The following is a 233,118-nucleotide window of genomic DNA, read 5'->3' on the forward strand; positions in this document are numbered from 1 at the left end:
AAATACTGCTGATTCCTTATTGCCTTGGGGTGATATTGCCTTACCTAGATCACATGAATTTCTTTCCAGGTAGCCTGCTTGCACAAGCTGAAAAGCATGCTAGCAGGCACCATGCCAGTGCTTGAGATACTATACTGAAAGAAGAATGAGGCATTCCTCTAGAAGCTCTTGTTCTTCCCCAAGTCCATTGGCAGTGATGTTCTTCCCAATTTTGGAAGTCACTCTTATTTACAGCTTGTCTTTGACCTGAGGGCTTCTTTTTAAGAAGGCTGGAAAGAACTGATTTCTTCTTCCAGTAAGGAATTATCTCATAATTTGCCATGAAATTTTCATGTCTTCCCACAACAGGATGATTCTAATTAACATGTGTAAAAAGTCCCTGCCTACTTCTACTAACATCTGCCTGCTAATATCCTTTGGTCTGTGAACCCCCAGGACAGGACATTGAAAACCTAGTAGCTTATCAAGGAATGAGTAATACCAATACAGGTAAAGAAGCTGGGAAGCACGGAGAGCAAAAGTGGAAAAATAAGGTTGTTGGGTTTTTTCCAAGCTAGTAAAACATGCAAATGAAGGAAATTAAGGTGGCCATTAATAACTCTAGTTTAGAAAACAAAACAAAATTCTTAAATGTGAGAAAAAAAGTGAGGATCTGGAACAGACTTAAAGCTAGAGTATTGGTGGAACACAAGCTGCTTAAAAGATAGAGGTTTATATAAAAGAGAACAAACTGACCAAGAAGGTCATCCCAGTCCTCTATTTTTAGGAGCAGGGATGTTAAGTGCAAAGTAGAAATGAAAGAAGATAATGAGGCATAGATGGAGAGACAGGAGGAGTGAGAAAATGAATGAATGCATGAGTAGATTAATTTGCACTGGAGGGGAAATTTTCAATGGCGTATTTGAAATAAGAGCATGTAAAAGCCTTACTAAAATTTGTTTTGGGTTGAGACACTCATTTTGCACCATCATAAAAACACTGAATATGGAGAGATGTTTGGGGCACAGCTGTGATAGTGTATGCTGAAGATGCTTCAATTGTTTGGTACCAGAAGAGTTCAAAAACCAAACAAATATTCTGCCAACACATTTAAAAGCCAGTAAATAGCTTAGCAAGCTGAATACACTAGGATAAGCTAAAGCTAAAAGTTCATTCTTTCAAGGCAAGATGGAGAACGAACAATTTCCTCTAGTAAGGGAAGGTTTGGCTTATCATAAGGACTAGGGAGCAACAGTGATAAAATTGTGCAGTGATTTGTGCAAACCACCAGACTGATTTGCCTTCAAAAACTCCAAAGTCTTTCTGGCAGCATCACGTGTGAAAGGGTAGAGAGGTCATGTGTGACAAAGTTATCAAGATACCTCAGAGTCTCTGGGATTCCAGCCAGGTTGGAGACAATTTTTTGATAATATCTAAAGACTGTATTTAATTCAAAGGACATAGATTTATAATGCTACAGTCTTTATGAAACTCAGGTGGTTTTATTTATAAATATCTAGAGCCACATTGCACCCACTGAATTCTACCTGCCCTGTGACCCCACTATTCATACTCAAATCAAATCATCATGAAGGCACAAGGAATTCTGCCATTGTATTTTATTTTTCTAAGTGTGTGCCAGGGTATTTCATACATTTCTGTCACATTGTCTGCTTACTGTAGAGAAATATGTATTGACTAGAAATCCTTGTTGCAGTTACTAAGCCTGTCAGATTAGGAAATGTTTGGAATGACAGAAAAAAATGAATTAATTGTTAAAAACAGTTTTTTATAAGAAATTGCCCATCTTGTATAGCAGCTAACAGAGGATCTTCACTGCAACAGCAAATCAAAGTGGTTATGTTAAGATTTCTAATCAAGCCTAGACAAGAAATAATGTAATATTGTTGTATTACTGCCAAAACTACAGAAAGCAAAGACAGGGTAAGAGAAGCACCTAATGAAAATAAAGGCAAGAGCCCAAAGCAATGGCTGCTGCAGGGGGACACAGTGTGATGGCGAGCAACAGGAAGGCACAGATGAGAACAAGAACAGCAGGAGGGGGGAATCAGAGGAATGGGGGCTGACCCAAAATATCCCAATACCATTCTGCAAGATAGATAATGTTATGTAACAATAAATTCAACATTTTAATATACAAATGAAAATCCTATACCATTAAGCTGCTTCAGTATAGACCAGATTGGATTTTTTACTGTGGACACCTGTAGACCCAGCTTTTTCCAGTTTAGGTAAAATTGATGTGGATTCCTCTGCTTGTCAGCCATTAAACATACAGCAAAGGACGACAGTCCATCAGCTTGAAAAATTATTTAAGCTAAGTAGTATTACTTTCATGCAGAGTGTAGTATCATTATGTTATCAAAAGGGATAACTGGAGGTGAGAATTGCAGGTGGCATATTGCTGATCACTTAAGCCTACAAAAAAGGGTTTGCTCCTATGACTTCAGTCACCTATGACATGGGTGATTAATCAGGGCCAGTCACCTGCCCTCCTTGGCAAGTCAGTGGAGAGATGAGTTAGCCACCTCCCCACACCCAGGTGTGCTCTGGCTGCCCAGGCTGAGTGTGCCAGCTTGCGCCTCTGCCAAGGAGGGAGGGCTTGCAGCCTCTCCACTGTCAGAAATGGTAGGAATGATGGGCAGGTGTGGTCCCACCAGTGGGCTCTGATCTGTGCAAGGGGGCCAGGCAGTCACCCCTTCCTGTCCCTTGCCTGCTTGCAGAGACAGTGCACTGTGCTGCAGCAGCAGAGAGCTCGGCTGTTCACCACCCTCCACCATTCCCATCCCCACCAACCCTCCACAGGGCAGCAGGGAAGATGGGACAAGACTGTGTAAGGGCCTCAAAGCTCTGCCAAACCCAAGATGCTGGGAGTTATGAGCCAAAATGAAGTCTCAAAGCTAAATCTTTAGCTGAGATTGCAAGGCTTGCTGACAAAAGGAGTTTAAAAGGATTTGTTTCTGTTTGTAAATGTAGCATCAGCTCAACAACAATCACTGAGAGATTTACAAACACCAATCCCAAAAGCAATGTTTATACCCAGTCACTGTGTTTGTACTGAGAGCTGTGTTTTCAACTATAAAATAATTACCTTCATTCATGCTAAGGGTTGTTTGGCCAAAAGCAATATATCATAGATGACAGTTCTTTACCTAGCATGATATATGTTGGACAGTTATTCATTTAGAAAAAAAGTGGTGTATAATTTCCAAAATGTCAGATATAAAAGAGGTTTTGTCTCATTGGCAGATAACTAGACTTTCACATGGTATTTTTTACATTAGATTCAACAGGAAGCATTAAACCTATTAATGCCATATTTTAAAGCATTTTACTGTCTTTTAGCAACATAAAATAGATTTGGTGTTTATAAAATACTGCACAGCATTTTGATAACGCAGGAAAGAAATATGTTAAACAATTAAGACCTGTTTTTCACCTTTTAGTTTTCATATATTTCCTTACGACATTTGTGATGAACATGTTACTCAGCGTACTCTTAGGCAGGACTTTGTTTTTAAAAAACTTCAACTCTTTCCTCACTCTAAAGGATTTAAAAATATTTGACTACCATTGAGCTCATTCGGAAGAGATCACTAACCTCAGTGTATTCTAATTACAGTCTAAGCACAGTTAAGGTAATAATTCTCAAGTCTAAATAATTTTTTACAGCATAGTTTCATAAATATTCTACACAGTTATGAAATAATTAATAGATAACAACTTTCATGAAGTACTTGCTGACATTTTAATCCCAAGGTGTCACTGTGGGCAGGACCCGCCTCTCAGAGATAGTGCAGTTGAGACACTGCCCAGGTGATTTATAACTTGGCCCTGGTTCCTTCTGTTGGATTGTCACAGGGTGTCTATGAAAAGGACAGTGACTTGCACCATCCTGTAGGAACCATCAAAGAAGCTGTATTTAGTGGCATCTGCACTATGGTCCTCCAGGTAAGCATTTTCAATGCATGTGGGTTTAGAATAAGGAAAGAACCAGAGAACGGATTCTGGAGGGAATGTTTCACTATCATCAGGAAAGTGCATTTTGCAAAGGCTTTGAAAGGCAATTAATAGAATCAAGACCAAAAAAAAGGAAAAAAAAAAAAAAAAAAAAAAAGGAGAGATTGATTACATCATGATTGAAGAACCTGCCGACTAGGCTTGTTGTTTTAATCAGTGCCTTTTATTCCTTTTCACTGTAGCTGCCAGCTTCATTCCACAGAGCAGGAGCTGGGATGTCTGCTCACAGCTGTCTTGCTGCATGGCTGGCAGGAGTTGTTGATACTGAGCTGAAATTGCAACCTGCCTTTGGGAAGCAGATGCATGGGTATAATTATGCTAATCGTGGATTTTTGCCCCTCCCACTTTTCCCATCACTTACATCTGCAGTACTTTTATTGTAAATGAAATAGTTTCATGTCACATTAATTTTAATTTTCCATTATATCCCCCACAGTTGGTGTGTGTCTTCGTAACTCAGGGCCCATTTTACAGATGACTCACGTAATAGTCAAAGTTATTAGTTTGTTACAAAGCTGCCTGCAATCCCAATTTTTACAGTGCTTCTGCATTGCTCACAGACTTAAAATCTGGAGCCACTCACATAGCTTATTAGTTGAGCAAAATAACTGGAAGTGTTAGTGCAACTATTGTTTTATAGGGCCCCGGGCTATGGCATTGCATGCTGGAGATTCAGTGGAGCCTCTTGTCCCATCTGGGTGGCTCAGAGCTCCCAAGCCAGCCTTTGTCTGGGCCAGGAAGTACCTTTCTTCATGAGCAGTCCCACGGGCTGTGATGGAGCCACTCAGGAGGACATCCATGCCACATGAGTCACAGCACCAGAATGTGCCCCTTAGGCGCTAATTAAAGTCCACTTCACACACAGGAATATACTTCCAATTATCACAGTAGCCTTGGAATGCACTGTGGGATGTGGAGAAGAGCAGAAGCTATTGCAGAAAAAAAGTACTTGGAGCATTTAAATGACAAGGCCCTTGTGATTAGTCTGTGTTGTTGTATGAATTATCCCACAATACCTCAGCTCCAGGTTCCAAAACAGATGCTTACGTGAAGGTTTTTCCAGGACTTCCAAGCCCTGGCTTCTCAACAGTCCAAAAATCTGAGGAAATCAGGCTTTTTTAGTTTCCTCCTCTTCAGCTTCCCACGTCACTGCATGGTAAAGAGCCAAGACTACTGGCTGTTCAAAGAAGTTGAGGAAAAATTTGTAAAGGACAGACAAATATATCATTCAGAATGTTGTCCTGGGGGAAAAAAAATATCAAAAAATCTACTTCCATGGGCAACCTCAAGTTTGTTTTTTGTTTTGAAATGACTTCTTATTTTGGAATTTCACTTGGAGTAGATATTCAAAGGGTCTGCCAATTCAAGCCTCTGTTGTGATTCAGCTGTTACTCATCCATAAAATGAATAACTTTATGTCCTGTTTCTGAATTCTTAGAAGTTTATCATCAATTTATCATTACCTTTCTTCATCATTTCTCAAATACTATCCAAAGCATTATTCAGGAGGGAAATAAGGAGACAGCCTATCTGAAAGACTATATTGAAGCCTGGAATATTTATATGCAGAGAGATACTGGGGCTTCTTTTCTTCTACTTTTTTTATTCTACTTAAGAAAATACTGTAACAAGCCCTTTCACCACTTTGCACCTAAAAGCTGTGAATCCCATATAAAAATCCACTTCAATAAGAAAATCTGTGCCATCAAGTGGTCCCCAGTGTGCCCAGGACACTTGCAAGCAATAATCATATCAGACTCAATTTCCTGTATTTCATTGCCTTTCAGATGCACTTAAATTCTGTCTGTCTTGAAGCAATCTTGCAATGAATATTTATATTAAGCTGTGATTGCACACTATGTCCACAGTTTGTGGTCTCTGTCAGCAAAATAAAGGGTCTCAATGCCAAAGAAGGCTTTGAATTCAGCCATAAAAGTGAGCACAAATACATTCTAAGATGTAGGTAACTAGCAAAAGGGTGTTGGCCCTTACAGTTCATATTCTTTTTGTGAAAGCATTTGTTTTGACAACAATTTAAATAAGCATATGACAGGTACACCCAACTGTTGAGTACTTTTCTTTTTCTGGCATCATCACAGTGTCACAATGGTAAGCATAAAAAATTCTCTTGCCTCCAAAAGCAAACAAGGAGCTCTTCAGTAAGCTGCTACAGAAAGTCCGGCTCTTCCTCTTTTGACTTCTCAGTCAAGTGTCCTCTCAGAGACCCCATCAGTCTTCCCCTTTCAGGTCTTCCCAGAGCAGTCTCAAAGAAACAGAACAAATCTCACTGCTGTACACAGTTTCTGTTCCACCTTTGGACACAAACTATGAACAAGCAGCACCAAAATGTTGCCAAAACATACCTGGTTTGGAAAACATTATCAGCATCCTGGAAACCAGAATCCAGGATGAGCCAGTTTTTAGCTTTGACTTAACATATAGAACTGAGGGGTCATAACTGATGGGTTGAATGAGGATCCGTGAGCAAGATAAAAACATATTTCACCCCTTCTGTGCTTGGATAGATCTGCACATGTAGCAAGAAAAATAGAATTATTTTTCAATGCTTCAACAAAATCTTCTGTTTCAATTATTTGGTTTATTTTGTCCTGTGATTTCTATCACTCCAAAGAAATTCATACTTGGAACACACAACTGTATCATCAGAACTTTTTGGGAAAGGAAGAGATTGATATAATTAGTAAGAGATAAAAGAAATGTTTAGAAGATGTTCACATCTGAGAATGAAGAACTATTACAAAACCACAATGTATATTATCTATTCCTGAAAATCAGCACAGTCGATGACTCTCCTGAAAGAAATGAGAAAATATAAGCAGGAGTGACTATCAGCATCCCTCTGACACAGAATGTCAGTGAGAGGTATGTAAGAGGCTGCTGTGAGGCAAGGCATTGTGTTTGGAAGATCATTCCTTTAATTTTGAGAGGGGAAGCCAGGACTACAGCCCATTTCATTATATTGTGCTGAGCTATTGTCTCCTTTTTATTTCTTACAGTATCCTCTAACACTGGAGTTTCATGAATGGAAGGCTGCAGGAATTGCATTCATTTCTGAAACTGGCTACTGAGGGACAGTGATAATGAGGGCTGATAGAAACAGCTGGAGAAAATGGCTTAGATGTAGCAATTTAATGAATTTTATATAAAAAATAGCACGGCACTTTAGAGCTCCAGCTCTGAGCAATTAGTGAAAGTGCGAGGTGATTGCAGCTCTGTTACGGCAGAGGTCTTCCTCTCTCAGTAGTCCCAGGTTACCATTCAGTGCTTTCACACACCTGCAGTACTGTGCCAATTACCATCCTTTGCAAGGAAATCCCTTTCATTTGCATTGAATTAGGTCATTGCCCTGCTGCTTTTTCCCACAAGCACAGGAAAATGTATGGATGCTTAGAAAAAGAGAGGAAGGACACTTCCCATTTCCCAAAGCAGCAGAGGCAGGTCAGTAAAACGTCTGAAAAATGACACTAAGTCTAAAACAATTCTCCCCTTCTGGTTTGTATTTTTTTCCCATTGATCAGAGCTGCTGCTCAAAAGAAAAACTTGCTCAATATAACCAGAGAATGGAAGACAACAGAATATATACAGCTACATATTAACAAAGACAAGCTGAGCAAATTAAGCCATAATTTTAAAGCACAGCATAGCCTCCCAAAGGTGGTTTCCTCAAGAGAGTGGCTATGGTGGAGGCTGTTTGCATCCTCTGCCATGGGCTAGCAGAAGACATGTCTCAAGTCCTGGCTATTGGGCTGGTGTCAGAAACAGAAGCATAGGGCTCCCAAATAATACTTAGCGTCTAATCTTGCCAAAGTGCTTTACAAACGTGAGGCTAATCTCGTGGCAGCATGAGGAGGCAGGTGTTATCTTCTGCCCAAAGTCAAATGACTTGGGCAGCTGCACACATGGAGTCACTAGAGCAGAGTCAGGCAGAGAACACAGAAAGATTTTTTTGAATCTTTCTCTATTGGAACCATCCCTAACTGCAGAAATTGTTTCTTTCCTCAAAAACCAAAAGGCAAAAATCATCATGAATACCAGCCAGCACCCTAAGTGCAGTCCCTTCAATCTGTCACTGAGGAACACCTAGCATTTAAGGATTATTTTACTTCTAGTCAGGGCTTGTTGCCTGCTATGGCTTCAACCAGGCTTTCCATCTCAATCTGTGAAACTAGATTCATATTACTCTGAAACTGGCAGTGGCACAAAGTACTTTTACAAATGAGAAAAAAACTCTTTTCCAGCTATTTTTGCCAAGCAGGGAGGAAACACCAGCAGCAGCAAAACGTCTGCTTATGTAATCAGCCTTAGTTAACTGGGTCTGGGTGTTCATATAATTAGTTTAAAATATTTAATTAATGTTTATAAAAACCTCCCACAGCTTCTAAGTGCTCTGTGGTGCACTTAAGTTGCCCTTGGTAGATCAGACTCAAGGAGAACAGCATCATAACTGTTCAGGAGAGGGGGAGACTGACAAATGTGAAAAAACCCTCTGTATCACAGTTTCTTTGCTTTTATTTCAGCTCCTGTTTTACAGCTACCTCACTCAAACTGTTAAACAGCAGCTGTTTTCTTACAGGAACCCAGCAGAAAAGAGACTTGAAAACATATTACAAGTAGATAAGATGGCCTCAGGGAGCTTCCTCCATGCACAAGGGGATGCCTTGGAGGGACAAGAGATAATAAGGTATCATCATAGATATCACATATAAAAGGACTGTGAGAAGTGTAACCTATTGACATCAAACCTTAATCCTCCTGATAGGCTGGTAAGATACAAAAATTTGTTGATTTTCAGCTCATTTTAGAGTTGATGAGGCCTTCTTAACACAAGCTGTTGCACTTGCTTGAATTAATGCATTTCCCAGCCCAGTAGCAGTAGTTGGAGCAGAAAATATCTCTTGGAAAAGTCTTCCATTTGTATTTTGAAGTTACTTGCAAAGGAAAATCAACCTCTGGCAACTTGTCCAGGTGTTATTTTCCTTCCCAGATTAAAAGATCTGTCAGAATGACACTGAGAAGCTAGTGCTTTTTTTAAACTTATAACATTGCATCCTCCTTCTTGCTTATTACTTTAATGGCATTTTCAAAACTGTTGCATTTCTCTGTGCATATTCTCATCCTGTGAAGACCTGTGCAAACTACACAACTGTCAGAAATGACAGGAGCACAGCTGAAGTCAGCAGTGATAATGTCAGGCTTTGCATACAGAGTCTCATTTTTAAACTTTTGCTTTGTTGAGAGGGGAGGGGGGGTTCCTGTGAGTATAATGAAGTGGTGGTTGGCTGCTTGCTGCTAATAATTTCTCATGCAAATTTTACCTAAGATTGTACTGACAGTTCTCTTATAACTTGTTGAGAGGGGAGGGGGTGTTCCTGTGAGTATAATGAAGTGGTGGTTGGCTGCTTGCTGCTAATAATTTCTCATGCAAATTTTACCTAAGATTGTACTGACAGTTCTCTTATAACTCTGAATGGAGAAAATAAAATCAGCCACACAGGGAAAATAGTTCATTATTTTAAAAAAAGAAACAAAAAAACCCTAAAAAAATAAACCCCCTTAAAAATATATATTGTGTAAATGATATGTCATTTACATGTTAGAAAGCATGAAATCACTTTTTCCAGAGAAACAGACATATGAAAATAATAATGTTGGAACTGGAACACAGATCTTACCAACAGAAGCCAGAATCTCTAGGAACCTGAGGGGAGCTCCCTGTAGCTATCTGTGTGAGCTGGGCCAGGCTGGGGTTTCTGAGCAGCAGCTACCAAGAACCTCAAGTGTAATCCTGCTCTCCAACCACAGGACAGCAAAGTTCTTGTCCTATAGTACAGCGACGAAATGCTCATTTCAAGACCTCACTATGTGACTCAAGAAACACTGCAAAACAATACTCTAAAAAAATGTTTAATTTTATAATTTAATCTTTCTGATAAATGTATTGATGATTCAGTCATTCATTATTTAGTCCAAAAGTGAATTAAAATGTGCCCACCACTGAAAAAAACCCAAAGCTTTTAAGCTAGTATCAGTTATAAGCAATCCAGTAATTTCTTTCAGGTCTGAAAATATATGTGCCGCAGACAAAAAAACCTTATTATAAGTGTTAATTAGCTTAGTATAGTTAACTGATGTGTTCTGCAGCATCCTCAGAATTTAAATTCTGTAATTGAAAGTCATAAATTAAATAAAATCAAGAAACATATTTTAATTCTTAATCCCATTATACATGTACTGTATTTTAAGCATGAGGAAACCTGAAGTTCACAGTAGATGTTTCATGAATAATCAGATCTGGAAGATACAATTTGTCATAGCCACAGAATTAGCTTGGTAAAAACCAAGCCTGACAAGTTAATTAAATAAGTCTGAATAGTTTGAGTGTTTGCCAGCATCTATGTTGGGTTGTTTTTTGTGGGTTTTTTTTTGTTTGTTTGTTTTGTTTTTTGCTTTACACCATATTTACATGTAGAAAAAATAAGAAACAAATAAGAAAGTCTACAGCTTATGGAACTACAAATCTTGACCAAAAAAAACCCCCTTAAATATTAAATATCCAGTAGATGAAATTCTTCATGCTTTTCACACAAAATATAATTCTCAGAAAACTCAGCCAACACTTAAAAGAGTATTTTCATAAATGGCTTGACCTTACAACCCTTTAACCTGATGAGTCATTCCAGATCATGCTAAAGCTTACTCATGAGGAAGAGTGTAATTTTTGGATCCTTAGGATCTGACCTCACAAAGTATGATGCAAACCACCACCACGAGTGAGAAAACTACGTGCAGTATCAGGGTGCTGGAATCTTGCTGGAAGAGAAGGAGCTTTTGTGCTCCCTCCTGGGTAGCTCCTGCTCTCTACTGACTACCACCTCTAGCCATGTGAAAAACAGCTCGAGTGGATCAAATACTTTCAAGATCCAGCCATAAGTTTTCTGACTCCTAAAGGGCCTGGTCTGGCAACAGGCTGAGTCTTGTCCAAACTGGCTGTGTATCTGCAATCCTTCATTAATGGGGTTTTTTAGAGGATTCATGTTGCCAGGAACTGCCTTGCCAAACATGATGTGAATGATCCTTGCCTTCACAAAGATGGTGAAATTTGTCTCTCCTACTCTCCCTCCACACAGGCAGACAGATACACAAGGGCACACCCACACACACCATCTACACATAGACCTGTGCTTTCTCTTTTTTCAGGCTTCAAGAAACATACAGTTTCAAATTCTCCCATGATGGCTGCCAACATCAACCTCTGATAGGAGGTGAAGGACAAGAAGGAAGAATCTCATAAAATTACATGGCTTAGCTGGGATTCACATGACTTAGCTGGAATTCAGGATAAAACCTTGTCACTCATAAAGAGCATGTGAACATGGACAGCAAGTGAACCAAGTCTACAGCACAAGTTAGCAATACTTACATGGTTTCCCATTTTGAACTTTTCTATCTTGAGGTATAGTTTTGCTGCTACAAATAAGCAGGTACTAAGAAATTTGGTATTTCTGTGACATTAAGAAAATGTTATCCTTTAAGTATTATTGATTTTTCTGAGCAGTTAGAAGTTTTACCCTTGACTGGTGGTTTGTTGAAATACACCAAAAAATATATTTTGTAGAAAGTGTCTTAAATCAATTTCCTGACACCAGAAAGCCATGTCTAGTTGAACCATGTGGCTATAAAACTTCCCTGCAGCTGTTGCCTTTGCAGTGGACCCTGTCCAGATCCTCCCTCCCTCACGGAGAATGTAAACAGAAGATCTATTGCAGCTTGAGATGCTCTACTCCATAGCTATTTTTTCAGCTGAGAGTGAGGTCCAGTTCCTGTTCATGCTCTCTCCCTGACTGCAGATGAGGCTTTTCCTGCTGTTTCAGAAGAGAGGGTACTGTGAAAAACCATACCACAATCAGAATTTTACAGAAAGTAAAGTTCTCTGGGCATCTACAAGTACAGTGTCTGAGGAGATGGTGGTACTTTCTCCACTCATACATATGCTCTCAAGGCATAGTTTATCCCCATTCTTCCGCCATATCACAGCTCCAGGCTGGATTAGTAAATAAAGCAAGCGTGGAGCGTGGAATGGGTGTTAAACATCGCACTGGAAAGTCAGCGGTTTTAGTCATCGGGTAAAATCTCCCGTGACGGCATTCCTTTCTGAAACCTGATCCTGACCAGTTCACAGAGCTGAAGAGATGCCAGGCAATGATCTACAGCCCTGGCCTTCCTGAAACGTATTCCTCCCAAGCATCTGTAAGCTGTCAAGTCATCCACGTAGTCCTCACATATGTAATACATCCTTGAGCCATGAGTTTTCTCCCGTGGTTCTAAGCTGTGTTTTCATGTGGCTCTGAGCACTTTAACTATGTGCAATATTGGGATACAGGTCCAAACAAAACTATTTTACATCAGCTTCCCTATTTATAGAGGACAGCTTATGTTCTGTTTGGCTGAGTGAACAGAAATATTGGGAATGGCCCCCAACAAATTTCTTGTAAGCTGGAAGTCTAAATGCTACAGCTAAATTCAGGCAATCACATGGTTATGTGTGCAATCAGGACCTTCCATCTGCAGGATGTCTTCAGACTTTTCCAGGAAGTTAGGATCTGTCAGAAGAATTGCAAAATTTTAAAAAATTGAGTAGTCTTTCTGTCCAGACCTGTTATTACATAGAGTAATACTGTTGCTAGCTAAACATGGTTCGAGTCAATGATCTTAGAGGTCTTTCCTAACTGTAATGATTCTATGATTCTCTATACCTTTAATGACTTGGGGGCTTTTCTTCCAAATTTTGGAACCAGGCATGAGGGAAAGAGGAAGAGAGAGAATTTTGCCTTGGAAACTTGGACATTTGGATTTTTTTTTCATCTGACTCCCAAAGAAACTGTAGCCCACATCATAAATCAGCTAAATGAAATAAGTCATTTGCATAACACATTCCAGTACTGAAATATTCACTATGTGTAGAGTTTGACAGGAATGTGTCATGTTTAGGACTTTTAGCCAACCTCTGGAATTCATGTTGCAATCACAAGTTGCCCAGATATTAAAGTAGCGCTCCAAGACAGAAGGCAGCTCTTCTGGATGGGACCTGTCTGGCTGTGTATAGAAAAGGCATGACTGTCTCCTTATTTCCTGGATAAGGTTGGACAAAAATTAATTACTTTTGTGATTTTATAGAACATTTCAAACGGTATCTAAGGGTAGCAATGCTTATAACAGCATCCTGAAATGCCAGCTGAAGGCAATGCTGCTAACAAGGAGTATCTGCAGCTCATGGCTCCTTCTTTTCCAATTTGGTTACCAAACTAAATATGGAATCTGCTGTGGTTTCCCACAGTTGTTGATCCTGGGAACTACTTGTAAGGTATACTTTAATTGCTGATATAATTATATCCACCAATGCATGGGTTATGTTGTAGAAACCCATAAACTACATTATTGCCCTACAGGTCATTATCCATGTCATCATCCATGTATCATAGGCACAAAACCACGTGCTCTTTACTGAAGAAGTCTTTACTGTCATTTCTGTACACTTCTCTCCAGAAATTCTCCTGTACATACCCTCCAAAATTTAAAGAGTTACTTTTATTTGATAACTTTTTCTTGTTTTCACATGGAACCACCAACTGTCTCATCTGAGAACAAGCCCAGCCCTTACAACCAGCATTCTTCTTCCTGCTCCACATTAATTCTTCTGTCTCCATCAGGCATTAGAGATGGCTTGTCAGAGGTGGGATCATTGGGCATTGCAATGATAATTAAGGGAATTTTCAGCACACAATGATATTTGATTTTTTTTGCCTGCTAAAACAGACAGTGAGAGGCCACGTTCCATTCAGTGGTGCCCTACACCTTGGCAAATATGGTACTCTGCAAAAAAAAAATCAGCTAAAGCTGATTAAAGCTGCAGGTAGTTTTCCAATGAAGAGCATATTTTTGGTTCAATTGGCATGCTGGCCTCCCAGGACAGGTAACATATACTACCTGGTATTTACTTTGGGATATTCCCTCTCCTCCTGAAATTACTGAGAACTTGACATGTCTACAATATTCTCTGTAGTCTTTGAAAATTACTTACAGATGACAGGAAGGCATCTGGTGGCCTCTCATATTTGTCTTGAGTCTTTTCCAATTAAAGAATTCAGGCAGTGGGAAAACTTCAGCTGTATCTGTTTAGTCAAAAGAAGCTCATGACCAAAAGCTGTTCAGCAGTCAAGCACAAAAATTAGTGGGACAATTGAGTTAAGGAAAATTAACAAAGTAAGACCAGCAGAAAGCATAACTTCATGAACACCCAGAAAAAGTCAGTCTCCCTGTTGTAACTAGTATCCTTTGCTCCACTTCAAATAGTTGTATTTAAGTGATTTATTTTCAAATTTTTAAAATATAGCAAAATTTTTAATAAATATGATTTTGTTCACCATGCCTGGATTCATAGGAAAGTAACAGATTGCCAAACTGAAACATGCATGATATATCAATTCTTTAGCAATGTACAGCATTTAATTACTTATTGGTTTTTTATAGTATTTGCAGGAGTGTCTAGTAGCTGGTAGAAGGAGTAAGAGGAACAGTCTACGACTGATCTCTTGATCAACTTGGAAAATAAATGGTTTTATAGATGGGTAATTTTTTTGTTGTATAGCCTCCTGTGTTCCTCTTTCGTCAGCACCTTTACTGTTATTAAAAATTTACAGTATGCTTGGTAAGTAGAAGGATTACCAGGTGTGATGTGACCAGAGGCTTCCAAAGGCCCTTCTCCCTCCTCTGAAAAAGGAAAGCACTGAAGTCACACCACAGGGATAGGAGGTGCAGCATCCTAGTCTCAGAGGTACAGCAGATGGCTGGGCAGATCTCAGATATCTTTGGCAATGGGGATTCAAAAACTCTCACTGTCAGAATTATGGGGAAAAAAATTAAATGGCCTTCCTTCAGCAAGGAGACAGGCACAGAGACAGGACATGCATCCAGTATTTCTATTTATGAGCCCAGAAGGTCCTGCTTACTAAGCAATTTCCCCATTAGGAAAATAAAAAAAGCAGAGCCTTCTGCAAAGGGCCTACTGGACCACACTGACTGTTTAGAGTCATCTGATACACTGGGAGAAGGATAAAGAATTTGAATATCTGAAACCATCACAGTGAGGACTGTAAAAGAGAACAACTAAGTTATTAGGGGATGGCATGTGCTATAATTGCTAGGTCATATGGAAATAACATTCAGCAGCTGTTATTTTACCAGCATTAACAACTCTAGTTCTCCCATAGACACAAAGGAATAAAAAGTCTGTCTGCTGCCTGCGAATCTTAGATCACAAGCCATGGGCCTCAGACAAGACTTTTGCCCCAAATGTCTGCATTTTATTTTAAAGGTAGATACACAATATAAATTAAATGAACTATAATATTCATTTGCCTGGTAACTGTAATTTTCCTACACATCATTGTGCTCCACAAAGTCTGAATAAATGTGGACTTATGTTCAGTGAGTCACTGAAAAAATAAAATAATGCTGTTTACCTTTACATGTCAGCTGTAGTGCTAAGTCATTCCACAATAAAGAGCTGAAAAAGTTAAATGAAATTTTACTATCACAATAAGAAATTATTCTAGGCCTTTTTTTCCTGTGAAGAAATAAGAAAAAGATAGCAAAATCAGCATTAAGCACAATTCTAATCTTAATCTTCATAAGAACATCTATTTTACTTGAGAAAAAGACTTAAACAAATATTTTATTGCCAATACCAAAGGTATTGGTAACCCACCTGGATCAGTGCCTTAGATCACCCTACGGATCTTTGACCACACAGCAAACAAACTGGCAGATGCATGAGTCAATATTCTTTCATTCTAATAAAGAGGACAAGGCAGTTTGGCAATCTGCCTTGGGTACTGTTTGTCTACCTAGAAAAGCACATTAGCAGCAAGCCTGGTCACCTAAAACAGGACTCTGCAGGATACTCACAGCTCAAGGGCCAGATTCAGGTTTAGAAGACTCTTGTAAGTCTCCCATTGTTGCCCTGACTTGACTTAAGCATTCTTCTGCAAAAACCTGAGCAGGTCTTTAACTCAGCCATTACCTTTCTAGCAACTCATTTGCCTCCAGGTTGCAACACCCACTGCCTGCTCTCTGCTAGACAGGTGAGGGAATAAGTAGTTTAAAAAATATTAGGCCAGACAGAACTTCCTCCAAAAGATGGTACAGTATTTTATTAATAACATGCTATGCAGCTTTATACTGTAATTGCTGCCTCTGAGCCAGGGGCAGTAAAGGAGGGCACTGCTGCTCTCTGTGCTGGGCCTTCCCCTGGTAGCTGTTGTGTACTTTGGACTTGTGCAGTGGGCTCAAAACAGGAAAAGCACTTCTAAAGAGAAATTTGTTGGCCTTGAGTAGGAGGGTCTTCCAGTCACTGAGCTGAAGGGAAAGGGAAAGCAGGACTGCATCTTGACAGTGTCAAAAATTTTTCATGTGTAGGCTGTGCATCTTGCAAAGCAAAGTCTTATATATCTTTTCTTGATGTTCAGGAAGGAAAAATGCAGAAATGTGTCTCGGAAATTCAGACTAAACAGCAAAAGGGCAGCAAAAGGGCAGCCTCCACAGGGTGGTTACCTGCATTGAGGAAGCTTTGCTGGGGGTTCCCCTCTCCTGGTCAGAATATTAGATATTTCTAACCAGGCAGAACTTCGTGTATTGAATTTAGAGTGAGTAATACACAGAGACTGTGTGCCCAGTGGGAGACTAATAGAGACTTTTGTGTTAACATTTACTTTGAAAAGAGTTTGCACAAAGGCAACTCATCGTTTGTTTGCTGCACAAGGTAACTCCATGGACAGGTTAGCAACAGAGCTATAAACACTGAGCCAGAAATTTAGGGTGTTTTTTTAAAGGTATCAGCTGTGAATTCCCAGCCTCGGGGTGAGTCATTTAAACCAGATGCAGCATTTCAAGCAAACATTTCTAGTGAAGTGACTAAAGAGTTGGAGGAGGCCCAACTGCAATGCATTCATAGGCATCCCATGGGTCAGGTGAAAGAAGCTGTTTCAGGGGCCTCCTGGGCTAGATGGTATTTGTAAATGACGCAGAGACAAAGCCAAAGAAGGTGGAGTTGGCCATGGAGAGGCCAAATCATCCAGAAAAGTAGAAGCTGCAGAGATGTCAGCACCCAAAAATAAGAGTAACGTGTGAAGAGCTGTCCAGGCACCTGCTGCTCCAAGCAGAAATCAACAGCTGAAAAGAATTGTGATTTGGTGAAAATACGACCCATGGAAAATACTTATGAGCTCGAAGGGGAAGGAAATGTACTGCCTGAATAACACTGGGAGCTACTAATGACTGGCTGATGCAGATTTCAAAAGAAATTAATCTCCATCAACTTTGGGGGTGTGTAAACTCAGTGGATTATGTTTTGTGATCAGTATTTCTATCGCTCTTGTACTGAGACTTGCCTCCATCTAGGGACCCTGAAGGTGTTCTGGGCTACTGAAGCAAGTGAATGTGTTCTGGAGCAGAACTGAACCCCTCCACAGAAAGCTGTCAGGGAGAGATGTGGTTCCAGGGAGTTCTTTAGGCTTCAGGTGCTTCTAGAATGAGTATGGAGTGACAAAGATTAATTGCCACCCCATGACAGCTCTAAACTAGGTCATTGTGTAATAGTATGCCTAAGGGAACCTGTTGGAGTATTTGAAACTACAGCTGTGCCATCAGGTTTTCTCCTTGTCAGGATGGTGCCTCATGTGGCATCAAAAATTGAGCTCTAAGTAAGAACAAAAATGCGATTGACATTACCAGATTCTAAGGACAACAGCCAAACATTTCACAGCATATCATGGCAAAGAATTGTGAAACATCCCACTTTGTCTAATTATTAGGGAAATATTCACAGAGGACAAAGAATAGAAGCCATTGCTCTAATACAACCTATTTATCTTAAATTTGCAAGGATTTGAGCATATAACTGGGTGTAGTATCAGGTGATATACCACAATGTGTCTTTGCTTTTTCTCTTTTTTTTTTTTCTTGCTGTAGTGGATATCTGTGAGGTATTGGGTGGTGGAAAATGGCCTGACCACATCCACATCATCTTGAACTTCCTATATTGGAACTATTTAAAAAAAAACCCTACTCAGCCACTTCACCAACAACTGAGTCAAAGCTTTGCAATAACTATAATAAAGGTAATTCAAAATAGCAGCAAACGTTCCTGCAGTCAAGAGCTGAATGTGTTATTGGTTTTGACTGGGAGTCTGCATCATCTAGTTACACTGACATTGACAAATTAAGACAGAGTACAAACCACAGCAAGGTCTGCAGAGTACCTTTCATATTCCTGCATACACCAGAGATATTCCAGAGGATGAGAAATTATCCAATATAAGAGATGAAAACTGAACACATTCAGGAAAACCCATAGGAGGAAGATCCAGACCAAGCCAAAATATCTCTGAAGCTTTTTAGAAGATTAGTTAAGAAGGTTTATCTCTTGGGGGATGCCACTGGATTCTGCACTAAAACTTTGAAGAGACAAATTGCACAGGATGGATGAGCCTGAATGATAGAACAAACATTTTTGTCTCACCAATAATATAGAATCAGGAATTCAGGGTATCCCCCCAACCTGAGCAGGCATTCTCACACTGGAGCCTGTGAGGACTGGTGAGCTTCCTTCCAGCAGAGAAATCCCAGCAGTGATCAAACTGGTAATGCTTTCAAATTCTTGCTGAACAAAATAGGGAAAAGTTCTCAAGAGCACCTGGCTGTGATACTGTATGTTTGTCCCTGTGGGAAATTGCTGTGTTTATATTATATCACACTTTTTGCATTTGATGGGTGAGGAGAGGAAAATGAAAGTTGTGCCAGAGCTTATACTCAGAGTGCTTCTCTAAGTCTTAAACTTCTATGTGTGAATGATAAAATAACCTGGAAGAAGAAAGCTTCACATAGATAAAAAAATGCCTATAACAAGGTGTTCATCCTAAGGTATTTGCTTTATTTTATTTGATCCCAGCTGAGTGAGAAGAACACCAGCAGAAATTGCACAGTACCCCACCCAGACTTCCTTCAAGAAAATCAGTTCTGTAAACTACAGGACCTGTGTCTGCAGGGATTATAATTTTTGATCATATAACTGCACAGACTGAAAAGGAAAACTTAAGTTGAGACTAAAAACTGACACTGCTGTATAAACAAAAAGCAGCCACCACTTGTTCAGCAGGAGTAAGCAGAACATCTGGCCTCCAGTTCTGTAGCTGCCTGGCTGAACAGTTTGGGAGCACTAAGGACCTACTGCTGCCTAGGAGGAAGGGAGTGCCCAGCATTAGTCACCAGAAACAAGGTCTGAATCATTACATGGAGTCCTGATTCAGCAAGTTAAACACTGGTGTGAAACAGGAGATGGGCCCTCAGCATTCCTCACTGAAGCGGACAACTGCTGGGAAAAGCAGGGGGACACCACTGACACGCTTGGAGGTCCAGGAGGACCTGGGACTGAGACAGGCCACCTGGCTCTACAAGGGCTTGGACCCAGGCATGAGATATTGGTGTGCTGGGGGGAGGATACCCCATCTCTGGGGAGGTCAGTGACAACAAGAAGTGTATGAGGTGGCCCTGGAAGCCCACAGCCCTGTTCAGAGTTTGCCTTCCCCCACTTGCTTTTGCTCTCCCTGAGCAGATGATATAAAGGCTCACACTTAGGCCTCCTGCACCCAAGAGCAACTGCCCACAATTATGCAAAGCAAGTGTGTGTTTGGAGAATGCCACATCAGCACTCCTCCTAGGGTGTGCAGAGGATTTGAGCCAGCTCCGTATGATGTTTACATAAGAGGATTTGATCTAGGCTTCCTAGTGTGATTCACAGGGCTCTGCCCTGCTGGAGTAGCTAAAAGTTAATTCCTCTTGCTTCTGTACTTGGCCCTGGTACTCTGCTTTTTACGGCGACTGCATCGGTAACAGCAATATTGCAGCAGTCATTACAGTCCAATTTTAACACAGATATTTTTAATTGGCATCTTTTTTCCTCCACATATTTTCCCAACTGTAAAATTTGTGCTTACAAATTTATACTTCAACTCCAAATCCTGCTTCCTTTATTTAGATGAAAACCAGAACACTAACATTAAGGAATACAAAGTTGCCAGCACTGTTTAAACATCCTTCTTTAAATATGTAGGTTTTCAAAAATAAAACTGGTACCTCTGTATTTTGATGAGCTAAAAATGACACTGATTTCAAAGATATGAAGCAGTAAAAGAAATGAAAGGTTAAACTATAAATAACTTGGTTTTCACTTGTCCTCCAGAAACTTACACAGCTTCCTATACATGTCACCACTAAGATACCAACTCATTTATCAATGCCCAGATGTTTCCCTGTTTAAAGAAAAGGCCAAATAATTATTGACAGTTGTGTCTGTAAAAGCGAATAAAACAGTACAGAGGTGGTTCTGACACTAATGGAACCAGCCTTAATCTGTTACATGCAGACACAGACCTTTTTCATCTTGGAGCAGGGTACTGTGTCTCTATTATCTTTGAGCAAAATCTACAGCCTGCTCAGTCATTAGATCAATACACTAAGTGAAATGTAGTAAAAGGTGTGAGAATTTCAAAGAACATCACTGTAGCACTAGGTTTTGTTGTTTTTTTATTAGGGATAATAGTTTAAAAAATATACTTCCTCATATCTTTTCTTATGAATTTATATATTTTCCATTCAAACCCTTGGTGTTCTCTCTTCCTGCTTTTCAATCAGGGTAACCATTCTGTATCTCAGTTGTCTGGCTTTAAAAAGATCACAAGACTCACAAACCACACAAGAATCTAACAAAGCTTCACCTACCAAAATTCTCAAGTGTTTTACTTTCCCCATACTTTAGGAGCAATGTGTAGATAAACTAGAAGGCATTAGAAATAACCATGTTTTGTGCAGGATTGAGAGTTTAATGCCTGGAAGTTCAGGATATGACCAGCCCTTATTTGGCTTAGGCTTGATAATGATACTGAATGATCTTTGCTTTCTACGTGGCACAACTTCTGCTGTGCAACTTTTTCATGTAGGGCTGGTTAAAATGTAGGTTATTGCAGCTAATTCATCTTGATTTGCTCTTCTTCTTCTTGCAGATTAATTTGTCTTCTTTTTAAGTGTGGTGTGGCTTTCTGGATAGTTCCAACACCAGCCGATGTTGCTTAAGCAAGAAGTTTGACTCCCCAGATCCATCTGTCAGGTTCCCTGGGGATGCTTCCCTTGCTCGTATTTCCAGGAAAGCAGGCTGATGGCTGGCACCACAATCCCCAGCCAGGAAGTCCCCTTGGCTGCTTTTCATCTAGTCTCTTTCTTCTGACACATCCAGTTTTGGTGGGCTATAGGAGACAGGCCTCCTCTGGAAGAGCTCCTGAGTTTACTTGATACACTCATGCAATCACGCTGTGTCAAAGTACAATGAGAAGCAAAGGAATGTTGGCAAGAGAACATCCTGTATAAGCTATGATTAAGACATTAGCAGAACCATTATTTATTACTCAATTTTCTATCACAGCAACCAAGATCAAAGGTTTTGTCTTTTATTCCCCTAGGAAAACCTTATCTGGATCAAGTTGAGTCATACTATTCAGATTTTTTGCAGAACTCTCTCCTAGGTGGGCTTTTCATGAACTTGCAAATGTACTTTCTTCAGCTCAGCCCTCCATGACCGTCTCCTCTCCATTTGCCACCTAAATCATTTACACACAAGTAAGCCTGGATTTTATTGCTTACTGTTTCACTTGGAGCCACGAGAAACCCATCTGTCTTTGAAAAGCTTAATTTCATTTCAAAGTAATTTAAAATATGTCAGTTTAGAGCTGCTCTGGTTTTAATTTTTTTTTTCCCTTTGGTTTCAATATAATGCCATTTTTACATTTTACTTGAACAATCCAAAAGGATTATGTACTATGAAATATGAAATTATATACTAAGAGTGTCGTTGTCACAGGAAGTTTGTTTCCACTGCAGTGCCTAGCAATTCTCTCTGTGTCTGTGTACAAGTGCTGCAGCAGCCATTGTGGGAACTGACTTCTGCAACTAAGCAGAAGTGCAGGGTGGTGCATGCAGTTGCTTGGTCTGAGCCAGCTGGAGGTTATCCAGGCTGGTCTGGGTATCAGGTAGCTGCACTAACCAAGAGCTCACAGCTGTGTTGATAAGTCCTGCAGAGAGAACAGTTATGGTAAATGCACACACAGTGTCACACTGTCACGGTTTCAGTTTTCATATCAGAGCTGGCCTGCAGCCTGGTAGCTCAAAGTATAAGAGCAGGCAAGCAGCTCTCACACCCATCCATACAGATGTAATCCCTGAGGTATGCATGAGGTCTTTTAATATTCCAGAGAGAACGTCAGTTCCAAAATGCTCTGTTTTCTCTGGGTTCTCAGTTCTCTCTGTTAGATGAAATTCCACCTCCACCCTGATGCGTGCCCAGACGTCTGTGCCTCAGTTTGGACAGGCAAGGCTGACAGCTCTTGTGGTGCTTGATGGGAAAGCAGCACCTGGAAGAAGAGCAGCAGGTTCTTATTAAAAATAAATTTCTTTAAAAAAAAATTAACTTGTGATGTGGGAGCCTCAACTTAGGCTTCCTTGGCACTCCAACCAACCACAGCTCCTCATTCAAGGCAGCACTTTGTCTTTTGAATCTTTTTCTACTCTGTGGTATAACAAAAGACTGGGATGTCTTATACTTTCATCTTATGCAGACTGGGGTTTGATAGGCACTAGATAAAATTTTGCAGGAGACTAAAATATGCTAGTCCTGTTAGGATGAGGTGGGACTGGGAACTGCAGCAAATTCCTGGCCATATCCCATTTGCTCAGCCCCATGCTGTTACTTAAGTGTCATGCAGGAGCTGTGTTGGTCCTGTCCTGTTCAGCTGGTGCCACTTCTCTCCTTTTCTGCCCTTTTTTTTTTCTGCCCTGCCTGGTGTCTCCTCTGAAGGGTGAAAGGGAGGAGACAACACCCATGAGCTCTACATCTCGTCTCCTCAGACCTCACTCTGGAGGTCCTCACTCCTTCCCCTGGAGCCTTATATCACAAAAAGAACGGCACAGCATACTTTAAAAGGAGGTGAAGAGATCACAAACAAACATGGAGGCTGAGGGAACAGAGCCTTGAATGTTCATACTGGTACAGTCTGTATTGGGGCTAACCTTCACCCATAAATATCTCTGTAGTTCTTTTGGCAGCCTTTATTTGCCAGTGAGAGATGAGATAATAAGCACTTGGAGACATGTTAAAGTGATGTCAATCAGTTCACAGCAGCAGAATATCAGGGACGATCTTTCCAAACATACAAGGTTGTACCATGAGAGTCTACCCTAGCACTTGGTCTTCTTTGGTCTTTTCTATTATAACATGCAGAAGTGAAAGAGATGCTTACCCACAACAGCAGAGGGGAAGTCAGACGAGCAAAAAGCCATCATTTATACAATCCAACCCAGAAACACAAATGAGACAACAGCAGAGCAAAAGAGAAGTACATATCTGAGAGGCTGTACACAGAATGCCAGTACTAATGACAACTTAGGCTACCTGAAAGGACAGGAAAGTCCAGACATCCCCTTACTTATACTTCATATCATAGAGCGTATGACTCAGTTAGGATGGAGAAAATATTTAGTGTTGTCTAGAGGGCAATGAGAATGAGGCAATCATCAAACTCCTCAAGCTCCTCCACAAGTGAGACTTTAAAAACACAGAGCAAAAGACACAACGCATACACAGAAAGCCGTAAAAAACAGATCGAACCATTTTCAATTTTTAAGGCATTTAATCAAATTCCATCATCAGAATTTCATCCTACCTCATCCTGCAAGGTAATCTTCATGAACAGATGTCTCTGACTTTGGCCCCTTTGAGGATGAGGGGCCCAGGCAGAAACCGGAATCCACAGCATTTGATGTGCGCGCGCCCTCTTTGCATGCTTCATTTATTGTTCTGTTCAGCTTTTAAACTGAAATCAACAGTCCTCATAAGAAATGTCCTCCTATGATATAGGTTCCACGAGCATGGGTAGGTAATCTGGGACTGATAAAGTCTGGCCATAAATTTCAGATGGAGGTATCTGTGGCTGAGCTTCTGCATCTGCATGGAGACAACTGGATAAATGATCAGATGTGTTGGTGATTTTAAATTCTCCATGAAAATGAGTTGCACTTCAGTCTGAGCATTAACTAACATCTTTTCACCCAAGTACAGAAAAACTTTGGCACTGGCACATCATTGCAGTGCTGTTGGATGTGCTCATCAGAAAATATAGCACACAATTGAGTTTATCACTATTATGGTAGAATCCAATTTTACTGAAAGAACAGGTTTCCAGTGAAGTTTCAACACCCAGAAAAATTTTAGGAACTTAAGGATGCATTTCTGTGTATCTTTGGGCTGAACAAGATATTTGTTTATCAGTATTCTGTTCAGGCCCATTTATATTTTCTTTTCCTTTCTCCTTTCTCTGTTTTTCTATTGCATCGGTGGATTACTTCTGCAGTCATGGATGTTTTAGCACAAGATGCCTGCTCTTATGGCAGAAAATTCAATACACAGGATTCACCATACAATTAGCATCTATCTGGCAGAAAATTCAATACACAGGATTCACCATACAATTAGCATCTATCTAGCATGATTTTGTGGGTACCACACTATGGTGCCATGTCAGCAGTCTTGGATTTCTACCAGACTATGACTGTGTTAGAAAGTTCCAGCTTTGCAGAATCAGTGTGGAGTATGGGTGGAATAAATATCACACACCTTGCTGTCACACCAAAAAACCTATCCACCACACCTGAAGTTGTGCCAAGCTGCCAAACATTGGGAGAGGCAATAATACTGTGCTGACAGCAAATAGGGCTGTATTGCTGCACCCTTGGGGAGCGAATCTGGAAAGTCTGGCTCATACTAGCAAGGCATCTAACAAACACACAGCCAAACAGGAGCAGTTCCCTTCACTGACAGTACTCGTATGCACAAAGCTAACCTGGTGCTGAAGTCTTCTGCCATGACAGGTTTTGAGGTGGGATGGTCTTTTGTGTTCTATCTCCCAAACTCACTATGACCCAGTGCACAGCAGAGCATGGGATAGGCTGTGAGGACACTGCAAATGCATGAGGTCAAGTAACAGCCACTGTACTACAGCCACACAACATCCCTTTCTAGCCAGCCTCCTCCATGCCTTCACCTTTTTCTATATCAAACCCACATGCTGGACACAACTCCTTAGGTCATCCCAGATCAGCCCAGCCCACTCTGTCTGGTGCTAGGATCACTACAGGAAAGAGGGACAAGAACAGAGCATTTGAAAGACACCGGTGTACCAGTGGGGAAACCTGAATTGGTGGTCAAATAAATGAGGCTAATGCTTATTTCATGCATCTTTCCAGGTGCATATCCACAGCAACAGTTCACATCCCAGTTCACAACAGGGATATTACCACAAAAATACTGCATCTTTTATTTCCTGTTCTTTTATTAGAAAGATGTGGCAAACCAAAGTTAGAATCATGGCTTTTGTCAAGGCAAAACTGAAAGTGGGCTCTCATCGGGCAAGTGTGTATCAGATTATGAGCCCAATCAGAAGGTCATCATCCCTTTCTCCAAAAAAGAAACTTCTGGATCATTATATTTAATTCCTAAAATGCAAAATTCTTAAGGAAATTAGGGATTTTTTTTTCTTATGGGGTTAATAAAAATCATATGACATATCTTGGATTTTCATTTAGGTACATGATCATATGAGTGATTAAGCAAACAGAAAATCAAAGTAGAACAAATAATACCCCCCCCCCCAATTTACCACTCTAGAAAATAAAATCATTAAGTAAAAAGTAAGGAGGGTTCACTGAAAATAAATCTTGTAGACAATACTGGATATTAAAATCTCAATATACTGTATCTCCTCTGTTTTCATCATGCACAAGTTTCACAATGCCACCAATGTTGGAAACAAAGTGTTGGAAACAAAGCCCTCCAATGACTTGAAGCTGGCATGGAAAATGAAGCAGTGGGGGAGTCCTGAGCCACTGGTCCTGAATGCAGGGCTGCCTTCAGCACACAGGTCCAGTATTGGCAAGTGAAAGACACAGCACAGATCCACTGGCTAGTAAACCCTGCTTTAGGGTGCTCAAAAACATGGCCAAGTGATGGGGAGCATCAAATTGATGCAAAGTCATTTTGGCAGCTCAAGCTTATTGAAACATTTCCAAAAGGACAACTTTCCCCTAGCAGACTCAATAGTGGTATGAGCATTGTTTCTCTGTCATCCATCAAGGCAAATGAAGGAATGGCAACAAGCATTATCTGGAAGAGTGGTTTTATAGGGAAAGGTCAAAAGAGCTTAATACACCCAGTTTTGTTAAAGCAGAGGTAGATGGAGGCATGTCTCCAGCCAGCAAATGCTTAAGTAATGCAAACCTTAAAGATGGAAAGGAAATACTTGGGCTTATACATATGGGAACAAGTAGGAATAAATGAAAAGAGGTGGGGATATACTGAATATCAGAAAACCTTGTTGGCAGTGAAGAGCAAAGGCTGTGCAAAATTTTCAGGGGGATTTTTTAATTTGAAAATTATGAATAAACAAGCTACTAGGAGTAAGTCTCTACTAACAGAAGAGTTGATTGGATTACACAACAGCCTCCTCTATCCCCATTTCTTCCTTTGCTTGGTTTATCTTCTACCAATTGACAATGTACAACATTTGGTAAAAGCAAAAAGAAGCAACTTGAAGCACATTCATGACAGAAATCTCAATGCTGATTTAAGAGTTTATGTGCTCCTGGATCCTGAGAAATTGACCCCACAAAAATTTCTCATTTACTTGAGTGCAACATCACTTGGATTTGATCCATGTCCCACAAAAGAAGTAATTCCCTGCAGGAGAGACAAGGTGGTCCAAACAATGGATTACTGCCTTTGTTATCTGTCAAGCAGATAATCTCTAGTGAGTACCAGCAGTTGAAAAGGTTACAGCTTCTAACTAACCAGACTGACACTCTCCCAGAAATTTCTGCTTCCATATCAGGGTGGCAGAAACCACAGATCTGTATTTTAGCATTTCTGGTTCCTTGCACAGGAAGCAAAACAAAATTACTATAAACTATCAACAAAGGTATCTTACATGACAATTGAATGAAAGCATTTTGGTTGCTTAGAGGAATATTTCAAACTACCACAGCTCAGTAAATGCAGCAGTCTTTAGGTACACAATTTTTCACTCACGGTGAATGGACCACCACACTCTTCTGGTGTTAACTGTACCCTGTTCTCTGTGCTAACAAAGCTGACAGTGGCTGCAGGAATCAGAGTACAGCTCTCTGTCTCAAAGTCTTTCTGATGTGTTCTCCTGTAGAACAGGGCATTCCTTCATCTGATGAGTCAGCTGTTGAACTTTAGTGCCTAAGTATTTCTGTCATTTCTGTTTATTAACACAAATACACTTCCATAAGAAATATATTCTAGGTCTTGTCATAGTTTATTATAAGAAGCTTTTTTCTAGTATAGAAATTGTTTTCTAAACTGTTCAGCATGCTCAAGCAACACTACAGTATCCAAATGTTGGTATTTATATGCACTGCATGTATAAATGAAACTACTTGAAGAACCTCAAATGAGTATGAAATAATATAACCCAGATTAAAGCAGAAATAAATTAATGGAATGCTTTTTTGCTTTATCATTTACAGACATTGGACCATATTGTATTGGTTTTTCCTGCACAGAAAACAGTGGGAGTTCTGGACAAAGATGAAAGGGAGAATATGTACTGTGAGCTGTTTGTTTTCTACTCATAATATCTTTTTCAAAAGACATTCTGTATTTAGAACAAATAAAAACTGCCTATATTTTAATGTTGAAAGGTTGAAGACTCATAGATACCATAACAGTAGGACTCATAGTTCTTTTCTCATTTATATCCTGGCAGATTTTGCTATTCTTACATATTAGCTTTTTTAGAGTTCCCATTCATTTTAGTGGGTAGGACACTCTAGAGCATGAATTATGAGAAAGTCTTTCTGCTTGGTTGTGCAATAGGGAATTTGAAATACGAGAAATAGAAATTAGCTGACTTTTTTTCCCAGAAGAGTAATGCATGTACAACAGAAGCCCAGTAAGGAAGGTAAAATCAAAATCCTACAGGGTCCACCGTAATAAGAGAGCATCACTAACTGCTGTTTATCTTTCTGAGTTCTTAGGTTTGATTGTGCTCTTTGATGTACATACCTAACCCCCACAGAAGTCAACATGTGGGTTTTGCTCACAGCAGGGATCAAGCTTTATATTTACTGTGGTTTGGGTGGTTCTGAGAAATATGAACAGAGACTCATGCTCATAAATCACTGATTTGTATAAATCCATTTTCAATGTACTAGTCAAAAGTCTATGCAAGTTTGAAGGATTAGTAATTACACAGAAGCCTTAGGTTCCTCCTTACGTGTCTTCTGGAAACAATCACTATTGCTGGGAAAGGTTTCAACCCAGTACTTCTAAAATTCCATTTCTCCCTTGAAAATAAACCTAGTTGATGCTGTAGCCATAGTTCAGCAAAACAACCACCTCCAGACTTTCAAGGTGTCTTTAGGGAGTTTTAACAATAAAGAACAGTGTATGTTATGACTGTGTAAGAGCCATAACAAACGTTACTATTTTTAGTTAGGCTGTTAGTCAGTCCCTTAGAGACTCTGGCTCTATTACACTACCAAGATCGGTTATACTGTTGTGACAGATGAAACTCAGTGATGTGTTCAACCACTTTAAATCCAGTGTGACGTGTTGATCAGGTGATGAAATGAGCAGTTGAGATGGCACGTGGGTTCATACAGGTTTTTATTCTAAAAAGGTAAGGCAGTTCTTCTGAACAAACTATACTACAGACTTTTGCTCCTGACACTTTATCCAAGATGACTTTGAGACTATCAGTCGTGTACAGATGACACCCAGACCACATCTCTTACTGGGAGCATTGCCACATGGCACTTCTGGTACCACAGCTTCTGTCAGCACTGGTTCCACGCACCCATTTCCCAGTGTAACCTCCACTTGACAGTCCCCAACCTCACGTGTATAACAATGTGCCTATTCCCCCACTGCAAATTCACTACATGCCTTCCCAAAGGCCTTACAGCCCCGCGTGTCACCCAAACAGACAGCGATAGGTACACGTCTTCCCTCCAGAGTGGCTGACGGGTGGTGTCACGCCCTAGGTCCAGCACGGGCTCTCACAGCGCCTCTGAGGCATGCAAACCTCGCAGCCCTCCGCTTCCGCTGCGGCCCAGGCTGCTGTGCCGTGGGACCGGCCCAGCCCGGCAGCTGAGGCAGGGAGAATTCCCTCAGAGTGAAGCTATCGAAACCCCTGCTGCACATCGCTCCGGACCTCCAGCTGGGAATATAAGACACGGGAAAAGGACAGCAGCCCCGGAGAGAAACGCCCCCCTCTCCAGCGAGGCCGCGGATAGAAGGAGCTGCCCGCCCGCCGCCATCTTGGAGGCGGCTCGGAGAAGCCCCGGCGGCCTCGGCAGGGAAACAACAGCGCCCCCGGCCCGCCCACAGACCGGCAGAGGAGAGCGCTACGGAGGCGGAGTGACCGCACCGCGAAGAGCCGGCGCTTACAGCAGATCTAAAATAGCATTTGAAAAAGCTAAAAAAAACCAAAAAGAAATAAATAATAAAGAAAAAAAACCCCAAAACAATTAAACCAAAGCGACCTAGTCGGCAACCCTGTGGCCAGAGCAGGCGGGGCCAGCGGAGGGGCGCGCTGCCCGCAGTTAAAATGGCACCTGCTCTCCGCCCCAGCCCGGTAGGGGCGTGGCCTGGCCAGGGGGCGTGGCGGCCCGTGACACGCGCGTCAGGAGCCGCAGCGCGCGCTCGCGGGGGTGTCCGCCCCGCCCCTCCCCGAGCTCCTCCGCGCGCGCGCCGCGGCCCGGCCGGAGACAGACGCGGACACTCGGCGGACCCGCGGCGGCGGCGGCAGCAGCAGCGCGATGACGGCGGCGCCCGGCTGCCCCCGCTGCTCCCCCCGCTGCCCCCGCTGCTCCCCCGGCAGCTGCCCCTTCCCCCGCGCCGGCGGCTGGGCAGCCGCCTGGCGGGGCGCGGCGCTGCGCTTCGCGCTGGCGCTGCTCCTCCACACGGCCCGGGCCGAGAAGGAAGGTGAGACCCAGATTTCCCTTCCCTTTCTTGTCCTCCTTCCCCCCGCTCCTCCTCTTCTTCCTCCGCCGGCGGTGGGGCCGTTGGCGGCCGCGGCCCGCGCCCGCTCCCCGGCGGCGGGGTGGGGGGGCGGCTGGGGAGGAGCCCGGGGTCGCCGTCCCTTGTCCCGCATCCCGCCGGCTCTGCTCTCCCGCCGGCTCCGCATCCCGCCGCTCCGCTGCCCCGGCTGTGCGGGCAGTCGCGGCGCTGCCTCCCCCGCCCCGCCGCCGCGGCTGCCGGAGTGCGGGTGTGTGGCTGTGTCCCTGTGTGGCTGTGTCCCTGTGTCGCTGACGTTTCGCGGGGGTTTCTCCTCCCTGACAGCGGCGGGGACAGGGATGGAGCTGGAGCTGTCCTTTAAATAAGGGAAAGGGAAATAAATTAATAAATAAATAAAATAGGAGGCTTGCTCGCGTTGAGCTGGTTTCCCTGCGGCAGGCTTTCAGTAGGAGACGAAGCCAAGCCAAACAGACTGGCGAAGCAGCATGAGAAAGGGCAGAAATGCACGCTTTTGCATGGATTGGATTTTTATCCCTCACCAAGTGACGGTGGGACACCCCTCTTCCTCCCCAAACTTTTGACAGATTTCCGGAGCCTTTGTGGAGTCGATGGTGTTTTCTCCAAACTTTTTGAAGTCCCTGTCTGACTTTCCCTAACTCGTAGTGTCTGTGATTTTGGCGTGGAGTCTTTTCATTGTGGTTTAGCAAGGAAGAAAAGCCCCGAGCGAAACACCTAAGCATAATCTGTAGCATTGCTGAGAACAGCTTTCAAGCATTTCCAAGGTGCAGACTCTTAGTCTGCTTGAAAGCATGGCTGTGTGGCAGCATGAAAAAGCAGCAGGTAAATGTAATGTATTACTAAAGTAGGTGAAACAGATTTACTTTGGCTGGACAGGACAATTTGCTTTTCAGGCAAGTTGCTGCACCAGAGTAGGGAGGAGATTGAGGTCTGACAGGAAGAAAGGGAGTAAGAATAAAAAAGAGTAAGAATAAGAAGTGTATGGAATAGGAGCTTAGCAAGGAGGGTCTAGTTGTATGCCGAGACCAGACTTGAGGGAAGAAATGCATCCTAATAAGGCATGTATTATTAAAAAAATAGTAGGTATACCGTTCTAAAGAAGGGCTTAATTCCAGTAATTTCCTAGTAGCTTCTTTTTACAAATATGGGGATGTTGATATTAAGGTGATTGAAAACCCAAATCAGTTGTTGCACAACCACTCTTGTTCACTTGACTTCGTCTACAGGAAATGTAAACATTCAGAAAACAGCATGAGTATTATCCCATATCCTTAGAGAGATTAGAATGTGTAAGTTTGTCAGTGTGACCTGTAGTGTCTTGAGGTACTAAGAGTTCAAATGCTTGAGAAATTTCTGTTTTTAACTCTTATTGTGATTGCATTCCTTCACAGGTAATAAGGTATATGTGTTTCTAAGCTTTGTCAGTGATGTCATATAGTGGTATGACGGAATTGATTCATACCCTAAAAGTTGTGACAGCTAGGGTCATGATCTGGTTGGTTCATTTGTGAAGAAGATACTGTTTTTTTTTTTTCTCTATGGGTTTTCTTGGCATTCCTAAATAAACAAGGGCAGTTTTAGATTCGCACTTTGAACAGATACGATTGAAGCCCCTCAAGACAATGCAATAGTTGTACTGATAACGTTTACTTCTGTTTATACAGTCTATTACTTAAAACTTATCCCAGCAACACATCTGTCATTTTCAGAGGGTGAATTTGTTTCTCAACTAGAACATGGATTTCTTTTAGTCTTCAGATTTCTGACATTTCCTGCCAAGTGTTCTGCTGCTTAGGGTAGTCTATGAGTGGTACATCTAAGGTCATAAAATAAGTGTTTCTTTGGTGTTTGTTTGTTTTTTTCTGTTGTTCATCTTTTATAAACTCCTGAGCAGAATTCACTGGCAATCTGCATTTGTGGGTCACATGTTAGGAAGTGTTGTCTTGCTTCTATTTACTGAGTGCAATGACTGTTTAAACCCTGGATTTAAAAAAAAAAAAAGTAAAACAAAACATAAACCAAACAATAGTTTTAAAGCAAAACAAAGATTAAGGGAACTTGTGAGATCTAGTCCCACTGATTTTAAGCTACAATGTAAGTGCCAATCTGCAAGAGGTAGTGACTTCCTCAGGAGAGGAAGGACCACTTTGGACACTTGGTCTTGAGACAGCTCAAGGTGAGACCTGGAAACAGTAGTTGAGAGGAAAGGAGGGGATGGTGTTCAGGCTCTGTCCTTAAGTACCTTAGTTTTTACCAGGTTGTGTCAACTTAAACGTAGTAAGACAGTTTAAAAATAATAGTCAGGAAGCAGGGAAGTAGCTAGGAATATCCTTTCCGTCTCCCAAATGTGGGCATACATTTTTCACTACAGCTGCAGGAAGGAAGCTGTGGAGGGGGATTAGGGCTGAGGTTGTGCATTGTTGTTCCTGAGCACTGCTGAGCTGAAGGTGGCTGTAGTAAGACACAGGGCAGTATGTGCTCCAGAGCAGTTGGTACAGAAAACACTTGATAGAAGCAACTGCCAAGTGAACAGTGTGAGAAGAATAGATCAGAATATGACCAAAGAAAATGAAAAATGAATGTGGGGGACATTCTTTTCCTCTTACCTTGCATATACATGAGGAGAAACTGGGGGAATGATGGAGCTGATGGAGAGAAAATTATGCTGGCTTCATGTGGAGTAGAACCAGCAAGCAATTCTTTATGGATGGAGCTGTCACACATAGAAACAAGATTGATGCTGGAGTATGCTAGATAGACATGACTATTTCTTGTGCCCAGTCTTAGTTAACGAGTTTGAGGGGGCAAATGTAAACATCTTTGCCTAAAAGCAAGAAGCAAAACTGAAATTGTGTGTTCTAGCTGTAAATCAAAGTCTTGAGGAACTGTGACATTGCTGTACACTCTCTCTGTGCTAGAAAAATAGAACTTCTGGAATTTATCTCGTATCTGAGCAGATAGCAGAGTAAACTGTGATTGAAGCAGCAGAGAACCTTAAACATCAATTTCAGACTAAACACTGATGTGTGGCTTTTCTTTTTTTGGGCCTAGCTGGGTCCTCATGGGTGCCCATGTATTGCTGAGGAATGAGTAAGACTGAGAAGGTTGTAAAATTTTATGTTTGTTTTTTTTTCAGTTAGGAAATCTGTGAACCGTTGCAAAAGAATGACATGGCAGGAAAAAATTTCAGTCTCAAAGAGCCTCTTGCTATTTAGGAGGGGCGAAAAATAACTTTATAGTTTCTTTGGCAAATATGTATGATTTTCAGGATTTTTGTAAGGTTTATCCTTTCCTGCTGTAACTATCACATTCTATATTGCCACATAGATTGAGGACCGCTATCAGTTTATATTGCTGTGCTTTTTGTTTGGTGTTTTGTTTGTTTTGTTTTGAGATTTGTTTTGTTTTGTTTTTTTTGGTCAGGGAGGACACACAACATACACAGAATAGCTTTCTGGGTTTTAGCTAGCTGGAAGCCATAGTAATGCCACAACCCCATAGTAAGTTAAGTGTTTTGAAGATAAAGGTCTGACATGAGGATGCTTTTTTACCTGAACTGTTTTGTGTTGGTTCCCTTATTTATATACATTTATATATTTTTAGAAAGTCTTTGCTTTATACAACTAATTTTTTTAAATCCCATTTTATTTGGCCAGCTGACTGAAAGCCTGTTGAGACTACTTTGATAGTTGTCTTACCTACCCATCTGCTCACAACATAGATGCAGATAGAGCAAGGTTGATATTTAGGCTATGTTCAATCGCTGACTGTAATTTTTGAAGTTACATCTTGGTGCTGGATCTGGGAAAAAATTCTATTTAAACATCAACATTATGAAACCAGACAGATCAATGAAAATAGCTCTGTTTTTTTTTCTTAATGCTTGATGTATTCTCTTCTAGCTTCCTAGGAACCAAGTTAGTTACTGAGTGTAAGTGGGATATTGTCATCAGAGCAGTACACTGATATGTTGGAATTCTGGTTCTATTTTTGGCATTCTTTCTAATCTCAAACAAATAACTTTTGCTTTTAGTTTTTTACTGATACCTAAAATAGCAAACCAGGGTACTTCACAGGAGTATCAAAATGAGATTAATATTGGAAGATGATTGAGAGAAAGCTTATATGTTTAATATTATAAAAAGTCTCTTCACATATACTGCCTGTTTGTCATATCCTGCTGTCAGAACAAATCTACAGCATGCCAGCTTTTACTTTTATGCTGGTGTTTTGACCCTGGCTAAATCAAATTTCATTCAGAAAGAATGGCCTCAATCAAACTGAAAACACTCCAGCAGTTGAAGTAGCACATTAGAATCATGAAGAGTGTGAGGAAAACCAAGTGGGTAAAAATTGACCATGCTATCTCACTGTGGTTTTGAAACTTAAGTGTGGGACAGCTGATTAGGTCTGCACTGTGTCTGTGCGCTTGTGAATGAAAAATATTGACCATGTGCTTGGATTGAATGTGCTTACTTGCTAGTGAAATCTTTGGACTAAAATAAAGGAAAGGTTTTACTACAGTGGACAGGAAGTTGAGAGCCCATATTCTCTGTGACCTTCAATGTCATCTCAAAGTGGGTGCTATTCTCTCCCTGCACCTCTTTCTCCCTCACTGGAGTTCAGTTATGTTGCATGTGTGAAGCAGACGGGGGTCCCCTCACCTGCAGAGGTCCATTGAAGGATAGTGTGCTCAGTACAGGGCCTTGGATTGTCATCTCTTGAAGGAACTTGCTGTGGATTTGTGTAGTGTCTAATATGATGAAATTCCACCAGAGTGTGCGGAAGTCAATAGGCTTTGCATTATTTAAAGCTTTCAGTTGTGATTTTTTTGTGAATGATTGCAATATGGATTGCTCTGAGTCATCTGGATGTATTTGTGCATTTTAAAATTTTCAGCTGTTTGCTTGGACATTTGCTGTGAGTCATTTTGTTTCAAAGCCTACCCAGTTTTACACTGCTTAAAGTGATATGTGTTATGCCTCCACAGTGTGATTTACTGAGCCTGGAAGTTCAAATAATCCTTTCAAACAGTAAACTTGGTAAATTACCTGAGAGTCTGACAGTGAATGGTGGATGCTGTGGTTCATGCATAACGAGCAGTAAAAGTTATGTGACTGAAGCACAGGGTGGAACCAGTTTGGTTTGTTCCTGTGTTTGTGGGTTCGGCAAGAATAGAAGTCTATAATCTCTTTTATTTCTCATGCTTGTACCTTCTGTCCAGTGTAGCACCCCTGACTTTGTCAGTCTACAGCATGAAATTACCTGGGTACAACAGGCATTCAAGAAGTGTTTTGTTTTTTTCCTCTAAAAGACAGCAGTTGAATTAAACTTCTACTCTTCATAGTAATAAGTGGGGGTACTTGGAACAGGACTGAGTAATTCCTTGAGCAGCCTCCTCTAACTAGAACTCTAATGTTCTCTGATCAGGTGACTGGGTGGAGCCTCTGAGGTCACATCCAGCCTGCATTATGCTGTAGTTCCAAAAGTTGAGCACAGTAGGTCCTTGCAATGGAAGCAGCTGATTTGGTCCATTCACACTGTGGGTGTTAGCAAACTTGAGTTTGAACTAAAGTTATTTTTAAAATAATTCCTGTTTTTCAAAAAATTTATGTTAGTGTTTCAGCATTTTAATTATTTATACCAAGACAGAGGTTGCAGAATTTCTTCTTGCATTGGGGGAAACCAAAGGAACCAGTGACCATTAGCTCTAAATACTTCCAGTTTATCTTTCTAGTCATAAATACAATCAAAGAATAAACTTGTGTCAGATATGGATTTGTTAGAGGCAGCTGTTAAAATTTTAATGGGATGCAAGATTGATGTGTATTTCTGTTTTCACAACTATCCTTATAGAATAGTTAGTGATTTACTGACTGCAGCAAAGATATAGTGCAGCATTTGCATTTAACATTTTTGAAATACAGTTCTAACATTTTCTCATAAGCAGCCTTGGATAACTTTTGCTTTGGAATATGAAAGGGATTAAACCAGGATCATGTCTGTCTGTCTGTTAGAAAACTTTGGATGTAATGGGGAAATAGCAGAGAGCTGAAGGATTGCCATGCAGTTCCAGTCCCTGAAAATGAGGAAAAAATTGAGGTGTTTCACTAGTTTGAGATTTTCCTGCTACAGTTACCAGATTAGTCATCTCACTAAGACTGTCATAGATGTGTTTTTAGTACCTCTTCTACTGCCTGGCATAGCTTGCAACAGAGAATCATCTGACAACAGGAGTTCTGCTGTCCTTATCAAACTGGTTTTAGAGGTATCTGAGTGAAATTTAGTGGAAGGAACTGTACAGGAAATGAAACTACAACTCCTTCTGTCTGTGTACTCTGTGAAGCTACAAAATGTTATGTAATAGAACTGTGTGGCTGACTAATGCAATGCACTTAGTTTTTTTAAGTAATTTTAGAAATGGATCCATTACCTGTTCTTCATGAAGCAGTTTGTCTTCACAATGTCTTAAACGTTATCTGAGGGTTTTTTTCAGTTGAACACTTAGATCTGTGTTGGACTGTATGGATTTGGTGTAATAGGATGTACATGGACATTCTAAAGTTACTTAAACTAGAAAAATCCCGGCCAACCCTTGGTTAAAGGGTTAGGTTTTTAAAAAGTTGTTTAAGTGAGGAAGCACAGCTAGTATGGTGTTAAACAGATTAAATCACCACTTGAAGGAGTGATGATAGGAGACAAAGTTGTAAACAAGCATGGTACCAATTTAAGTAGTTTGGAATATTTCCTAATAAATATGTTGAATGAATTTAAAGACCTGTTATCTGAAGCTTGTAAGTAAATAGAAAATAATCTAGAAACACAGAAGTCGTCTAAGTGGATCAGTGATTTGCACCAAAATACTATACAAATATTTACAGGTGGATTTTGTAGATAATGTAGATAATGATAAAAACTATCTGGGCAGATAGATAAACTGCAAGGTGTATGGTTTTGGTTTATTTCCAGCAGTGGTTCATGTTCTGCCTCAGAGGCTGGCTACAAGGAGCTCTTCCTGGCTCTATTCTGGAACCTGTCCTGCTTTAGATCTTTGTCACTGATCTGGAGTTGGAATGTACCAATACTCAAGGGCGAGTTGCATTTGGGAGAGACCTAAACAGGACAGAACAATGAGCTGACAGGACCTTCATGAAATCGAAAAAGGACAAATGGAAAGCCCTTTATATGGGACAGAATAACCACCTGCAGGGAATACAACCTGGAAATGCTACTCATGAGTCAGCAATGTACCCTGGCAACATATAGGAGTGTAGCCACTGGGCTGAACAACGTGATTATTCCTGTTTAGTCAGCACTTAATAGAACACACCTAAACCACTGTGTCTATTTCTGTTCTCTGCCATCCCACTGGAAATCTGCAAGGATGGTCAATATGTGCATGGCCTATGAATGGAGGCTGAGGGATCTTGTGGCAGTGTGCCAAAATCAAAGTAGTTTATGGAGCAAAATGGAGCCCGACTCCTCACAGAGGTTCATGGATGGAGCCTGAGACATCGGCCATAAAGTTAAACAGGAAAGTTTGTTTTGTGCCAGGAGATGATGCTCTCTGATGATCTGAGTAAGAGAGGCACTTGGGCACTATGAAATAGCATTGAAAATTCCATTTATTAAAGCTAACCACATAAAGAGAGAGTAGTACAGATAATCTTGGATCTCTTTTGATGCTGAGAGCCCTGAATTGTGTAGCACCAAACAGACCTTTGAATGGACCCCCATGTGCAACACACTGTGCAGACACCATCCATAGAAAGATTACCCTATTTTGCTCTTTTGCTGGATTTCCTTCCTTGTAAGAAGACAGCTCTATTCATAATTTTTGCTGTCAGGTAGAAAGGATGTTCACATGGGAACTTCCATCTGCACTTTCAGATAAAGCAAGGCCACCCAGGTGGCATAATTGCTGGTGGTGTTGACTGCAGCTTCTCTGGGCTCCCCCTGCAGCCACGGAGTACGTGCAGCCCGGCCAGCCCAGACACGCAGCCCGGCACAGGGTGGGTCTGCTGGGCTTGGCTCCTGCTTGGATCACTGACTCCCATCTGTCATGGGCTTCCGGTCAGCATGGCTGGCACCTTCTGCTGTGACATGATGAGTCTGTATTTCACCATGAGGCTGGTCAGGCATTGAAACAGGTTCTCTAGGGAGGTTATGGGATCTCTGCCTTTGGAGGTTTGCAAGTCCCAGATAAATGACAGCCTAAAGCAACATCATCCAAATTCAGCATTCACTGTACTTCTGCAGAAGGTTGAGCTGGATGACAGTCTTAATGTCCATTCCACCCTCTGTTTCCCTGTCTCAGTATTTCGTGTCTCCCCTGTGATCTTAAAACTTAGTTGGAGCTTGCAATACTTTTTTGCAGCTGATGGGAATATCTGTAAGACAGAAGTCTGACTTTTCATGTAACTCTGTGGTGAAGCCAGTGTTATGGTAATAATAATACAGATTCAATTTTGGTAGAAGCAGAGTTGTAATTGTGCCAGGAAGCTTCATGGGTTGCTGCATCACTAAAAAAGGGTGATCAAGATAAAAACAAGACCTTTTCAACCATTTCTTATTTCTGTAATTGTGAATCACACACTTTTTTGTCCCCATGCTTTTGTTCTTTCTCTTTAAAATTTGATTCAACAGGAGTATTTGTATCCTATCTTTCATGTGATGCATAATACAGCTATTAGTTTTTGCTTTTGCCAGCTGCTGGCAATATAGCAATACATTCAATTGTGGTTTACATGTTAATATATGAGATGTATTAAAGTTAACAATCTGTGCAGCTAATATGTCTGAGGAAATACTGAGAGATTTGGACAGTTAATGTTGTGAAGTTTTTGACTATTCCTTTCTTGCAGTGGAGGACATGGAGTACTTGGTCCTTACTAGAAACCATTCCCTTCTTGTTTGCTTTGGTATTCTGAACTGTTTGTAACTTCAATGTGTGGAGCCAGCAACAGGCAGTTTAGAGATACCAGAGATGACCATTATTTAGTGTGTACTAGGAAGCACTGAGGCCACTCTTGCCCTCTGAATTCTCTCCTAAGTATAAGAAGATAAGAAAGGGATGTGTGTGTGTGTGTAACTTTTATATTGTGATACAGCTACTTTTATATTATCATATACCTTGTCAGTTGTCTTTTGTGTAGCTTAGCTAGGTTATAATGTGCCCATATACCTTTGGCTGACCTGCATAATCCAAAATATTCAAAAGATTAATAAATTCCTTGTTTTGGGAGAAACGTCCCAAACATTTGATATTGAAGGAGAGATGGTTGTCATTGACAGAGTCTATCTTCACAGGTGAAGTCACTCTGCCAATCAGTACTACTGAATATCATTATCTGATGGAGAAAAAGATTGAAATGAACTTCCAGTTCATCAGGGGAAATTTGATCAGAGTTTTAGTACTTGATGAGTGCTGTGAATTCTTCCTTTGATTAAATGAGATTTCTCTAGGGAAAAAGACTAGACTAAGGCCTTCAGAGATTGAATAAAACATTTATTTATTTAGCTTTATTTAATTAATTATCGTTTAAAAATACCTGTTTTGTGAAAAAAAACCCCTCTAATGTTGAATTTAGCAAAGGTGTGCCTATTTAGGTTGAGAATGAGTGCTAGGCATATCGAAGTAGAAATGAGAGCTATTTCTGAGTGAAGGCTTATCTTAGAGGGCAGCTTAGTGATGAGTGAATAAGACATCTCTCCATAACATATTCTGTCACTAAGCCTAAGGGTTTGAAATTATTGGGTGAAATCATGATCTGTGTTGCACCGGGTGTCAACTTAGATCATCACAGCTGTTTGTAAAAGAGTCTGACCAGAAGACATTGTTTATTTACTTCTGAGGGGTGACTGCTTCCAGGGTATTGTAGGTAGCTAAATTGCATTTCTGCAAGCATTTAATTTCTCTATGCCCACTTGCACCTTTAATTTCTTATAAATGTTTTTGGAGTGTTCCCCCAAACTGAAATTCACCTGTTTTGTTTAATTGTTTTTGCTCTGTGTTTTATCTTCTTTCAAAACTTTCAGTTGTTCTTCTCCACCCTTTTCTCCTCTGGTTTTATCAGACCTTGCAGCCAGCTTTTTCCTGCTGGTGGTCTGTGTTCCCTCATGGCAAGTCAACAGAGTGCTGTGCTCAGCAATCAATAAGTAGTGTTACTGCCACATCATTAGCACTCTGGCTTTAACGTCAGGCCTTTGCTACCTTTCCCTGGCCTTTGATTGTTGTATTTATAAACTTTATATGGTAGCTGAACCAGCATTATCTTGCCACTCTTTTCACTCGTCGTCAGCCTTAATAGCTGTTTCCAGTGGACACTCGAGTGTTGCCCAGTGAGCGTGGGAGGGGCGGAGATCTGTGCTCCTCCCTGCCAATGATACTTCTCTCAGTAACTTGGTATTAACCAAGTCGCAACTGTTACACAACAAAATCCAGACAATTGTGTTGTTGGTGTACCCTTGTTCTGAAAATTCTTGCAGCTCCACATTGGTAACTGACCAAGAAAAAAGGGAGGCAAGAGCAGAACTCTCACTTAGCAGACTGCTGTTTCTGTGCCATAAGATGAGCGACAGAAAGAGTTCTCTGTAGTAGCAAGGTAGGAGTAAGGATGGAGAACTGAGCAGCGTCCACAGAGCGTAAGCCTTAGCTCTCACCTGATTGCATTCACCTTGCCAGCAAGACATTGAGATGTCAGGAGGTGTCTGCCTGGCTCTGTCACCTTCCTGTTCTGTGGAGGGTTTTTTAGAAACTCTAAAAATTGCATCTTCCTTCCTATTTTCTGTGATGTGGAGAACAATGCTTGATCTTGGTTGGTTTTTATTAGGGTCATTAATCATCCTGGATGTATCTTTTAGGTGGGTCTTTCCATTGTGTCGATACAATCCTTTTTTTTGACTAAGTGGGAGTCTGTTCACTGGTTCATTTTATAGAAGTATGAGTTTGGAAGACTGATGTTAATGGCAATAGCTGAAATTATTGTCATTTAATGCACTGTTCTCCTGAGGCTCCAGAAGCCATGAACTGACTGCTGTTTCTGGCAAGCTACATTTTGGATGTTGCTATAGGCTATAATTGTTTCTATATGCTAAAAAGATTAGAATGCCATTAAGTGTACGTTATCTTTTTGCACAACAGGTTTCAGTGCTACATGAGCAGTAAAACTGCCACAGTGAAAAGTTTCTGATCTAAAACTTCAGAAATTGAGATAAATCCTTAAGAGTAGTTTGGAGGGACTGTTGTTTTCCCCCATCTCATTGCAGCACTACTTACCTTGTTTTTGAGGGTAGTTCCAAGTAATTTTATGTCTGTACAGATTCAATAACAATACGTGTATAGGAGTATAATTTAATTTAAATATTGAAATTTTTAAATGGCCATCATTAGAAAGAATAGCCACATTTGGTATGGCTCAAAGCAAAAAAAAAAAGGATGCTATTTGCAGATGTTTGTTTTCTCTCTAGCTCCCTTTTAATTTTTTTACTCTCTTTAAGTGATTTCTGAGAAGTTTCCATGAGTGTCAGGAGTATTGTTCTCTTTGGCTTAAAAATAGCATGCATGAAAGTTTTTCTCCTGCTTAGAGAATTATTTCTCCTTTTTATTTAATTTAAAAAGAAATTATTTTAAAATGAATTTTCTTGTTCATACCCCCTATGAATGGAATTGAGTATTGTTTCTTGAGAAGCATTTTGGAGCCAGGAAATATATATCTTTGGCAGAGCTAATGAAATTTTTGAAAAGTTTAAAAGTAAAGCATCAACTTTGAGCATCTGGCAGCTTTCAAAGTAGTATTTTGGTAGTTTTTTTCCAGTGAAGTTTTATGGCCTTTATTGCTGCCGCCTGAAATCTGCCATTTTGGCCAATAGCAGATAGTTTTTTACACTCATTAAAAAAAACTAGATGAAAATTAAAATTGCTTTAGTCAAAGTGGATGGAAATGCACATTTCTGTAAGGCAGAAATACAGGCTGAAAACAGAATAAGCATCTGAGAAAAAAGGTGTATAAATAAAATGTAATCTTTTTGTGTGTCAATCTGAAATCATCTAATGTAATTTTGTTAGGAATATAAATAAAAGCAGATTTTTAGGTAGAGTACATGTTACTTTCAGTGAGCTTTTCTGTTTCTATGTGTGCTTGTATAGTTTTTTGCAAGAATATATCTATCACAAAACACATCTAATTAGTGTTAGCTGTAAAAGAAACCTTGATGCAGTTGCACTGTCTTCTGAAGCGTGAAACACATGTTGTGAGCCAGATGTGTGAGCAGTGGCTTCAGGGTGGAGACTCACTTTCTTCCTTTCTCAGTCCAAGCAGTCGCTGCATTGTCTGTCTGGAGCCTGTGTTCTGAATCAGAATCATGCTGCCACTTTCTGTTTCATGGCTAGCTTTAAAACCTGAATTGGTGACTGAATTGCTAAAAATCTGCATCAGTCTTGACTGAGGGGAAAAGAGATGAGTGAATGAGCGCAATGTGACAACTCTTCTTACTAGGGAAGGGCCTTGCTGAGCAAAGAAACTTGTCTTTTATCTGAAGGCAGAAATGACAGAAAAGTGAGTTAGTGAAAGATTACATGCAGACTTACTTGGTTGTCAGTGATATGCTCAGTTTGTGCTGTTGTGTGCAGTAAAGTAGAAATCATTTGACTTTTTCCCCCTCTCTGTGAAATAGTGAGTAGCATGCTCAGGTATTGCAAGTGATCCACTGTCTCTGTTTAGCTTGTATTAATTTGGGCATAGTTTGGTGTATGTGAACTCTTACTTGAGTATGTACTGTGTCAAGTCAGAATTTTTTTTTTAATGAGGAGTATAAAATGAGGATTTTGATGAAGATTGTCTTTTTGTTATTTAGCTTAATATATTGCTTTCTCATTTCACATGATGATTAAAGTGCATTATCAAGGGATGGTTCTATTTCAAATCTTTTATATATATATATATATATATATATATATATATATATATAAACAGAAAATAAAAATTTGGCCAGTTGGCTTTTTGAGGGAAGGTCATTAGAGATTTTAATACTGAAGAAAGAATAAATACGTTTCTGTGTAAAAAGACTTTGAGGTGTGATGTTTGTACATGTGTGATCTTTACTGCATTGTGTGTATTTTCTTTGTTGTGATGGCTCTTCCTGAGGTCTGCTGGAAAAATTACTGATTTCCTTGTGTTATGGAGTACTGGAAAATGAGTAAATTGCCTAGGTAAGTGCAAGGGGATTTAGCTGGAAAGCAAGCCTGCTGGCTGGTGATTCTCCCTTGCCTGGCATTCACTGTCTCATGAGAGAATGACCTTTTACATTTTCAGTGAACAGTCACCTGTTGGGACATAGGCAGAAATCCAGGCTGATAGCCACACTGACTTGTCTGTCTTGGAGAACAGGCCTTTTTTAAAGAGATTTGGTGTGTTGGACACTGAACTGGGACGTATTTCTTGCGGCTCACCAGCCTTCTGTAGTCCTGAAGCTGATTAAAATGGTCAGTTGCTTTACAGTGTAATAGTGCTTTTCCTTATGTGTATGGGATTTTATTTTTTACAATGGAATTTTCCATCCATAATAATTTTATTTTTTCATTCTTTATCCACCTACCTGTATTCCCCATGCTGCTCAGTTTTTCACTGTTCAGGATGATTGAAATTGTGTGACTGTGCATAAGCAGTTAATTCATAGTAGGAGCTTTAAAAATAACTCGTCTAAGTTTAGTTCTGCACTTCAGCCAATAGTGATACAAATGTAGCAATTACAATTACATAGACAGAAGTGAATGGCATTTAGCACATTGTAATTGGCTCATGTGGTTATAGTTACCTTGAAGTGAGCTTAGTCATTAAGACAAAGGGTTAGAAACTGGACTTTAAAAAAAAAAAACTTAATGTAAATTAGAAATTATTTAAATAATTGACCTTTCCCTATTTTGGTAAGATAGGACACTATTCTTAGAATTGGGAGAAAGTTTGTGGACTAGATGATAGAGGTTTGTATAAATCCAGTTTATAAGAAAGAAAACTGGTTTAGACAAGACTTCGGAAAGAAAACAGTTCTTGCAAGCATGTAAGAGAATACATAAAGATCATTAGCATAAAAATAAATCAATGCAGGGCTATTGAGTAGCTGTTCCAGAGCTGTTATATTTCAGAATAGTGTTTTTATAAATGTATATATGTCAGAATGTACTTCGCTATTAAAATGAAGAAATTAACAGTGGCTAAAGGAAAGATAAGTGTGCAAAGCCACCTTAAAAATTGGATCTCAGTCAGAGTTGGCCTCATAAACTGTGACCCACAGAGATTATTTTTTTTTTTTGTTATGCACCAAGAGCCTTGGCATATTCACTGCTCACATTACATGCAAATTTATTCTGTTTTGTGTAATTCAGTCACAGCTAAAGACTGGTGTTGGCTAAAGTGATTTTAATATTAAGTTCTGGTTTGCTTTGGAGATGTGTGGGATTTTAAAATTTTCTTGTTATTTGATGGTTTATAGGTCTGTATTTTTCTTGTTTTAGCCCCAAATATCAAAGGCTTGGACAAGAGACAATCAAAATAGGGATGTGTTTGAGCAAGATTTCTCTATATTAGGTGTATAAACTTTAGAAAATATGCTACTTAAGTTAATTCAGCTACTGTTGGTTTAATTTTCTATCAAGCACTGTGATGTTGTTGGAAAGGGCAGGGGAAAGCATTTAGGAATCTTCTGGTAATAATGACTGGATAGTGCTTTCACTGTTCCAGAAAGCCGTGCTTTGGGGACTGGGGTCCATGGTTGTGGTGGTGGGTTTGCTTTTGCCATTTTTTGAAGAGTTTGGGATGCTTGGAAAGTGCTGATAGTGGAACAAGCTGTTTGGAGCAAGTGGAAAGCCTAGGTTCATGGTCTTTTTCTGATAACTTTTATGGGCTTTTCACAGTAAAGCTGACTTAAAGAAGTTGCATTTTAAAGGTTAGAGATTGAAAACAGAATATGAAACTTAGAATATTCTTAGTGTAAGCTTCTATGTATTCTGTTAGTAGTGACCTACTGTCTGAAAAGAGGAAACCAAGAATACACAAGCCAGAAGCTGAAAAAATTTGACCCTGAAATCATATAATATCCTAGTAGCTAGAGTGCCTGAAATTGTTACTGATTCTCATCAATCTGTTATATTTGCTTTTTGCAGAAGTTTGAAAGGATAGAGGTCTTCTCTTGAGAGGAATTTGTGTATACCTCTCAGAAGAAAGTATTCTCTTCAGCATAGGTGAAGAGGAAATGAGACTAAGATTCTTCTGGCCTTGAAATCTGCGGATATGAATATGTATCCTTTTCCTTCTTTGGTCCATGAACATTTAAAGTTTGACTAATAGCTATTATAATAAGCCCTCAGGGCTTCAGTTGCCTATAGGCTCAGGAAGAAATTATTATCCATATGTGTAATGTGGCTTCTTGGCTGCTGATTTGTGCAGTGGCAGATCATGCTGTGACAGTTGAAATGCTTCCTACCCCAGATATTATGTTGTGCCCCTCTTGTAGCAGTCGCCAGTCATGTGGCAGGGATGACTGAAATAGCACAGGCAAGAGTTGGTAATTTGCTGCATTTTACTATTCCAGAGTGTTAAAGTATTGGCTACAGTGTTAGACTGGTAATGGACCATGATGGTATCAGCTTAAGCTTTGGGAAGAAGTTTTCCCAAGGGAAATTGTTAGGGACTTAGCAGAACACTGTCATTTTCCTCTGTAGCATGGGGAATGGTTCACCTAATAAAGCATGCCCAAGTGATCTCATGCTTAATTACTTACAGTGACTTTGCACATTGATAATAACCTATTGTCTATTGGTGACATAGGTATTTTGTGTAAAAGGACACTAAAAGCTGGTTTTGGGCTTGCATTGCAAAGTTTGTGAACTTGCTTAGGTCAGGTAGCACAAATGCAAAAGATGAGCAACTGCTTCTAATTCTGGAACGGGTAAAAAAGGACCCACAAGGGCGCTGTCAGCATTTCACTTTGAAGAAAACTTTGTCCTCTCTGTGGTCCATGTTGGATGGTTTGAGAGCTGCTCTTAAAGGGATTCAGGTGACTCTTTATGACTCGTCAGTGGAGGTTTTTTAAAATGTAATTAGTTTTGCCTCATTTGAATGAGGTGGCTTGTTGTTTCATCCCGAATTGAGAGTCTGAGAAGCCAGTTGCAAAAACAAGCTTTCATCTCATGAAGGTATATGTATTTACTTGCCATTTCCTTGCTTTGATGAAATAACCAATAAAGAGAAATGCTTGAAAGGCTTGATAGTTAGTCTAAACCAAAATGAAAGGTATAACCACAGCAACTTCATCACCACCTCGGTTGAGATGTGTCTGCTGTAAAATGGACAGCAGCCAGACTTTGCAGTGCATCTGACTTCACCTGGCACTGTCATCTCCTCTCTGAAAACACTTCTTAAATGATATAGTGATGAATAACACTTCTATTTAACAGTGTTTTCCACTCAAAATGTTCTGTAACATCTGTTGCTTTGTTCATAACTTGTTGTAAAGATGGAATAATTAAAGAGTGGCTGAAAAAGTGTTTGTAGTTTACAGAAGGTCTGCCTGACTTCAAGATGCTTGGGTAGAAAGCTTGGGCTAATTTCTAGGGGCTTCAGTGCATATTATCCTTGTGAAAGAATTGTTGCTGCTTTCTGCTCTTTGTACTGATGGTGCATTGCATTTAAATAGGGGGGAAAAAGCCTCAGAAATACTAAGAATTTGTGATTAGATGAAATAGCCTTTTATGCTTTGCGGGTTGTTAATAGATCATTTATATAAAAAGTTGTTTTCTAATGACTTTTTTTTGTTTGTGCCTAATGCTACAATCAAATGCTGTGTACTCTCTGTTTCCAAACTAGAGATCTAGATAGCAACAGAATGCCACAAAGTCCAACTTCAGAGGTGCAACTCCTTTTGATTAATAGGAAGGTTTGCTTGTATCTATAATTTTTAAAATTGTGATTGCTCAACTTCCAATTTATCAAATACATGAGAAAACATAATTTCATTCTGTATTTCTCCCCGAGTTAAAAACTGAGAATTTTCCCTCTGTTCTAGGTAATCTGTAATTTGGTGTTCTTGTGCAGAGGATAAGCATGACACTTCTGTGAAATCACAATTAACTGTCATACTCTGCATTTTAACCTAATGTGTCAAAGTTTCATTTTCATACATCTTGCACTGCAATACACTTAGCCTTTATTTTAGTGATTTTAAAACCAAAATGCAACCATTAAATGAATGTCTTGCATCATATGTATTGCCAGTTAAATTAAGAAGAATTCACTTTTTCTTTGGTCTGGCATTAAACTTTAAACTGGCAGACATATTCCAGTAATTTAATTTTTAAAAGCCCAGAATTTCATAAACTGTAGGACTTGATTTTCTAACAGTTCTTCAAATCGTGTTTTGGTTTGTTTGGTTTTTTTTGGGGTTTTTTTTTTTTTTTAATCTCTTGCCCTATGTTCTGTATAATGATTCTGTATAAATGATTGACCAAACTTCTGATTCTTGGATCAAGGATCGATTTTTGTTTGTTTTGAGTAACATTAAGGTAATAGCAATAAGCACACACAAAAAAGTACTAACTTATTGCTGACAGTACTGCTAGGAGTTCTCATGGCACTGTACATATTGCAGTGTCAGTGTAAATATTGCAGGACGTGTTGTTTATGAGCTCCCCCCTTCTCTGTGGTGATTCTCACACTCCACCTGAGCTGGGCTTTCTCAGCCTGTGCACATTAGAGTTGTGTGGTATGATAGCTTGAAAAGTAATTGTAGAAAACTTGGTTGTTTGGGGATCTTTTAAATTTGTTTCAGGGTTTTTGCATGCTAAAAGACTTTTGGAGATGACAGCAGCAATCTTTGTCTTATATTAACTTTTACTTTGGGTCATATGAAAGCAAGGTTGTGGAGTTTGTGCTTTTAAGGTGAAGGTATTGAAATGTGTGGGGAAGTCAGGGATGCAGAATGGGGTTTGCAAACAGTGATGTGTTAAGTTGCATAGTGAGTTTTGGATACTGAGTCAGGTGTCACCAAAGCAGCCAGTGAGGAAATGTTTGGGACAAATAAATGTCAAAGCTAATGTCTCTCCATGTGGTAGGTGCCTTTACCAAGAGTGCTTTTTGTTTTCTAAAAGTACTGACTTTTTTTTTATTTAAAGCATCATAGAATGGCGTTGTTGGTGATGTCATAATAAACAAAGCTTCAAAGTGGGAGATAAAGGTCTAAGTCTCCTTTTTCAAACTGGGATTCAAAATCCATCTTCCAGAAGCAAATAGTGTACTTCTGTGTACTGGGAAATCTTTAATTTCTTCCTGTAGAAGTTGCTCCTCTTTGTGGAAAGAAGAATGTTATCACTCTCTACTTCATCTAGTATGAATGGTACATGGTAAAGACAGTCATGCATAAAGGACATAGGAGTTATTTGCAGAACTTCTTTTTTTAATACAATTTTCTCCTTTGAGATTGCTGCTGCATTTCATTCTAAAGACCTCCTTTGTGTGTGTGTGTGTGTAGGTGAGTAGATTTTTTGGGAAAAATGTAGAACTCTTTGAACCTTTCTTTCCTCTTTAAAACATACTCATTCTTGTACAGTTTATTATATTTTACAGGAAGGGCAATGCTGTTATTCTTTGTCTTTAGAAGAAAGCTGCATTCCCTACATTTTAAGAGGAATTGAAAAACAATTGCCTGACCAAACATGTAGAGGAAATGAGTGGGGTGTTTGAGGATCCTATATTTGACTGAGGCATGAACTTGTCATGGAGTTTAGTCTTATGGTACAAACACTTCTAAACTGTTTCAAATTTTAATATGTTCCTGTCAAGCTGGAGAGGATTGTTGCCATGCCAAGGATTAGGCTGCAGTGTGAAGGAGGCTTTCCAGATGTACAGTAAAGATTATTGGTGTGTAAATAAAACAGAAATTCTGTTTGTGTCTGAACTCTTTGTGGGCTTAGATGTATTAAACTCATTTGTTCAGGTACCCAGCCTGTCATATTTATTCAAGTATGGGGTTGGCTTGGTACGGTCACTCTTTTTTGAGACCTTAGAAGTTGTTCCCTTTGGAGTTTAGCATTTTTAAGGTAAAAGACTAATTTGCTGAGTGTGGTGCTTCTCAAGCAAGTTAGTGACACAGACTTGTTATTTTGGTAGATTATGCATTATTATTTTGGTTTGTCATAGCTTTGGTTTGTCTACAAAAATAACATGTTTAATTTTTTGTTTCTGATTTAGTAACAAAATGGGTTTTTGTTACATTACTTAGTTTTTTGTTTTTCTTTGCAGCTTTCATCCAGTCGGATGGCATAATAGAAATGCTACGTTTTGATGAAGGAGACCTATTGCAGGTACGTAGTCACAGTAAATCATCTGATCCAGCAATGTTGCATCTTTTTGATAACTGCTTTTTGAACTCATGGGTTTGTGGAGTTCTGAAAACAAGCAAGCATTAAGCTCAAGTCCACAGAACCTTTGAACTTTCTAGTTGCTTTCAACAGTATGGTTCAGTGTGGCCAGAGGTTCTGGTTCCTTGATGTTTTGTGTTGGGAAAACTCGTGGGTTTTACCGCAGGTTCTCTCACAGGTAGTTCTTTCTTTCTCAGAAAAATTGGGGGATACTTTGTGTTTAAGGCTCATCTTGAGCTAGAGTTGAGATGCAATTGGCTAACTCATCTGCCGGAGCTGCAAGTGTTGCAAGATTCCCAAACCTAAAGGCAGTTCTTCAGACCAAGTTACCATTGGGTTTAAAGAAATTCTAATTACTGCAGTGAAGCAATTACTGTTGAAAATAGTTGTTTTTCATGTATGATGTTGCCATTCGTGTCAGTTCTCTTTTGGTCTTAGTCAAAACAGGAAAAAAGTTAATTTTAAAGAATATATGCTGAAATTTTGAGATGGTGCTAGTAGCTAGGATGACATACATAGCAACATGGCTCGATACTAGAGCTGCATAGGTGTGAAGTTCTATTGACTAGGATTTCATATGCATTTATTTTGTGGATTGCATGTATGATGAGAATATTTTTCTTAAAATTCCTTGATGGTAATAGTCTACTACTTGAAAGGGAGCAGAGGAGTTACCAGAGCAGTTCTTGATTTATAATTTCTATCTCCTGTGTAGTTGAGAAAAGTCAGTATATGCATCAACATATTGCACGTTTCAGATTTATGATGTTGCCTTTTTTGTTTTTTCCCTGCCTACTATGTTGTTTAGGTTCGTTTTTTTTCTTTCTTCAGTCCTTGGTCCTTAATGTAACTCAGGAATATCTTACTGTAGATGTTAAGACTGTAATGTCCAAAAGTAAGATACTCCAAAATTATGTAAGCTGGTTACAGGAAACATTGCCGTTAAAAACAAATAAGAAACCCCCACTACAAACCCCTCAAAAAACCCTCCCAAACCCAAACACCCTACCAAACAAGCAAACAAAAAGGCCTCAGGTTCTTCATTAGCCAGTTGTTCAGCTGTCATGTGCTAAACATATTCTCATAGTAGATATCTGTGTATAGGTTTATATTTGGATGTGTAGAGTAGAGTGGTAGAAGTTTTCCATATAGTGGTTACAGTTTCAATTATTAAAGCTTTCAACTGTGAATATTTCTTTAACTTGCTTGAAGATACCACATATGACCACAAATAGAAGGAAAAAAACCCACAAGACTCCGTTTATTTTCTTTTACATACTCTACTAGAACACATTTCGTTTAATAAAATCAACGTATATCATTGGCCCAGTGATTAAGGTAAAGATGATAGATGATGGGTAGTTGCATTCACTCATCTGTAGTTTAAGTGTTCCTTTATCACCAGGATTATTTTTTAAAGCTAGTTCAAATTAATCATTAACATCTGTAATTATCTTACTTATTTTAGCACTATATTAACCACGAGTTCTTAGACTACAAAGTAATGGTACTGCTGTGAGCCACTCAATAAGTCATATCAAGATGGGAAAGTAAAAGAATTGTTAATTATACTAACCATTGCAAGATGTAGAAATATTATTATGGTGGAACAAATTCAAGCAATTCTGCATTGGGCTGCCACTTAATATGCTGCTGAATGTTTTATTTAAAAGAAAATGAGACAAAACTTCTGATAAGTGGTTTGTATGTTTTATGTTATGATTGTGGCTCTTAAGCCAAACATACCTACATAAGTGAAACCACTTCCTTTTAATGCAAAGGATAGCATATATTGTTTTCTCTAGCTTACAAATTATTTGGGTATTTTCATGTAGATACTAATATGGTGACATCTTGTGACTCCTTCCTGGAATTAAAAAAAAGGCAATTACACTGTTGTGAAACTAGACTTAGGTCTTGTGAACAGCAGTCTACTAAAGTTTTAAACCTACTGTGACGTCACTGACTGTTTCTCTTTTCACCTTTCCATAAGCTTTCACAAATGGCTGTTGTTTGTTACAAATACTATGATGTAGTGGTTAATCAGTATTGTCTAATGTTATGTCACCTTCAAACAAATGGTTTGGGCTTTTTAAAATATGAAAAATAACCAATTCAGTACACAAAGTGATTAATAATCATTGTGGTATCAAAGCCATCTCCACTCTTGGTTTATCTCCACTTCCCCCAAGAATCTGATATCTTTAGAGCAGAAACAAGCTTTTTCTTGTTATAAAGTTGCTTTACAAGTTAAGTAAATCAAATGCCAAGCCTTGAATAATTATATTTTTAGGGATTCCTCCACTTCCTTCCAGTTAGTGTGAACCCTCTTGATACTGGTTTTTGGTACTAATTTGGAATATGTACTGTTGGTAAAATATTTCTTATGTCTTTCAATCACACTTTAGGAATTCCATTGTAAAAAATGAATGTGTTGAAAAGTTTGGCTTGACCAGTCTTACTGAAAACCTCTATTTATTGAAAGAGAATAAATCTTTAAATATTTAAGTAGAAAGCTTTTCATTGGTAAAAATAAACTGACAATGGAAATTTCATGAGCTCATGCTACTGGATAACTAGCAAAAGTAGAGACTGTGGGTGTGGACTTAGAGTTTGTGGTTTAGAAAGTGCTATACTGTGTAGTTCAACCTTCTGAGAAAAGTGAGAAAAGCTTCTGTTCTTTAGCATATGTGTTCAGATTAAAGGTCTATATCTAAATAAATTTATGCTAGTTCTGCCTTTGGATTAAATTAAAATAATGAGGGAATTTCTTAATTCTGTCTATTCACATGAATTGGTCCCTTTAAGAGCTCAACTTTTTGAACTCTTCAAATAATTCATTTAGATTCTGAATATAGGGTAAGAATAGTATTAATGTAAATGCAATGTAGGGTTTGGGTTTTTTTCAATAGCAGGTGGTTTGCAGATGTCTGTATAGTTGTTTGTCACTTCAGAGTCATAGACTTGGTTGATTTTAAAGGACCTTGGGAGATCATGTATTCATTTTTCAGGTGGTGTTGTGTGTAGATGGGCTATGCCTGGCAGGTGCTTGACTCTTCTGTTCTTAAAAGATGTAGAGAAATATGTAAGTTTCATGCCTAAGCTGGTTTTACTGATGCTTTTTTCTCAAGGGCATGTGTACTTGGATTTTTTGTTAGGTTGTTTTACCTCTTCATCATGATAATTTTGTGCTGAAATCTACCTGTAGCTTCTTCATGCAAGTTTTTTACAACACTCAATTTACTGGGTTTTTATTTGTCACTACTGGAAGTGTAGCATTTATTTGAGACATTGTGCTGAGAGAGAGGACCGAGTAGTTCTTTCCCTGTCTAGTAACGCTTGTTTTAGTAATGCCAAAATGAGTAGTAAGTTTTTGAGAGCATTTTGTTTGCTCATATAGTTTGTATTTCACTGTGCTTTCCTAGCACATTGTTTTCTTTAGTGTGCTATCAGTTATTCCCTTCCCAGTTTTACATTTAAGTCTCCTTCAGCTGAACTTAGCTACGTCAGTGTCAGGCCGTCCCATCCATGTGTTGTCCTGATTATTTGAACCCTTGTCCAGACCTGACAGATGCTTCACGTCTCTGACAGTGATGTCATCTGCAGCTATTAGGAGAGCTGAAATAAACTACAACTGTTACTTTTAATAATTTGTCCTTTCATGTTAAGCCAACATACTAGCTCACTTTTTGAGGACTTTACTTTGAAAAATGAATGGTAAAGGAAAATTTATTTTTCGGAGCAAAGTTTTCTTTTTTTTTTTTTTTTAGGTAATAAATGACTTTCCCTGGTCCTTCTATTTGTCATTAGAGCTTTTGCCTTGGGTATCTAATGTTCTTCTGGACAGTGTAGTTGAGACCACTGTTTTTTAGAGTGATTAAATTTTTTTTTTTTTTTAATTCAAACTGTTTGGAAAGTACTTCTCTTTATGTAGTAGTATTTTTAAAGTAGTGTATTGCTAAAATGAGAAAGGAAAGTGGTAAGACTTTTCAAATTACCTTACTGTGAATCTGCCGCAATAATCATAAGTGTTTGCAACCATTTTTTACAGGTAAATTCCTAGAAATTATTTTACTGATAATTACTGGTTTGCAGAATAGCTGAAATACTGGGAATAAAGAAAGCCTGTGTGCTTATATATACTTATTACATATTTGTTCATAAATTGCTGTAAACTGCTTGTTACAGAGACTGATAGTGAGAATTGCAATGGTCCTACATGACAAAGAGACAGGATCTTAATATGACTTGCAGTGGCTTCTGAAGACATGGAACCGAATTACCTTTGTAGGACTCAGCTGTGTTGGTTTCTTACTGGTGGAAGTTTAGTATTTTCTGCATGATCTCTACTTCATTCTCAGTGGTGCAGCAAAGAATTCTCTTAACATAAGTGGCAAGCTTTCAGTTCTGGTGTATCAGCAATAGTGTTTTCAGGGAGTGAAGTCTAAGTGTATTTTTTAATTAACTCAAATTTTTCATATTGTATGTAAATCCATTTTTTCATATTTTATATTCATTAATTCATTCATTAATTTTGATATTGTATAAAAATCATTTTTTGAAGGGATTTGATGTGATCTCCATTGTTATTTCTGTAGCCAAAGTGTTAAGAATACAGGCTCGTAGGTGTGCAGTAAAATGGCTGGACCATTGACCTTGATGGGTGTATGCTACAGGACAGAGTTCAGCTGGCAGTTTGTCACCTGTGATGGAGCTTGGAACTGAGGACAGCATTGCTCAGTGTTGTCTTTAGCAGCCTGGTTGGTGGCACGGAGAGTACTCTCAGGGAGTTTAGAGATGATACCCAATTGGCCAAGGGAGCTGTTACACTGGAAGGCAAGGCTGCTGTTCAGAGGGCTTTCAGCAGGCTGACAGCAACCTCGTGACCTTCAGCTCAGACAAATGCAAGGCCTGCACCTGAGAGGGAACAACAGGATGGGCTGGGCCGTGGCAGCAGCACTGCAGAAAAGACATAGGGGGGTTCTGGAAGAGAACAGGTTGAACATAAGTTGTCCATGTGCTGTTGTAGCGAAGACAACTGCCAGCCTTCTGAATTGTAACAAACATGGACCCAGAAGATAAAGGGTGTGATTTTGCCCCCTCCTGTGGGACTGCAGCTGAGTATTGTGTCCAGTCTGGGCTACCCAGTGTGACGAAGGCACTGACATACTGCAGCAGACACAGCAGAGTAATACAGGATGGTCAGGGCCTGGAAGGCTTCTCATGTTAGGATATAGTTTTTTCAGCTATTAGGAGAAAAGACCAAGAGGAAAACTGATTTTTGAATTAACACAAACCAGATTTTTCCTGTATGCCATGGAAGGATGAGAAGCTTTGGACACAGACTCCCATGCAAGAAAAAAAAAACTTTTAAACTTGAGGATGTTCAAACACTGGACCAATTTATTAAAAGAAGTTGAATTTCTGTCTTTTGAGATCCCCAAAACATGGTGCCCTAAAGCTCACCTGCACTTAGGAGACCTCCACTCAGCAACAGCTGATTAGATGGCCTCTGGAGCTTTCTTTCCCATGTGTGTGACTTTATAACGGAGTAAGAGCCATCCTAGTTCATTGCTGTGGCCTGTGAGCAGCTGAAGTTCTTCTGCTTCTTGTACTGGAAGAGCTGCCATCCCCAGGCTTTAGATTAAAAATAATTGGTGCCCAGGAGTGACTGTTGTAAAGCCAGTGTCAACAGCATGTGTTACATCAGCTACAGTCAGGTGATGAGGTTTTATTTCCTTATGTGAGTTTGTGTCATGAAAAACCAGGGCAAGAATGGCTTCAGTCCACTTTCAGCTACCTTTCAGATTACAGCATTAGTTTTTTCATTACCTTAAGCGAGATATAACTCATTAATTAAGTTTATTTTAATTATAATAATTATTAGCATAGAGCTCATGAAGATTTAAGAACAATGAAGATTTAAGCTGCCATTTATGTATCACTTTTGTAGCTATCTCTCAACATACAGTTGCAAGCAGCACATACCTCCTCTACAAGAAGGAACTAGTAGTGGGATGTAAAATGTTCTGAGTCTTTAGGACTGCAACAGTCTTTAAATTGGTGTGGCTAATCTCTTGTGTAGGAATATAGAAAACTTTGGTTGTTGAGAATTTTGTTAATATTAAGGAAATATATTTGGTGTTGGAAGTCCCTGGTCTTGAACCCCAAGAGGGTCTGCCTCCTTGCATTGCCCCAAATGTCCTTGTTGAAGACTTCTGAGCTCTAGTTTAGTTGCTTAAACATAGATAACCAGTGCTATTTGAGATGTCCTGGGCATCTACATGGACCTGGCAGATGTGGCACAGGGTGTAGGAGAAACTGTGTCCTTCTGGATGTCAGTCTGGGAGCAGGCAGGCTGCCCTAGGACGTTTATCTCAAGTGGCAGCAGATGCTTATGTTTAGATGACTGAATGTAGTGCTAGGTAATATGACCTCTTATCAAGAAGTGAAGAATAGCTATTATAACAAATAGTGAGACATTAAAATTAACTTGGTGGTTGTGACTGTTTGTTTGTTTAGTGGGATCTTTTGTTTTTATGTTCTGGCTGGGGCTAACAGCCATGAGTATTTAATTCGAGACGGCCTTCAGGCTGTGAGATATGGATTTTGATTCTCCGTGTATGCAAGATTATTGTATGGTGTCTTCCACAATTATACTGAGTCTTTAAAGTGTACTTTGAGGTACAGATTCTCCATGAAATCTGTCTTGAGAATATAACCCTGTGGAGAGAAACTATTCCTAAGTCTTGAAACCATGGTGTTGGCTGACTGCCTTATAATTTTCTAGCTCATTGTGTGCAAGTTTTCTCAAGATCTTTATACTGAAGTCCCTTGTTTTATAGTTTAATCCTACTAGGGTTATATAAGAAATTAAATTAAGGCATGATACTGTTAGGAGCAACAGCCTAAATGTTATCTGCTGTCTTTAAATTAAAAAAAAAAACATTAAAAAAGAATCGTCTGTCTTCAAGTCTTGAACACAGCCTTTTGGGTGAAAGGATCATAAATGCCCAGTACTGGTAAAAGGGATGATTTTTCCTTTTCTCTCTTTTCCCCTGCTCAGTTGTATATTTCTGCTGTTCCTTTTGTGCTGAAGTTAGGTTTTGTTGTTAGGGATTTGGATTGGGAAATTAATCCAATTGAAGGGTTTTTTTTCCTGTAACTTATCTTATTATCTGTCTTGAAATATTAATGGTGTACACATGCATTGTACTTCCTGATCTGTACATGTCAATATTTTTATTTCTAATGCTTCTTCAGTACAGATAAGATTTAATAAATGTTTCATATAAATCATATTTTGCTCATTCTGCTCTTTCAGAATGTACCCTTTAGAAGAAAAGATGAAGCTGTATTTTTTAAAAAGCATAGTTATATTTCTCTGTTATTAAGCAAAGCCTATACACTAAATAGTGGATTGATCAGGTACATGGCTTTAGTTCCTGACAGTTTTGTGCAGTCACAGAGGAAAAATAGCAGGCCAGACTGCAGTACAATAGGTCCACAATTACACCTGGAGATCAAATTTTTTTTTAAAAAAAGTGTTTAGGACTTGTAACTGAACATATTGTATGTTTTTGTTTACTGCATGACTTGAAAGATTGACCTGTAATAAAAGGAGAGGTAATTATAGAAACTGCCACATGAGATTTATTTTTGGTTTAGTTCCATGATGCTATAGTTGCTGAAGTTGGTATGCTATTTCTTTGCTCTTGATTGACACTGATCCAAAAAATGAACTTTAAAAACCCCGGCCAAGTCCACACAACAAAATACACACAAAAACAATCAAACAGAGTAAAAAGCAAGCAGCTCCTGCTCAAAAAAACAGAAGTGTAATTAAAATGAATTTATAATATTGCTTGTGTTTAATGGACATCTGAGAGCTAAAACCAGCCTTTTTCTTGTAAGCATGAATCTTTGATGGATTTTTGCTCTTAAATATATCTCAGAAATACCAATCTTAGCAGAGCGATTTATGATTTTAAACCCGATCTACAGATATTCGACTTAATATTTTCATAGCAAATCACTAATTGCAGAACATAGGGGAAAACCTTGCATGTGCAGTCAGATAATTCAACTCCCAGCAGTTAACTACAGCCATGGCAATGTAGTACTTGCACTTTTTTCAGTTATGAGTATTTCCATTGCTTTCTGGAATTAAATTTGATCTCCACTGCCCTCTGTCTAAAAGTTGGCCTGGGTGGAATCTTAGACTGAGTCTAATATTAGTGGTATTGACAGCCAATTATGATGCTTAAGAGTACATATAACTAACAACTTTCTGTATGTAATTATTAAATACTTAATAGAACGTGCTGTCTTGTTAGAGCCAAAGCTAGTTGTCAAGGATAGGACAGGGCTGGTAATATCTATTTTACTTGCCTTGTCATAGGATCTGAATCTGTTAGTTCCATCATCTGACTGTCAGGTAGCTGCTGGTAACTTAATTATGTGCTTTAGTTATGTTTTGAAAGAGAAAACCCTTCCTTGTTGAAAGAAATGTTTTATTTAATTTTTGTGATTAATGTGCTTTAAAGGACATTGGTAAGGATTACAAGGTTTTATATACAGTTTTGTATATCTGTTAATTTCACAGAGTAAGTCCAGTTGTTGTGGTTTAACTACAGCTGGAAGCTCAGCCTCACACAGCTGCTTGCTCTGTTTCCCCCATGGGAGGGGATGGGGGAAGGGAATCTGAGGTGTAAAAGTGAGAAAACTTGTGGAATAAGATAAAGACACTTTAGGAGGTAAACCAAAATAAAGAAATCACAGAATTATAATCTCAGAATATTCTGAGTTGGAAGGGACCACAAGGATCAACAAGTCAAACTCTTGGCTCTGCACAGGACATCCCCAAGATTCACACCATGTGCTTGAGAGCATTGTCCAAACACGTCTTAAATGCCTATTTCTGTGCTAAACCACCCTCTGGGTGAAGAACCTTTTCCTAATATTGAACCTAAATTTCCCAGACACATGCTGTCACAGAAGTCATATACCCACCATCCTATCTCAAGCCATGAGTGTTCTCATGGTTGAATTTAGAAAATAATGTGTGTCAGTTTGAAACTGGAAGGTTTGCCTTTGTCTTTCCAGTCTGAGGAAAATATAAAGTATGGAAGGAAAAGATCTGCCTTTTTGTGTTGAAGTTCTTTAGATTTCATAGCTAATTAACTTGTTAATTAGCAGTACTTCCTAGAAAGTGTTAGATAGAAAACATTTTGTATTTTGCATTCATGACTTAACTAAAACTGATTTTAAATTTCTTCCTTCTTCATTTTAATTTAATTTCACTTACAGCCTGTTGTAAATTGTTTTAGAGTAGTAAGTATTTACCTATATCTTACAGGAAATAGAAAAAGGAGTGTGGCATCAGAACTTAAGAAGCTGAACTAAAAGCTTATCAGTATATGGGTAGTATACCTTAGCTAGGAGAACATGGAAAGATGTGTAAGCTTTTTTTTCTATTCAGTAAATTAATGGTTTAAATGAAGATTAAGAAATGGACTGGTTTCCTAATTACAGTACTAACATAGAAGGTATATTTAAAGGAAAGCTTGCTGACTTTCAAATTACACTAACATAGCATAAAACAACTTTGCTTGTTTTTTAGTCTTTTCTTCACTGAGGAGAAACTGCACTGATTATTGTGTACTATAGAATGTAATTTCATGTGAACCCTTTCCTTCAGCAAGGCAGTCTGGCTCCCTATATCAGAGGTTGTGAACAAACAAAAAAAATCTAAAGAATGCTCTGTATTGCCTTTCAAAATTGCAAATAAATCCTCAAGTTACAAACAGATTAGCTTTGTTTTACAATGGTAAATAATTCACTTCCAGCTTTCTTTAGTTTGATGTGAACTGGAGGGTGAGTAAACAAAATAACTTCATTTTAAATCTGGAACACTACCTAAATTTACAATCCAGAATTGATCCTTGACACAAATCAAACATTAATGTTTGTAGACTCAGTGATTTAATAGGAGTAATTATAAAATTTCCAAAAAGTGTCTCCAAATAGCAAAATCAAATTCCTCTAATAAAAGAACCTGTATTTTAAGTAAAGACAATTTTGAAGGAACTATTTTTAAAAATACTTTTAGCTTAGAAAAAAAGAAAGATACAAAGTGTAATTTTTAGATGAAAATTACAGCAAAAGGGAGTTGTCCAGCAAAAGGGAGTTGATTTTTAGTTCTGAAATGAGATACAAGTTTGCATTCCCCTTGCAAACAAGTGACATCGTTGTACTAGAGGCGAACTGGTCAAGGTGCACTGTGGACTTCATCAGACCTGTGAGCTTTTTTCCCCCACTCTCAGGAGATAAGTATTGTGGTTGGCCATGAAATGTCTTTAAGAGGACAACTAAAATCCTCAGTTTGAGCTCCAAATCCTGTGGGAAGACAGAAGTTTCCAAGTCTGGTATGCTTTAACATTAGCGGTATCAGAAGGACGCTGCATGCTCAGGCTTCTAATCCAGTTGGTGCTTCTTAGGCAAGAGTAAACTAATGGGAGTCCCTAGACAACCTAACCTCCTTGTTTGCAGGTAATTAACTGAAATGTCCAGCAGAGTGGAAGGAAGGGTATGAATAACAGAGGCTAGAAGATCATTAGCAGAGAAGGAGGAGATGGGGTTTCCTAGTTAAATGGAGATTATAGCCTTCTTTGTTTTCTAGGTGTTAAATTACATCAATGAGGTAATTGGCGGGCTATTTCTTGTTTTATATGCTTTTCCTTGTAGATTGTTTCATACATCTATCTATGCTAGGTTTTTCTTTTGCTCCACACAGTGTTATCATTTCCTGGACTTTTTTCTTCTCTCAGTTTTTAGGTTGTTAAGTTGCTGCTTGTTTTGTAGTTTCTGGGCATTACTACTACAATTCTTGTCCAAGGCCAAACTTAATTTCTCTAACTGGAAAAAGCCAATTTACATTTTCTACTCCAGTTCAGAGCTTCTCCTTTTGTTTTCAAGCTCTGATTTACTCACTTGTTGCAGTTGCCAGGTTGTTAAGTTGGGGTTTTTTCCTTGCTGGTGGTATAATGCTGCTGGCCTCTTAAACTTAATTTTTTTTTTTCTTTTACAGACTGAGACAACTTTAGGCCTCAGTTCATATCAACAGAAAAGGTAAGCATCTTTCTAAAAGTTTAATACAGACTTTAATAATAAGATTTGTGGTACTTTTCATAAGAATAGTAACATTTTAATGTAAAAAAGATCAAATAAAAACCATGATATTTTTTTCCAATTATTTTTCTCATACAGAGGAAATGAAACTAAAATGAGATAGTTTTTAATATTGAACAGCTCAGTCATAGAATGGTTTGGATTGGCAGGGACCTTGAAGATAAGGTGGTTCCATCCCTCTGCCATGAGCTGGGTTCCTGTCCCTCACTATCCTATCAATAAAGAATTCCTTCCTAATTTCTTATCTAAACATTCCCTGTTTCAGTTTAAAGCCCTTTCTTTCTCATCCTAGTACTAAATGACCTTGTAAAAAGTCCTACTCCACCTCTATTGTAGCCTGTTTTGGGTACTGGAAGGTGCTCTAAGGTCACCTCAGAGCCTTCTCTTTGTCAGGCTGAGCAGCCCCAACTCTCCCAACTGTCTTTGTAGGAGAGGTGCTTTGTCCTTCTGATCATCTTTATGGCCCTTCTTGAGGAAGAAGCTTCACGTGTGGAATTAAAAACTGAAGAATTCTTTGATTCACTTTGCAATGGATTACAATTACACAGAGTAATTCTGTGTAATTAAACTGAAAGTCTGCTTGTAGATTTTTTTAAAATAATTTTTCTGCAGTTTATTTTATTGATGAGAAAGTTTGCCTACTTCAGAAATTGTTGATGTACTCTTTGGAGAAAAACTTGATGTTATTTGATAGATTCTTCCCTGCATTCCTTTGTGCCATCATAAAGTCATTAAGGTTGGAAGAGACCTCCAAGATCACCAACTCCTACCTTCAGCCATGTGCCACCATGCCCACTAAGCCATATCACAGAGTTTGTCATCTACTCAATTTGTGATGGTGATGTCACCACTTCCCTAGGGAGGCTGTTACAGTACTTAACCACATGATGATTTTTTTCTGAATATCCAACCTGAATCTCCCTGGCACAGCTTGAGGCCATTTCCTCCTGTTCTGTCTCTGGTTGCCTGGGAGGAGTCTGACCCCTACATGGCTGCAATCTCCTGTCAGGTGGTTGTGGAGAGCAGTGAGGTCACCTCTGAGCCTCCTTTTCTCCAGACTAGACAACCCATGACCCTGTGCTGTCCTCTCCTGTCTTGAAGACATAATTTATTACTGAAGAGTTTGCCATGTATGATACCTGACAAGGAAAATAAGTGGCCTCTTTTTTCTCTGGTCTCTAATTTTTCTCTGAAGAATCATCAGATTTTTTTTTTTGAATGAGTGCATTGAACAGTAATAATCAAGCTTGTTTCTTGGACAGTAGCATTCAGCAAGCTGTCATAGTGCATTTTCAGTAAATAGAGTTATGTTTTTTCCACAGCCTGTTTTCTGTTCCTTTTCAGGAAATCTAGTAAAAGAATTTTCCATTTTGAATGAGTTCCTATTTTACGCTGTGTATAGTTGCTTAATTGTGGGCTTAAGAGCCTTCTTTTTGCAAGTTTTGAAAAACCTGTGAAATCTCCAGCTGTGGACAGGAATGCAAACAGCTGTAGTTATGTGCTGCAGTATGTCAGTCTGATTGTAAGTATGAGAACATGAATTTGAACAAAAGAGAACAATGATTAGTGTATTTCTGTGTTTTGGATATAGCCAGTCCTTATGGAGATTCTTTAAATGGAATAGTATCTTATTTAAATCATGAAAGCTCAGTGGCAGAAAGAAAGTGCCTATATTGGCATCGGTAGATTTGGTGCAGTATTGTTTCCCAGAAAACAACTGAATTTGGTGGTTCTTGTGATTGAGGCCATGGACTAGATTGCTTACAGGATTTTTTTAATTTTAATTTCTCAGTTAAGAAGATTGCTTTCTGTATTGGCAGACTTCAGTGTTCTAGACTGTATTCTGTTAAAACACTGGTTTAGATACCTGAAAATAAATAGTCTGTTCCACTTAAGTGTGCTAGCCTATTTGAAGTTCAGTCACAATGATGAAGGTTTGCATTGCAAGGTCTCTGATACCTGTTACATAGCAAATACCAAATTTGTTTTCTGTTTTTCTCTCTCACTGCTGTTACTGGTTTTGCATGAATCTTTCCTTTAAGTCTTTTTCTTGGTGATTTTTTCAATGGCGTTGCTAGAAACAATACATAACTTCTCTAGATTACTTGTCTTCCCTTGTCCTTATTAGAGATTATTTCTTCTTCTTCTTGTATAGCTTGCCAATATTTTTTCCTTATTTAGGCAGTTTATTCAGTTCTCTGATATACTTTTTAGGACTAAGTGGGAGGAGGGAAATGAGCTAGCAATTTAATTTGTTTTGTTCATGCCCATGGTCAGGTTACAGTGCATCTATTCAAGCTTCTCCCTGTTCTTTCCCCAGACACTCCCCCTTGGGAATTGCTGGCTTTGAACTTTGCCTGTTACGAGTGTGTTTTCCTGATACATGGTTAATATTGATATATCTGAGCCAGCTACTATCTGCATAGTTTATAAAAAAAATTCTTGCTAATCTCTTTATTCATCTTTTAGCAGCAGCTTCTGCCAGATACTGAAGTGGTCAATTGTTTTGTGGGAGTTCACTTTCTCACTGAACCTGTGATTAATACCCATATTTCTAAAAAAAATCTAGTTTTAAAAATTGAAATATCTTTTCTGATATATGCAGCTCAGCCTTATTTTTAAATATTAACAAGTTGTGGATGCACTCAGGTTACTTACAGAACATTTTTAGCTCAAGAAGTCTGCAACGGCTCTTTCGAGGATTCTGGCACAAAAAGTACCCACTGTGAAGCATTTGCCAATTTGTCATTTTAAGGTCCACAGAGTTATTTTTAGAGATGCTTTTATTTGATTTTGTGGTAATGGAAATAAAGTAGCAGCTTTCTAAGAGTTCTTGTTGCTAAATAAAATCATGAGAATTAAGTTGTTTCACAGCTTAATTCTTCTGTCTTTATTTCTTTACAATTTATGGCACAAGAGAGGAAATAAAACCTTTTAAACAACTGCTGACGTAATGTGAGAAAAATTACATGTGGAGTATGCTTAGATTTGAATTTTCTGCAGAAGCAATTAAAGATGTTACAGATAAGATTCCACAGAGCACACAACTCCTACAGAAATCCCAGAACAGCTAGAAAGGTAAAGTGAGGATACAGAGACACAGTTGCTGCCCAGCTTTGCAGAGATCTTTAAATACTATATGTGACAAGATTTTTTTTCATCTCCAAATGCAAAGATGTGCATTGATTATCTACCAATTGAGTGCCTAATACTCTGATAAACAGCAAAGCATTATGGAAGTGCTGAAGAATGTCCTTAAGCTAGAAGAATATTGTGGCTCAGCACAGATGGACGCCCATATCAGCTACAGTGTTTGCAGGCGTTGCTATTTTGACCATGTTTATGACAGCATGTGTGACAATTACTATTGAGACATGAAGATGCACTTCAGTGAGTTGCATGTGGGTAGCAGCAGCATCTTAGTTAGTAGTTGAGGTAAATATCCACTCAGATACAGCATGGATGGAACAGGGAGGATAATGATCCTGCTGGGGACTATGTGTAGCTCACTCTCAAGTCTCAGTTTTAAAATCAAAATTCTTGCAGAAGGAAAAAGATGTTGAGAACATTTAAATTATGGGTCCATATGATTCCTGGCCAGTTCTTCGACTGCTGGCAGATATCTGCAGTCCTCTCTTCCAGATGCATCTTTTCTTTTTCATGTTATTCTTCTTGTCTTTAAAAGTTAGAAAGCTTGGAGGCGTAGGGAAGGAAAAATGTTTAAATTGTGATATAAGACCGGGAGCCATATTTCTACATGCATACAGCAGTAATTAACTTCATGTCATTATGCTGTAAAGTTGCCCTACCCATGGGTGTATCCAGCTTTCGGTGAGCAAGTGCCCAGCAGAGCAGAGACATTATCATCATTTCCTTGTCTGCTGCAAGTTGACTCATGTTGGGCCCTTCAGAAGACAAAGTTGGTGGATCCCTATATTGCTTGCTCCTGTTTGAATCTTATTACAGTTCTTACTTATATTGTAATAATTGGCATTCATTATGATGTTGCTGCCTTTACCAAACTTTAACCAAATGTAACAAATTTAAAAAATCTGTGTTGGCCAGCTGGCTTTCCAGGATAATATAGCTGTGTCCTGAGAAAATGTTGCCTGAACTTTTATGTGTATGTGGAGAATTAAGTATGTAATAATTAAATAATTAATTCTGGACAAGAATTAATTATTGTTCAAGTTAGGCCAAGTTACAAACACTTGACAGCGTTTTCAATACATTTGAAATAACTATATTAATTATCACTATTGTAAATATTTTTAATATTTTTCCATAAAAGGAATTGTTATATTATTCTGCCAATAATTATCAACACAAAAGAGGTGCTGTCTAACTGTTCAAAGTTTTAATTTTGGAAGAAATGGACAGAATTATTTTTAGGATTGCTCTAAAATGAGTGGTTTCTGTTTAGCATTACCTTGACAATGGAGGTACAGGAGCTTTTTGACCTTTTTCATTCAGAAATGTCCTCTAAATTGTTTTTAAAATTAGACTGTAAACTCTGAAGACATACTAGTCACTTGTTTTATCCTTATGAAACCTAACTGCTAGTATAGTTTTCCAGTTGTATTCTCCTACGTCCAGTGTCTCTGTAAACCTCATTCTGTTGAGTATTTGTTCTTCAGTTTGAGATTTGACTTTAGCCTTATAAGGTGTACCCAAGCACTCTCTTATTTGACAACTGTAATGTCTCACAGCCCCACTTAATAGTAGCAAGAATTTTTTTTTTTTTTTTTTTTAGATCTGAATACAGTTTTTCCTATTTGTGTCTTCTTGTATTTTCACTTCTGTTGTACTGTGATCTGCAAACACATGGCATATGTGCACACACACATATTTAAGTATATACTAAGGCTGACTGGATGTACTAAGCCCACTCTTGTCCTGGTAGTGTTTTATTACTTTTATGTGGACAAAGCTGTTTTTAGGGACTAGGCTCTGTAGCATTGGAGATGCTTTGACATCCAGACATAGAGCGCTGGAAATTGATTGGCATGCTGTGTATTATACTTGGAGTGTGAAGATTCAGTCTGAGTTTGAGTGAGTCATTGAGATAATGTAATTTTAATTTAAATGCTTTTGATTTGATTTTGATTAAAAGATACAATTAAGATTTCCTAGCCTATTCTTAAACTTTTACTCCTGTAAATAGCTTCCTTGTTGAAGTGGTTCTGAAGTATGGTAAGGCATCGGAATTTGATCAATAATTAGTTTTCCTGGAATTGCACTGGATGGAATTGGATTGATCTTTGCTCAAGGCCTCAGCTTTCATAAGACAAGCCACATGTGTGTGCTCCATTTCCTGACTGCTCCTCCATGCTGAGGCAGGGCTGTGTAGTTCTGCATAGAACTGGGTTTGGGAAGTAGCTTTCCTTACCCAAGACAAGTGGCTGCAGCTCTGCCTTTGGATATCTAGGATTGATACAAAGTCAGGAAAAAAGGATCTAAACCAATAAGGCTGTTTTGATAACAGAAAAAAAAGCATTTGAAAAAAAAAAAGCTGTTGGTCTTGCCATTGAGGAGCCATTGATCTTCTTCATATTATTCTTTAGTCTTCCCCTTTATTTATTTTTTTTTTTTTTTATTTTGTTGTCTCCCTGTTTTGGTTTTTGTATGAATAGGGTTTTTACTCAGCTCAATTACAGTTACAGAGATGCTTAACTGTGGTCACAGTCACATCATTCTGAATAATAAAAAAATGTTTTGGTCAATGAAACCACCTTGTATATTTTACTTTTCTTTTTGTTGTGGGTTAACTATTGTGCTCTATATAACTATACTGATAAAATAAGCAGTAGTAGAGAATGCTTCCAGGTATGATGTTGACTTCACTGCTGGATTGTTTGAGTGCTGTTTAAGTTTTGGCCTTCATCTACTAGAATTCTCCTAAATAGTATCCAGGGGAAGGTCAGTGTAAGCAAAGCTAAGGAGTATTTCCAGAGCAGAGACGTTGTCTTCTGGATATTGCAAGTTTTGAACCGTATTGGGTGTTTTCTCACATGTGGCCTCAGTAACTTCGAGTACATTCAAGATTGTTTATGTACTAGTGCAGAAGTAGCTGGAGAAACTCAGGATGTGTATGTAAATTATTGTTACACATTGGACAATATCCAAAACATCTTTCATTGCAATGTTTGGACATTGCTATGAAAGATGACGTAAACCTTTTTAGTGTGTTGTTTCACTCAGCCATCATGATATAAAGGAGAGGTTTACACTTCAATTATGTCCATTTTCAAGATGTGTACTCTCACATAATCTTTCTTGGAGACACTGCATAATCATGTTGTAAAATTGCGATATTTTGACTGGACAAGTTTTTGTTTGTTTCTTCTTTTGAATTAATTGCTTTATTAGAATTAATGAATTTTGCTAAGAGAGGGCTATTTGAGATGGGAAGGGAGCAAAAATGTGTCATTTAATAATATGTTTTACAGCATTTCAATTTTTTTTTTGCAGTGTATCCCTGTATCGGGGAAATTGCCGACCTCTCCGGTTTGAGCCACCAATGCTGGACTTCCATGAACAGTAAGATGAAAAGTCTTTTGATCTATTTGGTTATGCAAATCAAAACAAAATAAAAAACCAACCAAACAAAAAAGCCCCCAAACAAACAAACAAACCCAAAAAACCCTCCATCCACTGCAAAAAGCAAACAACAAGTAACAAACAAAAACCCAGAAAATTAATAGGAACAGCATCTAAAGCTGGAAAAGGTTGTATACAAAGATTGCATTATTAGATTGTAGGGGTAATTGACCTACACAGGGCTGCTGTACTCATTATCACGTAGTATTAAGTGACCTGTCAGCTGCTGTGTTTTTGATGATTTAGGTACTTGTACAGCTGCTCTGCAGAGTGGACAGTTTTAAGTCTTGAATGTAATGTTCTGAGGTGAGATTACCCCTCTGCTTGAATATAACCTGTGTCAGTGAGCATGTACTCTAGCACATCAGTTTTACTAGGGCTTTGGTGGCAAAAAAACTGGCTGTGGATCTGCAATTATTAGAACACTAATGTTGAGTTGTGAAAATACAGCCTCAAGCAGAGCAAATAGCCTCCAGGAACTTAGCTCTGTGTTCTCTACCTTGCGACTGGGTTGCTGTTTCCATTAAAGAAAAGAAGGAAGGAAACCAGATGTTTCACCGATGTACCTGTTAGTTCTGAGAACTACTTCAGTCTTAACTTTACTTACCATGACCTGGTTACTGGTTATAGGTAGCTCCAATCCCTTTTCTTCCCAACAGTCAAAAGTGGTTCTGGAGTAGATGTTCATGGAGCTTCTCTGCATGATTGATGCTAGAGCAATGCAAACTGTAGTGAAGGCATTTCAAACATTTGTTACCAGTTCAGCCTGGAAGAATGACAACAGCCCAGGTGTGCCTTAGCACAGCATTCCCTCCTCCATCCTCAGCCAGTGTGCTGCTGCTGGATGAAAGGCTGTTTCATTTACAGATAAGCCGCAGATTATTAATAAAAATGTAGTACCTCTTTCTTTTGGAAAGACTGTTGTGCAGTGTGGTGACTATGGATTTGTGCAAGGAAGCTCCTGGGTACTGACATGGTGCATACTTGTGTCTATCTGAAAGAGGAGAAGCCATAACTGTGTTCTGGTTGCACAGAGTAGCTTTCCAGAAATCACCTCTATACAAAAAAACCCAGTGTAAATGTCACTAAATAACAAAGCTGTATGAAAATGCCTCCTTTTACAGAACTTACTTGTACTCAGTCTAACAAAATTGTGGCTTTACTTACGATTAAAGATAGAGTAAGTTGCTCTGCCCCCTCATTTTCCTTCAAAATTTCTTTTAGCTTTTGATGTGTGATTTTGTTGTTTTTCTTCCTGATGTCAGTAACCAGTCCTAGGTAGGAGAATATTCAGTTTCTGAACTGAATAGCAAAATATCTCGTGGTAAGCCCTACTCTACTGCTTCTCTGCTACAAGAAAAGTAGGCTATAGTTAATAAATTATTTTAGTGAGTGCAGTATGAATTCAAACTTACAGAGCAGTGTGCTTTTTGTTAGAGCTATTGTAAACTCACCAATTGATTTGAGTTTAGGTTAGTTTATTTTAAAAACTGTAGAAATTTTCAGTTAATAGTAATTCTAGACTTTGGTTTTGGGAATGTATTTTATACACCTTTTTCTATGAATAAATTTGATGTTCTCTGAGATATCTTTTAAAGGTTATCTAGTATTTGCACGCTTATGCTTTGAAGAAAGCTACACGTGCTTTTTTGTTTTGTGGACTTCCAAAGATGATTTTTTTCTCCCTTACTACAAGTAGATCTAAGACAGTACCATAAATACTTTAAGTCCTTCTACATCATATTTTGGCCTTTTACATAAGCTGTTCTGGTCAAAGCTAAAGCTACTAAAGAAATAGTATAAATCTAATACAGTGTTAAAAGCAGCACAGATCTCTAACTTGGGAATGGCTCTGTATGATACATGCTAATTGCACTGAGGGATTGCTGCCTTCTGTCAGTTAAAATAAGGAACCTGTGTGTTAGATCTTGATTCACTGTGTGTTCCTTCATTGGTTTGGGTGGCTTTTTTTTGGTAGCTCATTTTTTGGTATATAATTAATAATCTTTTGTCATTTAGCTTATAGTCTCAGGCAGCAATCCTCTTGTGATTTATTAAAACTTAAAGGAGTTGCCAAAAGCAATTTTCAAAAAAGTTTAGATGTGGAGCCCCAAAGTTTATTTTAAAATCTGTGAACCAACTCTGAGAAATGCTGAGTAACTCAGCCTTATGGTGGGAACAAGCTGCAGGTGCCAAGCACCTCGAAGTCAAATAATGCAGATTTAAGCTTTTGAGTTTTTGCCTTTTAAATCAGACAGGGTTTTCACATTCAAATTGTTTTTTCTGTCTTTGTTATTAATGCATTTTATAAAAGGCATAAAATGTGTGTTTAGTTTCTGAATAAGTACTATACCCAAGGGGTGTTTTGTTAATAGGTAGCATGTAGCATATAGTAGAGCAAACTTGTTCCAAGTTCATGTTTATGCTGAGCTGTCAACATGTATCATACCTAGGCTAAAGAAAGATCTAATATTTATTTTCAGTTGTAAGTCAAACCATTCTTCCTGTGACATTTTGGTGTGCTACAAGTGTGTGGGTTTAATCAGTTGTTTCAAAAACATGTCAACTTAAACAGAAAGAATAGTTAATAAAAGTTACTTTATCTCAGAAAATCAAAACCAGCATTAAGTTGATAAATATGTGTTGTAGACACACTTCCTGTATTCCACCTGGAGATGAGATTACAATAATGGCCTTTTACTTCTGGTTTATAACAGTTGGAGTTTTTTTAATGCTGTTTTAATATAAAGCAAACCATATTCTATTACTTTGAAGGTAGTCCAGGTAATCTCACATTTATCAAAAGAAATGCATGCTGTATGTTAGGATATGCAAATCTTTAGCTCACTTGAAGAGATCCCAAATGTTCTCTGTATACATTAAGCCTCTGGGAATGGGATAGAACTGAGGCAGGTTCTCCCATATTACTGTGCCAGGGGACTACTTGATCTAAGTGTGGAATACTCATTTGGGTATTTAATGTGTAAGCCTCTTTCTTGTGTTTCTGAAGCAACACCAATATTTTTCTGAAACAAATTCTGCAACATTTTCAGTGTCGGAGATTTAGAGCTTTAAAGAAAACAAGAAAAAAACCTTACACCTAAAGGCAGCTCCACAACTAGCTGGCTTTTTTTACCAGCATTCTGTTCCTTGTATTCTCTTCTAAACTCTTACTCTCCCCTGTTGTTAAATGGGAATAACTGAGGTGTTCTACAAACAGTAATCATCATGTTGTTCTCTGTAGCTTTGGGAGTTGCTTGCTCAGAAGTTATTTTGACAGAACAGTCATTATCTATATGACATTCTCTGTTTAAAACAGGTCTTCATATTAGAGATCTTATAGATTGCCACCTGGGGTGAAGGCTCAAGAATACTTTTACAGGGCAGTTTCCATTCAGTTCTTGCACCCATTTGTGGGAGTATGTGGATCTTCACAGATCTCAATACATTGCCTTCATCTTTGTTAATTCAACTCTGACAGTATCATAAGTGAAGTTTAAGTTCTTTAACTAATTTTTTTTATAGAGGTACCTTATGATACTGGAGCACTTGTGTATTGAGTATTTTAGAATTCTACCACAATACAAGCTAGAACTTATCAAATTTTTTTAAAAATCTGGAGATACTTTAGAAGAAGTTGATATCCTGCCCCTGTTTCCTAGAAATGATTGGTAATATATGAAATTACACTTCTGGTTGCAGTAATATTTTAATCCTTGATTAACATATTCTTCTGTGGTGAATGGAGGTTCTTGCTTCACTCAATTTGAGCGAGGTCTCATTCTCAGACAAAATTTTCTCATTGGTAGGGCATTATTCCGAAGTTCTTTATTTCAGTTTTATATTATTATCTCATTCTGAATTTCCTTTGAAGTATTTTGGTTAGGGGATTTTTGTAATGTTTTTGTATTTCTTGTTTGTGAACTCTAGTATTTGGCAAGATATTCTGTGCAGGCTTAAGCTGGGCTTGAAAGCAATTGCTTGGCAATGTTCAAATACTGAGACCTTGCAGGTGTGGAGACCTTATATTTCTCTAAGAAACATAAGAGACATGCTTTACTTTAAGGACAGGATTGTGTCAGAATGGGTAAAAATCTGGACAATATAGCCTGTCTTAAACCTATCTTAATATACCTCCCTTTGAATCTAGACTGCACTGCCTACAGTTATTCTTCTAATTACATGAACTAAGAACAAGAAGACAAATTAAAAGGGGGCATTTAGAAAGTGAAGGCATATCATGAATGCTGTACTGCAGTGTAAACGGATTTATATCCTTGTAAGGCTTGATTGGTGTAAAAATTAGGGGAGGACTAGCATGGGAATGGAGAAATATTGTTAACAATTTAGCTATTGGAAATTTTCCTGGGCTATGGATGAAATGTTTGCATCTGCTGGATATACAGTAGATATTTACATCCTTAAAGCCACAGGAGTTACTTGAAGTATCATAGGATTGATATAAGTTTAGCAAAATGGTCTGTTTTCTTCATGAACTCTAATCCCTTGTATAAAAAATAGTGAAGAATTTTAGCAAGTAGAGAATTTACTCAGATGACTATTTTTCCTACATTTTAAGTAAGTTGCCTACAATGTGCATCCAGATGTTTACACAGTACATTTGATACACTTGTAATGTGTGAGTTTGAGATTGTTGAAATTTTAAAGAAATGTTGCTAAAGGAAATTTCATTTCCCTTGGAATTTGCTGAATGTGAGAAATTGTTGACAGTAAATTGACATTTCATCCAGATCTGCCTCAGGTTTTGTTCACATATCATGCTAGACTGCACAATGCTGCTGAAAGTTCATTGCACTCTTGATTCATTCCAATCACACTTGGTGACATGGTTGGATAAACTCTACTACTTGTGTATGTGGTTTTGATAACTGTTTGGAAAAGGTGTGATTTTGTTGCATGGAATCTACATTAGATTCCTAACTTAAAATGGAGCACTTGCTCTATTTAGTATGTTACATTGACACCAACTTCTTGTCAAGTCTTATGTCAAAGAACTTTCTATGTTAAAAGTCAGTGAAATCTGGAAACTAAGAAACAACCAATGTATAGGTTAGTAGGTATACAAAACCAAAACCCTTCTGTTTTCTTCTGCTTTTCTGAGTTGGAGACATGTTTGAGAATGCAAATGTATGTGCTTCAGCTACTCTTAACTTCAGGTAAAGAAGCCACTTGCCTGTGTCACTCAACCGGTTTTGTGTGAAGCAGGAAGAATGCTGTACTCACTATTTCTCTGGTTTTGTACGTGATGCAGGCTTCCTTTCTGTAAGGAAACTAGCATTTTCTTCAGAAGGAGGCACAAAAGGCATTCTCTTTCAGTCTCTGGAGGTAACCTTGTAAGACCAGCTCGTTTGTTTCTTTTAATTAAAAGTAGTTGGATACGTTACAAAGTCAACACCCAAGTTCTTATTGTTGGATCTTGCTCAGTCTGATCTTCTGGCTGGAGAACGATCTTCATTGGTTCAGGAAGTTCCAGAGCCTGGGAGAGTGTCCAGGGCACATGACTTTGTAGGCTTTCCACATTACTCTTCTGCCTTCTAGGCATCTGTTATTCACCCCTGTCTGATAGGATACTGTGTGACAGGATACTGATTTAACCCTTGTGACACTTCTGATATGTTGTGTGACAACAAGTTTTACAATTGCCTCTGCACTTGCCAAAGATGCTAAATGAAAAAAATCCATGGAGGAAAACATGTCAAATTCTCAAGTGTATGAGGAATTTACCAGAATTGACTATTGACTATATTTACCTATATTCCCAGCATTTAAAAATGTATCTAGGAAGCTTTTGATTGACTTCATCTCTCTCTCCAGTCTCATTAGAAAGAGTAAGGGATGGGAGAGGAAGAATATATCTGCTGTATTCATATATTTTTCTTTTCAGTAATAGATCTGTATCAGTTTTCATAAATCAAGTGAGCTTAAGCTGTGTGCAGTAAGAAAAAAAATTAATTGCTCTTTCAAAAGGGCATTTATAAAATTTGTATTTGCTTCACAATGAGTAGCTACATATTTTTGCCAGTCAGTTTTGGGCCAGTAACTCAAGGACTCATCTCCCCAAAATTTGCAAGAGCTTATTTCCATTGTCAAAATAACCTACCCTTTGATCACTGGAAGAGCAGTGAATTCCAGTACAAGGACATGCTTACAGTACACTGCAGGTGCTAACTCAGACTTTGAAAAGAGTTGAGTTGCAGCAGTAAAAACATTAACACAGGCTTCTTTATCCATTTGACCAGGTGCCTCACCCTTGTTAATTAGCATCTTCTTGTCTAGGTTGTGGTATCAGGGTTTTTTTTATCAGTGTAGATTAACCTTTTTATGCAGGGACAAAGAATCAGGAGCAAAATCTTACATGCTTTGATAGTTCATGTTTGCCTGAAGGTCTGTGTCTATACCAGCTTCTCACAATGAAAAATACTAGCTGTGACTGCTCTGGGAAATTCTGCTGTAAAATTTGGCATCAGCTACAACCACACTTGTGCTGATCATTGTGGTTTGATAATCTGCAGTTTGGAGGGCATCCCTTATGAGATTATTGCTTGGTATGCAGGCTCATTAGAGGTGTCTGGTGCGCATTGCCCTACCTGGATTTTACCATGTCTAATTGCAGAAAAAACAGGTGAGGTTTATGAGGTCCTATTTCTTTATATTTGTGTAAGATCACACTTAAAGAATATAAGGAAAGCTGTATCTCAGCCAAATGTAATACTGTAATACCAGACTCACTGTTTCAAAATCGGAATTATCAGCAAAAGAGTAAAGTAAAACAAAGTCCTAACATCAGAATTCCTTTTTAGTGCCTTCTGACTTTATTACCTATAATTATACTGTGGTAGTTGAGTTTGGAATATGAAATTAGTGAGCTATGGTGGTGGTCATGGCTGTTCCCCAACCAGTTTGTTTTTATAGATTTGAGCCTCTCAAACAGATGTATAGTCCCTTCTTTTCACAACTGGAAAAACATGAAGGTCTTAAAGGTTGTTAATATTTGAAAGATTTCCTGGCTAACGAGTTTTATTTGCAAACTGCCTTTCTGACAAAAGCAGACTGGTGGTTTGCTGTTGCGACTTCATTCAACATCATTTTCTTGGCTTTGTGATGTTTCACACACTTAAGTGTGCATCATAAGTGTCACTGAAGCAACTCTGATGTTCAGTTTTCAGTACATAGCTGTTTCTCTTTAGAGACCACAGATGATACACTAGTTGCATCATTTACTCATATGTAATATACTGATTAAATCTACTCATCTCTTTCTTCTTGCTGTTGTGATTGGAAGGAACTGTTCAGTTTGAGTCTCGTTTTTGGTGTCAAGTCCTCATATGAAGAGTGAGTGCTTTGTTATAGAGTAGGAAGATTATTTCCCCTTCTTGACAAGCTGCTAAACGTTTTGTGGGGAGAAGTACCCAACAACTGCACAGTTGCAAGCAAAGGAGTTGCACTAAGGCACTGGGAGCATGTCTTCCACTAAGGAGAGTGAAAAATTGTAGTGGGAACTACAGAACAGACAGCTGATCTTCAGGCTACAAGAGATCAGTGTTGGAGGAGATTGACTGTTTTATTTCTTCCGTATTTTTAAAAAATTTTGGTGTTGGTAGAATCTGGGTAGTGCTTTAAGGCTGACCACTTTGTCTAAACAAGGAATTTGCTGCAAAAATGTTGACTGGTATAGAAGCTTCTGCTTTTCTTAGTTACCCAACAGATAAAATACTCAAGGCTATCTGTAGTGATGTCAGTAAAAGAGTGTTTGAAGCAGTGTGTTTGTAATTCAGGGAGTACTGGGTAACTCCCTATCAGCAGACACTTTTCTTGGTTGTGAATTTGCATGTTTGTTTTTATGGTGGGATTTTTGGTGGAAGTGAGGGCAGAGATGAGGAAATTTGGAGGGCTGGCTTTCATTTGCATTCCTCTGATCTGGGAAGCTTTTTCCTAGCAAAAAAACAGGTGCATAGGTTTGCTGTTTAATTCCATTGATCAACAGTATAGCAGTTACAGTAGTTTATGCAAAAGCTCAGAGCTGATAAACTATTTCCTTTTCTGATGTCCCCATGTATGCTAGCAAGAGATGGAAGTATTTTCTGTTAGGACTTAACCTGGACATTTGGTTTTGTACAGGTTTTGAAAGATGAGAGGAATTCTGGTCTCTGTCACTGGTAAAGTTAGAAGAGTCAAAATGTGATTTTTTGACAGTGAAAGAAGGGTTTGCTGACAGCAATATGAAATTAGGTGAACTCAGCAAGCAAAGAGTTTTAGAGTGGCAGACTGTAGATATATTTTTGTTAGTGATGATGTCGTTTATTGATGGTTAATTGTGTTTTTGAATTAATAACATGGTTTTTAGCATCTGCTTCATGCATAGGAGGTTCTGTAACCACGATCACTTCATAAATTGTGGCATAGTGTGTTTATTGTCACTGAATTCTCCATTCAATAGAGCCTTTAATTTACAATAAAGTTACATTGCTTTATCTGTTGTGATATATTCCACACCCCACTCTAAGCTGAAAAACTGCAGTAGCACATATTAATGTGGTCTGCTAAGGTTAATTGAGGATGGCTGAACAGCTGCCTGTTTCTGGTCATCATCACTGCAGCTACTACAGGTAGTAATTCTTATCAGTAGTTTGGGTGTCCTTGCAGTGTTTGGAGCAAGTGACATGGGAGAGAGTGCTACAGGGACTACATGTAGCCTGAAGGTTAAGAGTTAGCTGTTTTGAATTCCAGAATTCAAAATGCAGCAGTTTTTAATCTGTAAACTGCATGCTTTATTAGTGCTTTGGTGCTGATACTTAAGATGTATGGGTTAAAAGGCATGAAAAAAATTCTGAAGAGACAGTAAAGTCTGAAAAATAATTGCTGAAACAGGAACATCTATTGTCACCTCAGCTGTTGTAAGCAAAATGAAACTAGCCAAAAGCTTGTGTCAAATGAATTTGTTAGCATGTCTTGTTACTGAAAACTTGGGTGGTTGACTGTGGACTTCCATCTTTCAGGGTTCCTAAATTCTAGAATTTTTCTTAAGCCTTTTTTTTTTTTTACTTAAGGTATTAATTCAAATAAATATAGAAATAAAATAGTGGTTGCTGTACATGTCTGCATACTTAATTCTGTAGAATGTATTATAAAATATAGTACCAGAAAAGTTCTGGGTAAGACAACTTATAATCTATCATCAAAAAAAAATTTGCATTTAGACTTTTGGCTAATGTGTGTTCTGTTTATTTTCAGTTGCTGTGTGCACCCTGTCTTAAGATAGTTATTTAGAAGTTCTAGCATAGGAATAGAAAACTCTGCTTCTTTTCATTCTGAAGTAAAAATCTGACAATAGAATTTGATGAGCATGATACAACATTAGGTTAACCTTCAGGAAAAGTAAGCAAGAAAATAATGGAAAGTATGATAACTAAGTAATTCTTACAGGTCCAATATAGATATGTTACTTGAGAAAAGCATTAAATGCAAAGCTCTGTTGTCAGTGCTCATCACTTTTTCTCCTATCTGGTGTAATGCAAAAAAAGTCCAATGCTTTATTGTCTAGATTTCTGACACTTTGTAAATATTTTCTCTCTCTTTTTTTGACAGGCCAGTTGGAATGCCAAAAATGGAAAAAGTTTACCTACATAACCCTAGCTCAGAAGAAACAATTACATTAGTATCAATATCTGCTACAACATCACATTTTCATGCATCATTTTTCCAAAATAGGGTAAGTTATTTTACTTTCTCAAAATTAGCTTTTCTTCTTTCTCTCAAATCTGAATGGAAACTTCTCTAAAAGAGTGACTTACTGCAATAATTACATATCTAGAAGTATTAAATACTGCAGTTCTTCATCTCATATTAGAGCAAATTTGAACTGAGCACAGAAACACAAGGAGTCCTGACTATGTTGGAAATATATAATTGATGATTTAACAGCAGATCTCCTTTGTTGCTGAAGTGAGTACATTTCCTCAGAGCACTTACAGAAACAGACTCTTCCTATAAATTTTCTGAATATTCTGAGTCATGTGAAGTAGTGTTAGTGTGCAGTAGTTACTCCAGTGTACTTAGAGCTGTAAGTAATTATGATACAGGAACTTGCACGTTCAAAAGCGTGTTGTCAGCAGGGTTAACTGCTAACCACACTGCTGTGAAACTAGAGTCCTCTAGTTTCAGTTTTGTTTGCCTGGCCTGTGGCTTAGCAAGAGCCATGTAAATGTGAAAGAATTCAGAGATCCTGTCTGCGATAAGCAACCTGTTGCATTTATGGAAGTCTTGTAGCAGTTGCATTTCTCCAGTGACCTTTGAACTGTCAGTCTAAAATATTTTTGTGATAAGCTGAACTCTAAATTCAGAATTCAGTACAAAAACTCAATTAAATGTGATCCTACAATAGATAACAGTTCGAAATTATTGCTATTTTTAGTAGTTTATGCATTCCATTTATTTGGAAGTTCTACTTTCTTCTTTCCAAATCTGCTGTTGGCTTTCTAATGTCAGTATTCCACAAAGGACACATGAGGATTTCTGCATCACAAAAACTATTGTTCATCTGCATGATGCAATTTATTCAGTAAACAGTTTTACTTATCCCTCTGCTTGCTTGCTTTTGTTTTTTCCAGAAAATTCTTCCAGGAGGAAATACGTCCTTCGATGTAGTTTTCCTCGCAAGAGTAGTGGGAAATGTAGAGAACACTTTATTTATTAACACTTCTAATCATGGGGTATTTACTTATCAGGTAAGAGAATTATAGGCTTTTCAGAAAAGTGAAGTGTGACTCAGAGAAAGTGTGTCTATTATGAGATGCATAACCGTCCAAGGATACTTGCATTGTAGTAGTGGGTTGTTGGTTTTAAGGGATTTTTTTTCCATCAACCCAGTTGAAGAAGTTTCCATCCCTGTTGTTTGTTGTAATGCAGATACACCATTGTAAGGATCAGTAAGGCAGTACTGTAAGCCAGATCAATGAAATTACATAGGATTTAAAATCCTTCCAATACCTTTATTGCATGTGTTATTTTAGTGGCTCATTGTAGGGATCTAGCTCATCTTTTAGCCTTTTACTTATCTGATCTGGTGGCAAGACAATGTTATTCATTAAGCTGGTAAAAAATTACTCACTGGAGATTCAGAAAGATAATTCAGACAGGTGAGAGAGACCAATAAGTGAAAAATGAGAGAAATCCTCTTGTTGAAAGAATATAGCTCTTACCATGACAATGTTTTGCAAACAAAACCAACAAAAATGCTTCCCAGTATAGATAGTTTTAATAATGATATGATTAAAGGCACCTTTCCTATTTCTTTAGCCTTTAGCTGGTATCTATCTATGGCACTCTATTCTAGAGGGTCAGAAAAAAAGATGGCTTTTTGATTGTCTGTTTTTCAGTGTATGTGTATATAGGAGTAATTAGCAGAAATGAGGAATAGCCTTTAGCTGCAAACTAAACCAGTTTCTTTATTTCAGAGCTTTAGTATGATACTGGTTTTAAAGAATTAATCATAAGTATTCTATAATCAAAAAGACTTTATGGTGGATTGCTGAAATGGGTGGGCATGTTAGGCTCTGTAACAATTACATACAGCTATTTAAGTTTGTGTTTCTTTTTCTGAACCAGGTGTTTGGCATTGGAGTTCCGAACCCCTATCGATTGCGCCCATTTATTGGGGCACGAGTTCCTGTAAATAGCAGTTTCTCTCCTATAATAAATATCCATAACCCTCACAGTGAACCTTTGCAGGTGAGCATAAGAGAAAAATCATTAAATGCTTGTTTATGGTATTAAACTGAAATTTTGTTTATTTTGGTACTACTTAAAATTCTGTTTGAACTTTAGAGCTATTTGAGATCATGTATTTCATATTACAAGATTTTTTTTTTCTGCTCAAATGCAAATCAGTTCTAGACATTTTAGATTATAGTTGCAGATCTCTTAATTTCCTAAATTGAGATTTTCCAGAGAAATTTCAATTTTTAAAAGGCTTGTTATTACTGAAAAATAAAGATTTAAACTTCACTAGTATTTAGGAGAAACACTGAAGCAATGCTCTAGAAATCACATAACGTGTATCACTAGCAAGTGGCTACATCAGCATTAAAGTGAATTTGTAAGTTATTCCAGTGATCAAGTAGTCACTAACCTATGCCATTGCCCATGATAATACCTGATAAGTAAACAGGATCCCTTTAAGGTTGAGTGCTGACATTTTCCTGTTGTCTGCCTCAGGTGGTAGAAATGTATTCCAGTGGAGGTGATCTCCATTTAGAGCTTCCAACGGGTCAGCAGGGAGGTACAAGAAAGCTGTGGGTGAGTAGTCATGTCTTGCAGCATTCATGGTATTTGTTTGGGAGGTTTTATTTTGATGTGAGCTTAGGCTTTGGGTTTTGGTTTTTTTTTACTAATGTTGTGTCTTGTCATATAATCATTTAAAATACCCCATAAAAATGGAAACAGTAGCAGGGTCTGTTAATATTATGGTAGTAGGAGTTGAATGAAAGGTTTAATTAAGATAAGCCATATGCATTGAGCTGTGCTGTTTTGAAATGTGAAGAATAAAATGATTCCCATTAGAATGAATTACACCTACCTGAGCTTTCTGTCCTGGAGACCTGTGAGCTGGATCTAACCCACAGTAAAATAATATACATCTTTTTCTGTTTGGTTTGCTGGTTAGGTTTTTTTTTTTAATTTGTCTTGGCTTTTTTGGTGGCGCTGGGATTTTTTAACTTAGAAAGTCCTTCCTGCAAATTACTATGAATGCACACATGGGTCAAAAATTAAGCTAAACAAACTTAGGAAGAAAAATCTATTATGGACTACTAAATAAAACAGCAGTGTGTGTAGCTGAAGTAAATCCCTAGATCATGTGTTGAGAGTGGCTAGAAACTGTTCTGGGAAATACTCCTACATGCATACCCTGCAGCTACTCCCTCCTCATCATGTCTGCTGCTAGAGACAAGATAGTGGATTGGATGGACTTGTGGTCTGGCTCATTAAATCTGGTTTGAAGTAACACATACTGATATCTTTAAGTGAAATAAAATTTAGAAGCATCCTGAAGGTACAGTTTTTGGCTGAATGCTGTATGTCACACCATTGGTATTGTCCAGCTAGATACAAAACCTATTTTCCTTTTCAGTTAGAATTACTTGATTTTTTGATGACTGGTTTCTGGTCTAGGAGAGACTTCAGAGCCATTGGGCTCCTAAGTTTGTCTCTTGTTCAAGTGCATCATTACAGTAATGTGACAGTTATATTTGTTTTAGGAGAGTATTTCCAAGTGAGTTACAAAGGACAATCACAATTCTTAATTCTTCTATTTTCTGGAGAAAGTCCATTAGAATGGCAGTATTTTAGTTTTAGGTACAAAAGTTGCAAGGAAATAAGTATTAACACAGATCACAACATTTTAAAAAAGGCAGTGGAAACAGATACCGAGGGTTAGATGTTCACATGAAAATGGATTTTAAAACATTATTGTCCTAATGTTTTTACACTGCTTTGGTTAAATTGCATTGCTTCTAAAGATAGCCCCTTACTGGTTGTCAGGAGAACTCAGGGGGGATGTTTTTCAGAGCATGAAGCTTTTTGGCTTCCCTTGGCCAGGTTGCCAGTTAAAGCAGTGATGACTCACATGTGAAAGCTTCCAGTGTCTGGCAAGGACTGATCCTCTTGTTTCCTCTATCCATCCATTTTCATACCCATTGGTATGCATTTTCACATAACCATTGGTATTTCAAAACAATAAGGCAGCTTTAAGAAATCAAACCAGTAGGAGGAAACACACAGATACATCATTGTATTGGTTATGTGAAGAGCAGTACTGCAGTTAGAAAAGCTTCAAAGCAGCAGAAATTACTTGAGATATGGTGATGATACTTTGACATATGGATATACATAATTGTATAAAATTGTTCTGATGCCAAATGTTTGAATGATTGGATGGAGCAGTCTGCACATGCAGGAGTATTTTTTGATCTGACCAGCTTTGGATCCCTAGTTACACATATGGAAGAGTCAGATCACATCCTTTGATACATTAATGAATGGCTGCATTATGTTGGGTCTGTAAAAACAGAACTTGAAATCTTCTTACTTTGATATTCAACAGCTTTCAAAATATACATCTGCAATCATTGTGCCTTAGAAAATTTCCAGTCAAGGTTTTCATCTTCTATTTAAAAACAAACGCCAAGCAACAAATGAAAAATCCAATCCTCAGACCTTCTGTAATGTGATGAGGAAGACAATCTGATGTTAGTATTTCAGCTGTAGTGCTGAAGTTAGTCTTGTGCTGCAAATGTGTTCAGAAAATACAGAAAGAGATGTCTTTCAAACCCTGAATGCAGATTAGAACTGGCAGAATAGGCATGGTACAGGAACTGAAATTAGTTTATTACTTTCTCTTGTAAATTACATGGTGACTAATAAACATGAAGCTCTACAAGCTTCTAGCTGAATGGAGTTGTGCACTGGTTTAGTTTGTGTTTAGCACTGAAGCTGCATGGCCTGTGTCTGCTTTGGAGAAAAAGCAGTGTGCAAATTCAGTATTTGATATTACTGTCAACATTTTTTCTGACTATCTTTTGTTTATTGCCAGATTCTGCTAATGTAGTCTTTTTTACCACAATTTGAATACATAAAACTTAGAATCCTAGAATTGTTAACTTAATCAAATGGGACATGAAAGTTCTCTTGCATATACCTAATTTTAATCAGTGTCATATTAGATGATTACAACTATCCTTTATAAATTTAATGGGAATTTTAGTTATATGAAGCCTATCTCTTCCTGCTATTGTAGCTTTTTCTCTTAACACAATTATATTCAATGCTTCTATTGTAATTATTTGGTGTGACAGCTTTTTTTGTAATTACTGCACTCTCATAGATGTGCTTTGGTTATTTATCAGGAAATACCTCCCTATGAAACAAAAGGAGTGATGAGAGCCAGCTTTTCTTCAAGAGAAGCAGATAATCATACAGCCTTCATTAGAATAAAAACAAATGCCTCAGACAACACAGAAGTTATTATTCTGCCTGTTGAAGTAGAAGTTACAACAGGTTCGTGAAAGAGTGGTTGGGGTTTGGTTGATTTTTGGGTTTGTTTTGTGTTTTGGTTGGGGTTTTTTTTCAATTATTCAAATTAATTAACTCTTAATATAATAAGAAAATTGTAATTTTATTTTTTCTTTTAAGCACCAGGAATCTATTCATCAACAGAAATGCTAGATTTTGGTACACTACGAACACAAGGTAAACCAGTCTTCAGTTCTCAAAGTATTGATCAGGAATAGGGTGGGGAGGGGAAAGCCCAGTACCTTTGTCCTGTTCAGGTTGCTTGTGGAATGATGCTTTTAAAAAGACAGATTACAACAGTGGGTCACAATAGTGCATAGATGCAAGAGTACTTGGGGTGTGTACAAGCAAGCAGTAGTTTGCACACCAGGTTGTAAGTTCAGTAGTAAGGTTAATGTTACACAGTTGCACATGGGTTAGTCTGAAAAGCATTTCAGTTGAATTAGTTTGTGTACTTGTGAAAACTGCTTCACTTCTAAGTCTTAATAATTTTCAGACAGGGGAGAAGTGAAGGTGGGCAAACTTGATCAAATGTTTTATGATAGGATCTTTTTTTAATTGCCTCTAACATATTTGGGCTTAACATTTAACATTAATGTTGTTTAGTGTTAAAAAGCAGTAAAAATACTAGTGATCAGAAAGTAGTAAAACTAGAGATATTTTTTGAAACTGTAAGAGGGATTTATTGCTGACAAAAGGCAGTATTTATCTTCTATTCAATTAAAAAAAGATAGCTTCTGAAGAACTTTTCCATGCTACTTCTGAAACATGTAAAGATTTTCAAGTAAGAGTAATTTCTTCTGAACATGGTGCATCTGAAAAAGTCATTGATTATAGTATTTTTAGTCTGTTCACTTCTTAATGTGTTAGAAATATGAGTGGTAAGCTGAAGTATGTAATGCCTACTAATGCACAAAAAGGCGGTTTTGTTGGGACTAGCGATTTTGACTGGCTATTCTGTCGTGTTAGTATAACTTTTTAACACTGAACAGTGGAGGTATATAAGAAACCAGCTAGTGTAAATGACTTTATATAAGATTCACATGTTAAAATAGCCTAATAGACAGGTGTGTTTTTTGTTCTTTAACAGATCTGCCAAAAATTTTAAATCTGCATTTATTAAATTCAGGAACAAAAGATGTGCCAATTACAGTAAGTATGATTTCTTTCAGTTTGAAACTTTCTACATGGATTTACTTTTTCTCATAAAAATTGATGATTCACAGGTTTACCATGTAGTGGTCAGAATTAGAAGCTAGGTGATGTGTGACTGAAAATGTAACTTAATAGCAGAGCGGATAATTTTTATGCATGTTAAAATTAATTTGCATCATAGTCTCCTTTGAATGCTCTGAACAGCAGTTTTAGGCTGTACCTGCAATATCTGAACCTTTGGAAACTTGAGAACAGTAATTCATGTTCAGTGGGTGAGATTAATACAGTCTCTGTAAGATTCTTTGTCCTCATCACATTTACACATCAGTATATAAAGTGGTTCCCCAACATAATTTTTTAAGATAAGCCAAGAGTAGCTTTCAGGAGCTGCCTGTAAAATTACCCTTTTTTTCTTGAGTTTATCTGCTTTGTTGCTTGAAATAACAAAAGAAGCCAAAGACTCTAGGGCCCTTTACAGTCAGACCACTGGAGCTGAAAGTGAAGTGCAGCCAGCTTCAGAATTATAGAAATGTGGATTTTCTACTTCCTGTTTTTACTTCAGAAATTCAGTCCTAGTCTGGTAGTCCGCCTTTGTTCATTCATACCTTCTTCCTGTGTGATTTTTCTCATTGCCCACTATTTTTCTCACTTCCTCCTTCTTCCCTTCCTGTCTTCCTTCTTTTCCAGATTTAGTTGTGTAGCTAGCTATACCTTGTCCCAGTGCACTTCAAAAAGTTTTGAAGTGTTGAAAAGGAACCAGAGGAGCCAAAAGAATGACTGAAGGATTGGCAAAGGTTCCTTACTCAGATTTTGGAGAGCATCTCTGTGTTTATAAAGCTTGAAGCTGCAACTATGAGGAAGAGTGTTTTAATAGTAGAGATCTAGCAAAATCTTAAGATACTGGAAGATAAGTTTTCATAGTGACAATAGACCATTGCAGTGCTTGCTAAGGTGTTATTCACTAATAATTTTCAAGACAAGAGACTCTTACAGTATACTGCAAAAAGATTCTTTTTCATTGAGGTCCTGATGCTTATTACAACAATGAGGTCAGGTGATTCTATAAGAATCATGGCTTTCTAAGCTATGGCACAACTTCCATAGAGAGTTTTAAAAACCAAAAAGACCTGTGTAGGTACATGATTTTTGCATTGAGAGGGTTGGTAAATCCAATAAATTATTTTTCCAGCTGTATTTGCAAGTTTGTTTTAGATTTGACAGTTTACTTGTTGGTTGGGTTTATTATTTTTTTTAAAGCGTGTAATATGCTTGCTGTGTACAATGCAAATAACCACATTTTCAGACCATCAGTATAATTTCTAATACCTACCTGGTTGTGTGGTGCCTAATTCATACTCCTCCATTTAAAAAAAGACCCAAGCCCATCCATTTTTTTTTAAGCTAGTGTCTTTGGACTATGGGCTGTAAACCATAAATACCAATCTAATGGAAGGCTATTACTTGATAACCTTTATACATATAATGACAAAACTTTTCCAGAGAAATAATTTTTTTACTGTGTGTCAAAGCAGTTGATTTGGTATTTTTAAAGCCTTTGGGACTCACTTTTACAAGGAGAAAGCTACCACACAGGTCCAGACATGTGTTTTTCAGTGTATCACATGGCACACTGAAAAACACATCAACTGACAATCACAAGTCAGTTGTTCTTTTCATTAAGGGACAGCTTTGTTGGGAAGTTTGTAAACTTTCTAGCTTTTGAAACACTTGGTGAATTTCTACTGCTGTGCCAATCAATGAATTTCAAAGTGGAAAGCAAGAATAAAGAATTTCACCAAGAACGGGCTTGGTGAATAACTTTTTTCTAGGAAAGCTTGACAAATAGACTTCTGACCCTTTAGAGCTAGTTTAAAAGTAGTGAGACAGACTGTGTGACAAATTTCATCTTAATGTCAGAAGAAAAGGCCAAGGCTATATTTAGCATATATTTAAGCTGGGTGCTGGAGGAGCTAAATATCTTCAGGTCATCAGTGTGTGAGAGACTGCTAGTACTGTTGCCAGACTTGTGGTTGTTCTGCCTTCAAGCACTTACTCATGCTGTTGTCCAGCAAACTGGTTGAGGATGATAAGAGCAAGCAAATAATTTTCAAGTTTTAAAACTACTTATAATACCTCCCTCATTTTGTAGGATTTGTTCCATTATTAAGGATAGTAATGCTTATTTCATGACTGGATAAAGTAGTCATGCTGCAACAATTAACCCATTCTGTCAAAAATCTGGTAAATGTAGATTGTTGAACACTTGTTTTATCCCTTCTCTATAATGTAAATTTGGTGTTTCCTTATGGCACTTTAAGCCTGTTTGACTGCTGAAAGCAAAGGGATACTTCAAAATTTGAAGTCCTGATCATGTTTGATGCCTGAGAGCCAGGAACTTCAGGACAGCCTTAGTGAAGCTGAATTGTATCAGTTTGAAAACAAAAGTGTTTGTGTAAGAAAGTATTATGTTCTGTCCCAACTTAAGAATAGGGGTTAATTTCTCTTAGCAATCAGCAAGAAGTAGTTTGCTTCTGTGTTGTGTTTTCACATTTAGGTGTATGCATCTCAAAATTATCAAGGAATACAGTAGCTTGTTCCATGTACTGGATGATTCTTTATGGAGAAGGTGAACTTTAATTAGTTAGGTGTTTCTCTGTTTAAACACAAGGCCAAGAAATTTCTGACAGTTGTGTCTGTAAAAGAGAATAAAACAGTTCAGACATGGTTCTGACACTAATGGAACCAGCCTTAATCTGCTACCTGTAGCCACAGGGCTTTTTTGTCCATGCTAGGTGGGCAAGACAAAACTAGGCTTAGGAGCCTTCTGACTGGTAAACATTATAGATGAACATGAGCCAGTCTTCCAGCCCATACTCTTCAGTTTATTAGAATACATGTATCCCAAGTGTTCTTAAACCTTCAAAGTCTTTCTCAAGAACTCCTGCAAAAGCAGAAAGTTTTAGCCCCTTGTTGTGTCCTTTAGCACATTTAAGATCTTAATTTTCTGCAGTTATGCTAAATATTGAATGTGTCTTCACAGAGCAGGGTCAGGAGTCTTGAGTGGGTCATTCTGTGGGAGAGCCATGTGTTACTGAAGTATGTCTATTTAAAATTATTCTTCCCTACAAAAGTTGCTGTTAGGAATTTTTCTGAGAAAATTGGTGGTATTACATTCTTGATGGAACTTGTTTTGATGATGGCTTTTAATGCATATTTCAGGACAGACTCTACTTGAGCTTTATTTGAAATAGGTTGAAATTTGAGGAAATTTGAAAGGATACCCAAAGGATGTTTGTTTTTCCCTAGTTGTCTTAATTTTGTATTTCCTTTTATAACATTTAATCAAGCAACAAATGGGAAATGTGCATTATGTAGTTCAGAAATTTTCAACAAAACAGTGTAAATTCCCTCCTTAACTAAATTCACCAGCTGTAGACATTCTGAGTAAATACATCTAGGTTTGTTTCACTTGTAGTTTGAGAGATGCACCTCTGAAACCTGCCTTTTTTTTTTGTAACAGGCTGTCCTTTTGAATACTTCCAGTTTGATTTACTAGATGAAAATCAGCATTATTTCAAACCAGTTATTAAAGAAAGCATTTTGCATGAAAAGAGCTTCTGAAAATATTTATTGTCTCTGTCATCCAGAAGTTGTGAACTTTATCACAGCTTTGATTTCATCTACTTTAGGAGGGTTTTTTTTTTTAAAGATCTGCCAAGATTTTAGTTTTGTAGTGTGGATCTCGTTAGAAGAAAATTGAGATAATTATTAATTGACTTATGAAAAGAAATACCAAATATCTGCACCCCATGTATGCAGATATGGTGGTGGACAAAGGTCAGTGCTATAAATCCAAAATACAAAACCTCTGCTTGAGTTAACAGAGATTATTCATTAGCTGCAGGAGTAGTGCTGCTTGTTCCCACTAAAGATCATGTGGTCTGCAGAACTAAGTTATTTATGCACACTTTTATGGCTTTAATTTACAATCAAGGACAGCTTGGCTTGGAAGAGCTGTAATTGGTTCGTGCCACTAGCTGTCTGCCTTCCTCCCTGACCAAGAAAGGCTCAGCTGCTTATTAAACAGGTGCTAAACCTCTGCAGCCCAGCAGAAGGTAAGGCAGCGCTCATTTCAGTTTTCTTAATGCAGCATCCTGTGATTTGCTGTGGCTTAACAGCTGCTATGTGAGCAGCTGATCTGTTCTTAAAGCAGGAGGAGACAGCTGGGGAGGAAGAATCATGGCAGCCATCCTAATTTTAAGCAAAACAAGAATAAGAGCATTTAAATGCTTCATGCCCCGCTTCTCCATGGAATCTAGATGGTTTGCTGGCAATCTCTGTAGAGTCTTCAGATGACATGGAATCCCTTATCCTGCTGCACAGCAATGAGTACCTCTACAAATCAGCTCTGGCTATTGACTGACGCAATAGCTCTTCCAGTGATGGCCATTTACCTTTTCTCTTTAGTTTAAAACAGTAAATCCTCAGATGTAAAGGGTGACCTTGTAAGGTGTTAGTGTAGAACGAGTGTCATCACAGATCTACAAAATGTTTCTCTGTACAGTTAGTTTTTTTTTTTTCTCTGCAGACTTAGCATGGGATTAGAGACAAGGGAGATGTTCTGTATCCTCTCTGGTAGTTGCACAAGTAATTTAACAGCTTTGTTAGTGAGTGCACCAGAAACAAATATCCTTGCTATTGCAGCCCTGCAGCATTAAGAACAAAAAATTAAATCCTAATTTAAATAAGGTTTGGTTTCTGTTTTATTAATATGCTTCTGACCATACTGCCACTTAATTCAACATCCCCAAGGAGAACTCACTGTTTCCTACTTTCCTGTATATTGACTGAGTAATTTGTAGGACCTGAAAAAAATTCTAAAACCACTTGTAATGCTGCTTTCTTACAGGAAAGACAGACCTGCAAGAGCTTAACCAAAAGTAGTTGCAGTTTTATCACTGTGAAAGGTTTCACAGCGTGTTATCAATGATCATTTACAGATGCTTCATATTTTGTTTGCAGAGTGTTAGACCTACACCACAGAACGAAGCGATAACAGTATATTTCAAGCCCGTTACGTTAAAAGCCTCTGAAAGTAAATATACCAAAGTTGCAAGCATTAGCTTTGATGGTAAGTACTGCTCCTCTCTTCTTAGAACTTGTCAAGTGCTTCTGAAAACTTACTGAAGTTTCATCGATTATTTTCACTATCTAAACAAAAAAACGTTCATAATTTTGAGAAGAAAATGGAATTTTCCTACCTGGAAAAGGCCTACAGTTCTTCTGAACTTCAGTTATTTCTGAAAGGATTGTCTTTGTTTATGATGAACAAGTATCTTATCAACTGGTAAATACAGATGAGAAGATATTCTTAATTTTTCTAATAAACATAACTGTATTCTTATGTTAAGGCCCTTGTTATCTAAATGTATGTTTGTTTTAAGCAGACATTTGTTTTTGAGAAATCCTAACAAACAAGGTAACAAGTACAAGTTACTCCTGGGGAAATTTCAATTAGACACAAGAAGAAAATTTTTCACAATGAAAACAATCAGCCATTGAAATAATCTCCCCAAGATTGGGTGGATTCTGCAGTGTTGGGCACTTATAATCAATCTGGCCAGGGTGCTGAGACATCCTGTTTAAACTGTACTTCTGCCAGGAAAGGTTGGACCAAGGGGTCCTTGAGGTCTCCTTCAACCTGGAATTCTGTGATTTTTCTCCTACATACTGTGACTTTAAATACTATGCTGACACTTTGTAGAAAGGCACCTCTGTTTTTATAGAGATTTTAATCAACTGTTAAAATGGTGGTGACTACTCAGATGTTACTGCTTTAAGATACTAGTTGGTGCTGTAAGTCTTTCTGCCTGGATTGCTTAAAAATGGAATCTTACACATGAAATAGTTGTGGTAAACATAATTTTAGAAGTTGCATAGAAAAAGAGGAAAGAATTGATTTTTATTACCATTTATGGATTAGCACTTTAGAAATTTAATAGCTCATGGTTTCTAAAACAAGTGAAGTACATTTTAGCTTATAACTTCTGAAAGAGATGAATTCTGTCAACCTAAGGTGATAATACATTCAGATTTTGAAGCTGGTGGGAATTGTTATATGAGGGCCTACTGGCTAACATATGGTGCATCTCAGAAGGAATGGTGGTTCCTGGGAAAAATACCCAGTTAAGCTGCTTAATGTGTTTAAGGAATTGACTTGATGAATTCTTATCAGTGAAGCAGCCAGCCCTAAATGTATGCAATTTCAGCTGTCCTAATTACATGCAGGGGCTTTAGGGGCTTGGTGCCTTCTCTTAATTAGTATTTGAATACCTTGACTTTTTTTTTTTTTTGCACTACCTCTACCAGGCTGCCATTACTTGTTCTGTGATCTTGGAGCAGATCTGTGAGCATCACTCTTGGTGCTTGTGTAGTTTAAGTTCTTACATGGATTCTACTTATCTTTTTGCAACATTTAGTTTGTCTTTCATTTCTTCATTATTAAGATCCTCTCTACTGCTGATTCTAATTGAGGGGCCCAGCAGTCTCAAGCTTCTGTTCTGTTAGGAGAGGGATAGTTTTATTGCGTGTTCTTAGTGGAGACTTCAATTCATCTGGATACAAATGATCCTCTGGACATGTTCAGGTTATTTATATGACAGCAGCAATCAGGCTTCCCTATTGTAGAAAAGCTTAGTAAATTGGGCAGGTCATCTAACTGGTGTTAAATGGGAAGATTTCAGAATTGGGATCTCTTGTTTCATAGACTTTACACCATGTCAGTTTGGTTATTGAAATTCCCTTAAGCTCCACTTTTTTCCTTCCATGGTTATTAATTTCTGGGCTAGCTCTGTGGTTTTATTCTTCCACTCATTCTAGTATAACTTAATGGATCAATTTTTGTCAGCTTTAAAAAACTTACATTCTTGTGTGTGCAGCATCAAAAGCAAAAAGAGCATCACAGTCTTCTGGGAAAATAACTGTTAAAGCAAAAGAGAAGAGCTATTCCAAACTTGAAATACCGTATCAAGCAGAAGTGTTGGATGGGTAAGCTTCCAGTAACTGAACATAGTTCAAAAAATAAATGCTCTAAATTAGAGGGGATTATTCCTGTTTGTAAACAAGTGGATGAAGTAGTCTTAGCCATTAGTAAGTTGGTTTCAAGGCTTGAGTTAGAATTGATCTTAGTGAGTTGTTTTTCAGAGCAGCTGAAGACTGCAGATGAGACATTTTAAAAATGCAGCCTTGAAAACTTCTGCTTTTGCATTCACTGTTCTATTGCCATATGAAGTAAGGGTAGAGAAGGTGCTTTTCATTTTAAGCAAAATTTTGGAAGAATGCTGTGTTTCCGTGGGTTTTGTTACTTATTTACTAAGTATGACTAAGTTGACTTTAAAAACATTTTGAATGAGGTGCTATTTCATCAACAGAACTGGCAGACTATTTTAATGGCCAACAAACTAAACCTTACCTTGTCACAACTTTGTGCTGCAGACACATGATTTAGCTAATAAAAAGTACACATGATCTGCAAATTTTCTTAATACTTCAACACTTCCTTTTAGTCCCTCTATTATTCTCAGTTACATGTTTTCTTATCTTATTTGAATTACTTAGTTATTGATGTCCCCATAGTGCTAATATAGTGCTAGTGATAATATAGTTTCACCATGCAGTGGGGTATGTACCTTTTTAGCTGTTTGAAATAATGAATTCTTTTCTTTGTGTAAGGAAAACACTTTGAGGAAAATCTTTATTTTCTTTACTCTGTTTTCTTTGGGTAGTTATTTAGGATTTGATCATGCTGCCACACTCTTTCACATCCGTGACAGTGCTGCTGATTCTGTGGAAAGACTGATCTATTTAACAAACACATTCAGTTTTGCAATCCTTATACATGATGTTGTGTTACCAGAAGAAGCAAAGCCAATGTTTAAAGTAAGTCCCATTTAAGTGAATGCTTTTACCTGTTAGTAAATGCTTAAATGTGGTACACTATGTTCAGTTGTAACCTTGGTCTTCATTGTTCACTGATCTAGGTCCAGAACTTCAGTAAACCAGTCTTAATTCCACCCAATGAATCCAGATATATTTTTACACTTAATTTTATGCCTTCCACATCATCTGTTCACGTTGATAATAATATCCTACTTATCACCAATGCTTCTAAATTTCACCTACCTGTCCGAGCATACACGGGATTTCTTGATGTAAGTATTTTCCCTTTTTTTGGCAACTTCTGTGTAATTAGAGGCAGACTTCATAGACTCTTTAATTCTTTATTCTACTTCGGTGTCTGCTGAAAAATTCGTTTTTGTTCCCTTAAAGTCTTTAGTTTTACATAGGGAGTTTATTCATTTAGAATTTTGAGATTGTCATGATAGTGTTGTATTAAAATTATTAATGTGATTTTTAATGAGCTTACAGTTTGAGCACACTTTATATTTCACTTATGCTAAAATACTTTTATCAATCTTTCTAGTACTTTGTACTGTCACCAAAAAATGAGGAGCGATTTATAGATTTTGGCATATTGAGTGCAACAGAAGCTACCAGCATCTTATTTGCAGTCATCAACAGCAATCCAATAGAGGTGAGGATGCATTTATTTTTAGTTTATCTTTTAAAAAATTTACATCAGTGTTGTTACTGAAAACAATACCTTTTGTTCTTTTTAAGCTGGCTGTAAAAAGTTGGCATATTATAGGGGATGGTTTGGCCGTAGAACTTCTAACAACTGAAAAGGGAAACAGAACAACAATAATTGCAAACCACCACGAACTACAAAATGCTACTGCATCTGATCAGTCTTCAGTAAGTAAACCTTTGAATCCATTGCTTTAAAGCTAGATATAGGAGGGGAGAAAAGAGACAAACCTCTGCAAGTTGTTTCAGTTTCATTTTAGCAGAGGAGAGATAAGAATTCTTAATTTTTGTCTGAACTTGAGTATGATAAAGCATGTTGGCTTCCTAAATTTATTTTAAGGAGCAGCATTATATTTACCCTTTCCAAACCTAATCAATCTCAATACCCTTATGATGCTTGTTGTTAATCTGGGATAAGTGGAAATTTATCACCACAAGGGAATATATAATTTTTGTGTTAGTCATTTATGTATATGAACTCGTTGTTTATCACTGACAGTAGTTTTAAATGGATTTTGAGTCTGGTTTTAGTGAACTTTCTTTTTGTTTAATGGAATACATTGGTGACTTTTTCTACCATTTACAGGTGATACTTGCATCAGGCTATTATGCAGTGTTCAGAGTAAATCTAATAGCGAAGGAACTGGAAGGAATTCATGATGGAGCTGTACAAATCTCAACAGATTATGAGGTATATTTACTGTATAATAAATGGGTATTGCCCAGAAGATCTGTTTAGTTCTTTAAGTGTTGTTTTAGTGGACAGACTGTTGCATGAGTTGAGGTTGGAAGGGAACTCCAGAGGTCAGGTTATCTTTGCAAGTTAACCCTGCATCATACAACAGAAGGGTTACTTATGCTTTTATTATGATTTTTGTCTGGCTTTCAGAAATATACATTTAAATCTGACCTAATGCTTTGCATTTGGGTTCTTCAGTGACATGACACATCCTCAAAGCATCAATGCATGGATCTTGGGGCATGTCATGCACTGACAATGTGCTTCTCCACATTATCAGTTACTGAAACAAAGCTGTAATATCAACCATTTTTTGTCAAAATGCAATGTGAAAACTGTTTTGGAGAGTCATAGAATCATTAAGGTTTAAAAAGACTGGATACCCCCATGCCCACTAGACCATACTGCAGCTTGCCACAGTTTGCTGGCAGTTGATAAAACAGAATCCTTGCACTGATTATTATGGAAGAGAACAACTGGTTGCCTCAACTTCATGTGCCTTGTTTTTGCAGGAGACAGAGTCTAATGAATAATGCAATCTGTATTTAATATCTTTTTGTGACATATGGAAAAAACCCCCAAATGTGACTCTGTGCTTATGAGGTCAGGAAATTATATCACTGATTGTGTAGTTCTGATGGTGCTACAGAAAATGAGAAATTCCCAAATTCTGCCAGTTATTGGAGATTTTAAGCTTTCTTGTATTATATCCACGCATGTATGTGACCTTTCAGCTACAGATTCTGAAGCATTTTATTTTCTTGCTTGTTACAAGTTAGTCTACTTGTATTGGTACTTGAATCTCATTGCCATCCCTTCCAGCTACTTTTTCAATGTGGTCTCAAGGTATTACAATAACACCATGTTTTGAGAAGCTGGGTGTATTTTCTTCCCTCAGTTGCTTTAAAGATGTTGCTCTCCTGTTTTCCAGCAAAGTAAGCCCCATTCAAATGAGGCCTATATAATATCCTATTGGGCAGCTTATGTTTTCAGTATGCTTTTCTGTTCCATGTAGAAAGGAAGTGAGGAGTGCTTCCTGACACTATGCAGTGACTGTTCAGAATATGATGATGGGTTGAAATCTTAATTCATGTCTTCATGTTTTAAATGTCTGTATAATCCTAGACTATATTAATTGTAGAATTTCAGGGTTTTGTTATTCTATGCAATTTAAAAGTGGAAGAGGATTTAAAAGCTGGAAATGTAAGGAGTTTTTTTCTAATTTTTTCTTGGGTTTTTTTTTGGTCCAGATTTTAACTATACCAGTGAAGGCTGTGATTGCTGTAGGCTCATTGACCTGCTCCCCAAAACATGTTTTTCTTCCACCTTCTTTTCCGGTAAGAGAGTTAGGATTAAATTTTTACCTTCTGTGTTTGTCTTTGTATGCCCTTTTCAAGGGAGACCACTGTCCTGAATTCTACAAATTGCTGGGGAGATTGTGCTACTGAACTGTTAGGATCAGTTTGTCATTATTTTGGGGGTTGTTTGGGATTTTTCTGCTACGTGTTCCAAGCATGAGTTCTCCTCAACAGCCCACTTGAATGGGATCTTGGAATACACATGTAATGGGATAGATCTCATCAGAGGAAGATAGGTCAGTCAGCAGGACTTCAGGACTGAATGTTTGCTGCAATTGCCACATATCCCATCTTCCTTCTGATCTCCTGTGTCACAAATTCTTCTGAAGTCTTTTGCTACTCTTGAGGTCAAACAGTCATGCCTACAGTTGCAAAGATCACTAGTTGTTTCTTATCTTTAAGATCTATTTTGGTTTTTTACTATATAGACTCACAATTATATGGGTACTTATTACACTGAGTGCCACATCTAAAACTTCATTTTTACCTACTTCATAAGCTTTTGATAAGTTAAAATTGCTTAAAGATTCAGTTCCCTTTCATTCACTGGACATAAAGCAGTTTCTATATTCTCTATCTGAATCTACTAGAATTACTTGAAATGATTGTTATGATTATGAAGAAGAATTCATGTGAAGAATATCCCTTTTGAGTGCCACATAAAAATATTTTGTCCTATGTTGGACCATAAAGAAGTAATATTTTTTTAGTCTCCTTTGAGTTTGTTCTAGCTGAAATGGCTGAAGAGCTTCTCAGTATTTTATACTAATATGCTCACAGTCTTGTCAGTTTGATTTTTGGGGGAGGGCCTCTGGTTTTTTTGTTTGATTATTGTTTGTGAGCTTTTTTGCTTTGGCTGTGCAATTTTTTGGGGGAGAGGGTTCTTTGTTTTTATTTGGGGGAGTTTTGTTTGTTTTGTTTATTTCCTTTTGCTTTATTTTCTTTTGGCAGATAATACTTCTTATAGCACCTGTGTTTCTCAGACATAGCTTTGTTGCTGTCATTATTCTTTCTCTTCCCTAGATTACTGTGATTTTTATTGTCTTCATACTTCTTTTCTAGTAACGTTTTCAGACAATTATTCTTTCAGGGGATCTTTGGCCTCCTGCATTTTGTTTGGGAGTATAGATTCGGATATAATTATCACTTTTGACAAGATTATATACTGTTTACTGTATTCAAGCCCCAAGCTTTTCAGAGCAGTCAGCTTCACATTCTACTTCCATTAGTTGATCACTTAGCTCTTTATATTTGAGAACATAAAATACTTAGTTTTACTTTTACTTTTCTTGGAATAATTTCAAACTAAACTTATGCTCACTTACTTCATGCTACTCTAACATTTAGTTCGTCTGTAATGCCTCTATTACTTATGAAAATAAGCCTAAAATAGCATCTTTTTGTTTCAGTGTTTGGTGGAGAAACTTGACAGCTACACCAGCCAGGAATAACTAGGTGCTACTATTTTAGTAACACATGCTTTTCAGTTCATACTTAGGATGTAATTCTCCTGCAGCTGCCTGGTTCCCAGAGCTGTCTGTCTGTTTATAGTTTTAGTGTATTTGTACCTAGGTGTGATTTCTGGTATTCTGTTGAAGTTTGTCAGCAATACACTGGCAGTGTGTACAGGTCTTGTAAAGGTCAGTGTCTTGATTTAAACCAATCTTAGCTCTGTTGACTTCTGCTTCATAGAGTCATCTTTGCCTCACAGTGCCACCTCTCAACTCTCCCCTGATCAAAGCTCATCTTTGAGGACCTCTATGCTAAATGGCATTGTTCTGTTTTTCTTATTACTGCTGAACAATTGTTTTCCCTTGTCTGTTGTTTCATGTCTAAATGCTGTGTAAAAGTCTTAGTAAAATACTATTTATTTGTTCTAGACACTTTAACAAACCTGTATCTTGTCCCATTGATGACAGTTTGTTACTCATAGGAATTCACAGATGAAGCTCAGATATACCTCCTAATTCAGTTTAGCAGGACTGTACTTTTAAGGATTTATTCTTGTACTTTCTTTACCTCTGCAATTACTTCTGTTGAGACTGTTGCAATATGTGACTGTTTCTGAGGCCACAGGCAAATTTTGAACCTGCAAAAGACCTCTCCCATGTCTCTACTTAAACTTAGATTTATTTTTTTTTAAAGTTTGAAGTATTGATTTAAGGGGAACAAGAAAAACATGTTCATTAAAAGATAGCCTTGGGTATTTATATTTGCTCAAACTGATTTTTTTTTTTTAACATAAATCTGGAGTCTCCCCAGTAGTCCTGAGTTGCACTTCTATCTGCTTTTGTTTCTGTTATTGTTTCCTCTCTACATACCAGGGTTGAGTGTTGAGTTAAGGTGTAAAATATGACCATGGAATCATTGATTTACAACTGAGGCGGGGTAGAGCTTGAGCATTCTAAGGATTTTGATAATGACAATTAAACTGAATTTTCTGTGCTTAAAAGGTGAAATAATGTTTGACTCAGAAAAGCAGGCAGGCTGTAGAGGTGTGGGGAAAAAACTTCCTGGTTTTTTTCTTAAATGTAGTTTTGGTGTGTTGTGTCTTAATTGCATTTGGGAGCAGGAAGAGGGTTTTAAAAGCTCTCTGTCACCTGTAGATTTTGTGATTGTATCTTCCCTTTACTCTTCCTTTCAGATTATTTTTAATTCTTAATGACTAATTACTATTTCTAATTGCCAGCAGTGATCTTTTACAAAAAGCCTGTTTCCCTTTAGTAATAGGAGGCTCAGCAAACTGAAGTTTTCTCTTGCCTTTCCTCTTCTGATATTTTTTATTGTGATTTGATTAAAGAGAGCTGTTATCTGTGCCCTTCCAAGATACTTCAGGTGTTCTTAATTTTCCAAGAAGGGTGAACTGTGCTTGGAAGCAGATGGAGTAAAAAATACAACTTCATAGAAACTTACTATCTTGAAGTGTTGCAAATGGCATTTCTTTAAGGTAGTGTAGTTAAAATTGCAGTTTAACATTTCAGCAGTGCTGTGGTCTTTGCCAGCCTGCATAAATAGATACATATGCTAGGCAAAAATGCATATCCTACAGACTTCTTTCCTTTTATTTTCCTTAGGGGAAAGTAGTTCACCAGAGTCTGAACATTATGAACTCCTTTTCTCAGAAAGTGAAAATACAGCACATACGGTCCCTCTCAGAAGATGTAAGGTTTTATTATAAGAGGCTAAGAAGTAATAAAGAAGATTTAGAGCCAGGAAAAAAATCAAAGGTTTGTTTATGTCTTATTTCTAAACATTTATAAGTTCTCTTTTCTATATAGCATATGTTAAGTTTCTGTGTTCAACAGAAATCTTCCCTCTTTTTTCTTTGGTCGTTAGATTTACTGTGCTGTTTAATTGATCAGCTCTTACATGTTTTGCAGATTGCAAATATTTATTTTGATCCTGGTTTACAGTGTGGAGATTACTGTTATGTAGGATTGCCTTTTCTATCTAAATGTAAGTAAAGTTCAACTTTATAATGAAAATAATTTCAAATAAGTTTCTCCTCAAGTAATGATTTTACTTGAAGATTTATAAAACCACATTATTTCCTGCAGCGGAATCTAAAGTTCAGCACAGCATAGCAATGCAAGAAGATGCATGGGATTCTGACTGGGATTTGCATGAGAATTTATTCAAAGAATGGACAGAAATAAAAGAGAACTCAAGCCATAGGTAAGTGTTATATTCCTGTTATTTGCTCAGGCCTTGTCAGTACTAATTCTGTGATATGTGTGCTCTTATAGAATAAAAGGCTTCTTAATATTGCTGTGCTCTTTGAGAAGGTGCCAAAAAGGAATTGCTTGGCCTTCTCTGCAAAATCTTTAAAGAGAGCATTTAAAAAGTTAGAAAACAGTAATAATTTTCCCCAAATTAAAGAAAGCATTGACAGTTACTGTTCACTGAATTGCTGGGGTTCTTTACAAGATTGTAACATCAAGGCAGTTTCTATTCTGCAAAAATTTCCAAAACCAGATTATACTGGTTGTTCAGTATCCCTGCTTAAACAGTTTTAAAATAATATCCTCAGTATCCCTTTTAAGATTTCATAAGGTTTTCTGTCATTACCATACCAGGATTTTTGCATTTCAGTGAATTACAAAATTTTCTGCTATTTTACCTTGAGAAAGATTAATGGTTGCTAATTAATATTTAGAAAAGTTTAACTCTGTAGACTGCTACATACCTTTTAAATATCTGCCTTCTCATACGTAAAGTTGATTTAATGTGAAAGGGACACGAGTTAACATAAACAGCAAGAGTGTGTGTGTCTTTTGTGTTGATAGCATCCAGATTACCCTTTCAAAAAAGGCATGTGAAGAAACAAAATGTCTGTATGCAACTAAATAGAATAACAAAAGCATTCCTCCCTTATCACTTCTGTGTTATAGTGGTGATATCCTGAGAAAATCTGATCTAAACAGAATCCTCTATTTAGCTGCACCAGTAACTTCCAAGAATGTTCTATTCCCTTCAGGAAGAGAGCAGTAAAGGAGAATGCTAAAGATTAGTTCTGAATAAGGAGTAGTTCTAACTTGAATATACAATGATTTAATATTATTTATTTTTTTATTATTTATTATATTTTAAAGTATTTATTACTTTTAAAGAGATTTAAAGTTACCCAGCTGTCCAAAGGAACATTCAGGGAAAGGAAAGGGAACTGAAAAGAGAGGTATTGTGACTTGGACATTTGGAATTTCTCCAAAATATTTCTCTGGGTTTGAAGCCTAGTATTTTGTTTCTTTTGCTGACTGGAGAGCTCAGTACTTTTAATTTAGTTTCAAATCATGCTGGAGAACTTGTGGGAGAAGGGAACCCAAGTCTGTTGTGGAGGTTGTTTAATAGCAAAGAACTTCATTCACTGATGGAAGTAACAGCTAGCACCAAGTATGACTTGTTCAGATTTGCTTTAGGTTTATTAGACAGAGGTGCAGGCATGCAGTCTGTGCATCCATTGCATTTAGAGTAGATGTACTGATTTGCTGTACCTATGCAGGCAAAATTAATTTTCTGGATTGTAGATGCTATATTGGAGCTTTTCCTTTCTACTGTTTGTACCTTTGCAAATCATCAAATAGATTTTTTAGGCTATTTTTCTTACTGATCTGAATCTTAGTGATATTTGTTTCTGCAAAACATAAAAGTGAGTTTTATAACTGTTTCTCCAGACTGAATGCTGTATTTGAAGTGGACACAGATCTTCAGAAGAATGTTAGGTTGAAAATTACAGCAGAAATGTCCTGGCCCTCCATCCTTAGTTCACCACGCCATCTAAACTTCCCTCTTACCAACACAAACAGCTCATCAGTAAGTTATTTTAGTGATAGTATCATTTAAACAGCTATTTCTAATTGCATTAATGGTAATGTAAACTTATTTAAAATTCTTTCTGAACAGGAAGAAGAAATTTTTCTAGAAAATCCAGCTGATGCTCCTGTGTATGTTCAGTTTCTTCCAGTAGCTCTGTATTCTAACCCATCCACTTTTGTTGATAAGCTGTTGGAACGGTAAGTGTTGTTGTGCAACCCTTGGGGTGTACTCACTGGGCAGAGAAAATGCATTTTACAAGGAATGAATGCATGATATGGCAGTTGTGTTGGTAATTCATATTGGCCACCTCTAGAATTTGAATCATTAGACCAGTTGAGAGCTGAATCTATTGCCATTGAACACACATCTGTATTTTTTACTGAGCTGAAAGGTGTTTACATTTCTTCCTTAACTTGACGTACAACAGGGGGGAAATAAGAAAAAATAAAATCAAATTATTCTTTCAGATGCATGTTGGGCTACCATAGATACTTGATTTGTGCTAAAATCCATAAATGCAAGTATGTCATTACCTTCCCTGATCTGTGAGAAAGAAAAAATTGCAATTTCATTTCAGGTTTAATTTGAGTAAGCCAGCTAATTTCAATCAGAGGACTCTAGAGTTCCAGGTCTTCAGAAATTGTGTAAGTATTTCAATATATTCTTGGTAATTTTAAATTCAGGTTTGTTATTGTTTTAATAAGAGTTCAGTCAGACATGTCTTCAGGTATTAGTGTGGAAAATCTAATGTAAATATAATATCTGTTGGATATCAGGAAATCTGGAAAAGAAATATTCCTTCAAATGTAACTAATAAAGTGTCACTTTTTCTATATGCTTACATTATAATACAACTGTGGAAGTTACAGGAAAACTGCATTTTCTCTTTCTGGCAGGATTATTTTCTTCAGCATAGTGATTACTAGTTCTAGAATGAGCAATGAGCAAAGAATTGATTATTCCATTGCTTTGTTGATTCTTTTAAGTGATTTGAGTATTGTGGTCTACTTTTAAGTGTGTGCATTTTCATATAGAACATGCCACCCACATCCTAAGCACTACCTTTTTTATCTGACTTTTCCCCTCCATTTGCAGTTTGTTTTAGATTACCATTTGATGCTTATTCAGTGTCTCAAGACAAATGGCAAACTTCTCCAAAATAGACTTCATTGAATAGTTCTTCTATTTTGTTTGCTTAACAATTGAAAATTCCCAGGAGAAAAAATATTCCATAATGGTTTGATACTAATTTAGTGTTCAAAATATATATTGTAAGAACTTCTGATCTTTTTCTTCCACTAGAACTTTATGAATCTACATGGGTGAAGTTTAGCTCAGTTCTGTTTTTTTGTATTGTTCTGCTTCTCCATTAACGCAAGCAGTTTACTAATAAGTAGGGAAATTCTTGTGCTATCAGAGTTTCTGGATTAAAAAAACAGACTATGTCATAGAGTAGTATCCTTTTTTAGAACAAGACCAATTTTCTAGCTAAAATAATACCATTTCTATCAAATACATGTAAAAATGTCCTATTTTTTAAAGCCTTGCTTTGTTTGCTCCCCCCCCTTCCTTAAGGTCCAACCACTACAGACCACTGTGGGACTTACAAAGGGCTTGGCTCGTCATTCCATTTTAAGTCTAATATTAAAACCTGGTGAGAGAAAGTCTGTCAAAGTAAAGTTCACTCCAGCTCTTAATAAAACTGTTTCATCATTGATTGTAATCAGGTAAGAGATATTTCAGAAATAAGTGTGAGTTTTTCTCTGTTTTTCTGTTTATATGTATCATACTTGCAATCAGCTGACAAGAAACTATTGCTTTTACAAGAATAATTGTAGAATCCTATGTATCTGCAGAGAGGTTTAATGTAGTTGTGACATGTCTTAGAGTATTTTAACTGTATTCATATATATTCAGTGATGTAAATATATAAGCCACTGTTATACTTACCACAGAATCACATAAGGGCTTGGTTTGGAAGGGACCTTTGAAAGACATTAACCCAATCCCGCCTGCAATACCAGGGACATCTTCAGGTCTCTCAAAGGTCTGTCTGATCTTGAATGTTTCCAGAGATGGGGCATCTACAACCTCTCTGGGCAATCTGTTCCAGTGTTTCAGTACCCTCACTGTAAAAAGTTTTTCCCCCTATATCTAATCTGAATCTACCGTTTTAGTTTTAAAACCATCACTCCTTTTCTTGTCACTACAGGGCCTATTAAAAAAGGTTGTCCCCATCTTTCTCACAGGCTCCCTTTAAGTACAGGAGTTCCTGTGTGGTCACCAGGAAACTTTCTCTTCTCCAGGCTGAATAATGCCAGTTCTCTCAGCCTCTCCTCATAGCAGAAGTGCTCCATCCCTCTGATCATCCTGGTGCCTCTTGTCTGGACTTGTTCCAACAGGTCCATGTCCTTCCTGTGCTGGGACCCCAGAGCTGGACACAGCACCCCTGGTGGGGTCTCACCAGAGAATAGGGGGGCAGAACCCCCTTTCTCACCCTGCTGCCCACGCTGCTTTGGATGCAGCCCAGGGTGTGATTGGCTTTCTGGGCTGTGAGTGCTCATTGCTGGGTCATGTTCAGCCTCTCACCCACCAACACATGGATACTTCATTTCTGAAATACATTCTACACTGTCTTCAAAGAAGGGTCTCTGGTTAGAGATGCCCATTGCAAGATAAAGCTACAGTGCAAGTTCAGTCTTTCTAATAAAGAGCATTGAGTTCACTTTTGTGTCAGATATGATGCCTTACTAAGAGATACAGATTTTAACTAGTATTTCACTGGGGTTTGTATTTGTATGTTATGCTGTAATTTCATAGGGTTTTGTCTTGCAAACACTACATCTGAGACCCCTGCTGTTTACTTCCATAATGTGGGGAATTAGCTGTGGAGCAGCTATTTGAATAGGATATTTGTTCTCCAGATTTGGGATATAGACTCATAGTCTATGGAGAAGCTTTTATGAATGTTTCCCCTCACCCATTTTCTTTTTCCACAGAAATAATTTGACTGTAGTAGATGCCATAATGGTACAAGGACAAGGAACAACTGAGAGCTTGAAGGTTGCAGGCAAACCTCCTGGTCCAGGAAGTTCTTTACGCTTTAAAATCACAGAAGCATTATTAAAAGACTGTTCAGAAAGTGAGTACTTCTTGAGCTAATATGCTGAACAGAAAAGAAGTCGTATTTTATTTGTAAAACTTGACATGTGTAGAAATATTTTTTCCCTCTTCTAGTGACCTAGAAATTTAACTCATTTAAATTCATTAAAATTGCTACTTCATTTAGGCAGAATACAAAATATATTATGGTTTTGGTTTTAACATGAGAACTAGGAAATAAAACAGAAGCTGTTTGTCCTCTTAAATTCAAGGTAAAGACCTTTGCGTATTTACTAGCAAAATCTCTAAATTCAATACAAATTGGATCATGAGAGTAACTTCCTGTGTACTTCTTTTCTTCATACCTTCATAATCTTTAAGCACATAACCATTGGGAAAAAATGGTTGGGCATGTTCCTTGATGAAAATTAAATCCCAGTCAGATTCTACTCTGAGATCAGAGAGAGGTTTCTGCTCTGTAGCCTCAGGCTTGCTTCTGAGAGGAGAGCTAAGAGTACCTATATTACCTAAGAAACTGGTAAAAGAGTTTTAGTTATATCTGGTATTAAAATCTGCTTTGCTACTTTGCAGTTTTCCAGACATTTCTAAGTGCCATGTTAATTATTATCTGAGATTATTCTGCTTTTTGTGAGGCATGAGTAAGAGAACCTGAAGTAAAGCTTAGTCATTGCCCTTTGCCTGCTGTGGTTAGGGATTTTTTTTGCTAATAAGATACATGTAGTTAAGCCGTGTATTTTTTTTTTTTAAGACACACCAAAAAGAAACAAAAAAACCCATTTTAATTCTTCTCTTGCTGGGACTGTTCACAGAATACCACAACATTAGGCAGAACATCAAAGAGCTTTGCAGCTGGGGTGATTTCTTTGTGGGACAGCAGTGCTGTCAGAGGTTAGGGGGTTTGTGTTTTTTCTGTGATGAGTTAGAGGGCTCTGGAATTGTACAAGTGCCCTACCTTGACAGTGATGGGAATCTGGCTGCAGAGATATGTTCCTACAAGTTAATTTCCATGGACCTTGCTAGTCTCTCTTCTGCTGTAAAATATGAATATAGTGAAGGATATCTGCTTAGCATAACACTAACCACTGCTGTTTGTTTCTAGAAATGAAATATAAAGAACCGAATTTCACACTCAGAAGAACATTTAAAGTGGAAAATACAGGGCAGCTGCAGATTAATGTGAAAACGATGGAAATCAGTGGCTACACATGTGAAGGATATGGATTTAAAGTAGTTAACTGTCAGGAATTTGCACTAAGTGCCAATGCCTCTAAAGACATTGTCATATTGTAAGTGGTTTTTCTTACATCTAAATGGAGCGTTACATTTGGAATTTTAATTTTGTTTCAGAGGAAAACTCTCTTGGTTAAATTCTGAGGGCATTTTTCTGAAGTTTTGAGTGTATATGGGTTTTATGCAGTGTTATACAACTATGACTTTTTTTTCTCTTCTTGTAAACACTATTTGATTTTTCATTTCACCATGTTTTTGTGGCTGACTAGTATTACTTCTATTACTGTCCATTAAGTATAACTTGCTGTGTTGGAATGATGTTATTATTTGAGGTTATATAAATTTCCCTCATTTAACTTGTGAATCCACATGGGACCTAGACCTACATATGGATTTGGTGCATTGCAGTATGTAGAAGGGAGCCTTCAGTCCAAGGATTTTAATTGTAATGCACAGCATTTTAGTCTTGAATATTTCTTCTCTTGCCTTAATGACAATGATTGTGTAGTTCTGTCATTTTCAATTGTAAAAAGTCTCTGCACCAAACATTGATCTTTTAACAGTGTTTTGTTGTAAAGGTAATTATTCATAAAATGGTATCTAAAAAGTTCAGAAGTTTCTTCTGGTCTGCAAGTGGATATATGAAATATTGCTGCAGTGGAATAGTATTTCACTAGTATTTCTGCACAATCTTAGGTTGTGATGAGACTGTGATATAGTGGTGATAGAGTGTTTTTGAAAAGTCAGATTTGTGACTCAGAGGTGAAGTGTTTAAAGAATTTATAGCTCACACAGTAGTTGGCTCCATTACTTACTAAGACCTGCTGTTACATTTTGACTGCATTCATAGCTTTTATTAACAGGTGTGGTAAAACCTTATTGTCAGGTATTATAACTTCATATGGCACCTCAGGAGTAATCTAGAATCAGATGTGTTAAGCATAGGTGTTAATGAACTAGTCAAACACATCTTGAGGTATTTGAAAGGTACACAAGTATTTTTAGGCTAATCAATGGAGCTGAATTACAGGTTTTTTAGTTTATAATTTATGAGTTGTAAAAATTGCCTCAAACTTTTGTGCCGTTCCTATGAAAAGTTCTGATGTGCTTTATGTTGTTTCCAGGTTTACACCAGATTTCACTGCTTCCAGAGTTATACGTGAATTAAAATTCATCACTGCGGGAGGCTCTGAATTTGTATTTATCTTGAATGCATCGCTTCCATATCACATGTTGGCAACATGTGCTGAAGCACTGCCCAGGCCCAACTGGGAACTGGCACTGTACATAATCATCTCAGGAATAATGAGGTTGTGTGTGTGTTTGTTCTTACTGATGTATGGGCACAAGCTGCCACTGCTCCAATATGGGTTACACAGAAACACATGGGTATTCAGCACATGCTCTAATTGTGGTACACTAAAATAAGGTAAAAGGAGATCAAATTCATAAACACTCCTATAGATTTAGTGTGAACTGTTTAAGGCAAAGGAGTACTGACTTTCAAACCAAGGATAAAATAATACACTTCTTGTTTGAACCTATTTCCTTGGGTGAAATATGTACTCCTCTTAGCCCTGATAATCTGTAGGAGTTTTGATAAGTAAGCCAAACTTGAGACATATTTAGGTATTAAAGCACTGATAGCAGTGAATTCCTGTAGAAATGTAAGCATCCTTCTCTGGAGTATTGTGCTTTAGAGAGATATAAGGCAGTGACTGTAATAAGCTTAGCAGATGCCTTGGATGAATTTAACTTTGCTGCCATTTGTAATGTGACAGACAACTGGTGATACTAATAATGGGATTTCTGAGAACCTGAAGGACATTGTTTGCAACACTGCACACTCACAGGTTACATAGTAGGATATTAATGCACGTTTTTCCTCAGCAAACAGACATGTGCTAATTATACTTTGTTGAAATATGAGTTGAAAATGCCATCATTTTCACAGTCTAACCTGTACCTATCTTTATTTGAAATCAAGAGTTATAAACCTTGTGTCCCTGCTCAGCTCTTGGATGTGAAACACTTTACCCCACTGCTTTTGTGCAGAGAAAACCCTAGCATGGAAACTTATCAGTAGGAGTTTTTATATCTTAGTGTGAAATGTATTGGTGCTGTAGATGCCTGTGCAGAAAAAGTGGTCTTTCTGTATGCTGCAAATCCAAAGCATTATCACATACATGTCATATTCCTTTTTTTTCCCCACAGTAAGTTACTGGCCCTTCCATTTTGTGAATGTTCACTTAGGCTGTCTTTCATTGTAGGGATTGACAAAAAAATAGAGAAGATAAAGTTACAACCCACTTCATTTTCTTTTTTGACTCTTCAGCACTTTGCTAAGTAATGCAGTGTTTAGTGAGGAAATTGCATTTTCCAAAGTAAGAGGAAAATTTCTGTTACTTAGGAAATTTTGTGTCATCACTAACACTGCATTACTTAAAAGTGCTGAGTGAGTACTTATGTGGTTTTCTTCTGTATATGTGCTAGAATTGTATAGGCTGAATTTGGTTTTAATTGAATTTTAGTTTGGTTTTAATACTTTGACAGAGTAATGTTTGTCAGCTCATAAGTGTAGTTTGCTTGGATAATTTTATATGTGCTGTATTTGTTAATTAGACTTTACAAAGAAGAGAGAATACTAATCTCTTCCTTACTATGTCTTTTTCCTAAAAATACAAAAATCCTTCTTAGCAGCAAACTAGACAAGAGTCCTAATATATTTTATAATATTCTAAAATTCCTGTGCATAAACTGCCTTTAACTTTTAGGATGCCATCGTGTATGTGTTTGCTAGTTGCCACTAAAATAACTCTTCCATGTCACTGCAAAGCTGTCCTTAATTTCTAGCAGTGAACACTAGGAGTTTATATAGTCCATGTTTTTTAATTTGATAAGGTGATGTTTATTTTTGCTTTCCCTAAATCACTGTTACTTTGAATAGTTACATGCTTGTGGCTCCAGGTTTTGAAGTCCAGCTTTTTTTCTTTTGGATTAATGCACTTGGCAACTGGATGTCAGGCTTGCATCTAGCTCCCATTCTCAGTGCTGGTGATTTGCTTATCATGCCAGTCTTGTGTATGTTATGTTTCTATCAGAAAAAAAATTGTGGTTTGGATAAATTTTGCAGTATTTTCAGTACAGGATACAAACTTTTTGTCCTGTGTGATTAGTCATTAGTTTTGAAGTGCTCAAAACTAAGAAATAAATCCTTAAATACCTTTCTTCTCTGCAGTGTACTCTTTCTCTTGGTAATTGGAACAGCCTATCTAGAAGCTCAAGGAATTTGGGAGCCATTTAGAAGACGCTTGTCCTTTGAGGCCTCAAATCCTCCCTTTGATATGGGAAGGCCACTTGATCTCAGGAGAATAGTTGGAATTTCATCTGATGGAAAGTAAGTAAATGTTTGGGCTTCTTATGGTGCTTTTGCCATTTATTTTTTTGCTTCTTTCGTTACCAGGTCAGTTAGAAAGTAATACTGCTCTGTAGAACAGGTGAATGAATAAAAGATATCCCCACAGTTGCTTGTAAAAAGATGGCTTGGATGAAAAGATGAACTTTGTGATTGTGAGGAATATTCTTCTTTTGGGGGAAAAAAAGGGAAGGAAAAAAATAAATCCATCAAAAACCAAACCCTTCCAAGTTTCCTGTTAATATTCTCAAAAATGACCTGTATAGACTGCAAAGAAATTGCAGGCCAGAAGTTCCTACCTTAGGTGTCTTAAGTCAAGATCATCTCCTTTCAGTGTTGCCTCCATCATATATATCAACATTCATTTTGCTGTGGTTTTGTTCCTGTGTACAGCAGGCGAGTGGATGGAAAATGGTAAAGCTAACTGACTAGCCAAACCAGTTTTAGGCATTTTTGCTGGTTATATGCCAAGAATAGTATTAGTTCAAGGCTTCTTTTGGATATAGTGATTCTCTTTTCTTGGTGAAGAATGGAAACAGTGCAAAGTATGTTTAAACATGTGTTACTCTTCCAGCTTGAATACACTTGGATCGGATTCTAATCACAGTTCGTCCAGAGGAATTTATGGAGCAGGCAGTTCGTCTTCGCGATCCGGTGCAGGGAATCATAAGCAATGCAATGCAACAGCACACCTTCACAGCAATAGAAGTGCACCTGATGTTGAAAACATCAAATCCAAAACCAATTCAAGTATACCTAACAGGACTTCAGCACAAGCAGCTTCCATGCAGTCAGTAAACAGAACGGGCCCCTTTACCTTGGATTCAGGTGCCACAGCTCAGACTCATGCCGCGGGCAAAAGAGCCAAGGGGACGAGGCAGAACCAGCAGCTGATGCAGCAGCAGGCACCAGCCTTGGCAGAGCAGCCCCTCCAGCAGCCCCCAGCAGCCGGGCCCCAGCAGCAAGAGCAGCAGACTGAAAGTGCTTTGCCGCAGCTCCCGCTCCTCAGCGCGCCTCAGGGCGAGTGTGCCAGCAGCAGGAGGCACAGCTCGGAGGATTCAGATCTCACTGGGCTCATAGAAACTATGGAAAAAGACTTTGACCACCCAGAATCCCCTTCCCCTGATGTGTTTACAGAACAGCCCCCATCTCCACTAGCAAAAAGCAAAGGTAATGCAATTCTGTTTTAATGGGATGACTCCCTGTGTAAACTACAGGACAAGATTTAAACAATTGTAAAGGTCTTGTTTTCCTGGTGTGGGAAGGGAGTGCTTCTCTGTGGTTCCCTGCCTGTGCTGTGTGCCTGTGTCTTGAACACTTCTGTTACCTTATGGCAGTGAAGTTCACTGTGCAGTGCTGGCTTGTCATTCTTCCTGTAAAAATGGTGGCATGTTTTGATGAAAGCAGGTGTGAATATCTAGACACCTGATTCTCTGAAAAAGAAAAATGTTTTTTGGTGCTACTCTTTTACCTTTGGGTTGGCATCTGTCCCTCCTACCTCCATCATGTGGGCTTGGAGCTCAGGGTTGAGGAAGGGAAAAGGAAGTTGTCCTAGTGTATTATGAAAAGTGAGGCAGGGAGAAAGGGAGGAGGGGAAGAGAGGGAGAGATGGGTAAATAGCCCCTGTGGTATTGTTTGGGAATGGAATTCTTCATGTCCAGACTTGTAGTTGTAGAAAATCCTTGATGTCAGGTGGTCAGCAAATTAATATAAGGCACCTGTGTCTATACATTACATTCATTTTTGGATGAGGCTAGAGTTGAGTTGGACTTGTTTATCCGTGTTTCCAGTTGTGTAGTACTTAAAATAATGAATTGAATTTCATACATTAGATATGTTTAGACTTTTGAAATTATGTCAGTTATTGCCTTTTTATGAACACTTCTTGAAATAGGATTTCTAATTATGATTTTTGCATTAGCAATTTCAATTGCATCCCAGAGTTGTCATCATTTAGTGTTAATGTGTTTATTTCTAAACAATTTTTCATTTTTTGCTACCAACACTTGTACAGAAATGGCACTGTGTTGCTTATTAGAGATAAAGTTAAGAAAATTAGTCATGAGAAGGCATATAAATACTGCAACATCTGTAAGATTGTGCCTCACCAAAGACAAAGGCTTCACTCTGTTGGCTGGTAATGAGTAGAAAGTTCTTAATTAGTTCAGAGTGGATGTTAGGATGTATTTGGACTTTCAAAGTGGAGACTGAAATGGTGAGAGGTTTTGGTGTCACACTGAACTATACTACTCTGTTTCTGGGCTGTTATGTTTTTAGTTTTCAGTGATAGATGGTTGGGAGAATTAAGAGAACTGCCATCAGTTTGTCAGATATTCATTCCATAAAGGCTAAATAGGACTCCAGGAGGTGATGTGATGTTAGGGAGGTTTCATGGATGGTGTCCATAATGGCAAACAGTGGAATGTAGGAGCTCTGGAAAGCAAAGTGTCTGGTAGTGAGGATGCAACATTCTCAAGGATTACAATATGAACATACAACATGGGTGTGCAGTGGACTGGTCCAATCCATGTACTGAATGCCTGAAAGCACTTTGGAGTGCATCTTCCATTTCTAGCTCCCCTTAAGAAGGAAGCAGCTCTTGGTCTTGAGAGCTTTTTGTGATGCAGCTGCATGCAGTATGTGGAGATCACCAGGTTTGAATTCATAAGCTTTTTCCCACTCCAGATAATGTAGTGTGTCTATTCCCATTTGTCCTCTTTAAAATGTAAAAACATAAAACCATAGGGGGAGTTCTGTAATGTATCTGCACCTACATACAGACATGGGTATTTGTCTTTAGATAAGTATTTAGAGCTAATCACAAACTTTTGCAGAAGCAGCAGCTTCTGGACTAAAACTGTCTCTCATAAGACCCTGTGCAGAATTGCTGTCTTATACAGTCTTCTGTTTCAGCTTCCTAAAACTTGGATCCTAGCAGACTGCAGTGGAGGCTGTGTTATATTTTTGTGATACAGCTGCTTTATGTTACATTTTAATGTCATGATAGCATTTTACATAGATTTTCTAATTATGAACATTAAACTGTTTAGCACTGCTAAATGTAGGCTACATTTCAAGCAAATTTTGGAATGAGACCTTCTGAGGCCCAGCCAAAATGCCCCCAATATGCTGGAAGCCAACCTTGAAAAAATGTTCCTAGGAAGATCTACTTGTATTTACATATCTATTTGCATTCAAGCTAAAAAGAATATTTTTATCTCTAATATTTTTGTTGTCCTAGATACTGGAAACACTGATACTTATGTCTTAAAAAACAAAGTTTGAAGGATATGTATCTGGTATTTGCCAAAATACTGAAGGCAAATTTCTGGTTTGGTACAAATTTAACCATTTTGCCAAATGATATATAACAGCTGTCAGGGTGCTTCCACTTTCAATTCTAGCTTGAGCTACTATAAATTCCAAAAGGGGCAGAATCCAGATATTGATCGCAGGTTCCTTGAGTCTTTATCTGAGTAAACAGTTAAATCCATCCAGGAGGCTGTATGCAGGCACTGTGTGGCTCATAAATGAGAGTGCTTATTTTGAAGAGCAGTATCTCAAGAAGGATCCTATGAGTAAAGGCACATACTACAGCTGGTAAGACATAAGACTGTTGTGAAAGCTCAAATCCTGTGAGAGTACAGCAGCAGGCAGTGGTAAGCTCATGAAGACTGCACACACATGCACAGTTGCTTTGTATTGAAAATAGTCCACTCTGAAGGAATAAAATATGTTAGGAGGAGAAAGTATACTTGGGTGTGAGATTTTCAGGTTTTGGTCATTTGGGTTTTTTACCTCTTTGCTAGACAAATACTGTTAGTGATTTTTCTCATCCACACTAGTCTTATTTCAAGTTGCTTTGTGTTTTGTTTGTTTTTTTCCAACTGACAAGCATGCTGATCATTTCTGTTCTTCATTTGTTTGGATGATAGAGCTTTTGCCATCCTCAGAAATTTATGCTTAAATCTAATGTTATGTGGTTAAACTGTCAAATTGGATTCTATGGTGTTTAAAAGGAATGCCAGGAGCAGAGCAGAAAGAAATTATAGGCAACCATGTGCCCACATCCACGGAGAGGCAATAGGGACACAGCTCAGGAGCATAAATGTGGTGGTCATTAGGGTTCTTCTCTTGCTCACATTTGGTGCACAGGAGCAAAAGTGGTTGGTGTGTCATAACAGGCAACAAAATTCAGAGGCTTAATCATGTGGGGCAGCCTCTGAGATGAAGGGAACTCTCCTGTCTCCGAGCACTGCTGCTGAGCATCTGAAGCATCCTTATCTTTCTAGGAAAAGGGAAAACGATTCAGCGCAAGGCTAAGCCACAGAAGAAGCGGGAAGAAAAGGACAGAAGAGGGAAAGGAAAGCAACAGGAGGATGAGTTGAAGGATTCCTTGGCAGATGATGACAGTTCTTCAACCACAACAGAAACCTCCAACCCAGATACAGAGCCACTTCTCAAAGAGGTATGGCACTGCTGAGAAAATGTGTGTCACCCATTGGAGTAGGAACACGGTTTCTCTCCCCCACAACATCCTCATATAATACCTAATAAAGGAAGAATGGTAATTAAAAAGAACATTTCCCTATTCTTGCCTTCACTGTATCAAATCTGCACCTCTGAGTTCAGAGAACATGCTTGAGTCCTGTAGTCTCAGGACTAAAAATGCCCAGGTGACTGTGGCATGAATTAGCCAGCAGCTGTCAGCAGCATTGTGGTGATTATCTCCTGGCCTCTTCTATTTGCAGAATAAAATGCCAAAGTGTGGATGCTAATTTCATTCAGCAATTAAGGTGCATGCTAAATCATGCCTTTTGCCAGTTAGAAAGGCTCAGATCAATGGTGGTAACTTGTCAGCACATAGTTAACTTAATTACCTTATACAATACCCCTAGCTTTGCTTAACTTATTCAGCTCACATGCTCCAAGGTAATAAACTAATGTCTAAAGTTTGTGTAGTGGTTGGATTGTCATAGATATTTTGTCCTAAAGGAAACTCTGACAAAGAAGAGGCAATGCCAAAGGGAAGAAAACCAATCCTAAATTTTAATATCTTAAATTTGAACTTTGTAAAAGACAAGGATTATAGCTGTGGGGAAAAAAGAAATCCATGGGATATATTTTAAAGGTTACAGTTGAGTAAGTTGTCACTTGAAAGTTACTGTTGATATTTTCAGGATGGCTATTTGAGACTATACTTGTATTTAGGCAGTCTTAGAAGTGTGATTAAAGAAAATAATAAATGTAATGGTGAAGTTTCTCATATTATTTGCTTTGTTGAAGAGTGTGTTTTAGGTGGCCTGGACTGCAGGCAGGAGATGCAGTAAAGGTCTCAGTACAGAGATAGCATCATATTAAATAGACCTGTAGGCCGTGGCCAGGGGAGCTGTGTATTTGCAAACATCAGATCTCCTTGAAGCTCATTAATTTGTTATTTCTATTTCTGCTTCTCTAAATAGAAAAAATAGAAACTATATTTTATAGGCAAACTCATTAAGTTATGAAAAAATACTTTTAATACTCCAAAAATTCTTATGTTTTCCAACAGCATTCTTTCCTCTGCCCTCTTTGTTATGATGCAAGAGGGACTTTGCTTTTCATGACTATTAATGTGTCATTTTATCTTTTGTAGGAACCTGAGAAACAAAAGGGAAAAGTTACAGCAGAAAAACCTGAAAATGAAATAGTCCCAGTAAAACAGAAAACCAAAAAAGTGCTTACAAGTATCAAGAAAGAAATCCCTGTAGATGTGAAAACCAGGTAAGCATAATGAAGGCTGTCTAGTAGGGAAGGTATCGTGTATAAAGGGAAGATGGGTTGATAAAAATATCTGTATTTGACTGTTGTAGCTGCCAGTTTGGCAAATGCCAACAACAGGTACCTTTAAACAGCTTCCTTTTCCTTCTTGATGTCAGGGAGCATCTGAAGCTTGTACATAATAAATTACTTAATGGAAACACAGCACATAAGTGAGAGCTAAATCCAGCAATGAAAGGCAGGCAAAGCAATGTTAAGGTTTTTATAACAGGTATTGCATACAAAAAGTGAGGTTAATGATTCTAGGGGCAGCACACTGAGCCAGCATTAACGTGAGTGCCTTTAGCTGCCCTTGGGAAACTGCAGCCTCAGTTTCCTTTTTCATGTCGTAGAGTAAGGTCAGTCTTGGATGCTTTCTTAAAGGAGGCTGCTGCCACTGCCAGTCCCTTACTGGCATGTGGTTGATTGCAGAGCACAGATAGGGGGAAACATGAAGAATCTTAGTCTTACTATAGCTAGTTCATTCCAAAATAGTGTTGTGAAATCAGATTGGTATCCAAGTGCCACAAGAGTAAACTTTACCAAATGAGGGTATGGTATATCAACTGTGTTTTTCCTACTGTAATTAACAGTAGACTGAGTTTACAGTTAGAAGAAATTAATGTTCTTCAAAATATTTCTGAAAACATTGCCTGGCAAAGTCTACTCCTTATTTATTCTTACTATTATGTACTTCGCTTTATCTTATAACTCACAAGTTCATTATGTGTGACAGTTTTCAAAGGCCACAATGACAGCTGGCTTGGAATTCTTCTGCAAGAAACAGGGAAAATAGTTCCTCCCTAGAAGGTTTGAGAGACAGAATCAAATACCTGGAGAAAAGGAGCAATATACAGCCAATTGAATTTGGTGGTACATTTAAGTAGATTTATATTATTGATTAAAAAACCAATCCTGTGTGTTTAGGTTAATAGTGTATTAGGAGCATGGGATCTGACAGGGGTGTGTAGGGATAGAGTAGAAACTGGGCAGCTGCCATTTCTTCTTGCCTCTGTACAATCAAATGGGTTTTGTGATCCTGGAGCTCCAGGGTGAAAGCTGCTTCTGGAGCGTGAGTGAGCCTAATACAGCATGTGGAGCAGTGTGGGTCATATATGTGTGTGTGTGTATATAAAAGTGCTTTTCAGTACTTCAGAGCTTTGAAATAAAATAATTTCTGTTTTCTTTTAGTCCCTTGGAATTGTCTTATACTCCCCCACTGGAAAACAAGCAGCGCAAAACCTTTCCATCCAAGATCTCCACACCACACCTTTTGTCAAGTAGCTCTAAATCAAGAAACCTTCCCAAAACAAGAGGTAATGTGAAGCTGATTTTTGTAAATACCTCAAGAGTTTTATATCATTGTCTGTAACCCCTCTTGAGTGCTTAATTCTAAGTCTGGTGTGAGAAGAAAGCTACCCAGTTTATTATCCACACACTTGTTTTCTTTTGTTTTAATAGGTCCAAGCAGTAAGTTAATGGAGAACAGGCCATCAGTATTAGCAAAATTTCTCCCCAGTGGTTCTGCACAGGAGCTAGGAAACACCAGCAGCTCAGAAGGGGAAAAGGATTCTCCACCACCAGAGTGGGACTCTGTGCCTCTCCACAAAGCTGGCAGCTGTAAGTAATCACCAGACAATGGCAGAATGAGTGTTCTGCAATTAATATCTGTAGATAGGCTTGATCTGTTTATAGATCTTCCTGTCTCCTTTTCACTGCAGCTCCATTTTTCTGCTATAGGCCCCATATTGGTAGCATCTGTTATGATTTGGGAGGTTTGACAATGGCGTGGGCAGAACACAGGTCATTCTACAGCTCTCCAGTGATGAACAGGATTCAGAAGCTGCTGGAGAAATTGAGAAAATTATAATTACTGCTCAAAAAAAGTATTTTCTACAGTAGATGAAGTTTTGCTTGGTCAGATCTGCTCCAGCCAAATTTGGAACTAATTAGATTATTTTTCCTTGAGAGGGAACACTAAAAACACCTTAATGCAATGGTTATTGGGACATTGTTACAATTTTTGTGGTTGCATTGTAAATCCCTTGTGTGGGAACCAACTCACCTCCTCCTGGCTGTTTGTGTTGCAAATCAGTCTCTCTGAAAATAAACAGCGGACTTAAATAACCATAGGTGAACACAGAGAAGGAGCTGCTGCTTCCATCACTGGGAGCAAACAGCCTTTCTCATGATTCCTCCATTTGACCAGAAGGGATAGCAGAAGTTTGAGAAGCCTTTGCTGTAGTGTAAATCCTACAGGAAGATGTTTTGTGTTTCTCTTTATAGCCACAGACAACCTGTACAAGCTGTCTCTGCAAACCCTGAACGCAGACGCCTTCCTGAAGCAGCGGCAGCCCTCTCCAACGCCCGCCTCTCCATCCCCCCCTCCTCCTGCCACACCCTTTGCTTTCGGGCCACGGGGAGGCACTTACAGCAGCATTGTCAACAGCAGCTGCAGCAAGTGAGTCCACATCCTGCCTCCTACTGATTTCCCAGGCACTGAGCGCTTGTGGAGCTGTGCTTCACAGAGGGCATCTTCCTATTCCCCATTTCCTCTTCCCATGGAAACTGCTTTTCTGCAGATACACCACTGTGCATATCTTGCCTTGCTGTGAAACATTGTAAATTGGAAAAATTTGTTCTCTAGTTTATGATCCAACTCATCTCTACAGCCACAACAGCCCTATTTTCCACAATACCAGCAGTTTCACTGCTAACCCTACTAGTTCTCTTCTTACTAACCATCCTAGAGGTAGCAGTAGCGATACTCCAAGCCTATGTCTTTGTGCTCCTGCTGAGCCTCTACCTACAAGAAAACATCTAACTCTCAATGGCACACCAAGCACATTCTTACCACATAGTAGACCCTAGCCCCTGACCCATACTAGGAGCAGCTGCTGCTCTCCTAACCACCTCAGGATTAACAATATGATTCCACTGCAATTCCCCTGAATTACATGAAACTTTTCAGCTGTTATAAACATTTTCTTGAATGTTAATTGCTTAATTGCTTAAAAAGCTAGCTTAATTGCTACTTTTTAAATCAAACTGCTGAAGTCCAAAACCTTACTCTTTTATACCCTCTTTTTTGTTTGTTTCTTTCTCATTTTAGTGAAACAAAAAACAAGCAGCCTAATGGTACCAAACATAAGCTGGCAAAGGCAGCTTCTCTTCCAGGCAGGAATGGAAACCCCACTTTTGCTGCTGTAGCTGCAGGTTACGACAAAAGTCCAGGTACTAGAACCAGTTTGAAGTTCTTAATAATTCCAAATATTTCATGAATAATCTGTTATTTTGCTGAGGTTTATTTTACTCATTTTTTACATATATATTCTCACAGGTGGCAGTGGTTTACCAAAGGTTTCTCCAAGCAAGACAGATGTTTCCAGCAATATCAGCATTTCCCACACAGTTGCTGACAGTGATGGCTCTGACAGGTAATTTTTGTATTCTCTAGGCAAATACCTGGACCACTAGAAAAGAAGATTGAGTATTAATGGTATTTTGAAGGGACTGACATAATTCATTCTGGTTAGGCTTTTTTTAAACTATTTTTAAAGTCTAGGCACATCATCTCTCACCTTGCAGAAAAGTTTAGGAGTTGCAAGTGACTTAAAAGTAGAAAGATGTTCTGGATGTGATGGGAGCTTTTTCCTCCTCATTCCAAGTAACTCAACATTCTGTTCTTGGGCATCCACACAATGAGAAATCAGCTTGGCTCTCTCAGTGCTGAGGAGTGTGTACCAAGGTCATTTGAAGTGTGACAGGCAGAGTACCTTGCTGTGCAGCAAAGCCTTTCACTTCTGCTTTAACATAGAGACCAGAACTGTCAGTGAGCTTTGTGCTTTCAGGAGGAGCAGGGCAGAGCTGCACTCAGTCACATTCTCTGAGGCACATGTCTCTTCTGACATTTTGGCAGTTAGTTGTGAAAAGCAGTAACCTTTAACCTTTCTGGAGTAGGAAAGAGATTTGAATTCAAGTTTCCATATGTAAAGGAATTACTTTGAGTGTGGTTTGTGCATTGGAGTTTTGTTTGTTTTGGTGGATGTTTAGCACTGGTTTCAGTTAACTCAGCTGTTGCTTTTAAGAAGCTTGTTCATGGGTGTATTTGTATCCCTTCCAAGTCACTGTAAATTTTATCTGCTTGAGAAAAAAACCTTGGGCTCCCTGAGTTTTCTGAACAACTGATCAAAAGAGCTACTCTCATGTTTGTTTGATACTCATTCTACAGATTAAAGAGCACTGTCTGTATTATTGTGTTACTCCAAGATGGGTGTATACACAGGAAAATGTATATCACCAAAATCTATTGTTAAAACAAAACCAAACCGATTTCCTAACTCTTGATCACCATTAAATATTTATTATGTTTAACTATATATTTTATATAGATATATATAAATATAATAGCTAAATATATTTACACACATACTTTTGTATATAGATCAGTAAGTTCATATTGTCAATAGTACTGTGTTAATAAGCTGTGTATTACCTTCCTGTTCCTCCATAAAATGTAGTTCGGGTTTGTGGAGTCCTATCAGCAATCCCAGCAGTCCTGATTTCACACCTCTTAACTCCTTCTCTGCATTTGGGCACTCTTTTAACTTAACTGGAGGTGAGTTCTCCTGTTCAAATATTTTTCTATATTCAAATACAGGTAGAGAAATGTTGTGCCTTCATTCCACTGGTCTAAATACAGTGTTTCCATCCTCACTCCTAAAAGGGAAGACTATGTAGGAACATTTCTTAAAAATTTGGTGTTATATTCTGAGTTTCACTTCAGAGAAAGTTCATGAAATCTCACAGAGTGTTTGATGGACTGAGAATGCTTGGGTTTGTTTGGAGTTTCTCTGCTGCAGTAAAATTTCTGGGTTTTGGGGGTTATTTCCTCAGTCTTCTTCCTCTCCATCCCTCCGCCAAAACTTTACTGTAGGTCCCACAAATGTGCCAATAGGCCTATGGTTTCCTGAGCATAAACATATACTTAAAAATGTTAATGTTTAATAAACATATACTTAAAACCATGGCTCTCTTAATTGAGGCAGTGGCCCAGCCCTCATATTGCTTTTCTCTTGCATTTTCCTGCAGTATTTTTATCTAGCTGCACAATGAACTGGTGCATACTAAACCCAGCAATTAATTAATTAATGTACTTAAGTATTTGGGTACATTTCCATAAGTGTAATGGAGGTGGCCAGGCATTGAGATTGCAGGGTGTGGTTGCTCTGTGTACTTGGGCACGTGTGCTGTGTTTTGAGGTGGCCGAAAAGATGATAAGCAAAGTAAACTTTGGATGTGGCATCAGTGTCTACTGATAAAATGCTATTTACTGCCACAGCTTGTTGTCTGCTGGAAATGCAAACAATGGCAGCTGCTGCTGCTGTGGGGTTCTTTCTTCATCAGTAACACTTGGCACCTGTGGCTCTGAGGGCACCAGTAAAAGGCCTGGGATCAGTTCTGTGTGTGAGAAGCAGGCAAGCCATGACTGCTGGTGCTCCCTTTTCCTTCTCGTAGCAGAGATGGAGTCAGGGCTGGGGCACTCCCAGTGCTGCCTCTTCCCAGGAGTCACCTGGGAAGGGAGTGCTACAAGGCAAAGCAGCACTGCAGTCACAGAGAACTGCCAGGACTCTGAGTGCTGCTGCTGTGCTTAGGCTGCACTGAATTACTCACAGCAAGGGTTCAGCTCTTTTCCCACTATAGCAATGACAAATTTTGTGTCCCTGTCTGATGCTGGTCACATGAGATGATATTTGTATTGCATTCTAATATCACTGCAGCAGGACCTGCTAGAAAAATATGGGAAATAATGGTGAAAAGTATTGTTCTTTGAAAAAGAGGGAGAGTAATGTACTTATTTAACTTCATTTTATTTTTAGAGGTTTTTAGCAAGCTTGGTTTAGCTCGATCTGCTTATGGGCAGGATGTTCAGAGAAACTGGAATGAATTCAATAATGTTCCATCATCCATCTGGGATCCTTCAGCTACAGATTCTGTACCCTCCTGGCCAACAAGCTCAAGTTCCCCAACTCATACAACTGCAGTAAGTACTCAGTCCATCCAAATACAATGGTTTATTACTGTTACCAGCCTGTTCTGTATGTGACATATAATTTAATCCAGAGGAATTGGGGATTAAAAGAAATTAACTGAAGAATAAAAGAAGGAATTTACATATATTCATCTTGGTGTATTTAAGTTGATATGGCTGTTGTACAAAGAGTTATTAGTCTCCTCACTTGCAAATGATGAATCCATGGACACTGCTTCCCATAAAAATATCTGTCACAAGAGCACCTTGCAGCACTTACAAAAGTGTATTCTGCTCCCACATCCTTCAGGTTTGCTCCTGTGCCATGGCTGGACACTGCATATGTTACTTCATATGTTTGATGGACAGTTGGAAAATAGGAAATATGACAACTTCCACACTTTGATTCTGCTTTCTGAATGCAGTATTGCACCTGTTTGTAAATTAACCAAAGGTCCCAGAAAAAACTATCTAAAAGACCGTAAATATATTCTTTTCAGTTTAGGAAAAAACACTAAAGGACTGAAGACAAAGTGAAGTCTTTAAACTGACTACTTATTTTGATGAAGATTTTGAGTATAGCAAAAGGAGAAAAACCCCAACTTTACTGATTGTAGTGCTGCACTGTCATCCTTGTGTCAGACTAGAACTTATGCTGCAACAGCTGTCTTCACTGCCAGCTGAAATTCTTCTTCATGTTGACTTCTGAAAATGTTTTTGTAGTGAGTAAGAGGCAATGTTTACTTCACCTGGGAGCAGCTCAGATGGAGTGGGGGAAGGCAGGGACAGGGGAAGCCAAAGAAGGTCACACAGCTTCTTATGGACACAGGCTTGCAGATCCCATCCTTGTCATGTGGCTACAGGCAGAGCTGGAACCTCACTGAAACTATGTAAGGAAAGATGTTTGGATTTTGGCCACATGGAGGGCAGGTTTCTCAGCATTTGGTAGAGGGAGAGCTTGAGGACAACCAGAACAAGCTCTCTAGCTCTCAACTCATATTTCCCAGCTGCTTCTGAAAAATATTTAGAAGTGTGCTTCAAGAAGCATCAAGAAGGAAGCCTGACAAATGATATAGAAGAAGTGTCGGGTACTCCATTTAAGTACTTTGATTTGGGAGGAGATATTTTAGGAGTTTACTCAAGGAGAAGATCACATAATAAACAAGAAGCAAGCAGCAAACTGGCTGAAATACTCAAGGCTGTTATAAATTACAGGAGTATTTTCAAGTAGGTATGGCAAGCCAGAACAGGAAAGCTTGGCTTTTCCTGTTACTGAGCCTCCTTGCTCTAGGTGCCTGATAAGAGAGCAGGTACCAGGCCAGGGCCCTGCCCCTTCCTCTCTTCTGGGACAAGAGCCAAAGCCATTGTTGCAAACAGCACTTAGGCAGTGGCTCCTGTGTTACCCTTTTTCTAGGAAGGTTTCTGGAGAGTTGATTTTGGTTGTTCTCCTTCCTTATTCCTCTTGCTTTCTCCTTGTGTGCACAACAACTCTGCTTCTGTGCTTTTCCCCTCAGCCTGGCTGCCTTGCTGGTACTCCTCCCCAGGTTTCTTTCCAACCACATTCTCCTACTCCCCATTCCTGTGTTTCTCTGTGTGTAGTTCTGCCTGCCAGCCATTTTGTACCTCCTTCCACCAGCCTTGAAAGGCATTAGTAGGTGCTTTTCTCTGCTGCTCCTTTCCTGGTTGCTTCTGATTTATGAGAAAACCTTTCTATCATGATCTCCCAAACACTTTTGGGACAAGTAGGAGCAAATAGTTCCTGCCTCTTGCCTGCAGCAGGAAATAGGGTGGACTTTTAGTGTGTTAGGGGAGGTTCTGAGCAGCAGAGCGAGTGTTTCATGCTGTAGGCTTAGTAGTCTAAATGCTGGCATAGCTTAAATATAACCCTTTATTTATGTGACAGTAATACACTGTGACCTGGTCTGGCCCAGTTTCTCAGTGGCATCGTAGAGTTCTGGTTCCATTGGCCTGGTTAGCCCCCAAGAAATGCTCAGAACTCCTGTCCAGCTCTTGGTATAGCAAATTTTGTGGTATGTTAGCATCCAGCCAGCTTCAGGTATGATTAGACTGAGCCTGTCTTCTTCATTCCAGAGCAGAGAATAAAAATATAAAAGTGAGAAATTTTCAGATTCTAACTTGTTTTCCTTCCTAAAGGGATTTTTGTTTAAATCTTCAGATTCAGGGTACACTGATACTGATTAACCTTTAGTGTGTGTTATCCAAGGGCAGAGATCTTGGGAAGGGGTGCCCTATCTCCAGCCACTAAATCCAAACATAAGGATGCTTGTACCTAACAGCACTTACTCAACAAGTCTGCTGCCTTTTGGGTGTATCAAGTTTCCAGTGTATTTGCAAATTGAATTTACAGCTTATGTACATTAAATCTGTTGACACTGGGTTATGTAGTGCCAGAAGCCTACATGTAGCAGGTTCTGTGCTAATATTAGCAGTAAGTTATGCTAACCTTTCTCATCTCCATCTTTGTCTGCTTCCTGGTATCACTTTCCACCACACCACCACAGGTCATGTTCCTCTGCTTGCTGTGTGCTACTGTTTGGGCTTTAGTAAAATACAGTTGAGAGAACCTGGGCCTGTGTTCCTGCATATATTCTCTAGGCTTGCTGTACCTGTCCTGTATATCTCAGATGCATTTGTGATGTGCTGGAACTTTGCATCTGCACCATGACCATTTGTCAGAGACTTCCAAGTGTCTTGGAGCCAGGACAGACTTTATGGAATTGAGTGATAATTGGCCAGTTCTCCTGTCCCCTCTCCCTTCATCTGGAGAAATTCTGGGTGGGGAAAAAGCACATACTGAGAATATGGAGTAGGTACAGTGGGACTGAACACGAGTAGATTCATCCAAAACAGACAAGGTCTGACTACAGGCTGATAAATCTGCAAACAGCCGAAAAGATGAAAAAAGGACTTTGCTGTTATCTTTCATTGCAACTTGATTTTTTTTTAAATTTTTTGGATCTTGAACCATGTTTATCTACCTCATTCTAACTAGTTTGTTTAAGCATAAGTGTTCTGGCCCTTGTGTGTTGAACACTCCTAGTGCTTAAATTAGCTCTGGTATGGGGATGTCTCACTGAATGAAAACAGCTCGACAGCTGCAATGTGACTGCGCCCTGAAGCCTGTGCAGCTCCCAGAGCACTCAGCTGCAGCAGCAGTGTGGCTCCTCTGGGCAAGCTGTAGTAAAGGCAGCTCAGAGCTCTGTGTTGCAGTGAGGATGGAAGGGGTTCCAGAGCAGGCTTCTTGATGGTGCTGCTCAGATACTTTTCTTTTGGGGGGCTGGAAGGTGGAAATTGAGGCTTACCAAACCGCCACTTTCCTTGCTCTGTCTTTACTGCAGTCAATCCTGGGCAACCCCAGTGGCCTGTGGTCCACCACTCCATTCAGCAGTTCCATTTGGTCAAGTAATCTCAACAGTGGCCTTCCCTTCACCACTCCAACAAACGCCTTGTCAGGCATTGATCTCATGGGCAGTGAGAACTCCGCCGCTGCTCCGCCGCCGCCCGCTGCCGCCGCTGCTGCCAATCCTGCTGAAGACATGGGACAGACCTACAATCCTTGGAGAATTTGGAGCCCAACGATTGGAAGAAGAAGTTCAGATCCCTGGTCAAATTCACACTATCCTCATGAAAACTAAAGCAAAAAGAAAGAACTCTTACCCAGGTCATGACTCAATTCTGAATGCAAATTTTTGAAACGTCGTTTTCAGGCCATTGCTTCCCCAGCCCCACTCCCCATCAGTCATGCTTTCATCACTTGCTCCTTTTCAAAGTCTGTCCTGCAGTATGGTAGTGTGAGTTTGCAGATAAGCTTGGAAATGTCTGGGTGTGGTCACAAATCCCAACTACAGCTATAGCCTGTAAATATGAACAGTTTCACTGGTTTCATATTTTACCATCTGCCATCTTTATTTAGGAAACAATTTGAACTCTAAAATGATCCTGGCATGCAATACTTTCATGAAAAGTTTGGGTTTTTAAATTTTTTCCACTGTTATCCTCCAAGTTCTAATTTAAAATCAAAAGGCACTTTGTGCTAAAATGCAGAGTATTTTTTTAAAATAAGGCTGTCTTTGTTAACACAGGTTGTGAGAATGTAAAAAAGGAAAAAAATCAACAAAAAATACCAACAAAACCAACACAAAACCTTAAGAGCAAAGTGGCTGAATGTAAGAGCATTCTGTTGAGACTGTAATACACTTTATGCTGTTTGTACATTTGTAAACCTGAATGCATTTTTAAGTTGAAGTGAAATGCACACAGCCAAGACTTGTGCAAGAAACAAGATACCATGTGCATTTCTTACAGATACAACTTTGGGTTGTACTTTAAAATAAATACGCTTTTTTCAAGATTTGTCTGCTGTTGTTCTGTTCCCCTTGTATTTTCTGCACTTGTGTGTTCATGACTCCACTTGGCACAGTCTTTGTGCCAAAATCTACTGCACGCAGAGCCTGTGTTACCAGAAACTTCACTGCAGATGAAACCTGGCTTCTCAGCAGCGTGGGTTTGTATTGGAGCAGGGAATAGAAACTGTTTTCAGGGTTATGCAGTGCAACCCACTTGAAAATTCTCTGGATAGCAAAAAGTTGGAAAAGTGTCTACATTCTTGAGTTACCAGGTATCAGGTGTAAGAGCAGCTGCTGTTTATGCTGCACCCATCCCTTTGTAACAGTGTTCTTGCATGGGTCTGAACAAGAATGTTACTATTCTTAGATATGATTTATCTGTCCCTGTAAGGTGCCTGTTTCCATTCATTAGCAGTAAGGCAAGCCCCAGTGACTACATATATTCATCTGAGCTGAAGCCAAGTAAAAATGAACCCTTCCATTGCCAGAAACCATTAACAGACATTAGCACTGTAAATCTCAGCGGCACTGCTACCAATTTACAGCAGCAGGTGTTTATCAGAATCCATCCAGTAAAAGAGTAAGAACTGTATATTTTAGTTAATATTCCTTCTAGCATAAAGGTTATGTATGCAACATAATATATCTCCCATTTATTTAACCAAGGGAGCCCTTTCCCAGCTTGCTTTAAGTGAACAAACCCTCCAGGTGTCAGGCTGCTGCCTTCCTGGTGCCAGAGATACAGATCTCCTGAATTGGAACCTGCTGTAACTCCTTTGTTCTTAAAATTTTGAGTACTTCTAGAGCCACGCCAGGTCATGAAATGTTCAACTTGGATTTGTGTGCAATTTCCCTCTGAGTAACTGAGCAAACAAGTCTCTTACTGCATGAAAATAAAGAATAAGCAGTTAAGCTCCTGACATGCCAGGGCATGCTTCTCTGCAAATGGAGCTTGGGAAGATAACCAGCAGTAACTTCAAGGTGAAGGGAGCTGCTTAAGGTCATATGCCACCTCTTTTACCCAGCAGCTGTTTACATTGGAATTGATTCCATGGAAGAAAGAAGGAGAAATTAATTCTGAGATGATAATAGTCTGCAGTGGTTTAATCAGTGAGGGTAGGAATAAAAAACTTCTGGTTTAAGAACATTTCCTTTTGAACAAGACAAGGCAAAACACAAGTAATTTAGATGCCGTTCTCTGACCCACCCCTGCTTCCCCCCAAATGTGTGAGCCATTCCCTTGTGATAATGCAAATAACCTTGGCCACTATTAACATATTCTTAGTTCTTGTTTTGGAAGAGCTTCCCCTTGAGCACCAGTTCCAGTGAAACCACCTGAACTATGAAGATCTTTGACACAGTTTTAAGTTTGCTAAGAGGGGAAAAATCATGTCTTTCTCCCAAGGGAAATAGCCAAAGCCTAAACACTCCCTGAGTGTCTTATCTTGCTGCTCCAGGGTATTTTGGAGAGCACCTTCACTTTGTTTTGCCTACTTAAAGCAAAAGAGCTGCCTTAAAGAGAAACCATAATTGCAATTGACAGGAATTTGGGTGAAATAAAATCTAGGCAAAAGTTTGGTATAACTAAAGAAACCTCTGTGTATGGTAAGTACACGCACAAGATGGGTTTTGCTGCCTCTTCCTGAGGTACCTGCTCTGCAGCTTCTGTGGTGCAGCCACTCTTGGCACGCACTGAAAAATCTCTTAAGCAGAGGGTGAGGTGGGAATGAGACAGAAGCATCCACCATCACAGAATTGTGGAGAGGACAGACCTCTTATGATCTTATGATGAGGTAAAAATAAAAAGGAATGAGATTTTGACAAAGCACGTGCAGTCTTGCATAAAAGTCTGGATGGGATTGAAAACATTGCAACATGCTGGGAGGACAAACTGAGTGTGGGGAAATGTAAGGGCAAAAGCTGGGCAGCAAGGGTGTTTGCAAAGGCAGCATGGAAAAGACTGAAGCTCAGACACATGGGAAGTTCTGTCTGGAGGAAAAAGACCAGAGGAAAAAACATCTTAAAGTGCTCAGAAGACAGGCTGTCCTGGAAACCATGGAGCTCACAGCCCTTTGGATAATTTGAAACATTTCTTTGGAGTAGAATCAGGGCCAAGCTTCTGAACATGGAAACTGGAAACTACCAGGACTGCAAAGTTCCCAGCAAGGAAAAGAAACAAGAGGAACAATTACTGTTAATTTTGGCAATTAGTTTGGTGCTCCTAAAGGGCAGGTCTGTTCTGCCAGTGCTAAGAAATAGACTAAAAGTCTAAAAGGTTCCTGATCTGTTACTGAAATCAGAAAGTCCGAGGTAGGAAGTATGGCCCTAACATGTGAAATCAGTTTAATTATCATGAGCTCTATTTCCAAAAGCCCTTGAAAGGCATTAGATACTTTATTAAAGTGTAAGGCTGTACCAGGACAGGATGTGCTGTTCCAGGGACACAGAGTGGTTATTTCACAGGTGCAGACACTGGGCCAGCCCTGGCCTGGGAGGGAAACACAGAACTGGGGGGTTCCTACCTCCAGGCAAGGAGGGATGAGGATGTGAGTGAACAGCAGGTTCCCTACACTGGAGCACAGTGTGAAATCGTGCAGAAATTGTGCTCTGCACTTCAACTGATGATAATGAGCAGTGCCTGACTGAATGAGAGTAAAATGAGTACACAAAGTATGGAGCTCTTCCACTGACACTATTTCATCCAGGTATTTTAACACTAAGTACAGCTTTAACTGGGCTTTGTCTGTTTTTCCAGCCTTTAATTATGAGCAAGTTTTCTGGGCTCCAGTGTTTTGGCCTTATGAAACAATGGACAACTGCAGCTCTCAGTGAGTCAGTTTGTTAGAAGAGGGATTGAAAATAATCCAGCTTCTACTCTATGGCTGTGCAACATTCAGTCACCTTGTGTTAAACAGGTTCTGCTTCAAAACTGAGTCTTTTGCCCAATACCTGTTTTTGTCTAATGCCATTTACTGATGGACTTCATGTTCAGCTGGTGCTCTTCAGTCACATACATACTAAAACAGCCTTCAAGATGCCTGGATCAGCAGGCTCTTCAGCAGCCCTCTGAACACAACTTCTAACCATGCTTGCTGCTCCTGGTGTGCTGCTCCATGCTGTGTAATCCAGCAGCAAGCAGGGCATTACCATTTTAATATTTAGAGATATATATATATATACATATGGAACATGAGAACAGTCCTGAACAATTTTTTTTTTTTTTTTTTTTGAGCAGAGCTGTGTAAAGGCAGCTGCTCAGATCCAAGGATATCAGTTGGATCAGTTGATCTTAAGCAGCAGATTACATTGTACCAAGAGGAATGCAGAAAGAAGGAAGTGCCAATACAGATTTTATGTCCACTTTCTAAGCAAATGCCCTTGAGGTGTTTCTTTCAAGCTGGGATCTCAAATAGTAGTCCTCCAGGAAGGACCCTGTATATGAAAATTTAAAATCTGAAAATTCACTCTCTATTTGCCTATTGTGAAGCAAATGAGTCAGAATGTCATTAGTGCTGGATAAAGTGGGATCTCCAGGAGGTGCGCTCACTCTGCTGAAGTTTTTACCAGATAACACTCAAGTAGTCCTTGAGTGGCAACAGGAAGTGAGTGGGATGTTCTCACACTGCAGTAACAAGCTTCACATGGGACTCTCTTGCAAGCTGTGAAAAATCACAGCTCAATTACTTGCCCTAAACAAGCCAGAGCATCTGGAGTGTAGCATCCTAAGAGAGAAAAAAGGGATTGGCTGGGGAGGGCACCAAGGGGGTGGGGGTGGGTGAAGACAGAATTAAATAGATACAGGCTGATCATTTTATAGTTAAAGGACTAATAAAATATTCCCAAAAGAAAAGAAAAATAAAAACAACACCAAGACAACCCCAAACCAAAACAAATTAGCTATTCTGGAAAGTTTCCTAAGTGTTTTTAAGTATGAGTCCATGGCAGGATGAAATCACTTGTGTTTCAGCTTAGTTATAAGAATCTTGCTGGGAAACAAGTGTACCAGGAAGGCAGCACCTGGAGCAGCTTCTGCCTCATCCAGCATCAATTCCTGGCCACTCTGGAGTTACTGCCAGGGAAGAGACTGCTCACCAGAGAGAGGACATTAACCTGCTCTATGGCAATGCAGGACACAAGAGAAGCCAGTGAGGAGGGCCCACTGCCTGTCAAGAGGGAAATATGCAGAAAGTGGAATCAGAGGAGAGGCTGAAATGCTCCTTCAGTGGCTCTTGTTGGCTTCCTGGAAGGGAGAGGGATTTCCATCCCCTGCCTGTCCTTATCAGTCATTTCATTAGCAGCTAAATCCTGCCAATGCTGAAGAGTCTGACAACAAAGAATGAAGCAGGTTGCTAAAACTAGGCAACATTCTTCATTAAATGGGTATGATTCAGCTTGCAGCTCACAGGAGAATTCCTGATGTGCTGGAAATCTTCTGGGACAACAGTAATTTTAAGGAATATTCATTTTTAAACCAGAAGTTTATTCCTGTGAGCTTCCCATGCAGGTGTACCTGCCAAACTTGCCCACCTGCCAAATTCCATTCTGTGGCTGAAGATCGGATCTCCAAGGAGGTAAAAATCAACAGATCCTAAGAACACATCAATAGAATCTTAAGTCTTCAGTTAAATTGTGCAAAGGCAGAAAATATTATATTAATGCTTGAGATAAAATGGTTCAGCTGAATTTAGCAAGACAGTGAGAAAGTCAGATTTCATGTGCATGTGTAGAAGGAAGTCTGGAAAAAAACAGGTTTAGATTGGCTATTAGAAAAAACTTCTTCACAAAGAGTTGTCAATTATTGGAACAGGCTGCTCAGGGAAGTGCTGGAGTCACCATCCTTGGAGGTATTTAAAACATGTGTTGCACTTGGGGACATACTTTAGTGATGGATTTGGCAGTGTTACGTCAGTGGTTGGACCTGATGATCTGACAGGTCTTTTCCAACCTAAATGGTTCTGTGGTCCTGTTCCTGTTAAAGATGGTCCTCTCTTTGAAGCAGCTGAACTCAACATTTTAAAGAAATGCTCCAAATGGAAAACTCATCACATCTCAAACAGAAAGCAAACATCCATGCTGCAGCTATCAGCACACAGAATATCTCATGGTTATGTGGAAATTAATTTCAGATGTGAAAATGTGGGAGCTGGGCATGGGCAGTGAGTTGAACCCACAGTTCAGGTATGTGAAATGAGAATGAGGTGCATTGTGAGCTTAGTGCCCTTGCATTGATCAACTGCATGCAAAAATCCATATGGTGCAGTTATTAGAACAATAAAAACTGAATATTGCTCCAGTCAGCAGGTTCAGCACCAGAGAACTTCAGAAAATGGACAGTATTTGTCCTGACTTTGTAATTTAATGGAGCCTCCTTGAGAAAAGACTGATTTGGTTTATACAGCAATAATAACTCATGGGGGGGGGGGGGGGAAGGCTTTTAGGAACTCTGATTAAATTGGCACACTGGAAAACACTTCCCCATACTCGATAAATGTGAGTAATGCCCTTTCCTCCCTTTGCAGAGTGAGGAATGAGAGTTCCACTGTTGGATCAACAGCCCCCCTCTGTGGCTGCCAAGAGCAATCTGGACACCACAGCAGTGCCAGTGGCTTCAGGATTTCCTCTGGGGCTTATCCTGACACCTTGACAAAAACTTTTCAGATTTAATAGCAGCATTTTGCTTTAATTAATTGTGCACTGGGACAATTACCACTCCTTTCCCCACTGCCAGGCTACACAGCTGCCATTCCTCAACAGTGATGTGCCACGAGCCCTGCAGCAAGAGGAACTGGAAAGTTCTTGCAGTTCAGTAGGGAAAGTCCACAAACCAGGGCAAAGACCAGACACACCAGGCTTTTACTTCTCTTCAAACATACTGTCACAACATGCCAGACAAGCCTAATGCAATCAAACTCTTTCCTGTATTTATTAGGATATTTCTTTCATCAAACTATCTAAAAGCAACAACTTTTCTTTCTTTCCTCTTCTGCATAGAATCTTTTTCAGTATCTCTTTTTCTATAGCTGCTCACCACACTGAATTATTTCCCCACCTTTTTAGTAACATTATTCACCAGATTTATAACATGAAATAAAGAACAGTGATCATACTGCTGTTTTTCTATGTCCATAGCCTGCAAGTAGACAGGAATGTATCAATAAAATAAAACAAATAATAATAAAAACAAACAAAAAAAACCCCCAGACACAATCTATTGATGAACTATCATCTTTCTGGTTAACTACTTCCACCATGGAGAAAAATTCAGAAATTAGTTCAAGTATTCTATGCACAATCTGCATAAACATCATAATCTTCACCTTCTGAGGACTCAAATGATGAAAGCCCAAGAAGAAATAAAGAAGCGAATACTCAGAGAAGGGGAAGTAAAGTGACACAATGGAAAACACCAAAACGGTGCTAAATAAATCAACTCAGAGCTAACACTTCTGACAAATCTACTTCCAAAAATGCAAATCATTAAAAAAAAACCTGTGCAAATACATGTGGAAATCCCATGCTATGTTTACTCTACCCTTCCAAAGATACAAGGTAAAAGCCACTGTCAAGACAGGACATGAGATAGGGATGGGTTTTCCTATACAAAGCACAGATATTTTGATGTTTCTAATTCAGGTTGGTAAGTCTTGAATCTATTTGCTTGCTGAATCTTACCTACTAGCTGCCTGTTTAATTAAGTAATTCTCACTTCTGTACCTGTCCAAGCAGGACCCAGAAAATCAGAGTTTCTCTGGCCCCTGGGTAGCCTCACCAGCAGAGCAGCACTGCTCATGAAATGCAAGCCCCAGTGCAGGAATCCCATTCATGGAGGGAACATTTGGGTCACAGAATTGCAAACAAGAGGCTGCTTCTTGCCTTCACCCCAAACTGTGAGAAACAGGGAGCTAACCTAGGATAAATTCACCCTAAGAAACCATGTGTGCCTGGAAATGCCCCATGGCATTCATCCTGCCTGCCTCACTGACAATCCCCCCTGGCAAAATGGGAAGTCACTTTCTCACCTCTCCACTCAGTAAAATTCCCAGTGATTTCTCAGAACCTAAATCAGCAGCACTTCACTGCCTTACTGAAAAAGCCACCTGGTGCTTTTGGAGTTGCTGTCTGAGGATGACAGGGGGAAAGGGAGAGAAGCAAAGAACAGAGAAAGAAGAGCCCAGTTTCCAGCACCCTGTCAAAAGCTGATGCAGTGAAGCTGCAGCAAGGATTTGGAGGGGAAGGACAGTGCTGCTGGTGATGGATTCCTGAGGACTGCAATGCAGAGAGAGAACAGGGAACAGGCAGCTCTTGAGGACCTTGTCCACAAGCCATGTTTCTCAACCAGGTGTGACAAGTGTGGCTGGGATAAGGCTGTGGCTGTGACACCAAGGCCAGAGGTACAAATCCCTGTCTCTATTCCCAGCCCTGGGCAGTGAGAGAAGGAAGCTCAGGCTGAGGTGAATCTCACTGACAAACTTGTCATTAGAAATTCTGTGGTAATCACATATCCTCTGAACAAAGAGAGACATCGTTCTCTCCCAGGATTTTCCTGGGAAGCTGTGAGAAAGCTCAGAGAAAATAATTCTTATCTTCACCTGCTGCACCTGTTGTTGTGCACATCTGGAATGTGTTATGGAGATTGCTTACCAAAAGGTGGCTTCTTAATTGGACACTGGTGATGGTGTTTTGATTGATTGACCAATTAGGTCAAAGCTGTATTGGACTGTCTGGCAAGGGCAATGGGTTTTTCATGTAGGATAGGATAGGATAGGATAGGATAGGATAGGATAGGATAGGATAGGATAGGATAGGATAGGATAGGATAGGATAGGATAGGATAGGAAAGGAACAATAAAGCAATGGATCAGCCTTCTGCAATCATGGAGTCAGTGCTCATTATTCCCTGATCAGGGGCTCCCTGCTACTACAGCAATTCCCAATATAGAAAGCCTTAGGAAACTCATCAGGCAACTGAGATATCTACAGGTTGGGCAAGCTGTAGGTTGCAAGTGTCATTTGTAGATTTAGTCCAAGTGGTTCTTGCAAAGCTTTGCTGATGGAGCAGTGGAGCCAGAATCTGGAGTGTGCAGCTCACTGCAGATCCAGCCACACAGCCAAGGATGACAGCTGGATTTTGTGTGCTGAGTCTGCCCCACAAAATGGTACCACACAGGACCAATCTAGATACACACAGGAAACACAAACATTGTCCATTTCCTCAGTAAATAAGCACCATTCTGGCTGATACTTCTTAATAAACTTCATTCTAGCTCCTGCCATGTCACAAAGGTGTTCCAAAGTTACCCACTCCCAGAGACTAATCCCACACAAGTATTGTAAAGCTGTATTTTCCACACAGAAAGTTTGTTCACATTTTTTTTAAGAGCTAGAAGTTTCATGAGAGAAATTCTAAATCTAACAAGGAACTGAGAAAAGTCAGAGACTCCTCTTCAGCCATTTGCCTACAGATCTTGAAGTTGTGGATGGGGCCACAGCATTTCAAGGGAACACCCACTCAAACACCCACTTGTTCACACTTAAAAAGCTGATTAAAAATAAAAGTTTATGCGCTGTCAAAGTCCCAACACACTCAGGGGAAATTTGGTCAAAACACAACATGAAGAACAGGGAATGAAACACCATATTTAGAGGAACAAAAGGGGGCAGGAATACCCCCAAATGAGAGAGTTCTGCTGTCAGAAAAAAATACAGAAAAACCCGTCAGAAGCACAGGATCCTGTTGTAGCTAACGAATGCTATTCCAGACCTGACAGATGTCTCTCAATCACCTAGGCAGGTTTACCTCATGTTTGTTACAAACCTAAAACATGAAGGGGATTTTATCAACATTTTCAGAGCATTTCTATAGCAGCAGGTAGCCTCAGTGATTTCAGTGCTTGGTTCTGGTGCCATCATCTGCCTGACACCAACATTGCTTGGTGGCAATTCAATCAACACCTTGAAATACCTAAAAAAGAGTGAGTTATTTCCATATTGCATTTCAGAACTTCTCAAATCTGTACTGTAGGCTAACAGCAGCATTTTGAGACATGGTTACAATTCAAGCAATTTGTAGACAAATACTAAGAGCACTTAAAAGCTATCTTACCTTCATGTGAACATGTTTTAATGCTTTTATTTTAGGAACTCCAAAGATCAACTTGCCTCTGTTTCAAAATGGAAATTGCAGGCCCCACCAATATGCTGGGCCAATGGAAAACTAAATGATAGGCAGCAACCAGAGCATGATCCTCAGGCTGTTTCATTGAAATGCAGGATCAAACAAACACTACAACAGGATTCTCACTCCCAGATGAAATGACACTACAGTCCCAGCACATTTCCACAAGAGATGCTGCACAGTGGCAGAGGGGATGGTCTGTGCTGCCAAGCAGCCTTTGCCCACGAGGAGCAATGTTTGAGAGGATCTGTGTGAGCACCACGGCACCAGGCCAGCCTTGCTTCCACAGCGCCCTCCTTCCCTCCCTCCTTCCATCCCTCCTTCCATCCCTCCTTCCCTCCCTTCCACCAGAGGAAGGCAGTGGCCTCTGCTGTGGGGCCTCCCTGGCTGGCCAGGACACCCAGAGTGGGTGGGAATGTGCAGGTGGCTGTGGATGGAAGAGGATGAGTAGGAACCCCTGGTTGGGTCCTGGTGCTCCCAAACCTCCCCAGTGTGCTGTGTCTGTCACCCAGGATCACAGAGCTCCCAAACTCCCCAGTGTGCTGTGTCTGCACCCAGGATCACAGAGCATTCTGGTCAGAAGGGCCCACCAGGACCATCGAATCCACCTCTTGAGCAAATGGTCCATACAGGGATGAAACCCCAACCCTGGTGTTATGAACACCACACTCCCAGCAGTCTCCCATGGGGAGCAGGGTTTTGGCCATTCCTGGTGTCCAGGCTGAAAGGTCCCAGTGACCCCTCTGTCCATGTCAGTCACTCTTGTTACTTACTCATTTTCTGCTTACCCCTCTTCAAATCACATTGTAAATACATAGATAAACTGCATCCATCTGAATTGTGAAGGGCAAAATATTTCATTAACTGGGAGAGAACCTTTTCCTGACATTTAAAGCAATATGATAAAAAGAGGTTGCTGTTATGTTTTCCCCTTCATTGCCTAGAAGTCTTGTAGTTCATTGGGAAGAGATATTTTAAACAAACCCACTTGCAGTCAGCAACAATACAAAGACAGAAAGTTTCTAAGATATAAGTCTCAGATATATTAAGGAATTCACAAACTGAAAAAGGTGGAAAAAGTTCACACTTGGTCACCAAAATTACATACAGCTTCTTCTGATGAGGATTCTTTCTCTGGTTTAAACAAGTGGTTTGCTGTTTTTTGCTGTACCCTTCTTGGTTTTCTATTCTGCCATGCATTTTTTGTGTTTTATCTATGAATATTTCCTCTCTTTTGGCACAGTACACGTTTCAGACTTGAAGCACATCTGTGGCACCAGGTAACCCCTTCAGAAGTGCTGCTGTACACAGACTCCTGTACCAGCACTTCCAGCCGTGCCTGAAGGGCAGCAGAAGTCATGGGGAGAGAGGGAATTCTGCTGCAGAGCAGGGCCCGTGGTCATGGCTGCTCCCAGCAGCTCCCCATGGGATCCCTCACAGCCCACAGGCACACAGGGCCCCTCACACAGCCCCAGTGCCCAGGGAACCCAGAGTCACGGCCAGGGCTCCACATGGAGCAATCTTTATGGAAACACCTTCACCAGCTTCAAACATGGGACACTTCCGATAGCTCAGAATGCCTTCTAAAGATGTCAGATTTTCACCATTTTTTTAAACAGCCCACCTTTTAAAATTAAGAATAATACTGGCAGATACTTTTTGAACACCAATTAGAAGTTTTAAAATCTGTGTATATATATTATATATATATGTCTGATTTTGCATTTGCAGTTCAGGAATTCCTACCTGTCAAGCATCTTCTTTTCCTGCATCTTGAATGAAAGCAGTGTGGGTTTTTATCTTCTATTGTTTTTCCTTTTATATAACTAAAACCCGAATTCACTGAGCTCCACCAATGCTCCTCAGCCCTCTTTCACACAAAGAAAATTCTATTTGGCAGTGCCCAAACTCCCAGTGGAAACAGAATTCTATTTTTGTGTTCTATTCTTCATTTTTTACAGAAATCAGAATGCTCTGAATTATTGTCTGTTACACTATTATATAAACTTTATTTAATTTGAAATCAAAATGACAATCAACAAGGACAACCTCTCCCTGCTGAAAAGCAGCACAACTGCCAAAGCTGCTTGGAGGGATGAGCTGGCTCAATGGGAAGCAGCAGCAGAGAAAAAAATCTGCTAATGGAAGGAAAAGTGAAAGAACAGAGAACAAAGCTCAGGAAGCTCTTACAGAATATTCAAGGAGGAAGTAGATAAAATTCAGGAGGAAAAATACCTCATATCACTTCTTAACTGCTGCTGCACAATGCACACCATGTGGGACAAGCTGGTGCCTCACTTAACTACAGAAAATTGGTATCAGCTGTTCTTTACAGGGCTGAGAAGTAACTACTTCCTGACTTGCACATCTGTGTAAAATGACTCCCTACACAACTTGGCTTTATGTGCTCTCCAACAGATAAAAGTGTATCAAGTCAACGAGCCTGAAAGTGTTTACTTTCACTTACCACAGACATATTAAAATTAAGCCACCATTGTTATTCTTGTCAGTTCTTTATTGGTTTTCATCCTAAAGACTAGCACATTTACAGCATACATGGATTGGATGAACTAGAATATATAAAACAGTAGCCATATGTTTATGATATATTAATACTGCCCAAAACCAAATAAATAAAAATATTTCAATGCACAAAGCATAGCAAATACAGTCGTGTTGGGACAAAACTGTGTCATATAATACAATAATTTTACACGTGTAAATGAAAAAAAGGCAACTGTGCTGTAGGTACTTTCACAGAACATACACAGAACATACTTGGCAACAGTTTTCTTCTTTTACCTTTGTATGTTTTATAATTTTAAAAATGTACTCAAAAAAGGAACATTAGACAGAACTTCATTTTACAGTAATCCTTAGATTTGCCTCTCCTGTGCAACAGAAAAGCTCCCTTCCCCCTTGTGAGGGTCCCATGTGGACTTCACGTGTCACAGTTTTCTCTGGAGCACCACTCGAGCCCTCGCTGTCGGCGCTGCCCTCGGCAGGAGCCCAAGCTGTGCCCATCCTGGCAGTGCCAGCCCAGTAGTGCCAATTCCATCCCAGCAGTGCCATGTCCATCCTGGCAGTGCCAATTCCATCCCAGCAGTGCCATGTCCATCCTGGCAGTGCCATGGCTATCCCAGCAGTGCCCAGCTTGGCAGAGCTGTGCCCGTCCTGGCAGTGCGGTTCCTGTCCTGGCAGTGCCATGTCCATCCTGGCAGTGCCAATTCCACCCCAGCAGTGCCAATTCCATCCTGGCAGTGCCATGTCCATCCTGGCAGTGCCATGTCCAGGGGACACCGCGCTGGCAGCTCAGCACCCGGCACAGCCCCGCAGCATCCGGGGCTGTGGCTCCAGACAAAATTCAGCAACATTTTCAGATTCCATTGCCATACAAAATAAATAAAGGATTGCTAAGCTCTATAGCAGGTCTAATGATTGTTGGCCACCGTCTAAGAGAGCGGCGCTGCTAATTGTTACAAGAGACATTTGTTATTTCCTTCCGAAGCTGAACATTGGGAGATTTTTAGTGTAACAATACAGGACTTAAAATAAACAACATTTGAAATAGACAAAATAAAATTATCAACTCATAAAATTATCAACTCATAAAAACTAAGGGATATAAAGAGCATAGTTCATACAAAAATAAAGTAGCATTTCATAATGGGCCAGGGACTGAAGGCTGAGCAGAACTAATGGAGTAGCATGTCTACAGAGATCCCACTGAAAAATTTTTCATCATATATTTCTTTACTTATTAGCAAAAAAATAAAACAAAATCAACACTCATTAATTGGCTAACAAGGTTTGCAACATTTCCGAGTGACTGTTCTACTGTAGATGATTTGTTCAGACATGGGTAGGTACTACAATACATTGCTTTTGCACAGAATTCCATGTTTTGTAATCCTAAAGAGTCTAAAATAATGGTAACAGCCTAGTTCAGCAGAACTCTCTGACCTGGCTTTGTGACATGCTGCTCAGTGTTAAACTGCAAAAAGCAAAATGCAAAAACTGCTGGACCTGTAACCCCCAAACCTATATGGGAGCAGAATGAACATGGCTGATTGATAGAGCAGTGACAGCACAGACAAACATCAGTGAGAGGGAGAAAGAAATCAGAAAACAGCCATATACTTACCTGGCTGTTGCTACTCCCCCAAGAAAAAATGGGCAGATTTTTTCTATTCTAAAACTCAGATTTTTAGGAACCAAGAAGGAAAGGACAGTGTGCTGAATGAAACTAGCTAGAGATTACTGGATCCTGTTAAAATTTGGAAATTAACATTTAGCTGCTTTTTTAAATGCTATCTTAGCTTCAAAGGCATTCTTTGGGAGATTATTTCAGAGGAGATCTGTTGAACGTTTTTTATCATATGCTATCCAACTGACCACCTTTGTCATAAGCTAGAACCCACCTGTGGTTCTCAGGCACGAGCAGTAGCACTGAGCAGTTCCTCTCTATTGACACAGGGCATTGCTACCTTCCTCAGAAATACCCTGACACCGGCCACACTTTCCCCCACCAGGACTCTCAACAGGTGAAATGCAAAGGAAAACAGAACCCAATTTTGATTTTGGAGCAAAGGGGATGCATTGGGCACTTTAAGACATTTGGTAATGACATACAAAACCGATACAGAAAAATCATATGCTGACCAAAATAAAGTAACGCCCCGAGATACTGAGGCTTACAATCCAGAAGTGATATAAAAAAACCATGGGTAAAAATGTGTTAATTAATGTACAACACCATGGAATATACTGAACATGTCACGTGCAACATCAGCGACTTGCTTGTTGCACTTGCCTTAGAGAGGGGAAGGGCATGGGGAACTGTTGCTGGCATTAATAGTTAAGCATCATGATGTTTCTGAAATACTTTTAAAAATCAGTTGTGTGCCCAAGGCCTTATCTGCCAAAGAGGACAGGAATTTCTTTTATTTGAACTGAATTATAAACCAGACCTCACATATCTGGTTTATATATACAAGTAGCCTTTTATATATTGTTAATTTCATACATGAAGGTGGCATCCTATATATAGTAAAACAATTCTTTCTCCTGGCTCTTATTGTGCTGATTTTTTTTTTAAATCAAACCCCCTTTTATTGATTGTAACAATGCGTTCTACAGTTACTAAACTGTCTAGGATCCTTTTTATTTACAACTTTTGAGTTTTACTCTCAGTTTTAAAAAGTTTAGGAAAAGCTCAATCTGAAATCAACTCAGTATAAAAAGATGTTATGGAAACAGCTGCCTAAATGCCGTTCCTAGAGTCCTTGCCCATCCAGGAGGTACCTAGCTATTTGCATATAGGTAATTATTAAGTAGCACAGTATCTGCTCATCTTACATACACTGAAGGCTATTGAAACGGGCAGAGAGTCATCACACTATTCTCAAGCTAAGGTGTCAGAATAATTGTTACTATAGATTCCAATTCAGTAACATGCTCTGTATGACCTAACGAAACATACAAAAAGGTTATTTATCTCTTCTGGATGACAAAATCATGTGTTAATCTAGAGTGTATCCACATGTTTTAATGGAACAGCAATTAAAGGACATGGTATGCTTATGTTTCAACTTTTCCATAAGTTCCTTCTGGAGGCCTGTAATACTTTGGGAAAGCCTTCAGTTGCAGGGAATTAAATGCATACTTGCGACATCCAACATTCTTCATTGTATTTTCTCGGCGACAACCCTCACTGGGGAAAAAAACAAGCACAAAAAATGACAGCAGTAAAAGGGAAAAAAAAAGAAAAAAGACTTAAACTAAGATGAAATGAACTGGTTATTTTATAGCATTAAAATAAAGTTGGTTATATTTAATGAGCGTTTAATTAATTTGCCACTGCAAATATTAAAAGAGATGATTCATCATACAATGCCAGTAAGAAGCACACAGAATGGACACAAGCTATGTCTGATTGCTAGTTTTGCATTTCTAGAAAGCAGCAGCACATCTACTGAGAAGGCTCTTTCACGCCGGTTTCATGTATTTCAAGGTGCACTGTTGAGGAGCTCACATGCCATTCACTGCACAAGGGATCCCAAGGGGTTGCTTAAAAGCAGTTCTGCTAATTTATTAACACATAAAGCTGAAAACCAAAACCTGCAGATCTTTCTATAAGAGCTTTAAATTAATCTTATTGTTCCCTGTATGTCAGTATTATAAGTATTTACTTAAAGATTAGAGCTGATACAAAAATAATGTATGCCTTTCTAGTTATCTCTGCATGCATAAATGGACATGAAAACCAAGGCAATCTAAAAAAATCCTAATAATGAAATAGCAGTGCAAAAAAGACTGGCTGCATCATCACCCCAAAGAAACAAAGCTGAGCAGAATTTAATTTTCACCCAATATTTTGGTGCAACTGCCCCACATTACAAAGAGGTTCTGTGCTACAATAGAAAACTACTCCAGTTATAAGGCTTCTTTACACTTGTAAATCTAATCCACAGTTCCTTTGATTATATCCAAAAAACAGACATACAAAGAGGAAGCACTATCTTTTAAATATATATTATAAATCAATTTAGGCTTGCAGGAGAATTATTATCCCTGATTGAGGACTGGAACCTAAACAATGACAACTAGACCTTCATCGCAAAGTGTACAGTACAGCATCTTATGGTGGAAATGTCAGATTAGTCCTGTCTTGGAGACAGCTGCAGCATCTACCAGGTAAGCTGTGATCATCTGATTCAAAAGGAGGGTTTGGATTCTGGTTCAGTTTGAAAGCTCTCATGCTCTTACAGACCTCACCATTCTTCTAATTTTGGTTCATGAAACTGGCTGTAACTGTGTTCTGTATGTAATACCAAGTTTAACTTCATAAAATACAGTAATTTTTTTTCTTTACTTTAAGGAATAGTTTAACTAAGTTTGAAATTTGTCTCTGGAGCACATTCTGTGCTTGCCTTTTATAGAATGGATCATCTGTGATGACACTGTTTTTCTGGCACTGGTTTGTGTTTCACAAAACTCCCCCGATGGCTCTTGCAGCCAAATAGATACATCAAAAGTTTGCACAACTCATACTTCAGAGAACTAATAAAAGCAGTAAGTTTAACTAGCAAATATGTAATGCTAGGTGAGCATTTTAACTGCAAAGTGAATCATTCTCTTCATATCACATTTCATTGCATCTGGTTATTGCGTGTGTCCCTCATGGCACAGATACAGTGACAAGGATTTATTGCCCACATTTCACATGCCATCTTCCTTGTTTTGGAAGCATATAAGGAGGATGCACTACTGCACCTTAAATCTGAATGCACCAGACCAGACCAGGCCCCAAAAGGAAAAAAAAAGTCCCAAATTTTTTCCCATTGAAATGAAAAAGAAAAAACCTGCATTTTTTCCAAGAAGCCTGGGCTTTCATTCCAAACAGTTTTAAGGTGGTCTTACTGCAACCCTAGTGGTAATCATGAGCAGCACCTTCACACTTTAAACAGATTCATAATCTCAGGGAGCTCAGTGTATGTGCCTGCCACCAGAGTGTGGCTGGACCCTGGAACAGCTGCCCAGGGAGAGTGGCAGAGTGCAAGAAGGGCTCGGACAGCGCTCTCAGCACAGCCTGTGGCTGTCCTGTGCCAAGCCAGGAACTGATCCTTGGCCCTTCCAACTCAGGAGATTCTGTGATTCTAAAGTTACTTTCACATCTGGTTAGACTGAACTCAGGACACCCCCACATTGCAAGATCAAGGCCACAGTCCAACCTGACAACTGCTCACCTTGTAAAAAGGTAGACTGGGGCACCCCCAGCAGACAAACCAGTGCTAGCCATAAAGAACAGATGATTTCTGTGGAGACACAGCAGCATCAGGTATCAGCACAGTACAGGGATGTGTCCCAAACCACCACAACATGATAAACCTCAAGAGCAGTGAGGATGCACCAATGTACTGAAACTCATCGCAACTAAAAATTAATATAATATGTGCTTTTTATATATATAGATAAGCATATATGTCTTTGTGGTGTTTTTTTGTTTTTTTGTTTTTTTCCTTTAAAAACAAAATTGGAAGAATAGTGAGGAAAAATATTAAGAGATAGTGTACTGCACAGTCTGATTTCATGAAGACACAAATATAACCACACACTTTTTATTTTAGTTAGAATAATTAAATCCAAATTTAGGATTTAATTCTGATTTTTATTCTAACTGTGCTTTTATGCTTTTTTTTTTTTAATTTCAGCATACTTCTCTCAGCAGCTCTCAGTTCCATTAAAATTTATAATAAAAGCTAAAGCTATCTCTATTTTCTGAGCAAGTTAATAGTAGAAAATACAAATCACAGTACTAGTTCTCCTCAGAAGCCCAATGTCATCTCAGGCACCAAGCGAAGTAAAACCCCTTATGAAGTTATCAAACTACATTAAATGAGGTTAGTTTTTTTATCAGCTATTGCTATTGACAAGCTCTGCCAGACCACAGCATCAACAAAATCTTCCAGTTTAAACAGGCCTCCCCTAGTTTGATGTTATATATAAATGATGATCAAATTTCATCTGCAATTACTCTGCATCACTAAACTAGGAAGCCACTTCAGCCTCACCACTTAAATAAATGCTAACTTGCCATTGCTCGCTTATCATTAAGCCACTATCAGCATCATAATTTATTAAAGCTGTGCAACGCTTAAAAATGGAAGTAACAGTAATATTTAGTCTAATGTAATCAAAATAAAGCCCAGTGGAAAACCTGAAACCCACCTACTAAAGGAGTTAACTGAAACCTCCCACTTCTTGCCTGAAAATTAAAGACCATTATCTTTAACTTCTAGGATGCCCATATTTCACAGTAAGTTCTATAACAGAGCACCTAAAATAGATAATGGATCATTAGCAGGCTAATGCCAGTCACATCCCCTTCCTAACCACAAGGTTCATTTTCCTCATGTCTTTAATACATTGCAAAATGCAGATCTACAAATAGAATGAAATAATTCTGCATGCAGCACACTGCAAGTTGTTTTATGAGTGTTTTCTAGTCTATTAGAATATATTTAACCATGAGAAAGGAACAAAACTATGTTTCTACAAACTGTTCAATAATGTAATTTGGATATTATGCTTTTAAATGAAAGTATAAATTTGTTACTTCTTTAAATAAATTTCTTACAATTTCTTATAAACCCCACCCATGTTTTTATTTTTCTCTTCATACCTCGTAAAAATGAAAGGCAAGGTTAGCATACACCTTAAATATACAAAAAGATACAAATTCTTTTCAGACAGAGTTCCTTTCTCTGGAATACATGAAACAAGTAACACAAAATTGTATTTGGTAAGAGATCTTCAGGCCGGCTAAAGTAAAGAGGTAACAGGCCAATGTCAGACTATGTTACAAGCACTGAAAGCAGAACAATAATTTAAAGTTTCAATACAACTGGTTTTGATAAAATATTTTGATGTATATTTACAGTTTAGTACAATAGAAACTTAAAATTGTAAGGCATAATAATAATTCTTGGCAGACAATGCTATGACACATTCCTTTGTCCAGCAGGTACCAAGTGGCAATACACATTCAAGCACTTTTTTGTTTTTGTGGGTTTTTGTTGTTTTTCTTTTTTTTCTTTTTTTTTTTTTGTTTTGTTTTTGAACTCTATCTTCACTTGCAACGTAATCTGGCCACCAGGTATGCTATGCTCAGAAACAGCCACACAATCAGTAAATTGGGGCTGAGAGCTAGTAAAGGAATAGAGTAGAGGAGGCTGGGATCTAGTCTGAAATCTCGGATGGGCACCAAGCCACTCAAGTTCTTCTGGGTGACTATCTCCCGTGTTCCAATGCTGTGAAAAGGAAGAAGTTTGGGAAGAGGGAAAATAAAACAGAACGGAAGACAGACATGCAAATGGATGGATAAAAAGAGATGGCAACACAAGGTGGTCAAGAAAATGAAAAAACATGGAAGAATGCACAACAGAACCAGAAGATGAAGTAAAGAAAGAGTGGAAAAACATCTCAAAAATATGTATCAGTACAATTATAAAAATAAGGAGAGGGAAAGAGAATAAAAGAGAAAAATAAGAAAGAAGTACTGTAGTCTAGTGAAAATAAACACATGTAGGTTGAACATTAATGGTTTTCCATGTTCATTCTTTCAGATTACCAAGCAATAATACCCCATGCTGCTCTGCCATGCTTTGGCATGCTGCAAAGAAGTGGAGCTCTGAAAAGCAAGCTGAACATGAATAACCATTGTAGTATTTGACCCTTTCAAACATCTTTCCATGTGGGCTGTAGTGATTTAATTTAACCTCTTAACTACCTGTCCAACACCTCAATTTAAAAAAAAAAAAAAACCAAACAAAAAACCCCACCCACCTATTTTTCTGCTTGGACATGAATTCAAGGATACATCAATAGGCTTATTTCTGAAGACATGCTGCAAAGCCCATCTCATTGTGCACCCCCTCCTTACACTGAGCACCAAAGGCCACAGTGAAGAGCAGCTCCACAGGTAGCCTGGTTGGCTCTGTAGTGTGGTCTCCAAGTCTGGATCACTCTTATACCCTGAGCACTCCAACTCTATTTTTAGTTTACAAAGCAACAACTAAATGACCAAGATGAACAGAGGGATGGAGCACCTCTCCTGCAAGGAAAGGCTAAGAGAATTGGATTTATTTGGCCTGGAAAAGAGATGGCTTAGGGGTGATGGTATTGCAGCCTTCTAGTACTAGAGGAAAGACGGAGAGAGATTATTTACAAGAGCATGTAGTGACAGGACAAGGGGGAATATGCTAAAAGGGAAAGAGAACACGTTTAGATTAGATATAAGGAAAAAAATCTTTATTCTGAGGATGGTGAGGCACCCAGGGATGTTTATCCCTGGGAGTGTTCAAGGCGAGGCTGGCTTGAGCAAACCTGGTCTAAGGTTCAATTGAATGTGTCCCTGTCCATGGCAGGAGTGTTGGAACTAGATCATCTTCAAGGTCCCTTTCAACTCAAACAATTCTATGATTCTGTGATTCTAAATGCAATCTGTAAGCCTGATGCTGCTCAAGCTTGTGCACTTGCACCACCCATAACAAACCATCCATAACCTTGATGGTTGAGTAGCAGGGTTATGTAAGCATCAGACAATGTCCTGCAAGAAATCAGACACACCCTGGAGGTGGTGAAAAAGAGCATTCAGACGCTGGTGACACATCAAGTCAAATGGAATTAGGTGGGCAAGGAACTAAACCAACTGTATTTCTGATCTGGATTTGATCCAAATTGGCGATGAAGACATGTTTTCATTCCTGGTGCCCAGTGGTCAAGGCTAGATTGAATCTGTGATGCCTACAAATCCCAGTTTCTTTGTAGCAATGGGGAGAGTGTGTGTGTGATCAGTGGAAACCTAGTGTTTACTGGAAAGTGGTGGATAAAGCCTCAATGAAATGGCCTGGAGGAAGAAAAGTGTTTTAGAATATAGAGAAAATATACAACACTGGGAGAGGTAAAGAAGGGCTAAAAATGCTAAGCTGGCATTATGAACACCACATGCCACATCCCCACCACTAAAAATTAGTATCATGCTACTCAATTTTACACAAAGACATATACACAGACACATATGGTGGGAATGGAGGCAAGAGCTGGAAAGTGAATTCCTTGTCACTGTTGGCCCCATAAAGATGCTTCCCCCTGACAGGTGAAAAGTCACCTTTTGGATATATCAAATATTCCAAATTGTACAGGGTCTTAAATCAAAACATTCATCAGCAGACTAGCTCTAGGGTTAGGAGACAGAGCAATTTCCCTTCTACTTTAGCTTGCATTTGGGAGGTGGAGGGCAAGGTTTTTAAATTTTCATATTTATTTCTTAACATCTCCAATCCACTGGAAATAAATAAATAAAAATTTCTCTGAGTCTGATTTGCCAGTTTTGTACCAGTAACTGGCAAGGGATCTCCCTGTCTTTATCTCAACCCATGAGCTTTTTCACATATTTTTCCCCCCTGTCCTGTTGGGGGAAAGTAGTAAACAGCTGGGTGGTCATCTGCTAAGTGGTCTGGCTCAACTTAATATGATTTTATTCTTAAATCAGGTCAATTAGTGAAGAAATCCAACCAAGACTGTTATCATAGCTGTTTTATTTCATGAGTGGTCATACTCAAACATGACTCCTAGGACTTTATTATGTAATCATTTTAGTCAGCACCATGGTGATTTTCCTCACCTCATTTCCTGCTGTTCAAGAGCTCCTACCAGAGATGGCCCTTCTCTGTTGGCCAAATTGTTTGTGTTGCACCTTCCTAAATAATTTCATTTAATGAAAATGAGCTGGGCTACCCAAAACACGTAAAGGATTTTGCTACCCAGAATGATCTTGACTGAAACTGCCTTAGAGCACATTCCCACAAACAGCTCCACTGGCATTTCTGACAAGACAGAAATCTGGTAGGAAGAGGGAGGGCAGGCACTCAAAGATCTAGAGGGGAATGTGGGCTGCAGATGGAAGAGACTACCTGAGCCAGCTTTGACTCTTGTTCTGCCTTTACTGGTCAGGTAGCCATGTCCTCTTAGCTTGGAATTCCAGTCATATCATCATGATTTTACTATTTGTGAGCTGGGAGTTACTGTATGTTTGATTTGGGACTGGAAAGGCTGTAACTTATTTACAGAAAATGACTTTATTGTAATAGGGTATTAGTTTCTAAGGTGAAAGCCACAAACTTGTTTCTGTAAATTTCTATAAGAATCTAGAAGAACATTCAATGTTTCCTTCCTGATGTCCCTGCTCATTGAACATAATTATCACAAGACTAGGAAAGAAGGGAAGTCCCTGAGAACAAGTAAGTGGGAACTAACATCTCTGAAGACCAACATTACATGGAAGAAGATGATGCTTTCCTAAGTTTTTGAAGACTGGTATAAGCAAAGGCGCTTTTCTTCTCTGGAAAGTTGTCAGTAGAAAAGAGATTAAATACTTTCAGTCTCACAAATTACTAATACTTCCCTGTCCTTCTAAATGCCTCAGAAACTTCAAAAGTCTTTAAGAATGAACCAAACCTTGCTTTTCCAGTACACTTAAATAAAAGACCCAGGTTAAAAGAACAAAATTCAAGCTTTCTGAATGCCCTGGAAGCAATCTGGGCACAATTTGCTACCCTTTTTTATCCTGTATCTGTCGTCTAAATCAGGTGAAATGGTCCAGGCCAGAATGGGATTTGGTGGAGTTGGACTCCTACATATTCGTTCTATAATCCTTGTCTCTCTCATTATGCTTTATTAATTCTGTGCCATTGTTCCTGAGTGGAATTAAAAAATAATTTGAAAAACATGACCACCTATCCCAAAGAGCAATAAGAGGAAGAGTGATGGGCTTGAAGAATGGTCTAATCTTGGTTTTCCTTCTGGACAAGTCAGTATTTGTCTTGCACAATCTCTCTTAGTCAAAGATTTAGCAGAAGAAAAAGTCATGTCTTTCACCTGCCAGAGCAAGTCCCTGATGTTGGTAGAACACTCAAGCCAAAGGTTTTGATTAAATTGGCCCTCCTTCAATATCCCTGTGTAGGTCAACACAAAGCAGTAATTTTCTTGGGTCACTATTTTATCTGATCCTGTGTTATATTAAATTGGTAGACTGAAGGACCAAAACAATGTTATTATTAACCTCTCTCTCTCTCTCTCTCTCTTGTGTCCGTGATTGCATTAAAAAAACCCAGGGACCCTGTAAAGAATTTGAAGAAAGTAACAAGATTCCCAGTATTTCTCCTAGTTGGTTTTACTCTTATTAAATACACAACTGTGAAACTGTATAAGAGTTTCAGATGTCTATGTCAACAAGTTGGACAATTTAAATAAAGATGTCCATTTTAAGTTAGTAAATTCTCCCTCACAAAGCTTTTTCAAGTTTTGTTTCTAATATCAAGGTTTAAGTAGTTTCTGAGTGCACTTTTCATGTACTGTACTAACTCTGTGACAATGTAGCAAAAAGTGCAGCAAAAAATTGAAAATAAAAAAGTCCAGTGCCACTCAATTAGATGCAGGTATAAACCCCCAAATTACTAGTGTAAGAGGCTGCAAGTGTTATTATATGAGACATTTTTCTTCTAGGTGACTGAAGAGTAAGAAAGGGTCAAACAGCAAAAACATACAGAAAGGATAAGAGAATTGAACACTCTAGAGAATTTGGTGAAAAGACACACGAGTACAGTACATTTGATAAGAGTGAATGTTGAAAAACAGGACTGAACAGCATTGTTGAACTACATTGATAAAGACTAAAGCTAGATTTCTTATCCTTTCTTTTGGTATGTGACTTACGGAGTTTTCCAGCAGTGCTTGAAACAAGGCATTGAACAACAGTAAACAGATTTTTTTTTTTTAAGTACAGTACTTAATTCTGCAAACATCTCTGCTGCTTCAGAATACAGAACATCATTATTTTGATATGACAACAGCACACTGACACGTTGTGATGAAATTGGGTTGCTATATAGTGTGAAACACTCATACTGACATTTCACCCAGTGAGCAGTGTTTCACTGCTAAAGGATACACTGGCAAACCAGTGCAAACTGCAGGTGTCTGTGTTTCAAAGAATAAAAAACAGTAATCTCCCTGATCTAGAACTAAGAAACCTAGTGCTATGACAGTTCAGGTAAAGTCATCATTAAACAACTTTCAAAGAAGCACCAGTTTCCTGTTCTGTCAGCTCAGCATTAATGGAAAACATATTTTTACATGCTTGTCTGAAAACTCCTGATTTTCTACTGAAAACTCAAGCCCATCTGATATAAATCTGGTAAGAACCAGCTTTAGCATATGCAACTCACATGCATGGGAGGGATGAATTCTAGCAGTCAGTTTTACAGTTTCCTGACTTTAGCTTACTTTTTTTTTCTTTTGATGGAAACAGAGACCATCAGTCCTCTGCAGTTTGCATGGTTCCTTATTTAGGAATAAGTAATGTGGTCAAACTCTTACCTCCTCATACACTCCAGAGCCTGAGTGAAGACCTGTGGAGCCATTCCATGTTCATGCTGTAGGATCAAACACTGCTCCAGGGTGATGGACATGGCAGTCCTATCCTTGGCACTCTTACAGCTCGTGAACCGAACCCCGTTGAGTCTGCGGCATATCTGGAAATGGGACAGACAACCCATCACTCTTTCTACAGGCAAAACTTCCTGCCAGAGACAACACCTGTACTTCCCCTCAGACACACACAAACGTTCTCTAGGGCTTCAATGTCAAAGTTTGGCATGTTTGAGGGAGCAGAACGTCATTGTATGGGTTGAGGGGAAAATCTGACATGAAAAATACATTTTATTTCCCCATGTCTCATTCTAGAGAAGGTCTAGCCTGGCAGCATTTGCAAGCTACGTGCAAGCAAATAAAGAAATTCAAACATTCCAGTAATAAAAAAGGGGCAAATACATATCAATACAGAAAATCAGCTGAACTATGCAGAGATGGTTAGATGAATAAATACCTCAGCAGCTTGCCAAAGGATATCAACATTCTTGTTTTTCCTTGCATGAACATTTTGTCCCAGAAATCTTAACAGTTCAGGCAGGCACGTCTGACTACGAGATCGAGGTAGACCTATAAAGCAAACAAAATCAACTCCACTTATTCATCTGTATTCAACAGATCTTTTGCAAAGTGTTTCTGTATGCCTGTTGCAAACACATTTGTGTTTTCTTGAAACTGGAAAAACTATTCAAGTTCTGATTTACTTAGTACCATCAACAAAACAAATTCACATGTAATTAAACTCAATTGGAAATATAAATTCCAGTTATTTAAAACTTCAGGGACTCAGAATCTAATAGCAGTATAATAAGAGAATGAACAAAGGGAGTAAGATTGGCATAGTCTTCATTTCAGTGTCACAGATTTGACAGGAGAACATGCATGTCTTCAGAGAAACTCTGAAGATATTTTCTATTCTGCTCACATTTTCGATTTTAAATTTGCAAGCTGGTCAGCTTTCAGTTACAAGAAACACCCACAGGACACCACATTGCCATGATCTGTTTATTAATATTTCACTAAATAGAAATAAAGTAGTTGAAATTTTTGAGAGTACCTTCAGTACTCATCTTCTGTGTTCAAACTGTTGTACATCATCTCTTACACATGTAGCAAGACACTCCAGACAATCAATTACAAGTATTTAACAAGTTCTCTTTTTTTAAAGGAGTAACCACAGAGAACACCAACTAAAGTTGTGACTGAATAAATACAGTATTTTTATTCAGGTATGCACTGTAAGAGATGACATTGTGACAAAAAGAATCCAACGTGAGTGACACCTGAGGCTTTATTTTAGGCCTACTTCTCACAGCAAAGTCTCAGGTTGGACTAACCTGATCTCCTAGAGGAAGGTGACCTGCTGAGCAGATGGGGGAAGGCTGTGGACATTGTTTACCTGGACCTTGGCAAAGCCTTTATTGCTGCTTCCCACAGCATTCTCCTGCACTAAGTGCTCATGGCTTGGTGGGGCATTCTGTTCACTGGGTAAAACAACACAGCTGGAGGGCCAGGCCCACAGGGTGCTGGTGAATGGTGCTACACCCAGCTGGTGGCTGGTCACCAGTGTGGCTCCCCAGGGCTCAGTTCTGCAGCCAGTCCTGTTTCAAATCCTTATCAGTGATCAGGAGGAGAGGATCAAGTGCACTCTCACTCAGTGGCACCAAGCTGGGCAGCAGTTCTGATCTACTGGGGGGCAGGAAAGCTCTACAGAGGGATCTGGACAGGCTGGATCAATAAGCCAAGGCCACTTTTGTGGGGTTCAGCATGACCAAGTGCCAGATTCTGCCCTTGGCTCACAACAACCCCAGGCAGTGCTACAGGCTGGGGGCAGAGAGGCTGGGAAGCTGCCCAGTGGAAAAGGGCCTGGGGGTGCTGGTCCACAGCAGCTGAACATGAGCCAGCAGTGCCCAGGTGGCCAAGAAGGCCAATGGTGACCTGGCCCTGTACTCAGCACTGGTGAGGCCACACCTCAAATCCTGTGCTCATTTCTGGGCCACTCACTGTAAGAAGGACATCCAGGCACTGCAACCTCAGTGGTGTCCAGAGAAGGGCAACAGAGCTGGTGAAGCGTGTGGAGCACAAGTCTGATGAGAAGCAGCTGAAGGAGCAGCTGTTTAGCCTGGAGAAAAGGAGGCTCAGGGGACCTTACTGCTCTCCACAACCACCTGAAAGCCAGCAGGGCTCTTCTCCCAGGCAACCAGCAACAGGACAGGAGAAAATGGCCTCAAGCTGCACCAGGGGAGATTTAGATTGGATGTTGGGAAATATTTCGTCACTGTTGTCAAACATGGAACAAGCTGCTCAGGGAACTGGTGAGTCAGCATCCCTGGAGGTATTTTAAAAATGTGGAGTTGGCATTTGGGGAGACAGTTTGGAGTGGACTTAGCAGCACTGGGGAAACAGTTGGACTTGATGATCTTAAAGATCTTTTCCAACCTAAACAATTCTACATTTCTATTCTATAATTAACAATACTGTGGCTGTCCTGGGCTGGGCTGTTTGATTTCTACATCTAGAAAGAAACCAATACCTGTAAACAAAAAGAGGGCACAGGCCATCTCCTCTTTCTAAAGACAAGGTGAGCTAACAGAACAAGGACAAGGAGCTAAGACTATTTCTTAGAAATTCTGCAGAGTTTAGAATTAATAACACAGACACATGGACAGTGGATAAGGAATCAACTTTTCTTGTGTAGTGCTCCTGAAGAGAAAATTTCCTGCAGTCTTCCAGCAGATAGTTCACTGGGACCTTTGTCCCCTAGAATGATCTGTTTGTTTTTCCTTTTGCCTCTACCTACCACAGACTACATAATTAGGCATAATCACCTGGTTTGCAGTTAAATGTAAAATGTTATTCTCCCTTGATAAGGGTTCACAGAAAAGCACACTTCATTTTGTATATCCTTAATTATCACAACTTTCAGGAGGAAAAAAAAAGAAAAAAAAAGCCAAAAGATGATTGGATCAAACATAAGAGGTTTGTGGAAGAGGGAAGAGACTGAAATAAAAACAAAAAAAAGGCAAGCAAATAAAAAGGAGAGGAAGGAGCTGAATGGGAATTATTTTTATAAAAGACTAGACAGATACATGAACAAAATTCATTTTAAACTGGTTAATTTTTGAATCATACAAGAAAATCTGATGCTAGACTACTATACAATAAAAAATTAAACTTCACAGCTAACATTCCAGAGAATTTATTATGCAGCAGTATGAATGCCTGGATGGAGGGAAGCAGGTTCTGCTCACAGCTGTATCAAAAAAAAATCAAAGTAACCAAACTTGCAATAACACACTTTAACAGACAGAATTCTTACTATCCTGTTGCATGCTGTTGCATTTGTATTTCTGGAAAAAAATTGTAACTGTAGAGCACATGAAATAACCTTAGAATAGGTTTGATTGTAATAATAAGGAATTGATGAATTTTCACTACTTTTGTAAATAACACTTATGGCCACTGACTTCTCAACAAAACCCCAAGCAGTAACAAGCAATTAAAACACCAGTAAAAATTAAGCATGTAGTTTTTGTCACTCTTCCAGGCTCTCTGTTGTTGGCTGCAGATGCAACAATTACAGGGAAGTGCCAAAGGAAAACAGAGGGAAGTGACTGAGTTCCAAAAAACTGGCAGTTGCTTTCTGTGCAGGTTTTATCATAAGTGCAATAAGCAACATCAAAAACTGCAGATAAAAGTGCTGCTGCTAGAACTTGTCACTTTTACACCTTTACCTTACAACAATCTCACTGCCTAACTGGATGATTATACAGTACATAGTGCCACTTAGAAAGAGATGTAAAAGTAACCTTAAAAAGGAAAGTTAATCAGTCTGACCTTTAAGCTCTTGAATCCACTCTGCTTTAGCACTAAAGTATTAAAACAGAGTTGTATCATTTCTTGGAAGTTACTAAAGCAGGTGTACCATCAACATTTAAAAAACCAACATAAAGCAAACAAATGAAAAAATCAGCATGAATTGTGCTGTTCAAGCAAATTTGCCATTAATTACAAAATACTTACAATCATCAGGCAAAACTTCCTTGAACTGCTCAAAATATGAATTCAATCTCACTAAGCTTTCCATGTTAATTATTTCTTGCAGTGAGGTGTCTCCAAACCTTTAAAAGGAGAAAAAAGGAACAATTAAGCCCAAGGAAAAATGTTTCTCTTCTTCTTTGAAACAACTGCACTTGGCAATATGTGTACTAAAAAAAAAACAGTTTAAGATTCATCCCAAGAGTTCCCTAACCATTCAAGTGCCAGATGAAGAGTAACAGAGAACTGTTGTAATGATTCATTACAGAGAAAGAAAATATATGAGTATGAGGGGGAAAAGGGAAAGAAGGCATAAGAAAAATCCTGTAGAAAATAGTACTTAAAATTCTTTGGCTTTCATGTCTGTCTTTCAATATTAAACTCCTACCTGGCAAATTTTTTACCTAAATTTAAACTTTTAATAATGGATTTAATAGATTAGTTCATAAACTAATAATAACAACCATATTAGTAGATAGGACTGAGAACGTCGACTTCAGGCATGTAAATGAAAAATAGGATTAATAAACCATGAATGTAATAAATATTGTCAACAATGCCCTGATGCATCTTATCTAAACATATCCACATACACAGATGTACACACAGAGTGCTGACATTTGTAACTGTGCTAGTCACCTTGGGCTTCCTTTGTAGGCAACAGAGAACAGTAATTGCTGCAATGCTTTTGTTCAGACTTTTTCTCGTTGTCCACCACCACAGTGCACACTCCAGCCTGGTACCAAGGCTGCTGTCACAACATGCATGTGCCTGGCTTCACTGGAGTGCTCCACTGGAGCAGTGCCCTGCCAATGTACTCTTTATAGGATGTGGCCATAACAGAGAGAATCTGCTGGCTCTTCCAGAACTGAGCAGTTTTCCTAGCAAATATAATTACATAATTATATTTTTCAGTTTTACAACAGTAGTGTTGCATTACAATAAAACTGCAAGGGTATGATAAAACAGAGGTACACCTTGCCCATTATCCTGAATTTTGGCAGTGACCAGGAGAGGGAGTCTCGGGGAGAGTGCAAAACCAAGACAGTAAATACACAACAATACCCAGAATGATCTCAGCCTCTAGTGATCTGCCACTCAGATTTCTTAAGCCACAAGGAGCACCTGTGTGCTAACTAGCCCTTGATAGATCTCCCATTGTAAATTCATATCTGAACCACATAAACCTGGACTAGTCTCAAACTCATGAGGTAAGGAGTTTCACAGCTATGTGGCACATAAAGAGGACTTATTTCTGTTTGGCATTTGGCAGATTCATTTAGAACAGTGCTACCATGTTCATGTATTGGAGAAACTGAATCAGTCAGTTATGTAAGAGTGCAATTCCACATCAACATAGTTCCATTGCTGAACTGCCAGCAAGGCTGAGCTTGCCTGACTGGACACCTACTTCTCTGCTAGGGTTTGTTGCTCATTGATTCCCACGTTGAAAAGAACAGGCTGAACCCTCAGCAACATTCCACTTTGAATCTCACGCGGCAGCAAATCAAACAAGGCGCTTGGCAGAGGAATCCTCACGTTAAATCCATCACTGAAAAGAAATAAACAGCTGTGAGACACAAGGATAAAAAAGCTACATTCCAAGAACGTGTTATTTGTCTAAAGAGGGATAACACCTAGAATATAATATAAACATTAAAAAACACCCATCAGTCAGAACTGACTCTGAGGAACTGCCTCAACTTGCTTCTAGTCAGAAGATCTATTCTAGTTCAAAAACAAACCTGCAGCAACCTGTAATGGTGCATTTATATCCTCACAGACATTCACATCAGATCTACCAATCTCCTGACAATGGCTGATTTTGCTCTCCTCATTAATACTGCAGTTCTTCTACAACTTGGGTAGAAAAAGCCAAATTTTAGCATGTTCCCACTCATGAGGAATAAAGTATATTTATTGGTTTTTACCGATTTCCAGTGATGACTGGCAGCATGTCAGTAGATGTATTTGATGTAGCCTGAGTTACTTTAAAGGTTACATTCCTCAAGTCCATGATTCCCAAACTCATGTCCTCCAGCATTGCCAGCTCCTCACCTAAATCCAAGAGGAAAAAGTGAATTGTAATTACTTGTTATGCACAACTTTCCTTTGTCAATTTGATGGCAACAATAGGCCAACACTCCATAGAGAAGTTCCACAGATGAAGCAGTCCTGCAGCCCTGGTCTCCCCCTTGACCTACAGACAATGTCGTGGCTGATTTTTTGAGTTCAGTTTGTCATTAATTACAAAATACTTACAATCATCAGGCAAAACTTCCTTGAAATGCTCAAGATAACTTGGTGTTTTCATGTTTAGAAAACACCAGTTATCTAGAACAGTCCAGACTACTACTCTTTTTTAAGTATTTTATATGCTGATTTTCCAAGGCAGGTGATGCTAATAAGTACTTCTCAGCATGGTCAGAGCCATGATATCCTTTGCACGAGGTATTCTGGATTTGTCTAATAAAACATTCCCTAACCAGTATCCAGACAGCTTTTGAGACATGGAAGTGAAACACGTCTGAGTGAAGTACTTTCCTTTTTTCATATTCTGTCTTCAGTCTCACATTGTGCTGCAAGACTACAGAAGTTTCAAGAAAATTCAAAAAGTGTATTTTGGGCACAGTTTCTCCCAGCTTACCAGAACTTTCATCAATTATTTTCTGAAAAAAAAAAACCCAAAGACCACTGTGATACATTTTAGTCTTTCTTAAACCTTTGACATTCTATTATAAAAGAACTACACTTATCTTTTGGAAGCAATTCAAGCAAGTGTGAAAAAATTCAGAGTTGTTAGATAATTAAGTACTTCAGCTATAATCTAGTTTTGCATTTTAGTTTTTAAAATAATTTTGTAGCTGAGCTGCAGATTGTCCCAAACACTCAGATCCTGCTGTAGCAAATTTAATGCAGAATTTGCTGACTCAACAGCTAATCCCACCCCCTGGCCCTGTGCCTTTACCATAAGTGCTCAGCAGGCTCTCAAACTGTGCCAGCAAGCCAATGGTGTAGAGTTGTCTTAGAAATCCATCATCATGCAGGCAGTTCCTCAGCTTGATAATGAAACCACAAATGAGAGCTGTCAGCTGTGAGAGAGGAAACAGAAAAGAATGAAATTATTCAAAATAAAAAAGGTTCTTCAGCCCCAAACAAAAATCACAGCATGTATAAGAGGTGCAATAAAATCTGTCACACAGATACTCTTTTCCTTTAGACATCATTTTTCCTTTCAGCTGAAGACAACCAATCAATGAAAACCCAAAACACTCATAAAATCAGATTCAGGGCACACTGCCTTCATCTCACAAGCTGTCTCAAAATGGGGCTGCTGTCAATCTCACGCCTTCTTGTTTTCTGAACACGATCCCTTGTGGTAGGGTCTACAACTTATGAATTACTGAAGTTGCTCTTTAGAGAATTGGTGTAGTTTTAGACAGAAAAGCAACACAGCTAGTTTCAGGCCAAGAATTTTGATAGTATGAATAAATTACTGCTTTTCAAAAATTACATTTGAGAAAGCTTTAAAATGCAGTATCAGTTCGCATTATGCAGACTTAAACTCTAATGTTACAAGATATTCAGAACAAGATCCTGAGGATCTAGTCCTAAGATTAGTACTAAGTAGTACTAAGTACTATTATCTAAAATTAATACTAGTCTTAATTCACTGTCCACAAGGGAATTTCCCAGGTGATGGCCATATACTTTGTATACAGGTGTATGACTTTGTTATAGAATTAAACAGAAGAAAATAAAGTTGTGATCATGATGGGTAAACATATTCAAAGGATTGAATTTTAAAATTATCTGCGTTATGTGGTGGGTTTTATATTAGACAATTCCCTGATTTTCTCTCTATGAGATCACAGAATCAAAGATTCATTAAGGTTGGAAAACACCTCCAAGATCACCAAGTCCAACCCAGCAGCACCACCACGTACACCACTAAAACATGTCCTCAACTGCCATATCCACACATTTTTTGAACACTTCAGAGATGGTGACTCCACCACTTTCCTGGGCAGCCCACTCCAGGTCTTAACAACCACTTCCATGCAGAAATTCTTCCTAATATGTACTCTAAATCTTCCTGGCACAACTTGAGGACATTTCCTCTCATCCTGTCACTTGTTTTACATTTTTGATATTACATTATCAGACTAAAGCCCTGCCAGTGATGTCCAAGAAATAAACTGTTTAAAACAAATGAACAAGACCATGTTTCACAGGAAAGCAGACATAATACAAAGGTGTAGTGGGCAGAGGAATTTTTTTTCTGTGGGCAGTGGAAATTTTTTTAGTGCAGACACCTGCTAGTCAGTGTCTGACACAAGAGACACCAGCAGGTCCAGAAACAGAACTTCTGGGAAAAAAACCCAGAACAAATTTCTCCTCCGGTGGCTGGACTTCTGCTGGGTTTCTCCATGCAGAAAACAACAAAAGGTAACTGAGGGAGTACACCTGCTACTCACAGACGTTTTTGCCCCCCCTGTCTCACACCTTACTTTTTCTTTGGCCTGGTGGCATTGGAAGGCAAGGGCTGTTTCTGAATACAGCAGTATATTTTAGCATCCTAGTATTTTTACTAGTTCTGGAATAATTTTCGTTTTCAATAGCGAATGACTGTATATCCAAGGAGACACCTAATTTATGAATTGTCAAATGCACATAACCAGTAAGGACAGGATAGCACAGCTTGCAAGGGGAAATCAGTGTCAAACCTGGGAACAGATCTGAAAAATTCTGGAAAGAGTAATCTTTCATATTCATAGAAACCCCACCAAACATGGAAGTGAAATCAAATCATGCATATGTGCTTGCTTACAGTCTGGCAGAAGACAACATCCCTGCGGTACTGAAGGCTCAGGCAGAGCCCTATTGTTGGGGCACTGTCCTGCATTAATAAAAACACCATGGCTTTCTTGGCCTTGTCACTCATCATGGCTACACAGTCAGTGAGTGTGGTCAGCAAGGGATAAAGAGCTTCACTCCATTCACCTGGTTCAAAGAAAAAAAAAATTAGCAGGAGTGGAAGCACTTTATTTGAAACAAACACACATTAAGAAGAAACTTCCTGTTGCAGGACAAATAATTCACATTTAGAACTCATTTTATTTTGGCTGGATGGTTATTCCCTGCTTTGTAATAATTAAGTAACCTTACAGTGTGGTTATTGCAGGAGGAAAATATGGAGAATTTTACTTTGTAATGCTGTTATGACTTTCCAGGCCATGTAAAATTTACCAGAATTTGTGCCCACACAACAGGCTGTACAATAGCAGATTTGGAAATCATAACAGAAATATGAACAATTATATACAGAAGTGTATATAACTGCATGTTCTTGTTTAAACAAACCCTTGCACTGCACATACATGGACAGACAGTAAGGAGTCCATTGTATAACAGAAATGGGGACCATCTGCTCAGCCATCTCTGTCAATGAGATTCCTCCCAAACACCCTGCCTTTTGAATCTCTAGCCTCATAGGTGTATCATTCAATTGCTTCACCATCTTATTGATCCTTATTGCACCTCAGTGAGGCAAGATGAGGTTCATCTCCTACTTGCAGCTAAGAATAATAAGGTGTGAGGTGAGAAATTAATGTAGGTACTCTTTTAAGTCTTTCCTGTCTCCTGAGCAGTTTTAAAGGCTTTAAGTTAGATTACAAGAAATATTAAACATAGTGAATTAGATGGGAGTCCTACAGATTATTGGAAGTACTTTGGAGCTTTTCTTCCACTGAAATACACAACATATGATCCAGAGGGATTCTGTTCAAGGTCCTGCACAGGAAGCACAGAAGTGAAACTGAGTTGTCCAAGTCCTTCTCTTTTTACAGGGCAGGACAATATGTTTTATTTTTTAAAAGCACCAGAGCTCACAAACAGCACACACACAACTCCCACCCCAGCTGGCTGTAGGAACAAGCAATGTACAGACCAGAACCTGCATGAATGAGACACTTAAAGCCCCTAAAAGTAAATTGTTTGGGATTTTGATTCAGAGGCAGAACTAAGAGTCAGTAATAATAAATGTTCCTTTGATAACCAGCCAAAGAGGGGAACTCTGGAAGTCTGCTAACAGAAACATATCTGGCAAGACTAACAGAACTATCCTTTTGGCTTTTGTTCTATGTGGTAGATGCATAACCTAAGAAATTACACAAAGGGAAAGTTGTTTGACTCTGTTTCATTGACTTAAAAAAAGCAGTAAACATCAAAAGAACAGCAAGGAATCACAGCTTGTCTTTTAAATTCTATTAAATATTTATCTCAAAATTATTCAGATGCCATAACATGGCCTTGTGAACACTTAGAAAGCAAAATACAGATGAAACAAACAGTGTTTCTCTTACTGCATTTAAGAGCTTTTCTGTAAGCAAATGAGAATAACAAGAACTGAAAATATTTTCCAGCACATCATCACCTCATTGACTGTATGTACATTCAAGTACATAGCTACTAACTCAGTGAAGATTTAAAACTGTAGTGTGTCTGACAGCACTTCATTTTAAAGATATATTTATCTTTGGTAATCACAAAGTACACTGGTAAAGATAATGCAATTATTAGATGGGTTTCTTTCTTCCAACATTCACATACAAGGCAGGGACTCAACTGAGGTAGTGAGCAAAAATCCTCTGTGCTGTGTATTCTCTTGGTTTAAAATTCTGGCCATGAAAAAACAAACCCTTGTCAGTCTGCAAAGTTCTAAATGATTTTTGCTATCTACTTCACAGAGGTGTCACCTGTGCTCCTTTTTTTTCTAGTCAGTGGCAGTTGTTATTAACAGTGAACAGGAATAAAATGAATTGCACTCCCAGTCTCAAATTAGGTTGGAACAAGGTAGGGGTGTTGGGAAGACCAATGAGTTCACACAGTGAAATTTTGCTGACAATATACTACTGCCCATTTCATAAAAAATAAGTATCTTATTAAGAGAACCAAATACATAAAGCTTATAGGCTGTAACATCAGGTGGGAAAAGTTCTTGCTTTTTTTTGCCCTAGGGGTCTCTTCTCCAGAGCAATAAAAATATCATTAAAACAGCTGTCCTCCAAGGCCTTGAAAAGATATTTTAGTCTTTTCATATTAAGTACAGAGGGACAAGGACAGAAGAAAGAATGTTAACACTGGGATGAGACTCCTAAATTCTGTATCCTGAAACATGAGACTTGCAATCCCCAATACCACTTGGTGTGCACCTGTGGCCGCAGCTCTCTTCACAGAGAGCAGAAGGCACAACCTGCCCAGGATTTTTCCTGGGGAAGGAAGTGAGAAAGCTCAGAGAAGAAGAAAAACAATTCTTCTCCATCTGTTGTTTGGCACATGTGGAATGTGTTATGGAGATGGTTTTCCAAAGATGGATTTGTTAACTGGGCTCCGGTGACGGGTGTTTGGATTGATTGACCAATTAGGTCAAAGCTGTGTTGTGACTGTCTGGAAAGGGTCATAGGTATTTTCTTGAGTATAATATAGTATAGCTTAGTATAGTATAGTTTAGTATAGTATAGTATAAATATAGTATAACTTAATAAAGCAATTGTTCAGCCTTCTGAAATCACTGGAGTCATTGCACGTTATTACTTTGCTGGGGGTTGTCCTGCATCAATATGCACCCACAACAGAGATTTTCCATCAGCCTTGTTGGCTCCTCCATGTTCTGCTCGACTTCTCATTCAGAAAGATCAGCTCAACAGGCCATGTGAAAGGGCATGTCTGAAATGTTAGACTCCCACAGACTTCAATGACATTTGGAACAAGCCTCAATCCATTGTCATCTACATCAGTTTGCTGAAACACATCAACTGGAGAAATCAGAGGCCCATAACAAGCACTCTCCCATATCTGGACATGTAAAAAGACCAGATACCCCCTGCACTTTTAGGAAATAACTGCTCAACAGCTTAGGTAACTCACGTGGTGTTGTAAAGCATTGCCATTTCAAAATGGTCCATCTTAAAGCAAGGCACTTGTTCAGTTAAGTATGAACAATCCCCTGCAGTTTTCAGAAGAAGCAGAAGCCATGAATGCACATACCTGGGGCAGATTCTTCCAGAGTAGGGCTGCAATCTGCACAGAAATGGAGGGGCAACATGCATGATTAAGGAGCAGCAACACAGTCTAAATACAAGCAACTCAAATGCTCAGTGCCAGGGTTCTCAAACATTTTCACTGAGTGAAGAGGAGCTAGGCAAAAATACTCTGTTGCCCCCAGGCATGGAGGGCATGGGCTGTCTCCTCCACTCCATTGTTCTGATCAGAGGAACACCTGGATGGGGACTTGGAGGAAAGCCAGTACCTGCTAGCTCAGAGGCTCGCTGTGGATTACCAGCAAGGGCACTGTCAACCCCCAGTGATCCACAGGGCACAACTTGAGAACCACTGGTTTACTGCAATCACAGATTAAGCTGGCAGCAAGGCTGCTAAACAGAAGAGCAAAAGACCAGCAGTAAGTTCAATGCACTTAGAAAATTACATTAAGGCACCCACAATGTAAGAGTAATAAGAAACCAGTACTTTGCTACCCGAGTCAAATTCCATTACACAATTTCTGAGATAATTAACAGAAATTTTAGAATGCATATTAAGGGCTGAAACTCCACCGGTGAAGTATGTGAGTATTCCATACTCACTTCAGTGGGAGGATCAAGCTGTCAGATGAAAACATACTATAGGTCAGTGCTAACAGTAAAAAATAACATAAGCCCTGTTGTAGCAAGTCCTGCATTAATGAAAAGTAGTTTACTAAGCTAACAGGATTTAAGCTTCTGATGTTTATATCTAGATTCACTAGTCATCAATTATAAATCTGAATATAACAACAGAAAATATAAAATTCACAGTGTTGCATCAGGACAATCATCTCAGCTAGATAATCAGAAAAAACCTCTCAGTAAATTAAAATCCATCATGTTCACTAAAGAAACTGTATGTCCCTATGTGATTTTAGTAAAGAACATCTAAGCCAATAACCTAAGTATGTTTGAAAATATATGTTTTAAGTTTCCTTTCTACTATTTCAGGCAATATTTTCTTTCACAAACATTCATTTCTAGAGAGATCCTTCAATCAAATTTTACCGTCCCTCTCTTACCAGTTCTGGAACTATCTTGCTTGGCTTGGTTTTACATTGCTTTCAAAATAATTTCCGTCTGCTCTCTGCTCATTTATTCAAAACTCAGAATTACTGGCGGGAAAAACTTTAATTCTTTCAATACACAAAACCAAAAATGTTGTGATTCTGAACTTAGAAAAAGGACCTTCTTTGTCCTTCAATTCTGCCCCAGATTCTGTTAGTTAAACAGAAGGATGTTTTCCCCCTATTTTGGAGGGACAGCAGGGAAAAGTTACAGAAATTCTTTGCACTAAAAAAATCTTCGGTAGGGTCACACAGCCAATTCCACTTTTACATGGTGCAAGTGTCAAGATCCAGAGTAGATTTAAAAGAACCACTGAAAATGGTAGGAAAATATTATTCTAAGTTGTTTCCAGCATTCAATTGTCTTGGGAAAACCTTCTGACAACACTCAACACAGATTTTTCCTGTGAATTTTTAATATTAAAAATGCACAACATTTAATCATTTGTGTGAATGTGCATTGAAGGTTACTGATTAAACTTACATGTAAATACATATAAAACTTCATGTAAACTAGCTGGCAAACAAAAACATTTATAGGTATCAAACCAGTAAAAGGAATTTAGTCAAAGGTGGTTGAAACAAAAACCTATACTCCTATTTTTTAATAATGCACAAAAATGTCAGTCTAATTAAGAAAAACATGGTTGGCTAAGATACTAAATAAACTATAAGGTAACATGCAAAGCTACACAAAAAATATATTAACATTTTCACTTAATTTTTGCCTTTTTTTTCTTAAGGCACTCCCACTGCAACACTAACAATGTGATGGACATGAAGTCACAGACACACAAAAGGGACAAGGGCCCCATCAAACAAGACAGAACAGGACAAAGGAAATGAGAACACAGATCAGGCATTTTAGAGGTTCACTTCGCCCACCTGTGCTATTAAGTGGCCAAATCAGAATGACCACATGCAAAGAATGTCAGAATAAGTCCAGTACATAAGTAAATAAAATAATTCTGAAATTTAATGCACAGTTGCCAAACCGTCAGTCTAAACTGATAAGGATTTATTTCATTCATAGACTCACAACTTTACACTGGGTTCAATACAGCACCCACCTGAGCCTAAATTTTGAATGGATTATTCAACTAAGAACTTGCACTGCCAATTCCTACATTCCAGCTACAAGAAGTCTAAATAATTGAGTGCCTCAGCACCACAGTTTGGGTTAAAATTTGCTTTGAACTCTGTTAGGTTCATCTACATTCACCTCAGTCTAATGGGACTGCTTATGGTCCTCTCCCATGCTTTAGCAGCCCAGCTGAGACTATCAGTTTTTTAGTAATGCCTGCACTTCTCTCATGTTTTATTTACCTGTAATAAGCTTTGATTGCTGCAAAGAAGCTGAAGCCAACAGGAATGCCAGCAGAGGTGGTGTCTGTCATGTGATAACTCATACAACTGTTTTACCAGCTTAAAACACACAGAGGGAAAGCCAAGCGCCACTGCCACCAATGGATTTGGAAATTATTTCAGTGGGACCAGGATTTCAAAATAAGTAATGGGCTTAGCAGCTCCCAGTACACCTAACAGCTCTTTCTGCCTGACATCACTGCTTAATACCACCACTGAGCTAAAAACACATGGAGGGCTGTAGGGGAGGCTTAGGAATGATGCCAGCACACAGGAAGAGAGCAGCAGGGAGAAGCAGCGTCTGGCATACGCACTTGTCTTGAGAGAATGGCATGCACAGGATGGTGTGGATGAAGATGGTGGTGAGGATGATGAAGGTGGTGAGGATGATGAGGTCTCATTTAAATCTTCTGGATTTATCCAGTAGGCACGACTGTCCCGATTACCTTTCTTACTGGTACTGCTGACATCACACTGGAAAACGTCCTCACAGCTGTCACTCTGCAGGCGCTCCTTCTGCAGGAGTTTGTCCACTCGCTGTATGATACACTCCAGACTTTTGTCAACATTCAACCAAACTTTCTCCTGAAAAGAAAACATTTCTTTCCCAGTTTAAAACCAAAAGAGACGTTGGGTAACAAATCCCTTGGTGATATATTTCCTCCTGTGATTCTAGTCCCAATTCCTCTGCAAACTTTCCTCTGGACTATTGTGGTTGCATGTGTGCACAAATTATGGATATATAAATAACATATACCAGGATGTCAACAATATCTAGTGACATGACTTTTGTGCTAAATAGCAAAGTTATTTTCTGTGTAAGCTTGCCAAACAATTTTAAGTTCCTCCTCTTGCCCTATAATTCCAATTTCTAGATGGCACTATTGTTTACTCTTGAAATTCATGTTTGACATAGTAATTGTATACAATCACACATCTTTTTTTCTTTGTAACTCAGTGAACAACAGATAAAATGACTGTATTATAGTAATGCCTAAACACTGAATTAGCTTTATTTCTATCTTATTACTGTGACTTTGACTGTAAGTCAAAGTATGCCAAAATAATTACAACTAGCAAGGATCCATTTCCAAAATAAATTGAATCTCTTTTAAAAGTTGGTATTTCCCAGTATTAGCAATTGCTTTAATTAATCTTGACTATTTGCGAGATTTAGTTAACTTCTGTTTATTTAACACAATGAAAGAATTTACACAGTCCAATTTTCATTTTGATTGGCAGTGTGGTAGGGAAAATAATTTAAATACTTTGTGCAAACAGATTTAAAATGCTGTTCATAATCAAAACAGTGATTGACTGCAAGTTCTAAATGTTTATGGCAGTATTTCTGTAAGAGGAAGGTTAAATTGCATAGCTAGCACCCCCAAAATACACTTGGGAAAGTGCAAAAGCCCCTTGTAGTGTGGTCAGTTTTTCACTTGAAAAGCTATTTACTTTCCCTTGGGCCTCACCTTAAAAATGCTGTGCACCTCCTCTAACAGTTTCCAGTGTTTAGGAGACCCAGAAATATTAAAGCCTGCTTGTATTCCCATGTCAAGGAGTAACTGCCTGCAGGATAGAGACAACATCTTTGCTAGCTGACCAATACCTCCTACATACTCATCCTATGCATATCTGGTGAGCAGCTACAGAGCTTATTAAAAAAGAAAGTAAAAAGAATAAAGGATTCATCGCTCCACTATGCAAACATACCCACTCCTCTTCGTGCCAGTCCACCTGCAGAGAAGATCGGCTATTTCTTCCTGTCCATCTGGCCACAAGTGTGTCTTGATCATTCCTTAGCATCACTTGTTCCCCTTCTCCAGAGGTTGGAGATGCTTTTGAAGCTATATAGTCTGGCCTTGCAGCATTCAGTCCATGTATTGAATTTGCCAACAGCTTGCAGTCACAAACTGTAACAAGTTGCCGGGTCTAAAAACAATAAAGCCCCACATTTTGAAAACTTTTCATGATTCCATACACAGTTTATACTTTTCATGATTCCATACACAATTTATACTGTATTTTTTTCAAGAAAGAAAAAAAAAAAAAGAAGCAGTATTCTGTAAAAGAAATTATTGCTTGAAGGTGCCTTTAGAATACTTTTACAGAATGACCTTAAAAATAGTATAGGATCCCAAAACAGAAATTATACATTTCCAAAGTCTGTACTACTATATTAGATTTGTAATTGTTGAAAATTTCACTGAGGAATGTGCAATTCAATTTATTTGCACTTTATTCTTCATTTGATGAAAACTTAGAACAATGTGCAGACATGTGTTGTGTCTGAGCACTGGAACAGGCTCCCCAGGGATGTGGTCACAGCACCAAGACAGAGTTCAAGAAGTGTTTGGATAATGCTCTCAGGCACATGGTGTGAGTCTGGGAGGGCAGGACCAGGATGATCCTGATTATAGTCCCTTCCAACTCACTATATTCTATATTAAATGATTTTTATACCCCACACAACAGCTGCCACACCAGAAGGATCAGGTTTCACCCCAATCATCCTGTCTGAAATCATAAAAATATTTAAGAGGAGGGCTGAAGGTATAACCCACTAATCAATGCAATTTGTTCCCTGTCTTATTTAGCTGTGTTGTATTAAAGGATTTCTGTAAGCCATATGAATAGGAAAATTATGTGGCCTATGTGTCTACTAAAATAACAACAAACAAGACATGAATATGTTATATATGCACATAATCCAGCTGTAGAAAATCTCATAGAAAAATTATACACTGTATTAATTTAGAATGAGTCTTATAATAAATAACACATTTACATGAGGTCCTGTTATACAAGGTTGTATGTGTATCCCTTCCACTGGGACAATATATGTCAAGCTGATTGGCCCCTACTGCTTTTTAGAGCCTTCAGATCTGCTTCAAGGAAAGAAGAGGTCAGTAAAAATGTATTTGGGTTTTTTCTCCCTGTAAGATTGTGTTCATCTGTGGATCCAGTCTGGTTTTTTGTTAGCACATCAAGAAATAACTTGTTTACATTACTATAATTCAAGCAAAGGTTATGTCACCATTATTCCTTATTTCACCAGTGGAAAAATACAGAATTGTTTCATTAACTTTCACACAGTTGCTGCTGCTTGACAGATGACTCAGAACATTAAAAAAAAATCCCAGGTGGTTATGGAGAAAAGGAGATAAAAGAAAGTGAAGAATGCACATTACTGCAATGTGATGAATGAATAGAGGGAATCCGAGGACACTGCACTTTCAAGAGGAGGTAAAGGCAAGAGTGTCAAAAGTAGGAGATACATAAATAAAACCAGGAACTTTTAAAGGTTTATATAACTTTTGTTTAGGTCTGTACATGTTACAACACTCTACTGAAAAAGGTAAAACAGATGTTTCAAGAAAAACTACTAAAGGTACAGAGAGAACAAGCAATACACTGTGCTTCAGCAGGGAGATGAATTATTCTCCTACCTTATCTGCTAGGATGGCAAGTGTTCTTTCAAGGCCATTAGCTGATCTATCCTTGGCAGCTCTTGAGAGCCTTTCTGCATAATAACTGACTTGTGTTTTCAGGGTGTTGATTTGTGCAATAATTTCCTTTGCTCTAACGATGTCCTGTGGGATGTATATTATAGACTGGGAACCTGTTGAAGTGCTGAGAAAGAAAGACGGATTTTAGGGGAGAAATTGATCTAGAGGGACACACATTACAGTGGCATGCTGGGGAATTAATGGCAGACAACAAAAATGTACCTAAAGTAGTGAACAACAGTGAAAGTCCAGTGGGCAATTGCACAGCAGGAACATGATGCTAGAGACTTCTCTGCCTTTACTAAAAGTATACAGATGCAGATTTACTAATCCCTAATACCAAGGGGCTGTGGGCAGAGTTTGCACACCAGAGGGACAGTTTTGCTGAGGTGGGTGACAGATTTTGCCATCAGGTACAGAACCACCTTTTGCAGAGACATCTTGCTCCATTCTCCCTCTCCTTACAACACAGATACTTCACTGAGGCCTTGCTTACAAACATGTTTTATCATATACCTACTAACATCATGAAAATAAAATCTGTGCTTCTTCTAAAACAGAAATGCCACCCAGAGCCATAATGCAAACACTGCTGTATTAGCAAAAAAGTCCTTCTGCAAGTATATAATTTCCCCTATTACAGACCAGAATCAAATCACACCAGAAAAAGCAATTTTATGATATGTAAAAAATCAACATGCATCTTCAGGCTGATCCAAGGACACTGTTCTCTGTGTGGTTTCTGTTAGCACACACTTAAAATACTAAACTAGGGACAAACATATCTTTACATGGGGATAATGCAGCTACACTAAAACTGCTTATTTGACAGTGGAGAACAGATTATGCCTTTTAAGTTTAGATGTCGATAGAAGTTGCTTATCCAATCCAAGACAGATGGTCTACAACTACTGGAGAAAGAATGACACTTACAAAGGGTAATTTGATCCCACTTGAGAATCATTCACAAAAGCTGCCTTTTAACTTAGAAAATTACTCTAAGTTGAAGTGCTCTTAGTTAATTATTTGGAACCGACTGACAACTACTCCCTTTGTCAAGCAAAATGCTGGGTTATTCCTTCCCAGTAGGAAAGGTACCCAAATACTAGGCCTTACATCATCTCCAGCCGTGCCAAGTGCAATATCCATTCTTGACAAGGCATCAAGCATGAGAGGACACCTATTGTGTATTACCTTAATTTTATTTTTTTTTTCCAGTCATGAACGGCTTCAGCATAGTGACAGTACAGAAGAACCTACTGTTTGCACCCATCTCAGCACTGTTAAATGGAGACAGCCCTGCTGAGAGGTTACATGAAGAGGGGTTTCTTTTTCAGGAACAGATCATGACCTCCAAGGAATGGGAACTCTGCTACCCTTAGAGCAATGCTGTTCATTTCTGCAGTGTATCTGTGAGGTAGGAAACGAGGGTTGTGTTCAAAATCATGTCACAATTCCAATTCTTATCCCTTAATGGATATTAAGGCAAGGGAGAAGCCTAATGCCACTGTCTGCCTGAGCTCCATTACAAAAGAAAGATGAGGGATGTGTTATCAAAGGATGTAACTCAGAAGTGATTCCTGGAAGAGTTTTCTTGTTTGTGCTCTGCCCACCTACCCAAGGGGCAAAGAGCACTGCTATCCCATACAGCAAATTAATCTCTGGTTTTAGGGCTTTCTCTGTACTTGATTTGTGCTTGCTAGTGACTGGTGATCTTAGTGACAATTCCTCTGAGCAATTTCTTTCCACAACAGTGTGGTTAACATGCATAAAGACATAGTTGGCAGAAAAGGCCATGCAGCATATTGAGATTGGATTTAGAATTATTATATTTTAATAATAAACATTTGCTAGGATGACTGGGGAAAAAATTATGGTGTAAAGTTCACATATACTTACTTTCCAACCTGCAATTGCTTTTTCAAATGAACAGCTCTCATTGTGTTATAGCAGCAAACTGTAATACAGACTTAAATTCTCAGTGAATTAGAGGTTCAACCTTAATAAGAGTAATTTAGAGCAGAATTTCTGCATTTTTGAACCACCCGGTAATGTCTGCTTTTGATAGCACTGAACACCACAAAATGAGAAAAAATATTATGTGAAAATGTTAAAATAAAGACATGGATTACAAAAGTATACATCATGCCAAATCTGTCACTATCAAGGTTTTAAAATACAAAAAATTATCTTAATTATCTTCCATCACTGGCAGAAAAGTTTCTCATTCCAGATAGTTTTCACTGGAAATAACAAAGAAAAATATATAAAATGCTTGTGTTCTGATTTTCAGTTTTTTTAACTTCTTATGGTCAGAGAGAGCCAGAAGTTAGCTGTTCATTGCAAACAAACATTGCAGATGAAATGAAGTTCATTCACACATCATGTTCTACAAAGCAGCTACAATTACTTAGAGCACAATTAGGGATGCCATGATGCATGACATTAAAAAGCCCTGCACACTTTAAAACACACCAGATCTTTGCCAAACAAAGGAAAATAAAACAACCCAGAGAACAGAAACCCTCTATAGAACTCTCAGAAACAGAAAACTCACCAACACTCCTCATAACTGCTACAAAAACAAAAAACCAAAATAAAATTAGCAGATTGTTAGCAAATACCAAAAGCAGAAACAAAACAAAGTATGATTGGGGAAATAACTTATTTGAGTCATGTTTTCAATAAGATGGGTATGTGAAGTTGTAAGCAAAAAAACACAGATTGCCAGATGACCATGAGTTGATCTGGGGAAATGCTGTGAATGCACCAAGCACAGTTATGCCAATGAAAGAAGAAGGAACTGAATGTAACAATGAAACTGAGGAGATGGATCTCAGTTCTACTATACTGGCTTTTTTAATTACATAGATGCATTTAAAATGAAAGTTGTTCTTCAAATGTTGAACCTGCAGTTTTCATGGACCCAGAAGGAACAGTTCTGAAAAGCTTAGAGGAAAAGTTCTGGATGGAAATTAAACTCTCCATTCAACTTAATTATTGGGTGAGGGGAAAAAGAACAAATCCCCTTGGGAAATTAGCTATTGCAGGAGCAAGAACCACTTCAGTGGCTACACTGACAGAAGGAGGTTATTTCAAAGACCAAAAGTGGTATCAAAAGAAGAGAAAGGGTGAACCTGCATACCAGTGTTCCCAAGTTTACAGTTTCCTCTAGTCCCATCCTAGTGCACTCTGTCAGCCTGAGTAATTACACTAGGTGTTTTTGCACCAATCTGTTTATCAGTTCGTATCTGATTGACATTCACAAAATGCTGCTATTCATTTCTCTGCAGCCAAAATTAATTCTGCAGTTGATTCCCACGTCATTCCCTTGTCCTATCAGCTCCAAATCCTACTAATCCTTTATTTGGAAGGACATTATCAAGGTCTCCTTTTCCCTGACTACAACAACTCCATGTCCTGCTGCTCCTGTGTCTCAAATGCTCCACAGAGTAGCAGAAGCAATGCAGACCCTGCAGCACTCTCCCTTCTCTGGGAGCTGGAGTGGGTGCCATGTTAGCAAATGTGACCTTCCCAGCTTCTGCAATCCCTTTAGCTCATACATCCACTCTTCCACAGAGGCCACTGGGCAGTCCCTGTAGACCCCACTGGGGTCAAGTATCCTGCCTGTAGGGCAGAGAACAAATTCAGAAGCCCAATCTCTGCATAAACCTTAGGCAATGCAGGAAAGCCTCCAGCAATACTTTCAGAACTAAATCCATTTTGTCAACAAGGAATTTACTAATCAGGCACAGCAGGTTCCTACTAAAGAGAGCTCAGCAACAGGACCTGGAAGCTATGAGAGGGGTGAAAGTCTCCTGAAAATAATGGGTTGAAGCATGATGTAGTGCAGCTGAGGATGTTCAGCAAATGTTCTGACCCACAATTGGGCAGAACCCAAACCCAACACCTAAAATAACTAAATTAAATGAATCAACAAGTATTCAGAAAAATTACAGTTTTCATAAAAAGACTCTTAGAAAGAGTCTGTCAGTAAACAAATAAATACAGTAATATAAGGAAGAAACTGTTTTCCCTCTCCTTCTTTGGAAAAAAAATGCACAGAAAAATATTCAATTCAAAATATTGTATAGTAGTACTATTGAATGAAATAAAAACAGAATGGAATGATTTTCCAAGTAACTGAGCATGGACCAGGAGGAAAAGGCACAATAATAGCTGTCACAATATTATTTCTACTTACTGTTTCTTTGCCTCTTCAAATTTATGCAGTTTTTTCCTCAAGCCACCTGATTTAAAGCCTTGACAATGAGCTGCTGGTGCTCCTATGGTGACTATGTCGTAGTTCTGATCTGGGATGGACAAAAAGGACTCACAAATGAAAACCTGTCATCTGTTACGTGGACAAACAATTGTGTAAGCTCAAAATCTTTTCTGAAAGTAATTTCTAGAAAACTTTGCCAAGGTTTGAAAGAAATGGAAAACTGAGCTGTTCTAGAGGTCCTGGAAATCCATCAAATACTTTTTCAGGTGAAAGACCCATACATGAATGCAGGTCCTATGTTTCTTGATCTAGAAGATGGACTGTGAAAAAGAAGTATTGAACACTGGTTTGTATACCAAGCTTGCCATTACTGGAATCCCTCACATGGACACAAGTGTGTGTTCATGATCACAGGGAATTACTGCTAAAAGAAGGGAAAGCCCAGATTGTTTACAATGAAAAAAGCTTGATGTGAAAAAATGTGATTTTGCATTGCCACACAGGTTGATTCTGGAGAAAAAGCACACAAGCTTAACAAGAAACAACAGTCAGAATGTCTGGAAAGGACGCAGCAGCTAAACCCAACCCTACTACAAAGGCTAACTTGTGCCACCTAGAGTTCAGTTAACTGCAGAACCTAGTTTTGCCACCTGTAGAACAGCAATAATTATACTTCCATCTCTTCTTTTGTAAAGAGATTTGGAATCCGAGAATAGAAGGTGCTACAAAAATGCCAAGTAGCACTACTACTATAGTTTGTAGAAACTTGGCTGTATGGTTGACGATGGAAATTTTAAAAAGTGGAGAGAAAAGTAACAAGATCAGTGAAGAAAGAGAAACTAATACCTGATCCTCCATCATCCTGGACTCTCATCCTCTGTATATGTAAATTTGTAGGAACAAACTCCAGTTTTTTATCAGCTTTCAAGCTACTGGCTTTAAATGAAGGACCTGAGAAATGCAAGACAAAATTAGGCATAAAACTCTTCTCCTTGTGCCTACATTAAAACATTCAAGAAGCTTTATTCATCATTTGCTATGTGCTGAAAGTAAAGCAGAGAAAATTAAAAAGAAAAAACAAACCAAAATCTTTCTGTTACTGTTCATGCCTTGTCCTCTACTTTCAGAGTAAGATAAGAGAACAAAAAGAATAGACAAATATTCCCCGGTAATTAGCAAACTCACAATAATTATTAATAAAGACAGAAAATATAATAACATTGTTTACTCATCATAAAACCTTCTGGGTTCCCAATTTCAGAGAAGCACTAACAATCCTGGTAGAGAAGAATCATGTTTTTATAAAATAAAATCACCTTTATACTGGTGCAGGTCAGTCAGATTTTCCTGGTAAGTCAAAATAATTGTTTGGTACTGCGTAACTATTTGTCGACGAAGGCTTTCCCAACAAGGAGACAGTTCTCCCAATTCTTCTAGTTCACAAACCCTGGGGGAAAAAAATTGGGGAGGGAGGGAAAGAGAGGCATTTATGCCCATAGTCCACTTGACCAGGAATGAGTTTCACATCTTATCAACAAAACACCATCCTCAGCTGACACACTCTCAATTTACCATGTCTGAGCTACTCACCAGACTGGAAACAACACATATCCCAAACTTCCAAACACACATCACAAGCACATGTCAGAGCACAGGCTGAGCACTACTCTGAGGTAAATTGCTTCCTCACAGGCAGAATACACTGTACTTCCCCCAGGAGCCTCAGGTGTTGATCATAAGCAGAACTTCCCACCTTTCTGCAGGAGCTCTTCAACTATATGAGGATTGGTAAATGATGGGAACTGTCTTGTGTCAGGTGACTTGGGACAATGAGGACCTTTTAAGGACACTTTACTGAACTGTGGTGGCTCTTTAATTAAAAACTCTGACAGAGGTTAAGTGGGATATTAGCACCAATCTGATGGTAGGTACAAGGAGTATATTCACTGGTAAGGTAGGTACACAACAGTTTGCAAGGCCAGGGAAAGCCTAAGAAGTGTAAGCATTAAGGGTTTGGAGAGACTGCAAGCATTAAGCATTAAGGGTTTGGAGAGACTGAAGATGAACCAAAAAAATCTTCATCTGAAATCCAGGATTTTGGGCACTCAGGGTAGAATAAAGGAGGACTGGACATCCACAGATACAAACAGGAAAACCCCTTGTACCCCAACTGCCAGGTTTCCAGTCACACATGGCAATCCTCTGTTACATAATGTTCCCCAGCAGTGAACAGTATTTCACTGCTGTGAACAGTGTATTTCATGTCACATTTGTATTACTTTCTTCTTGGATTAGTGTATTATTTGGAATGAAGGAAGAAAGGGGAAAAAATAAACAGGTCAACACCAGACTAAATTCAATAGCACATTACCCCGGAAAAGGTAGAACAATCATCTGTCAAAAGGATCCAGCACTTCTTTTTGCAATTCTCTCAATATTCCTAATTCCATAGTTTTAACCAATTGTCTCTGTATAATTTAAGACAGCATTTCAAAGAGCAATTCCCACTCCACAGTACTTTGAATATTATCAAAAAGAACTAAATTTCCAAGAAAAACATCAGATTGACTTGCTTTCTGCATAAGATGCTATTATGATTACCTTGTCAAACTCCCTGCTCAAAACCAGCCATGCATCTGAGCCCTGGTCTTACTGAAGTAAATTCACAGCTTACCACTTCAAGTTTACTTGTTTGTCCCTTAGAGCCAAGCAGCAAGGAATATGGATGCCATAAATAAATAGGCAGTCAAAATGTCACATCCCCCAGTAAATGTTTCCTTTCAAAGGGCTCTGGCCCAGAAGAGTTTTATCTAAGAGACAACAGTTGTGATTATCCAAGGATGTTTTAAAAGTCACCAGGATGTGAAGACAGAAACAGCTGTGCTTGTGTAGCTGTCTGTCATTCCTCCGGGCTGCAGCACTGAGAAGGGAGAACAGAGCACCTGGTCAAATTTGAGTGACTCCATGAATACAAAGTGTGATTGTGCACATTATTGACGGTCACCTCAACTGAACAGAGACAAGGGAGCCTTTCTCAGTAATTACATGAAGTCCTATTTACCTCTGAGCCACATTACCCAGTGGACATATACAAGGTCATATTAACAATCACCCGGGCTGCTATTAACCTGTACCTGTTTACAACAGGCATCCACCAATCTCTGCATGATTTTAGCAAGAGCCTCTGAACAGTCACAATTCATGGCCAAGGCCTCTAACTTCACTGTCTACAGTCTTACTGAAAGACACATCTTTTTGCTCATTCACCCTGAATTCTCCTTATATTCAAGTCCTTAACCTTCATCCATCATACATGGCATCTTATGGATAAGCTTCCCAACTCTTTATTATTATGGTTGTATAATGAATAAGTGCTTTTAAACCTACTGTGAGGAAAGCTGTAGAGAAACAAAGACGCAAAATAAAAAACAAATACCTCATGACTAAATGTGTAATGGCATACCCCTAGCCTGCTCCACCAAGGTTGTAGTCGGATAGCTGAACAAGATAGAGCATTCAATTTCTAGAATCTAAGCACACACCACTAAAAACATAACATCAGAAAGTTCAGAAACTCAATTAGCTTTCCAATGCATTACAAAAAGTCTCTGCCACCTTCCTGTGAGAGTTTGTCATTTTCACAAAATATGAAAATACCTACAATGAATGGATTAACCCATGATTTTATTTCACAATATTCCAAAGGAATTGAAATGTCCTAATATACAAAAACGAGAACACCAGTTAGTATTAATTAAGGTCAGACTTAGTTAAAATCTATAGGATTTGATTAAAATACAGTCAAAATAAAAGCCCAATACTCAAAAACACAGCTAAAATGCTTTAACATTCTAATCTTGGCCTTTACAAAGAGTACATAAAACATTAGATTTGCAAACCACAGCCTACAAATGTAGGGAAGAAACAATCGTAAAGGAGTATGTTGCCTGGAAGAAAGTTAATTGCTTCAAAAAAGCAAATTCAGACTAAACCTACAAAACGCTTAACAGATTTCCTTCTCCCTCACACCTTCTAAAATGAGGCCATGTCATTACTGTACTACAGCATTTCATTTTACTTGCTTTTATTCTGTTTTGTTTTCCATTCAAAACTACTCTTCTGACTCTCAAAGCCATTTCTTATCTCACCGAGTAGTCAGTGCATTAACACAGATACATTTATGCCTTTGTAACTCAGTAACAGCCACATCACTGCTGTATTACTGCACATGTAAACCATCTCAAAACTCACCTTGCTGCATCTTCCTCTAGAAGCAGCTTCACAAATTGTCTAGGGATGTGAAGTGACAGGATGCTCTCTGCCATCTGCTCCAAGATTCTCAAGTGGTTTCCATCAGTGGTTGGGAAACGATACATGCGGCAAATGGCACCACCAAACACTAAAGAATTAAAACCATGTTATTTAAGCCTAGGATGTGACTTAAAAGTGTACAAAGTCTCTTCTTTCTTAAAGTAAATGGCTTCAGTTCACTATGATGAAACACCCTGCTATAAAGATCTGGTTTAAGCAGGCATCAGTCTGCCTTTTGCAGGCATGGTCGTTCTGCAATGGCCATTCTCCAAGTGTTTGCAGGAAAAGCCTCCACTCCAAATGACTTACTACACTGCTAAAGAAGCTAAATTAAATACATATTCACCTTTTAAAATGCCCTTTTTATTGTCTATGTACTGTGCATTTTCCTCTCACGCAATCATTTGCTGGAAAGCTAACTCCTCTGCAAGATTCTTTTTGTAAAGCAATTTGCTTTACTCTGACCCTCTCCTCACCCTGCAACAATTGTTTAGGAATAGACTATGAAATTGCATGAAAAATGTTATATTACAGTCAATCTAATGGCAAGAGTTTGCCTCTGCTGTTTTTACAATACAGAATAGTGCATATGATAAAATGATTTATTCTGGTATGACCCTCAAAGGACTGGTCAATCAGCAGCCTGCTCCTATTCAAATGAAACATCTGCTGAAATGCCCTGGGGCCACAGGCACACAGGGCAGATCAGCTTTTACTGATACCTAAAGCTCATTTGTTACAGCCCAGGGCAGCTTACCAGATTTCAGTAGTGCATCCTTCCGCAATGAAGCATATTTGGATCTGATTCCTAAGGATTCTGTTAAACTTTCATCAACTGGCAACACAGTCTGAACAAGAACAAAAACAAGAAAAATCAGAAATAGTAAAGAATGAAACCTCAGTGCCCAAACAATATGCAGTGATGACCTATCAGAAAGACTTCAAAGAAATATCTAACTCCACACATGCTTTAAATAAATATTTCAAATATTTCTACTGTGAATAAAAAATATTTCAGGCTGAAATAATAAATCCTATTTACTTCTATGCACAGTTCAAAATACTACAAAAATTTTCATCCAGACTTTCAATTACTTATGCTAGCACAGCTCCAGAATCCTTGCAGGTATTGCATCAATAGTCATGAACGGATCTGGAGGATAAGAAGGGATTCTAGTGCACAGTGTGAATATAATACACATATAAGAGTGCAATGATCACCAAGATACTCAAAACACAAGCTTTGCAGAATTAAATATATGTCTAGGCTGAGAAAGTACTGCAAATATCTGCTTTCAAACAGTTCTGGGAATTCCCTAGCATCTTCATTACAGTTTTGCCTAATGGTACCTTCCTATTCACAATGTGAAATAAAATACCACATGTCTCTGAAACTGGTAATCCATGCACCAAGTGCACTAATGAACAGTACCAGAAGCCTCTTCCAATGAAGAACATGAATACTTGATAACTAAAGCTTAATAATTTTAAATTAAAATTATTTTCCCAAGACTTTTAACCCCGCACATGAGCACCAAGAGCTCTGCAAATCTCAAAATGGCTTCATCACCATTAGGCTGCTCCTTACAGTATTTTGAAAATGTAAAGCTCTACTAAATATCAAGATGGACAGGATAGTTGATGGCAGATGTCAACCTAGCTTATTTCAATGCTGGCAATAAATCTGCATTCTTCTGAATTTGGTCCAATGCTCAAACTCACCCTTCCATTAATGGTATCAGGTGACCTTGTCACTGGAGGCCTTTGGTCAGATTTTTCCTCCATCTGCCATCCAATAACTGTGATGTTACCAACACGGTCACTTTCAGCCGACCTGCAACAAATACTCTGCGTTGAGATTTTTTTGGAGGAGGACCTGTTCATCAACAAGGAAACACTTATAAAAGGGTATTAATCTTCAAACTTCAATAGCAGTTTAAACAGGAAGCTTTTCAACTTCATTTGTAATAATTTTATAATGGGTTAGTCCAACAGGAGAACATTCCCCTTATTCCACAAGGATGCTGCATGGAATGAAGGCAGCCTAGGCAGTGCTCTGTGCTCAGCTTATACATTTGAGGGTAACATGACAATGAGAAGAGATGCATGTGTTCACACATTTTGATAATCAGAATATACCTGATATCAAAACAAGGGAGTTTAATTAGGTTCATTTCAACTTAGTCATGACATAAGAGGTTTTCATCTCATCTTAAGCATGTTTTGAAGAATTAACAGTTAAAAGAAGGAAAATATTACAAACCTTAGTGTTATGTGCAACCTGTGGTACTTCTCCTGAAGAAGATCCTTTACAGTGAATGTCCCAGAACCCAACAAATACATCTGAAAGAAGATGAGTTCCAGAATTTTATTTACCTTTACAGCGAACAAAGGCTTTTACCACAGCACTGAAGTGCAAAATACAATTATCATGCATAGAAGTCCAAGAGCAAAATCATAACTAAATATACCATATACAACTAATTAGAATCTCTTGAAATTTAATATATTTGATAAATTCTAAAAGTTTTTCTTCCACTAGAGGACAATATGCATTTTTGTTTCTCTAGGATATACATGGAGGCATCTCAGTATATATGAGCTTAGGTCAAGCAATTCAGGAACACTGAAAGCAAGGGCTGAACAGGGCTCAGGCCGCATCATTGACCCAAATTTGTCTCCTTGTGAAGAACTTACTTCCCCTGGAGGCATTAATTTTTCCCTAGAGCTTCTCCATGAAGCACTGAACAGACAGGAACAGCTCTGCTGTCCCTGAGGAAGCCATGGAAGAGCAGACACATTGGGCCTGAAACAGTATTCTGGACAACAGTGGGAAAATAAACAGCCTGTATTGTCCAAAAATCCAAGTAGCAACATGGGAGCGCTGACACTGAAAGTTTTTTTTTCAGTAAAGGAACAAATCTTACCCCTGAACAAAATGTAATGTATCAGTGATTCCCAGAATTTAGATGTTCTGTTTCAAAGGAATGTTTCATTCTGGCATTTTGGCAGAGGCTAGAAGCCTCAGTTAGGGATGTTAGATCCTATTCATTACCTAGTTCGCTAATTATGTCCACAATGTAAGAGGACAAATGACAGGATCTTTTTTATTTAAATCCGTGGTCTCCAAATTTGCTGCAGACAAACCTTAGTTGAGAAAAGTGGCAATGCTTCTCACTCTGCCAAGCCAATCTCATTTGTTCCTCCTTTCCCTACCCATCTTGCTTTCTGTATGATCAGTGCTGCTATCCCTTTGTTTTCTTCCACAGAAGTTACTAATTTTATCTCTTTGCCTCTCACTTCCTTGCTCCACTGACTGGGCAGGCAACAGAATAAAGCAAACTTACTGTTCCCTGAGATCTATCTTTGACGTCATACACGGAGAGTTTGATTTGTGTCATTTGATTGATAAGAGAGTCTTGGAAAAAGGCAATGCTGCTTAGAAAGATAGGATTACTTGTTCCCTGTAATCATAAACAAAAAAGGCAAAAGTTAATGCAAGATTATATTTGTTAGGAAAGAAATGATTCCTGTGTTAGCTTTGATTTTAAATCTAATCTAGAAGTATCTGAGCACTCACCTCAATAATTTCAGTCTGTGCATGCTTCGTCCAGAATGCCTGGGGAGGCGTAGTTACACTCACTGCTACAAAACTATTTGGTTTTCGATCTAGCGATGGAGTTAGCAGCTCACTGCAAGCTTAGGTATGCAACAGATAAATACATTTAGATTCAGGATCTTTTTCAAGGTGCTGTAAGACTCTACATTTTTATAAAACCACATTATACACCCTGAGCAATCAAACCACAAAGGGCTTCATATTCATTCTATCACCACACTATAAAAGCAGACATCACTCACCTTTGTGCACGCAAACAGTAAACATGCAACCAGCTCAGCCTGGCTCCAAGCTCTGGAGCCGCAATTTAAACTTGTTCTCTTCTAATACATGCCTATCCACCCCTTGGCAAGCTCATCCTAAGAGCCCACCTGCAGCTTTTCCCCTGGGAATCTCATGACCTGGCTGCATTTGATTCCAAGTCACGCTCCATTAAGCCCATTATCAAATGGCATTTGCCCAGGGACAACCAACAGAAGCGCCTGAACATTGATCAAGCAGCACTGCTGAGGAAAACCAGCTTGCAATTGCAAGATGACAGCAATTTATTTCCTCTAAAATGTTACTGTGAGTTTAACTGCTGGGAAAAGGACTATGGTGAGTAGGAAACAATTTCCAAAAATTTCCACGAGTCACTCTACACAATAACATTAAATTTCAGAGTGAAATTCCATCTGTCTAGATACAGGTAGCTACAGTGTGGTCCAACTCAGTTTCAGCTATGTGCATGAAGTAAATGCTGAAATTTAGCTAAACAGCTTTGTAATTCTAGATATTTTTATTTATCTGAAAATAACTGAAATACCTCATTCAATTCTGAGAATGCTTGTTAAGATTATTATTTATAACACAATTACACACAACTGAGAAAATTTTCTATTTTTTCATTAGCCTACTGTTAAGAGGATAACCTTTCAAATAAAAGTCCACTATAAAGCCAAGAAAAACATCCTGCAGTTGAAAATGTGGACTGAATTTTCAGCAAGAAAATATTATTCATTCATTCTTCAAGTGAGGTAAGTCAATGCACAAGCTTCTTGTCCAAATTCAACCATCTCACAATTCAGGTCACTTCTGCATCTTGCATTATCAATTGACAGCAAAAACCCCAGGAAAGAAGTTAGGTGTAATTCGCAATTCTTAGAAACCATTCTGCCCTAAAATGGTGTTTCCAGCAAATCTCTAGTTTGCTTGAAGACCTGAACTGCTGATTAACTGACAGTGAAGGGAGTTTCACTGCATCTTCACATAAACAAAGTAAACAAATAATAATAATAATCATCATCATCATCATCACATAGTAAACATTAAAATTTTGTAAGACTGGTATTTTAGTTACAGACTTTTAGAAACTCCACAAAATGAAACTGCTGGCTGCTTATCAAAAGATACTGTACAAGCAGGACAAAAGCTGTACCCCATCTCCATAAAAATCAGAGCAAAATTGCAAACTTTACTATATGAAATGCACTTCAAAATCAACACTTACAAAACCTCATACATATTCAACAGCACACATTATCAAAACTAGCATGAAAATCACTAAGCCTACCTAAACTGAACTCTAAAATTGGCTCATCTGGATCCTGAATGTTTCCTGTAAAACAGAAAAATTACCACAAGATTAGACAATTCACATCACTGCCCTGTGAATTCTTTCCTGAAGTTGCAATCACACAGAGAAAGAAAATACATTTTATACAAAAATATTTTTCTTTAATTCAGTGAGCCATGACTGGTATCTAAAACATTTATCTGGTAATCCTTGGTATCTAATAATTATTTGGAAAATCTGGGATGATCTCAGTTTATAAAACATATTAAAATATGTAAACTTATACAAGATTATATGCAATATGGGAATAGTAAATGCTTAATCTCAATAGAAAACAACAGGATTAAAGCCTGAGCCACTACTAACTCCAAATTATTAAATCTGTGGTAGTTAATAGGACAAAATTTAAAAGTACCTGTCTCTCTCACTAATGAAAGTAAGCCTCTGAGGGTTAGAATCCTAATTTAATAACCATAAAAGATAAGAGAGACAAGCCTCAGATCCCTGAACTCTCTTGAAAATTTTATACAATGTAAAACAAGGAGGTTGCCAAGAATCTTCCTAGACCATGACATTATTTTATTTTCTCCCCACTGCTTATTTTTGAGTGACAAACATAACTACAAAAAATCTAACTTAATTTTTTTAATCCCCCTCTGATTTCAATGTTTTGTCTATTTTAAAAGTAGCAAATTCAAGATTTTTAGAATTTTTTACCATAATTCCTTTACCTCATTACTTCCAGATAACCAGACAGATCTAAATCTTCGAGCAATTAAAAGAAAAACACTAACATTAGCACAAGGCAGATTCTGGAAGAAGCAGCAACAGAGCAGTAGCTGCCAGGAAGGTACAAACCTGTCAGAGAAAGGCCAACCATGTCAGAGGTGACATCAATGGTGGAGGCCCTCTGCACAGTGCGGGACTTGGCCCCATGGCGGGGGCTGTGTTCTCTTGCTGTCATTTTCTCATGAAGAGCCCTTCTCTCCTGGCTGCTTGGCTTTAATGATGTTTGTCTCACAGCGTAGCAGAGTGCAGCAGGTTGTATCCAATTGCTAGTCGTCTAACATTACCATGCTAAGCAACAGAGGAAGCAAAAACATACACCAAAATTTTAGGTCACTATCAGGTACTGTTATTTTCAACAGCAGCAAATCTACTGCCATAAAATCATCTCAGGTCATTCAAATAAAATGCTCAAGGCAGATCCAATGCATAGTAACTCCATTTGCATGAACTCTACATCTGCAGAATTTTACAGCAAATTGTTGAAAATTGGACCACATTCTCTGTAAGAGAATGGGGCTTGAGAGAGACATGTTAACAAACCAGCTGCTCTTCTCCTTTGTCTAAGTGATTAAACCATCCTTAATGAAGTTTCCCGGTTTCTACTCCCTGGGGAGCACAAGTAAATTTGTCAGATGGGGCCTCTGTCTGCAGAGGAAGCACTAGGGATAATGACAAAGGAACAACAGGTTGGTGGAGTGCAGAACAAAAGGGCAGGAAATGTTGTCAGTGTCAGCACACTGTGCTGTTCTAGGCTCTACTGCCATGAGAAAGGGATAATGAAAACTATAAATAAAGCCTATTGGGCCAGAGAGAGGTTGAAATTCTGGGATGGTGGTGGAAAGAAAAAGCAAAAAGGGATGCCTGCTGATGTGGCAGATGGCAGTATCGGTGCTTTTCCTCCACTTTTTTGGACTACAGACATCCATGACAGTCCTTCCCCTCACAATGCCTATGAAGTGAAAATTACAGTAGGAAAGAAAGTCTACAGAAAATTTGGTTATGATTTTGAATGTGAATGTTCCTTCAATCAACCGTGCTAGCACTGCAGTTATGGAATTTTTTTATTTGTTTCATAATCTTATGACAAACTCTATTAATTTAGCAAGTAAGGAGTAAAATCTAATAAACCTGAAAAGTACTAATAAAGTAACTAACACCTTCCCAGCAGTCTGTCATTCATTCTACAAAACATTTGAACCACACTGCAAAATGGGAGAGCATTTCTTTTCCTTTTAGGTTGATGGGCCTAAAAATGAGCAAGATGCATTCTAATTAAATAAAGCACCTAGCTTACATTTTGTTCTAAAACACCACTTTAAATCTGTCAGAAGGCCTCCAAAGGAGCATTCAACCTGCTTAACTTAAGTCTCTGAATTTAATTAGTCAGCATACCCCTCTGGAGGATTTCAAAAGAATCTTTCTCTCTCTATGGGGTACTCAAGCTTCTTAATTATCACTGCTTCACTGGACACCAAAAATTCAAATGCAAGTTAAGCATGTAAGACAACTGAACTGAACACAGCCTGGACATCTTCATCAGCTTAGAAATTAGATTTTAAATGAGGAGCTCATTCTAGGGAGGAAATTTGGACTTTGCCTACATAATATGCCAGTCTGTTACCACTCAGAACTAAGAATTTGATTCAAGTCAGGTTTACATAAAATGGCATAAGTCAACTCCAAATAGGAAAAAAAATTTTTTTTGAATGGAAGAAGCAGAAACTGAGATCTCTGAACCTCCCACCCCAAAGCCCTAAAACTCAGTGACAGTGTATAAAAACAACACTCTGCCTATAGATAAACTTTCTTACAGCCAAATATTAAAGCAGGCAGATTTTCAATGCATATTGAATAGTTGAGGTTGAATAAATTCTGGAGTTTATCTAATCCAACACCTTTGCTTGAAGGAAGCTTCTCAGGACAGTGTCCAGTTGGTTTTGGACAAGAATTGGACAAGGTCTTTTTGGACAAGACCTCTCTAACCAACCTGGTTGTTCCAAGGTTTGATCACACACAGTAAAAAAGCTTTATTATATTTAATGTTTAAGTAGCTAGTGAATAACCAACCTTTCTCAAATAGTACTGAATGTCCTAGTATTTATTCAAATAAAACTTCCATCAAAATTCTTTGACAGTTTCCAAGGCTTTCCATTCTCCTATTTTTTTCCTTTCTTTCAGCAATAGGTTTTCCTTGGTTTGTTCTTTATATAATGTGATGTTTAACAGTCTGTAAATCTATTAAACCTAACTGCCTGATGAAAAGACCTACAAAATATACTTGCAGAGATTAAGACAGGATGCCATAGGCCCTTCCCCCAAAATCTATGAATAACATATTAGAGAATAATTGACATGTTCACCAAGGTACAGGCCAGACTGCAATTAGGTTCAAGAGCCTGGCTGCTTTTCAGTTTAAATCTCTGCAATCCTTAAAAAGGGTCAATCATTGATAAGTTAAAAGAGGGTCAGGTATCTAATTTGTTTTGAAGCTATTTCTACTTAAATATTACTGAGTGTAGTAGTTTTCCAAGTCTCTCTAAGACCTCAACTATTCCTTTAAATTGCAATATTAATTTATCATTTAATGATACATCTTTACATTACTTACAAGGACCATACTTACAGAGGGCTCTTTTCCTTATGTGGGGAGGGATTTTGTATATCATAATATCAGTTAAATCCACATCTAAAAAAATAAACAAAATAATCATCATAAATTTATACTGCATACATCACAACCAGTGGGCAGATACCATTCTCAGATTACCTGCAAGTGTAACTTCTGATTACTATTGTTCACAATAAGGTTTACTGAAAATAAAAAATATTGTATGATCTTCTACTGGACCTCACAGAGCATTAGTCATGGCAATACCCAGCCACAGTAGGAGCACAAATAAATAAGCTTATGCTGAGAAGAACTGACTTCAGGTCAGCATTTGGTGAGTGGGTAGAACGGCTATAAGAAATATATGTAAACGTGTTTACCAAAAGGCTTGGTGCTATTAAGAAAAGGAATGTATATGATATGTTGACTTTAAGACAGCATTTATTACTATGCTTGCTTTTCTACAGCTAATCTTTCAAAACACTGTTGTTTGGAAGAGTTACAACTGTTACTGTCATGAGAGAAGATTGTGTGTCAAAACACAGAAGTTCAAAAGATCAGGATGCAGGTCTCTAAACACTATGTGAGGGAGGCTTCTACAAACAGGTGGGAATGAGCATTCAGTAAAAGCAAATTATTTTTAAGCTTACTGCAGCTTAATGAAGATTTATATTTGATAATGCCACCATCTCATTCAAATACATTCATATTAAAAGGCTATGTCTTTTAAGATCTCCCATTTATCCCATATTGCAGTAAAAGAAATTAGGAATTCCAGTCTTAGTTTCTTGCTTTAGTCACCAGCCCTACCAATTACCCAAGACTGCTTTAGAATTTAACACGAGCTCTTATCACTTACAGAAATATATTATCTCACCTAAAGAACATAGGAGGCAACTCCTATGTTCTTTAGGTGAGATAATATCTTTTTCTATGATCTCAACTCACCACTCAGGTTCTCTGTGCAGTCAGTGGTGAGAGGCACTTCCAGAGAACAAGTCACTCTTTTCCAGGGTAGGTGGGATGAGTCACCCCATGGAGATACCACTCTCTAATTATAAAAATTATTTAGATGACTCACTTAGCCCTGCTGCAGCTGGGCAAACTGGATCCCTCCTACAGCTGTGCTAGCTCAGGCAGGGGTGAGTTCCCTTTACTCAATGCATAAGCAAATAGCAGGTGCTCTGATCCCTCTCCTGAATAACAACTGCTTCAACAATTACAACCTTATGGTCATGTTTTTGAGAAAAACCAAAGGAAGTAGCATTCTTACCAAATGAAAGGTAGTATTAAGAGATTTCCATAGATGGGATCTATCCTTAAATGGATAGTTTCCAAAGACTGGTACCACTCGAGCAGTCAGCAATGCCAAGGCTGATGTAATTAATTTTGAGGCAACCTCTCCTGAAGATGGCATGATTTATCCACACATAGCCTTTGGCTTTGGCCTCACTAAGATGGCAGACAGTATATGTTGGCAAGTTGTGGCAGACAGTGGATGTTGTGCAGCTTTGCACTTCATGAAGCTTTGCTGTAAGCCCAGTTTTCAACAGAAACATGAGAAGCTGTTGTTGAGCTCCAGTACTGGTAAAGGCCACATCCACAGTTCAGGAAAGGCTTCTGAACAAGCCTCCCTTCTGTTATGTGAATATTCATTTTTCACTCTATTAGCACAAAAGTGTATGACCTGGAAAAAGGATCTTCATCTGATGCCACTTCTGCCCTGCTACCCTCAGGCCTGCCAGTTAGCTTTGGAAAGCAAACGCCATCCTGCTCAGCTACATGACCTTGTGTCTTCTGGGAATGAAACTTTGGGACATTTGGTCTCACTCTGCTTGCAAGATCTCAAGCAAAAATGATGATCATCTCAGCCCCAGAACAAACCCCTGATGATTAGTTTCTACAACTGCAAGCTAATATTCTTACTCACTAACTGTTTTGGCAAAGTACTTTGGTCTGTCCCCTTCTTGAAAAAAATCTCCTACCAAACTACCCCTTGAAATAAACATGAAATAAACCTTTTTTCAGCCTAACATCTACTTTTTTGACACTCCTTACACAACTGCAGGAAACAGGATTTTTCCAATTCACACATCAATAAGCAAGAGAAAGAGGATACTCCAATTACTGACTGATTCAAAGTCTGCTTTGAGACTGTACTTTTCTACAGCCATAGTGCTCTAGGCTTATGGCATTAGATCAGGTAAAAAGGGATACCAAAGCAAAAAATGCAACAGCAATGGAAGGCTAAATGCTACTGATATATCTACATGAAGAGAATAATAAACAAAAAGGGAGAGTGTGACAGTTTCCTTAATGCTTTTAAAAAAAACAACCATAACCACTGAAAGTTTACCATCATCTCCAAGAGAATATGAAAAAGCAGTTGTAGGTTACTTACTGAATTGCAATCAGTTTTAGAATCTCAAGGCTCTCCAGACTGTAAGGACCATTCCCTGAACCTTAACAATTAAGGTACTTGTTCCTGAAAAATCCATTTTGAAACATCAAGAGGGCTCCTTCAGCCAACTGCATTCTTCAAACAACATCTTCATAAATATTTTCTCTGATTGAAAATGTTTTAACAATACACAAGATCATAAAAGTGAATATTGCTGAAACAGTATTTTGGATCTGCAGCATGGCCTAGTTTCCAACTAACATTTTATTAACCATATAAGTACGGACAAAATAATGGAAAGGAAGAAATGCCTGATTATGGTAAGTTATGAACATGCTGCCTTTTGTGTAAGAGCACCATCTCTAGTATAACTAGCATGCAGGGCGTGTTTTATTGTTTATTTATTACCTCCAACAATAGAAAACTTTGGCAGTGAAACTAGATTTGACATGTTGGCTCAAACCCAATTTTTCAGCAATTCCAGCAGCCCACCTCCAGCACCTGTTTGAAAGATGATGCAAGGAACTTTATTAGCCAGGCATGGGTCTGAGGTGAAGGTCTGGATCAAAACTATCACTCATGTCTGCAGAGGCAGCCCAAGAGCAGAGCATCAGCTCAAAGGACAGCAGCTCCCAGCTAAACCCTGCTAAGACTTTCTCCAATTAAGAGCTATTTTCTTTACAGTCTGACATGCACTTCACTCTTCTGTCTCATTTAATGGGAAACTCAGTGTCCTGAATCTCGCACAGATCAAAACAGGAAAAGTCAAAGCCATGAATTTGGCACCTTGAGTCAGATCCTTCCAGCCAAAATCACAGAGGCAGCAACACAGACTATGTCTACTGCAGATCCATGGATTGACAACAGTTTCAGTCCATTCATTCCATGATCTAGGCCTTGGGAAGGTGAAAGAATGCAAGTGATGCCAGCACCCAATATGAAGCTTTGCCTCCCACTGACATTATTTCCCCACAAAGAGGCTATGTCTCTCCCTTCAGTCTGCTTACTAAGTCTAGGTTCCCGTCACCATCTGGCTAAATATCCCCTTCTCCCAGAACCTTGAGTAACAAAAGCAAAAATATTAAGTTTGGCCTGAAGAATCTACTTGTCACTCTCTGAGGATTCTCTGAGGATTCTGAGTAAGTGAGTAACCGCAGCAAAACAGGGACAAGTCTTCCACAAGAAAATGAAATCAACAAACACAAGATGTAACAAAGGTATTTGTGCAATGTAAAAGTCCCTGAATGCAACCTTCCAGTGATATTTAGATAAAAGGGCATTTCAGCACCAGGAAGTGGCTTGTTTTCCTTTTGCTTTCCTGTCCACAGATCCCATTTAGTTGCAGATAAGTTTGTAAGTCAAAATTTTTTCCTGATCCTTCCCCACTATGAACTTCAGTAAACTCAAATAATCTAAACCCACAGATTTACCTTTTTAATATATTTGAGTCCTTTTAACAGGAAATTGCTATTTAGGCCACTAAGTTCTCTGTGCAATTTAAAACTATTTGTCTGTATTCACAACAGAAATAAAAATAGCACTCTTTTTAATGAGATACTGTTTTAATTTCATTTGTCATTACAATATTTTTATTCCTTTAGTGCTTCTAGGAGCACAAAAATACACACATCCAGAGGTGGAAATGGGCATTTGTAACACACGTCTGTTGGCTAAAAACTAAAATGCACACCTCTGTTTCACTTTGCAGAACAGCTTTATCAAGCTGAACACAGTCCAATGCCATGGAAAATGCTAAGTTTTGCTACAGGGGAGTTTGAAGTCCAAAGGCTCTCAGGCTCCTCTGTCACTTTACCAGCAGAAACTGAAACAGCTTACAAGTGGTCTTTACCCCAAATTAACCTTTACCCTCTTCACAAGAAATGTGCTGGGCACTTTACCACAAAGTTTCCTAGGATGAGTTCATTCCTCCTGACCTGGGGTTCTCACACTGCCTACACAGGCATGAGAAGCCCACGAGAACAGGGGACATATTTCCTGTTGAGGAGTCTGGACTGTAAACACTTATCTGAGTTTGATGGTGCTTTCAACACCCTCCCAACATCTGCCTCACCTAGAGCAGTCTTTCATTATAACCATGAAGGTATCAATGTAGAAACACTCTGCTCCAGCTGGAAAAAACAAAATCCCTCTCTGAGCTCCTCCTGCTGCAATAAAAAGTGAGGCAGGGGAAAAACCCAATGAAAGAAAACAAATCAAATAAAAAAACAAGCCAAAAAAATCCCCAAGCACCACCCCAAAACATAAAAAAAAAAAAAAAAAGAAAAAAAAACCAAACACAAACCAAACAACCCCAAATCCCACAAATAAACAAACAAACAAATAAAAAAATCAATGATTAAAAAAAACCTCAAAAACCACAAACAAATCCAAACCCCAACACTTATATGACTTGAAATGGAGATGAACCAGACACACATAACATTTGCTAAAGATTTCATACTGCTGTTGTTTACAGATCAACGGCATTAACATATTCTCCTTCATACAGGCAATGAGAGGGGCACACAGACAAGACAGAGGGATAAAAGCACTGAAACAAGATCTGTAATAAGAAGTTTTGGTCAAGTTTGGATTACAACCAAATGTCTAAGGAACTATCTCATCTACCTACCTATAATATTCATCCACTCCACAGACTAATGTAGCACTAACTAAAGTTAGTGTATACTGAGCAAAACAACCCAGGAATCACAGAGCACTGACAGCACTGTCCTCCGTGCGTGTGATGGGATCTGACATCCTGCTCTGAAGTCACTGAGCTTCACCTGGACAACAGGACTGCCCCTCAGAGTCACAGGGGAAACTTTATTTTCCTGACACTACATTTTCCCACATGGAAGGAATGGTCCATTGGGTCACAGGCACAGCAAAAAAATCTCTCAAGCACTCTTCATTTCCACATGGGACTGTTCTGACTCACTGTGATTCTTACACTTACTATTTTAAATGTTTATATAAAGGAAAAATACACAACAGCACCTAAAGACAAACCAACAATACACAAATTCTTTCTCTAACTTATGTGCTTTAAATAAGATATAACTGACTCAGAATTTGAAACAGTATCAAGTATTTAGAAAATTAAAAATAAATGTTAGTGTAGGAGTAATATTCCACAAAGTTTATTACTAAGATTTAGGCAGCATAGCAAAACTGGAGTGCTAAGCTACTAATGCAAATCTGCTGGTGCATATTTCTCCATCAACACTTGTTTTGTACTCCTGAACTCTGTTTTGTTCATGTATTTCTGATCATGTAACTTTTTTTCTTACAGAGTACATGCCTATGCTATGCCTAATGGCCACAACAGTAGGTATCTTTTAAAATATTTATTTTTCTGCTGTTCCAGTAACTTATTCCTTTGTGCTGCTTTCATTTTGTCTTCCTGGAAAATAAAATTATTTGTTTGCTTACAGTGACCTTTCTAAATCAATGGGACAGAGGGTTGCTGCAGGCCAAGATCCTGACTGCATTGCTCTTCCCTGCACTTCTTTCTGGAGTCACGTGAACAAGTGGTGGGATGCTGGCAGTGTGAAGCACAAGCCTCTAACTCCTCAGAGGCCAACACCAGTCCATGCTTCCCACCACTGTTCCCGTTCCAACGCCTCGGTGGAACAGCCTCCCAGTGAAAGGAATCCTTTTTAATGCCAGAACTACCCTGTGGGCAAACTGTAAGATCAGCCTGTAATATACAATGGAGGGGGTGTGCTGCGTTGGTTTCCTGCCAAATTCTTAAAATAGGTTCCTTGACAAGTACAGGAGGCCTGTCACTAGTGGTGTCCCCCAAGGTTCAATTCTGGTCCCACTGCTGTGTAACTTATTCATCAAGGATTTGGTTGAAGGGGCAGATGCCTCCTCAGCAAGTTCTAGTGACACAAAGCTGGGAGAAGTGGCTGATACAACAAAGTGCTGTGCAGCCCTTGGGAAAGACCTTGACAGGTTGGAGGGACAGGCAGAGAAGAACCACTTGATATTCAAGGAAAGCAAATGCAGAGTCCTGCACCTTGTGAAGAATAAATCCAGGCACCAGCACAGGCTGGGGGCTGACCTGCTGGAAAGCAGCTCTGCAGAGAAGGACCAGGGGGTCCTGGTGGACAACAAGCTGTCCATGAGAAAGCAATGTGCTTTTGGGGCCAAGAAGGTCAATGGTGCCCTGGGGACCATCAGGAAGAGCACTGGCAGCAGGTCAAGGGAGGTGGTCCTGCCTCTCTGCTCAGCCCTGGTGAGGTCACATCTGGAGTGCTGTGGCCAGTTCTGGGCTCCTCGGTGCCAGAGAGACACGGGGCTCCTGGAGCAAGACAGGAGGGCAATAAAGGTGATTAAGAGACTGGAGCATCTCTCTTTATGAGGGAAGGCTGAGAAGGCTTGGCTTGTTCAGCCTTGAGAAGAGGCTGAGAGGGGACATCAATATATACAAGTATCTGAAGGGAGGGTGTGAAGAGGATGGAGCCAGGCCCTTCTTGTTGGTGCCAAGCAAAACAAGACACAATGGGTAGAAACTGATGCCCAGGAAGGTCCACCTGAAAATGAGGAAGAAGTTCTTCACTGTGCAGGTGACTGAGCACTGGAAGAGATTGTCCAGAGAGGGTGTGGAGTCTCCCTCACTGGGGATATTCAAGAACTGTCCGGACACCATTCTGAGCCATGTGCTCTGGGATGACCCTGCTTGAGCAGGAGGTTGGACCAGATGCCCCACTGTGGTCCCCTCCAGCCTGACCCACTCTGTGGTTCTGTGATTAACTTGTAGCAGAGTAACCAAAACCCAACCATGTAGGAATCATGATATGAACTGATGATCATCAATCACTTTTAAATACACTGGAATTATATTTGGAATATATTGAAACTGGTTGGTATTTGGCTGCTGAATAAAACAAACCCAAATCAGTAGCACAAAATTGGAATAAATAAAGAACACAAGGTGCAAAGAAAATAGGTAAGTGACTTGACTGTCTCTGAAGTGTCATAGGAGGAAACCAGACCAAATGTCACTGCCATATTTCTATGAGTTTCATTACAAATCAGTATCTAAGATCAATAGCTTCCTATTAGAATACCATAATTCAACAATTGATCTCTATTTGTGAAAACTTCTATGAGTGTCCCCAGTTTTTACCATCAGCCTTTCCAAAATACAATATTCTTTGTTGAACTGTAATTGAGCAAAAAAGCTATTAGAGAAAATTAATGTCATGTAGTAGATATTATGATGTTATCTCTGAGACAGAAACAACAAAAAGTTTGGTAAGAGTAACAAAAAGTATTTCAGTTGCTCTGATGGTTTTCATGTGTAAGATGAGCAAACATATGAACAGCTGAGGATAAATAAAAATGTTGCAGGTACTTATTTCAAAAGTTCATATCTCCTCATGCCAGCATATTACAGGTTAAAATGCTCCATTCAGACAGAGATGCTGCAGTAGCTGCAGGACATGTTGTGCAACACTTTATTCCACGATAATTTTATTTTCTGTCAGCTACCAACAGATCCGACGGAATAAACAATTCAGTCCAAATTTCCAAGAATTCAAAGAATATTAAGACTCCTATAGAGTATGGCGATGGATTTCTGGAGTACAGGGCTTTCAAAAACAATTTTCAAGTAACTGTAACCACAATCTACTTTTTTTTCAGCAGTTAATACTGATCAATCTTTCATGCAGTTTAGTGGCCTTCAAAATTTATTTTAAAAATAACAACTGCTGCAGGGAGGCAACAATCACAAAAAAACATTATAAATGGTATGCAAAGACAAAGGGTGGATATTAATGCTGAGTTCCTTGCAGCACTCAGTGCTCAAAAATATGTACCTAAATGTCAGAGTTTTGTCAATTCTCCAAGCACTTACATGACTTCTAAAACTGGAATGTTACTATAGGCCAAGCTTGCATGAATTTCACTTTTTGTAAAAGCAAATTTTGCATGAACACAAAAAGGCCTGAAAATGTGAATGATGTATCCCAAATTACTTTCCTTTCTTAAGCTCATGACTAACTCACTCTCATGACTATTTGACTCCCAATTTTTGCATGTTAAGGCAAGCCACAGTGATGCTGACTTTTGCTAACTTCTGTTGCCTCCCACCAGACTTTATCAGAAATTCATAAGCATGCTGCCTACCTCAGCAGTCAAACCTCCACAGCAAGGCAGCAGAAATGATCATTTTGTCCACAGCTACTTGTCTTGATCTTCAGGCCCAGATGAGAGCAGGTAGCTACATTTCAGCCACACTGCATTTACAGTCCATCACCTCATCAAAGCCGCTTTCAGCAACAGGTTAAACTAAGCTACTAAACTGCATCACAGTGTGGGCACATGTTCCTACATCCACTGCTTCTACTGGAGAGGCAAATGGTGGCACCCTTCCAGCCAAAAGGTGGGACCAAAAGCTGGATAAAAAGAGTGGGTCAGAACAAAAGCTTAATCAAGCCTGGAGTCCTCTCTGAGAGCAGGCAGTGCTAGAGAGTGAGAAAAACACTATAATGAGCAGCACTGATATTCTGTGCAGCATCTCCATGTTTGTACTCCCATATTCAGCTGACAAGCATCCTGAGAACTTCTGAGCTGGGCATCACACCCAGACCTCAGTATTTAAGGTCTGGACGTAACATGACAGACAATGTCACCAGTGTCCCTTGCTGGCCCTTGCAGCTCTGTTACCCTATAGCCCTGTAGATACCACACTGTCATCACCAGTAACTGGCCTGAAGCCTTGCAGCAGGGCTTGCAAACACTGAGCATTTTCAGACTTGCTTTGTTTGAACTTCTATTGACCTGTCTGCAACTTTGTTTTAGCCTGCAATTAAACTTGGTTCAGCTGTGACAACAATTTTTTCCAACTGCATAGATGTCTGTGGCTGATTTGTTTTAATTTTTATTTATATTTGCATCATACCATCATCATTTTACAACTCAATACAATGATTTAGTGTAGAAATATAAAGGCCTGGCATGATAGCAGAGGCCTTCAGACTTGGAGACATAGGATGGAGTAGAAGCACAGGATAAAAAGAGAGAGGATACAGAGCTGGCACTTGGTGGGACTGTGGCTATAGCTCACCCATGGTCACTTAAAGAACTGCAGACTTAATGCTGGGCAAAATTAGTTCTAGAGTGATCAGCTGTATGTATGGTATCGCATACAGTACATCTGGATATAACTCAGAGCTGCAGACCAACGAAAAAAGGACCACATTTAAAAGATTGTCAGCAAATATAAAAATGACCCTAAGTGGATCCTAGAGTAGAGAAGAAGAAAACTACGAACACGAACATCATATTCCTCAGATATTCAAATCTTTCAGTATCTGAAGTTCTTTGGATGCTGACAACTGCTAAAATGCCTCCACACCCACCACCAAAATGAAACCCTACAGCCCAGAAGGGGAGGCAGAAGGTGAGCGTTACAGCATGACAGAGGTAGACACTTTATGTGTTCAATGAATTTAACTGAATAGCTACTTATTGAGACTTTTCCTTATACAGAAGCATTAATTCTTTTCCAGTAATTACTGGATCCAGCCAAGTAATGATTCCTGGATCAAGCTGTAATGAGTTTTAATTAAAACAACAACAACTACTTGTCTTTAGATACAACATGAGTTTCATCTCTGCAGTTAGAAAAAAAGATTCTGAGTGTAACAACACGTATACAGAATTTTGTGCCATTCTTCCCTGTTTACATCTACCAGCAGATTCTGTGGTCCTGTGCTTTATAAGACAATTTCTTCAACAGTTAGGAGCACTAATTTTACTGTTTCCAGCCTTTTCAGGTCCTGCAGATCTCCTCTCTATAGAGTTCATTTACAGAGTTTTTATAGAACTAAAGATGGAAGAATGAGAGCTAGCCATAAGCGGTTAGTCAGGACAGTTTGTGATCATTTGGATAATTTCCCTGTTACAAGCACAATATCTCTGCTTCCACTGAAAACATAATATGATTGTCTGCCCACAGAGATATCACTGTGAATCATGGACATCACTGTAATACATCTTTGTCAAATAATTTTTTAAAACAGCAAATGTCACAAAACTCAACTTTTTAACTTTTAGAAGTTAAATAAGCTAGAACTGCATGGCAAAACTAAATGGGACTTATTAAACTCAGCTATCAATAGCTTTCAATCTTTTCTGATTTGAAAATGCCCTGAAAATCTTCCAGTGGAAGAACAAGCTAATTTAGAGCTACTGATCGTGGGTTGTATTCCTCAGTCACTTCCCACCGATTTTATTTGCATAGTTCATGGACAATTTAAAACCACCAATTTAAACATTCTAAGAACTAAACAGTTGTTTCCATCTGCTCAGAACAACAGAAAATATTCACCTAACATTCTAAATTTTTCCATGTTTGGTCTTAATTTAGAAGCAAATTTGTATTTGGAAAGTGTGAGCAAGTAACTTTCTGGTATTTTCCAGTTCTGAAAAGGAAAGTCTATTAATAACTTTCTTTATGCAATTAAGAAAGAAAAAAAAGAAACCAATCTTTTTACAAGAATGCAATCTTTTTTCAACAAAGAAAACAAAAACAGAGCGTAACTGAAACCCTACAGGGCAAATAGTTCTTCATAAAGTATATAGTTACAAACAATTAGCACATTTGCTAATCCAAAACAAAGTGAGTTAGGAAAAAAAATTAGTCTGGCATTTCCTATGTGGAAGAAGTCAGGAACCACTTGTTGACATGAAGGAGAGTAGCCTTGACCTTTTAATACTGAAGCAACAATAGTGTCAAAGCCCTGTGAAAACCCAGCTACTAAAGGATAATGCAGAAAAAGTGGTATTAGTGTGCATCCAACAAGCACTTTGTTAATTCTTCCATTCTGAATGTTAATTCTTCCATTCTGTGGCCAAGTACCTTAGGAGGGATGGCTCTGGGGTAATAGAAACAAGATTTTTAAGGAGCACTCTACAGGCTACAATTGCATCCTTATTGTGGCTATGAAATTATCTGAGTTCTAGAGAATATCAGGCATACAGCCTCAGTCCCCAATAGAGACTGTAAAAGTCACACAAAAATGTCCTCTACTTTTCATTAATATTCTACTACTATATGACCTAAGCCCCATGAAATGTTTAGCTAATTTAAATGATTGAATGATTGGTAAATCATAGTCTTGCAAATAGATGAGGGTTCTCAGAGATCCAGAGGGGGTGAGAAGGTAAAGAAGTGTGACTGTCAGTCAGGTAGAAGATGCAAAAGTTACCATATTTATTAACATTTGCATAAAAGAATATGCCATGAAACTGCAGCTATATCTGCCTTTCACAAGTGCAGATAGATCACCTGGGAGTGGAAAACAGCAGCATCCAAATAATTGGAGTTCAAACATATTCAATTTTTCTCCCCAGTGACAGTCCCCAGGTCTACCCTGCATAGGTAAGAATAGAATTTGTAAGCACTCATCCAAATGGATTTCCCTAATGTGCTCTGCCATGTTATACAAGGACCCCTTGATGTGCCAAGATTACAACATAAAATGCACGATTTAACAGGGCAAAATATACTGTGAATTTCTCCTCAGTTCTAGGAAACCAGTGACTATGTGGTTATTGCCCTGTTTTCCAGGCACTTCTACAAACCAAAATCCTTTCAGTTCTCATGTTGTTCAGACTTTCCTTTTTGATTACTAATATGGAAATTGACCTCAGGACAAGAGATATCTTGCCCCTTTTGTGCTAACTGACTTCAAAGCCAAAACATTTAAGTTACAATATGCCAGTGTCATCTCTGTAGTGATGGATGCAGCTGCACATAGAAGAGATCTTTCCTATTCTGTGAGGCTCCTATTTAGCTAAGTGATTTAGTCTAGTCTAATGAAAGATGTTTTGTAATGGATGCCAAGTACTCATTGGCACTTAGTGGGGCTCCTGGGGAAGGGGAAGAAATACAGTTTTTAAACAAGACCCACAAGAGTGGCACCAGATAACTGGAGCTGCGCTGGGACAATTACAAGCTGCTTTAAGACTTGAAGAAAAATCATAAGATATTTTTTGTCTGCACTTGCCTCTTCCCTTCACTACATACCAAGATATCCAAATACTCAGTTACAGACAAGCTAGAGTTCAACCAAGTGCATTTCTCCAACTCCTAAAGTAGAATAAATATCAACACAGAGTAAAACACAGTCAACTGAAACCACTCATTCCCAGTGCTCTGGGCATCTGTTTTGTCCTTCATACCCATAACCACTGGCCCTCAGCTTGACTTTTGCTCCCCCCAGAGCTTCCTTAAAAAACAGTCCTCAAAATCTTCTCCTTTCAATTTTTTCCTCCTTCCATAGCAAATACTATCTGAAAGCATTTATCTCCCTGCTTTCCTTCTCAAAGAAATAGAAGACCCTGTGTGGCAAGAGTTGACTTGATAATTGTTACTTAACCCATCAAAGCAAATGGTTAACACATACAACCCATTGTTGGAGGATAAAATGCACCAACAGGCACCACACAAAACAATGCTGATTTGTCCTACTTTGAATACAAAATAACTTTTCTTCTGGTAGTATATGGTTTTCAAAGATGATTCATGGAGAAATATCAGGAAATTATTAACATTTTTATTATTATTAAAGTAATTCAAAGAAACTAAATGCTACTTGTCAAACCATTGATACATGCCACATACCTTAAATATTCACAAAAGACTTTTTTTCAGAATTTATATATATCTTCAAAAGCCATTTAAGTACACAGTTAAAGAACTCATCCTTGAACTAGCAAGGATGAGCAAAGAGCTCATCTGTTTGATAGTGCCTCACTGCTGACTTTGAAAATTTTGTATTATCCCCTAACTTATGATTAAAAATATGTAAAATGCCCTTAAATTCTAATTTCTATTTTTACTTAGTTTGTATTTCTTTGATCTATGAACTACAAAACAATAACAAAATGAAGCAGTGATGGCTTTCTTTTTTTTTTCAGTAACTATTACTTATGTTGATAAATAATTGCAATTCTATGGCAAATTTTTTGCCCCATCAATCCCACTATCCAGAGATGCTTTCAGAACACTATACCAAACCTATATATGTACACTACTGAAGTTTCCTCCACACCACTGTTTTTCTCTACACCTCCACTTTGAATGTTTGAAAGTATTTGGCAGCTGCCTGGGACAACCCCAAAAACCACCTTGCCTCAGATCACAGCAGATTTGACTGAAGGAAAGTCTCCAAAGTGAACATGCACAACCACAAGTGAAAAATGCCTCCACATAGAAACACAAAATCAATGTTCAAAAGTCCCAGTAAAAATAGCTTAGTGTTAATAGCTGAGCAGCACTTTTAAAACTCTTTCTTTGCTCATGCTAAAATGGAGAAAAGGCAAAAGTATAATTTCAGACAGCTTATTATTAAAATGTTTTCAAAGATAATATGCTCCTACAGGGATCTGTACTATAATACATCCTTCAGATTATTTTATATTCACATTCTAAACATTTCTGGGGTTAAAATTTAGCAGGAACTGCATTCAGTGTAGGGGTTTTTAAATAGGGAAATTACAGAATGATCATGAACATAAATATTCTGCAAGGCATATATTCTTGTTTCAAAACAAAATCAACATAAACACATTTCAAGAATAAATTATCTTTATCATGTTTGACTACAAACCCCCAAAATACCTTGGCAAAACTTAGTTTTAGTTTTTATAGCACATAGCCTGTCCTAACAGCAAACATACTATTAAAAATATCATGACAGAATTCACAAGTAAGTTGGAACAACCTTCTCTCTGGTACTGTGCACAGTTCAGGAGAGACACAGTTCAATAGCTCACATGGTTTTGTTGTAGAAAAATATTTAGATTTTTATTACTGTTTAAGAATCTGTGTGAACAAAGCATAAGTACAGTGTTTACCTAGATTAAACCATGAAAAGATTAAGCAAGGGGTACAGTCTTGGGATGGGATTCACTTCACTGAACTGTACTGAAGTTAAGCAAAAGAGGCAACTAGATAGAACTGAGTAGGGAAATATAGGAATCTTCAAAAGGTCATTTTCTCTAACTTTCAAACAGCTATTTTAAGAGACTATGAAACAAGGTTAAATTTGCATTCCAGCATCTCATGGTTAGTAATGATCTGCAGCAGTAGATTGAGCTTATTTGATCATCCACCATCATCCTCCTCACTGCCCATTCCCACACACAAAGAATCTGGGTTTGCTGCAAATTCTTCTCTTTCTTCTTCCCCAATATGACTGTAAGATATCTTTTTCCTGAAATTTAGAGGTGGGTTCTCTCAGACCTTATAATCCTTTCTTTTCCAGAAACATCTTCTAGTGATGTTCTTCCAGTTTTTCTGGGCTTCTTTTTAAGTGACAGCCATGCAAGCCTGAGATGCTCCAAGTATTGTCTCTCAGGAAGAGGCTTAGACAGATTTTCAAAACAAACCCCCAGTTTACTAGCCAGAAAAACATTACTTGGAGCTAAATAAAACCTAGAATACAGGGGGGAAAAAAGACACATATAAAATGGGACAGATTCTAAATCTAAGGTAGTTGACCATGACTCTAATAAAAAATAAATCTGAAAGAGCTCTGACACATTTTCACACTTATCTTCTCAATCCTCCCCTCCTTGTCATCCCTCCTCTTGGACTGTTATTCAAATCACAGTTTCCAGCAGAACAAACCCCTTCCAAACTACTGACAATTCAGTGCATAAACAGAGTTTTTCCTCACTGTGGCAACTTTCCAAGTAAGGACTGTGAGATCATCATACAATTGTTTTTACCATAGAACAATAACAATGTAGTACCACTATACAATAATTAATTACAAAGCAGAAGGGGAACAAAAAGAGAAACCATACTACTCTCCCCTGATATTCTTCTCAGCACTTATAAACCTCAGAATCCCAGGCTGAGCCCTTATTAATGAACAAATAACTAGAGAACTAAACATAGTGCTACCAGAAGTACATTAAAAATGTTTCTTGCTGCAGTATTTTCCTCCTGCTATTTTATGAAGATTTCTGGTAAAAAGCAACCTGATCAATCTCTTAATAGCTGGCAAAGCCAATGAGAGCAACTCAGGATTTGCAGCAGAGCAGACAGCACATTATTCACCATTGCTCAAAGGATTCAACTTCTTTTCAAACCCAGTGTTTGAAACACACACAATTTTAAATTTCAGTGTTTGTCAAAATAAGGAGGTATCTGGGGCAAGGGCTGTCACTGACTGTAAGTGCTGCACCCATCATTTGTCACTACAGGCACATCAGGGATCTACAACCAGGTTTTCACTTCAGAGAAGGCTTTTGTCTCAGTGGTCATGAGTATGCTACCCAGCAGTCAGCTTTTAAATGTATATTTGTCACAGGCTAAACTAAACATGCCTTTTTCCAGCCCTACAAATTCACTCAAAGCCTGATTTATCCCACAGTTTTCCATGTGCTGTGCAGGAGAACTGCAGGGCAATACAGCAGATGGTAAGCATTACACTCTATAGGAGTTATCAAAAAGCACAAGCAGCCCAAACAGCCTAAATCCTGCTGAATCCAAGCAATCATTGACCTTTATAAATCTTGAAGCTTGCTCCTAATTTTACATAAAGCATTCTCCTACTGATTACTGTCATGTATTATGCAATTATCACTATGCATTCTATGTTGGTTAAATATTTTATCCACGTGCTAGGTGAATGCACAAACTCAATCAGTAAGACATGCCATATATTCACTTCACATCACCTCTAAATCACACAAATAGACACTTCTGGTTTGGTATCAATCTTCCTACAATACTAATGTTGCACATAGACCTGCATTAGTCCTCTGCAGACATCCTGCTTGTTGGCTGTAACCTAGCTGATATCAGCCACATTTCAATGCTCCCCATAACTGCAGCAGCAGAGCTGTGGCAATTACATTTCCCATTTTATCAGTCTTCCTGACATACCCAACACAGCTGTCTCAGAGTCCTCTTGTAACATAAGGTCTTTGATCATCCCTGCAGTTTTTCACCAAGTGGTTTGAGTTGAAATGGACCTCAAAGACCAACTAAACCTGCCATAGGCAGGGAGACTTTCCACTAGACCAAGTTGTTCAGAGCCACATCCAACCTGGCTTTGAACACTCTCAGGGATGGGGCATCCACAGCTTCTTTGGGCAACCTGTTGCAATGTCTCACCATTCACACTGTAAAAAATTACTTCTTCATATCTAATCTAAATCCACCCTCTTTCAGTTTTCTCTGCCTCTATCACATACTGAGGGTGAGGTTTCTCAGACACTGCAAGAGGTGTTGCACACTTATGCTGTATCAGGTCCCAGCCCAGATGCACCCAGCTGAGATTGCCTCCCTCAACTGGAAATACCTCTTTTTGACACTTGCCTGTACCCCATACATCATTTTCATGATGGTATCAAACTGACAAACTAAAGACAAACTTAAACCCACTTACCCTCATATAGGCCTTTCTCCTTCAAAATCTTCCATTGCTGAACTCCCTCTTCATAGGAAAAGTTGCTGCATTACTTCCTAAGCTGAGGCTGTAGCACCATCCAGTTTCAGGCACTCAGCACTGATGCCAGAGTCAGGTGCCCAGGCTCTGTTAACAGTGAAGAGAGAAAGCAGGAGTTGGGTGCCTAATTAAAAATCTGCCTCTTTCCCCTGATTACATAAGAGCTTAGACTGTCATACTGCTAATTTGGATATCAAGGTTAAACTGGGTAAGAGAATTCATGACAATGTGTGGCCTGACACGTTGCTGGGTTGAATTACATCCCTTTAGTATTATCTAATTGTCCAGTTAATTGTATAGTCACTCCACCTAAAACTGCGCACTAGAAATTAACATCCTACTCCCATCCACAAGTTTCAACAGCCTGCTTTCAATACAGCATGCCAACAATATCAACTGCAGAAAAAAACAAAACAAAACAAACAAAAAAGCCTCAAGAAAACTAAACAAGCCAACTCCCAGAAAATAATTAATGATATATATCTACCTCCTTCTGTCTCTCTCATGGCAGTTCTTTGGGTGTGTTTACAGTTCTTACACTAACTTAATCTTCCTCCACCTTGAACAGTATTTTTATTGCAACACCGTATTAAATGGCTCAGTAGAATCCAGAGAGACCAGATCTAGCCCATTTATTTTTCTAGAAAACCTACTTTCTTATTAAAAAAAGATACTAGGCCAGTTTGACCTATCTTAGAAAAATAGATTGTGCTTCATCCTTCCTCCCCTCAATTCCCATGTCTTTAATTATTTATTCCTTAAAAAATATTTCTAAGGTTATTAGGGTCAAATTAACAAGCCTGAAGTTGCCTATATTTCCATATATGTAAAATTCAATAGTATGAGTAATAAAAATCCTCTAAAAAATCCTAGTAACGGATCTATATTTCAATCACACATATAAAAAGTACCTTGAAGAAATTCCCAAATTGGAAACTCCCAATGGAGCAACTTAAAAAGCTATTCTGACAGTCAGAAATTCTGATTGATTTTAAAATATGAGAGATGCAAAAATTGGATGCTTTGTCTGAGAAATGTAATATCATGAGTAAAACACCCAAGACTTCCTGAAATCTCCTGAGACCACAAAAAACATAGGATATAGTTAAAGCCTTTGTATAACTCTGTATGTGTTGGTCTCTATAATCTTGGGGGTCCTTTCCAGTCTTATGGGAAATTCCAGCGCAAATCTGAAATGTTTGTGGGATTCTGTCACACAAGCCTCTGAGAGTTGCACAATACCTTAAATTCTCTTTATTCAGTTCAATTTCTTATATTCACAAACTGTTGAATACGTTCATGTAGGCTTTTCAATTACTTGGGTCACTCAAGCATGCAACATCTGGAAAAGTTTCTGTTATAAGGCATGATGATTTTCTTGATAATATCCAAAAGCTTTTAAAAATAATAAGTACACCATTCATTTCAAGAAATCTGTTAACATGCTGTGAGAATTTGGTTTTTGTTTTTCTTCCTCTTCTCATTGTTTTAGTGTTTTGGTATCTCTATCAGCTTGAAATAAAATGCAAAAAAACCCAAAACAACAAAACCCCAAAAAAACCTTAAAAGTACAAAACATTTCTTAGTCTGCAGTTTCAAACCCTTTTTCTGACCCACATTTGCATTTCTCTGCCTTGAGCTGCAAGTGATCATTTTGTTAAAAGGTAATATTTTTATATGTTGCCTCCTTCAGACGAATTTGGTCTTAATTTTAATATACTCACTTACTGACTCAATTCTTCAAACAACACAAGTGTGAGTTGTGCATCTTGGTGCTTTAGCAGTAGGTTTGTAGCTGCCTGCACATGTCCCACAATCATCAAAATAGGCAAGCAGTTAAGATTTCTTCTGAATATCATGGCTAAAAATGTCTAATTGTGCTAAATTATTAGCTATGGGACATCCAATAGGAGGGGGAGAAGCGGGAGGGCAGGCACCAATCTCTTCTCTTTGGTGACCAGTGACAGAACTGCAAGGGAATGGCATGAAGCTGTGTTGGCAAGGTTTGGTTAGATATTAGGAAAAGGTTCTTCACCCAGGTGGTTGGGCACTGGAACAGCTCCCCAGGGTGGTCACAGCACCAATCAAGCCTGACAGAGTTCAAGAAGCATTTGGACAACACCCTAAGGCTCAGGGTGGGATCCTTGGGGCTGCCCTGTGCAGGATCAAGAGTTGGACTTGATGATCCTCGGGGGTTCCTTCCAGCTCAAGTAAGTTCTGGTTCAGGAAGGTGACTCAGCTGAGGGGCAGCACATGAGCAGACGCACAACTATAGGCTTCAGTTCCACTGTAGCAAGCAGAAAAGTTAACATTTCTCCTGGTGTAGATTTTAAGACTGACCTGACTTTTTGGGAGATCTTAGATCACTGACAATTGCTCCTGACTTCACCAAGGGCTGCAGATCCTCAGTGTCTACAGAGGACTTTTATTGAGATGTCTGACTACAGTTAAAAGATGAATTTAAAAATTTTCCCTGCCCCCCCAAAGTCATGAGAAATCCTGCACTAAAGTTAAAAATAACTATGAGTCTATTCTGCTATTTATTCTTCACAGAGTAGCATGCTAGCAATGCCTCAGTACGAAACAAACTGCAGATTTTTTGTCTTTTATTGCAGTACTTCAAGTTATTGCAGGCCATATGTAAGGAGACCATACAGAGTGTTCACAGGTGTTTGTACTGCACAGTCCAGACCTTCTGGTGTGGGGAAGTCTGTACCTGAGGACTTACATGGTTACTTTCTATCTTCCTAGCTAAAAGGAAAATACTGATGGAAGTAGGAAATTATCCATATGCAGAGTTTCCATGAATGAAAGAAGCATGGTAAGCAGCTGGTTTTGAAAGTTGGTTTAGTTGGTTCACATTAAGTGTTAAATCTCTCAGTATGTTTTAGTGAAAAAATTATTGCTGAAACCCTCATTACTATTCTGTGGTAGTTCATCTATGTATCTCCCAAGGATAATACTGAGATTATTAACAATTAGGTACTGGACATTTTGTAATTTAAACATTGTAACAGCTTTATAATTAAAATGCAAACACAGGAGTAAAATTAATGTTATTGAATTGAATGCAAGCTTGGGCTGGATAAACTTCCAAAGACTTTAAAAGGGTTGATGTAAGAGTAGCATTTAATTCAAGAAAAAACTTGATTTTTGTGCTTGCACAGAATATAATACAGACAAAATATTTGTAAAAAGAGACAAAAGCCATAAGAAAGAACCAAAGTAATAGACCACAGATTGTTCTTGTTTCCAGACACTTAAAACATTTGAAATTCTGCCTCTGCCTTCTCCCTTTGTGCCCTCTTCAGCTGTTCTCATTAGCTATGTGACATTATGTCCTCTTACTTTTCTTTCTCTCCCTCTCCCTGGATTCAGGCTCTATTCAATACCATTACACCTTCACATAACACGTTATTCAAACTCAGTTCTTCATCTCTCTCTTCACTGCTAAAAGCCATGGTTAGCTCTGTATACTACAGCCAGCAGTCAGAAAACCCTCTAATGGAATACAGAATATTACAGAAAGGCCAAGTGGCACACATTATGCAATGACTGCACATGTAGTTATTGCAATTATCCATGCCACGTTGGCATGGGGCATGATTTGATCTAGTATTAACAAGAGGATGATGAACATTAGGCCCTAAGAAACAAAATCACTGCACATTGAACACAGCCACACAGTCACACATGGCCTGCTCTGCATTTATACTTTACAAACTGGCAAGAAGGAAAAAGGAACAAACTAGCAAATGCTGGTGGTTTTTGCTAAAAAGCCTCAAATTGTAAAAGCAGATAGAAAATCTGCAGTAAAAGGAAACAACAATAATCATAAAGCAGCTTGCTGTGCTTATATTAATGATCACCTCTCCTTAGTCAGTCACCTGTGCTGTTTGTCCACTCATCATTTACACCAGTACATAATTTAGCAGGGCACATTTTCTAGAGATGTAACCCAGAGAACTGACTGAAGAGAAAGCTGTTACTTTTACTTAAAAAGAGTGACATAACCTGTCTTACACACAATTAAGGAGCCATAATCAAAAAATTATGTGGAGCTTTACATATGCAACATAGAGTTTGACTCCTAATGAAGAAGCCACTAAATCTACATCAGTAGAAAGAAAGTATTCACCAAAGTACCAAGCAAACAGGCAAACAGAAGTGGTGGCATTCTCTTTTCTTTCTCTCCTATCTTCTCTCCAGATCTACTCTAACACAAAGCTTCAAGCAGGTAGTGCAATCTGACAAAAAATGGAGTGGGTTGCACAGTCAGGGCTGTATTTGAGAAACACTTAATTAGGATGATATGCTGTCCCTGTAGGGGAGCCCCAAATGCTGGCTTTTAGCTCTATTATTGTAGATTTCTTTGCAAGTGTGGAGACAGACCCCACAAGGGAGAAGTCATAGCTGTCTTGGGGTAGAATGACAATTCTTTTTTAATTTCTTCAGCAAGAAACAGAGCTGCATTGGATGGGGATGAAGGATTGCCTCAGGCATTTCTTTTCCAATGCAGACAATGATTAATAAAAGAAAGAAAGATGGTATGAATGACTGGTATTACTGCAATTCCTTTTAAGTCACAGTAGAGCTACAGGATCTGGCAATGCTAATTTGCTGCTGGCAACTTTATCCTGGCCTTCTTGGCATGGAGAAAGATCTGTAAGTGCATGCCTGATTCCCAAGTTGTTCTTCATTGAGCAGTTCAAGATGGCCAAAAGAAAAAAAATTAAACATAACCCCCTAGAGCATCCTGTTGTGCACTCTCTTCCATTCTGCCCCAATTAAATAACTGAGTCCATGGTATCGACCATTTGCTTTAATTTCAGATGTGGGCACAGCCATGGCAGCACATCTCTCTAGACTTTCCAGTAATTGATTCTCAGTCTGCATTAAGACACACATGTAACACAAGAAAAGCAATGCTTCAGGAGAAAGTGCATCTGCTGACTTTGTCTGCTTGACCTTACAAAGTAATCTGATCTCCCTTAGCAGGAGCGGGGGAATAACATCTCTGAGAAGTCAATACTGCTCACCATTGACTCTACTCCACCATTCATTATTTGCTGAACTCTGTAAAAGGGGACTAAGGGCACTACATCAGGGACAAGGACACTGAGGTCCACCCTCCATTTCTGCATGCAACCATAAGCATCACATTTGACCAAGAGCATCCTGTTACACCTCTCACTACTTCCTACTCCCATACCAGCAAAACTTCCTGCACCTACCAGAAGACTCTTATTATTAGTCTGCTTCATACTGCCTTGCAGTTCAGGCCACATCCCCGCAGCTCATCAGCATATGTGGCCAACTTCTCTTACTCTGGAATGCCAGAAGCAGCTGCTTAGCTCAAAACACAGCTGCTCTGCACACAGGAAGCAAGAGGAGTCCTATGACTGAACTTTGCTTGGAAACAAGTGGCCAAGAGTCTTCTCACTTCTGCTAATAGGAGTCCCAGAGACAGAGATTTCTCTCTCAGGGCCTAGAAATGTGACCACCAGCCTCTGCACCCTGCCACACAGAGGACATAAAGCAGCTCTTTCACTGGAGAAGCAAATGTTTCACAAACATTTGTGCCCAGCAAGGTTCAGATCCCATCCTGAAGGATACTGCTCCATGCTACAGCAATGCTCAGTGACAGGCAGACTTGTCTTCTTCAACAATATTTCTGGATGGTTAAGGAGAAAAAGTAAAGAAAGTCTGGTTTGCTCCTATGGCAGAAACAGGCAACAAATATTGGCCTTTCAGCATAGGCTGTACTTTAAATCTCACAGACTTCCAGAAACACATAATTTGTCCAAATACAAACATATCATACTGTCACTAGCTATTGAACTTCCTCACCTTCTGTGGGCAATGCATGCAAATAAGAACAGAAAACCCCTGGCCAATATAATGAACTAGTCACACCACAAACCATGTGGTAAAGCATGCCACTGGTACCAGAATGTTGGATCTTGTCAGTGCTTCATTATTTCCAAGGCTGAAAGTTCCTTGTAGATTTCCCTGCCTCTAATTTATGATGAATCTTTGAACCCTTGCCTTGAGTGTCAACAGATCATCACACATTACAGTAGTAGTGACTAAAATTATCTTACCTTACTCCACCTTTCACAAATTAAATTCAGCATGTGTATCCAGTTCTTTTTTTTAATGAAGTCTGAAAGACACAAAAAGCACAAATTATTTCTGACTGAATCAATCCATATAAGCAGGCTAGTAGTATAGGATTGGGGGGGGGGGGGTTGTGCAGTAAGTAGTAATTACAGGAACTATGGATCAAACTTTTTATCTTGAGGTCAAAACATGAACTTATCAAGTAGTATGCCTTCCAGTGTAATTTTAACCTGAAATATCTACAATTTCCCTTCAATGGAGCATGTTAGAAATCTTTGAGTGTGGTACTACAAAACTGTGGCAAGTCAACAGGTTCCCATGTGGAGAAGATGCTTCTCTATTAAAATGTACACATGGGGCAACCATATAAATATATACAGTAAGATTAAGAAAAGTAGCACTCCTCAAAACACTAAATTCAGGAAAGATTCATACATAAAGCAGTGTTCAAATGTGTGATGCAGTAATTAAGATGCAATTCATCAGCTTACAGCAAAACTAACAAAGGAGAACCAGAACTGAAGTAAAAGAAAGAAGTTAGAAAGTACAAAGATAAAACAGCACGCTACAGACTGACAAGAACTTCTGCTACCAATTGGGAACTTATCAGTTGATAAAAACCAAGAAGAAAGAAGGCCTTCCAGTCAGATAACAGAGCCTCAAAAAGGGAGCTATTTCACCGGGGTGTACCAGCAATGTGCTCCTGTTGCTACAAGCAGCAGCAATGAAACTAAGTTAGGAACACTTGCTGCAATGAGCTGAACAGCATCCAGCTCAGTCTGCAACATGCAGAGAAAGGCTTGTGCAGACGAGGAAGAGCCACCTTCTGCACGAACACTGTTAAACTCAGCAAAGTGGAAGCTGAGATGAGTTACAATTTGCTCTGCAGAGATACATAACGAGGGCTTTCAACACTGAGGTGAAAAAAAGTGTTAAGATAAACAGAATGTTAACAAAGTAACAAATGTAAGCTGAATAATAGCAACGAAAAAAGTTTAGACAAGGGAATCCTTGTTTTCCATGTAATAAAGTGTTACACCAATGTTAAAACAGATTGAATAATTCAGGAAAACGCATCTAGCCCTGTGCTTTCACGGACTCATAAACAAAGCATCTAAAATTTCTTGCAAAATTATACCTCGTCATAGAAGTGGCCTGCAAAGCAGCTTAGGTTTTGCTCCCTTTTCATTGTCCAAGGTGAAGTCAGAAGAACAAACTCGAGGTTCACATCTATGACTGTCAGTTCAGATGAGAGGTTACAAAGTATTTAATTAATCTTGGCTTTTCGTCCTCCATGAGGACGGAGACATCTAACATTATATGGAGCTCTTTTCAGGGTAACTGTGATAGCCAAGTTATCAAAAAAAATCATATACTATTTAAAATCATTTTTATATTGGCAAATTCAGTTGCTAAGTTCCAATTTAATATTCTTTATAACTTCATCTGTATTTATTTAGTATGGTTATTTTGTATTTTTCCACTCTGAAAGCAGAGGAAAGCTGTGAAAGCTCCTAGACACCATGAAGGCTACTGTCAAGGCAAGTCATTGCCAGTCACAGTGACAAGATCAGGGGCTGATACTGTGGACCTACAATATTAATATCCTGTAATATACTGTACCACCTTCACCTTCAAGGTATCTAATATAAAACTTAAACCTGGTCAGTTGTTATTTCTTTAATTTAAAGGAAGAAACTGAAATGGCAGAGATGAAAAAGGAATCTAAAAATTCTATTTTCAACACTGTGACAAAAAACAGATTAGTTCTGTGGAGACAGGCAAATCCTTTTCAACTTTGTGGCTTAGCTCACATATCTGTAAAAGAGACAACGTGACCTAGTAAGTACATTGAGCTTCTTTGTTGCAAAGTCATATTCCTAGCTTGTTCACCACCTTTAGCAAGTCATACCCATCTTGCAAAGCAGCACTGAGATTGGTGATGTGTTTTAAAATCAGCCCATCAGTGAGATTTTTTTTAAAAAATTTCAACTTCTGCAGAGAAGGCCAGACCTACCCCTACCAATCTCTCTGCAATTTCTGACCTCCTGCAGATGCCCTCCTGCTCTGCATCCCCTTCTGAAAGCAACTTTGGGCTTTCAACTACATTTCTAGAGGCCATTTTTAAGTCCTCCTCTTTGACACAACCAGTTTTTAATTGCACTCCAGTTCTGTTGCACTTTGGTACCTGATTAAGACCTGTCAAAGTGCAGCTTTAGCTATCACAACTAAACTGAAGACCAACAGCACATGACCAGGTATTACATTCTGAGATGCCAATGGCACCTGCAGATGAAAAATTCTAACTAGGCACCAATTCAAGCCCCTTTGCCCCTTACACTGTAAAGTTTTAAAATTATATTGCCCTGTAATAGCAATAAAACGATAGCAGAGTGTGGTAGTGTACTACCGTAGACTGCACCAAAGGACCACCTTCTCTACATGTTCTGCCTTCTTTCTCTGGCCTTTTGCATTAAGACAGCTTCATTACAGAAAAAACTCAAAAAAACACATTTTATTAAAGACTGCAGCATGGTTTTGCTTAATTAAAACCATTCAGAAATTGTTTTGCACTAGACTGATGATGGCAGTTCAAACCTTAGAGCTTGCTGCCAGATTTTAAAAGCCATTCAGATCATTCTCTGTACAGAAATTATACACAGTGAGGCTTTTTCTCTCCCCAATCACTTATACTTGCATCCAGTGTTACCACATAAATTAAGGAGAACATAATTTCTCCATTAAATCTGCCAAACCATTATTCCAAAGAACTGCAGAAAGTGAAGTGCATGACACTATTTTGTTCAGAAAAACATCAGCATTATAAAAACTAAACACAAAAATAGCAGGGAGTGTACATGCCCTCATTGGAAATCCCTCACTTTCTCCTCCATGCTCCCTTCTTCCTTCTTTCTGACTCACTGGATAGCAGCTAAATCATTCCAGGAAGGAAGGCACAACTAACACTGCTCCTTTGCAATTAAATGTGGTGTCAACACCTCTGAAGGGTACCTGCAACCCATGTCACCAGGTGGGATTTTGTCTATTAGGTAATTGGGGAAAAGCAGAGCTACTTTGACTGGAGGTGAGCCAAAATGGCACATGTTGGCATAACCTAAAAGTCTTCAAAAAAAAAAAAAAATCCAAGCACACCACATTAAAAGTAAAAAGACTCAATAAAAAAAAAAGACTCCACCACCCCACCCAACTTCTCCCCAGAATAGTTGGACAGAAGAAAAAGAGCAAAACAGAACACTTTGCAAAAGGTACAATGTAAAACCAAAGCTCTCTAACAAGCTCAAGATGGGGAAGGACTGTTTGCTGATAATACTGGCAAATTGGAGGAACAAGAAACTCTGCAGTGGACAAGAAGGTGAGGATGAACCACATGACAGCAGAGCTGCAAACTAATGCTCATTCAAAACAAGCTGTTAGACTCAGTGTAGCTCAGAAGATATTTCCTGTAAACATATTTTAGAGGCTCAAGTTTCCAATAACCAGCCTACAAACACAGGCAGCATGTTCTTTTTCTAGCAGATAGAAGGTAGAAAATACTGTGTGTCCTGCTGTGCTGTCTGATCTCCTTTGCTTTGGGGCAAATAAAATACTGCATTGTCTCAACTCTATGGCCACTCTTGCAATATATTATTTCTTGGGCTCTTTCTTCATTCCTCATTTTGAAACACCAGTTTACAGGAAACAAGAATGTAAAGAAGATAAACTCACTTCATTCTGAGCAAATCATTATTGTGATCAATATGGCACCTCTTTTTGCAGTATTTACATAAGATGCTATCACAATTACACCAAAATATACCCTCCAGGAAAAGAATAAACCTGCCTTGTCTTCATGTCACTTCCCCAGAATTACTTCAGATCCACTTGCATTATGTACGCAACCTGTACTGTGCACATTATGTACCCAACATTAAAATTTTATCTATTCTCAGCTCCTGGTTGTGAAGGAATAAAACACATCTTCAACTCTATCTATCACTTGGTTGCAGCAGTGCTTTAACATTCCTAATGCTAGGCTGTGTTTCTGGAGTCACAGTTTCTTGTCAGGCAGAAATACAGAAACAATTTACCTTGCTCTACATGTGATTTTTATGAAAAGAAAATCACAGAACACAGAAATACCTCCCCAGGTTGAACACACAGAGTCAGAACCCAGAGCATGACCCAACATTAGGTCCATTCCTCAACACTGTCAAATACACACCTCCACAAAAATCAGTCGAGATAAAGAGCGCAGTTCTGCAAAACGGGAAGCCAGGAAGAGAAGATTACAAAAGACAGACTTGAGGTCAAAGGGGTTTGCACAAGTAGATCCTGTATTTCATATTCTATTTTACATACTAAAGAGAAGACATGGTTTGATTTCACAAGCATTACTGACTCAACCATCTGCTATGTGTTTATGCAAAAAGATGAGGTGACACCCAGGACCATGGTGCACCAGCTGTGAACAATTTTGTAATAGTGTTGATAGCAAATGAATGGTGTCCAGTGTCTAAAATTCTTACTCTCTTCTTTCATTTATTCTATCATTGTCACAGTAAGACACATTTTATTCAGCTACCAAATGCCCACAATGCCTCTCCCTTTTTTATCATAGAAGGCAATGTTTTCAAGCTAGATAATATTTCACTGCAAAACTAAACATCCAAGGAACAACGGCTGGAAATTATCTTCATGCAGTGTAACCGATAATTTTCTGAGGATGTTAAGTTTTACACAAATTCCCAAGATGTTGAGACATCCTACAAACTGGACTTGTAATGTTCATTTTATGAGCCCCCGAATGCAGCTTGAGAGCTCATGTAAATGGGAACATTGGGTACTCCAGCCATGAAACATACAGTACAATATGGAGAAATCTAGGCTGCATTATTAACTTTATATTCATGTAAACAGTCATGCTTACTGTGAAGGTTGTTTTCCAGAAATGCGAATCACAAAGGAGCAGGGGAAAAAAATGCAAGTTCTAGGGAGGTTGGGAAAGGTTTAATACTTAAAAGAAAAAAATGCTGCATACTGTAACATTCTTCCTTCATCAGTTACCACAGCCCTCCCAAATGCCTATTTGACATATGCCTTCCCAGCAATCTTTTAGATGTCTGCAAATGTTGCTAGTGACAATAAAGTGCTGTACTAAGAAGAAAATGCTCTTCCCATTTATCCTGGATGCCTTGCTTATGACTGGAAGGGGGATCAAATCTTCACATAAATTGAGTCAAATTACAAGAGTTCTTGTCTCCTACTTATCACAAATATAACATCAGCTAAGCAGATCGTCACTGGTAAGTGTTCTGTCCTCCATTTGTCTTTCTGCTAAATTTTACATTAAATTGCTATTTAAAGACACCCCTGTTTTTTAAAGAGACAATTCTTATCTGTGCCAATTTTTTTCTAGCCCACAATAAATTCTTACCGGTGGCCCCTTGTGACATTTTGATTTTCCATGAAATTTAAAGACTACGGTGATGTTTAGATATCTGAAATATAAATCCCACTAACAAGTACAGAAAAGAACACGCAGTCCTTCTTGAGGTATTAGGAAATATTTGCATCACCCCAAAAAAGTCAAAGCATTTACAAGGAAGTCAGAATGGAGATAACATGGGTGTTGAAGCCAAACCCCTCCCTTCCTCAGATCACACACAGACATAGACACTGGCAGCCTTCTCTCACTTCTACACATAAAAGCAGCTGTTTCCCTCACACTCTCCCTGTGCAAATGGAGGTTTATCCTTCCATGTGCCCAACCAGGCCCCCCTCTCAACTGCTTTCTGTACCCTGAAGGTGCTCATCTCTTTCCACTCTGCCCATGCACTCTGTCTCTCTTACTGCATTCCAGCAAAATCTGTCTTCCTTACTATGTACCAGCAAAAGAGTAGTCACTTTTCCAAGCAACTTTCCTGTGTAAAATCAGTTTTCTGTATAAGTGTCAGCATTATAATACCATGTTCTCATCAGAATCTACAGAGCTATGGGACAATGAAGAGAAATCTTCCTTATGCAGGCAAAACCACAATGGCCACATTCTTCCTATTACTCACTACCTCCTGTTTACCAAAACACAATTGAAAGTCATCTATGTCTCTCAGGAACAGAGAATAATTTGAGTAACTTTTCCCAGACACCCACATTTGAGTGAGTGTTTATGACAGAAAGAGCTCACTCTAGCCAGCTCAGTTGCATGCATTTTTATGTCATGTATTTAGAGCCATGATGCTAATATTTAATGAGAGTAATACTTGTGACACAGTCCTTTTCATACAAATCCACATATCATACAGAGTTCAAAAGCGCTCTTCTTCCGAGTTTTCCTGAAACAATAGAGGACACTGTCAATGTGGCATTATTTATTTCATGTCCTTGTATGTGCATTATACAAATCAACATTTTACCATTTTGGTCCACATATCCTCAGAAGAAGCTCTTCCAACTGCTTGACAGAAATAACATTGAAGCCTGGAAAAAAATAAATCTTATCCGGTAAAGTCAGGCCACTTGTGTCTATTTCTGAAATGAGACAGAAGAAATCTTTTATAGCAGTTTGTATTTCAGGAATCTGGGACTTATAATATATTCACCTATCACATACAGGAAATTGGATGAAGTTATTGGCATTTAGTGCAATCTAGAATATTGTAGTGCTGTCTTTTTTTTTTTTTTTTTAACAGCAGACTCCATGCTCTGCTATTCACTTCTGCCTGTAGCTGCTTTGTCATCTGGAAGTAACAAGTATTTATCTAAAAAGTAAATTTGAATTAAGGATCATGAACCCACACCCTTTAAACTGCGTTTCACCTGAACATAGAAGGTCAATTCAGTGTTATGTGAGACATCAAACCTACCAATTAGGTGCTGTTTATTTAAGCTTATGCAGACGAGTCAGAGGTACTCTGTTGCTTTAAAGGCAAAGCATCAATTTGAAATGAAAACAGAGCTAATCCCAGATTGCTGTATCCCTATAAAATACAAGGACAATTCTGCACAGAAATAACATGCCATCATAATCCAGGCCATAACCTCATTTAACCAGAGCAAAATGAACTACCCTCATCCTCACACTGGCTCTGACTCCAGAGCACGACAGGGGGACTATAGCCATGAAGTCAAGTGAAAACCCCGACCCGGAAGGCAAATGAAAGGACCATCATTGTTATCCTCAGAGTATAGGCTGTACCATTCACTCTTTATTTAAACCAACACAAGCTTCAAAATACACAAAGGTTTAAAACAGATAAAAAATGAGACTGTGACTTTTCTTGCCTGATGCAGAAGCTCGTGCAACACAATAAGCTGGGGGCCCCTCTAGCAGTTCAGGCCTTCCAGGGCAACCAGGATGTGTTCACTGTCTCACTGTGTCCTCCTGCTTGAACTGCTTCAGGATTAAGTGAAGAGCTTTTCAGGACACACCACAAACAAAGATTTAACAACTCTTTCCCCCTCCTCTTTAAAACCAGGCAACAAATCTAAACCCTACAAGAAGAGTTCTTCAGAAAACAGCCAAAGGGGCTGAGGAGATGCCCTCTAGATGTTTACACTTATACAAGACCACAAAAATAACTCATGTAAAAATTGTCATCTCTAAAAATGACACAAATAAAAATAGAAGTTCTTCAACAAACAAGATGGTTCTTGCATCTTGTGTACTTGAGTACTGCAAATGGTGCTACTCATACTGCTCACATGCAAGGATTTTATTCCAACAGAACTCCAGTTTACATGGGTTTACATCAAACATGCAAAACAAGAAACAAAAACTTGTAAAGAAAACCCAACTCATAAATTTTTTTCCCTCACTCCATTTCAAATTCCTATTTGAAAACAGAAATGCTGTGCTGTTCTCTGACAAGGATGTACCACACAAACACCAAGATGCTGCTTTTTCATATACTGCAGAGTCCTTTATCAGGAAGTCTAATGTCAAACAGCATATTACCACAGAAAATATGGCAACTATTTCTTCTGGGGAAAAACATAAATCCTTATTCAGTGCATGAGCTATCTTTTACTCTGTGCAAAACTTAGCTTCTGAAACAGCAATGGTCCAGTCTGGGCTGATCATTAGCTAAAAATACGATACAATAAAAAATATCACTCATATTAAAGATGACTCACATAAATTAAATGAACTGCAATGACAGGACTGGATTTCCCCTAAGTTCTTCATCAGGCAAGGCTAGTTATAAATCATTGCTAATGCAGCTTTTGTGTAAAACAGGAGAGTAAGTGCTTCCTCCCACTAAAGAATTTCGGAGAAATGCTTTATTTTCTCTAGGGTCCTAATTTATCTACGTACTACCCACAGCAACAGCTCTGTTTCCTGCAGCCATTTCCTGCTGTCATGGCAAGGAGAGGTAGAACCACATGCCCAAGGATGATGCCACTGTCTGTTTTCAAACTTCTGCTCAAGGACTGAGAGAGCAGAACATGTAAGAGATCAGAGTTAATCCAGCAGCTGCCAGTAAGGCTGACAAAGGGCTCAGAGTAACACAGAGCATGGCCACAAAAGAAGCCACCAAAAAAAAGCAAGAGGTTCTACAAAGGAAGAAACAAATAAAGGACAACCTGAAGACCCCATCTGTTGTTTGGAACACAAGCAGCACAAGGAGCAATAGGGAAGTGATGAATTATGTGAGCTTTGTGGCATTCAAGGCTTTCCTAGGTGGAAAACCTACCAAGGGGAGAGAATCCACACCTGAGCAGCTGAAGTGGGAATCAAAAAGGGGGCTTAAATTTCAGCAGGAAGTTCACAAAAGCTTTAGAGAAGGCAAAAATAACAAAGCATGGCTCTGTAGTAATGCAGAGATGAGAAAAACAGCTGTGATATCCTGTAGGTTAGGAACAGGAGGGGAGAACAGAGAGCTGGGATCTTCTGTTTGGGTTTACAGAAAAGAAAGGCCAAGGATGTAATGAACTCTCACAATTCAAGTCCTGCCAAAAAGTACCAGTGAAATAATCCAAATAGCCTCTGCCACTTGTTACCTTTGCAGCCTAATACAAAGCCATCTTAAGGAAACAAAACTCAACTAACAGGGTGCCTAGAGAGCAGACTTTGACAAGCCCTGTTACACTTATTGCAAAATCCCTCCACAGAAGGATCAAATGCAGCGGGTTCCTTTGCACTTAACACAGATTTTATGTACCTAAATCCATACTTAAAGGCAATTGTTTAAGCAAAATTCTGACACAATCTTAAATAACAGTAATTAAGATACAAATCAGTGGAAAAATTCAGACTGTAAAGAATGTTTTATCTACTTGTTTGGGTCTGGGAGGAGAAGGAGATTGTCACATGCCAGAATTTTGTTAGCGAACAGTCCCAAACCCACTGTTTAAACTAGTTTGCATTTATAATGCTGTAACATGAGAAATATTTAATATCAAAAACACAAGTCACAAAAATTAGTCAACAAATTTTTTCCTCTGGCAGTTGGGCATCCATGACAGATATTGTTTTAAATGCTCCTCTCACACTGTAGTTTTCCAAGTTGTATGTCATCAGAAGTATAAAGATCCTACAAATGCACTAACAGACCTTGCTTTCCATTTTATTAAGGAAACTAATCTATTATAAAAGCTAGAGTAACACCAAATCTGGTTAATTCGTAGCAATGAAAACACTGTCCATCAGTAAATGCTACAAACTAGCATACAGAAGAAGAACCTAAAGATGCTGTCATTTTTAAATGCTATTATTACAGCACCATATTTCTTCCAGAGAAGATGACAGTCACCCCTTTTATGTAAATTCTACATGGAAATGAGTGGTAATTTCAAGTACCTGAAAGTAATCTAGGAAATGATCAGGTTTTGAAAATACCCTCATCCCCTCATTCTGAAAACAAACACAAGTGATCTGGCTCCCTTATTATTGAAAGCAACTGCCAACCTCACTGTACTTTAAAAGCATACTGCTTTGAAAATACAAAATAAATGGGGGGAAAAAAAAGAGTAGGAAAGAAAAAAATAAATTAAGATAAATTCACTACTGCAGTTCAAAACCAAAATCCCTAGCTTAAAAAAATCTCTTGTGGGGAATATAGCAAATGCTCAAGACTCAGAGGATTCTACAAGAGCATAATAAGTGATACCAGTCTAACCTCTGTTAAAATTATAGCACTAAAGTGAGTAAAATAGCAGTAAAGCCACCATAAACAAATGTTACACCTACTCTGCATATGTCAACACCAACTAGAACATGTCTCATTTTTTGCATATTACTAATTGCCAGAACATGACATATGTGCTTTTAGTGGCACAAGATGAAAATCACCCCAATATCTGGAAGTACCACTTATAGTATTTGAAGAAATTGTTTACATCAGGCACTGCACGGATCACATGCACAGTCTCAGCCTGAATGCTGAAGGCAGAACAACACAGTGACTCTAAAGGTAAACAATTATTTTGCTACTTCAAATACAACTGCTTTTTTTATTCTATTGACACAGAAGTTCATTAAGCAAGAACTAGAGAACTGCAGCACCCTCCAAAGAACAGAGAGCTGCTTAAAAACTACTTGTTTTCCTTGTCCTACCGTCTAGCAGCACTGTTTCTTCAAAGAGGTCTTCTGTCCTTAACATGGCTGCCATGCCTTACATAACATCAATGAATGAGAAAGTAGTTATTTTGTTTCCTAGGACACACACTGCCCATTAGCCATATGATTCTCCATATGGCACAGCAAACAGCCCAGACAAAGCTTTGCAGCAACGCAGCTCTAAAGATCAGCATCCTCTGAGGATAGCAGCAACAGTAATTCAGACTTCACAAGCTCCAAATTCCCTAGGGTACATATTTAAATAAACAGGCATTCTTACCTTGAGAAAGCAATACTAATAATAATAGCAGTGCTCTAAGTAGAGCCTCCTCTGTTTCATCTGTGCTCGTAAAAATGAATCTTGGTGCAACTGTGTGCTGCAGCAGGTAATCAATAATATAACCTGCTTCTTCTGTTGCCAGAGCTGCTCCATCTGAGCGCTAGCTAACGTGAACACTGTCAGTGTGAGTCATAGCAGTGACTCAGAGCAGATGCAGAGCTGCAGGAGGAGTTTAAGTTTCAAGGCTTCCTCTTGCTCCAGCTCGCTGTCACGCAGGCACTCGCTGCCTGCCTGTGTCTCTGTGTGTGCCTGCAGACTGCTCCAGAAGCTGGATTTTATCCTCTGCATAATCTTAGAGAGTTGAGCAGTTTCAGTTTGTTCGTTTACTTTGGGGTTTGGGTTTCCCCCCGCCCAGAATAGAAATTCTGCTTCACCGCAAATATATTTGTCAGGAATGCAGACCAAGTGAATACCATGGTATGGCAGGTGATGCACTACTACTAGATAAATGTGGGCTCATGTATCTCATCAAGAATAGGGGCAGAACTCAAAAAAACCAGGAAAGACTGTAAAATGAAAGTATCGAGTCTGAGCAATAAGCATTTATTAATTACAACTTCATAGCAAAGTGTCTGATTTCATTAAGTACTCTGGGCGCAGCAAATTTGGTCTCAAATGCAGTGAGATGAGAGAGCTGTAGGAAGGACTGTACGAAGGAATGCATATGAGCAAAAATGCTCTATGCCTGACACCAGTTTAGCAGGGAAAAGAGCCTATAGGGAAAGAGAATAGCTGCATTATAAACTGGAACAGTGCATTTGGGTTTAGGGTTGAGTTCTGGGATGATACCCACAGGTATCCATCCCACCAAGCACTGATAACCTAGTCAAAGAAGCATTTTGAACACGTATTTATCTCCCAGGCCTGCCAGACTCCCCACCATGAACAAGCAAAGCATCATGAAGCCAAAGTTAGGCACTAAATGTTGGCACTTGATGTGCATTGCTGTACTGATCCCACTTATTTCTGAAAGGCACATTGTACTAAGCAGTTGCAGTATTTAACAGATTCAGCCTTCAAGAGAGATGAAGCCATCTAGTACTGAGCCATCAGGTTAAGTACATGGAAACAAATTACAGTGGGAGGAATCAAGCAAGTGTTGTCAAAAGAAGATGCTGGCTGAAGGAACGAACAATGCCACTAAAATGCATAGACTTGCTAAAGAGCCACTCAGACAAACATTCCAGATAGTCTGGGGAAAAAACACTTGGTTTATGTCAAAGCATTTACAGCTGAACATTTTTCCTCATACTTAGCAAATGTCCAGTTGGCTATCACCCAGTTGAACAGATTTGTGTTGAGATTTCTCATGGAAAGGCTAATACCAAAGCATGGCTTTCATGGGTCTGTGTGTTTTGTCATTTTAAAGAATTCCTTCTTTTCAAAGCCCAGTAAAGTGAAAGGTACCCCTGCCCATTCAATCCAAGTATGTGTGCAGCTCTCCTCAGGACTGTATCTAGCTGTTAAAACTGCTGAACAAACCTTGTACTACTGAGGGTGAATGTTTACTTCATGTCTCTTAAAGCAGCCAAGAACACTGCCTTGGCAGGGATCAAGAGATGAGAAGGAATCAAGCTGAGCAAAACAATTCTTGAAGCATGGTCATGGAGACAGCATAAACAAGGGGGATATAGAATAGCTGGTATCTATGAAGATACACTGAATTAAATTCTTTCCCCTAAAACCATTAGTATTCTATCACTTGGAAAATCTGTTGAATCCCATCCTTTCCCCCGGTTTACTAATGACAGTGACTATTTGTTCCTGTTAAGTTTCCAAGGTTTTATTTTCATGTTTTAAATGTTTGAATAGGTAAGAGAATGCTAAGAACCACAGCATATCAGGGAAAAAAAAAACCAAAACACATAAAACACAACAGCAGCAACAAAAAAATAAACCAAGACACCTGGGATTTTAATCAGGAAAACAAACATGGTCCAAATGGCATCTATGACATAGGCAGAGAAGAAGACAAAACTGGATGATGCTTCACATGTCTGGGGGTTTGGAGGATGGTAATTTGTTTTCTTTTTGGAGGTGGGGAGTTGTGGGTTTTGTCTCCTTTAAAATACATGGCATGCAATTGTATATTTACATTCAATTTTGTGCTGCTGTCCAGCTAAGAGCCAAGATTTGGATCAAAGCTGACTCAAAGAAAAGAGCTGTTAAAGGCCTCAAAGGGATAAAGCACACCAAGAGTGAGCACCCACTGTGAAAAATGCATGTACTTGCCTCAGCTGCAAATGACCTCATCTACAAATCAGATGTGATTTAGCTGCTGTAGGCAGCAGTTTCCTGTTGTTTAATTGATCAGCTTTTTTTGCTGGACATACTGCACTAGAAAGGGGCTGGGTCAGGGGTTGAAAAGTGGGAAAACCTGAAGCTTCTTACCCTCCAAAAAAGTGAATGTACACAGATGTGGATGAAATCTTGACCAGAAATTTAGTACAGCCTTCTGAACTAAACACTGCTGCAAGAGATTCTGCATCAAGAGGCAGTGTAGACTATTCTTTACAGTCTACAGAAAATGTTTTTTCCTTCTTCACCTTTAGGTAACAAGCAAGCAAAGCCTTTTCTATATTACCTATTCAACATGGTACCAGGCTCAAGAATCTTGCTCTTCCTTATCACCTCCCTGTCTCTAGGAATTAGTTTGTTCGGAATTATTTTTAAAGTCATCATTAAGCCAGTGATGGTGGAAATTATTTCCCACAGCCTATTCCAGATTGTCAGATTTCTTATTAACCTGCTTTCTCATTAAATCTCAGAATGTCCTTACTGAGAGCACAAACCTCTCATCTTGTTTCTGAGCCTTATTCTTCTTAGGTTATACTGTCTGGGGGTGGGGAGGAAATGGAAGAAATAAAAAAAAAGCATTCATTCTCTTCAAGGACAGACCTGGCTCCTGATGCAGAAGCAGATTGGGGACCACTGCCAATATCCACAGTGCCTCCTTCCACCCTCACCCTCCTAGCTTTCCAGTCATCTTTCCAACAGCTACACTCTCTGCTGCATCCTAATGTTTTGTAATCTTGTTTTTCTGAGCCCTGTGTAAAGGTAAGAGTTCAGAGACACTAATTTTTGAGGAGCACTGACACACATTTTCAAGAGGAAAAGAAGAGTTATTTTCCTGAACTAGCTATTACTCGTTTATTATTGACAAGGTCATTAAAATACTTTCCAAAGTACCAGTGAGCAGTCACACATGGAAGTGAGCACCATGCACACACACAGTAGACACCCACTGCAAAAAGAGCATGTATTTTGCAAATACATATAGGCAAAAAGTTGGAAAGATAAATATTTTTTGCATTATCTTACCAACACAGCTAACTGACTTGACATATGTCCACAGAAAAGAAAAATGCAGAAACTAGATCTCAGTGTCTTGCTCATTAGACTATCAGACTTCTCTTTCAGTGCATCTCACTAGCAGGTTCCTTTCTTCCATCTAATTACCTTTCATGGGTATTTTGATATGCCATGACAAAAGCATTGTTTGCTTCTCAGGAAAATTAAGACTCCTGCAGGGAAAAGTGTCAGAACCAGAATCTTTACCCTGCACAGACAATGAACAGAGGAAGCCACACATGAAAGCAGATCTTTAGTGATTGGGTATGGGGGCAGGGAAGAGGATGATGCACTTAGCACACTTATCTCAAGGTTTCTAAAGATTAATAACAGGACACACTGTAGCAGTTGAACTTTTTACCTTCACTACCTCATCCAGCACTCAGTAGCATCTTGCAGTCCTCTCTAAAAAGCAGTGAGCAAAGCAACCCACTAGAGGCTGTGGGAAACCATTTCCTCCACACAAGTACATCTCTTCACTGAGACCACCTCCTCAAGCTACTGCTATAGCTGTGACCCACGTAAAATGTATTTTTTATTACTCCTAACAATCCAAAGCTATACAGACTGCAATGGGAAGAGACAACAAAGTTACAAGCTGTCAGTAACACACTGCATGCAGATCTCAGAGGCAAGTACTTCTGCAAATCCAGTGAAAATGCAAAAGACAACCTAAATGCCCATTTCCCCTTAATTGTCTTTTCTCACCAGATGAAACAACAAACTGCAGAGACTAAGATCAGAGAAATCAGCCAAAACGAGACAAGGACAACACACCCCATAGCAACAAATAAGTACTGACCAGATGAGAGACTGGCTTACAGACACTGCTGTGGCTCCTGCATCTACAGATAACCATGAATTGCCAAGGCTTGCTTGGGTAAGGAGGACTCTCCAGATTGCTCTTGATGTCAGCACAGAGTCAGCTGATCTTTTGGCAGTCGGCCTGCTCACATCTATCCACTTCTGCTCTCTTTTTCTCTCTAATGCTAACATCTGCCCATGTTTTGCATCCACAGAAAAGGTCAGCAAGACCCTAATGACACATTAAATCTGATAATCAAGCAAGACACCATTTGCAATTACTGTGTGCCTGCTCTCATTCCCCTGATATTCAGAACTCAGGTTTTTCCTAAAAAAAAATCCCAACACAGGGCAAGTGCAGAAGAATCCATAATCTCAAATCTTACATACGTGCCATAAATTCAGTTTCTGACAGAGTAAGTATGTCAGAACACACCCAGCCTCCCCAGGCTTCCAAGAACATTAAAATTTGTTCTATCAATACAGACACAAATTCCTTACTCCAAACAATCTTTATTTTTCTATACAATGCACAACTACCCCTCTGTTGCAAACCAGCCTGCTGATTTTCTGCCCTCATACAATCACTTCAATTGAATATTGACCTGTGAATCCTAACAAAAGAGACACCCAAACAACCCAGGCATAAACTCATTTTAAGGCAAGCCTGTCTGACTTAAACATCACAGTTCTTCATATTGTCTAACAAAATTCTATACTCTGATGGATATTCTCTAAATCCACTCATTTTTCTCATTCAATATACTCTAAACATTTTCAAACTGAAGTTCTTCCTGTTGTCTCCACAATGCAGGACTTGTGGCTCTCATGCTGGTGACCTGTGACTGGTAGATTCTTCAAATGCCTCAGAAAGAACAATTGTCAGTGCTGGAGAAAGTGGATGCAAAGACTTATTGTTTTCCCAGTACCATCTGCTGCACTGGGGAAAACAAATCAAAACTCTGTAAGACTGAATGCAAAGCTGGACATTTTTGATGATTATTCCTGCAGTGTTTGTTATAAAATTTACTCCTCATTTCCACAAACAAAGAGCAGCTGTAATGAGATTTCTGTGGTTGCACAACAGATTTCTAATGCTTTGTGCTGTCTTCCCAACTTATCTGTAGTCTTTTGCAAGTTAACCAGTCCCTATTTTCAGCAGGGAAATCATCTTTTGATAGGTTCCTAACTAGTAAGGCCATGAAAAGTAACTGCCTATTAGACATGTTTATGGGCCTCATTCTCTTATTCCTATTTTTGTCATTCTTTGCCTCCATTGTGAAAAAAAAGAAAGTCCTGCTCTTACTACAGTGTAATACAGCGCTTCACAAAATGCAAAGAGGGCTCCCAAATGTAAGTTGATCAATAAAAAAAAATAAAATTAAAAGCCATGGAGTTAAATAATTTTTCTTTCTTCTCAAAAAATTTTATACCTTCTTTCAAAGGAAGAAAATATTAAAAATATTAGAACACAACCCAATCATAAAGAGTTATCTGCAAGCTCACAACTTTGAAGTCATTATGTATTTGTGGTACAAAGGAAATTATTCTCCAGATTAATGCCACCAAATAATCAATGGGACCAGTCAAAGACTAAGGTAATGTACATATTGAGTTGTGCATCCAGCAGGGAGCCCAAGGTGAAAAACCTTATTAAAAGTGTGATAATGGAAGTGTTTCATGACTAATTTAAATTTTGACACTCAGAACTTAATAGATTTGAGATCATTTGGGATTTTTCCTAAAATTAGGTCACAGAAAAAGCTCACTAAAAGTAGCACTGTGGTGTTCCTAATGGGATTTCAAAAAATCTATATGTCAAAGGCTACATGTCTTATTCTAAGAACAGTCAATTCCAAACCAGCAAACCTACAGAGACAGTAGGCAAGTAATAATGATTTTATAAAAGAATCAATTCAGAATCTCCTTATTAAATTAACCATTTTCTTTTCTGGCAGGTACATAAAAATACAGATCCCAAAGAGACCCACCAGTTATGACATCTTTTTCCATGTGTCTGTTGGAAGAGCAGGTGATATATCAGTGCTGTGATGGGTTTCTGCTTTTCTTTTTAATGAACTTCATAAGTTTATGTATAATCCATAAGCATGCATTAATATATTGCTGTATGTTTAGAATATTTTCACTTTCTATTAGAGTTAAAGGTCTCTGGCATGGGATGGCTTGGTGACTAAGGTGAGACAAGAGATTACAGGTGTTTGCATCATAGAGTGTTTTGGGAAAAGACCAAGTCCTTGAATTTTATTTTAACATACAACTTCTTGTTTATAGGTAAACTGCACCAATCTAAACTGGTAAGATTACATCATCTTTTTATATTACAAAGACAATAAAACAAGTATTTTCTATCAACCTGGTCTTTCCCATTTCCACCTTCTTCTAATTCTGTTCTTCAGCTCTGTGGACCTTATGGCTGCTCCTGCAGTTGAGTTGCCTGATGATGGTCACAGCCCACAGGTCCTGCCACTCTGCACCCTGGGAGCTGCAGCTGTCCTTTCCAGCCTGGCTGGGCCACAGAACCAAGGCTTCCTTCATACACAGATTAGTTTGGTGAAAAGGACAGGTCTGTTGGCATGATTTTGCATCTGAGACAACTGAGGATACAGAAAAAGCATGCACCTGGAGATGAGGTCACATTATCCTCATTACTTGCTCAGTAGATTACCTCAAAGCTTTTAACCCAAACCAGAGGAAGGCTGGTTTTCCTTCCCCCAGCTCATTTTAGGTGTTTCTAGGGAGCAAGGTGTGGGACTGGATGGCTATGTCTTGTTTTGGTTTTTTTTCAAATGGAAGAATGAAGCAGATTGAGTCTGAGGCTCAGTGGTACAAGTTTCTAGGGCCCACCTCACTGAGCTGGTAATGATTTTATTCATTACTTGCCTGACATTTTGTAAAAAGTCTTGGGAACTGAATCCTAAGCTCCAATTAGTGTATTTAATATTGGACAAGTTTTCTTTAGGGTATTATTAAGTAATTCTGGAAAAATGCTTAGTTTTGGAAGGAAAATATCCATTTATCTCCCATCCACATCTTGTGAAGTTGACTCTAGTCAATGCAGAATACTTCAAAGAACTATTTAATAAATGACAGTCACATTCCTAGAAAGGTGCACTCCAAACTACATTCACTTTTGCAAGTTGAGGATTTCAAAAACTCATTAAATCATTTTAGAGACAAAGAAGAAAAACAGTAAAAAACTGGCTATAAACACAAATCCACCAGTACATGTCAGCAAGAGCCACAAAGACAGGTAGCATGAAAATACTTCATCAATTGCTATATTCCAAAATAGCATTAATTCTCTGTTAATTTCTCTTGGGAAAAGCAATTCTAATAACCCTCTATGCAAGGTCTTCTGAAAAAGACTACAGTAAATTAACATTTGCTGATTATATGAAAGGTGAACAGAGACAGCAAGCTGAGGAAAGAGGAAGAACTACATGATCCACACCCATAACTGTGGAAGGACTCTTAAAATACACAGGCAGTGATTCAATGTTACACCCGTAGTTAAGACAGAAAAGGAAACAGAAACATTAAAATGAAAGACAAGTAAAAGCTATCCTCACATTAAACTAGTTTCAAAAGTATTGGTGCCTTTTTTTTTTTTTTTACAGTGGGTCTAAAATAGGCTAAGATTTAAGCAGCACCTGTTTTGGGCAGAGTTTCTAAATAATCTGCCTATTTTAGGAATTCATATAATAGACTGAAACCACACAAATACTGGCTAAACACTGTTTTAAAAGAACTTGACATTTTGTCAAGTTTATATAAATAAGCTAAAAATTTATTTTTATAGACTATAATAGGTAGTCAACATAAGTCTTTTTCTTCTACAAAAATAGAACCTATTTCTTCAACCTGCTCTCGCCCCCCAAGAAAGAAACTGAAGCAATCAGCATGAAACTGGCAGCAATCAGCACCTATATAAAAAAGTGAAAAGGAAATAATCATTTTTACTTGCATAGAAAAGAAATCCACAGAAGAAAGCAACATATTTTTGGTATCTTACTTCTGATCTTTTCATTTGTTTGCTTTTAAGAGAAGCCTTTACAGGTCTATTACTCCAATGTGCAGACTCCTGTAATTTAGGTACTAAAATGATGAAATAATTAGAGTCAAGTATTTCATTGAAAAATGCCCCATTAAGGGGAAAAAAAAAAGGAAAAGAAAAAGTGGGAACTTAAAACACCTCATTAAAGAAACTAAGCTATTTATTCCTCCTACAGATGCAGTTTGCTAAACAGGTATAAAGGAATATTTAAGTGCAGAAGCTGAAAAGTCATGCCTTAAAATTCTGCAATGCCTCTCATCACTTCAATAGGTTGAAAATAACTACAATTCATGCTACCCCTTATAGGCAATGGGGAGGATGAATAGACTGCATTAACAGGAATGTCCAGGGGAGTCAGAAAATGCACTGTATTCTCTACTTTCCCAGCAAGAAGACAGGCAGAGTGCAATTCAGAGCACCTAAGCTAGGCAGGAGCTATGTTGCTAACTTAGATTCTGTCAGGAATCACCTCTATAAAGGCAATTGCTTCCCTTTAAAACCAAAGAGGGAACGAAGTCTGCCGGTATTAATATGCCCCCAATCAGGCCTACCACCAAATAAAAAATTCTGCAGAAGATCGACAGAAATGCTGCAGTGGATTAAGTCAAATAGCTATCCAGTAGAAGCAGAGCTCAAAATAGAACATAGATGGGAAGAATCTCTGATGAGAATCTCTGATGAGATTTTGTACAAGATAATATAAGAAACCGAGGAAATGTCAGAGCAGGGGAATGAAGACTCTCAGCAAGGCAAAGATCAATGTTACCATCAACAGGATACACACCAACCTGAGAGCAGTTCTTAGCATATGGTGTTGAAAGAAGTCAATAGCATTGTGGTGGCTCACTAATCAGCCAAACTGGCTTAGAGAGCAGGAAATGGAGACGTGATGGCAAAAGTGCACAGCAAGTCATCTTAGGGGAAAGTGTGGCAGGGCAGGAAAAACAGCTCAGCTAACTCTGATGGAGAAAGATGTAAAGAGGTGGATTCAGGACAGGAGGAACTTGGCAGAGATGGGCACACATTTCCCCAGGCAGGAGTGAGCTGACTGATTGACAGGCTGCTCAGAATAGAGAGAGATGCTTGGGGAAGCTGTGACAGTAAAGGAGAGAGAGGAGACAAAAGGACCTGGGAAGAGATCATCAGGAAAGCTTCACAGAAGCATTATTTGGCAACAAAAACAATGTTTGCTAATTCTGTGTGGAAAAAGACCCAAACTTTCTCAGGTCTGTCTCTTGTTTTGAATTTAGGCAGAAGTTAACGATATGAATTTAAGCTGTAGTTAACTATGCTCCTTGACAGCATCAAGGCCTCTTCCACTGACACAGCTGTACAGAAGCTGTAGAGAGCTTTTCACCGTGAAGAGCTCTATAGGCTTCAGTCTGGAAAAAGGTCCAATTACAATTTCTGATGAGCATAACACTCCCTGAAAGTTTGGGTCTGACTGTCAGGAAACCAAGTGAGACACTAAACCAATAAAGCTTTATTTAGGCAGAGGCTTCAAAAGTAACTCCATTCTTTGTTCAAGGGGACTAACCATTTACCATGAGGCAAAACCTTCCTACACCAAAGCAGCGCTACTTCACATGAAGTATTTAAGGTCTGCTTAGTCTTTTTATTGCAATAAAGGCAATAACACTGAATAAAGGGAAAGAAATACCATGCAAGTTTACAATGCTTCAATGAGAAACTCCTGGCTGGGCATTAAGCAATCCTCAAAGGTTTGGCTCCTGGAGCTGTAATATGGAGTTATGCAAGTCCCCCAGGATTTCTGACTGTGCTGGAGCACAGTTACATAACCCACATGACAGGCTGAGCTTGGATGCTGTTTTGGACCACCCATCACTGAATCTCCTGGCCTTTTGGTTCATGACAGAAATACTCCTTTAATGTCAGCACAGCTTTCTCCAAGTGTTGCTTTGCAGATTGGCGCTAGTGCTATTTTTCAGAATTGTGTGGTACCAACAAAAAAGCCAACAAGAAGAAAAATATCAGTAACTCTAGAAGAACTGCTGTGCAGAGCCTCATGACATTCTACTGCATGGGTTTCAGGTCTGGAAAGGTACTGTGGCAGGTGTGGCCTCTAATACTGCAGAAGTCTCATAGAAAAAGGAAAAAATGGTACTTCAAGTTTGAAGTTTCTGTGATACTCTGTTATCGGCACCGTGAAATCTATAACAAAGCCACCTGTAGCAGTTACCTTTTATTGTCCTCCTTAAGTGCACACACTAGTTTTTGTACTTTGAGCAGCTATTTAGTACAGGGTCTTCTTGAGGAGCTGGATGTCAAATACAGGAGGAAAGGGTAACTATGAGGATTGCTTTTTTACCTCTTGGAAGGTGTGGTGGCTGCCTATCCTTTTTCCTCCAAAAACTTCTCTCATTAGTTTTCATCACTACCTCTACTACTCATCAGTTTTCTCTAAGTACAAACACCACTGAAGGAAGGTGTTTAAATGGTAGATACATAGCAATACAGGCAGCACTATGGTACTCCAGTCTTAGCCTAGTTTCTAGAAACTAAAGATATTAACAGCTCAACTACAGGACAAACCTGGCTAAAATGCAGCACAATAGAGAATAACAGCACCAGCAGAATGAAATACTGTCTTTAGCTCACGTAACACTCGACATACCCCAATTTGTGTACCAAAGCAGACCAACTCTAGTTTTTCAAAACAGCATAAAATCAATCCCAGCAAGACATGGGGGATAGCATCCTTAGTATTCAATTTGGGAGAGCAACTAAGAACAGCTGGTGCAGAGCAGCATGTCTTCAAGCTAATCTCTAAACTGTTATCAAGTCCCAGAGTGCTCCTACTATCATCTGCAAGATAAAAATGAGACAATTCAGGAAATTACTATTAGCCCTTTTTCTCTTTCCTCAGTCTTTCAAGCCTGAGAGCTAACAACTCTAATAAGAAAGAAAAAAAAAAAACCAAAACCAAAAAAACCAAACCAAAACCAAAATAATTTTCCATATAAGTAATTAGGCTGGTAGGTCTTATTTTAGACAGAGATTTACCCAGTTAAACATCAAAAAATTTCTATCTCCTAGATATTTTTTATCCCATTGCCTGTTTGAACAAACACAATATAATCTATTTTTGCACTATACAATTGCCATGGGTGCTAAAGGATGCGATTTGTACACTTGGGGCTAATTAAAGGTAATGTCAACACTTAATGCACACATGCACCATAATCAAGCACTTATCTTTCTTTGCAGGTGAAAACATGAAATTAGTCAGCTAGTTTTTGTAGTAATTTTGCTCTATTTCCTCAAGTCTATCTGCTTTTTCCCCCTTTGAATTATTAAAACAGTGATGCCATAAAATCATTCAGAGTGAGTTATCTGCTTGAAACATATCCCTTTAGACAAGTGTAATTTTTAAAGTTAAAGTAGGAACAATTTTCTCCTGGCATTCTTTTAAGCAACATAAAATTTGTAGCTCTTGTAACTGTTGCATCTAAACAACATAAAAGAAGTAACTCTTGTATTTATGAGAAATCTTTTAATATATTTCTCAAAAAATGTCACTTAGAACATGAAGCTACATAGATAATAAAACTTGAACGTCTTTAGGATAAGTTCAGCAAATACTTTAAGAGGAGAGTACAGAGGTACAGGCCTACCCATCTTTCTGCACATACTCATCCACATCTGGCTCAATGCTGCATGGAGAGACTGAAGACCAAATCAAGGAAAAGCGTGTTTTGTAAAGAAAATTAAGGCAAGAAACCACCTTAGGATGAAAATACTACAAGAAGCATAAGGTAGACAAGATATACCCTTTGTTATGTTGCCCCAAGGCTGGGGCAGAGTCAGAAGTTTTAAAGCACCTATGGATGCACACAATGTATCAGGAATTACAAACTCTGTGATATTTAATGTTTTTCTCAAATTCCCAATTGCTAACACTGCAAGACTAGGCAAAAGTCTTAGATCTGACTCTTAAAATTAAGTAACCATCACTGCAAATCTCCACCCTTTTGTGTTTTAGCAGAAGGAACTTTGAAGACCTGAACCACCAAAGTTCAAGTGCAAGAACACTATTACAAGCACTTCCACCTCAGGGTTACTTGAAACCTCATCAATGTTTACAACTAGCTTGAATAATGAGTTTTGACCACTGGCAAGGTAGCTGCACCCAATTACAGTCACTTGGACTGGAATACTGCAGGAATATTTAGACAACATTCAAGTAGCAAAAAGAAGGATGCATGTTGGCACAAAAGACAAAAAAATGTAAGCTGCTTCCCTCCAGATGGACAGTACTTTACTCTCAAAAGAACAGCACCAATGTGAGACTTTCCTCTAAAAAGACAAAGGCATCTTCTGTCCATTGCTACATTACAGGATACTCTCTACTCAATTAAGCCTGCCCTATGCCTCTGTAGCCATACATCCACAAGCAAAGCAGCAAAGCCACTTCCCCTTCTCCCTCTAGTAACTTCTTTCAATTTGTATTTAAAATGCTCAAGAACAAAGTAGTTTTGCCTATGGTTATAGGTAATTTCTTTAACAGAAGTTATTTAAAACACTGACTCCAGTCAGATAACTGACTTCCTGTTCTGCAAGTAACTTCACCAATGCCAGTGTAACTTACCCAGCACAAGAAAGGCACCAAGGCTCCACTTCAAGCTGTTTTCAATATGTAGGACTGGGTGACAAACAGGAAGAAGTCAGTTTCCCAAGGCGTGAGTTTTGTGCCTCTGAGCACAGGAAGAGCAGAAAGTCAGCATGTTATCAGTCACGAGTGTCTCAGATGTCTTGTGCAAACCTGTCCCCTTTAGAACTAAAACTGCTGGGAAGCACTGATCAATAAGTAAATGTAACTCTGAAGTGCCTCACTTTGTGTAAGGCTGAAGTAATACATCTGGAGTGAATAAAAAAATTCAGGGAATCTGTGGGGACATAAGCACATGCAAAGGAGTGATCAGCAAAACCTAACACATCTGTGATCTACACTTCTGGGGGTTCTTCATAGGTATAAGCAGAAGTGACAGCAAATCATCTACTGTAAAATGTAAAGTACTTGAGAAACCCTTCCTTAACAACTGCTTCCCTGTTTCATGCTTAATACAGAAAACCACTTTAAGTATTCTAGTGATACAATTAAAAGCACTAAGAAAACTGAAGTATTAAACTTTGCAGAGACCTCAGGTTCCTCTGACTAAATCTGTTGCCTTCAAACTGCAATCCCCAAGTCCCAAATGAAATCTGTTGGTGCTTTAGACCTCATCTTGTCTCTGGCTCACAACTGTTATCCCCATAACCCTACAGCAGAATGAACTAATTGATCATATAATCACCTCTTTGCTACAAGACATTCTAACATGCCTACTTGTAGAGGCCCCAGCAAGTCAGTTCAACCTAGACTGGTGTTGGTTACACCACTAAAAACCCAGAAAAAACAATCTGAGCCAGCCCTTCACTCCCATCCTACTTCCAACAGCAGGCTCATGTCTCTCAGCGTGCAGACAACTGGGCTGAAGCCCAGACAAATATAAGTGCACTCACAAAAGCCTTGACAAAAACACTAGCACTGATGCAAACAAGCACATCCTGTTTCAGCTCATTTTCAACAGTTACCTAGAAAACTCTTAACTTTGCTTAAAGTATGTTTAATTACATTAATTAGTCATTTCTCAGTTCCAAAGGTTTGCAAAGTAGAAAGGAGACAGCTGTTAAAGCTGTGCTTTTCTGTTCTTCAAAGAAGCAACAGGCAGACACCTGAACTCACACCTGTAAGAGCTAAACCTTTCATGATTTGTTGATGAACCAGAACATGACACCATTCATTTAAAATGAATTACTTTATTCATCTAAAACTATTAGACACTATTAGAGCTAAGTAGTATTTCTGTTTTCTGTACATTGCTTACTAACATTCCTCATGTCAGCTTGTTGTATTTCTCCTGCTACAAAAATGTACAGATGTTTTTTTCTTTCTATGATTCTATGATCTATCTCCAGTCTGTATGACTTCCACAGAAATAAAGGTTTGATCCAACACCCACTGATGTCAGAGGAAGAGACAAGTCAGACCATAAAGAGAGGAAAATAGCCAGAATGTAAAAGGTCTGTTCTGACCAATTTAGTGTCTGGCTTTTACAGTTTTTAATGACACCAAGTGCTAAGAACAAAGACTTCCTCAGCTGGAGTCCTGGTAGGTATCATAAGCAAAGATGATGGGTTTGTGCATTCTTCATTCTCAGTGTACTTATCATCATGAACTCCATTTGCACACTGCAATCTATTTATTCTCCTGCAACAGAACAGAGCTTGAAATCATTTTTTAAAGGGAAAAAAACCCCCAAGCCTCAGAAAAATATTACATCTTTTCATCCTATCTTCCATTACCTACAAAAGTTTCTGTTGACCATAATTACCTGAATACACACCCTGTACAGACAAATTTAAGACTTCCTGTGTATATGGAACTGACATGCCTATGTAAGTTTGCATATTTGCAGATATTTCTCACCTACAGATATGTAGACAAACATCTTTAAGCAGAAAACTATCTACACGTGTCTCACTTAACTCTCTGTGCCCATACCCAAAAAAACCAACAACTGTATGTTCAAATAATTTTATCTTTCAAGTCTATCATTAGGTCAAATTGAAAGAGGAAAGTGGCCAATATGTCAAAAAGAAAAAAACCTGCATAATATTTTCATTGGCCTTTTCATTGTTTTTGGAGAGCTTCTGAATAACACACTATGTAAGAGACAGCTACCAATGGTATTTTATTTCTCTGAAATTAAAAGCCAATTTCAAGGGTAGCAACAACTCTGTCCAGCAAAATAATTTACCATCACGAGCTGTTTCTGTTTTTAGACTTTGTTTTCCTTAAGCAATAAGTAAGCACAGATTTTAATTTCTCAAGCATTAAGAAAATTCTTCATCTCAAAGCCTACATTCACCCTGCCTGGGAAAGAACACATACTTTTTTCCAAAGCAACATCATTATTGATTGCACTGTAACAACCAGCAACTGCATTACACCTCACATCTCTGGGTTCTGGCCACTCACCCCTTCTACCAGCAATTCCTTGGAGAAAACCAATGACAACAACGGAAAGCAAAGCCTGTAGATTTTAAACCAGGTGGTGACTTGTACCAAAACATAAACAAAACCACCCCAAAACCCAAAGAACTATTTGTGATGTTTCTGTTTGTACTGCTTCTTGGGATATTCTAAAAGGACTGGAACCCTCAGCAGCCAACAGCCACATTTAGCCTTCTATGTCACCCTCCTGTGAGTCGTGGTGCATTTTTCCCCCACGATGCAAGTAGCCATAAATAGATGTGGGAATCCAAAAATATGAAATTAGTTTTGTGGGATTTGTTTTCTTTACTTAAAAAGGGATGATGGCTGAAAGAAAAAAAGAAAAAAATCACATCATACAGTGAAATACATTTAATTGCATTTAGAATTCTCTAGGGAAAAGAAAGATCTGAGCAAATTCACCATTTGAAATGAAACCCAAAGTTTTACAGCACAACAAAATAAAAACACACAGAAATACAAAACTTTCCCAAAGTCAAAGCACAGGATGTATGTTTACTTTATGCAGCAGCAATCATTTTACACAACAGACATTATTGTCATTTCTGATTAGAAGATATCACAGCATGGCAGTCCAGATCCCAGCTACAAAGTACTATGGGGAACAAAATACATGAGAAGTTTCTTCTCCTACATGTCCAGAAACATAAAAATTACTCTAAGCTACACCACAGCAGTTCCCTTGTTGCCCTGCCTGGCCCATTTGTGTTGATAAAAACTATCTTTTGCAATCACATCTAGATAACCACTGCTAATGACTCACAGAAGCACATTAGTAAAGTGGGATTTATGCCATCTTTTTTTTTCAGTCAAGATAATTAAAATGATTTGGCAGTACTGCAAACA

General features: G+C 38.7%; 2 protein-coding genes across 5 annotated transcripts; one reads left to right on the top strand and one right to left on the bottom strand.

The window, feature by feature from the left end:
- Positions 1-30,006: 30,006 nt before the first annotated feature.
- On the top strand, positions 30,007-123,708 carry TMEM131 (transmembrane protein 131). Its single transcript, XM_058823222.1, has 41 exons — positions 30,007-30,205; positions 49,549-49,610; positions 60,757-60,797; positions 67,329-67,397; positions 77,064-77,187; positions 78,086-78,202; positions 79,083-79,205; positions 79,692-79,772; positions 82,379-82,529; positions 82,665-82,721; positions 83,635-83,696; positions 88,722-88,830; positions 90,638-90,746; positions 91,484-91,637; positions 91,739-91,909; positions 92,182-92,292; positions 92,379-92,513; positions 92,932-93,036; positions 94,335-94,421; positions 97,517-97,669; positions 97,823-97,898; positions 98,000-98,117; positions 99,614-99,752; positions 99,843-99,952; positions 100,333-100,399; positions 101,331-101,482; positions 102,755-102,897; positions 103,978-104,164; positions 105,233-105,418; positions 107,347-107,505; positions 108,098-108,693; positions 111,816-111,991; positions 113,159-113,286; positions 114,514-114,638; positions 114,784-114,942; positions 115,609-115,783; positions 116,435-116,556; positions 116,663-116,759; positions 117,843-117,940; positions 119,202-119,365; positions 122,713-123,708. The coding sequence occupies exons 1-41, from the start codon at positions 30,040-30,042 to the stop codon at positions 123,007-123,009; spliced, it is 5,661 nt and encodes a 1,886-aa protein (XP_058679205.1). The 5' UTR covers positions 30,007-30,039; the 3' UTR covers positions 123,010-123,708.
- An 11,386-nt stretch (positions 123,709-135,094) lies between these two features.
- Positions 135,095-206,109, bottom strand: INPP4A (inositol polyphosphate-4-phosphatase type I A). 4 transcript variants are annotated; one of them, XM_058800568.1, is made up of 26 exons: positions 206,048-206,109; positions 183,072-183,134; positions 180,518-180,736; positions 179,657-179,701; positions 178,066-178,184; positions 177,833-177,949; positions 176,749-176,828; positions 176,208-176,319; positions 175,243-175,333; positions 174,426-174,573; positions 171,491-171,621; positions 171,021-171,125; positions 170,154-170,262; positions 168,507-168,524; positions 165,890-166,073; positions 164,154-164,372; positions 162,755-163,025; positions 159,974-160,006; positions 156,756-156,928; positions 154,893-155,016; positions 153,856-153,982; positions 153,336-153,476; positions 151,910-152,007; positions 148,344-148,456; positions 147,836-147,990; positions 135,095-138,608 (listed from the first exon to the last, which is right to left on the bottom strand). In XM_058800568.1, exons 3-26 carry the CDS (start codon positions 180,621-180,623, stop codon positions 138,476-138,478), a joined length of 2,952 nt encoding a protein of 983 aa, XP_058656551.1. In that variant the 5' UTR covers positions 180,624-180,736; positions 183,072-183,134; positions 206,048-206,109; the 3' UTR covers positions 135,095-138,475. The 4 variants fall into 4 exon arrangements, with proteins under 4 accessions (XP_058656551.1, XP_058656552.1, XP_058656553.1 ...); XM_058800570.1 differs by having other exon boundaries at positions 135,096-138,608; positions 162,887-163,025; XM_058800569.1 differs by lacking the exon at positions 168,507-168,524.
- Positions 206,110-233,118: the final 27,009 nt, after the last annotated feature.

This window comes from Ammospiza caudacuta, chromosome 2 (assembly GCF_027887145.1).
Source record: "Ammospiza caudacuta isolate bAmmCau1 chromosome 2, bAmmCau1.pri, whole genome shotgun sequence".
In the NCBI taxonomy this organism is placed as follows: Eukaryota; Metazoa; Chordata; class Aves; order Passeriformes; family Passerellidae; genus Ammospiza; species Ammospiza caudacuta.

Excerpts from the sequence above, each read along its gene's own strand:
- INPP4A (XM_058800568.1), bottom strand. The coding sequence starts at position 180,623 with ATGACAGCAAGAGAACACAGCCCCCGCCATGGGGCCAAGTCCCGCACT. Across the intron at positions 171,622-174,425 it reads CTAGAGGAAGATGCAGCAAG|GGTTTGTGAACTAGAAGAAT; the intron begins GTGAGTTTTGAG and ends TTTTTCCCCCAG. Across the intron at positions 138,609-147,835 it reads GCTCTGGAGTGTATGAGGAG|TGAGGGTTGTCGCCGAGAAA; the intron begins GTAAGAGTTTGA and ends TTTTTTCCCCAG.
- TMEM131 (XM_058823222.1), top strand. The coding sequence starts at position 30,040 with ATGACGGCGGCGCCCGGCTGCCCCCGCTGCTCCCCCCGCTGCCCCCGC. Across the intron at positions 60,798-67,328 it reads AGTTCATATCAACAGAAAAG|TGTATCCCTGTATCGGGGAA; the intron begins GTAAGCATCTTT and ends TTTTTTTTGCAG. Across the intron at positions 105,419-107,346 it reads ATCATCTCAGGAATAATGAG|TGTACTCTTTCTCTTGGTAA; the intron begins GTTGTGTGTGTG and ends TCTTCTCTGCAG.